Source organism: Sphaerodactylus townsendi, linkage group LG05, assembly GCF_021028975.2.
Source record: "Sphaerodactylus townsendi isolate TG3544 linkage group LG05, MPM_Stown_v2.3, whole genome shotgun sequence".
In the NCBI taxonomy this organism is placed as follows: domain Eukaryota; kingdom Metazoa; phylum Chordata; class Lepidosauria; order Squamata; family Sphaerodactylidae; genus Sphaerodactylus; species Sphaerodactylus townsendi.
Window position 1 is genome coordinate 64,198,824 of NC_059429.1, and position 288,358 is coordinate 64,487,181.

Sequence of the window (288,358 nt, forward strand, 5' to 3'; positions counted from 1 at the left end):
CTTTCAAGCCACCTCTGCAATATGGAAAGAGTTTAAGCACCTGGTTAAATTTCTCATTGAAAGTTATTGGGCTGAAAACCCTTTTGCAAAATATAAATAACTGAAGCTAAATTTGGAGAATCTGGATTACATTAGTGCACAAATCAGATTGTTTTCAGTACATAGAATATGCAGTTGTTCTGTAATGTTCAGCCAGAACTACACAGTATTTTTCTATTGATTCCTCAAACACCACACACAGTACATACTTTCCTCTATCTACCAAAACCAACATTGCCTCTGTGGGAATGCCTGGCTCTTGTATAACAACGAGGAGAATCTGTTTGCAGGTGACGGTAGTCTCCCTTCTCACACCCTGAGGGTTTGGTTAGGGAGGAGTTAGGTTCTTAACCTCAGGTATGGATTCTTCTGCATACACTCCGCCTTAGCTCCTACTACACAGTTGTTCTGAGCTACCAGGAAAGGGAGGAAGTAAGTCTGAGATTTCACAAACTCAGCTTTCAGAAGAGGCAGAATCAAAATGAGCTGCGATGCTGAGGTATTTCAGAAGGAGACACGGCAGTGAGAGAGAGAAAGCATGGACACGGTAACTACTCAAAGGCTGATCTTTTTGTCTTTGTGAAATCAGTACTTTCTGCATAAATGATTCTTCTTTTGCTTCCTGAAAACTGTCTCTTAACTTTTTATGGGCTGATATTTGACAGGATGGGAAGCTCCTGATTAAATAAAGTGGCTTGAGATGTAGTAGGGGTCTCTTTTTAGGAATGAGAGTGGAGCATACTATCTTTTTCACTGTAACTCTACTAAATCTTTCTTATTTTTTGAGCTGAACCTGACATTGCTTCTCCTTTAGAACTGGAATCTTTATAGCTTCCTTTATTTTCATTGGTAAACTGCCTCCGTGGCTTTTTAGCATTTTGAGAAGCTATGGGTGGATCCACTAGGTAAAACGGCAAAGGCAGATACTTTCTGGGTTGCAGTAGCGTCAATCAAATGCTGTTCCGGCTGCCTGACGCATCTGGCAGGACTCCAGCCTGTTGTTTTTTCTGGGGTCAAGAGTACTGCCTGATTAAACAAATTATAAACATGCCATGTTCCTCTTAAGTTTTACGAAGAAGAATGCTTGTAACAGGAACTGTAAAGCAGCTTCATGTTAACAGCATTATGTAGGATTCTGGTTGTCAAAAATATACCTTAAAATACACGTATGGCAAAGGAATCTGAATTATTCTCTTACCATAAATTGGTTTGTGATAGTTTATTGTTTAGGAACTCTGAATCTTTATCTCTTCACTCAGTCCTCCTTCATGTCTCAGTAATGGAAGACTAAGAGAGTGATTTGTTTGTATATGATTTGGGTCAAGGTCGGGAGACCAGACTTCCTTTTTGTGATTTTAAAATGTGATTTCCATATAGCAGTACCTCTTTTAGTTCACTCTGTTGATTCCAACTGATTGGTGAGGAATATTTCACTGTAGCATACTTCTCCATTCTGCCATTATTGCCTTTACTTTTTAGGGTCTTTGCCATTTGTATTGACAAAAATATCCTCTAACTTTTTGAAGACTTTTATTAATGTTTGTTTTTGTTCTTGGAGTGTAAACAAACAAGAAGAATCTGCTAATATTAGTTAATGCTTCTGATAATTCCTGAATGACCTTTTTGCAGTGATTCACTCTTTCCTTCAATAACAATCTTTGTTCAAACAGTATAGAACAAGCATTGTCTTGTAACCATGTAAAATTCTTAGGTAGGTTAGGCACATACATAACTTTTTTTATAGTCCATCTTGAGTTTTAGAGGTGGCCCAAACCCTAGAGAACCAGTGTGGTGTAGTAGCTAGAGTGTCAGACTTGGACACAGGATATGCAGTTTGAAATCCCAGTTCTGCTATTAAAGTTTGCTGGGTGACCTCAGGCCAGTCACACACTTTCTGTCAAATGTACTTTACAGAATTGTAGGATGGATAAAGTGGAGGGAAGAGGAGTCACTTAAAGTCCTAATTGGGGAAAAAAGTGGAGTATAAGTAATGCTCTGTATTCCTTCTGCACTGAGGTCTTCAACAAATTATCAGATGTTAAATCAAAAGGCTGAGAAGAAACCAAGAAGGACAAGATAAAACTACAAATAATGAACACATCAGAAACAGAGCTTAAATGCTATTCATGGCCAGGTTTCAGCCATCATGGAAATGTTTCCATGGAAACAGGCAAACTTTCCCTGTCTGCAGCATCAAGGGGCTTAGTATCCCAGTGTGTTCATAGATACTCTGCAAGAGGAACTACTCATGCCATGTACTTTAGAACGGGAGGGGGTGGGAGACTCTTGGGGAACCAACTCTGCAATTTCAACTGTGCTTGAATGCATAAAATCACAAAGCTCTAGTACAAGGTCTCATCTTGCTAGTTAGATGGGAAACCTGGGAAAGATTTTTCTTTATCTTTTCATCTTTGTCTGTAGCCCTGATGAGAAACTCAGTAATAAAAAGAACACCTGGGTTGCAATAAAGAGCTATAAACAGTGCTCCGCATTTGAGTGGGTTTTAAAGTATGTGTACAGAAAATGCACTCACACTGTTGAAACAATAGAATTCTATTTTGTCTTGGCTTCCACTGGTTGTAGCCATAACTGTGTTTGGTATTTTGGATGAAGATCAGAGGGTTCATTTTATCTTTCTCTTATGGAAATGTTAATTGCATATACACTCCAGTTTAGACTAGACTCAGGCTTAGTGGGTTGTATCATATAGCTGGCTTCTCCAGTACAATTGTAGCAATTGAAATATCTCCTAGGTGCTTTACGTCACACTGCGTATTGTGAAAATAATGAAGTAGACTACAAGGGGTTATTCAGGAGAAACAGTGTGATATTTAATAAGTTGGATGTAATTACACAGAATTCTATGAAATCTTAAGACAATGCTTGACTATGTCACCTTGTTAAAGTCATCAGTGTCTCTTGAGCATAATGAAAGTCCTCATGTGATATTTTGATTAATGCCAATCTTTGCACAGACCATGACTGGTACTTACACATACTTGCACATTGTTTAAAAATGTGATAAAGGGATAGGAGATTGGTTAGCCATGTTTTCTGAATGTGAATCTGGCTGATTGGGCATGAGGTTGGGAGGAATAAGACAACTGGGCAGAAAAGAAGGGAAAGAAAATTTGGGTTGGTTGCTGTACAGGGTAGGGAATTGGAGTTGGGGATGGAATGGGGGCTGGCTGGAGAGGGGGAGACCATATGATCTCGAATGGCTGTCACTTCAGAATATCTTCACAGGCCCTGCATCATCTCTCACCTCTTTCTGACAATCACCAGGGCCCCCTCAGTATGCTGTACAGTTGTGGAATGCACTCCTTTCATCTTGTCACTTAAGGGACAAATCCACTGGTGCTCAGCTGCTGTGGGGCCCTGGGACACCTGGCCACATCATCTAGCTCTGCGTTGGCGCTCCAGAGCCCTGTTGGCATGGTGGGGGCATTCCCAGGGGTGAATCAGCCCCCTTGCACTGATCCAGCCTCAAACATATGCCACATTTTCTGTGGTGTATCTCCGCTTTCTCATATGGGGGATTCTGGAGGACATTTTGGGTTTTTGTTTTTTTTTACTTTCTAGGCTTCTCCATTTTTTCTTTCTTTCTAGGCATTCCCCATTCCCCAGTCTGGATTGGGCTGCCATTATGTTATGCTTTTGGTAGTCTACTTCTGCAGAATATAGAACAATCAACTGCATTAATCTGATTTTATGTCATGTCTGTTTTATGTTTTTTGATTCACTATTTTAACAGTGTTTTGCTGCTGAGCTCATTGCTTATTCTTTTTCATACAGGTTTTCAGAGTTTTGTATATTTCTCCTAATTTTGTTTATTTAATAGTTTATTATTGTGTTTTGATTTTGGTTTATGCCACAAGCTGTTTGGTTAACATATAAGGTGGAAATATTTGGAAGACCTGGATTTGAATCCCCATTCTATCATGGAATCTTGTTGGGTGACCTTGGCCAGCCACATACATTCATCTGTCTCACATGGTGGTTGTGAGGATAAATTGGAGGAGAAGAATTATATAAGGCACTTTGGGTCTCCTTCAGGGGAAAAAAGTGGAGTATAAATAAAGTGGGCAAATTAAAAAAAATCCTTCTAATAAGATTGCCCCTCTGAAAGATTGGAGCAAAAGCAGTTGTAACATAGGCCATTTCCGCACGGAGGCGGAAGCGGCTAGGTCGGCGCATTTCACGCCAACCCGACGACGCTGAGACCATCCACATGGACGGTCCTGAAAAGAGCTGGGACGCCGGCGCCGCGGAGCACTGGCGCCCGTCCGACCCGGCGTGTCCCCGGGCCTCCGGCACGTCGCCGAGGCCTGGGGACACGCCCCCCCGGCCCTGCGCGCCTGCTGCGATGCAGAGTTTTTGCCGTCCCCATGCCGCCATATTCCGCCCGTGCGGAAACGGCCATAGTGTTTGACTATAGACAGTGGTTTGCTAAGTATGTTTTTGGTGATAGCTGTAAGCTTAAATATGATGGTAAATGGTTTTCTGGTGTAAGGTGCTGCTTATGTGTCTGTCACATAGTTGTACAGGTATCTAGAAATTCACCTGTTTCATAGACTGGACCATGCTCAGATTGATAGTGGGCTGAAAATTGTTTAAATTCTGGTACTCAAGAGCTTTCTTTCCATACATCCAAGAGTGTAATTAATAATTGATAAATATAGTTACACAGAAGAAGAAGCCGAGGAAGCATTGTCTAGATCAGCCAGGGAAATGTTTGCATATTGTGGACCATGCATGTGCCAATGACTTGCCATTAATCTGAAGGTACAAGCTGTTGCAAAATGTGAAATAGTTGTGGGTAAGTACAAAAGGCAAAACTTGGTAGCAAAGTCTGCTGAAATTCTCAGGAATGATGTTCTAGATACCTTGTAGCCCATCTTAATTGTAATACTGGTATATGGAAACTCAATAATTATAATAGCTAAAATGGTATTTCCTGTTTCCTCAGTCCATGGTATCACACCAGTAACTGGTAGTGCTGATGGCACAGAGCCTGGGAACATAATCAGCAACCCTTACAGGGATTGTGCCAACACCTGAGACAATAGCACTTCCTTGGTTGCTGTGTACCTTGTGTATTTTGGGTAGTAGATAAAATGTGCTTTTGCTGAGGTCCTGGTATATTTCATATAGATTTGTTCTACATATGTGTAGGTTCATGTTCAGGGTGGATTTGATTTAAATCAAATCAATTTAAATCATGATTTCAATCACAATTTAAATCACTAATCAGTAAGACTTGATTTAAATCATGGTGTGTGTTTTTGAAAACATAAACCTTAACATTTACAACCAGATGAAGGTTCCATTTTTTGAAAAAAAAACCTTTTCAGATTAGTTTTACAGTTACATCAAAATTATTGGTTTGGTCTTGTTAGAAATACTTGCATACATAATTACTGATTTTGTTTTACTGTTAGAAATACACAGTTCACCTTACAATAAATTTCACAGTTATTTATCTGTCTCTAGTTTAATAGGTTAATCATTCATATTTGGACAACTTTCTGCTTTACTTTATTGAAAAAAGAAAAATAATCATTAACTTAATAACAATTTATATATTTTTATTTAACCAAAATGATAACATTATAGCATGTGTATTTGCTTAAACATCCATGTTTGTTTACTTGCTGTGGAGAGGCTGCAGTGTTTGGGACTCTTTAGTTTGGAGAGGAGACGTCTTGAGGGGGGAATATGATTGAAGTCTATAAAATTATGCATGGGGTAGAAAATATTAACATGGGCCCTTTCCGCACGGAGGCGGAAGGGCTTGGGTCGGTGTTTCTGACGCCGACCCGACGATGCTGACTGGGACCGTCCCGCGATGGATCGGTCCCTGAGAAAGAAGGCTGTGGAGACGACGGCGCCTCTGGGCGCCATTGCCGCCTGTCGATTTACCTACTTGCTTCGGCAGTATCGCCGGGGCCTGGGGACATGCCTCCCCTGCCCTGTGCGCCTGCTTCCGTGTCGCAGAGCAGGGGGGCGTGTCCCCAGGCCCCGGCGACGTGCCGGAGGGCCAGAGAGCAGGTAAGTGAAGGGAGGGTGTGGGGGGGAAGCGCCGGGAAGCCGCTGCCGTTCGCACGGCAGCGGCTTCTAGCCGGCGTTTCCAGAAAAGTGCGCTTCCCAGCGCACTCTGGAAACGCAGGCTTGGTGCCTGGCGGGTGGCGCGAGGGCAGCGCGGCTGCGAAGCAGCTGCGCCCCCTGTGCGAATGGCGGCCTGGGGATGGCGTTTTTGCCGTCCCCAGGCCGCCATATTCCGCCCGTGTGGAAACGGCCAGAGAAATTTTTCTCTCTTTCTCACAATACTAGAACCGGGGGCCTACATTGAAAATGCTGGACTAATAAGACTAATAAACGGAAACATTTTTTCACGCAACGTGTGATTGGTGTTTGGAATATGTTGCCACAGGAGGTGGTGATGGCTGCTAACCTGGATAGCTTTAAAAGGGGCTTGGATAGATTTATGGCGGAGAAGTCGATTTTTGGCTACCAATCTTGATCCTCCTTGATCTGAGATTGCAAATGTGTTAGCAGACCAGGTGCTCGGGAGTAGCAGCAGCCACAGAAGGTCATTGTTTTCACATCCTGCATGTGAGCTCCCAAAGGCACCTGGTGGGCCACTGCAAGTAACAGAGTGCTGGACTAGATGGACTCTGGACTGATCCAGCTGGCTTGTTCTTATGTTCTTACACAAACAGCCTTGAAAATGTTAGCTACCCACTTCACATAAATCTCCCTCCTGAGGTAACTTTAGCAGAACACTGATATGCCAGACTGGGAATCCACCTGTGGGTATAATTCCTGTACTAACTGGATTAGACATTCTTTTACACCCAGACGACATATTCCCTTCCATTTGATTTATGGTCACCACCATTCCACCTTCAGCCTTGACCACTAAATAAAACTTACAATTTTCTTCTGTCTGTGTATTGTCTGTTGTCAGCACTTGCTGAACTCCGTATATTTCAAGACAGATCTACTTCCTGGCTGAAATTCTTTCAGACTAGATATATTTAATATATGCAGTTAAGGGACTTAGCAACTCGCAGGAATCCAAATCCAAAAAGCTTTCAAAATGTTTCCTCTCAGAGAGATACCTCTTCCCTTCTGAGTCAGCTGATTGCTCCACCAATCAGAGCGTAGGTCAGCTTACCCAGTCAGGGTGCTTTCCCATTCCTGGGAAGTTTTCCCCCACTCTGTTGTGATAGCACCTCGTTTGATTGACTGACTTGCACTTCTTCAGAACTTAGGATTTGAGCCTGGTACCAGATCTTGACAATATTTGCAAGGAAATGAGCTGGAGGCAGAGCTTATCCAATTCAGTTTTTAATAACTTGTAATTTAATTCTGTCATTGTGAAGTTCTGTTTTTAAGTACTCATTCAGTTCTTAACCCATACGCCCCCGTCCCATCTCCATCCCACCCCCACCCCACCCCTGCCCCCGGGAGGAGGAGCCTGGGAGTGATTTTTCTTCCCCCTTGTGATGCCATTGGCACACGCCCAGGGTGCAGCGCCCCCCTGGTCCCATTGCAGCTTCACCACTGCCCCTTGTACAGATCCATAAACTTAGTTCTTAGGAGGTTAGGGGCTGATTATGTGTACATAGATTTGCAAAGGAGCAATGGGGCTAAGGTCTTTTTCCCAACTCTGTTTATTCTATAACATTTTTGCTATTTAAAAAGCATGCCATCTCTGCAATCACAATTTCACAGTTTTAACATCTGTGATAACATCTTCCAGATAGAAAAATAGCCCAGAAACCTCTGGAGGAGCATGACATTGTGAATGGATTAATGTAATTCATTTACCCCCAAAATTTAAACATTGTAAGAATATATGGTGTTATACTACATAATTAAAAATGAGCCCTTATTTCATGATGAACAGCTTTCAGACTATAATGTATCTTAAATAGAAAATATTTTTAGATAGATTCCCCCCCAAAGCATTTCATTTAAAAATCTGATTTATATTTAAAAAGTTAATTTTAATTTTTTTAATCCTATTTAAATTTTTAAAAACTGATTTTTAAAATTTATGTTTTAAAACATTGATTTTTTTATCCACCCTGTTCCTGTTTAACTTTTTTTTGGTGTTCCTTTGTGATGTCTGAGTGTAGTCATTTATAAAATGTGATTGGAGAGTTGTTGCTCAACTCCCTGTATATAGTTCAACATGCTCATGATGACAGTTGCCCCTAGTTGACCTGTTTCCTTGACTGTATTTTCAGAATTGTTCCTTGGGTTAGATGCAGTCTTGTAGAATGGAATGCTATATACAATGCTCAATGTGCCCAAGCTAAAGCATTCTATGTTTTTTTAAGAAAAAAAATCCTACAATGTTACCTTGCAACCATTGGGAGAGGATTCACACAGAGTCCTTCCCTCTGTAGCTGTGACATTGGATCTATACATGGGACTTTCCAGGCTACTTTCCCCTGCTATTTTATTTCCCTTCCTTCTCTTTACTCTAAGTCTTGAGTTCTCATTATGTATTTTCTTACACTCTGCAAAAATTAAGTCCCTTATACCAGTCTTGGGTTGTATTCTTAATTGACTAATAATTAGTTTACTGTTTCAACATTAATATTGCAGTTAATTATTGCTTTTCCTGTTGGACATTTTAGGAGGGAACTGGAGACTTCCAAGCACTTCGAGCAAAATTTCAAAATGATTCCAATGTTTCTAGTGCTTTGCTGAGATCTACAAAGATCTCTTCTGCAGGTATCATTCCATGGCAAAGTACCAACACTGGTTCTCTGACCAAACCAAAGCCCTTGTGCCGAGTACATGTTCCAATTCCTGAGCAAAAGACTGGGTGGCCCATGTCACATCAGTCTGAAAAAGTACAAGAAAAGCCTATAGCGATGCCAAGGATTAGACTTCATGAATTGTCTGAAGTTCACAAGATTGAAAATAAAAAAGGCAGAGATTTGCCAGAGACTTTTAGTGCAGAGGCTACACCTGTGAAAGATTTGCCAAAACAGCCGCTGACCTCTTGTTTTCATTCTGGAGAAGATCCAGTGCCAAATAGTTCTTTCCACCACACCCTTCATATCTGGGAAAATGCTTTATCTTGTAATGACCAAAAGTGTTCTACACTACCATCACAATGTGCAAATAAAACCTCATCCATTGCACAACCGAAGAGTGATAATGTTCCTGTCTCTGAAGATGAAACAGCAAAAATCAGTGGACATAAGCAAGGACTGGTATTTGCTGCATCAGTGAATCCTCCCTACCTACATAGTGAAGCTGTTCCATTTTCATTCATCTCACCACCTGTTCCCCCAAGAAGTCATACAAGTTTGGAGAAGAGAGCACATGAAGGCATTAATGCTACTGGTTCCACCCCAAATATTTTTGACTCTGAGATGCCAAGTAAGATCATTCATTGTTTAAATGGTAATTTCCTTATTTTATTGTAAATTGGATGTAATCTTGATATCTCAAATAAATAATGACCATACCGTAATCCCACCCCCAGTAGCATAGCCTGTTTGAAACAAAATTCAAGGACACCAGTGGATCACCTTTTTGTGATAGTGGGGCTTGGAATGTGGAGTAGAGGGGCTTGGAGTGTGAAAAGTTATGGGATTTGTTTTCATAAGATTAGGTTGAGTATGGCAAGTGGGAGGGAAAATCTGAAGAAGATGTTTGTCTCCCGACCTGTCTGTCTCTCTTGGCTGCCCTGCAAATATGTATTAGGAATACAACACAAACCTTCTAAAAGATAATAGACAGCGTTTGCTAGGGTTAAGAAGCTTATATTCTTCATTGATTTTCAGAATGCAACTAAAATGTACTTGAACAGTGTGTTGATTTATACTGAATTGTATTGTTATGAAAATAAGGTATTTTATGTGATGGTGGCATAGCTAGCTTCTAGTTTCATGTCCGAAAAATCTGGGAAACTTTGAAGATATGGTTTCTAAAAAATGAAATTTGTTTCTACAAGAGGGGAACTTCCAGGGGACATCTCATTTTCCCTTCCTCTACTTCTTTTCCTTTATCGAAAGCCCCCATAGCATCTCCTGTTTTCCTACTTTTTCTCTCCCCTTGGCACCCTCTATCTGGAAAAACTGTACAATGGAGAAACTGAATGGATTTGTGGGGAGGGGCTAATTTCCCCGTGTATTTCCTTCCACACACTATTTTCCCTTTTCCTGGCAGACTCCACATTCTCAACCTTCCATGCTTCCATCTCTTCTTTCACCCACAAGCCAACTGAATTTTTATCTGCTCCCCGGCCCCTGTTTCAGCTATATTTATTATTTACCTCATGTATACCTTACCTTTCTACACAATAGTGTCCCAAATCATCTTAAACTCTATTCCTTTTCCCTATTTTACCTTATGACATTTGTAAAACTGGGGATGTAACTGGCAAAAGGTCACCCAATGAACTTTCATGGCAGAGTAATGATTCAAAACCTGGGTCTTCCTGATCCTAGTCTGAAACTCTAACCAGAGGAGGACAGGTTAGAAGTCAAATAAATAAATAAATAAATATACCACATAGCCTGCCAGGGGGTTGCTGCTGCTGAACAGTAACCAGCAGCCATTCCTGGGTAAATGATGCATATTGGATGGCCTGGTGGTTGGTAGTACAAAATGTCCCTGGAACATCCCTGGAAAAGGCCTAGTTCCCTTCACCTGTGTTTTACTGACAGAAACCAAGGCTTGAAGGCTGGAAATACTGTTATGGTTACCTATGAATGGTGATTGAGGTCATTCATTTGTTAAAACTACAGGCCCAGCACATATTAATTTGGTTGATTTTAACCCCCATTTCTTTTTGAAGATTTCAGATTCTTGTGAAAACCTCAGCAATTTTTTAAGGCTTGTAGAAAGACCTAATTTGTCTGTTCATGGCTCCAGTCACTGGATTTAGGTATCTGCAGATCTGGCCATGTTAAAAATTGGATATATTGATGCATAATTCTGAGAGATTTGCATTTGGGTATGGTGCAATCTATTGTGCCCTGTTTTAATCTGAATTCAGTTTTGAAACTGTTTGTGGGCTGGTTCTGTATGTGATCATGGCCCCCTTTCTGGAGTAATAAAATGTTTAGTCACATGTAGGTAACATATAAACAGTAAACTGGTCGCATTTCTTATCAGTAGGCTAAAGTAAACGTACTACCAAGTTCCTCATCAAAATATGTTCTTTATTAATGTCCCTCTATGTGGTGTAAGAATATTGGACTAGGATCCAGGCGATGCAGATTTGAATCCTGAGTCTGCCATGGTAGCTTGCAGGGTGACTTGAGTCAATTTCATTTTCAGTCGAACTTGCCTCACAGGGTTGTTGTGATAAGAAAATAGAATAGTGTAAGATTCTTTGGATACCCATTTGGGAAAAAGTGTACAAATAAAGTAAAATAAAGAATAGCTGCAATCCTAAATGCACTTACCTAGAAGTAAGTTCTACTGAAGAAAAACCTGAACTTACTTATAACCTGAAGAAAAACCTGAACTTACTTGCACTGAAAAGTACCTTTTACTTCAAGGAAAATATTCTCAATGGAAACATTTGTTTGGCAATATGTTTTATTTTCTAATGGCTTTGGCATGTGGATTTGACTACCCCATAGAAAGAAATTCCATGTCCTGGGAAACCAGTTACTTACACTGGGCTCTACATAGAAGTAAATGATACAGCCTCTCCCTAGTTATCACTAGGAGATTCTTGGACAGATGGAACTCGTTTCTAAAAAGGTACAAGTTCCAGGTTGAGACTAGGGGCTTAACTATGTTTTCTACAGGTAGGTGCAATCACACATGTGACACAAGTTCCATATTGGAAACTTCATTCCCAGGTGTGCAGGTCCTAATTTGTGCTGGGACTATGGCTCCTGGGAGAGAGAGCTTATCTCCCAGGCAAATTTCCTGATCTGAAAGAAACCCCAGAGGTACTAACCACCCTATCTAGGGAAACTTATATACTGCCCATCAGTGCACATGCAATCCCTGAAACCATCTGCAGTTTGGAAAATGGTGTGGGGAAAAATACATACATTCCATCTCTCTGCATGCTGTGATCCCTGTCAGAATCAGGCCACAAACTTGGAATCGAATTCCCAGCACAGAGCTTATGACAAACACATCCGATTCCAAGAACTTGGAGGAACTTGTAACAGGACTGCCACTGTGATGGGTCCAGTGAATTTTCCCTTCATTCTCCAGTATTTGCAGGTGAACCTTCTGAACTCTGTTATCTATTTAGATTGCAGATTTCCCCAGTTTAGGAAAATCTTTCAAGGTTGTAAGTACGACAGAGCATTCTTACAAACCCTGTTCCACAAATCAAACTGTTTTAGTGTCACAATTTACAAATGGGTTTGTGAATCTGTCTTGCTTTCAGAAAAGAATGGTCTTGGTTTGAATTGCTTCACTTATAACGTATCTCTATGAAAGTTATTTCATTTATTTTTGCAAAGAATTAAGATTGTTTCTTCACTCTGGCACAGAAGGACACCATCATCTCAAAGAAGTCAAGGTTCCAAAGAACAAACCTCTTCCTTCCATTGTGTCACTTGGTCCTCCTCCAAAGAAACCACCAAGGCCTCCTAAGGTAGATCTCAGGGCCTTCTATCAGAAGCTGCTAGGTAAATTATTTTGTTGGCCTTTTTTGAGAGGGGGGATTGCTTTATGTTGGTGGATTGGCAGTAATCATGACTTTTAAGGAATTTCTATCAAGAACAGCAAGGGTGTATGTTTCTTCAGCAACCTATTGCAATTGCAGGCATTGGAGCCATTTTTACATGTTAAAGACTAGCAGAATTGCCTATTGTCTCACCCCTATTGTCTCATCTAGGTAATGGGTGATAATATAGGAACTGGATTTTGAAACAACTAATAAATAGAAATTGATCTGCTGTTACAATCTACTTTCCTACGGTGATGTTTAAGGAAAATTCATGCACTTTGAAATATTATCTTTCTCAACCATAATAGTGGTTTATTGTGATGAGCTCAATATAAGTTTATTCTCAGATATTAAAATAATGTTGTTAATTGAATATGCCCTCAAATGATAGAAATAGTGTCACTAAATAGCCATAGTTTAATGGAGAGGGGCTACAGCTCCATAGTACAGCAAATATTATAATGATATACATGCAAAACTGTCACTGACTAAAGACTGAACTGTATCTTGCTTGTAAGTACTTTTAATATATTTTCTTCACTTTTCTCTAGCTGTCCTTCTGGTTTTATTTGCTATCGTAATGTTTCATTATTATAGAGATCACATAGTTTTGTTTCCTCTTATTAAAGTATACTGTGTAGTCTGCAGTGCTACAAGGAAAGACCTAGTTAAAAATTGTCCCTTGAAAGCTAACAGCACTAAAAATGCTGTAACAGTAATTAAATTGACTGAAAGTGTGCAAAGAGATTTTCAGTTTGAAACATTCATTATATTTTCTTTCATCAGAATTCCTTCCCTGTCATGCCCCCACAGTAGCCCTAATTATTGTCATTATAGATAGCATGGGTGTAGTCCTCTGTACAGTCTTCTAAGGGAGGGAATTTTAGTTAGCCCCTGTCCCTTTAAGAAGTTTACCCAAGAGGCAGTCTTTCTGTTATCTCCCAGCAATGCTCATGTTTAACTCAGTTCAGTTCAGTACAGGTGCCCAAGGAGTTAGGAGGCAGAAGTATTTTGCCACGTCAAAGGTGTACTGAGAGCGTAAAGTTGAGGTTTACAGAGAATAATAGCCTGATAAAGACTCAAGGAACTTAAAGAAGTGGACTTTCCTGAAAGCAGTCAAAGAAAGAACAAAAGTCTACAGCTTCTACTGTCCAGTCAAGCAAGTACTTTATTTTAAACAGACCCTGGGAGGAGTTAAGGTCTCCATTCTTCTAAATATTAAACCTTTTGTTTGAACTGTTAAACCTTGCTTGTGACTCTCCCATTCTGTTCTGGCCGAGTACAGGGCACCAAAAACAGTTTTGCTTGGGGAACAGAACATTTCCCCTATAACAGGGTCATGCAGGGAGGAACTCTATGTGGGCAGAAAATTAACTCGGCAAGGCATATGTTTCTGGGAGCAGAGGAACGTTGTACTGTGCTTCCATTCTGGCCTAGTGTCCTGGACCCATTTTCTACCAGGTTTCAACAAGTGGGTCGATGCCAGCAATGTGAGGGGCCCCAGGCTGATAAAAGTGTTCCACAAGTCATACTTTCACAGAGGCGTAGCTAGGGGAAATGGAGCCCAGGGCAAAATCTGAGTTTTGCCCCCCCAGTATGGGCAGCCACCCTCCCCCACTACAACCAAAGAACAATTTTTTTGCATCAGGTCATCTCAAAGCCACCATCACATTATAGAACATGTCTTAACTCACAAATCTGAACATAGCAATGGGCACACAGCAGAGATAAAAAATTTTGACAACATTTTCAAAATGCTTTCAAAATGTTTAACAACTGTTATAACACTTAAAAGTATTTTAAGTGTTATATGACTTAAAATGCTTTCAAAATGTTTTATTGCTGCCGTGAATAATGTTTTATTATCCTCCACTCATTCCTTTGCATTTCTCCCAAGCGTTGCCAGAAATAATAGGCAATTTGGATTAATATCAAACCTGCCCAAATAAGCCACAGTAGAAGCAAGCCTAAATTTTCATCTCTTCCTCTGAATGCCTATTTCACATTTGTATCTACAAGAACTCCAACCACTGCAGATTTGTCTTCTAATAATGCTGGGAAAGGCTGAATGCAGCAGGAAAAGAGGAAGATCAAAAATGAAAGGGATTTGACTCTAAAAAAATAAATTGTAGCCCTCAGTTTGCAAGACCTGAGCAAGGCTGTTAATGATAGGATGTTTTGGAGCACAATCATAGAGTTGCCATAAATTGGAAGTGACTTGATGAAACTTACGCACATAATAGAAATTTGAGTGTTTTTATAAAGGGTGTAGATCATAGTTTGTTGTGTGTCTTGTTACCTTGCTTTTGCTACTTTGTCTTCTAGCTTTGTAATCCTAGTTCAATTGCCTTGTTTATTGAATATCTGATTGCATAATCTGCCTTGTGACTCAGAAATACAGGTTACAAAAGAAGAAAATAGATGAATAAAAAAGAGCTGGAGCTGGCAGGGTTGGTGGAAAAGTAGCACAAAGAAAGATGAGGAAACGGGCTGCCTGAAAGCGAGGAGGGGAAAGAGTAATAGCTGGAGGAAGCAAGGGGCAAGTATGGAGAAAGTAGAAACCCATGGGCCCCTTCCGCACACGCAAAATAATGTGTTTTCAAACCACTTTCACAACTGTTTGCAAGTGGATTTTGCCATTCTGCACAGCTTCAAAGCGCACTGAAAGCAGTTTGAAAGTGCATTATTCTGCATGTGCGGAATGAGCCATGGAGTGGGAGGAGTAATAGCATAAGGAAGGGTACTGGAGGTTAATAGAATTTTTTGTGTGAGTCATTGCACTCTTGTTAACCACTTGTTAATATAATTTGCAATTTTTTGGGAGGGGGACAGAATTCCATCGAGGATGAAAGAATAAACACTTCACTGCCAAATTCTGTTTTTCTGGTGTATACTACATTTATTTTTAAATAGAAAAATAGAATGACAGAATATAAATCATAAATAAATAAAACATTGTTTTTACAGATGCTGAAGATGATGAGTATCTTACTCCTGAAAAGTAAGTGTATATCTTTTGGTGTGTGTTTGTTCCCTGGAAACTAGAAATCTTGAAATACACTCATGTAAAGCCAGTGATGTCTAAAACCTGTAGCTTGAAAGAGAGGGCCAGCACTAAATGGTTATTATAAAAAGCTCACTATCAATTTTTTGTGCCTTCTGGTGTTTTTAATTAATATTTTATATACATTTCCAAAGAACACATGCAAGCTTTAAAACAACTATTGTTTTAATAATTCTATCTTCCCAGCCTTTGAAAGAAACAGGCCCATTTGCCTATTAAGGGTTTTTCATTATTTTATTTCAGTCAGACAAGCTCTTTGGAGGATCTGGAATGATACACAGCCCAGTCTCATTATTTCTTGGAAGATAAGCAGAGTCGTTGCTTTGATGGGACACCACCAAGGAAAACTCTGCAGAAGGCGACAATGGCAAATTACCTTTGCTTAATGATTTGCCTTGAAAATTCCATAGAGTTTGGAGTCACTTGATGGCACTTTGCGCACAGGCACGCACACACTGTCTTTTTAGAGTTACCCTTACAAAAGCTGCAGTTGTCACTGTGTTTCCCATTTTTGTATTTATCAGTGAAAGTTATTACACTAGAACCTAATGGTTCCAAACCCATCAACAACTCATTTCCCTATAAAAAACTCAGGACTTGGTGGTCATTTTGCTACAGATTTCCTGTACAGCCCAAGACTGAATCCAAAATCTGAAGAACATACTAAACCTCAGTACAAGTCTATTTCACTCTGCCCACTCCTGCTGAAGTCCTCATAAAGCGGGAGGTAAAGCAAGACTCTGCAGCAGGAGGAGATTACCCCTATTCCTCCACCAAATAAGTGTTGTTACGCTCTGAAGAGTATATTTAGATTCAGTCTTACATTAGAGCATCTCCTGCCTCATTCCAGATTATTCCAGGTAGCTCCAAGCACACCACAATCCCAGTCTGAATTGGGTACCCTATGTGTGGGAATTGAGAGGAATCCACAGTTCATTTCTATTGTGTGAGCAGGTAAGCCAAAAACTTTAGCCAGAGACCTGTTTCCAGCAATCAAATGATACAGGAAAGGGTACTTTTGAGCTTGTGAGGAATGTATCAGCCTTACTGTTAAGTAGCACCACCAAAAGTGGAAGGATCTATCTCACAAACTCTTCCATGATTGCATGTGATTGGGAAAAGGAAGTTGTAAGTTAAAGGATACCCACTCTTAGAAAGCATGAATACCTGATAGTTGCTTACTTCTTCAAAAATTAATTGCCTGCTGTAGTTGAAACTTTGGAGACAGGTTGTTCTACAGGTAATATTAAGAGATTCAGAAATTTGGCATCAACAACCTCTTCTGTTATTCCACTACCACCACCACCCGATATTACAAGACTACAGATTCAATTCTGCATCATTTCCTTTTTTTATCTCTCTGGCATTAAATATAGCATGATGTATGTGTGTTAGTGTGCTGCTTTTGCTTTTCTTCAAAAAAGTTTGCTCTTGCTTTTCTTCAAAAAAAGTTTGCACAACTCCCATACTATATTTTCCCCATCCCTACATTCTCACTGGTTTGACATTCTAAAGTTATGTACTGTTTTTTGTAAACACTCTGGGCTAGTTTAATCCGCAGGTGCTGAGAGTTGACTTTTACTGTTATCACTGTCAGACAGTAGATGAGTTTTGAGCTCCCATTTGCTAATGTTTATGCAGCAAGCAAAGGTTTAAGCTGCATAAGTTGATGTCTAGTGGTCTCTGTTTAGACAGCCTTTTGAAAATGGCTTGTATTTTGGCTCTATGTGTGTGATTACTTAATTGAATATCTGGCATTGTGGTAAGCTGATAAATGTGTCCTTGTATTCATACAAATGTAGGGAGATGTGTAAACTGATGTGTTAGTTAGGATAAGGAAGCTTAACTGTAAAAATCTTTGGTAGTTTTGCTGAGGTAAGAGGAATTACCTGTGCAGAATTAAGAGGAATTACTTTTGCAGAATTAAGGATCACACTCTTAAAGGAAAAAGGAGAATCCAGCATCTGATCATGCTTGGGAATTGTCTTAGTATTTGGCAGTTGGTCAGTGTTCTTAGAAGCATAAATAATAGCATTGTTCTCATTTGATTAAGGGTTAATGTATGCACCAGGCATTCAGGAAACAGCAGCACTGCTTTTTTAAAACAACAACACATAACACTCTGCAAATATTAGAGGACAGGCAGGTATCCTTGAATCTTGGCTGAATATTCTGGTTTCCTGCTCTCTCTGGGTCTCCCTGGCAGCTGCTAACTTACCAGTACTAATGTGGGTATGCAGGTCCTCTGATAAACTGGCTGAGTCACATGCATGACAAGTTTGTCTTGGCACTCGTCGAATCTTACTGTGGAAATGATTTGTGGAGCAACCATTCAGCAGTTGCATTTCTGGCTTAGTGGAATTAGACCAAAATGTAGTGTCTTTGTCTCCTTTAGGGTTACTTTTTATATAAGTCCATTACTATGCTGTTTCCACTGCTAAATTAAATTTTCTTGGCTTTTATTAGTGCTGTGTCAACAGATCACAAAGAAAAGGATTCTCTGCATGTTTTCTGAAGAAATTTTCATTTTGTGCTAGTTAGGAAACAAATCCTTTGACAACCAAATTGGTTGCAAGAAGAAATGCAAAGTGGTATGCAATAAGGTTGCCTTGGGCTAGCTCTTTGGAGCTCTTTCAGTCCCACCCACCTCACAGGATGTTTGTTGTGGGAGTGGGGAGGGAAAGGAGATTGTAAAGAAAGTGGGGATATAAATCCAAACTCTTCTTCTTCTCTTAAATTCCTGGATTATGCGGAGCTGAAAAACTCAAACTTTTGCAGATGACATTCATATGGATGTCATAGCAACAAGCTGTGTTCTGTTCCATCACAGACAAATGTGTCTGCCATGACATCTGAATGCAGCCCAAGAATCAAGTTCCATTTTTCTTCAGAAAGGTGTTTCCTGCTTCATTATTCTATGGCATTTTCAAACAATTATAATCTTTTCTTATTCTTTTTAGTTCTAAAACTGGAGAAGAGAATACTTATGAGGAAACTGTATCTTACCTAAAACAGCCAGAAAATTCCTCTAGCTCAGATATTACTCAAGAAAGCACACATTGTAAGTATTATCAGTTTGACGCTTATGGAACATGTTGTAAGGTTGACAGCAATTCCATAGTTGATGAGTTTGTAACATAGACTAGTTAAGAGTTGCAGAGAGAATCTGAAAGAGATTAACAAGAAAGTTAAGCATCACTATTCAGGTGAAGAAAAAATATGAGAAGTTAAGAGTACACTTCTATCCTGATTGAACTTCCTTGAGGTTTAAATTGGGTCTGGTTCTTCATTGCAGAGTATGGGATTTTTAAAAATCTCTTGCACTGTAGTACCTATAGCCATGGTTCTGGATCTTTTTTTCTTGTTGTCCTTCAATCCATTCTTTTATCATTTTTTATCTTATCTGTTTGCCAGGGAGTACATTCTACAAAATGTTCCTTTTAATAACATTGCAGGCCACTGCTTATGATGTTTGGGACACAGATGGCAATACAGGGAATGTTACAGAATTATGGATGTGTAGTGGCCCATTTAAACAGCCTGTGTGTGTGTAAATATATATCTCCTGGCTTTGACTTACTTTCATGTAATTGTGTTATTAAAGACTGCATAGTCTATAGAAGGTCTGATGGAGAATGTAGGCTAATATAGCATTAACTGAAATGCCATATTTTTTATTTGATTTATTTGCTGATCAGTAGTAATGACTGCATTATAATGAAAATGAACAGAAGAAAAAATGTGCTAACTGTTGTCCATTTTTATTCTAGCTTCCAAGACTGTAAAAATGGAAACTATCAAGGTATTTTATTCCCATCATTCAAGAACAGTAGGCCTGAATCATTCAGAATTCATCATGCTGTGGTACATGCAAAGCCAGGGCTCATGCTCTTGGCATTGCTTGGGGGAGGGGCAAACAGCCCAGAGCCTCACCCACCTCAGGAGCACCCTCAAACTGCTCATCCATCCCCAAACTCCCTACAGTTCAAGGCTGGGCTCGGCCTGACTGGGTTCAGCTTTAAACTGCAGGCTTCAGAAGTGGAGCCCATAGTTTAAAGCTGGAAATTGTCAGACCCCAGCCTTGAACTGCACCCCTCTTCCTGAACTCCATGTGGGGCTTGTGGGGAGGGTGCATCTCAGTGCTGGGAAGTATTTGCCCTGGGTACCCTCTGAAGTAGATATCCCCCTGGGTACATTAAAGTTTGAGCTGTCCAGCTATCTCAAAACTATGTTTTCTTCTGGCAGAAGATATTGCCACCAGTGAAATAGAGGGAGTGTGATTTTCACTCATTACTTACTCCCTTACCCTGGTGGTGGTGGAAAGCTCCAGCACATCATTCACAACTAGCTGCCTTATCAATTTAAATTTCCATTCACTGCAAAGGATTGTTGAGTGCTGTTTGATCTGATGCTGTGCATTTTGATTGGAAGTAAGCATCATGAACGGCGGTTGAATTTTGTCATATGTAAGTTTTCATAAGATTGCATCCTGAGTTTGTTAGGAATTAGTTGCTTCTCTTCATTAGGTCTTTTGAGGGTTTGCAGTTTGGTGGAACTGGAGTTGATGTACTAAGTCATAGTATGATATCAACTTGCAAAGCTCTGTGTCCAATTAATCTCTGTAGCTGAGTGGACTGCTCATAAGACTTGAAAGCATTCCTGAAGGTTGTGAGTTCAAGTTGTTGCTGAGCTAGGCTCCTTGACTCTTGTTTCATGCAACTTATATATGCCGTTCTTTCACACAGTAAATCTGTCCTCAAATGCTTGGAGGCTGACAAACTGAATAACTTCTGAGGACATTTCCACTAAGTCCATCACTGTGTTCTGAGATAAATAATATAAGAATGGGTGCATGGGAACTGAAGTACCCAGCATGTACAGAAGCACTGAATCAGTGAGCACTATCTCTAAGCATTCTGAGAAAACAATCAGTCTCACCACTGCAGTAGGAGATTTTATAGTCACAAGAAAGCTACAGGAATCTAAGGCCGTTTCCGCACAGCCCTTTTATGGCGCCCTGGGGACGGCAAAAACGCCGTTCCCAGGGAGCCATTCGCACATTCGCTTCGCTCCCCCTCCCCCAGGGCGGCGTCAGGCCGCCCTAAAAAACAACCCTTTAAAGGGTTGTTTTTGCCCCAACAGCGTGTTCCCGGCGGCGCGGTGCGAACGGCACCGCCGGGAACACGCTGTTTCCCTTCCCTTTCCCACTCACCTTGTCCCCGTCGTCGGCCTGCTGGCCTCTGAAGCCCCTTCCTCACTGTCCTCCGACCCCTGGAGGTCGGAGGGCAGCATGGGTGGGGCTTTGGAGGCCAGCAGGCCGACGACGGGGACAAGGTGAGTGGGAAAGGGAAGGGGGCAGAGGCGGCTCCATGCGGAGCCGCCTGTCGTCCGCCGGCCTCTCCTGAGGCTGCTCGCACGCTTGCGTGCGAACGGCCTCCGCCCCCACGCCGGCAGAATTCTTGCCGGCGTGGGGGCGCCTGGGGGGCCGTGCGGAAACGGCCTAATGTACTCAGGTAAAGGGAAAAATTGATTCTAGCACTGAATGGATAATAAATGTTGTCAACTTGTTGAAGTAGAGATTTTCTTCCTTCCTTCACCTATATCAGACGTTCAGTGCTGCCAATAATCTGTTCACATGGGGAATGTCCATGTAGCATTACACTCTCATCTGTGCTTCAGCACCAAAATGTGCAACCAGAATGTAAATTTTGGCAAGTGTACTACATATATGATTAATAAAATAGGAAGTTGAGTGAAGAATTCAAATTCCATGTGAAATAATTTATTGATAAGAGGTTAAAATTGACTCTACCATCTGGCAATATACCTATTAAAAAATAGTGTCTGAGAGCCCAAATATCATAGTCACATGTGGGCTGTTTCTAAATGAGTGGAAAACAACACCCTAGGAACAGTAAAAACACTGTCCGTGGAGTGCTGTTTGCACAGCTGGTGGTGCTGCAATGCAGCGTGCTTGCCCACCCCCCCAAACTGGCACAAAGACGTCGCTTTTGAACCTCGCTCCCTGAGGTTGGAGGGCAGCATGGGCGTTTCCCTCCGCCTGTCCAGAGCTTCACAGGGAGAGGTAAGTAAATAGGACGACCCACAGGTACCTCCATGTGGAGCCGCCTCTGCGGGTCGCAGCAGCTTCGAGGCTGCCCACACGTTACCGTACGAGCGATCCCAAAACTCCACTGGCATGAATTATGCCAGTGGAGAACCATTTCCTGCAGCTGTGCAGAAATGGCCATGGTTTTTCTCTCTCTCCCTCCTCCACTCTCAGCTGCTATTTATTAGACTGGGGTTGATACTGGAAGGAACAACTGATACTCCTTCCCCATGGAAGTGCTTTCAATAAACTGTGGCCGTTTCTGCACGGCCCCCCAGGTGCCTCCATGCCGGCAAGAATTCTGCCAGCGTGGAGGCGGAGGCCGTCCGCACGCAAGCGTGCGTGCGGCCTCAGGAGAGGCCGGCAGGCGGCTCCGCATGGAGCCGCCTCTTCCCCCTTCCCTTTCCCATTTACCTCTCGTGTCGCCGTCCTGCGGGCCTCCTAAGCCCCGCCCAGGACAGCGAGGGAGGGACTTAGGAGGCCAGCAGGACAGCGACACGAGAGGTAAATGGGAAAGGGAAGGGGAAACAGCATGTTCCCGGCGGTGCTGTTCGCACCGCGCCGCCGGGAACACGCTGTTGCGGCAAAAACAACCCTTTAAAGGGTTGTTTTTCAGGGCGGCCTGATGCCGCCCTGGGGGAGAGGGAGCGGAGTCAGGTCGGCGCTGCTGCGTTGCAGCAGCGCCGCCTGTGCGAATGGCTCCCTGGGGGCGGCGTATTTCCCGTCCCCAGGGCGCCATTAAAGGGCCGTGCAGAAACGGCCTGTCTCTGTAGCTGCTGTCCTCAGTTTCATATTAATGACATGAAACATGCTTCTATTTTACTGTAAAACAACAATACTAAACTGTTTTCAGTGAACTGAGTGAGTGTGTGATAACTGAAGCTGTTGTCTTTCTTTTATGAATAGAAACATTTTCTCACTGCCACACATAGGTGAGTTGTGCAGTTTCATCTTGATATTTCACAATAAAATATTAGAGCAATGGGATTTTTGTACAGAGAGTGAAGGTGACTGAAGATTTATAATCAACTATGTGTAAACTTAGAATGTTGAAATTGAAGTACATTTCCTTAAACTTCTTGCTCCTTCTAGAAAGGTAGAATAATTCACCATGTGACACTTTAATTATCTTTCATGTTTCATTATAGACCACTAACCCATTTAGCCTAATGATAATTAATCCAGATCAGAGTATGAATAGGATTTATTTATTTGCTTTACAGTCCACTTTTGTCACTGAGAATCAGCGTGGATTAGATGGTATAAGACTAAACAGGTCTGGGTGTGGTTGGAAAACATTTTGGGTTTTCTATCTATGCCACCTTGATTTTCATGATTACAAATAAATGGAGTATTTTCTCAATTTCTGTTGATTTACTTGTCCATAGTGTGGGTATCCTTCCTCCAGGCTGACTGAACATTGGTAGGGAAGTTCTCTTTGGTCAGGAATACAATCTCTAGAATTTTATCCTGGGGAGAATAATAGCTGAAATTTTTAAAAGGGATTAATTGGGAATTTAAAGTGCTTCATTTTAGTGCATTGTGGCTGTCATTTAGTGCATTGTGGCAGAAGCTGATATGTAAAAACATCCTTATTGAGCACCTCTGGTAACATGATGGAGACAGATCAAAAGCATGATAAATTAGGTGGTGTCAGGTTTTTTTAAAACTTGCAATAGATTTTGCCCTCATTCAATCAAAAAACTAGTTCATCCACTATGAAACTGAAGTTCTATGATAAATTAAAACAAAGTTAGTGGAAACACAATTGCTAAGTAGGATAAGGTAAAAATTCCATAAAAGGTCACTTTCCATAGTGCTCTAAAGTAAGTTTGTATCAGGGCCTAGAGTCTGCTGTTGTATAGTGGTGGTCAGTTTTAGAAATCCTGATCATAACAGAGAAAGAATGAAGCTACTGCAACGACTGGCATGTAATTGACACTCCCCACCCCCCACCCCAGTAACCTCCCTGTTTACTTTCCAGAAAACTTTCATAAGTCAGACAGGATATCTAAACTGTCTTCTCCTCAACCAGATTGTGCTCCCATGCTCCTCTTCCTAGCACTAATCAGGGTTGCCAGGTCTGGGTGCCTAGAGGGTGGGGCCTGGGGAAAGTGGAGTTTGGTGAGAGACCTCAGCATGGTATAATGTCATTAGAGCCCATCATACAAAGCAGTCATTTTCTCCAGGAGAACTGATCTCTGGAGATCAATTGTAATAGCAGGAGATCTCCAGATCTCCAATCCTACTTTCTATCAACATTGAAACTGCAGTTGTACCCATCATATTTCTCCCTATTCACAATGCAATACAGAAAGACAAAAGAAAAAGAAAACATGCTACCAGGTTCAGAAAACCCTCATCATTAACATAAATAGCAATAAATTGGAGAAGAGTGAAGATGTGTTAATATTCAAAAGCAGGTAAAAACATCTCTCCTTTGTCCACTCCAAAACCCACAAGTTTCCACTGCTAGAGTTTGTTGGTTGATTGATGGCAGCCTTGTGAGTAATACATCATCCATGTGTTCCTTCCCCAGATTTCCATAGAGGAAAGCAGAAACTTGTATTATACCCTTGATAAGCCTCAAGACCACCAAAAGAACAATTAGACAAGAGGAATTATTTTACCATTGTGAGCTAGTGAGAGGTTCCCTCAAAGGGGTAACTTACACCAGTAGCCAGTCCTCACAAAAATTGGTTGCCTGGACTGGAAATGAAAGGTGCTTGCATGGCTGCTCTTTCCTAGACTTTTCTTTTCCTCTAGACCAATGATTACCAGCCCTTTTGATAGAGTGAACCACTAGTTAAAATTTACTTGGCATAGAGATCACTTGAAAAAGAAAAAAAGCATTCACAAATAATGAAAACTGAAAAAGTCTGCAGCCCAATTTCGTAGGCTTCATGACCAGCTTTTGGGTCAGGACCCACAGCTTGGGAAACACTGCTTTAGACACTCTAGCAGAAGCATAGCCCGGGGCACACTCCATGTTTTCCTCCACTGTGGCCCCCCTCCCCCCCCCCCGCTTACCTTTTCCAGCTGGCAGAACGCAGCTTTCTATTGGCTGAAAATGGGCCTGGCTGGTGGGGCAGGGCAAGGGGAGAAGAGGAGTGGGGGTGATTTTCGCGCCCCCCGGGTGCGTGCCCGGTGCAATGTGCCGCCCCGCCTCATTGTAGCTCTGCCATTGCACTCTAGTACTGATGTTGCTGTTTTGCTCCTCCATCTCAGTTGCTCAAGGTAGTTTTAGTTATAATTCAGCTCTGATAAATTGTCTGGTTGCCTCTGAGAGATTGCTTACCAGGGAGTGAGTAGAACATGTTCTTGCAACTGTATCCTTGGTACAGCTCAAACTACATAGCTGTCTTGTCAGCTCCAAGTTAGAATGAAAACATTCAAAAAATGGAATCTACTATATGCATCCCCAAGTCCTTTCTGATGCTCTTGCTGTCCTGAGATCCTGTATTCTGGGTTTTCATGAAGGAAATGCGTGACTAGTAGATTTAATAGTGTTTGAGATAAACTGGTGTGGTCTTCTTCCAAAACTATTTAGAGCAATAGCCATTGCATTGTCTGTGAAAACACTGCAGTGCTGTACTATGACATTTTGTTATCTGTAACTTCAGCACTGAAACAGAAGATGAACAAGAGAGAAGAGAATTCTGGAATAATGAATCATCAAAACAACAAGCAGCTAAAGAAAGATTCAAGGTACATTTAGATACAGAAAGAAGCGGGGAATGTGCCGTTATCCTCTGATAGAACAGCTTTTCTGTTTGCAGAGGAGGGAAGGGTGATTGTTGCTCATCCCTCTGCCTACTGTTGACTCCCAATTTGCTCCACACACTGTTTTTGGGGGGTCCATCAACCCCAAGGAGCATAATTGGGGAGGGGGGCAAAGGAGGTTGCAGTGAGGGGGAGAAGTGGGAAAGTTGCTTCACATTTCCTCCCGAGTTCTCTGAATTTTAAGCTTCTTGTTGCTGGAACAGAATCCAAGAGTTAAAAACACAATACAATAAAATAGAAAGTACTTAGTGTATCACAATATTTTTTATCAGACTGGTGACAATGGAGATATACATGCAAAAGAAGGAATGAATGCAGAGAGTTTTGGTGGGAGAAACATGCTTCAAAAGGGAAAAGCACAAAGTTCTATGGAGCAATTCATAGAAAAGGATAGAAATTGTAAGTACTTCTGGATACTTCTTTAATTTGCACTCCTCAGTACTAAATTCAGTGTGCTTGCTGGCTTCAGGGCTGTTTCAGCTCTGCTAATGTATGTCTACCCAGAAATCAATTATAGTTGGATATGATCCTTGTGTAAGGCTGCAATTGCTTCTGCAGTCAAAGTGTGATCATAAGCAGCTACACCTTTTTAAACCCACTGACTAAAGTAGAATGAGAGGTGTTTAAAGTTGTTTAGAATCACACTGTTAATCAATCTCTTGAGCCAGGTAACAAACCACAGACTCAAACAATGGTTATTGTGGTGCTGTCTGGTTTCCGGGCTGTATGGCCGTGTTCTAGCAGCATTCTCTCCTGACGTTTCACCTGCATCTGTGGCTGGCATCTTCAGAGGATCTGAAGATGGTTCAGTTATTGTGTTTTGGTCTTAGTTTCCTTCTGTAACTTTGGATTTAGATATGCTGTTTTGAGAGCTAGAATAGCTGTAGTACAGAGTTGAACAAATGGGTCTACAAATTAGGACGTTGTGGGTCAGACTGGACCTTTTCCATGTATTCGTTAAGGGGCCTTAATCAACCACACTCCCCTTAAGTCTCAGCCCTCCTATCATATGGACAAAATAACAGTGTGTATGTTAAGTTCTGTCAAGTCACTTCAGGCTCATGGCAATCCAATGAATCCATGTTCTCCAAAATGTCCTAACATTAACAGCCTTGCTTAGGTCTTGCCAAATGTGGACCTTTGGCTCATTTTTGCACTCCACACAGAAGAGCGCAACACTCCACTTTCTTCTTCTGTAGACTGGACTTGGAGAAGAAATGTTTCTGACAGCAGGTGGTAGGGGCTGCAGAAGGCAGGTGTTTACAGCAGTGGCTAACAAACGGATGGGCATGGGGCAAAAGAGCCATTCTTTCTCTGTAGTTCCCTACCTTGCTTCCCTTTCCCACCCCCAGTACTTGGAGTATGGGGGAAACAAACTTTTGCAGCAATTCTAGAACAAATGGCAGATGCATGAGTCATATTGAGAGGCATTCCTTCCCCCAACATGAGAAGAAGAAAAGTGATTCTTTTTTAAGATGGCATTTGCTGTGAAATATTTATGCTTTTATGCTTTCTCATATACAAAATGTATACTGTTTTAACCAACTGATTGACCGAAACTCATATGACTGATTGACAAAGGTTTATTTAGTCCAGTTCTAGTCATAATAAACATTTTGAGAAGACCATGGAGCTTGCAAAAACATAAGGAAAGGATTTGGTTATCTGTCAAGTTTAGATGATCAGCTAAGAATATAACAAGACCTTGTTTTCTAAATTATGATGCACCCATGCTGTGCAAATGCTTGAGCTAGTCTTGTCACTCAGATAGTATCTGCACTCTTAGATGTGGAGAATTCTTCTCTCCCAGCAAAACTCTTCACTGCCTTTAGTATAGTGATGACACAGGCATTGTTTGTGAATCTCCTTTGACAGCTTCATATATGTAACCTGTCTCACTTTTAAGAGCTTTCCACTGTTCATGAGCTAGAAGCTGAGTCTTTTCCTGAGAGCAGTTACATCTCTTTCGAATATAAATACAGCAAAACTTAATTTGACCATCAGATGCAGTTGTGACTCCCACAGGAAGCTATTAGTCTGCCTCAGCAGGGATTGTGAGAGAATGGAATAAATCCATTGGTCAGAACACTCAAGGGTCTGACATGAAGCTATCTGAATATAGAAAAGAGTATCAAAAAATAAGTTTTTTCCCCTAAAGCAGGGGTCTTCAAACTATGGTCCTCCAGATGTTCATGGACTATAACTCCCGTCAGCCCCTGCCAGCATGGCCAAGTGGTAGGGCTCATGGGAATTGTAGTCTATGAACATCTGGAAGGCCACAGTTTGAGAACCCCTGCCCTAAAGTAACAACTGAAAATTGTTCAGCTTCCCAGCTGGGTGTTCAAAAGTGCCAGTCATTATTATTATTATTATTATTATTATTATTATTATTATTATTATTATTATTATTATTATTATTATTATTATTATTATTATTATTATTTTGGCAACAGAATTCCTTCAGTTTCATAACCTAGAGGCTAATGAATCTGCTCAAGTATTGTTTGTGTAATGAATGCATATGAGTTGTATATACTCCACATGCCTTCAATCATGTTCTTATTACTACTTTTTGAGGTCTTCCTCTAAACGATTGGGTTCGAGCCAGACTAAATTTTCCAATTGCAGAATGGAAGTTTTCTTATCACGCGTAGTCCACTGATCTCTATAAAATGTTCCTTTTGGAAGACAGGGGATCCATAGAAATGTCATGTGGGTAATCTGCGACAGGAAAGGGGAATCACTAGTGTTCTCAGCACTGCCTTGGCAAGTGCAGGGAGAGTGGGAAATGAAGTTGAAGGTGGATGTAATGCTCTGGACTACCTTACCAAGTCTCTATGGTCTTTTATCATATAGACTAGGGAAAATTCCTAAAAATTTGCTATGTAGGAATTGTTATGTGGAGGCCATTTTTTTCTCTTGCTGTTTAATTCTTCAGATGTGGGAAGCTGGGTTTGTGGGCTGGTAAATGGGTGGCCTGGGAATCAGAGGAAATTGCCAATTTAATTTGAATCTAACCCATTGAAAATAGAACTGTATCTGCTTAGAGATCAAAAAGAAAATGATGGTCAAAAGTATATGTCTTTTCCACACAAAATGTCCAGGAGGCACATTTATTCCCATTTCTTTGGCTTCATACATTCATGTCTAGAACTACTCATTTGTTTAGAACTGTTCATTTGTAAACTTTTATATCTAGGAATAGGTCTGTCATTGAAATTCAGACATGCCAATTCTATTCCATAAGTGCCCAAGAATATACCACATGCTCTAAAGTTTGAGGGAGACTGAAGAGAGCTTGTTCTACATCCGCCAAGCACATCTATTGTGTCTAGTATGCTGCTGAGTTTGCCCAGATGGGCTTCTAGTGCACTTCTGAAAACAGCCCTTGGAATTCAAGGCTTCTGGAAGAGGCAGTGAAAAATACTCTTGGCAGTTTTAAGAAGGCAAGCATAAAGAAACTGACACTCCAAAAGGCTTTTACCAAACAGATGCAAAGGAATTTCAGCATCTATTATTTTAGACATTTATTCACTGTATGTGTTTAGGAATGTTAAGTTTGTAAACATGGACTTTTCTGCAGTTTCAGATGGGTATGTGTGCCTGGAAGCTTTGAAAATCAATGAAGATCAAGCAGTTCTGGATCCCAAGGCTTCCAGACAACAGCAAGCTCTGGAGGAATTGTATGATGATGTAGAAGGACTAGAAAGAGCATTGTGAGTGAGCTACAGATGCAAAGTCTTTGTAGGCTTATTCTTGTTAAATTGAAATATCTCTGAAAATATGATATGTGTATTATGAACAATCTAAAATTGTTTTTGTTGCAGTCAAGCCTCTGATACCTTCAGCTCATTTACTTCTGACAATGGTAAGTGTGATGGTTTGCAAAATTTAGGTAGAATTCAGAAAACCAGCACATTGTTGGAATGCTATATAGTGAATGTCCATCACTATATTAAAACACGGGGTGGCACGGGGTAGGTGGTAGCCATAGGTGGGGCTGATGCACTGAAAACTGCATGGAGAATCATCGTCATGTGGAAGAAACCTGGAATTCTCCCCTCCCTCCTTGACAAATACTACAATAACAGCCTTGTGGCATCCTAACAACCCATTAGTTTATGGCTAATCCAATAAGTGAGACTTGCTTTTTATCATCTTTCTAATGGAAAAGGATAAATTCTTCTACAAATTAGGAATGGGACGTGAATTTTTGTATAGCCTTCTATGGAAGGTCTTCAGAGCCTGAGGCATGCTTTTTCTGATAAGATGCACAATGCCTTCTGCCTGGTTCCTTTCCCGTGCCCCCCCCCCCCACAATTCCCCCCCCCACACACAATCTAGCTTCAGGCTTGTTGAATGGCATGTGGGCTTATTGTGTGTTCCCCTCCCCTTAAGCTTCTTACAGTCCTTTCTTTGAAGTATCCACTGTTAAAATTGCCAGGCTATCACACAGGTATTGCCAGGGGCTATAATCATACTGTCATAGAAAAAATGGCTCTCTTATGAGAAACTGATTAGCTCACAATAATACTTAATAGTGGCAATTCAGTATGTGATGGCTGAAGTCCCAGTAATCCCCATTTTAATGTAATTTAATGTTAACATTTCTTTGCAAGAACAGTGATAGTTTTTAATCTGCTCTTCTGGCTCAGTTATTTTATAGAGTTTTGGCCCACGAATACACAGACTGTTCGGTATTAGAAAAGCTTGTTAAAATAATTTGCTATTTTTAAGAAACCAGTTAAAAATATCATACTGCCATAGCTCATTTAGCATGTCCTCATGAAAAGGTTTATAGGTTTGACTAATTTGAAACTTATTGACCTTCCAGTGGTTCTCTACTATTATTTGTAATAATCTTGTAGTTATTGCTCCTTGCAAGAGGCTGTTGGTTTCAGAACTACCCTTCTTTTTCTTTCTTGTCACATAATCTTTTAAAGGTCCAGCTGTTCTTCTTTGCAAGGTCCCCAAAGCAGGCATTTTTAGCTTACTAATGAATGTGCGAATGTCAAATACTGTCAAGCTTGAGGCAGAAATACAGATTTAACTTTTCATATTTTCATATTTTTCCCACTGCCACAATGGAATTGCCTGCCATGCAATACACTGCAGAAAGAATTCATTTTAAGGAAACCTATTTGTATTTACAATAAAGTGTCAGAATCTGCAAAGGCAACTGAGGGATTTAAAGCATTCATTATGGTGGTATACTGTTGCAGAGAAAATATTTTGGGTTTGATTTCCATGAGTACACAGGGCGGGGGGCGGGCAATAATTTTGCCAATGTCCCTTCCTCTGGCAATCTCATCTCATTCTGCCCTATTTTTCAGGAGCACCATTTGGGGGGCTTTTCAAGCTGCAGTGGGAAGGAGGTGCTGGGAAGTTAGACAGGATCCAGTCCTTTGATTTATACCTAACATTCTGAAGATTAGTGCCCAACATCTTAAAGTCTTGATGTTTTGATGTTTGATTTATTGGCCACTCTAACAACTTTAAAACTCACTTTGAGATTTCTACTTAAAAAAAAGATTTTGTTAAAATATGTTATACTTAATGAAAGTTAACTTTTTGAAGAATGTGCTTAAAGTTGCTCTTCAGAATACTAAGCTCTTCTTCTTTCATGCAATTCTACATTCATGACAGTAAGTTCCTTTCTGATGATAGTTATGTTTGTGTGTTAAGTTCCAGATAGTACCTTTGAAGAAATGTATGAGGATGTTCAAAGTGAAGATTATAAACCAACAAAATTGGAGTAAGTATCTTTTATTTACCTGAAAATAGTTTATTCGAGCTCTTCTTTCATTAATTAGGTGCCTCATTGTCATGCAGTATATTTTCTACTAAATGAATGGGCACCTCGATTGTCAATGGAGTCCACACTTAATAGGGAACAATGCCCTATTGTAGATCTTTAATGTACAATACTTTTATATATTGCATTCACATATGTTCATGTTTATGCATATGATCTGTGGAATGGCTGTTCAGTTGGAGAGTCCAGGAGGCAGAGTCATTTAAGCCAGATAGTCACATGCCAAGACACTAAAGGGGAGTAACCAAAGTCAAGGTTGTTACTTGCTGTTCGAGGTCAATGCAGAGTCTGGGAGCAGAGTAGTGGAGTGCAGGCAGCATCAGGAAACAGCATGCTGCATCCACGGCTTTAATGTTTATGGCTCCTCATCAAATCCATCTGGGCTGCCTGCATAAGAGGGCACGCTCTGCTGAACAGTGCTGGCCTTGCAAGCACGCTGACCATCTTCTCTACTTCAGAACAAGTGTAGGTTTCTGACTGCAGCACTGTACTGTGTCTAGAGAATCAGAGGAACTTTGGCATCTTGTCCAGTACTTCTGATAAGCTATGAGTAGGGTGCCTGTGATTGTAAATCTTCCAGCTGTTGACACAGCTGGCTCATCTCTGTGGGGCTCGACTAGGTCTTCATTTGATGAACTCTCAGATGCAGTGGGAGGAGGGCATGATACGTGGTGACTGAAGGGGACCTTCCATATACAGAGACAGGAAACCTTTGAATGGCATTGCGGAAAGGCACCAGCAGGAGAGAGTCCTTGACACTCACTTGTTTGTGTTGCCCTCCAGGGGAACTGGTTGGCTGCTGTGCAAAACAGTATGTTGGAACAGATGGACTACTGATCTGATCTATGCAGCTCTTGGTGCATATTGTGCATGTTGCTTTGAAAGATCCTTTACTGTACCATTGTTTTAGTTTTGTTATGCATGAAGCATGTTCATTCTCTCCTAATGTCACAGAAGGCAGTAAAGATGCACGTGTACACTGAAGCAACTGATTCAAGGCTACTATGGAAACTAGTCCTACTGCCAAGAAAAATGAGACCTATAGTCCAATCCATAGGACCCGCATCTGGGGACGGTGCTGCTGCTACTCTGCTGCACTTCCTCCAGAGGGCTCCCAGGCAGCACAGAAAGGCGAGGAACTCCAGAAACTCCCCAGCTACCTGAAAGCCCTCCATAGGGCTAAATGGGCTCATGTCACCTTTTGTAGGTCCATGTATAGAACCCAAGGCATTACCAGCTCCAAAGGCCAGTGGAAGCTGGCAAAAATTAGGTTGACCCCCCTTCCCCAGGAACGTCTCTAGTTTGTCCCCAGTCATCCTCTGATCCCCAGATCAGTGTCACTCCACGGGAGCAGGCTGTTCTGGGTGAGGTGCTGTGGAGCTCTGCAGTGCCTGCCTAACTCCCAGTTTGTCCTCCCCAGAAGAGATGCCACCTATGCCTGTGGTGTGGGCAAACACCTCCCCCCATCCCCGGATTGGACTGCTAGAGCCCCAAGTGAGTTAAAACCATAGCATTCCCATCAACTCTGTTATACACCTTCTTTCTCTGCAGAGTTAAGAGTAAAGACCATGAGTGGCATAACAAATGCAAACATATATGTGAATGGTTTTCTTGCAGCACGGGAATTCTCCATTTGGTCTCTGGTATGGGTAATGGCTGTTTTCCGTATGGCTTGGCAGTTGCAAAAAAGTGATTGCTACCCACACCTTATGTAAAGTCTTCTTGCGGCTCTTTCATGTGCTTTCCGTCAACTTGCATGTTCTCTTAGTTCTTTAGAACTATGGTAATGCAGTAATAACTAATTTCATTTAGCTCTGAAACTATTAACCAGAATTTAAAAGGTCCCAGTGTTTTATTGCAGAATCAGCAAATCATTTTATCATGAATTACTTTTCTGTGAGGTCTGCTTAATTAAAAGTCATGCCTTGATTGATATCTTTAAAATATCAACTGCAACATTTTAATCTGTGAAACTGAGGGTTTAAAATGGTTAAAGGGCATGTGTAGAGATTTCACAAGAATTTTCTGTAAGCTCATGGACTCTTTCTATTGAAGGCAGTGGTTCTCAGACTATGGGATAGGCCACATTTGGAAGGATGTATGTGCAAAGCTGCAGGGTATGGTATGATCTTGAGGTAAAGAAAGTCTTCCTCGCCTACAGCCATGACTTGAATAAACTGAATACCTCCAGAAATGTATCCTCATAGGTACTGATTGGATTGGCTAGGATGATGATGTTCTGACTTGATTTGCCAGGAAGTTCAGGAAAAAGCTGCTGCATTTGTTGTCCAGTTTCCTGTACATAGTTTGGGAATGGTAAAATGAAATAATTAGCATGGATAAACCCAATGGCCTGCAAGGATATCTGCATATTGCCAGACTGGCAGGATAGTGGCAGTGATGATGGTGGAAAGAAATAGAATGTAGTATAAGTTTAGGAAGGAGACAAGTTCAAAACATTTGGGAAACACTAGCTTAAAAAACATTATCTTTCAATTATAACCATATAGCTTTCCTTCAGATTAATTATTCCCAGTTGCAATCAGGCTCTTGATGTATAGTCAGTGTAATTCTACAAAATTATTTTGAATGAAAAGAAAAATCAGTGACTATGTCCATAACACTCCTATACACCTGCCATATTTTGGATATGATTCCTTAAATATTGTCAGGTGATGCAGGAGGACTAAAGTCTCCAAATGAGACTGAACACTAAATGAGACTGAATACCACCTAATCGTAGGATTATCACCATCTGTCAGTGTTCAGACAGATGCTCTGGGAAGTTCCCAAAGCATGTGGATAGAGCCATTCTCTGTTTGTTCCTACAGTTGTTACTTGGAAGCTACCTGCCTCAAAACATAGATGTCTCATTTTAAACTTTTACTTCATGGATTTATCTAATCCCACTTAAGCATGAATGAAAGTTTTTAAAACTTGTGGATTGAATTTGGTGTGAAATAATTTTTCCTTTGGGCAGTCATAAACCTACTGAAAATCAGTGACGCTTTGATAAATGACACTTTGATAAACATTTACTAGAGATCATTTCCATCTTTATTTCAATGTGTTGTCTTAAATTTTCTTTTTTATTTAGCAGTGACAAAGTAGAAAAACCAAAGAAATTTGGAAAATTGTTCAAGAAAGAAAAGTTTAAAATGAAGAATGTTCAGCTGAAAGAAAACATGTGGTATGTAATTATTTGGCATGGGGCAGATATATGGGCAGCCCAATCCAGATGGGGGGAGCTATGTGGTGGCCAGGGACAGCATGGCAAAGGCTCCATCTTGCTTCCTCCAAGGGGCTTCAGGTGGTGTGGAAAGGAGGGAAATTGAAAAACCCTCCTACTGCCTGAAAAGCCCCATTGCAGAAAAAGAATTGTGGTACACTTTCCAGTGGCATAAGTCTGTGGCCATGGAGGGGGGCGTTCCCAGGTTGAAACCCTGGTGGAAGCCGATTAAAGGCAGTTCCACCCCTGAGAATGCCCCTGGCCTGCCTCCTGTTGCACTGGTGTGACTTCTGGGTGGTGAGTGCTTCTGGATTTTCATGTTTGCTTTCTCCACTGACATATGTGCCCCTAATACCAGCCAGGTGGGCAAATGTACTAGCATGGCACTCTGCCGCTCCACAAGTTGTTTTGCCCTTTCCATCTAGATTGGACCCTTAAACTTACTTTGTCTCATATTCACTAGTTTATTTCATTAGGAAATTAGAAGGAAACCTACATGATGCTCAGAAGTTAATCTTTGGAAGGGCACTGTATTTCATCCAAACCTGCCTCACAGAGGATGAAATAGAGGAAAAGAGAGCTAAGTACATTTTTCTTTGGAGAAAAGTCAATACAAAATGTAATGTTTATCAATTATTTCAAGCAGCTGTGAAACCAAATCAAGGCAGAAATCCCAAGAAGTTCGAGCAGAATAGTACTAAAGGCAGACAACAGCCCTGTTTCCCTCTGCTATAGCAGTCTTCTGAGTCCCCTGAAATTTCAATCCTGTGGGTCAGTGAACCATGTGGGTGGCAGATTTCAATAGGAGGAGACAAATGGTGAAATTTGTCCTTGGCAAATGGAGTCATTGTATAAATTGCTGTGGTGTTGATGAAATGCTGCATCAAGAGCCAACTGAAGAGTCAGCACTAAGCTGCATCTATTAAGGAAGGTGATACTCTGAATAAAGGCCAATTCCAAAATCAAAGCCCCTTAGGCAGTTGCAGTATCAAACTTTTTCACTGAATCTTTTTTCTTCTTAATTCCAACAAAAAATAATTAATAAAATCATGTCCAAAAGAGTAGCATGAACCATATATCTAGACATACTATTCCTAAATATATACAAGAGCTACTGGGGGAACCCTTAAGCCATAGACTACAATGATTTATAATATGGGTTAATTAACCATGTTAATAATAATGGGTAGTTTCTCTTAATCTGCTCATTTAACATTTTTCTTTAAAACTATTGAAATGTGTGTAATTTAGTTTTTCCTCCTGCAGCAATATCTCCAGTTCTGTGCCAAATTTAGGTAAGAACATTTGCTCAGCAGTAAAAATATTTTCACTTGAAAGGTTGTGTATGTATGTGGGGGGGGGGGAGGGGTAGTCTAAACAATACTGGTCCTCTGGATTGAATTATCCCTGACTTCTATTGTCAATTTTATAGGAGACTGTGACCCAGGGCAGTTTTTAGTACACCTATTATCATCTGTCCTTTAGCATTAATGTTCAGCTATGTACAAAGGCATATTTGAGATGCCTAATCAAACTTGATTATAGTGTATTATTTTCAAAATATACTTTGAAAATTTATTTCACAGATATTATTCTTGAGTAAAGTGGATTACAAGTTCATTTTCTTATATAATATAAAATTTTTAGGAGGGCAATTAATGAAATTACATTGGTTCTTCAATGGAGAGCAGGACCGGTTTATTTTTTGCAGCCAGCTGTCTGGTCTCCTCACCAGATGTTCATTCAAGCTGCCACTCAAAAACAACAGCCAATCAGAATGTGGTACACTGGGCACGCTCAGAGGTGCTTACGGCTGCCACTCAAAAGCACCAGCCAATCAGAACGCTGGACACTGGGCATGCTCAGATATACTTCCGAAGTAAATACCAAAGTCCCGGGCTTGTGCAGAGCAAACTGGTGCATTTCCTTCCAGTCCTAACTCTGCTCCTGGGAAGAAGCGGTGAGCCGTGCGGAAGAAGAAACAGGAATAAATTAGATGTGGTATGTAAGACCCTGGTTCAAACCTGGCATAATTGCGCCAAGCGGAAATGGCCTGAGGCAACTAATTATTCTATATAAATAATAATATATCAATATTTTGGAATTTCAGACAGTGGATGGTTAATTCTTCCACAGTCTTGTTTTTCTGAGGAAATTTTTTTCTTTTTAAAAAGAAAACCTCTGATGTTTTAGTGACTCTGGATTAATTTAGACATCATGCAGGTTTTATTTTCCATGTTTACCGAATAAATGGCTATGTTGTGTTTTAACCATTGAATGGTTTTGATGGTAGATGTTGTGACCCAGGAAAACATGGTGTATGACGATGTCAACATGGAAGAAAATGATACAAAGTAAGTAATGTTTTTGTCTCAAACCACAAACTGTTGTCAATGGTATTACTATTTCAAACCTCTAATGTACAATAACCACTTGTGAAAAGAAAATCAGTGCATTTTGTGTACCATACTGCTAAACAGTCAATACATGTTAGATAAAGCAAATGTGAGCAGGATTATGATAGAAAGTTCTGGCTAAAGTTCAAGAGAAGGCAAAATAAAATTACCAGTGGTGGGGCTGTAAACAGTTGTTTCGTTATGGTGCATCCAACAATGGCAGGGGGGACCACAATGTTGTCCTCTTTTTAAAAAATCTGTGGAGGTTTTGTGTAAATTTCAACAGAGTCCCAGCACTGAAAGTCTGCTATTCCTTTGGTGGTGCTTCTTGCTTCCGGAGTTTGACTTTTCCTTTCAATTTTACCTAGTTTGCATGTAGCTATAGTGAGGGCTTAGGAACTAACACTTCATTCTGCCTACGCTCACTCATGGTCAGTATTTCACTTTTTTAATATGATTCTGACCTGATAGTTCTTTTAAGTAAGACAGTAGGAACAGTTGAGTGTTAAATGTCTTTTGTGGGATAAGATGGCTTTATTAGAATTGTGGCCTCAAAATCCTTGTTAAAATTTGTTTGGAACACATCACCTGTTTTATGTGTGCATGTAAAAAAATCCCTTATAGCTTAACACTAGGTAAAGGATGCTCAGTGCTCTGTTTGCAACCTATTGAACCACACGTCTGTGTACTGCTGTAACTACATGATTCCCATTTGAAAATGTTTTTGTGATTCAGTGGTGCATGAAATGAGGTCTGTTATGTAGTATCATGTTGGATCTCACCAATACCCCATTGTCTGTTTGGACCGTCAGCATTTTGCAACATGCATGACATCCAGAAGCTAATTTTTCCCTTCTTTTTGCTCTCTAGAGAGAAGAATGAGATGCACAAAAACTGGAAGTTAAGATTTCTCGTGTCAAAAGAAAAAGATCGATGGAGAAACAGCGAAGATGGTGAAATGTAATAAATGAATTCTGATTTCCTTAACAAAAGGGCAGAAGATTGTTTTGTTTACTTTATTTTAGACATTTCTATACAGCATTTCTTCATTGTGAACAGCAACCAAAGCAGTGCTGATGAAAAAAGGAGGTGTCCACTTTGACTACCAAAAGCAGGCTATGCTGAGAATCATAGGGACTGCTTAAATAAAAGCCATGTGGAATATGGGCTTTTCTAAGGTGACAGTTGGCCGTTAACCTCTATCTAAATGTAATGGTGTCTTCATGGCTGCCATAAGAACACCGCCACCATTTTAAAGCCTTGAAAGTTATTCAAAGTGCCATTCTGATTGCAGCCACAGTGCTATGGACTGAGGGACTCTTGTTCCCTCCCTTGCAGTCACCCCTCTAGCTGTTTTGGAATTTGAAAAGGCAGGGGGGATTGTAAAAAATTATTTACAAAATTTGTGTCCTGCATTTCTGCCCTTATAAGGGCCACCAAAGCAGAACATGAGCTCTATGCTGTAGGCAGTGTTAGGCTCAGGCCCTTGTGGCATTTTAAAATGACACATTTTAAATTTAAAATGACACATTTTAAAAGGAGCAGCAGTGGCGTAGTGGTGAAGAGCAGGTGCATTCTAATCAAATCGGGTTTGATTCCCCGCTCTGCGACATGAGCTGTAGAGGCTTATCTGGGGAATTCAGATTAGCCTGTACATTCCCACACAAGCCAGCTGGGTGACCTTGGGCTAGTCACAGCTTTTCGGAGCTCTCTCAGCCCCACCCACCTCACAGGATGTTTGTTGTGAGGGGGGAAGGGCAAGGAGATTGTCAGCCCCTTTGAGTCTCCTACAGGAGAGAAAGGGGGATATCAGTCCAAACTAAAAAAAAATGATGGCAGTGTTCTCATAGCCGCCACAAGGATGCCATCACATCCGAGTTTGGCCCTCAGTGAAAAAACTCGTGGAATCTAACTCTTTACACTGCTGGAAGAACCTGTTCATTTTAACACACCATTTCAAAACATAGTAACGCATGAATTCCTTTTCAACACCATTTCAACACCAAACACTCCCCCCCCCCACCCGGATAGTGCTCGCCACCAAGTACTTCTCCTAGGGGGTAGAGGACCTTGAGGGGGAAGGTTAATTGCAGTTAACAGTAATATTCCTGTATGGCCTGGAACTTAGCCAGGTTTGATGAGATCCACTGATTTGTAGGAACCATATCAGGTAATATGCATGTGGAGCTCTTGTTCAGAATGACAGTTATTAATCTTGGGTCCATGTTGTTATGGGGGTTCTCATTGTACTTTATAGCAATCCAATATATAAAAAGTTATGTCTGTATCAATTATGTCACTGCCACTTTATTGAAAGTCATAATCCTACCAATAACTGTTTGTCTTGATCTGTACAGATTTATTACAGATAGCTGGGATTAATGCAAATAGCTTTACAAATAACAACAGATCATTAGATAAAGTTTAAACTATGAAACAGATCCATGGTCATAGCTCTGTAGCATTATGATACAGGCATGGATAGTTTATTTTTCCTTCCTCTGAAACTACCCTGGTAGCCATGGAAATATTTTTACTCTTGAGGCTAATCCAAGTAGTTGTTCTCTATCCCATAGTGGCTCCCACATACTTCCAAACTTCTGTGTTGCTTATAAACAAAGAACAATTCAAAGCAGATTTAGTCAAAAATAAGTCCCAGATTATTCAATGGACTTTACTTCTGGGAGCATGTCTCTGTCAGTAGCAGCCAAAACATACCATACCATAATGGGGTGCAGTAAAGAGGTTACCCTGGAAGACAACTATGGGAAGGGGAAGAAGAAGAGAAAGAAGAAGAGGAGTAGGAGTAGTAGTTTGGATTTATATCCCCTTTTCTCTCCTGCTGTGGAAATTTGTTTTAATGTGGTTAGTTTTAGTTATGTATTTTATGTGCTGTTATTGGAACAGCTGTATTGTGAGCCGCCTCGAGCCCTTTGGGCCTATAAATCTAATAAATAATAATAATATAGGAGACTCAAAGGGGCTTACAATCTTCTTGCCCTTCCCCCCCCCCACAACAAACACCCTGAGAGAGCTCCGAAAAGCTGTGACTAGCCCAAGGTCACCCAGCTGGCGTGTGTGGGAGTGCACAGGCTAATCTGAATTCCCCAGATAAGCCTCCATAGCTCAAGCGGCAGAGCTGGGAATCAAACCCGGTTCCTCCAGATCAGAGTGCACCTGCTCTTAACCTCCTACGCCACTGCTGCTTATGCAGACTCCCTTTGCTCACATAAATCTAGACCCAAGCCCAGATGCCCTAGAGAGAAGTTCATTGATGAACTTTTCAAGGAACAGCCCTCCATGCTGGTTAGCAATCCACTTTTAAAATTGAAGCACTCTGTAAAGCAGCTTGTGATGGCATGAAAGAATGGAAGCAAAGGGAATGAAAAATTCCACTGGATGTAATGAAGGCCATGGATGTACTTGAGGTGGCTTTGTGGATCCTGGCACATAGCATTACATATTTTTAAATGACAAAGTACTCCAGCAAGAATCTCACTCTGATGAAAACTGTTTGTGTACATGTACATCTAGGCACATCTCTGCATTTATAAATTTAGATATGACTATAAAGTTGCACTGAATGTGTTAGATTTAAAAATGAGCCTTTCTCTTTGTGTCTAGCATTAATGACATGCATAAGTAACTTTTCACAAGGGCTAAAATGTCAATACTATAATATTGTATATATACTATATATTATCATATTGTATATATAGTATATACTATAATATTGTGTAAACACTATACTATACTATCAGACGCGTAGCGGCAATGAGGACATCTGGGGCAGCTTGTTGCAGGTGCCACCATTGCCGTCACATGTTGGGGGCAGGGCTGAGGGCATTTTGGGGGCAGGGCAGATCAGGTTGGGTCGTTTTGGGGGCAGGGCAGAGTGGGGCCAGAAGGGGGCGTTTGGGCAGCTCATGCTCCAGGCGCAGTTCCCTCTCCCTTCATCACTGTATACTATACTATACTATACTATACTATACTATACTATACTATACTATACTATACTATACTATACTATACTATACTATACTATACTATACTATACACCCTGTTCCACATACAGACCTAAGTGAAATTGTGACTTCATCCATCATTTGCTCCTGCTCCCCCCTCTACATTCTCCCCTCACTTGTCATTTACTCCAGACCGACTGCAATTACTGGGGGGAGCATGGAGCACATGGAGTGGGAGAAAAGGAAATGGCAGATGAAATTACAATTTTATGTAGGTCTTTATGTAGAACAGGGTATAGACTGAGATTTAAAAATATTTTTGTTTTTATTTTGCTACAACAGACTGACATGGTTACTCCTTGGCAATTAGATTCAAGGAACCCTGAACATGAGTAGAAAGCTTGAATGAAGGATGGCTAAATTCCTCATGTCACCACTCACACATTTTTCATTCTCCAGCACTGAATTGCAATTCCCCCAGTGAGTCTACTGACTCCAATGAACAAGTTTTCAACAAGCAAAGGGGCAGCAGTAGGAAGGGACAGGAAATTCCTGGTGCATGACCTTTAGGTTTGATGTAAAAAGGGCTGTAAGGTGAATTAACTGCCTTTTGTATTAAAATTTTTATGTTTATTTGCTAGATACTACTATGTGTGTATTCTTTGTTAGTAGCCTGACTCCCAGAAACTTATTCAAAGTCAAGAAATACCATGTTGGAAAGCATAACAAGATGTCAAAAGAAGAAAAATTATTTAGAGAGAAGTTTGCGGTATGTATCTTCCATTAAAAAAAGAATCATAGCTTGGTTTGTATCTGGTTAACTGTTGTTTAAAGTGGTGTGAGTGTTTGCTTGTTGTAGATAAAAATTAGTCTACCAACTGCTGCCAGTCTTCCAACCTATTCACAGTTTTATGTATACATTATCTTCTGTTGAACTACATGCACTAGTTGGCCCACCATACCCCAAAGATACCACCCACAATAAACTGGTTCAATTGGGGTTTATTTATTAAAGTGCCTGAGCGCAACTCTCAGCATGGGCTCAGTACCTAATGGGCTGCTAGAGCTATACCAGCATTAGTGATCAATCCTACCCTAGCTCCAAATGTGACGTGGTCTTAATCTGCTAATTGCTTTTTCCAGCTTGCATACTAAGCTGTTGCTCCAAACCACCACCATCAACCCCCCCCCCCATGCTAGCAATGTTAGGGTTGAAACTAGTGAAGGCACAGCCCCACAGGCACCAGCCCTTTGACTGGCAAGCCATGATAGGCTGGTTCAGGAATCATCCTAAAATGCCTCAGGATGCTTTTCACTGATCCATAACTTAAACAGAAGCCTGTGCTACTTCAGCCAATCCCAGTAGGGCCTAACCTCTTAACCAGGCCTAATCAGAACCCCACCCTGATGAAGTGAAGCTGGCAAAAAATAACTCTTTCTCAGTCAATCTGGAAGAGTCCCAAAATTCCTACTTGGGCACCAAAGTTATCAGCTATTTACACCTTTCCAAAATACAGGGATGGGTGTTTGTACAATTCCACATGGCAAATGTCATTACTGGAGAGGAGCAGTCTTCTATGATTTCCTTGCTCTTTGCCCTTGATTGGTGGGGAGCCCAATGTCCCAGCATACCCTCTCAAGAAAGTTAATTTTTTCCCCTTATTTGGAAAAGGCGGGGCACCAAAAACAGCTCCCAAACTACTGGCATGGGATCTGAACTTTTCCACAAATGCTAAGGATGCAAGCACTCCAAAGGAAAATCTATGGACTGCAGAGTGTTTGTTTGAATGATCACAAGCTGCAGTCCACAATTTTGGGGTGGGGGGATGGGTTTGTTGGTAGATCAGGTTTCCAATAAACACATTAATTTCATGCTGGTGATGTGTAATTTTGACAAAATTCCTAGAGATAATTTGGAACATAGTCTTCTTCCAAATTGGGTGCAACCATAAAGAGTATTTTGACCTTGCTATTTAAGTGACATCTGTGGTTAGTCACAGCGTATAAAGTATTCTCAGTGGTTATCCCCAAAGCATATTCCCTGGAAGTATTAATGTGACCTCTGTAATTGAGGATCAAGGTTTGAATTAGGGGTAGTCAACCTTTTGTTTAATGAGAACTACTTCTGAAGTAATGAAAAATTTCCAAAGCTACCAGTTAAGATGCACAGAGAGAAACTTTATAAAATAACCTAAAGCAGATCTTATTATAGTCTTTTCTTAGATCTTCTAAAAGTTGCATGGAGCACACTGTAGCTCATGAGCTACTTGTTGGAGACTTCAGGTTTAAAGAGGCCTGGAGATCATGGCAGCATTCCTTTTAAATTTTTCATATACCGGTAGCTTTTTAAATGATTCATTTGTTTTTTTAATCCAGCGTTGGATTGCTTTAGAGTTTGGAAAAGATTAAAAATAAACTCTGGCCTTGCTACCTGTTAAAGGTCATAATCACCTTTTCCCTCAAGTTGCTTAAACTGGCCTGAAATTTATGTTTTATTGCGTGTGCTACTGTATTTTAAATACCGTATAAATACCATCAATAGGCTATTATATGCTTGCTAACCATACCAATTAACCATACCAATTAGATAGTTTAAGGTCTAGATCAGGGGTAGGGAACCTGCGGCTCTCCAGATGTTCAGGAACTACAATTCCCATCAGCCCCTGTCAGCATGGCCAATTGGCCATGCTGACAGGGGCTGATGGGAATTGTAGTTCCTGAACATCTGGAGAGCCGCAGGTTCCCTACCCCTGGTCTAGATATAAACTAGAATTCAAATAATTTCACAGCTAGTTTTGCATGCCCAAGGAGGCTTTGTTTCTCAAACGGCAGAACTTTTACCCTTAAAATATGGCAACCTGCTTCTGGAAGGGACTTTCTGCAGCACAGTGTGATAAACCATAGGGTCCCATTAAAAAAAAAATTCTCTACAGGGCCAATTGTCATGATCCTTGCTAAATGGGTTTTTTGTTTAGCTATCTTAGTTTGCTTTGCTTTATTTTTGGTCTTTCTTTTTCAGTATACAAAGGAAATCACAGTAATAAAAACTGCAGTTGCATATTGTTCAAATACTTTAACCAAAAGAAAACTCGATTTACGAATTACAGCTGGAGAACAACTTGAAGTCATTGATATTGCTGAAGGGAACCAGTTAATTTGTCGGAATTCTGAAGGCATGTGTAAGTCTCTAGGTGTCGGTGAATTAAAGGTGCATGGGCAAAGCAAAACAAAAGCAAATGGTGGCATGGAAATGGCTACTAAACTACTACTTTGATCTGGACGGAAAAGACTAGGTGCCTTCAATGAATAAATCCAGAACCAAAAGAAAATGTTTTGTCTTGAATTCTGGGCCCCTCGACCACTTCTAAAGCTGAGAAACTATAATATAGTTGCTACCTACTTAAAATATTTTAAATAAATACTTTCCTTCCAGAAGCCTGAATTTGCCACTCACAAATGAGCTGTCATTGTTCACTGTCATTTACATGAATCTCCCAATGCAACTTTGGGAGAAAAAAAGTATTATCTATTTTTGCACATTCTTACTTGAAGGCTAATTATAAAACATATATAACATTGTATATGTTTCGTCTCTAAATTTCTAGGAAAACCATGTAACACTAATTATTTTTCTTTCTAGATGGATATGTGCTATTGGAACACTTGAATTTCAGGTAAATTACACAGATATGTTTATGATAAGCAATTAATAATATTGATTGCATGATCATTTTGCTAAAGCACTACAGTTGCAGGATGGTATTGACTTTTTGACTGTGAAACTGAAGACAACAGCAGTTTTAGGCATGTTGTAATCCTCTCATCTTTTTTCCTTTTGTGATTCCCTCACCTACTGCATGGTAAGGGTCACTGTATGAAAAGACAGACAAAGATGGGCATAGTTCAAAAATAATGGAAGTTGCAAGTGATGGGGTTAACACTTGTTGATACACTTGGTTACATAAGCACAACGTTTGCAACTAGGAGACGCTTCAATTGCTTGGCTAGAGGAGCAGTATTTCTCTTTCTAGATGGTTTATGGTTGCTTCAGTGTACCCTTTTGCTGATGTCACTCGATTAGTCTGGGTATCACTCAATTAGTCTGAACTTCTTGATGCAGTACAAAATCAGACCTTTGTGATTGTACATATCCATGCATGATGGTTAGGTAAATATGTTTGGTGTGTTTTCTCCTAAAACAGTCATTAATGTTTTCTACCTGAAGCACATCTCATATCTATCTGTGTGGAACTACGTAGGAGGCAAATCCTGAAAATAAACAACCATGAGAAGCTTCTTCACTTGATGTGCAATAGGACTGAATGCTAACATTTAAGCTGCCACTAAATGCTATGTTCTTTGAATTCTTCAGTAACTCAACTATCTCTGTCTGGAAGGACCATTAACTATGGAATTGAGTTCAAGTGCTTTTAAATATTACCAGTTCTTCAAACTTCTACATTATATGCAGCTTGATAAACTTCTACATAGAGGCTAGTATTTAATTCCCCATGTACATAGCCAAAGTAATTTTGCATGCAGAGAATTCAACACAAAGTTTTAGCCAACCACATGTATAGCTCTTCATGTATGTCATGCTATACTGAACAATCCTCTGAACTTTTCTGGGTTTGGGGTGGCTGCTATCATGAGGGAAACCAGAAAAATCAGCATGAACTTGTAGAAACCATTTTGTAGTTTTTTGTATCACAGCATCCAATTTAATATGTACAAAGCTTTGTCATGTTCATGTAACTCTATTTAATCACAAATGTATGATAAGCTTGTGCAAATCAATACTGGAAGTCTTGTGTTAAATTTGAAACTACTTTTGAATCCAGATGTAAACAGAATCATAAAGTGGCATTTACTCATTTTCAAGACATAGACCTAAATGTACATTCTGAATACAAATCAGTAGATCAGCACTGTTTCTAGTTTGCCTTTTTATCTTATGTAACAAGTTTTAAAAATCATGAAGGATTTTGAATGTAGTTCCAGTCAACTTCAGAAGAAGTTAATAGAAAGAAATTAGTCTAGAACAGAAGCTGGTGAGGAAATGGTTTTTTCCAGACTTTTAAGATTTGAACCTCAATTTTGGGACACAAGTGATAGCTCTTGTGGCGACCACATCAATGATGATCTGAGTCCATTGTGGAAGCTTAATGTGATCCTCTTTATCTCTGAAAAACTGCAGTAAAACTAGTGCATGGGGAAATGTCCAAGAAGCACCTCTCCCAAAGATAACAATAAGCACAAGTATCTGTTGCATTAACAGTGAACAACAAATACCAAAACTAGTCAATCATCGTTAGAAAATATTATTTCCTAATGAACATTTTGTCTCAGAAATGACAGTCATCAAACATAACGGGGGGGGGGGATTTCAATAAAAAAGAATTCTGAATAAATACTTGAGATTTTACGAACATGTATTCTTGTTACCAGTCCAACATGTAGTTGGTTAAGTATGTTCATGTACATGCTTGCTTTCAATAGCATTTAGCCTTGCAAAAGATTTGTGAAGTTATTATATAATGAATTCAGGGGCTTTTATGATCTCATGAAGAAATAGTATATAATACAGAACAACTGGTGATTAATGAGAAGAAATGTGCATTTGTATCCAATTAGCCATTAACTGCTTTATAATAGATACTCCAGCTTCCCTTATTTTTAATGGGATGCTCTTAACGTTAACGATGAGTAATTCAAAATATTTCCTTAAAGGTGATGTTAAACTGGCATTTGTTGTATCAATGACATTTTCGAGTGTTTTTAAAGCGGAAGTTTCAGAAAAGAGACATAATTACATGGCCGAATGAAAATTGTTGCCTTGTGTTGTCCTCCCTTTCAACTCATGTTCTGAGTGCATGTGACTTGGATTTGGGCACTATAAGGTTATAGTTGACATAACTGCCACCATGTGACTTATTAACATTTTTTTGCTATTTAAAGTCAGTACCCTGGAAATTCTCACTTCATCTTTCTGCACTGCCTGTAGCTTACAACCTTGCCTCCATACCCTTGAAACTTGAATCCATGCCTGTGTGTGTGTGTGTGTGTGTGTGTGTGTGTGTGTGTGTGTGTGTGTGTGTGTGTAAAAGTGTCGAAAATGTAAAATCAAATTGGTAGCCAAAGCATTTGAAATGTTGTAATCTCTTTATTTTTGATGAACAAATATTAATAAAACAACCAGCACATACAGTGTAAAATAAACCTTTTCAACACAAATATGTAAATTACAATCTGGTTTGGAGTTATTTAGTTTTCATTTTATGCATCAGAACAATTTAAATAGAGGAGTGAAATATACCTTTTCCAAATGCTGCTGATGCAAATAAAGCAGTGACTTTTTTAAAAACAGTCCTGTGTTGCCTTTTTATAAGCCGATATTGAGGTTTAATCTGAATAACATTTTTGAAGCAGTCTGCAAAACATTGTATCTCACCACCACACGCTAGCACAGTAATTTTACACAACGTAGCTCCATGATTAAATAACAAGAAATACAAGGTTCAGTTTCCTCAAGCTTCTTCTGGGCATGAGAGGTACTATTAATCGAAGTTATAGTAGTTCTCAAGGTCATAGCTGTGATCATGTGGCTTTCAGCTTTGTTTTGCGCATGAAAGAAAATACTGCTAGATTTACAAAACATCCACATGTGTAAAACAATACAAAGTGACTTCATTTCCAGCAACAAGAATGAATACTAGTATATTTATGGTAGCTGTGTCAGAACTTTGGGAGATGTCGATAAATAAACTACATTCAACTGCTGAACAAAAAAATGCATAGTGAAACACAAGGAGTCTTCAGATAAATACATTTCATAAATAAGTTTGATCAAGTAAGGCAGTTTCAGCAGAAGATTCAAGGCATTTGAAAATCAAGCACTGATATCAGACAATAGCGAAAGTGTAGAGTAAATTAGCTGATGATCAGGTTCCTTGTCCATTAAAGTATATAAAGAAATATTGCTAAATGCATAGAAAACTAGTGGTTTCAATGGTTGGTTTTTCAGTTACCTTAAAGTTCCATAATAAGAACAACGTACTACAATTAGAGCACAGCTTATGAGCAACTCCAGTTACTGGTCTGGGATGATCCAGGATTATTTGCATGCAGATTAAAACTTGTCTGCACAGTTGCAACTTATTTTTGGATTTGTATCCAAAGCAGCTCTCGCCTCTGAAGAGACAAGGCACCTCTTCTGCGTTTTCTGACATGGGAGCTGTTCATAAAAAATGCCAGAGAGAAGTCTAAGAGCATTCAGTATCCCCTTATTTCTAAATATACTGTCTTATCTCATTCTGGTCACAGTCTACTATGTGATCCAGTGCTGCTGTGTACCTATGGGATTCTTCTCTGCACAGATTGTTTAAGCACAAATGGCCAGTGCCTGTGGAGCTGCTGTCTTATGAAATGAATGGGGTTTGGTGCATGAGTGCTGCCTCAACCATGTATTATGGACATAGGTCTGAATTAGAACATACTGTTTTTAATAGAAAGACGTGTGAAATCTCTGGATTGTGACGATAGTAAAGAATTATGGATGAAATACTAGGGAATAAAATCAAACCCCAAAGCAACCATATACTGTTTGGCATAGGGCTGGGAAAAAGCAAGGAAAAGAAAGCAGAAGTAAATTTTAGCTGGGAAAATTCAGGTTGAATTGAAAAATGCATTGTTGGAAGCATATATCCTTGATACAACTGCAGCCTGCGGCAACAGGCATTCATCATGACCATGCAAACATTCAGACAATGTAACAACATAGCAAGCCCTTCAAATTTTGCAGAGATTTATTGTCTAGGAGTTACTGAAAGCTGAATAGCAGCTGTGGAATTAATGAAAATAACAGCATTTGTGACTTTGAGCAGCTGATGCAAACTGAAGGCACAAATTTGGTTTTCTAGCTAGTGCAGGCCAGGTTTTTTCTTGAATCGATATACCACCACTGATAGGAGCAACAAATTGTTACTGAGCTATAGCTGCAAATTAAGTTACATCAACTTGTAACAAAACATTCAACAAAACGTACTGCGATTCTACTACAGATGCATCAATGACCACTAGAAAATGGTACTTTTTCTTCCAGTGCAGGATTCTTGTTTGAAACCAAGTTAAAGGCCTACAAGATCATATTATGAGTCATAATGAATACATTTTTTCCATGATTACCAAGCTATTCAGTGTGCCATCTTAAATAGTTACAAAGCCAGGATGGCTTCTATAACCTCTATATTGCAGCACGTCAATAAAAAATAGTGGCTGAACAAAATGTAGGTGATAGCTATCTGAATCTGTGCTATAACACTGTAAACTAAAGAAATTCTGATGCAAAAGGTCTGTTTAAAATATTCTAAAATGTACACTGGTAGAGTTATAGCTTAGTAGCAACAACGTTGATAGATATTTCAAAATTCTACCCTTAAATATTTATTCCACTAAGATGTAAGCATAAAAAGTCAAGAAAGATAACAAACATACACCAGTGGGGTGTAGTGGTTATGAGGGGAGCGCTCTAATTTGGAGAACCAATTCCCCACTCTTCCACATGAAACCTGGGTGACTAGGGCTAGTCACAGTTCTCTCAGAACTCTTTCAGCCCTTGCCTACTTCACATACTGGTAGTGCCTGTTGTTGCGAGGGGAAGGAAAGGTGATGGTAAGCTGCTTTGAGACTGCTAAAGGTAGAGAAAAGTGGGGTATAAAAATCAATTCTTCCTCTTACATGCGCATTTGTGATGGCCACGAGCCATTTGGACACATCACTAAAGCTACATGTAAGAGCCTTATAGTCTACAGTGCTCTTAAAAGGCATCAGACACTTAACAGGCATTATTGTGAATATCTTTTTCTTTAATCATTAGCAATTTGCCTTTAAAAGAGGTAAAGTGTAATGTAAGTGCTAAAACCTAAGTTTATTCCTGTCCCACAGGGAAGAGTTACAAGTGGTCAAAAAAGCCTTGTTGCTGGTTATATTTAACACAATTTGTTTCTGGTATGTTAAAGATTATAAGATACCACTTTAGCATTACTGGTAATCGCAAACCAGATAGTTCTATGAACTGAGCAGCTAAGCTTGTTCTTGGTTTTTCTTTAAATTGTGTTCATGGCAGACAGCCTGACAATGTTATTTGTTCCTCCAGTGGGGCATGCAGGAATACAAACAAGTATGACATAAAACTCTCTCTCTACCTGGCATGAAGAAAACAATGACAGTTTCAGTAGAAGCAGGACTAGCTTTGTTCTTTTAATGGGAGAACAGTGCCAAATATTGTTAAAATGGCAATGTTTTAATGCAGAAACTGAAACTGCAGCAAATGTTGCCCCACAGTGACTGTTTTCTGTTCACCTTGCCTTGACTTCAGCCTGTTTTGTCAGACAACAATTCATTGCCTCATTGTAAAACAAAAAACTGATTATATAAACCCAATATTATTAACTGAATAATTACACAATCCACACAGCCTGCACTTTAATAAAAGAAAAATCTTAAGTTCTGATGTTGCTGGAAATATGAGTAAAATCTGATTCCTTCAGAGAACATTTACAAAAGGAACAATATGAATTATCCCTGCTTTTTCAGTACACTGGTGAAGGTCACAATCAATTAAGGTTTAGAGGTACATAAAAGCCCTCTGGCTTGGACAGTATTGTCAAGTTTATGTTCCAGCTACAATGAAACAGCATCTATTCTGTGTACTATCTGCTCTTCTACCAGAAAGGTAAATTTGGCTGTTGTCCTGTCAGAGAGAAAATAATTGTCAGAGACTCAGCTTCTGGAAGATTATCTGAATTGAAATGCAAAGCTCACCAAACTCTTTAGACCTCAAGGGCATCCGTCTGAATCATCTGAAAAATACATGAGAATTCGCTAAGGCTGCCTTTTGTTATATATTTTGGCCAATCTAAATGGCAATTTGGCCTTGTGGAAACTCATTTGTATTGGAAAAACACATTCAGTTTGGCTACAACAATTACCTTCAACTTCTATGGCTTGTAGAATTAGACAGATGGAGTTATGTTGGTGTGGCTTTCACTGAAGTCTGCGCTACTATCATAATAGCAGAAGCCTAACATTTTTACAAGTATCACCTCAAAGGGTCAATGTTATAGCACCTAGAAAAAGCATACCCTGAAAGGCTAATTAGGATGTCATTAAAGGTTGATTGCCTATGACTGACATTCTGAGAAACACTCAAGTTGCTATTAGAAAACATTCATGAGACAAACCTAGTCCTATAGCAGTCCCTTGAAGTCTAGTTTCAGCTATCAAATATTTTTGGATCTCTAGGAAGAGGAGAAAGTGAAGCCATAGACATATGTAGGGGAAATGGTGCCCAAGGACAAAACCTCCTCCGGGCACCCCCCTGCCTGCTGCAGAGCCCCGCCCCCTGCCAGGACGGCTCCTTGGAGGGTGGATCATTGCCATGGAACCCACCCACCCCCTACAGGCTGGCTCCTGCTCTCCCCAGTGCCTGGGGAGGGCAGAACCTGCTTGCAGGGAGCCCAGGAGGGGGTGGGATGCCACAGCAGGTAGTTCAGGCGCACACCGTTTTGTCATGGGGCGCCCGGTGCCCCTCATGTGACCAAAAGGTGTGCGCCCGGGGACAAGGGTGTCCTCATGTCCCCAGGGCAGTATGCCCCTGAGTGAAGCTAAGGCATCCATAATGTATCCCCTGCCTATTGTCTTGTAACAGTGGTATGAGACTTGAGTCCAGATCCATACCCAGCTGTGGCAATTAATGTGTGACTTGGAGCAGTCACTGGACAACCTCATGTACCAAACGAGGGCTTTGTGATAATCCTTCGAGGAAGAATACAATTTTAAAAAACCTCTGGAAGAAGGGCAAAAAATTAAGGGGAGTGAAGACAAGAAACTGACATGCGTTCTTGTATTAGTTTTAGCAGATAATAGGAGATCTTACAAGCTACTTGCAAGCAAAATCATGAATGAAAAAATGGTGACACACATGACCTAACAGTGGAGTCAGAAAGTAAAAGAGAGGTCCGTACAACTGAAGAGATAAAAAGGACCAACCTAATTTTTTTCTTAGCCATGAGAAACCAGCTGAGCTCTTTTCCACTTGACTCCTCCTTGAGTTTCTCTAATTTTCCCATTACCTTCATGACCCTTAAGGTAACACTGGTTTATCTGCAATTCTTTTGGTTTGCTCAGGTTGTGAATTACTTTCTGAACTGGAGGAACAACATAATTCCCTCCTTACCCTTCCACTAAAGGACAGTTACAGAAATTTTGATCTTTAGCAGCCATGAGGTTAATAATTTCTTATTTAAACAGAAGGCTGCACTTGGATATACCCAGTACAAGGCATGGCCTGAAATGATTGATGGGAGACTAATAATGTGATTAAGAGCAGCCTTTGAGTATGGCTTATGTGCTCTAGTAGGTGGTCTGAGCTTAATAAGCTCAGGCCAATGAATAGTTGTGAGTACAGAGCAGTTATGAAAGGTTGCAGTGGGAAAAAAATCCCTTCAGAGGTAACATAAACTCCTTAAAGTAGAACTTTAATTAAACTGCAAAAATGTTAACATGGGATGTTTATGAAAAGAGCCAATAACCCGATGTAGCAATCATCTCATGGAAAACTTGCGAAAAATTCAAGTGATCGCTGATTTTTTGATGAGATTGCAGAGAGAACTACTGGGCCTGGGCCTGTCACTATGAAGCAGCAAACAAGGGCCCAGCCACACATTACAAGCACAGGCTATGCCTGGGAGGTGTCTGCAAAGAAGACTGACAAGTATCATCTTGCAACTCGTGTCTGCCAGATCTGCACGGCTACTGTTTATTATAGGAATACTTTGTTGAGTATGGACTCATCCATTTCTTTTTAACTCTTCAGTTCAGATATTTGAAACTTTCCACTGGAACAGGACAAGGGTAAGACGAGAGTCAGCATGGTGTAGTAGTTAAGAGTGGCAGGACGCTAATCTGGAGAACCGGGTTCAATTCCCCACTCTACCACATGAACCCTGCTGGGTGACCTTGGGCCAGTCACGGTTCTCTCAAAGTTCTCTCAGTCCACACAGAGGCTGGCAATGGCAAACTACTTCTGAAAGTCTCTTGCCTTGAAAACCATGCAGGGTCACCATAAGTCAGTTATGACTTGACGGTGCACGCACACATACCCACATACACGAAAACCAAACACTCCAGCAGTAACCAAAATTCTGTTAGATGTGTAGAACCTGGGAAACAATTGGGAATAACAGGCTATTTGTGTACCTGGTATTCCGTGACCTGTGCATCATTCCTTGCTTGCTGCCATTAGGAAAAAAGTTTATTTTCTCTGATTGCTCCACTGTGTAACATTGTCTTATAATGAGTAGTATTGTGCCTTCAGCCACAACGCTCAGCATGTTCAGCTCTCCACTGTGTCAGAAAATGGAAAGTGGATCCCTCTTAGCATTTTTGATGTGACATGTTCTCCCACAGAAGTGGTTTTTTGGGGGAATTGATTCTACGGAATGATACTTTTACGCTGCAACAGGTCACTTAATTCTGAACAGGTCTACTTTGAAGAAATCCCATTTTATTCAATGGGGTTTAATCCTAGCAAAGTGTTCTTAAAATTGTACCATTCCAAAAGTACTCTAATAAAGAAAGATATTGCATTACTACAGGCTGCTAGGCCTACCACCAAAATTTTTCCAACTGAAGATATCTGGGACTAATCTATTTTAATATGTGTTTACTAAAATCAATTAAATGTACTGAATCCTTTGAAGGAATAATCAAGTCTTCAAGAACATTATTGCACTGAAACATTCACAATGTCAGGGGCACTGTGGATTCTACAATAGCACACATGTTTACGTTTTGGCAACTGTTGCATTTTCTGCAAACTCTAACTTAGGAGCAATATCACCAAGACAGCTACCAGTAGCTGAATAGGGCCCCAGTCCTCGTCTTCTAGAACTACCAATCATTTCACTGTTCCACCCCTTCTACCATATTCAAACAGAAACACTCCAAACTCCTTGCATAAATATTGTAAAGTTTGCCACTAGAATTACATAAATAGAGCCACATTTGCATATTTCCCATAATATACACAATACATTCTGGCTACAGAAATTATTATTTCTACTTTCAAAATTTAGCTTTCGTTTGATGACAATGCTCAAAACTGTTCTTTAGTGCACATTTTGCCAAGGTCTGACCCTGCCCAAAGAAATCAAGCTTCTTAACTATACCATTCAGCGAGCAAGCGCCATGATGAGACTGGCACACATTTCAAAGAAATCCATGGTGTGGCTACCAAGGCGTGGTGTTATAGAGGGCATGCTCCCAGTCAAGGAGCCAGTGAGGGATCCTGGGAGCGACTGGCAATCAGCAGTGGCAGAATCAAAACTCAGTCTTGGTCTGTGCAAACGAGCTGCAGAACATGAGCGCTGAGGTGTGGAAGAGCCTGATCTTTGCTCCATGACATCATCTTTAAAGGCATAAACAGAGGACATTAAAATATCTTATCACATTGGTATTAGGTGGATACCCCTTCTGTTCTTTTCCCCCACTCCTAATCATTCGTTTACTAGAAACAGCTCTTTCTACTAAGGTTGGAAGGAGTGAATGTGACTTGATATATTTATGGTTTCTTCTGTTACATTTGTGAGGTGGGTTGTGTGCTCCCATGTGTCTTTTGTAATGTCAGAAGCCTCAGGCTCTGTAGGAGAGTCCCTTTTTTTGCTGTTTCTATATTATGTTTGCAGAACAAGAAAGATCTTATACCACAAGGATAACATGAGAAGGAACACCAACAGAACAATCCTAAGCAAGACAAGTCACAATATTAGTAAAATCTATTCAATGGAGCTTACTCCCAGCTAGGTTTTCTTATGATAGCCCTATATGATGTATTCAGACTTCACAAACCAGCCACCATTTGCTTATAATGAAAACAAGCATAAAATGTTTGTGTTCACATGCAATCTCAGTCCTTTACCTGATTTCCTGACCTTGTATACAGAAATGAAATTGAAGACTGCCATCCTCCACCATAATCAAGCTAAACAGAAATTATTGTTATGTCCAAATATGCAGTATGGTCCAAATTCAAGAACTTTAACGAACTGGAGACTGTTCCTTGCCAACCAATTAGAATTCTAAATGTGTGGGCAAGAAACAAACTCCTGTTTATTGACGAGCTTGAATTTGAATATCATAAACTGTAGTTAGATTGAAGACTTCCTAAACTAGGATGCCTTCGATTTCAGCTTTGAGCCGGGGGTGGGGTGGGGGGACACTTGACCCCTGGGAATTGAATCTTTACTAAACTACTTTAGTCATTCTTTTTCTGTTTTATTTACTCCATTCCCTCCATTCTATTTACTCCTATTATCAAGCCCAGCCTTCTCCTTTGCCTTGTCCTGATCTTTTCTTACTGCCTAGACCAACTTGCTTGTCCATCTTCCCTCTTGCAATAGCCTGAAATGTCCCCAGAAATCTTGTTTCTAGAAGTAAGAAGGGTGGAGGTATTTCAGGCTGCCATAGGAGAGTGAGATGTGCTCTATGAGCAGAAATCCCATGGAAAATTTCCAGTAAATTGAAACCTATTCAGCTTCTGGGTTCTTGACACAAGATATTAATGACAATAAAAACAAGGCATTGTTAGTGAATTGCTGTGAATTTTGATTTTCATGTTGAAATTTGTTTGTTTTGTGAATCTAAACAAAGGACAAGTAAATCCAAAGTGTTTCATTGTATTCTTCCACTTCTTTGGCACCCTATCCTCCAAAATCTTAAACTGAAAAGCAGAGATGAAAAATATTTGACCACAATATAAGTGAAATTGAAAAGATTTGGTTCAGTTGAAGCAATAAAACTTATAAATGGAATCTTTGAGGAGAAAAAAGAAAATGCACTTCTGAGAAAGTCTGATATTAAGTAGGTGGCCTAAAATGCTCTCCAATTTTTTTTAAAAAAGTTACCAAAATCATCATCTGCTAGCAGATGATGGTCAGTCTTCCCCAGAGGTAGATTCCACAGTTCCAGTGTTTCACAGACAAAAACCTGGTACACTGCAAGCTGTCTCATAAGAATGACTGTTGCTTAAGCAGACTGCACCCCCTATTGTACTTTGTTTAAGAGTATACTATAGTTAAAAATCCAATAAACAAGGAAGGGGGCAAGATACAGCTAGGAAGTTGTTTAAAGGATGATGGTTCTACAATTTGTTAATGATTGTTCAAAATTAGCCCCACGTACATGTGAAATAGCAGGTTGCACAGTATGTGCCACAGTGGTCATGGACATTCATATAAATGTATGTGCATTAGTCATGACACATCATACACCAGCTACAGACTTAACTTCCAGATGTAGGTAAATCCTAGTGAGAAAGCTGAACCCTGAAGAGTGACAACCCTAGCAATCCTCACTTATGTCACTTCAACAAAGTATTCCCACTGGTGAAAATAGCACAAATCAGGGAGTATGGTTTAGCAGGAGAAGTTTCCAAGATACAGGAACTGTCCCTGGTAAATAGGGTTAGTTGGAACATATTTTTAAACTCTCACCAGATATTGCCAATGATAACCATTTGATCAAAGTGCTATTTTGGGAACAGAAGTTCGTACTAGCAGAAGACATAAAAATAGTTGGGGGGACCTATGGTGATGGCAAGGAAAGAGATGGTGAAATGTTTAAATACACAACAAATCACTTGATTTTATGCCACAATATTCAGTATTCTTTATTTAGAAAATTGATATGCTGCCTCTCTAGTAACCTGCTTACCATCAATGCTCTTAAAGTCCAAAAGATAGCTGCGATTGTCAACCTGATAAAGCTGCAAACTCATTTTCACGTAATTTCCTGTTACTGGATTCTTCCGACGAACTCTAAGATGATAGGCGTTCACCACCTAAAACATGTAACTGGCTTTCAGAAAAAACGGAACTTTGGCATAAAAGAAACAGCAGCTTTTTTTGGGTATGAATTATCTCAATCATAGAATGCTGCATCAAAAGAACGACTGCACTTTAAATACTGCCAATACCCTAGCTGAAAAACTTTTCAGTTAGCATACTTGGAAGTACATTTTATATTTTTGACAAAATAATTTCTTTAATTAATTTAAACACTTGGTCACCAATACTTCTGGACCATAATTATAGAAACCAATATCTAGCCTGTCCACACTCATGACATTTTAAGTATTGTTCTGTAATAAACAGGTATTCCTGCTCATCCTCCCCCTCAAACTGCTTTGATCATTTGCAAAATCACCCTTTGCACTTTTCTATGTTACATGAAGTTAAATGATTCAACACGCAAAAAAATTAAAAATTGGCCTTAACTGTATTTGTGTCCAGTTTTCAAAACAGATTGTACTAGCATACGAGACTGTAAAATATTATGTGGGAACTGATTGTGAGTTACACTAAAATATATAATAAAGGTGGTAGAAGAAAAAAATATTGTATTTTGTCTAATTTAAAGGCTGATTCTTTGTGGAGGCTTTTGGGATTCTTTAAGAACATGCACAACTCTGTTTTTAAGCACCTATTCTGAACAAACATATGCAATGAAGTCAAGAATGTCTATACCTAAGGACTAATATGTGGCAAGAACAAGCCTGATTTATTCCTGGAATTCTGTGCTTTCTCTCCCCAACCCACACAAAGTTGAGATCAAAAGAGTAATGAGGTAAAAGAAATCAAATTTGTTGTGAAACCTGGAGTGGTTTACAAAACTTTCCTGTGGAAGCAGCGCATGACTGCACTGGCGGATTTGCCTTCCTCGGGTGATTTCGCTGGTGTGCAGCTTTTGCATCCCTCCCTGGCACTGGGATGCAGTGCCAGACACTATGCCAGTGTCCCAGTGCCCCTGCTGCTGCCGGCATTATGGGGTGGGACCAGGGGCATGGCTTCTTCCCAGTCATTCACAACCTTACACTGGGGGCCAGGACCTAACAAGGTGCCGTAAGTCTTTTGAAACCCATGGGGCTTCTCAGTGGTTGGGAAGATTTTTTGCAAGCCTCCCTGTGCTGCCAATAAGCCTCTTTGGACACAGCAACTGGACACGGCCGCAGCACCATGGCCAGGCACCTGGCTCTTGGATGGGGCTGCCTGACTATAATCCTAAAAACATCTGCCCAGGAGTAAGCTCCATTGTATAAAATGGAACTTCCTGCTGAGTAGACATGCATGTGATAGTCAATAAGAAAGGCAGAACAAAATATGTACTTCCATTTCAAAATTACAACGATAAATGAAAATGAATCCAATGCTGGGGCAATACCAACTCTTCCTCATAAATATCTAGCTCCTCAGGTGCGGCAATAAATCATGGCAATTTGAACATGCTTCACCCTCTTTTATGTACTGCTTAAAACAGTGCTTCCCACAACTATCCTGTGGCAAAAAGACGAGTCAGCTAAAAAATGCCACATTATTTAAGACAGATTTCAGGGATAATGTTGCATGGCTTTATGTGGCCTTCATGGCTCTTGGTAGCTATGAACAAATATTAAAAAAAATTCAGGAAGTTTAGTTCTTTGGAATGGAATTTGCTACTAAAAGTAAACATCAAAAGATTTGTTGCCATCCCTACAGCTGTGCAATGCAGAATGAGCTTATGCATCTTTAAAAATGAGCTTATGCATCTTCAAGCTTATGCATCTTAAAAAAGAAAAAAGTGGTCTCAGGTTAGTAGTTAAAATACATGTTATTTAACCACAGTTAACATTAGCTTCACAGGCAGTAGTAAAGTCATGATTACAATCTGGCATTTTCATGGACCTTACTAGTCTCAACTAAGAATTTATAAGAAAAGCAATCTGGATAAACAGACAAAATGCATTTGCATTCCATACCTTCCATTCAAAATCCAGGTGTTTCATAGCACGGTAGACTTCTGCCATGATGTCATAAGGCTTGCTTTGACTCCGTATTCCTAAATGCCACTTGGCTTTTTTCACAGTCAGTGGTTTTGGCTTAGTGGTATTCAGTGCATCTAAGGGACATTTTGCTTTGGGACTATCTGCTACTAGAGGAGGCATCCGCTCAGGGTGGGGTTTCACCCCTGGGGGGATGTGCATAGTGTCATCCATGAAAGATCCAGTAGGAGGGCTGGAAGCGAGGTAGAACTCACTGGCCTGGTTCATGATTCTCCGATTGTCAATAATAAGATGGTATGCTACTGCAAGTTGGTCTTGGGGATCCCCACTATACAAACTGGTCATCACCTCAGATTCAGGGCACTCAAATTTTTCACATACTTCTCGCACGGCATCATCATCAATGACATTAGCATCATAAGATGGATCCTCTGGGAATAAGTAACTTGGCAGTTCCTGTTTGAACCATTCATGTTCTCTAGAAAGAAAAGAAACCCCTGTGACTTACAAAGGCTACCTAATGACAGCACCGATGTGAGTAATCATGGAAGTCAAACCATGGAACTAAAAAGACAGCAACTGAAGTAAACCACAATGAATTACAATGTAAACTGGTGTAAAACATTCTGATGTTAAAGGCATCAAATTTATGTTACTGATTTAGTATTATTCCTGATAAACAATTGAGGCCATGAACAAAGCTAAATTAAAGAAAGTAATAATTTAGTATCATCTTCATTAACACTGTGGAAGCCCCTTCTGCACATGTATTACAGACTGTATTTCTATTTTTCAATCATATGCGTTGTACCAATGAGGATATAAATATAGCAGGGCTTCAAAAACAGAGAGGGAAGCAGGAGAAGAAAGCAATAGTATGAGGGTTTATGTCAGTATTATCTGTGAAAACATTTTGTGGTCTGGGTCACATAAAGATATTTACTTTTTTCAGCTTAAGTGTTTTGGCGACCATTGCTTAGAAACATTTATTCATAGTTCTGATTATTCAGATGCCATGAATGTAATTTCAACAACTATCTATCTGTCACATTTCCCCCTGCCTTTTCTCCAAGGAGCTCACGACAGTATTACCATTCTTCCCCTGCCTCCCTCCAGACATCTTATCTTCCCAATCATCATATAAACTTATCCTGGATCAAGGCTACCCAGTGAGTAGTATGGCTCAGAAGGAATCCAAACCTGGATGCTTCTGGTTAAAATCAAGCAGTCTAACTACTATCCCATCAATGACTACAGTTGTGTGAAGCCCCACTTTGCTCCTTCCAAGGACTTACCTACAAAACACGAAAGAATGGTTTAATGTAGAAGAAACAGCCATTGCGCTTGCCTTTAGCCCAACAGTTCCATATCAGAGAAAATGTTTGAGTATGTTAGCCAATATGATCTGTTAGCCAATATGATTTTCCACAGGGAAAAATTTTACTAGGAGGAATTCCAACACCAAAACTTACCGTATGTCCTTGATGGTTGCTTTCAAGTTTGAGTGGATCAACCTGTAGCATATGCATGAGTAAGGTAGCAACTGAACGGTTGAGGTATTCAGGAATGTAAAATACACCTCCGCGAATTTTTTTAAAGAGTGTTGGGACATGCTCATCATCAAAAGGAAGAGTCCCACAGAGAAGAGCATACAGAATTACACCACAACTCCAGATATCAACCTCTGGACCAGCATATAACCTAAGCAAAAGAAGGACATTATTTCTTAAGACAATGTGCACATCACAGGCATGAAGTCCCAAAGCTCTCATGGGATCTCTGGAAGAGCAAGAGGGAAAGAATGATAAACACTCGCCCCTTCCCCCCTGCACCTCACCCACCAGTCTCTGCCTGTCCATTGCTCGCCACCTGCCCACCCACTGCCTGCCCCCCACAGAGGTAGGCAAGAGGTTGAGGGCACCCTTTCCTTCTTCCCCTCTCTGGAGGTGCAATTTTGGGGGAGGGCATAATTTGGGGAGGTGTGCAATTTCAGTACTTGCCTCAGGCGTCATCTTGTACAGGTATGCTACTGCCCTCACCTTTCCTCAAACTGACAATTTCAAGAGCATCTGTTCACTGAAACACCCATCCTGCTCTTCTTCAGTCTGTTGATCATTCTGGAATTACCCAGAGTTCTTCCTTTTGATCTCCTTGTGCCACATTCTTCAAATGTCTCTAACATGTTCTGTACCACTCTATTTGTTTTGGATATTTCTTAACCAAGATATGCCCAGTTTCTATGCATGCCTTAGTGAAGTGACGGGAAATAAAGTGTTTCTCAACTGGTCCAGGACTAATCATACTCTGCAACGCTGGTCAAATCTTGGGGTCTTTGCTAAGTACTGTTTGTGCTGCTGTTAATTGATGAAATCTAAATCATACATTCTAAAGCCCTGTGAACAATGATTAAATTCATCCATGACTACAAGTTTCTCAGCCACGGAAAAAATCTCCATTCCAAAACCATGTATTTTTTTTAAATGGGCATCCAATGGTTTCATGTCCTACCTTCCAGAGATAACTTCAGGTGCTGCATAGTTGGGTGAACCACAGCTTGTTCGCAGAAATTCGCCATCAGACATCATGTTGGAAAGTCCTAAAAAGATTGTCCCATGTTGACATACACAAATGCACTCAAATGTTAGGGACTTTGGACATCATTATAATAAAAAAGAGGGAGGGGAAGAACCACCACAGAAGGAGCAAGGTAAATCATACATTAGCAAAATTAACAAACAAAATCACACAACAGGATTCTTAGAAATCTGGCATATTTGCTTAGGAACACAAGAAGAGCCCTGCGGGATTAGAGAAGTGGTATATGTGGTCCAACATCTTGTATCACACAGTGGACAACCACTTACTCTCGAAGGCCAACAATAGGACATAAAGGCCAAGGCAATTCCCCAATGTTGCCTCCTAACCCTGATACTCTGTTTATTCTTGATATATAGTCATTAGTAATCTTGGCTAGTAACCATAGATGTGACTGTGAATCTTTTAAAGCCATACATGCTTGTATGGGACAGCCACCATGGTAAAGTGGTTAACAGCGGTGGACTCTAATCTGGAGAACCGGGTTTGATTTCCCACTCCTACACAAGAAGCCTGCTGGGTGACCTTGAGCTAGTCCCAGTTCCCTCTGAATTCTCTCAGCCTCACCTACTTCACATGGTTGTAGGGAAAGGGAAGTTTGTAAACTGCTTTGAGAAAAGCAGGGGATAAATCCAAACTCTTTTTCTTGTGGTTCATCACTACATCCACCAGTAGCGAATTCCACAGCTTATTTACTTGCGGATTGCCAGGCCCAAATCTATTCCCCATTATTTACACTGGGTGTCCTGAGTTCTAGTATTTTGGGAGATGAAGAAGAAATTCTTGCTGCCCCCTCGTGGCACAATTTTATACATCTCTTTAGTTGTATCTTTTCTAAATTAAAAAAACCCCCAGACTTTGGCCTTTCCCATAAGAAAGGTACCTCAACCCTTTAATTATCTTGGTTGCTCTGTTTGGCACGTTTTCCAGCTCTGTGATATCTTTTGTTAAGATTAGAACTACAATCATAAAGCACAAAGGCTGTCTTTGTAAAAGCTGTTTCATATTGTAAGCTAACTTCTTAAAGCTTTCAGTCAGTTTGTGTAAGGGAAGCCCTTTGGGAACTATTTTGTCAACTTTTGCACACAGGTGACTATCATCACAAGTTAGAGTAAATTCTGTGCAGAGGCCAAGAAAGGAGCAGGTCACTCAACATCATATGGAGAAAGGGCCTCAGGTTGCAGTGCCTAGCCTGGCATATTGTTGTGAATATCCACAGTAGATAAGGATGATGTGGTGGATCAAAGCTTAGCCCTCTGTGCTTGAAGGTACATGATCATGCTTGGTGAGACAAAGAAATGAGGAAAAATACTTCTTTCAAATGAAATAACAAGATACTTACCATTGGTGTGGATTAAATATAGAAATAAAATACTATCATAGACAAACCTTTAACTCTTGTTCAAAAGAGTCTTTCTGCTTTTTCATACAAAAGCAGTTCTCTCCAGAGAGAAAAACAGACATGAGGAAGAAGCCTTTACATGGTGACTTCTTTACAAATGTTGTGACTAGAGAAGCAGTCAATCATATGGGGTCCCACTAGTACTCTGATATTGTATAGCTTGGATGTAAATGTACTGGCCCAGCTAGAACTAGGCCAATGTTTATAATGAGTGAAGCTTTTCACAGTAGAAAAGAAACTGCTAATGGTGATGAAAATTGATTCTGGGTTCTTTGAAGGATGTTTGCCTTAACACACTCTAGCGAGTGGCTTACAGTGGATTGCATTACTGGAATGCTGCTGGAGTCACATACCAAAATCAGCTATTTTGGCATTCATGTGTGCATCCAACAGCACATTCTCCGGTTTCAGGTCTCTGTGAACCACCATATGCCGATGACAGTAATCCACAGCCGACAGAATTTGTTGAAAAAGGCGCCTTGCTTCAGCCTCTTCAACCTATGTTAAATGAAGCATGGGAAAGAATAGACAAGGTTTTTTTTTAAGTCTCGCAAAGCAAGAGGTGTCTCTATGAGTCATGAGGGACAGCATTACAGTGAACAACATTAAGCAGGTGCATATCTGGGGGAATTCAAAGATAGTACTTCATGAGTCAAGTCTTAGAATCAAAGCTGCTAAGTAAGTAAAGGCTCTTAATCTTCAAAAACATTCAACTCCTGGCTTTGAAAATTCTCACTGCTACCACTGCCACACACATGGGCACTATTTTCTCCTAAATCTCGACAATATGGAGGATCCTACAGAAGAGCACTCCGCTTTTTTCAAAAATTTTCCTCATAGCCTTTTACTCTCATCCTGAGCCATCGTATCAGGTAGAGTGAAAGGAAAGGACAGGTTTAATCTCCCCACACTTTCAATATATCTCTTCAGGGAACAGCAGAATGAAAGGAGAATGATGTAGTAACATTTAAAATTGATATCCTCCAATATAATATTAAGTCACACTGTCCTTCTGCCACCTCATGCTACTCTTCACATGCATTAAAAATGAGGTAGTTAGGAAGCTCGAGCTGGCGAAGTCTGTTAATAGAAGCTCTATTTTTAAACAGTGTTCAGGCCATTAATTGATGAGCCTCACTCGTTAATCATAATGCTGTAATCATGATGATTATATACTTTATATTTTATAACTAAGCATAATTATACAGTTTATTATAATACTTGTTGCTGAATGAATTAGAAGCAATAGATCAAATTAGGAAAATTTAAGACTGCTGGAGAAAAAAACTTTATACTAAATTTTACAAAGTGGCAGAGCAAGGCAAACCACCTTTGAACATCTCGTCTTGAAAATGTTACGGGGATGCATAAATTGGCTGCAACTTGACAGAAACAAAATCACAAAGTTACTTGATGAGTTGTCAGTTATATAATATATGGGGTAGGAATGTCAGCTCTGCTAATGGCTTCATGAGAATTAAAGAGATAACAGCTTCATGTTCTTCTAACCCAGGGGTCGGCAGCCTCTAACACCCAAAGAGTCATGGGCGCGTGGCCCGCCTCCCCAAGCCCTGCCCCCGGCTTCCCCAAGCCCTGCCTTCAGTCTGCAAGCCAGCCAATCAAGCTGATGGACAGAGTAAGTTGCAGGGGAGGCTGCACTTATGGGGGATGCCCCCAGCCAGGCAGGTGACAGCAGGCGCCAGACGAGGGAAGGAGGGGAAAGGACGCTGGAGGAAGGAAGGAAGGAGGGGGCGGGGAAGACAGCAGCGGTGATGCCAACAACGGCAAGTTGCACTTGGGACGTGGCGAGAACGCCTCCTTCCCCGCACCCTCCTTCCTCCCTCTGGCGTCCTTTCTCCTCCTTCCCAGGCACCAGACAAGAGAGCCGCAGTACAAGGACGAAAGAGCCACATGCGGCTCTGGAGCCGCGGGTTGCCAACCCCTGTTCTAACCTATGAATTGATGCACTGGAAATAAAATTATTGTTACTATTATTACTATTATAGAGGATTTGGATTCTAAACGTAAGCACTCAGAAATAGCTCAGTTTCAGGAACATTTGAACAAATAAAGAGTAAGAATTTTTTTAAAAAAACCAACCCTTTCATCAGTGAATTGTGCTGATTACCTGTAAAACATGTATTTACAGAGGACAGCAATTGTATCTGCTTCTTAGCCTGACCTCCGGCACATATTCTAGGTAATTCTGTGGTTCATTGTTATTGCTAAGTAATTATATCACCAACTAATGATTATTAAGATATACTTAAAAGAGCAAATGAGTACTTAGGATTGCCCAAATTAATTAGCACAATGTCACAAAAAATTACACTGTCATTGTAGGGTACACACACACACACTCTCTCTCTCTCTTATGACTACATAGTATGCCCAACTGAATCTCACTGAAGAATTTCCACATAAGTCAGTGGTGTCACTCTACAATAAACAATACTGAATACTATAGGTTAAAAAATAGCAAGCTAGGAACAGTTGCTATGATACTAGTTTATGAAAATGGTATATAACCTGAAGCAAGATGAACTAGAAGAATGTTTTCAGTGAACATTATAGGGAATAGCTGCAAATGATAAAATGTTATAGCAGTGGCAAGACAGCTGTATGCCATTATGGACGAGAATGTGATAAAGTGAGACCTATTTTTGGCCTTAAAGACCTCAAAACGAGTCTCATTGAGCAAAACTACTCTTTTTCGCTACACTATTCTCATACTTATGTGCTCCTCAACCCCACACATTTACCACTATCAGAAAGGCCACTTACACGTCCATTTTTACAGATGTAATCAAACAATTCCCCGCCGGAAACATATTCCATAACCATGAAAAAATCTGTTGGCGTGCTGATGACCTGGTACCTATTAAAAATGAGCAAAAAAAGATAATTTCTTGACTGAAAAGCTTTCACCATTAAGAAAACAGTAGAGTCTTAACATATATCACTAACCTAATGTCTTCCTCAAAATAACTGGATTTCACTTTCCACATAATTGCTTTCTATTTCTGAAAATGAAATTGATAAAATTTTCAAGATATAAGCACATAGAAATTATTTTCTGGGCTGTTTCCAATTGGTGTTTGACAGATTTACCTTTTTATTCCCTTAACCTTTAGATGATTCTTTGAATATTTGCTTGATAAACCCACCTTACCTGGGACTATCCCTCTTAACTTCAACTATCGCTAAAAATGTGCAAGAATGTCTAACAATGCAAAGGCAATGTTCAGAGTAAAGAAAACATAGAGAACCTGAACTGTGCCAATCAAAGATAGAAAAGCAAAAGTCCCAGCACAGAGCCTTCCAGTTGTTTCTGTCCTCCCCAGAGGGGAGGGCAGAAGTGACTGCCGGCTGCTGGCTTGGAGCCGGCAGCAGGGAGGGGGGCGAGTCCTCTGACTTTCTTGGCCCTGTCCATGTCGATGACAACATGGGCGGGGCCAAGGGTGCCAGAAGACGAAAAGGAAGCAGGACTTCCTGCTGCCTTGCCGTCTTCCTGGTCATGTGGGGGGCTGATTTTGCACCCCCAAATGACCAGATCAGTGGTGCCCGGGACAGAGAGTACCCCCGTCCCTTGGCAAATATGCCACTGAGGTTAACTTGCAGCATCCTAAACACAGTTATATCCCAGTCTTACCAATGATGTTAGAAAGACGTAACTCTTTTTAGGATTTCACTGTTAGTCTGCTTCATCCCACAATTCAAATCCACATCCCTCCAGTCCAAGTCCAACCCTCAAAAACACAAGAAGCACGCATAAAAAAACAGATGACCAGCTCCTCAGAATGTTCCCTCACACAGATCATGTACCAAATCTGGCAGTTCTAAACCAGCTGTATTCCATTACAGACCCTGTATATTTTTGTACAGAACAACTTTATCCTTGAAACTATTAATGAGAGACTCAACAAAATACCTGGAATACAGAGATGAAATTAAGTCATCCCATTTCATGCACTATGTATCTAACATGCAGTATAACCAGGAAGACTTACAGTTTGATGATATGGGGATGCCGGAAAAGTTTTAGGTTTTGAATTTCTCGTTTGATCTTCCCAACCACATCCAAACTGCGGATTTTTTGTCTGTTCAAAATTTTGACCGCCACTTTGTGTCCTGTGAGCTGGTGTTCTCCAACTAGATTTTTAAGAAGTGGAACGTTAACTGAAAGAAACATCATTGCTCCAAGAAAAGCCATTTAGGTAACTTAAATGTGATTTCCATTGCTCTTATTATTCATACAAGAACAATAATCTTTTGGAGATTTCTGGCTCAAAGCCAACGAGCTAGAGGTAAAAAACCCCAAACTTTTTCCCCCTGGCAGATAAGCCCTTCAAATTGCTGATATTGCTGATATTGATATTGTTACTTATACTATTGTTGTGCGCCGCCCTGAGCCCTTCGGTAGAGGGCGGGATATAAATTGAATAAACTAATTTAAACTAAATACTGAGGACCCACATCATATACATGCAAAGAGCTTCAGAGACACTACATTTCATCATTGTATAGTGCTCTCCAGATATGAGTCACTAAAGGGTGTGATCTTTAGTAAGAGAACAAGGAGAACAATGAAATTTCCACTTATTTATTTGTTTGAATTAGAACACTTGCACCCAGGCACTAATCCCTTCACATGTTACAATGCGCACATGTGCATCCAGCATGTACATGTGCACATCTGTTTGTAAGAAAGAACAATGGGGATCCAAGCAGCTTACATTGTTCTCTGCTCTTCCTGTGAGGTAAGCGAGGTTCAGAGTGTATAACTGGTTCAAAATCACCCAATGAGATTCAATGGCTGAACAAGAATTTGAACCTGAATGTAAGACTTTTTGGATCATTATAATAGTTTTTCTGTAGATATAACCATCCATATTTGTTTATTAATTTCCTTTTAAAAATAAGACTATACTTAAAATTAGTTAAACCACCTAAAATATTAATAGTTAAAATTGTTTTTATCCAGTATACTAGTCCATGTTAGTTTATCTTCATCAATAAGATTATAAATGCAGATCCATTTGATACTTAATTCTGACATAGACTATATTTGATTTTGATTATATAAGTAATATGTACATTCATTATAATTATATATTTAAAAAAACCCTGAACCTGGTCTCTCAGATCTTAGGGCAACACTCCAATCACTACCCCAAGAAATACGTGGGATTTTGAAATATTTTACAATAATTGGAGGGAACAGAAAGAAAGTTTTTATGCTCTCCATCTGACCTCATTTTTTATCAGTCATCCTTTTCCATCCATGTGTTCCTCACAGAGCTGTATCCCTAAAGATGGCTTTCTCAGGGACCCAACAGATGTTACTGTCTGAAGAGGATTTGCTTTCCTACCGTAGTAGTGGTGTATCTTTATTAACTGCTTCCCTGAATTGTCATGGAACAGGACACTGACTCCTTCCCACTGGGTAAAAGAGCATAATGGAAAAAACTAAACTCAGGAGTTGGTATTCAGGCCACCTCAATTAGTTCTCTGGAAATATTGCAGAAGCCCAAGAGACTGGGTCATATCAGTCACTCTGGGAAACAACACCTTCTTCCACAGACTCAGATCCAAAACACCTATCTGAAAGCCAGATCCAGTGCCTGACATCTCTCTAAGCTGGCCTCTCCAGTGTAACCAAATGTGGTACCTTTAAAGAACAGCTGCCAAGGAGCTGTATCTTGCAATTTTGCCTCCTTGTGGGAGGGCTTGTCTCCAGTCTATCTTCAGGCTCTGCTCTAACAACATTTCTGCTCTGTTGAATTCAGTCTGTTGACTTGAATTGGTAGACCTCAAGCTTGAGCAGGACATGGATAGACACAGGAATGGCTTCCATAGTTGAAGCTGAAGGATCTGGAATATCACTTTTTCATCATGTCTGGAACATTCCTATGAGATCTATTCTCCTGAGTTGCAGTTTTCTAAGCTGCCACTGACTGTCTACAAGTCAGTTTCTACAGTTATCCCTTCCACATCTTGACTTTCCCCATTGTGGTTTTGATATATTGCCGGTCAGCCTAAGAAATTAAATAGGAAGTTTTGGAAGTTTTTCAGAAGCTGCAGACAACATGTGAAGGCCAGCAGACGACAGAACAGATTTAGAAACTAAGAAATGCATAAAATATATGTATAGTGTTGTATAATATCAAAATATTTTATCTTTAAATACCATAAATATACACAATTTATTTTTAAAGTTAAAAAAGAGAAAAAAAAGAAAAAATCAGACTTATTCTCTGGTACGAAGGGAGGACCAAAACATTTTATGTGGATTTCCAGATTTTTTTTGGGGAGGGGGGGGAGGGGGAGCTGTGCCCCTAAGACCGGTGATGTGGAAGGGATAACTATATTTGAACAGATTTCTAGGTTTTCATCATCAGGAAATAGCCACAGTTAGCCTTAAGTACCCAGATGGTTCATTCTGCTCCATTTCCAAAGACATCAACTGCACTATTCCATTGCTTATACCATATACAACTGAGAAAGAAAACAAACAAACAAAAGCTATAACATATATACTCCACTTGCTTTACTACCTTCAGATCCTCTGAAGATGCCAGCCACAGATGCAGGCAAAGAGTCAGGAGAAAATGCTACTAGAACCCAGCCATACAGCCCAGAAACCACACAACAGCCCAGTGATTCCGGCAGTGAAAGCCTTAAACTAAAAAACTAAACTAAAAAACTAAAAACTAAACTAACTAAACTAGTTTAAACTAAAACTAAAAAATGGTTTGAAGCACAAGCCCTTCCATATCTACTTAGCAGAACTTACTTTCAAGTAACTGTGCACAGCATTGCATACTTATTCTCTTTTTTTGAGGTTCACATCTAAAGTAGGAACCACGAACATTCAAATAAAAAGTTCAATTGCGAAAGTGAGAGATTTTTAAGAAAGAAACAATTCAGAATGTAACCCAAGATTTAGCAAAATTAAGAATTTTAAAATAGATCAGAATCAACACTCATATAATAGCTGATGTGTTAAAAATTAAGTGGCTTTTTTTCAGCACAGATTTCAGAACTTGTTACTAAGGAAACCTTATATGATTTTTTCCACAACTTGCCTCCGATCCTCCATTCAACTCTCCTTGTGCCTTAATGATGAGCACCTGGTAGCATTCCTGTCCACTCTCTGTCCAGAATCACTCAGTAACTTTCAAGGAGAATGGGTATCAGTTTGAAACAACTGCTTTGCAAAAGGACACTTTAATTTAAGAAAAAAGCTGATTTCAGTGGCCTCTACCCATAGTTATATTACAGGCTGAAATAACTAGTTTTATAAAATACAACAAGGTACAGAACCTTATGTTTGCTTTTAGCAAACAGTGGAATGACACTATGTTAAGTGTCCAAGAATCTTTATGGTAGCCCAAACTATTACATGTGCAGAGTTTAATATTTCACTTCAGAGTTACAGAATTTTACAGCAAGGTTGTTCTTGGAAGAAAGAGGCAATCTGGGATTGCAGAGTCGGCCCAACTACAGAAAGGGGCAGAGTGATGATGCAGGAGCTGTGCAAAGGCTGAGCAAGTCACTATTATTAGCAGAGATAAGAACAGCCTGAATTCTTTCCTCAATAAGAGTGTTCTAAAAATAAAATGCCTGGCCACGCTTCCAATAAAAACCTTCTGGCTTGCCCTTTTTATGAGCCTCCATACATGCTGAAAAGGAAAACAAATAGTTAAAAAATGCTTTGGTGTATAATTTACATGTGCAGCCCATAGGTTAACTGTGACCGGAGGCTAAGTGAAAACCTATGCCTCTACATGTAAGAGGGACATACACTACCTTGCCACTGGAAAAGTTGTATATTCAATTGAAGTCACTCTAGGAAATGCTCCAAATAAAAATGACCATAAAAATAGGAGACCTAAAGAATGATTTATTTTCTGAGCCTGGAAACCCTCAGCCTTAGGTTACCTGCTGCTACCGCCATACACAAACAGCCTAAACTCAAGGGCTACCACAATCTTAGGTCTATTTCTGTGTGAAATGCCTGCCTCTATAAAAAAAGAGTGCTTTTTGTATTCAGAATGTCCACATACAAAAGAAAATATAATAATTGTGTAGAGGAAGACATCTCAGTAGATGAAGGTTTTTTTACCCTGCAGTAATATTTGGTCACTCTATTAATGCACTTCACAGGTCAGGTTCAAACTGGACTCCCAAGATCCCCTCAGAGCTCATTTGTCTAGGCTGCCGTAAATATAGATCTCAAGACAATGGAATCTTGATGCTTTAAATTTCATAATTAGTGTTGTTAATTTTTGGACTGGCTTGGGTTCCTGTACATTTGCCAGCAACTTGATTTGCCAATATTGGTATGCAATGGCACTTATTTTTACAATCTTCAGATCCTGCACCAAAAATTAGGTCAGGCATTTTTTTCTGGTCAGCTGGCAACCCTATGTATCCTTAGAAGATGGACACAACACATCACACATGCCAGTGTGCTTCTTCTGCTTTCTCTTGTCTACTGTTATCAGAAGGTGGTCTAATGCTATCATTTCATCTGGTATCTCATTCTTTCAAACAATGCAAAAACAATGTCAGGTTCACATAGACAAAATCAGAATGAAAGGTGATTTACTCTAGGGCCCAATGTTAAGAGTGATAATTTGAATATTCCATATTCAATATCTTGACCTTACTGAAATTCAGTGGAAAACAGAGCAACTTATCCCAATTAATAAAACAAAGCAAAAGCATGACTAATGTGCTAAGTAGGCCACCTTCTCTTCATCATCTCTAACTGTTTGCATGTGGTTTCTTAGTGATGATACATTAATAATTAATAATAAACAGCCTGTTTTGCTTATCCATCATTTGCTGAATGTAAGCAACAGAGATGCCCAGATATAACTGTTTCACTCCTTTGGGAGCTGTTAAGACTGCTTGGATGTCTTTAAAGGTGGAGACAAGAGCATTGTTTGTTGTGTAGAATTGTAACCCAGGCCTGTGCTATGCTGGTATCTATTGCCAGAAAGCTAGGAAGAGAAAGATACACTAATTTATCATCATAAAATGCCTAAAAATATTTTTTAAATGAAATAGCATGTGCACTGAAACCAGAATATCTTTGAGTTCTTTGCTTCAACTGGAAGAACAATCTTGGTAAAAGGTGTGAATATTAGTTCAACTGAATTCTGAGAAGTGAGGTACTAACTCTCATCAACCTTGCAAGGAAGTCCCTCAAATGTTACCAACTTCAAACACTTTTTTCCTAGTCTGACTAATCTCAAGTATCTGTAGCACAAAAAGAAAGAAAGAAAGAAAGAAAGAAAGAAAGAAAGAAAGAAAGAAAGAAAGAAAGAAAGAAAGAAACCAGTAGCACTTTAAAGAACAAGTACTTATTGGAAAGGGTAAGCCGGAATACATTTGGTGAGTCTTTAAGGTTTCACTGGACTCCTATTTTATTATGCAGCTAAAGACTTACATATCAGGAGATGTCATAAAGTTGAATGATTTCTACTTTGGGGTCAATGGAAGCCTCACTGGACAAAGACTTCTCCTTTTCTCATACACATATTATATCAAGTGTGTGAAAATGCACAACAGATCACAGAATTTATTTATGTATTAGAACCACCTAGAAGGCCACCTTTCTGCTGATCATCTCACGGGGAGTTCCACAGGTGGTGTAAGTAGTGGACAGGATAGGTCAGCCGGCTGAACGACTACTAAGGGCTCTAGATCGGAAGTCACCTTCATTATTTCCTACACACCATCATAATGGTGATGTAGACCCTCCTCTCCTTGCAAGTCTCTGAGCATCCCTTTGCCTTTCTGAATTTAATGGGGGGGGGGGGTGCGGAAGGGAGCACTGGGCTATGCATTTGGGGTGTCGCAAGAAAGAAACGGTCAGCCCGCCATCCAAGGGCATTTGCAGCCAATGAAGGGCTGGGGAAAAGATGAAGCCTCCCCGTCTCTCTCTGTTCACCCCCCCCCCGCCCGCATGCGCGGTCCTGCGGCGCCCCGACATCCCGCCCCTGCGCAGCCCCATACTCAGCTCTTGACTTTGCCGAAGGTGCCGACCCCCAGCGTGTCCCCAAGCACATAGTGGCCGATCTTCACTCGCCCGTCGTGCGGCTTCTGCGGAGGCTTCTCAGCCATCTTCATGCCGTTTTACGCTGCCGCCGCCACCGGCCGGGCCGGACCACAATGCAGCAGGGCCGGGAGGGGAGACGGGGCGGGCGACGAGGCAGCGCATGGCGACCGGGCGGGAGGGGGAGGCGGACAGGTAAGGGGTGGCTGAGTCCGGCCTGGGCGCTACAGAACAGGAAAAGATGGGGATTCTGTTTGCCTAGAACAGGGGTCGGGAACCTTTTCCCCTCAAAGAGCCATTTGGCTCCCCCTCCCCCGCTCCCTCGCACGCCCCCCCCTCCGCTCCCCCGCCCACTTGCTCGCTGGCGCCCCCACCGGCCGCTCACCCCTCCCCCCGCCTGCAGGGCAGGCGTAGATGGGCCCGGCGGCTGCCGGGCGAGTAAAGCGCCCGCCCTGCTCCTTGCAGGGCGGGTGAAGAGGGTCCCGGCGGCTCGGTCTGGCTGGCCGCCGGGTGAGTGAAGCGCCCGCCCTGCTCCTTGCTTTAGGCAAAGGTGAGAGAGGATCTCAGCTTAGCTCGGTCTGGCTGGCCGCCGGGTGGAGATGAAGCCGCCCGCCCTGCTCCTTACAGAGCGGGTGTGAAGAGAGGTCCCGGCTGGCTCGGTCTGGCTGGCCACCGGGTGAGTAAAGCGCCCGCCCTGCTCCTTGCAAGAGGCGGGTACTGAAGAGGGTCCCGGGCGGCTCGGTCTGGCTACGGCCGCCGGGTGAGTGAAGGCGCCCGCCCATGGGTTTCCTTGCACAGGAAAGACAGGTGAAGAAAGAAGGTTCTCGGCGGCTCGGTCTGGCCGCCCGCCGGGCGAGTGAAGCGCCCGCCCTGCTCCTTGCAGGGCGGGTGAAGAGGGTCCCGGCGGCCGGCCAGGCCAAGCCACCAGGCGAGTGAAGCGCGCGCCCTGCTCCTTGCAGGGCGGGTGAAGAGGGTCTTGGCGGCTCGGCCAGGCCAAGCCGCCGGGCGAGTGAAGCGCCCGCCCTGCTCCTTGCAGGGCGGGTGAAGATGGGCCCCGCGGCTTGGCTCATGGAGCCGCAGAACAGCGGCGGAAGAGCCGCATGCGGCTCGCGAGCCACGGGTTCCCGACCCCTGGCCTAGAAGCAGCCTCCTCCGACTCTACCGGCGATGTGGATCAGCATACAGGAAAAGCGTCTGCACATGCTCAGAGACTCTCTTAATTTAAACAGTTCTGCTCGGCTCCCCTCTTTTCGCAGTATTGACTGAGTTGAAGTTTAGTGGCTCACTAAGCTGAGGTTCTGACTAGACCAGGCTGTTGAATTGGATTTGCAGTTATTTCCCACTCGGCAATTAGGACATTTGTGACACGCGGTGTTTCGCGTGGGTCGGGGGGGGGGCGGACGGGCGGTGTGGGGGGGGGAGGATGTGAATGACAGATATCTCGATTTGGACCCATGCATGATTATTTTGGCTGGGAAAGGGTAAGATTTACTCTACAACCAAAAATCTAGATCCTGAGGAGTTTTCACGAATTTGAACAGTCATTGAACAGAAAATTATTGGTGACATCGAATAGTGAGGAATAATTCAGAAATTCCACTTTCTCAGGACAAATTGGGCTGGCACAGTTAAATAGGAGATTGTAATTTACAAAAACAATCAGGCTTTAAAATAGGAGGAGCGGCAATAAGTGCAAGTTTATGCATTTACCTCATTTATTATTCACTTTTGTTGAGACTCAAAAAGTTGAGGCTTAAGAGACAGAAGTGTGGAAATAATTATTTTCCCCTCTTATTATTCCAAGCAGGGGCCTACAAGAAACTTGCAGGAGCAGCCATCCCATTACCCCCACCTTTGTTTTCTGCCCTCTCCCCCTAATTCACTGAATCACTCTTTCTCCTTCCTGCCACTGCTTTTCGTACTCTTTCCTCCATGACCATCAGTTTCTGTCTCTCTCCCCATCACCTCTCTCTCTGCCACCCTTCCAGGTGTAACGACCCAAAGGACCCCCAGAATATTATTTATATATATTTCTGTTTTAAAATCATATTGGCAAAAGCCAGTTGCCAAAAGCACTCCTATGGGTGTAGGTAGCAGCATGTCAAAAGGTAAAAACTACTTTAACAAAATGGCTAATGGTTACTCTAACACAGAAATCAGAAGGGCTGCAAGACCAAGAACAAACCACATGAACAAAGATAAAGAGCCATCTAGAGGGAAGGTGTTTCTTACACCATACATCAAGGGAACCACTGGATTAAGCACAGGAAATCCGACTGATGAAGAAGCTACAACCTACAAACAGTCTACAGACCCACTTTAAGAAAATTGGCAACTTGGATGCTCACGTTCAGCAAAGGATAAGAGAGGATCCTTTAGCTACTGCAGGAGTCTATAAAGCAAAATACCATGCAGCTGTGGACAAGTCTCAGCGATAGGAACAACCAAAAGCGCTTAAAGCCGCTGGAACAGACACGTATCAAAAGAACCACGAAAGGCACTGGGCTCAAAGACTATTTCCCAGCCAGAAAAAAAGTCAGCAATAGCGGAAATTAGCCATGATAAACCAACCTGGACATAGGAGAGAATATTTATTTTGAAAAAAACCAGAAATTCTAGGACCACTCACAAGAAAGCTACTTCGTTAGACTACACAGAGAAGCAATTGCCGGAAATCCCATAAGCACATGGACAATTTTAACAAGGAAGCTGAAAGAAACTATGAAAATGAACATGAACTTGGCTGCCAGTGTTGAAAAACACTAGGGTCAAGACTGTGTCAAACCAGCTCCACACAAACACAGGATGACCATAGACAAAAGAAACAAAGGCCAGGATACTTCTATTCAGATGCTCCCACCAATTGTGACGCTTTATCCTACAGGGTTTACTCCCAGGCTATAGTCTTCATTGTTTACCTGTAAGCATACTTAAAAGCTATATTCAAGATGCCCTCAACTATTGGCCACCCATAGTTTGCCGCCTTTGTTACTCACAGACAAGGTTTCCCCACCCACCCTGGACACTCCAACAGATATATACTCCACTTGCTTTCCCAACATCAGATCCTCTGAAGATGCCAGCCACAGATGCAGGCAAAACGTCAGGAGAGAACGCTACTAGAACACGGCCATACAGCCCGGAAACCACACAGCACCCAAGTGATTCCGGCCGTGAAAGCCTTCGACAATACTTTAACAAAAGCTAAGATAATGAGCTACTCCAGCATAACCTGGAGGTCTCATTTGAGTCACTACAATGCTTGATTACCTCACCTTGCAAAGATACTGCTAAAGACAAAGAATATGGAGAGCCAACTTGCTATCAGATACTGTCATTTCCCTATCTCTTCTGGGAAACCAAGTTAGCAACAAAGGGTTGCTTCTCTGCATTTCCTTCCCTTTGTCATGACTCTCCTAAATCACTCACCTTATCCTGATCTAAATGTCTCAGCTAAATCTGAATATCCTGGAGGCAGTAACTCTCAAAGGAAGTTAATCTGCATGGAAGTCTTTGAGCATTTCCTCGTTTAGCTTAACAAAGCAATTTTGGCCCCATTGTCACGGGTTTAGCAGTAGAGGAGCTGGCTAATTACCTCAGCACCCCCAGACCCAGCACAGATGTGAGGGAAGCATTAGTGGTAATGAGATTGGTTCCCTTACCCCATCCAAGGAACGACCCACCTTGTAAAAGTTCAGTTTACCTGCAACATATTGCTCATTTGCCACATGTTCTTGTCTCTGTTGAGACATGAATTCATCCTTCATTGGGTTCCTGTGCTGGCATGGAATCCCTGCCTTCTACTTCTACCCCTTCTAAGAATCGATTGGAGGTAATGTATTACACCCACAAAACCCCCCCTCCATTTCTATCATCCAAATCTATCTTTAAAACCTTTTTTTTTATATCTTAGGAACTTGAAGATGCTATGTGGCACTCTTGTGTCTCACTGTGTGTTTGTATTTTTTTAAAACAAATTTATATAAATATTTTAAACTCAATTTGGACTCTTGCTTCTCTATGTTGGAATATCCATTTACCCAGAGATTCCTTCCCACGTAGATACAGTCCTAAGATGATCCCCCTCTAGGCCCCTCTAAGCTGCCAGCGTGAGCTCGAACATTGCCCTAATTTGCTACTTTTGTGCTGTTATATTTTTAGCAGCTGGTGGAGAATCCCTTTAATAAAATCCTTACCCCTGTTAAGGCCGTAACACAGGTCTCCCATCTACTTCCTCTCCTCCTCCCATAGCGGCAGCAACTTTCCTAGAATCACGGACAATCTCCCAGCTACAGAAATCAATTCCCTTTAGGGTTGCCAGCTTCAGGTTGGGAAATTCCTGGAGATTTGGGGTGGAGCTTTTGCAAGGGGGTTGTCTTGCACAAGGGCCCATTGTAGACCCCTGGATCAAGGCCTCTCTGGAACAAACTCATGAACATCGCCTCTGGGCAGTCCCGTACTTGGCTACCCAGCTTTCTGAACACGGCATACACAATAGACTTGGACCCTGGGCACAGCCTCTGGTCGTGGCTCTAAGCTTTCTCCTCCTGCCAGGGACCTTCAAAGTGCCACGCAGCACCAGCATACATTGATCCAGTTGCCGGAGCTTGGCAGCATCCAAACAGGCAATTGCCTCCCCTTCCAACAGGCCTCCTACACATCACACCCGGCTAGCATCAGAAGGAAAAGTCTGGCCCCAATCCTCCATAAAGCCACTCACTTGAACCATACAAAAGGCCAACCTATCAGGATCTCCATCAAATGAGGCCAGCGGGGCAGGTAGCTGACCCAACAGATTGATTTCCAGGGGCCTCCACTGGTAGTGGAGCTGGTGGAACAGGTTGCTGGACTGTCCTTTGGGTCTTCAGTGCCATCTGCACGTGCAGCCCAGCTATCTGCCAGATGAGGTCTCCCATCCCTCTGCTGAGAATGCTGATCTCATGCCGGAGAACCTCTTTCTCAGCCTCCATTCTTGGTCATGGCTTTCTGCCTGGAACTGCTCCCTGGCTTCAAGAAATTCAGCGTACATACCAGCCCAGTGTTGTGGAGCGAGCCAGGGATGATGGGCTAGTCCAACCCCACATATTGTTCGGGAGAGGGGTCTGGGAGGTTGCCACCCCCTCTGGAGTTAGCAACAGAGTTTCCTCCCCCCGAAAGGTCATCCTGGTTGGGTTCTGTTCCTGCCCTGGTGCCCTGCTCTGGTGGTGAAGCAAATTGAAGGCCTGCTGGAAGTCATGTCACTTGCCATGGAAAGAATGGAAAGTGAAATGGTGCTCGAGGAAGTTCATCTGTACAAGAAATTTTGCTGTGACAGACATTCGTCCCTGCAGCATAGCAGATATCTTGTGCATAATCAGCCTTAGTCACTGTCTGCATGAGCACTTTCCTTCTTTTCTCTATACAATGCTTTTCAAAGGCACAACTGCATGCATAATTATTTAATGCATTTCTTTCCCACCCTTCCTCTAAGGATCTCCAGATTCTCTCATCTATTTTATTCTCAGAACAATCCTTTGAGGTAGGTTAGGTGGAGAGAGAATAACTAGCCCATTCAGAAAGTTTCACACCAAGCAGGGGTTTGAAGGTGCCTCCTCAAGTCTCTAACCACTACACCACACTGACTTTGACCCCAGTAGGACTTCACCTGTTGACCTGTTTATTACACAGTGTATTTGTTTTTCATCTCTGTGGCAGCAGTGCTATTTCTTAACAAACTCCACCTTTTAAAGGTACACACTTTCTCATATTTCCTTAATTTCAGGACTAGCCCAACAAAGTATTTACTTGATGGTACATTTTTGTCATGAATTTAAACTAATTTAATTCTCTCCAGGGAACTCTCATGAAAAATGCAATGATTTTCCATGACTGGAGTTTTCTTGTTTGTCAGGTGCTCTTCCCTTAGGTAGACTTCTCCAGCAGGTACTGGTAAAGATGGGATTTCATTGCTTTTGCCACACCTAACTCTGAGCCTCTACAGTCCTCCAGCTCTTGAGCCCATGACTTTCCAACTGAGGTACTAACAGTGTTTGGATAGTTCTGGTGGCTGTGGTCTGGTGGATCTTATTCCTAACATTTCGCCTGCATCTGTGGCTGGCATCTTCAGAGGTGTATCACAGAGAAAAGTCTGTTTCACACTGTGTCTAGTGAGAAGGGAAAGTTTAGTGTGGTATAGTGTCCATGTCCCAGGATGGGGAACCAATCATTAAATGTTTGGGTGGAACCAGTTGAATCCGGCCGTGAAAGCCTTCGACAATACAGCGTTTGGATAATTATCAGTACGGTATATTCACCTACTACAGTTTCTGGGGAGTGGGAGCAACACAGCTAAATTAGTATTAAGCCAACATAAGCTTGTAGAAGAGATTGACCACTGGAATGTATGAAGTCTTTTACAGAGTTCAGTGTCATATATACTTCACAAATAATTAACAAGTGGATAATATCTAGTAAATGCTATATTATTAATTTTTGATGATAAATTCAGTTCTCTCACTTGTAACAGCTTGTTTTCAACAGACTAGTTAATATTTTGTTACTTTGGAACTTCTTCACTTTGCCCCAACACAGTTGCAACGCTTGTTTTTATTTTTAAATAAATATTTATTAATAATTAATTAATAGTAAATAAATAATGGAGGCATTTATTTTAATAAATACTCAAGAATGTAATTTCTTTGTATTGCTCTTTAAAGTATCATACTCTCAAATTCTCTTTACATCAGTAGTAAATGAAAAAAGGTTCACCCTTCATCAATGGCATGAAAAAAGGATTTATGAATTGAATTAAAAAAACATGCATTCCTGCTGCAAAGACACATCCCACCTTTCCCCCTTTTGCTCAATAAAAGCAACTTTTTTGTGGCAGAACGCCAGAAAGTTTATGAATAGCGCTCTTACTTCCCTCATCTAAGGACTGCTCTGAAATATTAATTAAAATAAAAGCTCCACATTCGGTGCTCAATAATGTGCTATTTTTAGTCCAGGCATTTTTGCAGTGGGACTATTGCTTTGAATGCATATGGGAATACTCAAGCATAAGTTTAAAAGTTCTAATTATCTGTAGTCTCTGTTCAAACTCAATACATTGTTCTTCCTACAAATGATATCAACAATGTTAGTTACCTTTTAACTCTTCAGTGCATATTTAATAGATAATACTATTAGGAAAAAGCAGGCAATAAATATGCCAGTCTGGAAAAGTTTTCACATACAAGACTGAATAGTTTTTACATAAAAGACATTCAAACTGAAAACTGATGACAATATTACTGTTTCATAACTCATTATCAGAAGTGAGCAGTTCACAGCTAGGCTTATACTGGGAATCAGTATGTTCATTTGCTTAGGCAAAAAGACCATGAGAGAAAAGTGTTTTGTAAAACTCTAATCTCTGTATAGGATTTAAAACATCTTTTTTATTCAGTGGGTTGGATCCACAGATTGATCCTTCCTTTACATAAGACTTCTATCAGTGGAAGGAGGTTTCTGTCAGCAGATGCCCCATTTTTAGTCAAACTCAATTTTTGGATCCAACTGAATGTATTCATAAGAACATAAGAAAGAGCCTGCTGGATCAGACCAGAGTCCATCTAGTCTAGCACTCTGCTACTCGCAGTGGCCCACCAGATGCCTTTGGGAGCTCACATGCAGGATGTGAAAGCAATGGCCTTCTGCTGCTGCTGCTCCCGAGCACCTGGTCTGCTGAGGCATTTGCAATCTCAGATCAAGGAGGATCAAGATTGGTAGCCATAGATCGACTTCTCCTCCATAAATCTGCCCAAGCCCCTTTTAAAACTATCCAGGTAAGTGCCCATCACCACCTCCTGTGCCAGCATATTCCAAACACCAATCACACATTGCATGAAGAAATTTTTCCTTTTATTAACCATAATTCTTACCCCCCCCCCCCCCCCCCCCCGCCCAGCATTTTCAATATATGCTCCCTGGTTTTAGTATTGTGAGAAAGAGAGAAAAATTTAACATTTATGATAACATGTTAACATTTTCTATCCCATGTGTAATTTAATAGACTTCAATCATATCCTCCCCCCCCCCCCCCAACAAAAGAAACAGATTGACAGATGAAGTTAGTAGCGCTTGCTTGGGCTTGAACTGTACAAAATACCAACCTTCAATTGAAGATTTAGCCAATTAAATTCAGCAACAAAAAAGTCACTAATAGGCAGGTTAGTTAAAGAATTCCCCTTCCCCCTCACTTATCTTAGTTCACGGCACCCCACACAAGTTAAATAATATCAAGACCAACAAAAGAAACCGACTGACAGATGAACAAAGAAGTCACTAAGCAGGTAAGTTAAATAATTAGTTTTTGGTTTATTAAATACAGTTATATATTATAATTATACATTTTTGTTATTTAAACTATAAATATCATGAAATTATGTTTTTTTCTCGAAGTGACACACCACCTGAGTTATGCTCGGTTTTATGGCAAATTTTGACACACCAAGCTCAAAAGGTTGCCCATCACTGCTTTAGGGCAACCATTTCCCCCTCCCTCACGAATGTCTCGGTATGACATTTTTCATATTTGTAGAAAGATGTATTTTCTGTTCATGGCTCCAGTCTCCAGATTTAACTATCCACAGATTTAGTCATGTTGAGAATCAAATATAAAACTGGGGTCCTGCAAAACCTGCAAGGGGGGGAGTTCCATCTCCACTTCATGGCGGGGAATCCCATCTTCCCTCCCACTGCCACCATTGCATTTGGGCCTAGCAAGGCTCCTAGACTCTGATGCTGAACCCATCCTCTCCTAGCTTCCTTCCTCCCTTCATTGCTGCCACCTCTCCTAGGCCTAGTGAGGCTCCTAACCCCTATTGTGGCTTCCTCTCCCCCCTCCCCATCACTGCTGACAAGCCTGGTTTCACTGAGTGTGCTGCTGTCCTCCTCACCTCAACAGTAAGCAGATTGTCGGCATATGAGCAAACAATACTTTTTTAAAAAATCAGGGGGGTTTAAATTCCATTTTTTAAAACTTTTTAGTTTTTTATGAAAACTTGGGAAGTACCCTAAATTTTAAGAAATACCTGTTTGGAACGAATGTCCCCTGATCTGCCAATTTAAGTATCTGCAAGCAGGGAGCACACTTTGGAATTGGATACATAGATCGATCTTTTATGTAAGTCATTTGGTATTTTGTTAAGTTCATATTATCAACATTATTCTGCACATATGTAATATAATGCACATAATTTTGGGAGCCACAATTCTCCCATTACATTAATTACCTCACCTGACTATCATGACCCAAGAACCATCTCACCTACTATAGCCTTCACAAGGCAAGCAAATGAAATTCTACCATAATTAGAAAATGAAACCAGACTACCACTAATACCACACAGTTGCAAAACTATTTGGTAGCTGTTTGTGGTGGATGATGGACAAGCAATCATATCAAAAGATTAGCTCACTAGTGATTATAACTAACACAGTATGTACAACTATGGAACATGTTCACGGCAATGTTCACAGCATAGTGTGCGTATATTTGTGTGATCCTGAGTTTTATTATTCTTGTCCCTATGTTTCTAAGTTGTTTATCTACACATACCTGTAGCAACCAGGACTATGCATCCTCCATCATATCAGGTAATCCAGGCAGGAGTGATTGAGAACTGGTCATGAAGTCCATAGCTGCTCTACCATCTTAACAAGACAGCAAAGACCAAACAAACATTTGTTACCAATGGAAAATTGCAAAACTAGGCTGATGGGACAGCAGATGTTCGGACCAGCAAGCAGAACACAGAAAGAAGACTGGTGTGTGTGTACATGCAGAAACGTGTATGTTTGATAGGAGAGACAGTAGCTACATGTTTTGGTGTGTGCTTGGGGGCAGGGGAAATAAAATGTATAAATTGATGTGGTTTAATCTACAGTGAGAATTCCCAGAAGGGTAAAGTTGTACAAGGTCAGGGGCTGAGTGTTAGGGCTCAGCCTGGTCTGAATGGGAACTCCTGGGAGGAAGACTCAGATAGAGAAGAGGGGACAGTGTTGCTTTCAGATTTTCAGGCACTACCTGTAGATGCAGAGACTAAGCAGCCAGAAGTCCCTGCAGGACCAGGTCCCCAGGCTCAGGCAGAGCATTCAGGCTGGGGAGAAAAGAATGGTGCAGGAAGAAAGGAGGCAGGGAAGTTTCTTTCCTCTAGCTGCTCTCTGCTTGCACTGCTTAGGATGCAATTCAAAATACTTGATTAAGAGTCTTCTTAGATAGCTGAAGCTTCTTAGTTCAGTGTTTTGTTTTCTTTAAATGATGACGACTATTGATTTTTAAACCAGGCTGTCTGTTTTCAGCACCAGCTCATAAATCATAATAGAGTATTTGCATTGAATAGTAATTGTATCTAATAGGAAAGAGAAGCACCTATTATTTCTAGTATTTCATACATTCAAATATACATGGAAAAAGCGCACTGGTTTGTTTTTGTAACCAAGCATAATTGCGGAGTCCTTTTAGTCTTGCACATTCAATGACAGCTGTTTCACTTAGGATCCACAAGTTCAAGGCTGCAAGCCATTTATCATCTGACACATGCCAGAGACAATAGTCAAACCCTGATGATCTGGTCTATACGTTTCAAGCATCAACATGAAAAAGGGTATACAGACATCCAGGACAAATGTTGCTGCCCTGAGCTAGTTGCAGTCCTCTGCATCATTGGCCCATATTGTGCCTATATATCCCTTTCTATTTTTTTAACCTATAGATGATGAAGAGATTTATTGAACTCAAAAGCTTGCATATCATTATGCGTTATTTGGTTAGTTCTAATAAAAGGTATTATGGGGATTGGGCTCGAATTTTTGGGATTTTACTTTGGGATCCAATCAGCTGCTATTTTCTTTATCCTGCCACTCTGCTTAGCAAAGTTAATGCTCTTCTTCCAGGAAAGGAGCCTAAGCTCTTCATTTGGATGGTGGAAGAGCCACAAGCTGCAGGAAGACTTCTGAGACTGATTGAAGTCTTCAAACTTGACTGAGCAGAGTGGTAGAATGGAGGTCATTGAATCTTATATAAATTCCCCAACCTAACATGTACACTAGGTGGCGCACATCCCACAACATTAGGACTAGGGGTGTGCATTTAGATATGCTGAACCCTCCACCAATGCCAGAAAATGCCATTCTAGCCCTTTTGCCTTTTGGAGGAGGGGCCTGAAAAAAAGCACCAATTTGAATAGAGTGAAAAAGCTGGGAAACAAATCTGACTTTCTCACATAAAAGCAGGAGAAAAATATAGAAAATTCAAACAAAATTTAAAACTCGTTTGTGAGACTGGTGATTGGACTTTAAATCTCACCCCCCACCCCCACCCAAACATACATTGGCTGGTGCTCTGCTGAGCTTCCAGGTGGGTTCTGCTGGGGTAGCAAAGATGCCTCCTCCCTTTGCTGGATTGTTCTGGAAGGAGCAGTCTCCTGTTGTCCTTTTCCTGCCCTTTGGCTGGTTTCCAGGGCAACAGGAGAGAGGGGAAGAGACATCTTGAAGAGACACATAGGAAGGTTTACTGCATTTTTACTAGGCTGCTCAATACTAATTTGGATTGCAACAACCTTCAGAGATGGGAGTGTGGAAGTAGGGACAGAAAGGTAGCCTAACCAATTAACATTTTCTTAGACTGTGGAAGTCCTTAAGACCTTTGAGGCAGACGTGTAGCGCCCATGGGGACATGTGGGGTCACATGTTCCAGGCGGAGGCCATTTGAGTCATGTGGGGGTGGAAAATTGCCCCCATACCCCTCCCCCCCGCTGCACCCCAGACAGGGGTGCCCAGCCAAGAGGCCAGCCCTGCCAGAGCCAGTCTCTCCCAGGCCAACACACCCTCCGCAGCCCCAGCCACCCTACCGGCCCTGGGCGCGCTGGCTGAGCCTTCTCCTGCATGGCCAGCCAGCCTCGGCGCTGCCTCCCTGCCCGGCGCACCCAAATGGGAAGCAGCACTGAAGGGTGGCCTGCAGAGCCATGCCTTGCTGGCTGGCCCTGCAGGAGAAGGCTCAGTCATTGCAGCCAGGGCTGGGAGCGGCGTGGTTGGAGTTGCAGAGGGCACACCGGCCAGGGAGAGCACTCTAGGCAGGGAGGCGGTGCCAGGGCCAGCTTCTTCCTGGCCAGCACACCCTCCGCAGCACCAACCAGGCCGCCCCCGGCCCTGGGCGTGCCAGCTGAGCCTTCTCTTCCTGGTGCGGCTGGAGTTGGGCGTCTCTCACTAGCTGAGGAAGGGGCTGGGAACTGAGGCAGTCAAAGCAGCCTTCTGTCGGCCTGGGGGACAGGTGCTTCAGCAAAGTATGGATTCCGAGACGCCGAAGAGGGTAGGGGACCATTGGCAGGGGGTGGCTTATTGCACAACTGTAGCCCTCGCCTAGAAGCTGCCATGCACTACTGTGAATAGCAAAGGGACCAAAGGGAGGGAGACCTCCTGCCACCACCCCTGCCAAAGCTCACGAGTCCTATGGCCCCTTGTTCTGAGGAGTCCCTGGGCAGTAATAGCTTTGAAGTCTAAGGTCACGCACCCCTCCCCCCCCGCACCCAGCTTCCAAGAGGCAGAGGGGAGACATGAACCCAGGTCTCCCAGTCCCTGTCTTCAGAGCTGAATGATTGGCATCTTCTTCTGGGACTGGGGACCCTATTCGCTGCTGCCCTACCCCACCTCTCTCTGCCAAGGGTGAGAACTCTTGGAAGACAAGAAAGACTTCCAAGGCAAGGTGGGCAAAAGTCCTTGTCTTTGGGGGTGGAGGGAGAATGCAGGAAGCTACAAAGAAATGGAGGAGGGGCTGTGAAATGGTCAGCCTGTGCACCACTTGAGAAAAATGCAGGGAGAACATGAATCAGCATGGAAGTCAGAATAAATCCTACTGGATTGAATTTATGCATTTTTAAAAAATCAGGTAATTAGTTTAGTCAACTGTGGGAGAGCTGTGAGTATAACATATCTCGGTTTCAGAAAAGCATTTGGATCTCCAGGACAGTTTTGTTGGTGAAGCAGTGAAATGTGAACTGGAGGGGAGGGAGGGAGATTCCTTGGGTGGATTTGCAGCCACTGGAGGACCCGACTTCATGACCAGCCCTTCGGCACTCTAAAATGGGCTTTACACAGTTGCTCTCATGATAGCTCTGGCCGTAATCCAAGCATCTCATGAGAATTTGGCCACAATTCTGGAGCCAGCTGAAGGATATATAGACCACCTACCAGCAATGTGCTGCTGGTCCAGAGGCTACAAAATCCTGTCTTGAGCCTTTGACCCAGCAGAAAGTTTATATGTTGGTTACCATATGGGACTCATGCATCAAGGGCACAAATGCTGAGTGGGCTGGGGAGTTTGTATGCTGGAGAGATGAGCTCTCCTAACATGTATGGTGAATGAAACCTCGAAGGGGCATGTTGCTGCAACAGAAAATAGAAGGCATAAGCAGCTCTGTTGCTGTTTCTCCCTCTCTTCTCAGCTAGGTAGCATTCCCCACCCCTCAGGGCAGCTGCAAAGATCTCCATGGGGATGTAGTTCATTGTACAGGCACTCAATTTCAGAGGAAAAAGCACATGAGAGAGCATATAGTGGCTGCAATGCTGAGGGAGTGCCTTGCAGAGTCCTACAAAGTTGCAGTCCACTAACCTGCTGAACTACTGGGTCATGAAGGTGTTATTATGGCCAGACTTGTCTTGTTGTCCAGAGGATCCGCTCTTGCCCACCAACAAGTGGGCTGTGAGAGCATGTTTTTTTTCCCATCTAGGCAACATTCTCAGCCCACATTGGAGCAATTTCTGCTCCACCTCCAGCCGTGGCGGGGGGGGGGGGGGGGGGAGAGACCTGGCAACCCAATAATGTCAGTATCTTGGAATAGGGTTTGACTACTAGTGTTTTTAAAAGTCATCTACCCTCAGCTGTCTCAAAACCACAAATATTTAAATCACCCTGGATTTGTTAGAGACTTTATTTGGGTTAACTGAATCCTTTGGACAATGATGGGCCCTTTGGTTGCTTACTGGGAATGCCAGGAATCATTAGCACGATATCTACCATGACTTGTTCCAAGAATTCCAAAAGAAAAAGGAAATGTTGTAACTGTCAACAGGAGATTTGGGTGCAGGAGAGAGAGAATGTTTGAATGAACATTTCTGAATTATTTCTACCAAATGTGGATCTCCACAGGTACCTGCTCTTTAGGGCACTTGGAGCCCTCGTTAGGAAGGACTGGGGAGTCCAGTGATTGTAGGAGTTCCAGGTGCATGCTGACGTTCACACGGGGCTCTTGATTGGGGCACAACTTTAGTATTAATAATACTATATCTGAATTGTGCAAACAGTGGTGAATTCTGTTTTGAAACGATTCTTCTGTGATATTCCCATGTGTAGGGCTATCCCTAAAGTGACCTGAAAATGCAGTCTCAGCATACTACATTACTTGCCTGCCAAACTGCCTTCTGGATGCTGGCCAACATATAAGCACAAAGTCAGAATTTACCAGCCTTTATTTAAACCCTTGCACACAAACTATTTCTTTCATTCCCAACTTACTGCAAAAATGCCTGCTTTGTGTACATAACACATAGAGCGCTCTACACACAGCTCTGTAAGTTTACCCAGAACCACATGAAACAGAATTTGAAATATTCTGTTGCATGGAAATGCTGTGATTTTGAAATATTGTTGTTGATCTTGTGCTGGAATGTCTAACAATTACTCTTCTTTTTCCTTACTTAACAGGTTTCCATAGTTATTTTAATTTTGTTCCAGATATTATATTTGACAGCCAAACATCTCTGACATTATATAATGCTTATCCTCACCTTCCCATCAAAATTGAAGCTTGTGGAAGATACAACTTAAAGTTTTTGAATTTGCGCAAAGAATTGGATTAAAGATCCCCTTCTCGCATAAGGGCACTTCCTGTTGACAGATGGCTTGATTTTTTCAGATTCTTTCCTCTCAACTGCATATCCCAGTTTGTCCCCACCCTGTCTGTAAGGGTTTCCTGAACACTCAGGAGCAGAATTCTGTGCTGCTGTGAGCTGCAGCAGGAGATAGGAAAGTCTTCACTCTGCTTGTGACAGATCAGTTACAATCACAGGTTGACTGTGCACTCCAAAAGTCACATAAAAACCCAGCCAGTGCCACCACCAAATACTCAGATTTTATCTGTATGATTCAAGGCTTTTACAGTCGGAATCAACTGGCTGTTGCAGTTGTGAATGTGATTGCAACTGCAGCTGAACTCCACCTGAACACATGCAAATGCGCCCCCCCCCCCCCCCCCCGCCACACACACTTGCGAGTTGAACAAAATATACATCCCACCACACAGTCATTCCACATTCTGCTCTGTGCTGCAGAGAACAACTTACTGTGACATGCCTCTGAAGTTACCAGCCATAGAGGCAGGCGAAACATTAGGGGCAAAAACTACTAGGCTGCAGCCACACAGCCCGGAAAATTGAGCACAGGTAGTCAGATCATGCATTTGAACTGTAATTTAGATAGATAGATAGATAGATAGATAGATAGATAGATAGATAGATAGATAGATAGATAGATAGATAGATAGATAGATAGATAGATAGATAGATAGATAGATAGATAGATAGATAGATAGATAGATAGATAGATAGATAGATAGATAGATAGATAGATAGATAGATAGATAGATAGATAGATAGATAGATAGATAGATAGATAGGACTGGGAATGAGTGAAGAAGAAGGGGTTATTATTTATTTCATTTTCTTTTAAGTGCGAGGCTCACTTTCTCGAGAACTGCCAGGTTCCAAACCGAGGGACTGTCTGGCTTTTTACAGCTTTGTAGCCATAAAAGAAAATGCAAGGATTGCTCTTCTAGCACTCCTGATCACAACACCACGCTGATGTGCTAAATCAATGTCAGGTTATTTCCCTCCCCCCACATAAACATGCCTACACCTAAAGACCAGTTTGAGGTTCAGTAATAGGAATGGAGGAGTGATGGGATTGCGCCCTCTTTTGCATCTGAGAGGCTATTAAACAGTCAAAAATAGTTAGGTGGTTATATCCTTATCCTAAGAACCCCACTTCCCATGGAGCTGATTCCCATGAATTGCTGATTCTTTCAAGTATTGTCTTTTCAATGGACTTGTATGAACACTGCCACATGGGCATCACATAGGTTCATTCCACACATGCAGAATAATGCACTTTCAAACTGCTTTCAGCGCTCTTTGAAGCTGTGCGGAATAGCAAAATCCACTTGCAAGCAGTTGTGAAAGTGGTTTGAAAATGCATTATTTTGAGTGTGCAGAAGGGGCCATTCTTAACTGAATCCCAAATAGAGCTTTTTCTGCCTTTCCCTCATCTCTTTCTCCTCCATCCCCAACTGCAGTGTGGACCATGTTGTGTGCCACACATAGTCACTTGTATAATCATCAGAGAGCTTTTTTAAATTGACTCTTGACAGCTTATGTTAGAATAAACTTTATTAGCCTTAAAGGTGCCATGATTTCTATTTCACTTTGCTGAAAAACACAAGGAGGAGTAAATGAACGATTCAGTATCTGAGGCTGATTCCGCATGGGCCAAAAACAGTGGTGTGAAAACGGTGTGAAAACAGTATAAACCCTTTTACACCATTTTAAACCCTTTTACACCATTTTCACACCGTTTTCAAACTGCGGTTTTTGCCCATGCGGAATCAGCCTGATAATATATATAACTTCAGCTTATTGTGATGGAGCATGAAAAGCAGCATATTTTTGAAAAAAACAGATGTGCAAATGTGCACAGTGATAGTTTGAAAGCCACCTACTATATTCAAGCCTGGTGTTTTTCCTTGGATTGCATTTTCATCTAAGGACACTAGATGGTAGCATTTACTTTTGTTGTTAAAAGACGAAATCACCACATTTCCTTGACTTGTAGGAAATTGATCTGAAAAGTTGCTTTATCTCCCCACTACCACCACCACACACACAGAGAGAGAAACAACCAGGAGTAACTCTATAATTGCTAAATAATCTTTTCCAATTCTCTAACCATTTTTTCACATATCTGCCCCACAATTACCTTCATTAACCGGCTGATAACAACATCCACTTAACTTCAGCAAACTTGAAGCAAAGTAAAGCAGGGAGGTCAATAAAATGATATTTCAGTCCCTCAGGGGTCACAAGGCACCATGCAATATTCATGATGGTAAGGGCAAGCAAAAAGTCAGTGATAACGAGCATTTCTCTAGACAGTGTTGCACACAATGCTTGGGATGTGCACTAGCTACCTGATCGGGATGTGTAAAAATGCAACTATGATTTCACTAGGGAGGAATATGAATCTCCTCGTTATACATTCCTTCCTTTTACTCAATTCAAATGCATTGAGTGTCTTGCAAGGAGTGTCTTGTCACTCAGAAAATAGTCCCACTTTATTCAGTGGAGGTTACTTCAAAAATAACTGTGCATGGGATGGCAGCTATCCAGCAGGGCCCTATATGTGTTTACTTGGAAGTTAGTGGAACTTATTGCCTAGTAAATAGGCTTAGGAGTAAAGTGGGTCAGAGCAGTAATACTTGTAGTTTTTCTGCAATAGTCACAGGATTAAATGCTACAGGGGATGCATAAAATAACAGGTTTATAGAAAGGAAGCATGAACTCGGTTATGTATATTTTGGATTTTTAATCAAGTAATTATTAATCTCTTACTTGATGCTTCTTCTGGTTTCGTTAACAGGGCTTCTTATTTTCTTTTTGTACTCTTCTTTGCCAATGAAAAACCAAGAGTCAGTTGTGGATTGTAATGTTCTGTGAACTCCAACAAAAGCATATTTTAAAGTACCACATTCTCATTCATATATATATATTGCACTTTTAAAGAGAACAACATGGCATATCTGCTTTGATATCAGGCTTTGCTTAGAAGGCTTGAAGCTCCCATTAACTTCAAAGGGAATGCAAGCACAGCAGAAAGTCAAAGACCTCTGGATGCATTAAAGAGCAGAAATTTCATGTATGAACATGCAATAACACAGTAGGTTGTCTTCTCATCCTGAAGGTTGTCTAGCAAAGTGATTGCCAAATCTTCTTGGCAGCATTACTCTCTTATGGCTCAGTTTGTTCTCTTCTATCACCTCCTTTCCTCTGTTCACAGTCACACCAACAGCATGCTAAATATAAAAAACTAACTGTACCATCCTAAACAGAGTTATCCCCTTGTAAGTCTGTTGGAGTTTGGACTGAGAAAGGGTATGACTCTGGTTAGGAATGCACTGCAAGTAACTGATATACACAAACAGGACAGATAGTTTAGATCAGTGGAGTTGGGCCTAGGGTAGGGATCCCATTCCCCACAGCAGAGAAAGATCCAGAGTGATGTGAACTGTCCTAGAGGGGACAGTGACATGTTTACTTGAGGAGGTAAGTACAGTTTATTTATTTACGGTTAACAACCAGTAAAACAACAATTCATAAAAAGCCAAATTCCAAGGCTCCTTCCGCACATGCAGAATAATGCACTTTCAAACTGCTTTCAACACTCTTTGAAGCTGTGCGGAATAGCAAAATCCACTTGCAAACAGTTGTGAAAGTGGTTTGAAAATGCATTATTCTGCGTGTGCAGAAGGGGCCCAAATTATTTATATACAAAGAGATTCGAAAGTTAAAATATAAAGTACAACTTATTTTAACATTCCTCTACAGAATTAAGGGTCTCCTATCCACCTGCATTCCTGTATTTGTTGACTAAAACACAAAACCAGACTACATCACTGGAAACTCTTTTGTCCTTACCCAACAGCAAATATTCAGTTTCCATTTATTGTCTTTTCCAGCCCATTCAGTCAAAATAGGAGGTCATAATGGCAAATGGAAGAGTTTGCTGCCCTAGGTTTTGGACAAGCTGTGGTCTAACCACCAAAGTTCAGGCTTGGTTCATAACCAAACCGCAAAAAGTGGTCTTGGCCTCCCCTCCCTCTGCATTTGCTTCCCTCTAACCTATTGTGATGAGAAGGGCTGTGGGCATACCAGGGTCTCTTACACTTGTGGCACTGCTAGGATCACATCTGGGAGGGGAGGGGAGGTCTTACAGAGGATCTTCCTACCTCCTTGTTGTCATGGTGCAACCCCTATCAGGTAAATGAGGAGAGACCAATGGAGGGCTTTATAGGAGGGTCGGGGAGGAGAGGTTCAAACCCTGTCCCACCAGAAACATGACAGGATCTGAAGCAAGTTTCCAATGATTTTTTGAAGAGAAAAACTCATTTTGTCACGGCAAATTATGAACCAAGATGAGGGAAGGCATCAGAGGCATAATTCCAACAATAACTGAGCAGATTTTCTTTTAGATTTATTTAGAAGGGTGGTCTTCCTCCCATGGGCTGGGACCCTCAAGTGGACCACGGAGCCCTTACAGCCCCTATAAACTAGTTTTCTTCCTGCTGCCTTTCGATAGGAACCGCAGCATAAACAGCAAGGGTGTCATGTCTCCTGCCTCTCTTTGCAGACATGTGGAGAAAAGCAGAAAGATGAAAGGTGAGGCCACACACAGTTATGGAAGGGATTCCCCCATAGGCCTGACCTTTGTCTTTGTCTTCACTCCACAACACTTTCTGGTATGTGAGTTGTGTTTCCTGTCCCATGCCCCTTTGGTCATCTGACCATGGTCCTGGCCTTAAGAACAATGAGATTGTAACTCAGGTCCCCCCATCACTTTTTTCCTGTCCGAAAACTCTGTTTCATTACTTTATGTCACATGCTTGCAGCTCAGTAAGTCCCAGGTGATAGATTTGGAATGGACCATAGATACTATCTAGTCCCCTGCTCTATGCAATATCAGTAAAGCATCCCTGACAAGGGTTCATCAAGCTACTGTTTGAAGAATGCCGAAGAGGGAGACCTAACCTCCCCCTAGGCAGCCAATTCCCCTGCTGAACTAATCTTATTGCAAAAAAAATCTTCCTAATAGCTAGCCCATAGCTTTCTGCTTGTCATTTATACCCATTATTGCGAGTCCTATCCTCTACTGCTACGGTAAAAGGAACAGCTCCCTGCCCTGTTCTAAGTGACAGCCTTTCAGAAGTGTAAGGAGAGCAACCAACCTCCACTTCTCCATACTGAACATTCCCAGGTCCCTCAGCCTTTCCTCACAGGGTTTGGTGTCTTGGCCCTGATCATCCTTGTCACTCTCCTCTGCAGCTGCTACATTCTGTCCACATCTTTTTTGAAGTGAGGCTTCCAGAACTGCACACAGTACTCCAGGTACAACCTGACAAATGCATTGCAGAAGAGGGCCAAGACATTTTGTGATTTGGATGTTATGTCTCTGTTGATGCATCCCAAGACCAAATTAGCCTTTTTTTCCCACTGCATCACACTGACTGCTCATATTTAGTGTAAATCTGGAAAGATTGACTGCAACTGCTTTAGAGTACATCTTCTAGAGTCAACACTGAACTCTGTTAGGGTTTTTCTAGAAGATCTTTAGGTCTGAAATCATTCTCATTTCATAGGTATGACAGTCTAGAAACTATTCTTATTAAACAGAGCTCCTACAACTATTTCCCCTATTTTCCTATACGAATTGTAACAGCTGCTTAGTGAGAAATAAGCAATCTAAAGATGTGTGAATGGACAAGGCTTTTATACTAGATTTTTCTCAAAAGAATAACCTAACGTTGATCTCAGTTTTATGCACAGGCTTATACAGAGCTGACACAACAGCAGACTTCAAGGTGAGCAAGTGCAAAGTTTCTTGCTATGCTATCAGCTTGTCAGGTGATGAGTCAAAACACATCCTAACCACATATAGCCTTTGCCAGAGAGCCTAGCAAGGATGTATCCAGTGCAATACAGTGGGTAGAGTGTCAGACTAGAAACCCAGGTTCGAATCCACATTCTGCTGTCAAAGTTCATGGGCTGACCTTGGACCAGTCAATAACTCTCAGACTAAAACAGTGAACAGAATTATATAAGCTGCTTTAAGTCCCCAGTGAGGAGAGAGTATAAAATGAAGAAAATAATTTTAAAAAAACAGAACTAAATATTGCAGCAAATCCAAACCTGTAACTAAAAACTGTCACCATTCAGTTTGTTCTTTATTCTCCCCGTCCCCCGCCGCCAATGTGAGGTAGTCAAACTAAAAGCAGCAGGTATCTCAGTAGCAAATGAGATGAAGGCTAACATATCAGCTGGAAGCAGGCATTGAGGCCTTTGGGGAGCAGGTCAAAGAAAGTTGGACTGGATGCTAATGTCCCTTCCTTTTTTTGCCATCAGGTTTACAGCTGACATATGGCAACTCCATAGGGTTTCCAAGACAAGAGACACTGGGACTCTGGGAGTTGGTTTGCCATTGTCTGCCTCTGTGTCATGACCTGGTATTCCTTGGAGGTCTCCCATACAAAAACTAACCAGCTCAGGGCTGAGAGGGTGTGATTGGCCCAAGTCACCCAGTGAGCTTCCAGGGTGCAGATTTGACCCTGGGTTCCCAGGCACTAGTCCAACACCTTAACTACAACACCTTGCTGGCTTGCAGTATCCAAATTACCAAACTGCAGGAAATCAGAGAATCGACTAGGCTTTACATCACCCAGTTACATCTGGTTGTCATTTTGACTGATTTTAGGCCAGGAAGATCATGAGCTGGCTTGGTAAACTCCAGACTGGACTAACTTGTCATTTCTTCTGCAAACAACAATTTTAACAGGGCAGGGAGCCCATGCCCAGACCCACAGGACTCCTGGTTTGAACCCACAGTGATGTCTCTGATACCCAGCAATGACAATTGGTACAAACCTTGACATGACACTATCTCATTGCCAGTTTTACTAACTCACCAGAAGTGAAGTAGATGAGGTGATGAGGTGCAGTGATGTGTTTTGTGTGACCAAGAAACATTACAGCAGAGGAACAGCAAACACAAGGCAGCTCTTTTCCAGGGCAGCTACGTGTCTATCCTGACCTCCTATTCTTGCTTCAGCACAGACGTAACAAGATAAGAGGCATAGCCTTGCAGGAGGTAGGTGAAATGTATGCTCTGACACTAGAAAGGGAGATTGCACTGCCTGAAAACTATTTCCTGATATTTGAGGGTCTTTGTTGCCGGGGGAAGAAGGAAGCTTGCTAATGTTGCAACTCTTACCCAACTTTCACATTAATTGTGTTTAAACAGAGATTTTCAATTTGAATTGATGTCAAAGTAGATAACCCTGGATAGGAGGGAAAGAGTCAATAATCAGAGTATTCTCTCCTTACCCAACCCCCTTCTCTATCATCTCTAGGGCTTAATGAGGAGATGGGCCATGTTTATTTACACTGGAGTGAATAGAATTACACAGAAATCTGCTTTCTAAACTATATATTTTTCCTTCCCAGTTTCTTGGTGGATTGTAGAATACATCAGTTTAAGAGAGATTTTATTTCAAATATAAAATCTGTTAGTTTTTGGACCTCTACTCTGTATGTCATTGCAATCTATAGAAGATTGGAGCTGATTGTCTTCAGGGACAATACAAATTATCTCTTTGGTATTATTCAAACATGTGACTGATAGCTACTTTCCTAATTCTTTGGTCTGTATTGTCTTGGAAAGCAGCTCTCCATGGACAGATTACTGACTCTCAACCTTGGCTGGTTCCCCCTCCCCCCCCCCCGCTTTTTTTGAAATAAATAACTTATCTTATGGAATGAGTGTAAGAGAGGCTGAAACATGTTCCTTTTAAAAACCTGCCTGCTAATTGTACTGGGAAAATTAGGTAAAATAACTATACTTCCTGTTCTTCCCAGTATGTGGACTTTGGCTCAGAAATTTGGTATTCAGGAATTTCATATTAGGATGTTAAAATATCAACTTTCTAGCCATTATACCAGAAAGATAGGTTTGAAAATATGCAGGCCTTCACCTTGATCCAGCATTGCCTTACATGCACAGGTGTTATAGTCATAAGGGATGCTCCATTTATTTCAGTGGAAGAAATAGATCCAGATGTCTATTCCTTTGTATGTGCAGATCTGTTTCTTAAAGAGTTGGTCTATTTTATAGGTATTTGCCATGTTAATCTGTGTAATCCATCCTGTTGCATCCATGTCAACGGAACCTATCTGCTGTGTACTTCTCTAGTGTATTTTGAATATTTTCTGAGTTTTAGTATTTTGGAAATGTGATAACATCTGAGCAGAAGCCTATACAACAAATAGAAGATTGGAAACAAGCCCTCTGAACTCAAAAATCATGGACACATATATCATCTTTGGGGAGCTACAAGATCCTTTACTGTTTTGGTTGCACCAGATTCTCTCTCTCTCTCTCTCTCTCTCTCACACACACACACACACACACACACACACACACACACACACACACACACACACACACAAATCAGTCCTTACTTCATTATATATACACAACAGAAATATGTGTATGTGTATACACCCTCCCACCCACCCACCCACCCACCCACACACGTATGTATGTATAGAGCTTGCCCCCCTCCAAATCCACAGGGCCAGCCATGTCCTTTCCAGTGGCTGCCATATGTATCAGGAATCCTGTCCTACATAACTAAAAAGCTTTTTCTTTGGAAGTTTGTGATTAAAAAAAAGTTACCAAACCACATGAAGTTCTGCTGCCCATAAATATCTTCTGTCATATTAGGGGACTGTTTTCCACATGACTTCCTTCTATCTTCTTTTAAGAGGCTTGCAATGGTGTGAACTGCATTTGTCACATCTTATTTATTTATTTATTCCATTTTTATTGCGCCAATCCCCCAAAGGGCTTATAAAATAATTAAAATGTTTTACACAACTGGCCTGCAGTTGCCTCAGGGGACTAATGGAGAGGCACCATGCTGGGGCTGTTTTGTGTGCAATGCTCCTGAAGTTAGTATGCTTATGAATTAACAACAATTTGGATCACATGAGCATTTCTGGAAAGGATGTTATATAGTTCTGGATTGCCTCTGGAATTTCACAAGAAGGATACAGACCATTCCAGGACACTCAGAACAGATGGATTTTTCTAAAGCACATATTAACATTCTAAAGCTACACCCAGCACACCAAGTGTTCCTGCTAAAAACCTTGTGCTAAATATATCATTATCAATCTTATATTACATAGAATCTATTATAAATTAAATCCTACATTATTTTTCCTTGTAGGAGGCTAGCCTGTTAGCTGTTAATGATTTGCTGTAGGCCATCCAATAAGCTCAGGCCCCTTCCGCACACGCAAAATAATGCATTTTCAAACCACTTTCACAACTGTTTGCAAGTGGATTTTGCCATTCCGCACAGCTTCAAAGAGCACTGAAAGCAGTTTGAAAGTGCATTATTCTGCATGTGCGGAATGAGCCAATGTGAAAGCTAGTGTGGTATTAGGATCCAGGTGTTGGGCTAGGTCTGGATCTGGGAAAACCTAGATTTGAATCCCCACCCTGACATCAGAGCTTGCTGGGAAAACTTGGATCATTCATACACTGTCAGTCTAAGCTACCTCACAGGGTTGTTGTGAGGTTGTTGTGTTAAAAGTGAGAAACAGGTCTGCTTAGGTGTGCTGCTTTTAACAAAAATAAAATTGAAAACAAGTGGAGAGGAGAGTGATGTAAGTCACTCTGGGTCCTCATTAGAAATGTAAATGAAACAAAATGAATAAAATAAAAATCAAATAATGGCAGTGAGCATCTGGATATACAGGCCTCCACAGTCTCTCACTGACTCTCGTGCTTTCCAATCCTTACTATAAGCCTCCAGCCATTCATTAGCTCCAATCAAATGTGAATTTCAGCTTCCTGGTTGCCCTTGTAAGGCTGCCAGGTCATCATACTGCATTAATTGGCAGGTTGTCTAGTCAGGTTCTACAGTCCCTCAGCCGCTATACCTGGCCACACAGCCGACATCCTGCTCATAAGAACACACAGCCCCACGCCTGTCTTTTCCTTGGCTCCTCCTTCGTCCAACTCTTTGTCTCCACCTTTAATTGTTTTCTCCAGTTCCTGTTTTTCAGGTCACTGCCCACTTCTCTTGGACACTTAAGGCACTCTGCCCCTTGAGCAGTCCTCCACCTTTTTTTATCACTACCACAAGCACAATGCAGACAGACAAGTTCATTCCTGTTTTTTTGGGCAGGGTTGTAATTCCCATTTTAAACTCAGGAAACTGATGCCCAGTGACAGTGAGTGCTCCAAGATCACACAGGCATTCCAAACTGCAATGGGATTTTTATTTTAAATTATTCCCAAACAAATGCAAAATGCTGGAACTTTGTTATCTATGCCATTCTAGGCAGAGTTACATCCTTCGAAATTCTTTGACATCAACTGGCTGCAAAGGTTGTAACTTGAGGATGGTACTGTAAATGACTCATGGTGACAAATGACCTTGGAAAAAAGCAGATTTTTTTGCGGGGGAAACCCTTTGGGAGGGAACAAACTGGACTATGCAGAAATCGAGTTTAGTACTATTTTCTTGTGATCAGAGCATGGGGCTTGCGAAGTGGCAAATGGCCTCTTGCTCCTGAGCAGATTTAGGGATAGTAGGCAAGGAGTCACTACACACCACTGAAACAAATTGTAACAAGATTTTATTTTTCTTATGGAGTATCACCATCCCTATTGATTCCCCTGTATTTTAAAGCCATGGTGGGGTGCAGCCACTGGGGGCAGGAGTGAGCTGGAGCATAGAAATAGCAAGCAGGGAAGGAACTACGCATCTGTTTGCTGTGTTCCTTATCTAATCCTCCCTCCCTGCTTCCCTTCCTTAAACAAAGGGCACTTGAAGTCCCATACAGTTACTGCCAGAGAGAAAATACTCATAAAAACATATGAAAAGGAATGCTGGATCAGACTAAGGTTCATCAATACCACCAGTCTGTTGTTACAGTAGCAAGCCAGGCTCCTCTTGGAAATCCACAAACAACTAAAAACAGCATCTCTTATTTTTAAACATTTAATTTTTATACTGTGTGTGATTTTGAAAGAAAGGCTGAAATTGGCAAATTTTCACCCAAAGACTGTTATTCTTATAAAAGTACTATAAGGTTGTGCCTTTTTCTTTGAAATCCCCTTAACCTCAAACCCCAGATGTCCTTTGTATACCAGATATTGATACAGGGGGAAAGGCATTCTGCACGTGCTCAGAAACATAGGATCTCAGCGCTGAACAAACCTCGGATAGTCGGAAATGGGATACACTCTGAATTAAAAACTTATCAAAAGCACGTCGAGTTAAATACCGGTCTCTATTTAGATTATACCTATTAGAGAGAGGAGAATAAAATAAATAACGCCAAACTCGAATCGTCAATAAAGATGGGGGGAGGGGGCATATTGAGACTGGACCACCTATGCCCTCCGGGAGTCGGGTTGAACGCTGGGGGCTCTCTCGCTTACTTTTGAGGAAACCGTCCTTTCTCTTTTTCTCCTCTCTGGGAAAAATAGAGAGAGTGTTAGTTGTCATGTGTCTATGTCAGCTTCAGGAAGGGGACTGTACTTGGATAGCCCATAAGAGCCTTTTAAAAAGGGGTGGTGGTGGAAAGGATCTGAGGAAATAAAAGTGCAGAAACAAGCAGTCGGATCACACAGCGGCGGCAGCAGCAACAGCGGCTACTTGCCGACGAGAGCAGCGCTGCTCGGCTAATGCGGCTCCCATTCATTGCGCAAGGGAATTTCAACGCACACTTGGCTTAACTAGCTGCTAAGCTAAATTCATATGGTCGGAAAGCCCAGCCGGGATTGGTCGATTTCTAGATCACGCTGGGCAAAAAGGCTCGATTTCGATCTTTGATTTAAACTTCCAGCCTTTGCAAAGACTGACTCATTGACGATCTAGAGGGAATCACGCACTTTCTTCCCTTCTCCCTTTTCAGCTTGGGAAGGGGTGAAAAACTTGAGGCCAGATTTAAAGAGCCTACTGCAAGTTAGCGACAACAACAAAAGTCTGTGAATCCGCCAGCCCCTTCCTCCTCCTCTCTGCGAGCCAAGAGCCTGGGCGAGAAGCCGGCAGGCAGCAGCAGCAGCAGCACTTTCATCGGCTGGATTTTGCTTCTCTCCGTACCGCAACTTAGTCTGCTCCCAGCTGTTGTTTGGAAGGGCGATTCTCCCCACACGATGCAGAATTACAAATACGACAAAGCGATTGCTCCAGAGAGCAAGAATGGGGGCAGCCCTGCCTTGAACAATAACCCGACCAAAAGCAACAGCAAGAAAGTTTTGCTGATTTGCCTCGATCTCTTCTGCCTCTTCATGGGTGAGATTTGAAATGACCGACTCTCCCTCCCTCATTTTAATCCACTTTCTTCGGATATCACGTTTTTGTTTTGTTTTTTAAAGCAAGCCTCTGGCTTTGCACAAACTTTTCCGCTCTCCGCAGCCTCCTTCTGCCAAAACTAACCAGTCTTGTCCTCCGCGCTCCCTCCGCCTCAAAACTTTGGTCGCTCTCTCTTTCTCTCCTTTCCTGCTTTCTAAACTTTGCGACGGAGAAGCAACTTTCTCGAGCTGATCTGCTTTCCAAGAGCTCCTCGGGACATGTCTTTGTCGGGCAGGCTCTGTTTTTCGCCTGCTGTTTTCATGGGTTATACCAAAGAATAATGGGGAGGGGGAGACAAAAACCTTTCGCTGCTGGTCTGGGGTGCTCAAATAACACTGCCTATAGTACGTGTAGAAAGTGCCCGACTTACTGGACATTGGACACTCACAACAGCCAGTCGTTGTGAGTGCCAAGGAATAATTAAAAAGAGGCTTTCTTTGACTCCAGGAAAGCACCCTGCGAAACCGCAGAAACGTATGGAAACCCCTAGCCGCTCTGGGGTCAGCCCAAATAAAATGGATGTCCCAGCCGAGAGCTGAGCCTCGAATGTAAACACAGCATCTCCCATCCCAGCTCGCTCTTCAGGAACTGGCGGGGGACAGGCGTGCTTTTCATCCCGCCTGAAGAGTAGGTCGGGAGAGGTAGCCTCCAACGGGTGGGGATGGGAGGACAGCAGATAAAATGTTGGGTTAATTTTTACGAGGTTAGAAGAGGAAAACAATCCCAAGAAAATAGGTTTTGGCTGTAGCGGTAGTGAACCTGTGTGATTGTCTCAAACTGATTTGTGATGGAAAACTTTTAGTTTTAAAACTACATCGTTTAAAGGGGGTGGAGGTGGAATTGGTTCCTCCAAAAAAATAGATTGGAAGAAGAGTTTGGCCCTGGATCCAGTCTGGTACATTCTGTGGACCACCCATCTTAAAGGAGAAGGGGTGGTTATACTAGATGTAGTTGATAGACTTGGAATTTCCAAACACTAGCCTAGAGCACATTGGATCTGCTGCAACCGTTTTAGGGAGTTCCTTCGAATTGTGGTTTGGAAAAAAGCATTTTAAAATTCCATTAAACACAAGTTGACAGCTCAGACTGTAAGTAGGGTTGTCACCTGTTTCCCAGCAAGGCTCCTGTGCTTTGTCAAGATCAGCTGTGTATCAGCCAGCAACTGAACAAAATAATCTTTTCTCATCATTGTATTTTGATGCTGTCACACAGGAACCCTGGCAGGGGAAAACAGGTAGCAATTGTACCATAGTGTGATTACTGGCTTGTTAAACTTATGGGCTTTTGTGGGCAACAGACCACATGGAGTGACCTGGTGGGCATAGACAAGCTTGGATTGAACGTCAAACTAGCAGCAAGTGATCTCTGGAAATCCTCTCCACTGCTGCCAGACATTTTCTTGCTTAGGAACACTTACAACAGATTACAACAGATAGTAAAATTCTCTCTGTCCAAAAAGTTTTTTCCTATTTCAGATTATCAATGTTCCAAAGAACTTTACAAAATAAATGACTGCAATGGGGTATTTTTCAAAACGTCTTAATAGAGATGGCATTCAGTTGTACATTTAAACAATCTTAATCTACTCCAGGGAAGGGGATGGATTGAGAGAGACCAATGAGATTTAAACTCTTTACACTGAAGTAGTTTTGAAGACATTAATGGATTTACTCTGAGGATACTGGCTTGAATATTTTCTTCACTTATGTCTTTTGGAAACTGAAATAAGCCAATTTAAGTGTGTATTACCCAATCAGGATAAGACCAATTTCACATGTTGTATAATAAGAATCCCAAGTTTACCACTGTGTGTATACACAACTGGGAGCTGCAGCCAGCAAGTGAGTCTTCATGACACTAGTGTCATGTTCTAAATTCCTGAAATGCCCAATGTGTGCAACAGTTCAGCCACTGGTATTAGGAGACTGCAGAAAAGAACCCCACAATGTTACTGATGAGACTTGAGAATCTGGCTTTGCCAAGATCACTAAATTGCTTGCTGCTGTCCAGTTGCTCATCTTGTTGGTATATATGATAACAGAGTGCAAATTAAATCCTAAAAATAAAATATCTTCCAGCATATGTCAATACCCAGGCAAACTCTGATGCACATAGAATGAGATGCTGATTGAGATGCTGCATTTTATACCATTGGTATGTGTGACACTTTATTCTGTGATTGGACTTTTTCTGTTGTTTCTGTAGTATGTATCATATGATGATGGCCAACACTTTTAAACTAGAACTGTAATTTCCACATCTGTATCTGATTTCACACAAGAGGTGGGTGGAAATCCAATATATTTGCTAAGCAAATCACTATTAGTCTGTCCCTACCAGTCATCATATCAGTACAAGAGTGGTTGAATGTGTATGTTTTTAGGAGTTCACTGCTGGTGAAATTTTATCATGAGCTTCAGAATTTACAATATAAAAGCTGGGGAGTGGGGGAGTGGGGGGGGAAGAGGAGTCTGTACTCAGCTGAGTAGCAGAGCAAATAAAAATAAAAATGCCTTTCTTTGATTTTCTTTATATGTGGAATAATAGGATAAGCTTATCCAGCACAGCTTGGTCTGTGGTCTTCTTTGAAAGATAAACAAATGAAGAAGTGTTAGAAGAGAAAACAATTTAATTCAGTGTCTGGGCATTTTTTTGCTCCACTTTAATCAAGATGACCCATTACAGTACAAAGTTCAGGCTCAATGTTTTTTAAGTGAAGGAAATTATGGCAAATTGAGACTAGGGGGCACTGTGGTCTAGTGGATAGGGTGCTGTTCACCTTACCTTAAAAAGGGCTTGGGTTCCAGTTCTGTTAACTATTGGTTATTGAAGATTGGTGGGTGATATAGTTTAATATCAGTCTTGGGCTACACCAGCTGTATGCTGCAAACAATAATGTTTGCCAGTCCCCAGTCCCCCTAAAAAAAGTAGTGCAGTAGTAGCATTCCAAAAGGAAAGTGGACAATCAGGGATCAGTAAATTGTGCTTGGTAGCTGAGGGGCATCATTTGCTATAATCTATGAACAGCCTAAGAGGTATAACACTATGTGGCCACCTACACACCTGCATACCCACATACCTGTTGACAATGAAATTAGAAAGGTGGGCAGCACCTTTCTAGCTGGAGCAGGTGGACCATCTCAAGAAAGGGACTCTAGTTCACAAAAGTTTATAGCGTAATAATGTTTGGTTAGTCTTTAATTTGCCTCAAGACTCTTCTTACTTTGGAATTACTCATGTGGCTACTGAAGTTTGTAATGCACTAAGTCTTGTTACTTGTTGTTTTGTTACTTCAAGCTGCAGTCTCATGCACACTTTTGTGGAAGTAAATTGAGGAAATCAGTGATGGCTGAAAGTGCTTGGAGGGAGCTGTGAAATAATGTAAAATAAATAGATCAGGCAATTTCTCATTTGATTTAAAATAAATAAGAGCCCAGATCACTGTAAACCAATTACAGTGCAATCCTATGCAGCATTACTCTAGTATCAGTCTTGCTCGTTTCATCCATAACCTTGCAGTGTTGATCTGTAGCACATTTTGTTTTGCTTTTGCATTCTAATGCAGCTACCCAGCCAAAGTACAAAATCTAGCATGCACATGTAGTGCAGCCCAGTTATTTAATAAAGTTACAGAATCACAAACAGCCTGCTTGAGAATTACTTACAGGTGAAAGAACCCAGCAGTTTAAAAAAAAGTTGTATGTAATGTTCAAAAGTTAGTTGTTACAGACAGTCAGGTACAATCCACTGGCTTCTGGGACAAAATGAATAATGCAACAGCATGTGACTTTAATAGACACCGCCTTGTTTAAAATGACTGTTTCTGTTTAGAGCACATTTTTCTTCATACTGTTACTTTGGTTTAATTTAGGAGGGTATTATTCATTTGGGCTCTATTACTAATCATCAGTGTAAGCAGCAGAGAAATTGTATTTATTTCTTCATATTCCCTCATGCCTATGGGATTATGTAGGCAGAACTTCATTCTTGGCTGCCTTGAAGAGATGGAATAGGAGATGGAGGAGAAGGCACTATAAACATTTAATTTAGTTTACCTCTTGGGTCTAACTAGGAGATTATCTGCCATATCAGCATTTGGGACAATGACACCTCTCACATGTTAAATAATTCCATTCTAATTGCAAAGAATCAGGTTTTGAGAACTCCTTTATATGTTTGTGTGCTAGCTCTGATTACTTTTCAGCCAGGGATCTTTTGGGAAGAGTAAGACTGAAATCCTGTGAATTCTCACCTGGAACTCAGTCCTGTGGAACTCATTGGGATATTCTTCTGAGTAGGATAGAGCTGTTAGATGGCAAACACACACGGAAACTGAAATAAGAGTGATTTCTCAGGAAACAACTGTGTTGTTTTTATTTTTATTTAATTCATTTGTACACTGCCTTTCTCCCCAGTAGGGATCCAAAGTGGCGTACTGTATTCTCTTCCTTTCCACTTATCTTCACAATAACCCTGTGAAGTAGGTTAGACTGAGAGAGTATGGCTGACCCAAAGTCACCAGTGAGCTTTTATGCTTTGAGTGAAGATTTGAATCCATCTTCCAGCTACAAGTCCAACATTCTTAATTACTAGACCACACTAGCTCTCTTGTTACTTAAGTCAGTTCATTCTAAATCCCAACTCATTGTGTGTTAATAAGTGTAGCTGAAATGAGGCATGCTTTTTAGGGAAGGAAAATCTGAGCTTGGTGGAGATGAAACTTCACATAAAAGGAATTTTGTTTACAGTCAGTAATTCAAAGGCTAGTAAGTAAAGGTGATTAAAATTCCTGTTGAGCCTGAGTGCCAATTTCTCACCCCCTCCTAATTTCAAGCCAGGAATAATAATATCATGAGGGCAAATGAGGTAAGGCTGGTAAAATATTTTGAATAGTAAATCTGTTCTTCTTTATCACAACTGGATTATGTTTTAAAACCTACCTGAAAGTCCCACTCTATGTTGACATAGAAAAATGGCTATAAAAACCAAAACCTGTGTTATTACTATTGTTCAGTATAGACTACCTGGAGCCAGTTAACAGCAGTCAAATGATCTCTGCAATTTCTTATGTCACAAAGAGTTATGTACAATTAGTCCTGTGAAACTCCACCCTTTCCACTGCCCTTATCTAGCAACTGGTGTGAATAATTTTATTTTCCAACACTGTCTCCAATCATTAAAAAAATCATTTTTTCTACTGCCCAGAGCCCCTAGAGGATGGGGCGGTATAAAAGTTTAATAAATAAATAATAATAAAATACTGATAAAAGAATGATAGACTCTATAAGTAATAACGATGTGATTTAAGCGTTTAGTTAAGGATGAAAGCGGATAAAGTCATGGTTAAACAAGCGGGCAAGGAAACTGTGGTGGCTTTCTGTTGCTTAAAGGTTGAGTAGGTTTCATTTTCTAACTTTTTGTTTCCTACCAGGAACATCCTTTGAAATGTGATCTTGTTTACCTATTTAGCGTAGGTTTGTTTACATCCTTGTGAGAATATTATGACTTAGACTCTAAAGTAGTTATGGCAGAGGTATCATGCATCTAACTGTTCAGCAAGATACACTTTCAAAAGCTTTGTTTTTATTTACATCTGGAGTGATACTAGGCAGCCTCTCTTTCATAAAATGAATCAAGCATGTGCTTAAGGTCTGGTGAAGCACTTTGATTGCGCATTTTAGGCAGACACTACTTGGACTGAAAAGCAGGAGTAAGCACGCGTCACAATTGTTATCCAAGGCCAACGTTCAAGGCTCTTGTGCCCTCCTTGCACCAGCCAGTTAGTCAACAGCGAGAAGCAAGAGATGCTGAACTGATCATGTGACTGAACTCTGTGAACTGAGACGTTTCCAAAGCAAGGTACATTTGAGTATGGAAGTGCCTGGATTAGGGAACACCTGCACTGTTCTGTGGGAGAGTTTTGAAATAAAGGACATTCCTTAAAATAAGAGACATTTAACAACTAATTGTTTCTCAGTGACAAATGAATAATAAAAAAAATACAATCCTTTGTTGTGCTTACCAGAAAGCAAGTTTCATTCTATCAGTAGCTTACTACTGTTTAATGTAAAATTGTTATATATTTACATTCTGTAGTCAGGTATAGGAAGATATTATGTATTATAAAAGTGGTAATGTAGAATTGGTCTTTCATTTGTCGTCCTAGCTTATCATGAGACTGTATGGTGAATCAGTTCATTGAGCCATCTACCCCACTATTCTCATACTGGTTTCACAAAAGCTCAGGTCTCAGACAAGAGGCTTTGACTAACCCTGCTCAAGAACCTTTAGCCGGACCTGCCCATGACTGAATCTGAAAACTTCTACATGCAAAATAGATTTTTCGGCAATGAGATCTGGTAACTTTCCTGAAAACACATCTGTGACGAAAGCTTGATTCCTTGCTTCACAGGAGACAAATAATCATATACAATGTTGTGTCCTACATTGCCAATGCAACCCTAAACAGAGTAACCACTCTTCAAGGTCCAGTGAAGTAAAAGGGATTAGAAGAGTGTAACTCTGTTTATGATTGCATTGTGGGTGTAAAAATAGTAACTGGTTGTTGTGGGTTTTCCGGACTGTGTGGCCATGGTCTGGTAGATCTTGTTCTTAACATTTTGCCTGCATCTATGGCTGGCATCTTCAGAGGTGTATCACAGAGGGAAGTCTGTTACACACAGAGGATCATGATCCTCTGAAGATGCCAGCCACAGATGCAGGCGAAACGTCAGGAGAGAATGCTGCTAGAACACGGCCATACAGCCCGGAAACCACACAGCACCCAAGTGATTCCGGCCGTGAAAGCCTTCAACAATACATATGTCTAGGTAGTAAGTTTTTCAGCAGTCGCCCATTTAAGAAGGACAATTATAAATGGACAGCTGCTTCTCTAACTCCAGAAGAGGCTTCAAGGCAAAAGAGGAAGAGAAGGAGACAGTGAGGTGGATGCTGATGAGTACCTAGCCCTGCCAGCCTGTGATTAAATTCATTAGACTTCCATGTCTTCTCCTGTTGCCCTTGGCAGCCTCACTGCAAAATCAGTTAGACATTTTTCAACCTGTCCTTTGCAAAAGGAAGCCTAGAATTTAATTTTAAACAGCTGCTCAGATTTGCAGGATGCCATATTCTGTATTGGATACCATGAAACTGCAGAAGCTATATGGTCCTGGAATTTACCCAGGATATATGTTGCCAGGATACTTGCAACTGTTGTACACCATACCTGACTGGCAACACATGAAATTAGCACCACTAATATCCCTAGCCTTTACTATCAACAGTAATAGGAGCATAATGGGAGCATTACCATCTTTGAATCTCAAATCGTACATTGGTAAGATTGCCAGCTCCAGTAGCAAAATGCCTCTTTCTTTAACAACTGTGATAGGAATAATGTCCAAGTGTGGGGATAATATCTATATTCCTAGTACCATAGTTTTTCATTTTCTCGATATAGAGTAGCCCACTGGGAGCCTTCGTATCATCATATACTTAGCAAGTTAAAGCAAAATGCATTCTCTTGTTCAAGATCTGGCATCCTTATTTGTGTAAAGTTTAGTGTTTATTTAAACCATTTCTATGCTGCATTTCCATCCAACTTAGGATCCCCAAGGTGGCAAACATTTTGAACATTAGAACAGCATTTAAAACTCATAAATAAGTGTATATGAAATATTTACAACAATTGAATAAAGCAGATAAACACATAAAGATAAACATACAAACAGGAAAAGGGCTAATAAGAATTAGTGATGTAACACCAAGCAAGACTTTAATGAATCTCCTTAATAGACATGATCTATAGGTAGCCACACTAGTCCGAAGCAAAATCCCCAAACAAAAGCCATTTTATACCATTTGTACCAATCAAAATAACACAGAACAGTGCGTAAGTTTTCAAATTTTCCAGAACCCTTCTTCCATTTGGATATTAAACATTGTATTCTTGACAGAAGAATCTGGTTGGTTCAGATCAGTGGTCCGACTAGTCCAATATCCTGTCTCACACAAGTTATCCTATATCCAACAAGTTATTTTGGAGGGCCAACCATGTGGTATAGAGGCTAAGGATTTCTCACGATGTTGCCTCTTAACAATGGCATTTAGAGATGTACTGTCTCTGAGGATGTTTCCTTTAGTCACCATGGGTAGTAGCAACTGACAAGACTATCCTCCATGAATTAAAGCCATCTTGTGGCTTTGGCAATGAAGGCCATATTTGAATCACTTACTGAATAAAGTAGTACTTTACTGAGTAAAGAAGTACTTCCTTTTGTCTGTCCGAATCTATTGGCCTGTCAATTTAATTGGGTTTTAGTATTCATCTGCCTGTATGAACGTTTCCAGATGGCTCCCATAGTTTCTTTGCACCATACATATAAAATAACTTCACACCTGTGGACCTGAATTGCAGAGTCACTACACTGCACTGTGCTGCAGACATACTTTGATTTCCTTCTGTTTTTCTTAATTCCCTGCCTATTTTGCAGTTTTCAGCATACCAGTGTTCATATGTTCTCACAATGTGTAGATTATTTTGCTGTTGGGAAACTTAAGTCTCTAAATCAGGCTTCTGTGTGTGAGGTTTTGTTTTGACAGCTGTCAAACGATATTGGAAAGGTATACCTTTCCTTTGATTATTAGGTGATCCCACCAGTTACAAGTGTAAGGTCTCTAATTGGTAGAAGCAGCTTGTGAAATCACATGAAGTTGTCATCACTTTAAAAAAAGGAGACAGGTGTGAAAATGGAGAGTTCAGTCACCTTTGCATGGATCTGGTTGGTGGTTTTGCAGCTCCAGCCAGAACAAAATTGCTAACAACAACTTGCAATTAAAAAGAAAACAAACGAAAAGAGATCATATTCATCTATCATGTTCACAGGCTTGAATTTCATAAAACTTTACTTCTTTAAATAAGTAAACCAAGTTGCTTATGAAAAATGTGATTGTCTGGTTTTTAAATCTGTCAGTGGGAAATAGCCCTGTTAGCCAAAAGCAAAGTCTATATTCTCAGAAACTGTGATGTCAGCGACTCTCATTAACAAATGCTGGGGATAGTATCAACTTCGTGGCCTTCTTGTAAAGCTTCACTAAGTATCTATTTGGTATTTGTCAGTCAAAAAATGCTGAGCTGCATGAAACCCTTTATCTGTCCTAGCCCAGAAATTCTTACCGTTTTTGCTTTTAATTTGATTGGGGAAGCTTACTAAGTTGACTAGTAATTCTATTTACAAAATAAGAAGCTGTGTACACACATTGTTTGTGATTTCTTCTCTCAGCGTGTTTTGTTAAGCAAGAACTCAGCAGAAGGACTGGACCCAGGGCTGTTTGAGAGTGTGTGCCTTCCCTATTAACAATGCCTATGAGCCCTTTGAGCCCTGATGTGGATGGCACAGGCTAGCCTGACCTTGTCAGGTCTTAGAAGCTGAGCAGAGTTGGCTCTGGGTAGCATTTGGATGGGAGACCACCAAGGAATTCCATGGTTGCTGTGCAGGCAATGACAAACCACTTCTATTAGTTTTTTTTCCAGAAGATTCTACTAAGTTGCATTGCCTTGATGACATTTTACACTGGGTTGTGACTTGATGGCTTTACACACACTTTACACACACTCACACTCACACACACATAGTGCCCTAACTACCATGAGGTTGTAGCAAACGCCACAAATGTATTATCACTGCATTAAAAGTTACTACGCAAAGAATGGTACTAATATGAGTGCTTTGCAAATAATAGGCTGATGGATTTTCTGTGGCTATTATTAGGTTATGATATAAACCCCTTCCCTTTATATCACAGTCATTATATCCAGACCCCAAAGACCAGATTTTTACATCATCAATTATCTTACACAGTTTCTGATCTAGGACTAGCATGATGCAGGCCTAAAGATATTATATGGGGTACATCTGTAAAGAGGGGAATGTGTAGGAAGTGTTGCCAACTTTAGGTTGGGAAATTTCTGGAGATTTGGGGGCGGAGCCTGGAGAGGGTACAGGTTGGAGATGGAAGGGAGCTCAGCAACAATATGATGGTATATAATCTGGTATATAATCTGTTTTCTCTAGAGGAACTGACCTCTGTAGTTGTAATTTTCAGAGAACTCCAGGTCCCAGCTGGAGGTTGGAAGTCCTGTATGTGGGTGTAAAGAAAAGATGGAAAGTAGAAGCCGGAGACTATGAAGTGGCTACTATCTCTGTAAGGCACTGACTGCTGGAAGCCCCTTCATTTTGGAGCTTTTCTCAAGAACAGTCTATAAGCTTCAGAGACTCCTAAAAAGTGAAAAATGACAGAGACTCTGGGCAGATCTCCCAGTATTCTCTGGTGGTAGTCTGTTCCTGCCAACAGCATGAAGTCATGGTTGCCTGTCAGGTTTCAGAAATTACTGCAGCCACACATGTGCAGATCAGCTATTACCCTAGGCTGTTTCACCTGACACTAAGGAGTATGATTTCTTGGGCATGTCATGTCAAGCAAGAAAATTGTTCAGGAAAGAGATGGCTTGATTGGAAAGCTTAGGAATTTGCCCCATGGTAGGGAAACCACGATCTGCTCCTTCTAGTTCCCTGTCTCCTTGGACCACAACTTGACAGGATGAAGTCCCAGCATCTGATGATGCTTTTGTCAAGTAACAAACCTATCCTTTTTACCTTTTCTTCACTTCTTGGATAGCCAGGCTTTGTTTTTCACTAGTACTTCTCAGAAGCAGCTATGCTGCATAGTTTCTGTCTGCTTCTGTTCTCAGACTGTACTATAGGAGTGTTTGGACACTTGTACATATATCAGCTGTGGGTGTAGATTAGTAATTTTCAGATTTGGGAGGGGGGTGGCTCTGCTGGGTGAGGCATAGAGGATTTGGAAGGGTGTGCGCAAAGTTCCAGGGAGGTATAGCATCCGTCCATCCCTCACAAGCCAAGACTGTGAGTGGGCTGAATATCGTCATTGGATTTATATTAGTGTAATGAGGGTGACTTCCCACTTGCTCCAACTTCCCAATCTGATTTGAGAAGTATTTTTGCTCTGTTCTGTTAGTGTTTCCTTGTATGTAGAGTAAGAAGAAGGGTGACAGATGGCTTGTCTAGTGCCAGTGTTAGATTAGTGCATCAGTCCAAAGATCTCTGTGCTTGGAAATCTCTCAACTATGAATCATGGTTGGGGCTGAAGTGCCTTTATGAGTGATCATTTCAGAAGGTAGATTTTTAGAGGGACTCGGAAAATTCTGGTGTGGTTACATTAGTGAATGGCCAGTTGAATTACCTTTAGTGTCCTTCCAGTCTAACAATCCTGTGATTTTGGTATTCGTGCTTACACTGGCCTGATGGAGCATTGAATGAAAAGCATTAATTTCATGATAGAGCTAATTTTACAATTCTCAATGATACCTGCTGCCCAAATTGGTCCATGAGACCAAAAATCTGAATATTTTTAGGTGTGACTCTCTTTTATAATGTGCTACTATTTTGATAGATTGCTGGGGTAGCCGTTGAAGTTTGTTGCAAAAGAAGTGGCAAAATTGCATCACACCTGTATGTAACAAATCTCAAAATGCTTTTATTGTCAACTGGTCTCAATTGCAGTTGTTTTGAAAAGACTTTTTTTTGAAAAAAAATTGTTGAGTTGCCCAAGGGGTCTGCCTGTGCCTGTGCTGGAATAAGGTCCACAGAGTGCATATTAATTTCATTCCAGGCTTTTCATAATAGACTTATTCAAAGGTTAGACAGAATTGGAATGGGTTCTCTCTCCTTTAGTGAATTTGCTTAAACTTTAATTCACAAGAACAGAAAAAGCAGGGAACGTGAAGCGTGTGTGTGCCCCGGCTCTTTTTAATCTTTGAAAGCTTTTCCAGTCCCTTTGGGGGTGGGGGGAGGGTGGCATTTTCCCTACCGTTTCCATCCCCTTCTAAATCTGTTAGCCGAGGTCAGTTCCTGTTGCACATAATTTGCACAGAAGCCAACTCGAGCAGTTTTTCCCACTGTTGCTTTCAGTGTAGGCATTGTATAAGCTTGGTATCCATGGCGACTGGCCAAGAACTCCAAGCTAAGATCTCCTGAGCAAAAGCGATTCTGTCTCCATGGTTTTTGAGTAAAGCATTGAGGAAAGAATAACACAATCCCCCTCCCCACCCAAGCTTTTTGTTAACTGGTAGATTTAATGCAGTTAACCATATTTCTTGATGGAACTAGTTCAGTAGACTCCCCTCCCCCATGATAAATCTTTGCAAGTCTTTTTCTTGGTATAGAGGTTGATTCATTTCATTGATGTTGCTTATCAGGCTGTTTAGGAGTACACTCTTGGGTAGCATAAAATGACATTGTCCCACTGACATCAAAGTCCAATATTTGCTCTGTTTATAGACATTGTTCAACCCCACATAATAAAGAATAAATGCAGATTTTGGGAACGACAGCAGGGACCAAACTGACCTGCTGATCAAAAAGGCCTCTCATACCACCCATTAATTTTAATAAGGATATGGCCGGGAATCCAGGATTCACATGCTGGTGCCATACTGGATTGCTTACTAGTGTAATAGGAAGGCCCCTGGGGACTCCATGAAAGTGTGCAGCTTGCAAGTTTGCAAAAATAAAAGTTTGTATTAGAAAAAAACAAAATTACTCTTTAAAACAAAAAAAATATCTCCAGTCCACTCTGCTTATGCACTCTGGTAGGAAATGTGAGTTTAAAGTGGCATCAGAACATGGATCAATGGTGACCATTAATCACCCTATGAAAAAGGATGTGTCTCCTGGTCCATCTCTAAAGCCCACAATGAAAGGCAGAAAGATATCTTGTTAAGAGGTATTGTCTTGTTTCTTGAAGCCATTCCAGTCTCCTACTTCTGGTGAGGACTTCTTATTAGAATCGGCTCCAGGGTTTCATGACCACTGGGTAAGATGCCACTTTTGCTCTCCCTCAGGGATGCCTTTAGATGAAGATTTCTTCTAAGCTAGGGATGCCAGCATCCATGTTGGACCTGGGGATACCCCAGAATTACAGCTTATCTCCAAACTACAGGCATCAGTCCTCCTTGAGAAAATGGATGCTTTGGAGGGGAGTGTGTATGGCACTGTAGCCCACTGAGGTCCCTGTCCTCTCAAGACTTTCTCCCCAAATCTCCAAGAGCTTCCAAAAGGATCTGGCAACCCTATGCTATGCTCCCCTCACACTATCGATACTCAATTCAACAATTACATTAAACCAAATGGCATGACTTGCCAAGCTCCTTCGTTCCCCAGAGGACTTTTGGAATTTTGTTCTCATCCTCCTACCGCTGTCAACCGTCCTGCCTTTCCTACTAAACAAGTTGTCCGTGTATGTATAGGCAGTGGAGTGGAGAAAGTGAAGCATCCAGAGTAAGTGAAGCAGATTAGTGCTAGCAAGGCTAAAAGGAGCTCAGATGAGTTGTGCTGCACTCTTCTTCCAACATGAAACTGTAGTTGACTCCAAAGACCCATGGTTGACACTATGCCTTCTTCTGGTCTATGGCTAGGATTACCAACCCTGGGTTGGGAAATATCTATTTTGGCAGTGGAACCTGAGGAGGGTGGGGTTTGGTGAGGGGAGGGACTTCAATTGAGTGTAATGCTGTAGAGTCCACCTTCCAAAGCATCCATTTCCTCCAGATGAATTGATCTCTGTCACCTGGAGATCAGTTGTAATTCCAGGATATCTTCAGCCATCACCTGGAGGATGGTACCCTTAACTATGGACTCTAGCAGATGCCCAGTGATTCTGTCCCTTGCTGATAGCTCTCATGAAGTTAACAGGATCAAAGCTGTTGGACAGAACAGAGATTTTTGCAGTAGTATAGGGAAACACTAGAACAGTGATGGCGAACCTTTTTGAGACCGAGTGCTCAAACTGCAACCCAAAACTCACTTATTTATCGCAAAGTGCCAACATGGCAATTTAACCTGAATACTGAGGTTTTAGTATAGAAAAAACAGTTGGCTCCAAGGGCTTGGTGGTTCTTGGTGGCTTTGCTTTGAAGCAACTGTCCAACTCTTCGAACAGGTGAATCACGACCCTAGGAGGGTTTACTCAGAAGCAAGTCCCATTGCCAGCAACCAAGCTTTCTCCCAGGTAAAGGATCACACTTTAGTTCTTCCCATGAAAGTCAGTAGGGTTTAACTGGGTTACCTACACTGGGTTACCTACACTGCTTCCCCAAAACTAGGTCTTAGGTTTAATGCTAATAATCTCCCTGAAATAATTACACTATTATCACATGACGAACTCTGTGCACGTGTGCCCACAGAGAGGGCTCTGGCACCCGTGCCATAGGTTCGCCACCACTGCACTAGAAGGAGGCCTGGCTGAAGTGAAGCAGCTGGTTGTGGACAAGCAGGGTTAAAGAGGGCAGGGCTTTGAATAGGTGATGTTTGCCAAACTCCACTGGACAGCTGATGCTATGCTTCTTTTACGTCACTGCTGCAATTAGGTTGTAATCCTAAGCATACTTACAGCATGTAGGAGAATGCATAATTGAATGCAGTGAGATTTATCTCTGAACAAGCCATGCATTGAACTGTTAATGCCACTCCAATTTTTGAACAAATGTGTGGGGGAGAAAAGAGAAAAACATCCTGCAGACGTTTCTCTGAAAAGGCTAGCCAGTACTTGGCCTGTTTTTTCAAACAAGTTGTGCAGCAAAACTGACAGAAGTCTTGCTTAGGAAATTTCATTTTCCCTGTCAATCACAGACATCTCCTTTGACAGACACACTTCTGTACCCTCTGCATCTAAATCCATGTCAAGGATGCAGCAGGATAAATCACACCATCTTTGTGTATGATCCTTAAACACTCACAAGATTGAAAAGAAGACCAAAATAAAAAAGCAGAAAACAGTCATATAAGGAGTAAACATTTACTGGTCAAGGTGTTTAAATTGAATGTGGAGACCTTAAGGTAGGGATCTTGTGAAATGTTGGAGACATTAGCCAAGCAAGGTGGTTACCTGGAGTAATCAACTAATGTCACAGCTCTGTGCATGACAGAAGCATCAAGTGACATCAAAGCTGATGTTCTGCTAAACTTAGGAAATAAAGTCCGGGCCCTGCGGGACCTTGGGGATTTCCGCAGGGCCTGTAAGACTGAGTTGTTCCACCGGGCTTTTGGAGAAACCAGCCGCTGAGTGTGCCCCCCTCCCCTATACCATCGGGACCCATTATTGGGATATATGGGTCCCCAATACTATCAGGACCCGCTTTAATGAGAGGCCATCTTGGGACATAATCGTTGTTTTATTATAATTCTGGTAGTCTGTTATGATGTTTTTATTGGTGGTTTTATGTTGTGCACTGCCCAGAGTCCTTCGGGGATGGGGCGGTATATTAAATTGAATAAATAAATAAAATTAAAAAAAATAAAGTTGTCATGCTGCCCAGTCCCAAAGAAAGGGGGGAAATTAGTAATATACTTTCCCCTCTCTCTCAGTTCTTTTGGTCACATTCTGTCATTGAGCAAGAGGAAAGCATAGACATGAATCATGTTGTCTCCAACTGACTAAAAGAAGGAAGGGGAAAGAAAAATGGAAGTAATGAGGGGCCCAGGCAGCCTGTTCTTTCTTTTGTTCTTTCAGTTCTACCTACTTAATCAGCATGGTAAGCAAACAAAAGGTATGTATATTATCTAGGTACCTTAAGGGCAGAGAAGTTTGGATTCATGGTTAGTTTCTAGCTCTTTGTAGTGTCTGAAATCAGGGACATACCTCCCAGAGGGATGGGGGTATCCTCTGCCCCTGGGTGCTGTCCATCAGGTCACATGGGGGGTGCAAAATCTCCCCCCACACACCGAAGCCTGCCGAGGGCCCACCATGTGCCCCTTGAGTCAAGAGGGACTTTGGCAAGCTCATGGCAGGCTGCCAGCCCGGCGCCGGCTTCTGCCAGCCTCCCCACCTATGTCGGAGGCCGACTTGTCAGCAGGGAGACCAGGGAGTGCAGGAGCCGGTATCCGGCGCCTGCTGAGCTGCTCACCACCTGCAGGCTTGCAAAAGTAAGTGGGGGACGGGGGGCATGGGGGGGGCACCTGGAGCAGGTGTTGTCCCCGAGTGCCATTTCCCCCCAATATGCCTCTGCCTGAAATTTAATTCTTTAGGGTGGAATTTGTTATTTAGTCATCTTTCCCAGAAGACGAGGATAGATCCATGAGCTGGAAAAAATGGGTGTGATGAAACAGGTTTATGACAGGACCTAGTGGATTCTAAACAAATTATTGAAATTTCCCTAATAAGTATCTCAGTATTCACATAAGGCACCCAAGTAGGGTTGATTGTGACCCTGGTGGGTTCCCTTATTTTGCTCTAATTCTGGCATAATTCAGCTAAGAGGTTAGACTGTATTCTATTAATTGGCTCCACAGTCCCTATAGCACTTATAGTTACACCTTTCTAAATCTATTGAAGTTAATGGGCTTAGAAAGATATAACTCTGCTTAGAATTGCAGTGTATATCTTCTGCAGTTTAATTATATCAGTAGTTTGACAAGAATTACTTGTATTTCAGGCTATTTTATCAGTGACAGGAAGTGTAATTGACTCTATTATTTACAGCTGGAATGAGGTGTTAACCAATGTGACGCAGATAGAAGGTTTACTGAGATCCTTTACAAAATATGTCTTATTATATTTGATGGTAGTTGTGCACTTCTGTCAAAGACAGAACAGCTCCTAACCATAAAAACCGACGCCTGATTAACCAAATCTTGTGAAATTTGACAACTGTACTCTGTATCATTGTGATGATTATGCTTCTTCAAAGAGTCCCAAGACATCAAACTAATGACTTTTTGATGAAACCCAAATATCAAGACTGCCAAATTAGATGTGAAGTTTCTGTGTATAAACATTAAACATCGTCTATCTTGTAAAAAGAAGGTTATGTGGAGTTGATTTTTAATATCAGAAAGGATGTGCTGGTAAGCAGTGGAGGAGTCTTCCTTTGGCTGGGCTTACCTCCTCATAGCCCCTCTTCCCAGGCAATTTTTCTTCAGTGGAGATGCAGAAGGTCCCAGGTTCAAACATGGCATCATCATTTAAAGGGATAAATAGGTGATGGAAACTACCTCTATCTGAGAACATGGAAAGCCACTAACATTGAAAATAGACAAAGTGACCTTGGTAAACCAGTGCTCTGATTCAGTGTAAGATAGCTTAATGTGTTCGAGTTAACAAGTAACAAAGTACAATGGATAAGCAATAATTTGTCTGAATTTTATCCTAAGAGCATTTAAAATGTGTGTGTGTTAAATCTTGATTTTATTCTTACCAAAATTGGTCTTCACATGCTGTTGCAACATTTATTTAGTCTTTTAAATTGTTTTTAAAGTATTTTATTGATTTAAATTTTTTTTCCAATGGTCGTTTAAAAATAAACACGAATATTTCACTTATGTACAAGTACAAATTTTTAACAAAAATTCTCACAAAACATGCATGTATTACGGGCACTGTTTTAGGAGAGACATCATCTTTCTCCCACACAGAAGGAAATACTTCTGAGATGGTGCCTGCTGAGACATATGCATGTATCATCTAATATTATGCAAGCTCACTAATTAATTAAAACTCATATGATTTGATGACTTCCTTGAATTGGGTGATAGCAGCAGGTGCTGCTGGCATCAGAGGTCAGCATCATTAGGTACCTGCCCCCATAGGGCCCTACTGCCACTTTCTGCACCCCTCAACCTTAAATCTTCTCTGTGCCAAGGACGTAGGTAATGGGGGGAGGGGTTCTCAGGTTCAAACCCTCTCTTACAAATCCGAAGTTCCGCCCGTGTTTGTTTTTTTGTATTTTTAGTGTTTTTTTTCATTTGTTGGCCTGCAGGGGGTGTAGCTTTTAGGATAGCAGCAGTAAAATTTCAGGAATTTGTTGGGAGACTCTCCTGATGATACCAGTCAGGTTCGGTGAGGTTCGGTTCAGGGGGTCCAAAGTTATGGACTCCCAAAGGGGATGCCCCATTCCCCATTGTTTCCAATGGGAGCTAATAGGAGATTGGGGCTACACATTTGAAGGTCCCTAACTTTGGACCCCCTGAACCAAACTTCACCAAACCTGGATGGTATCATCAGAAGAGTTTCCTAAAGATGCCCTGAAATTTTGGTGCTGCTAGCTTAACCATTGCACCCCTGACAGCAGGCACCCCCCAAATTTCCCCAGATTTTGCACCTGGCTCCATCTTCCCTAGCTAAGCCTCTGCCTGGAGGGGAGGGCAGAAGGGATTACTGGCTGCCGCCGGGAGAGTGGGCGGGGTGGGTGGGGCAGGGGAGTCTGCCATCCCTGGCCTCAGAGAGCTGCTTTTATAAGCACTGAGGCTGGGGCGGGGCTTGGGGAGGCGTGGCCACATCCCAAGGGGTGGATGGGGCCTCGTCCTCGAACGAGGCCTCGTCCTCGAACCCCTCCATAAAAAATCTATACCTACGTCACTGCTCGGTGCTATCATTGGTTGCCACCTTTCCTTGAAAGCTCCTGCATGTCACTCTGAGTGGCAGCATGGATTGGATTCAGCAGGAGAGAGAAAATATTGCCATCTTCAAGATAGCGGGCTGTACTGACAGTGGTCCTACACAGGGATGGGGTGTGCAAAGAACATCTTATTAAAGGGTCTCCAAACTTGGAGGTAGCACTAGTTAGCAGTGGTACTTTTTCTGTTATGAATAGATACTTTCTTGGATTAATTTTTTATATTTTTGTCAATTTTTGTCAATTGCATCTATTTGGGTTTTTTGTACAGTATTCCAGTAGCATCTTTAGTCTTTAAGCTATCATTGAAAATTAAATATCCAAATGAGACCATTTTCTCTTCAAGAAACTCATCAGATAGCATTTCAAAATTTAGAATCTACATTTTCAAAGACATTTCAAAGCTTTTCAAAGACATTTCCCCCACTTCATATTGGTAAGTAGCCTTTGTGTATGTGGAGGGGGGATGTCTTTCTCCTTTTTTATTTTTACTTACTTGGGAAAATGTGGTTTTGTTTTAACATGTTTGTTTGGGTAAGGTATTTTTCCTGTACATCAAAGGAATCACTGACTGAATGGGAAAACTGTTGGAAAAACATAACCTTCAAACATTCTTCAAACCCACCAGAAAAATACAGCAAATGCTACAATCAGCAAAAAACAAGAGAGACTCCCTTACCTCTGCAGGAGTCTATTGCATACCATGCAGCTGTGAACAAGTATGCATAACGGCTACAAATGGCAGTATTCTGACAAGAATAAGAGAATATGAAAGGCACTGCAGACTAAACCAAGCTGAGATATCAGCAGAAGCTGAATATGTTCTAATCCAAGCCTGATATAGGATCTTATTTGATGATACAGAAATTCTTGGTAACTCTGACAGCTACTATGTCAGACTACACAGGGAAGTCATTGAAATCCGCAAACATTGACAGTTTCAATGAAAGGGAAGAGAGTTTGGAAATAAAACCTGGCTACTGGTACTAAAAAGCATCAAGACAAAAAAACAACAGAGCACCTTTCAAACACCATTCAACAATCCACCAGATCATATAAAAACCTTCCCCCCCCCCACACTGCCTCACTGCAGTTTATGAGATAAGCCACACACATTCAAACCACTAGGATACATACAAATGCAACAGCAAATGAACTCCACCCGAACACATGCAAATGTAGTCCTCCCAATTCATAGTCCTCCCTCCTAGGAGATGGACAAGACAGAGACCCAACTACACAAAACACATCTTACTGTAACATGCCTCTGAAGATGCCAGTCATATATGTGGGTGAAATGTTAGGAGCTAAAACTACCAAACAGCCACACAGTTTAAAAAACCCACAATAACCAGCTAATTTTAACCATGAAAGCCTTTGACAATACATTGTTTTTTTAATTCTTTGCTCTGCCCGACAATCCAGGTTTGCAATTAATTTTAAATGGGGGCAGCATACTATGAAAAGGCTTGGAGGGTCAGGAACATAGGCTGTGCTCATGAACTGCACTGTTATGCTAGCTGGAAAGAGAGCTCTTTCACAGCTTTCTTCATTGGGAACAACAGAAGGCTGCTGGAATTCTCTTTATGTGTCTCATATGTTCACCCCATTTGTCTATGTCTTAGGCTTGCCACTTGCCTGCCTGAAGCAGATAAATATCCACCTTTGGTCCCTCTCATCCATCCTTGAAAAACTGGCATGGGAGAAAAAAATTTGCCAGAAAACATCCTCCATAGTGATGCTATAAGAATTTCTGTATGGTATTTATCATAGATGCTGGGGAAAGAAATTCCAAGAGTATGGCCAACTCAAAGGCTGTGCTATCAAGCATTTGTGATGCTCCCATGCCCCCAAAACCTGGCAATCCTACCCCTGCCTCCATGTGATTGCTAGATCATGGGCAAGGTACCCATGTTGGAGAAAGTGTATGCACATTTGCTTTCTCCCTGCTTTTCAAACATTGCTGATTGTGGGCATTCGTTCTACATGTAGCTGCTGGAGGTGTAGGTGGGACCAGCCTACTCATGCCTGCTATCTCTTTCTCTGCACATATTGACTGAAGATAGGGAGAGGTCACATATAGAGGTCTAATGTTCATAGTCCTCGACCAGTGGACAATATAGTCTATCCAACTGACAAATGGAGCAGAAAGAGTCTTTCTGTTGGCTTTCACTAGACAACTTTTGAATTTTTATCATTCTTCCATTATCCCTCTTTGTCTCCTTCATTTGCTAGTCTATTTGAGTCTCTTCAAGGTGATTGTAGCATTTAAAATAAAGTAGGCAGTCTGTTCCTGGACTAGGACTGTTTTGCCACATGTGCATGTGTTCTTCTTGAGCATTTTCCCCCTGAATGGCTGTATACACTATTTGTACAGTTTTCTTCCTGTTAAGGGGGAAAAAACCTTGTGTGAAGCAGCCTTTAAGTCTGTGTATTTCACAGCCATTAAGATGCCATTCAGAGTTAATTTGTGTATGAGCAAATTTCTAGAAAAGAATGGTACCCCACACCACCCTTTCTCTTTACAAGTTTTGTGACAGTCTATTTCTTTGGGGGGTGGCGAGTGTTACTCACTTGGCATGAATCTTTCACAAACACAAGCCTGTGGAAAAGTCAAATAGAGTTTTGGAGAGGACCCATTTCAGGGGAGAGGGAAGTATTCTCACATGTTTAAGATTACAAAGAAGCTTTCTAAAGACTTGGCTCTGCAGGTTCTTGGTAATGTCTTCCAAATCCCAGTCTTTTATTTTTCTGGCATCACAGAGCAGACAAAATACCAAAATCAACAGACATCTACTAATTCCCTGGCATCTTTATGATCATACTAAATTGAACCACGAAATCCATTCTTATTTGGATGCTGCTTTATTCACCTGTTTCCATACTTGTTTCTCTTGACTTCACAGTCAATGAAATGAAGAGTAAGCAACAGAAATCAAATTATGGAACTTGATTTAAATTTTAGATTTGTTTTATCGAATTATCTTGATTATGATTGCTCCTGTTTCTCTGTGGTTGAGAAGGGGGAATTTTTTTATTGGTGGAGAATTTTTTATTGATGTGAACTGACATCTGCTATCAGTAATTTTATATTAGCTGACAATTTGGTATCAATGCTCTCTCAGCAGTGTCTTTTGGGCTTAGGAAATAGCTACATGAGTATTGGTAGGAATGCCGAAGCTATAACAAATTGATTCAGTACATTTGGTCACATGGTCATTATGCATAACTTGTGTTGACCCCCCCCCCCCACACACACGTGAATTAGTTGAATGGGAAACTTATGAAATCAGCATGATGGTACAAAATCACTTGTCCACAGATTCAGGCACATGACTGATCTGTTTATGAACTCTTTTTACCCTGGCTTAGCTTTAAAAATAAATATTTGTCTTGGATTCTTAGTACCAACAATGCCAGGCTCAATCCTTTTTTGGTTATAAACCATGTCACCATGGCTGAATTGTCCTGTTTCCCATGACTCTTCTTCAGCTTGTGTCAGTGTCACCTAATATGTCACAGTTTTCACATTATATATTAACTCACTCCCAGATATATGAGTCTATGATGCAAAAAGCTGAGACTGCGATCCTAACTGCATTTATTAGGAAGTGAAATTTACTACTAAATGTGGGTGCTTATGATTGTACTATGATGTCTCATAAACTAGATAACTGATGTTCCATGTTATATGCAGGGGATTCATAATTGCATTTCCAAGTGCAGTCAGGTCAAAATAAGAGAAGTGGGAAACAATCAAATAGTCCAGAGTTCACTGTCGAGCCAGTTGACGTCTATTAAGTTAGCTGCATATAGAAGAAAATGACACCTAGTTGTTAAACAGAAGCATGCTTATTCTGTAATATTCGTATTCTAATCTGTCTATCTAAAAAAATAGCTTTTAGAAATGACAGCTTTAAAAAATCACATTAAATTTGTCATTATACCTTGGCTTCAGAACTCTGAAGCTCTTAGGTTCTTACTATCCTGATTACATCAGAAAAATCAAAGCAAATAATGTGAGGATTTCAGTTTAGTGAGCTGGTCTAAATGTGTGACTGATGCTGCAGTCTAATTCCTGTAATTGAGTATAATTCCTCCCTTTCTGTTTGTATAATGGCACTTACCTGTTATGATGAATCACAACATTCTTAGCTTCTCTGGTTCTCAGAATTGACTAGTGATGTGAAGATGGAGCAGTTAAATACAGAGGTTGTGGCATTCAAACCCAAGCTAAGTTCTATTATATTCTCTGAAGAGGGAGAGGAAAGTCCCTGGAGAGACAGTGTATCAATTCCCTAAATTAATAATGTAAAGACAAGTAGTGGTTGTTCTTTTAAGCAGCTATGTGTTTGCCATATATTGTAGTTTGGGTGGTTAGGTGACACAAATGTACCTTGTGTAGCAGTAAAGGGATACTTTTCTTGATCATGTTGGACATATGTAAGTCAGACAACATGTACACAAACATCTCTTATAAACTTGTTAACTTTTTTGGACTCTTAAGTATAGTACTGTCATTAAAGAAAAATAATTCTGCAGTATAGATCCAGTCTTTAGATAAGGGGATCTTTGTCTGACAGATCTTAAATCTATGCTGCTTGAGAGATATTCAGTCTGTAACTTAACCTATGGTGGAATGAATCTAGATCTCTGGTAATTCCCACAAACAGTTTTATTTGAAGTCATTTCGCAATTTTGCTCCTTCCCTGTTTGTTGATTTTTTCCCTTCTTTTTGCTATGGAACAAATTTTTATAGTAATGAATGTGCTCCAGCACTCAAGTTCGGAAAGCTATTATGGGAACCATAGACCTGCTGGCAGACCCCACAGCTGCTGATGCTTGTAAACATTGCATAGTGCTAGGGGTTCCATCACAGGATATACTGATTTGGAAGGAGATGCCAAACAAAGAGGCTTTTCAGTGGCGAAGTTGTGGTTTGGATTTACTAAAGAGCAATTTTAGGTCACAGAAGCATCCGGAGGTCTTGGAGAGGAGCAGGGAAAAAAGGGGATGGATGTTAATGCAGTAAAAAAGTACCCAGCATATAATTTTAATTTCTTTTTTGAAAAAAGACAGGAATTAGGATTTTTTAAAAAAATTATTTTTATTTAATTTTTTTAAAATATAACAGAAGAAAAGAAAGGGAAATACACAAAGTTCACAAAACATTAAAAAAATGACAATACCCGAACAATTCAACCTACATATCCAGTACATAATAGGTAAATTATCTATTGGTATTGAAACTGATACCAAAATATAACAAACTTAGTAAAAGAACAGAGGCGGAAGAGAAAAAAAAGGAAAAACTTCCTTCTTTGGCAACAGCTTCCATATATATTCTATACAAATATAGTTCATTGTTCAAGTTCTTATATCCAAGACGGGATCTCAACTTATTAAAGATTATTACATATTTTCAATTCTAAAAATTTCATTAACTACCTTCCAAAATTATTCCAAATTCTCCTAAACTCATCTTCCTTTTTTCTTTCTTACATTATTCTACCATTATTAGTTCATTTTTCCAAAACAATTATATTTCTTATTTTAATCTGCCATCTCTGTAATGAAATATTATTTGTGTTTCTCCAGCTTGCAGCAATAACCATCCTGACCAATACTGTAAGAAAATTTATAAGTATTTTCTGTTTACAATCCATATTACCATTAGAAAATAAATTTAACAGAGCTAATTCAATTGTGGCTCTAAGTGTTCTTTTGTAATTTTACTAATCTCAGCAAAAACAGATTCCAACAACTTTACTCTCGTAGGGCAAGACCACCACATTTGTATAAATGTACCTAATTCCCCACAACCTCTCTAAAAATGTTTATTCCCTGCCTTCATGATATGAGAAATCCTAACAAGGACATACGTAATACCATTTTTGAACTATCTTTAACCCACACATACTCCTCAAAAATGACTTGAATGGAACTTGCTGAAATAGTCTATTCCATTAATTATCATTTATAGTTGTATTTGATTTTGTTTCCCAGTTCTTTTTAATCATCGGTGATGGCTTCTGTTCATGATTCAATAATATATGTATTTGTAATTAATTTTCCTTCTTTCTTTTCTACATTATAAACTAGTTCCTCCAGTTTAGTTCGTCTGGTCTATATTCTCTTTTTTGTTGCAAAAGCATTGAAATTTGATATTTCTGTATCCATACATCCTATGGAAATGTTACTTCCGGACTTTTTAAAGTCCCCCCTTCTTTAAAATGATATTGACATTTTTAAAAATACCTTTTCAAAAAAGGGCTTATTTGCGGAAAGACCATAATTCTGAATTAGGCAAAATTTTGGGTGATGTAGAATTGGGGTCAAAGGTGGTATTTCTGGATATAGAACTTTTCTCCATTTTCTCTATATCAGAACTGGACTATAAAAGTTTTCTCTATATCAGAACTGGACTGTCTATCTTCTACAGCTCCTCCTTTCCCTTTGCACTTGTGTTTCATGAGTTCATCACAGTGTGACACTTGGCTTTAAAAGAGCTTAACAATTTCAGTTAAAAGAATCTACAAGATTACAAATAGTAGAAAGCCCCTCGTTATCTAGGAGGCCAAGCAATAAAGTGCCAGGCACATGTTTTCCTATTCATTCCTAGTTTATTTTTGCAAACTCTCACTGTGACCAAAAAGCTTCTACAACTGGTCAAAACTTGCCTCCTTTCAAGCATGAGGAAATGTTTATTTAAATTAAAAGAGAAAAGTAGGAAGGGTGGATCACTTGGAAGGTGTTACGAAATCAACAAACCATGCAGTACAAGTAATAACAATGTCTGAATTTTGCAGATTTACACTTGGAAGGGGTTCTGTTTCTACCTATTAGAAACATTCCTAAACAGCATTCTAAGCCTTAACTGTGCCTGCCAGTGTTTGTGTCCATTGCCTCTGTATGATGGACACTGAAAAAAGCAAGTGGAGGGAATTTTTAAACTATGTGACCTGAGTAAGGTTGCCAGTCTCCAAATGGGGCTTGGAGTTCTCTAAGAATTACAACATCTCCAGACTATAGAAATAGTTCCTCTAAAGCAGGGGTCGGGAACCTTTTAGACTCAAAGAGCCATTTGGGCCCATTTTCCCCGGAAAAGAAAATTCATGGAGCCGCACCCTGGGGGGGGGGGATTCCACTTCCTTCTCTTCCCCCCCCGCCTCTGTGGGGGGGCGGACGGAGGCGCGGAGGCCGCTTTTTTCTCTGGGGGGGGGGAGGCAGCGGAGGCTGTTGTTTCGACTCTGCTGCTTCTGTTGCTGCTTCGGCTGGTTTCACTTTCACCGCTGTTGCGGCTCCTTCCCCCTCCCTTCTTCGACCTGTCAAAAAATCCCCTGCGTTGCCAACTCCAGGGCTGAGCTGTTTAGGGGATTTTTGGGCAAACGGCTGGTGCTGGCTTTTTTCTCTTTGGGGGGGGGGCGGCGGTGGCGCGGAGGCCACTTTCTTCTCTTCCCCCCCTGGGGGGGGGGGCGGCGCGCAGGCCGCTTTTTTCTCTTCCCCCCTGAGAGTGGAGCGTGTGGCGCGGAGGCCGCTTTCTTCTCTCTCCCCGGGGGGGGCGGCAGCACGGAGGCCGCTTTTTTCTCTTGGGGGGGCGGTGGCGCGGAGCCGCTTTCTTCTCTTGGGGGGGGGGGGGGGGGGGGGGGGCGGGGGGGCGGGGGCGGCCGGGGGGGGGGGGGGGGGGGGGGCGGCGGGGGTGGGGGTGGGGGGGGGGGTGGGGGGGGGGGGGGAGGTGGGGGCGGCTGGGGGGGGGGTGGGGGTCGGGGGTGAGGGCGGGGGGCGAGGGGGGAGGGGTGGGGGGGGCGGGGGGTGGGGGGGGGGGGGGGTGGGGGGGGGGGGGGGGGGGGGGGGGGGGGTGGGGGGGGGGGGGGGGGGTGGGGGGGGTGGGTGTGTGGGGTGGGGGGGTGGGGGGTGGGGGGGGGGGGGGGGGGGTTGTGGGGTGGGGGGAGGGGGGGGGTGGGGGGGGGGGGGGGTGGGGGGGGGGGGGGGTGGGGGGGGGGGGGGGTGGGGGGGGGGGGGGGTGGGGGGGGGGGGGGGTGGGGGGGGGGGGGGGTGGGGGGGGGGGGGGGTGGGGGGGGGGGGGGGTGGGGGGGGGGGGGGGTGGGGGGGGGGGGGGGTGGGGGGGGGGGGGGGTGGGGGGGGGGGGGGGTGGGGGGGGGGGGGGGTGGGGGGGGGGGGGGGTGGGGGGGGGGGGGGGTGGGGGGGGGGGGGGGTGGGGGGGGGGGGGGGTGGGGGGGGGGGGGGGTGGGGGGGGGGGGGGGTGGGGGGGGGGGGGGGTGGGGGGGGGGGGGGGTGGGGGGGGGGGGGGGTGGGGGGGGGGGGGGGTGGGGGGGGGGGGGGGTGGGGGGGGGGGGGGGTGGGGGGGGGGGGGGGTGGGGGGGGGGGGGGGTGGGGGGGGGGGGGGGTGGGGGGGGGGGGGGGTGGGGGGGGGGGGGGGTGGGGGGGGGGGGGGGTGGGGGGGGGGGGGGGTGGGGGGGGGGGGGGGTGGGGGGGGGGGGGGGTGGGGGGGGGGGGGGGTGGGGGGGGGGGGGGGTGGGGGGGGGGGGGGGTGGGGGGGGGGGGGGGTGGGGGGGGGGGGGGGTGGGGGGGGGGGGGGGTGGGGGGGGGGGGGGGTGGGGGGGGGGGGGGGTGGGGGGGGGGGGGGGTGGGGGGGGGGGGGGGTGGGGGGGGGGGGGGGTGGGGGGGGGGGGGGGTGGGGGGGGGGGGGGGTGGGGGGGGGGGGGGGTGGGGGGGGGGGGGGGTGGGGGGGGGGGGGGGTGGGGGGGGGGGGGGGTGGGGGGGGGGGGGGGTGGGGGGGGGGGGGGGTGGGGGGGGGGGGGGGTGGGGGGGGGGGGGGGTGGGGGGGGGGGGGGGTGGGGGGGGGGGGGGGTGGGGGGGGGGGGGGGTGGGGGGGGGGGGGGGTGGGGGGGGGGGGGGGTGGGGGGGGGGGGGGGTGGGGGGGGGGGGGGGTGGGGGGGGGGGGGGGTGGGGGGGGGGGGGGGTGGGGGGGGGGGGGGGTGGGGGGGGGGGGGGGTGGGGGGGGGGGGGGGTGGGGGGGGGGGGGGGTGGGGGGGGGGGGGGGTGGGGGGGGGGGGGGGTGGGGGGGGGGGGGGGTGGGGGGGGGGGGGGGTGGGGGGGGGGGGGGGTGGGGGGGGGGGGGGGTGGGGGGGGGGGGGGGTGGGGGGGGGGGGGGGTGGGGGGGGGGGGGGGTGGGGGGGGGGGGGGGTGGGGGGGGGGGGGGGTGGGGGGGGGGGGGGGTGGGGGGGGGGGGGGGTGGGGGGGGGGGGGGGTGGGGGGGGGGGGGGGTGGGGGGGGGGGGGGGTGGGGGGGGGGGGGGGTGGGGGGGGGGGGGGGTGGGGGGGGGGGGGGGTGGGGGGGGGGGGGGGTGGGGGGGGGGGGGGGTGGGGGGGGGGGGGGGTGGGGGGGGGGGGGGGTGGGGGGGGGGGGGGGTGGGGGGGGGGGGGGGTGGGGGGGGGGGGGGGTGGGGGGGGGGGGGGGTGGGGGGGGGGGGGGGTGGGGGGGGGGGGGGGTGGGGGGGGGGGGGGGTGGGGGGGGGGGGGGGTGGGGGGGGGGGGGGGTGGGGGGGGGGGGGGGTGGGGGGGGGGGGGGGTGGGGGGGGGGGGGGGTGGGGGGGGGGGGGGGTGGGGGGGGGGGGGGGTGGGGGGGGGGGGGGGTGGGGGGGGGGGGGGGTGGGGGGGGGGGGGGGTGGGGGGGGGGGGGGGTGGGGGGGGGGGGGGGTGGGGGGGGGGGGGGGTGGGGGGGGGGGGGGGTGGGGGGGGGGGGGGGTGGGGGGGGGGGGGGGTGGGGGGGGGGGGGGGTGGGGGGGGGGGGGGGTGGGGGGGGGGGGGGGTGGGGGGGGGGGGGGGTGGGGGGGGGGGGGGGTGGGGGGGGGGGGGGGTGGGGGGGGGGGGGGGTGGGGGGGGGGGGGGGTGGGGGGGGGGGGGGGTGGGGGGGGGGGGGGGTGGGGGGGGGGGGGGGTGGGGGGGGGGGGGGGTGGGGGGGGGGGGGGGTGGGGGGGGGGGGGGGTGGGGGGGGGGGGGGGTGGGGGGGGGGGGGGGTGGGGGGGGGGGGGGGTGGGGGGGGGGGGGGGTGGGGGGGGGGGGGGGTGGGGGGGGGGGGGGGTGGGGGGGGGGGGGGGTGGGGGGGGGGGGGGGTGGGGGGGGGGGGGGGTGGGGGGGGGGGGGGGTGGGGGGGGGGGGGGGTGGGGGGGGGGGGGGGTGGGGGGGGGGGGGGGTGGGGGGGGGGGGGGGTGGGGGGGGGGGGGGGTGGGGGGGGGGGGGGGTGGGGGGGGGGGGGGGTGGGGGGGGGGGGGGGTGGGGGGGGGGGGGGGTGGGGGGGGGGGGGGGTGGGGGGGGGGGGGGGTGGGGGGGGGGGGGGGTGGGGGGGGGGGGGGGTGGGGGGGGGGGGGGGTGGGGGGGGGGGGGGGTGGGGGGGGGGGGGGGTGGGGGGGGGGGGGGGTGGGGGGGGGGGGGGGTGGGGGGGGGGGGGGGTGGGGGGGGGGGGGGGTGGGGGGGGGGGGGGGTGGGGGGGGGGGGGGGTGGGGGGGGGGGGGGGTGGGGGGGGGGGGGGGTGGGGGGGGGGGGGGGTGGGGGGGGGGGGGGGTGGGGGGGGGGGGGGGTGGGGGGGGGGGGGGGTGGGGGGGGGGGGGGGTGGGGGGGGGGGGGGGTGGGGGGGGGGGGGGGTGGGGGGGGGGGGGGGTGGGGGGGGGGGGGGGTGGGGGGGGGGGGGGGTGGGGGGGGGGGGGGGTGGGGGGGGGGGGGGGTGGGGGGGGGGGGGGGTGGGGGGGGGGGGGGGTGGGGGGGGGGGGGGGTGGGGGGGGGGGGGGGTGGGGGGGGGGGGGGGTGGGGGGGGGGGGGGGTGGGGGGGGGGGGGGGTGGGGGGGGGGGGGGGTGGGGGGGGGGGGGGGTGGGGGGGGGGGGGGGTGGGGGGGGGGGGGGGTGGGGGGGGGGGGGGGTGGGGGGGGGGGGGGGTGGGGGGGGGGGGGGGTGGGGGGGGGGGGGGGTGGGGGGGGGGGGGGGTGGGGGGGGGGGGGGGTGGGGGGGGGGGGGGGTGGGGGGGGGGGGGGGTGGGGGGGGGGGGGGGTGGGGGGGGGGGGGGGTGGGGGGGGGGGGGGGTGGGGGGGGGGGGGGGTGGGGGGGGGGGGGGGTGGGGGGGGGGGGGGGTGGGGGGGGGGGGGGGTGGGGGGGGGGGGGGGTGGGGGGGGGGGGGGGTGGGGGGGGGGGGGGGTGGGGGGGGGGGGGGGTGGGGGGGGGGGGGGGTGGGGGGGGGGGGGGGTGGGGGGGGGGGGGGGTGGGGGGGGGGGGGGGTGGGGGGGGGGGGGGGTGGGGGGGGGGGGGGGTGGGGGGGGGGGGGGGTGGGGGGGGGGGGGGGTGGGGGGGGGGGGGGGTGGGGGGGGGGGGGGGTGGGGGGGGGGGGGGGTGGGGGGGGGGGGGGGTGGGGGGGGGGGGGGGTGGGGGGGGGGGGGGGTGGGGGGGGGGGGGGGTGGGGGGGGGGGGGGGTGGGGGGGGGGGGGGGTGGGGGGGGGGGGGGGTGGGGGGGGGGGGGGGTGGGGGGGGGGGGGGGTGGGGGGGGGGGGGGGTGGGGGGGGGGGGGGGTGGGGGGGGGGGGGGGTGGGGGGGGGGGGGGGTGGGGGGGGGGGGGGGTGGGGGGGGGGGGGGGTGGGGGGGGGGGGGGGTGGGGGGGGGGGGGGGTGGGGGGGGGGGGGGGTGGGGGGGGGGGGGGGTGGGGGGGGGGGGGGGTGGGGGGGGGGGGGGGTGGGGGGGGGGGGGGGTGGGGGGGGGGGGGGGTGGGGGGGGGGGGGGGTGGGGGGGGGGGGGGGTGGGGGGGGGGGGGGGTGGGGGGGGGGGGGGGTGGGGGGGGGGGGGGGTGGGGGGGGGGGGGGGTGGGGGGGGGGGGGGGTGGGGGGGGGGGGGGGTGGGGGGGGGGGGGGGTGGGGGGGGGGGGGGGTGGGGGGGGGGGGGGGTGGGGGGGGGGGGGGGTGGGGGGGGGGGGGGGTGGGGGGGGGGGGGGGTGGGGGGGGGGGGGGGTGGGGGGGGGGGGGGGTGGGGGGGGGGGGGGGTGGGGGGGGGGGGGGGTGGGGGGGGGGGGGGGTGGGGGGGGGGGGGGGTGGGGGGGGGGGGGGGTGGGGGGGGGGGGGGGTGGGGGGGGGGGGGGGTGGGGGGGGGGGGGGGTGGGGGGGGGGGGGGGTGGGGGGGGGGGGGGGTGGGGGGGGGGGGGGGTGGGGGGGGGGGGGGGTGGGGGGGGGGGGGGGTGGGGGGGGGGGGGGGTGGGGGGGGGGGGGGGTGGGGGGGGGGGGGGGTGGGGGGGGGGGGGGGTGGGGGGGGGGGGGGGTGGGGGGGGGGGGGGGTGGGGGGGGGGGGGGGTGGGGGGGGGGGGGGGTGGGGGGGGGGGGGGGTGGGGGGGGGGGGGGGTGGGGGGGGGGGGGGGTGGGGGGGGGGGGGGGTGGGGGGGGGGGGGGGTGGGGGGGGGGCGGGGGGGGGGGGGGGGGGGGTGGGGGGGGGGGGGGGTGAGGGGGGGGGGGGGGGGGGGGGGGGGGTGGGGGGGGGGGGGCGGGGGGGGGGGGGGGGGGGGGGGGGGGGGGGGGTGGGGGGGGGGGGGGGGGGGGGGGGGGGGGGGGGGGGGGGGGGGGGGGGGGGGGGGGGGGGGGTGGGGGGGGGGGGGTGGCACTCCAGATGTTATGGACTACAATTCCCATCAGCTCCTGCCCGCATGGCCAATTGACCATGCTGGCAGGGGCTGATGGGAATTGTAGTTCATAACATCTGGAGTGCCAAAGGTTTGCCACCATGGAGCTAGACAGTTGACTGCCTGGTAGCCAGAGGTCATTCTCCTTACTTCTTGGTTCCCTGGACTGCTTTAAAATAGTGTGACAAGCTGAGTGTGCCCTCATGAAATTACTTCATCCATTGCTTGTTGCCTGTTGCCAGCATGATAAAAATGAACAAAGTCTTACAAAAGGAAGTAACCTTGTGAAAGTTCAAATAATTCTGTAATATCTGCTTTTTCCATTGCCCCAAGTTATGTAAGTTTTAAGCTACTATGGATGCTCTGCACGTATATGAGAATGCAAAACAAAATCCCATATAACCTTACAGTTCTGGAATAGCTAGTCTATAGGCAACTTCTTGCAAATTTAAGAATTTTCTTCATATAGATAGCCATTACTTCAAAGGAACTTCACCACTGATAGATCTAGCCCATGAGTTGAAATGATGCTTGTTCAGGAGTCTCTCACAATTTCAAACTAGAATATATTTAAAACTCCAGTTGGTCACTAATGTTATTTTAAAATGTAAAATAAATATATGCTTTTGAATGGACTGGTTCCATATTTTTGACATTTATATACCTTCTAGAAGTTGGTTTAATTGGTGTCCTTTTGTAGATTAAAATCTGGCAGCAGCTCTAAGCTTAATTATAAGCCACCCATGGAAAGACAGGCAGCAAATGAATTCCTGCCAGATCCCCATTCATGTTGTGAAGTTTGACAAGCCTTTCAAAATGCTGCATAAAAAGCATAGTGAAAAATGTCAAGCCATTCCTATTGACAATCTTCAGTAATGGGCATTAAGCATTCCCAAATTGCTTTCTGAAAACTAGATAATCTTATTTGCTTGTGCTTAAGTAAGGCAACTTGGCTGAAACAAATGGATGATTATGTGATATTTCCCAAAATTCTTCATATTTCAATGGAGTGAAAAAGACGCAGTGTTTTGAAGAGAATGGTAATAATGTTTACTATCAGAAGCAAGTCAAAATAAGTTCCCAGTAGCATGGAAAACATTCTTTGATTCTGCTGCAGAAAAATGCTTGTGAAAATTATTTATAATTACTTTTTTATGATAACTTGATAATAATTCCAGTGTTATAAGGTTAAAAAGTTTGAGAATGAAAGGAATATAACATTTTGATGAACACTGAGAGTTAGCTTGTACAAAGCTAAATTTTAGCTGCTGTTTTGGCTCTCTCAGTGGCTGTGTTGTTGGCTCAGCACTTTGTTCCCAGTGCTGATGATTAGATTTCATCCAAGTGCTTCTCCCCCTTTCATGTCTAATTTGACAAAGAAAGTTGTTGTTGAGGTAAAGCAATTTCCATGAAAAACCTTCGATTTTCAGGCAAACATACCAGTCTGCTCTCATGGCAGTACCATGGTGAAGAGGAATAACGTTATTTGGCACTGAGCCTTTGCAAAAAAGTGTAGAGAACAGGGGTGCCTTTGTCCAAAATTTACCGCAATAAAACACACTCACACACACACAAGAAAAGGGGCCACTATTCCCTTAGGCTTCTTTAACCTTTTTTTCTACAATTTATTCACACGTTGCTTGACAGCAGGGCAGAGCATTGTTACAAGAGATCTGAAAAGGGAAGCTGGGATGTATCCATTTTTATTTGTAAGGGAACACTATACATATTGTGTCCCAAGAGGACAAGTGAACTGTAGCTCTGCTATTGCATTAAGGATTAGGAATAAAGTCCAGATTTTGACTGAATATCTGAAAATGCTCATGTAGGCTGCCTAAGACACTGCAAAACCCAATTTGGTGAAGATAGGTTTGTTTCCCTGTCTTAGACATGAGTATCATTGAAGTGTGTTTTTCTGTTGATGGAGATTTATAAACCAGAGTGGTCTGCCTTCCCAATAAACAGGGACCACTGTTCAGCATTCAGGGGTCTTTGCAAGGAGGGCTAGTCTGGGAAAGCATTTGAGAATTCAAGAAGCTTGTAAGGGGTCAGAATTACTCCAGAAAGTCTCAGGGGCAGGAGATGAGGGGCAGCATTTTGGACTTCTGTGCAACCTCTGTTCCCATGCCCCATAACAAAAAGACTAAGAAAAAATGGCCTTAAACCATCATTGCCTTGATCCAACAAGAGCAGGTTTGCCTGGCTCCTGACAGGGTTAGGGGAGCCCCTACCCATAGCTTAATTGCACTTGGAATTTTTTTTTAAAAAATGGCTGTGATTCCCTCTATTCACAAACTCTATCCCAAACCACAACCTTTGTCACTCAGGTTTAGGGATAGAGTTAGGTCAGACAGTCACTGTCCACTACCTGACTTGCCTCTTTTAAACATATAAAAACCCTGACCCTTTCACAAGCCAGGTCTCCTCTCTCATTCACAGAGATATCAACACTTCACAGAGTTACTGGGGTTGAGACACAAACACAGCTTCAGTCACCCCCAGAAATATTCACTCATATCCAAACATGTATACAAGCCAAGATCTGATAGGATTGTGTGTACGCACGTCTTCCCTTCAGACAGCACTCATTCAGTCTGCTGGTTACCCATAAAAAGGAGTTAACTTTTATTGAAGGTTACAAACCACATTCGAGTGATTCATGAAGGCATATGCAACATTTCTGATTGCTTGAACTTCTGAACTATAACTCTATTCATGTGTCCAAGCCTATTTTGTCACAAGTTCTTTCCCTTAGCCAACATTAGGCTGTACTTCTCTACACCGCTATAGATCTTATTCCAACTGACATCTAACTGAACTAACAGTTCTAACTGCCAGCCCTTCTCCCAACATTCCATCAACTCTCATTGGTGTTTGCAGACAGAGAGGAAACTGGAAATGTCCATCACATTGGTAAAACTTGGAAGTGATACTTGTCTTCTCTCGGAATGCCCAAAACTTTTTGGTTTTGCCATAGAATTTCCAGTGATTCCTACAGAGGCATGATGTCACTTCTTGGTTTTCCTGGAAGTGTTGTCAGGCCATTGTCTGTCAGCTGTCCACTATGTCCTTGGCCGCCCACCTCAGTCTCTCACTGGTTGGCAGGCTGCCGGTCCTAAATATCAGAAGAGAGGGATACCTTTTCTTCTAATACAGGAAATTTGCTTGCAGATAATCTTTGTGCACTTGTGGATGCTGATCCTGTTATACTGCACTGGCTGGATGGAATTTGGATCTAAGCCACCAATTTTTTCACACAAGAGCTGAACTGGAATGCTCTTCAAAGGAAGAGTTTCAAAAAGAGCAGCTGAAAAGGGAAGAAAATCATGGTTGGTGGTAGAGAGATCTGTGACACTGAGTAGGGCCAAAAAAGAATGACAGAACATTTGTAATTAAAGTAAACTGCTGCTTTGACTATGACATTAACGTTCAGGATTTTTCAGGTCAGAGGGTATGACTTTCAGATCTGAGCAGAGGCATAGCGGGGCAAAATGTTGCCCAGGGCAAAATAGTGCCCCAGCGCCCCATGGTAGCTATCTACCCCCTGCCCTGCCCGTGCCTTGTGGTAGCTACTCACCCCGTACCCCGTATCTTCACCCGCTTACCTGAGCTTGCGCCATGCAGCCCAGGCTCCAGCTGGGGGGGCTGGTTGCTCCACAAAGCTCAGTCTCCAGCCAGGGGGCAGGGCCTGTCTGGCTGACTGACTGCTCCATACAACCCAGTCTCTAACTTCAGTGTTGGCCGATGGCCTGGCCTGGCCAGCCCACTCCCTCTTGCTTGCCTGATTGGCCGAGGCCTGCTGGGTGTGTGTGGTGGGTGGGGTCAGAAGTGTGATGGCAATTTTCTACCCCCCATGTGACTCACCAGGGGGCGCCTGGGGCATTTGTCCCCGGATATCCCATTATAGCTGCGTGACTCATACTGGTTGTTGCAGAAACTAAAGAGTCCCTTTCATATTCAGTCTCTGGAAGCAGTACAGAAACATCAAACTAACTATTAGGCATCATGTTCATTATCATCATTATTGATACCTTTCTCTTTCCTTAATGGCAGGTTGCCATCAGTGTTTTCAAGTAGTGTCAGAAGGGTGCTTAATACTTCCTCTTTATGCTATTTTGATGATCACCCACATCCTGCTTTTGTTTACAGTACACATATCTTTTTTCCAATGTGAACAAAAGCTGAGGGGGAAAGGATGGAAGAAGGAATAGGTGAACTCTCGTATCAGCATAAATGAAAATCAAAGCATCCAGTTACAAAGCATCTAGATGATGAGAAGTTTTATTCTTATTGTTGGTATAATGTGGGCACTAAACCTGTAATGACCTGTTCTAAAAGAAATATTTATTAATGGGAAGACATTTGGATGGTATAAGCAAATATAGATGGCCAAAGCAAATAAAACTATTTCTACCATACTTTTTTTGAATCAAGGACCCCTTCCGCACACGCAAAATAATGCGTTTTCAAACCACAACTGTTTGCAAGTGGATTTTGCCATTCTGCACAGCTTCAAAGAGCACTGAAACAGTTTGAAAGTGCATTATTCTGCATGTGCGGAATGAGCCAAGGAGAAAACTTGAAATCCTATGAACAACCCCACACTTTCTTGGAGGAATCCTATCCAAGTACTAACCAAGGCCAACCTTTCTTAGCATCTGAGATTTGATGAGACTGGGCCAGCGTGGGCCATCTAGGGCTACATAAGATAAAGCAGATCATACCCAAGCCAAAAGAAGGTGTAATACAACAAAGCTTTTTTTCAAAGCATCATCAGCCAAACTAACCACAACTTTTTATTCCATCTCCAGCTGACTATATAAACTAAAAATATTCATTGCTTTGCAAAATGTTTCATAATTATATATTTTTATCCCTGCTGAATAATCCAAGATCAACCGACATGTTATCTGCTTCTGGAGTTGACCATATGGTTAAATATGCTATGAAACAAGCTGCATCCTTGAAACTGCATGAAACATCAGGTTGTGTTAGGGTTGGTGTGAATGATATCCAGCGCCCTCGGGAATTTTCAGACTTGGTGTTTATGGGGATCAGAAATTACCTGAGAAATTAAGCAACATGTCTTTATAGGATGAGTATGACTGGAGCAGAATCTTAATATGCTTATTGAGCAATGTGGCTGGGGGGAATAGGGAGCTAACTGAATGTCCTATGATGAGAATAGGTTGCATTAATAGAAATCAGAACTAGTAATTTACTTGACAACCATGGCAAAAAAAAGCTGTAATAACTTAGTTTAATCAAACTGGAAGAAGCTGAAGAAATATTGTAAAACAAATAAAGCTCTGGCATTTCCAAGGCTTCTAGCCATGTGCAAATTACACATCACTCAAATATTTGCAATGTGTACCTAGAATATAAAAATTCACTGTGTTGCTTAATCCTACCAAAATTATTCTATAATGTGTTTTTTTAACTGTTCAGAGTTCTACTGGATACCTTCCAATCAGAGCTGGAAAAGTATTTGAAATACTTTGGAACCAGCATCATAGTTTTACTATTTCACGTGGTAAATATCTCAAAACCATGGGATACCAGCACCAAGCCCATTTTTGTTTTTGGTGGGATGGGGGAGTGGACAGCCAACCATAATTTTGCAGTTACCAGTTTTAATCCATTTGGAAACTACTATCTTAGCTGCTAGTAGATAAAGATTTTTTTAGCTAATGCTAGAGCAATGTGACGTTTATTATTTTCCTAGTTGGTAAAATCATATTTGTTTTCTACTCCTTTCTTAGTTGGATATTATATCTAACATAATGGACTCTTCCAGGGATACACTATTTTTTAATAAACAATAATAGAGGGTTACCCATCCATTAGGTGAACCTATGTTAGGTACACCTAGGAGCTCCAGTGGTGGAGGGATGCCAGTCACTCTCAAAAGCCTGTAACCTTTCTCAACAAGCAGCAGACCTGAGAGGAACCCTTTGCTCTAGTGAATGGGAGGGGCAGGCCATCATTCCTTCCTCCTTGGTTGGGAAGGAGGGCAGCAATGCCTTCCCATCTTCCTGTGGTGAGAAAGGAACAAGGAGACTGGGCAGAAGGCTCACCTGTTGCTTGCCTACTTGAGGTGTGCGGGCAGGACAAATGTAGGTGGCAGTCTGCTTCCCACCACTCCAAGGTACAGAGGGAGAGCAGGTAAAAAGCTAACCTCTCAGCTCCTCAAGGTATAGGAAGAGGAGAATAGATGAAAAAGCCTCACCTTCCATCTCCTTGGGGTGTGGAGAGGCAGCAAGGAGGGTGGGCAATAATTTGATGCCTAAAGGTAAAACTAGTCTCCCATGCAATCACCGGGTCATTACTGGCCCATGGGGTACTGTCACATCACAATGTTCGCTAGGAAGACTATGTTAATGGGGTGGTTTGCAGTTGCCTTCCCTAGTTGTCTATACTTTATTCCCAGCAAGTCGAGTATTTATTTTACAGACATTGGAAAGATGGAAGGTTGAGTCAACCTTGAGCCAGCTACAATCACCAAAAATCCCTGACAATACCTGGTTGAGCCTTGAAATTATTAAAAACAAAAACAACCATATTATTTGTGACCTAAAATAATATGCCTTATAGCTCCACATTCAAATGTATGTAGGGAACAGGAAAAAAAAAAGACAGCTTTTGCCTTTCTTCCATAGGACTTCAGTGCATTGCAGAAATATTCTGGGACATCTTTAAAAGTGAATGTTCAGGTACTTTAGAATAAGTGGCTGAAATATTTTCACCTCACTGCCTCGTGGGAACTGAAACTGTGCCCTTGAATGTTGTAAATGGTTGTGCAGTGCATGTTGGCAATTGTATGTAGTTCGTAAACGACAGTTGTTACTAATTGTGGTTCATTATGACTAGGAGTGTGGCAAACTATGTGGTGAAAATGTTCAGGCTTTCAACTGCCATGATTTTTGTGAACCAAACCTTTGATCTCATTACAACTGTCCAACTCAAGCAACTGCCAAACAGCTTTGTGGCTGTGCAGTAGATGTGTTGGTGGAGTTTAATTTATTCTGCCTGGTAAGTGTTTTGTATTTGTAAGGGTAGGTAAAATTGATAATCTTCCAGGTCAAGTGACAGGTCAAATAATTAAAGAATATGATAGCGGGGAACTAAGATGAACACCACACTGTAAGACAGTTTAAAGTGTTTACAACCACTGACTAACTGGTTTGCTCTTTATTTATATGATTGGCTGCCTAACTGCATGCATTGACATCATTTCTGAAGAAGGGATAATGTTGGTCTCCCACAGGACTAAGTGGGAACACACAAGAATGAAATGCGGCTCATCACACTGGGATGAACTAGAGTTTACATCAACAAGATGTTTGGTGGCAATTTAGCCACCTACATTTCATAATGCTTTTAAATATTCTATGCTTGTATAAATGGTTATCATTGCTTAGGCCTTGTTTGTTTAACAATCAGCCACAAGATGAAACAAGAGATTAGGTTACACTAAGCAATTATCCAATTGAATGCGCTTTCTCTCATTTGACTCATAACTGCCCCTTGCAAAACCAATCCCTATCTAAAGCAGTGTAATCTTATTTGAGATTAAACGTTTGGGTAAATAATCCCTTACAATAAAAGTAATAGACCACAGTAATAATTGAAAAATGTCTGAGATATTTTTGCTGGAAGTATCCTGGTAGTTCCACAGACAGCTGAAGAGGATGTTTCTTCCATGGCTTAAATGGGTGGTAGGAGAATCAACTGTGTTTAATTAAGTGTAAAGGTGAAACTTTAGCTGGGAAGATCAGAGCTGCCTAGCTGGGTCACCACAGTAACACATCCCTCATGGCTTTATCAATGGGTGGCCTATGAAAGCTTATCCTGTCCTGTGCTTCCCCCATCTGCTCAAGTGTTAAGTTTTCAAATGTCCACTGTTTCAAAGGATTAAATCTGACCTTTGATTTTCTACCCATTGCAAGCTGCATGTTTTTTAAATTGCCTCCTGGGTCTCTGGGATTATTAGCATTCCCAACAGCTGTAGAAAAATTGATTGTTGGAAAAGATGTAATACAGCAACCTTACTTGGCAAAATCTGCTTAGATTCAGCTGTAGTACCCCTTACTAAAATTTACAGCAGAAAGCACTATTAGCCTTTTATCAAGGAAACTATGTGGAATCAAAAAGTAACTGGTCCACTCCGCACAGCACAAAAAAGAGGTCTGCGGGATGTCTTAAAAAGATGATTGCCTCTTTTCACTCTGCACACCAAAAATAAAATGTCTGGCAGATGTCCTAAAAAAAGATAGCTTCTGGGTGCTTTCCAGGCAGCAAAGGTGTCAGAGGGGGAAAGAGGCTGTTTCCCACCCGACCACTTTGCTCTCTGGTCAGTTTCACCCTCAGCTTGCAACCTACATTTTGTGTGCTGCTGAAGGGATTCTCCCTGCTGCCATTTGCTGACAGATACACTTTGAGGGTTTTTTGTTTTAATTTAAAAAACACACATCTAGGGCAGAAATAAGATGTCCTAAGGATGTTTGTAAAAAAAAAAAAGGCTGTGCAGAGTTCCTTCTCAGGATGCCTTTTTTCAGCTATTCGGAAAGGGCGCTGTGATTATCCATCCAACAAAAGGAGCATAATTCATGGCAGCACTGACTCCTAGAGGGCTGAGATGAATTAATTAACATCCACACCTGTTTCATATATCAGTGAAATCTTTAGCAAAATGCTCTTTAGCTACACAAAAAACTATAGCAATAATATACAGTTCTGAGCCATTTTAGTACTTCAGTGATATAGCCTAGTTCTCTGTGGGTAGAATTAATTTTACTCAATTGAATTGTCTTCACAAATCAAGCAGCTAAAAAGTAGTCTTCGTAAAATCATAGTGAGAAAGGAAAATGTCTTGATATCTTTCTCTCACCAGGCAGGACTGTCCACAAACTGGCCTCCTCGCTCCTCCCCAACCTATACCAAGAAATCCATGCAATCAAGACCTTACCTCAGTCAATCACAAGCAGGAAATGGTCACTCCACCAGAATATATATAGTACTGACTTTGTAGAATCTATATATATATAAAAAGCTAACAGTGACTTTGTTAGTCACGCCCTAGCACCGAAACGGCCCCCAAATCTTCACATGATGTTCCTCCCTGTTGTGGGTAGGTAATCGAACCTTCAAATCGCCAAAAGTCCATACCTGAGGCAGGTAAAACGTCTTTTTTCCTGCTGCACCAGGCCATGAAACTGGCTGTGTTTAACTGTCACCCTTAGAATGTTCATGCAGCCTGTCTGTCTGTGGCCTGAGGGCTTGGAATGTTCGTGCAGATGGGCAGGAATGAGCATTGAAAACAGTAAATAGGTAATACTGTTAGGTAATACGAGTGGAAATGAAACACATACACACTTTGCCGTGTGAGACATCAGGTGGGGTTCCCACCCCTCACACGCAGTTAACTTTCACTCTCTGTGCCTCACGCACTGCTACCACACAATACACATCCAGCTCACACACCTCACTCTGCCCTCCCTCACATCCAACCACCACTTACCCACTTCCTCAACCATATTCGCCACAGCTCTCTTTTACTAAAAGCGAGCTGGAGTTTGCCTTTTTTTTCTAAGAAAATCCGTAGAGTGGGGGCAAACCAACACTACTGGCTCCGCTTCTTTTGTACATGGCCCTTTAAGAACCCAGAGAACTGGCCTCGATCTGAGCGCCTCACCACCCTGCCTCTGCTGCTTGACTGGGATAGCCTCCTTGCCCCAGATCTGCCTTACCCAAGCCAGGACTGTGCATGTCAACCAGCCTCATGGACAGCGGGATTCGCACTCTGGACAGTTCTGTTGTGGAATGGAAAGGGTTACATTATACTAAAAAAACAAGACAGCACCATATAACAATGTGAATTGAAAAGGGAAAGAGGGATTCCATTTGACCACCCCAAAAGGCTATGCTGTGGATCATTGGAGCTGCATGGACATCTGTGTGGGTTGCGGACTGTGATGAGAAGGACAATTGCCACAGCAATGCGTGGCCGGGCCCCGCTAGTACTAGATAAGATTTTGGAAGTGTGGGATCACTGCACGGCCTCATTCCTTACATTGCTATGTTTACCGCTGCGTTTGCTACAGCAAAAAAATCTCAGTTCACTACCATTAACAGGTTGAATCTGGAAACCAAACTGCCTGCTGTAGTATGGACAGGAGGGATGGAGATACATCTGCTTTGTGTGTGAAATACAGAAGCCAGTTCTTAGTAGCTACCTCTGGGAATATTGGGGGGGGGGGGAGGAGGACTGGGTAATAGTGTGGTGATCCTGTGGCTTTGCTTACAGATTTTTACCCAGAAGTGACATGACATGTGATGTCAATCCCTTCCCCTATTTTACTTCCATCACTCCATTGAGTAGCAGCAGAAGCAGAGCCTGGAAGTAAGACCAGGAAATGCTAGAGAAAAAAGGTCAGCCTTAGGTTTCTGTTAGAAGTTTGGCAAATTTAGTTCAAACTATTAATGTAAAATGGCCAAGGCCTATTTGAGCTGCACAGAAACTACTGGCAGTTCAGGTTAATACTTGTCTAGATGATTAACTGGCATGGTTTGGAACAAGGCCATGTCTTATAACCCTCCAGATAGGGAGGAATAAATTGGAGAACTGATCAGCCCTACCCTCCCAGTAAAACAAATTGTAAGGGGGGGGGGGGAGACCTTTGTAAAATAGAATACTTGGATTAATGTTGTGGTATAAATAAAAGTGTGATCTGGATCTTTTCTTGTAATTGTTATTATAAAAGGTTTTTGGTGGGAGTTTTAATAGTGTAATGATTTACATTCTTTGTTATTTAGTTGTGCTTTTTTATTTATTTGAAACATTTTTATCTTGCCTTTCCACCTAATCAGCTTCCTTAAGGCAGTGCACATAAAACACTACAACAATTAAAGGCAGGATTAAAATCATAAAATAATTCAATAAAACCTATTCAAAAACCTTAGAATCAAGAATAAGGCCCTGTGACTATTATTGGGGTGTATGCCAATTAAACCAACAAAAAGTTCACCTGCTGGCAGAAGATATTGATAGAAGAGGGCACACAAATCTTTCTGGGATGGGAGAGTTCCAAAGTTTGGATGCCATGTCTGAGAAAGCTCATTCTTGGGTTGCCATCCATCTAGCCTCAGATAACGGGGGTAACCAATGCAAATTATCTTATGTGGAATGGTGTGAGCAGGGAAAATGTATGTTCGTAAGGTATGTTAGTCTCAGGCCATACAGGGCTTTAAAAGTCAATACCAGCGCCCTGAATTGAGTCCAGAAGCTAATTGGAAGTCAGTATAGATGGAAAAAGACTTGAGTGATATGATCTATGACCCACTCCAGTGAACACTCTCGTGGCAGCATTCTGTACCAACTGCAGCTTCCAGACAGTCTTCAAGAACAGCCCCGCGTACATTGCATTGCAGTAACCTAATCTAGATGCACCACCTTATCCACCTTAGGTCTCAGTTAGGTAGGGAAAAGATGGGCTTATGTTATAAATGCATTAAAATAAGTAATCAATCATTGAGCAAGTGTTTCAATTTTGCTACTCCTTCCTTTCATACTTTTAAAAATCTGTGGCATTCATTTCTTTCTAGACTTTTAGCCGCAGTATCTTTTCAAAATCTGTTTTCAGGGTGGTCATTGGCATCTCTCCATGCTGCAACCTCAGCGCTAACCATTCCCAGAAGACAGAGCTGGAGCCAAAAGCTGTGGGTGGTGACAGAATTTCTTAATCAGTGTGTACTCTAAAAGATACTCTCTTGGAAGCAAGGCTGCCTTAGCAAAGGCCTGGCACCACTCTATTACAAGGGCAGTGTATGCCTTGGACCACATGTTGACTATCTTCAGCACAGACTCCAGCCCAGACCTCAGAGGGCAGAGCATGTTGTGGGTTTTTGTGAGCAGTATCTGTTCACCTCCTGAGTGTATGTTTACATTTCTCATATGAAAATAGGGAATCTGAGGTTACTGTTGTGCTGGAAAAATGTCAAAACTCAATTGGCAATATCCCACCAAACCACAGGTTTGTAGGAAAAAAACCCCAAACCATCAGATTTTCAAAACTATGTCTGTATGCTTTTAAAGAAAATATATACAATATAGGTCAAGTCATGCTCATATAGTTGTGGCAGGCCTGAAAATAATTCAGATATGGAAATACTACCCCATGCTGCTCAGCGAATCAAGGAAAAACAAATCTTTATTATTTCAAAGTTCACATAATGTACAGGAACACTCTTCTCTTTCTATCCCTCCTTTGTCCCTTTTTGTTTCTTTCTTTCCCTTTTTTAAAAAGCTTGATTCAGTTCTCAGATATGTTTTATTGTTTGAGGGAACATGTGTTTTACAGACCTGTCATGTGAAAGCTATTAAAAAGAGGAATTGGAACAATAACAATAAGCCACATAACCGTGGCATGGTTACTTTGCAAAGTTTGACTGTTAAATTGCTGCTTCTAGTGGAACCAGATCACATTGTGCAGTCTTAGCCGTCTGGCAGCAATTTTTCATTGAGATGCTAAAGGATCCAAAAAGCAGGCTATTAATATCCTTTACTGCTGGCTCAGGACAGAGATATTTGTGTACAAGTTGGGACTGTTCCAGTATGTTTTAGGTAGTAGAATGAAGATGCTCTGGATACACATATTATGTTAGATTGCAAATGCAAAAATTGTTGGAAGAGAAATGACATATTTATTCACTTGTATGAGCATGTTGCAAAACAGACCCTTCTTATATAAGAAAGCACTCAACAATAAAAGATTATGGGCCAAACATTTTAAGGATAACAAATGATTGGCTGGAAGTGACCATGGGAGATGTAACTGGAAAGAAAATACAATATTAGGCACCATATTCACTTGTTCTTCAAACATTTTTATGTATGTATGTCAAATTCTAAAGAGAAGGGTTTTTAAATTGTGAAGATAAATAGTTCAAGATGGCCCTTTCCCCACTTACCGTTTGTGGCGCGCTACTCTCAGCGCGAGTCATTTCTGGTGCGGGGTCGTGTTCCCCACTGCCCCGCGCTCTGCGCAGGGTCATCAAAAGGTGCCGTTTTTTCAGCGCCAGAAATGACACGCGCTGAGGGGACGCGAGAGCGGCAGAGTAGGAGCGGCTGCGTTGTCGCCGCCCGGACTCGTGGGGAGCGCTGCTGGACCCCGTGCTATTTGGGGAGAGTAGCGCGCAGCAAACAGTAAGTGGGGAAAGGGCCGAAGTCTCTTTAGGACAGCATTTTTCCTACAGTAAAGTTTATCTCTAATTCATGTACAAATACACACTAATGATCACACTAATGATCACCAGCAAAAGTTTCCACTGGATGGAGATTTCAAATTTTGAAAACATTTGAAAATCTTTGAGAAAGACAATGTGGAGGTGTTTCTATGCTAAAGCCAGAAGCCTCCAAGTGAAAATGGTGAGTAAGAGTGCTTGATTTTAAGGGAAAACATGGATATACAAGCATTATAGAAACCTGATGGAAAGGAGAGAACCAGTGGGATACAGTCATCCCTGGATAAAAATTCTCCGCATGTGCAGCAATTGGTTAAGATTACCCCAAACATTTGGTCTGCAGGCATCGATCCTGGGTGCCTTTTCAGCCTGAAAAGTACATGGTTGTACTCTGCTCATCCGACCGATTCTGGCAATATATAGTATTCTCTTCTTTTAAATTTTCGATGAGCTGTCTTCGAAGCTATGTGAATACAATTTGAAAATCGGCTGTGATTCTAAAATCAGATTTGCATGTCTTCAAAGACAGCTCATCAAAAAAAATTTAATAGGGAAAACTACATATTTCCAAAATAGGCAGGATGACTTGAGTACAACCATGTACTTTGGCGGCTGAAAAGGCACCCAGGATTGGAGTCTGAAGAGCAAACCTCCTGGGAAAACCATAAGCAAAAAGCTGCAGGCGTAGAGAATTCCTGCAGCACCACACAGCAGTGGATGAAACTGACAAGAGTTAGGCGAGAAAAATAAGATGTCTCCTCAGCTCTGCACATCAAGAGGAGACAACTTGTAGACAACTTGGTAAAAAAAAGTAATTTTGCATACTCAAAATAGGGCTGCTTGAGCAGAAATAAGGTGTTCTGAGTACGACTGTGTGGAGTTCCTCCCCGTGATGCTTTTTTTTTTGCGTACTCAGAGTGTCTTATTTTTGCAGTGCAGAATGGACTGACTGATGGTCTGATTAAGTATAAGGCAATTTCCATGTGTTCATGAGTTTCCAGTAGACAGTGTTTTCTGTTGCAGATACCAAAATGTCATTTAATTCTTGCCTGTGTTTCTGATTATTCGTTTGTTTCTCTTGCTTTTTTCCTTACTAGCTGGCCTACCATTTCTGATAATTGAAACAAGCACAATTGCGCCCTATGAACGAGGATTTTACTGTAACGATGAGAGTATCAGCTATCCCTTGAAAAGTGGAGAGACCATCAATGATGCTGTCTTGTGTGCTGCAGGCATTCTCATAGCCATACTTGCTGTAAGTAGCACTGTACTCTGTGGATATCTCCTAATCAAGTGACAGTAGAACAGTTCCTGAATTGAAAGTTATTTCAGAAATGTTTCAGTACTTTTGATGGTTCGATTCATTTGTTAGTAAAATTTTATTTTATTTATAACTTGCTAAGACTCAGAGTGGATTACAAATTATAAAAAAACAATGCAATCAGAGAGCACAAACATCTATTGAATATACGTATTAAAAACATCCCATAAACTGAAAAAAGTACATCGCAAAAGTAGAAGACAATGCAAGACAATGCATTTCTCTCTCTCTCTCTCTCTCTCTCTCTCTCTCTCTCTCTCTCTCTCTCTCTCTCTCATATTAATACTGCAGTCAGCAGAACTACTTTTGCCTAAAGTGATTTACAAATTAGACCTCAGTTGCCTTGGAAATTACATTGTTACTTTTAAGCATAGAAAAAATGCTGTCTCCCCAAATAACTAAACAGATCAGTCTAATCTTTGTAACAGTTGATTCAAGAAGTTAGGATTTTTTCCAACTATGATAATAATATTAGTGGATTAACCAGGTGAAAAGAATGCTGTTAATTACCTGGCACAGGGATATGTAAACATGCGGGAAATAAACCCAGTATTGGGGACAGTGAACTCATTTCAAAACCACACAAGCAAGCCAAATCCTGTCAGCTTCATAGAACAACCAAGGTAGCAGTCACTTCATATTTCAGCAATTGCAAACTCCCAGGCAAAATAGAATTTAGAGTCATTAAGGATTTAGTGTGCTTTGTCCACACTCAGATAATTTTTGTGGTATTTACTTATTCTATATTTCATGCTTACTTATGACGTATGTCCTGTTTTTTTTAGCCAAAACTGTCTAAAAATGTTTCAGACAATGTTAAGCTCTGACATGTACTAAACCTGGCATGTTTTAAAGAGAAATAGAAAACCTAGATGGAAGAAAGGAACATTTTCTGTGTTCCCAGTTTTTTCATACTAAATCAGATAATTCTGTTTGCATTTAAAAAAAATTTATACCAACATTTTTCTCATTACTGAATAAAACACTGCTCAAGGTTTTGTATTTTTTTAAGCAAGAAGAAATTTACTTCTGTGCTGGCACATGAATGGAGTTAACATGCATCATTGCATTAATGAACACTTTACTAATATTTTTATTTCATTATTTACATAATAAATACTTACTTTCTGCCCAAATTACCTTGCATCACTCTCCTCCATCTAAAATTGCAAGTGAATTAAACAAAATAATTATTACCACCAAGGCAATCGCTTTTGGGTGGTTCAGACTCATAAGTAGTTCTGCTTAAAAACAATGGGATCATATAAGAAAAAGGAACTAAAAGTTCACCTACCTGAGATTTTCCCCCAAAGTGAGTGTCAATTACTTCTAAAACTACTCTACATCCACACATTCAGTTCTCACCCCCATCTATTTCAATATGTTAAAAATGAGAAGGTGCAGAAGAAAAGCTAGCCCTGGCCACATTGCTGGGTGAGGAGGAAAATCCATCCAGGTGTCATGTTTTTACATGACTGGTCATCTCAACAGGTCCTGTATAGCAGAACTTGCAGGTGGAGTGCACCACCTGTATCCTTTAAGGGCACTCAGACTGTACCTCCTGGAAGGGGCTTCTCAACCCAAAAAATATTTTTGAAAGTTCCCTGCCTCTCAGCACAGGGACCTGTCTGATCTTACTGATCATGGCAGGTAGAGGCTGTGAGACTGGCAGGGCTGTAGGGGCCAACTGTTTTGAGTGCAGATGGAAGCTGGAGCTCAAGGCTGTGGGGGCTCTGGTGAATCTGCCCTGGTGCTGTTATATTCACTAGGTCATTAGTCTGCACTTCAGTTTTGTAGCATGAAATCCAGAATCAAATCTGGATGGCCCTTGAACAGCTGAGGCACATGGCTGATCACCCCTGGAGTGTCGCGTATAACAAAAGATGAAATGCATAAGAAGAAAGATGGCTGGCTGTACTGATTACAGCATGAGAGAAAGATTGTATATGACCTCCACCACTTGTAATGTAAAAAGTCACTTTGTAAAAAAGCAGAGTTTTGATCCTGGAAAGAAGGATTTCAGATCTTTGTTGCGTTCCTCTGCCCTCTTGGTGTCCCTTCTGACTCAGTAGTTTCCCAGGCATGCATGTACTTATGTATGTTGGGTGGCTCCTTCAGGAAGGCAAGGGGGCAAAAATCCCTCTATCCACAGAACCAAACTCCCCCCCCCCCCTGAGGCTATTAATACATGCAGGTCCTGCAACCCATTGAATTTACTTTAAACTGGAAACAACTGTTGGGGGAAGGAGAACACAGGAAAATCAGCTGTTTCATGGCCGTAGATAGGATCCAGTTTTGTAGTGTTTTGCACCAGTGTTTCCACTTCTTAAGGCAGCTGAAAAAGAATACAAATGACAATAAAGGGAACACTAAAAGGAACACTGAGGTCATAGAGGGGCATTCCTGGTGGTATCTTCCCCTGCTGAAGTACAGGCAGTGAGGGCATGTGGGAGGGCTTTCTTCATTATTGCCTCCAGGCTTTGGAATAATCTCCCCTCGGAGATTCGTCACGTGCCTAGCCTTTATGAGTTTAGGCGAACGGCAAAGACCTTCCTTTTCATGCAGGCATTAGGTTAGCGTGGAGGTTATTTTAATATTGTTTTTATTTTGTTTTAGTAATGTTTTAATAATAATAGTAATTTTTATATTTTATTTATGATGTTTCATTGTGGTTTTTTTTATTGTTTTAACCTGTGTAAGCTGCCATGAGACACAGGTATGAGGGTCTGTTTACATTTTTTATAAATTAATTTACAGATAAATATTTCCATAAAGGACCCACTAGAATTTAGATGGCCTAGGGCAGTGATGGCGAACCTTTTCGAGACCGAGTGCCCAAACTGCAACTCAAAACCCACTTATTTATCGCAAAGTGCCAATATGGCAATTTAACCTAAATACTGAGGTATTCCAGGTTCTGGTGGGTTTTCCAGGCTGTGTGGCCGTGGTCTGGTGGATCTTACTCCTAACATTTCACCTGCATCTGTGTCTGGCATCTTCAGAAGTGTATCACAGGGAAGTCTGTTACACATCGTGATACACTCTGTGACTTCCCTCTGTGATACACCTCTGAAGATGCCAGACACAGATGCAGGCCATGGACCCTGTGATCCATGAAAGCTTGATAGGGATTGGGGGGGGGGGGGATGGGAAAGCTGTCACTACCCATGGACCCTGTGATCCATGGGCAGAGAAAGCTTGATGGGGGTGAGGGGTGGATGGATCAAAGGAGACTGGAGCGCCACTCTCTATCTGAGAGGTAGCCTCTCAGAGAGAAGTGAGCTCCAGCTTTTCCTCTCAGAGAGAGAGGGGAACTCCAGCCTCTGTATTTGGGATTTTTTTATGCCGAGAAAGGGTCCCTTTCTCGGCTTAAAAAAGTGCCCAGGCTGGAGTGTTGGAGGCCACCGAGCAGGTCCCCCTCTACCATTCCCCCTCTGCCCGGGGGAGGAGGCAAGCACCTTCTCCCTCAGGCAGAGGGGGTTCCCTGCTCAACGCCGCATGCTCCCGCAACTCAAGAGCAGGCGGCCCTGAGCAGGCTGCCACCGCCGCCATTCCCCCTCTGCCCAAGGGAGAAGGCAAGCACCATCTCCCTCGGGCAGAGGGGGTTCCCTGCTCAACGCCACCTGCTCCCACAACGCGAGAGCAGGCAGCCCCAAGCAGGCTGCCACTTCCCCGTCTGCCTGAGGGAGAAGGCAAGCACCTTCTCCCTCGGGCAGAGGGGGAATGGCGGCGGCGACCTGCTCGGGGGAGGGGGAGATCTGGGCACTCGCGTGCCATAGGTTCGCCATCACGGGCCTAGGGAATAGGAAAGAACAAAGAGTGGCCAGAGGGCATTATTAATACATTTACGTTATTAATACATTTACGTTATTAATACATTTCTTCAAACTAAGCAGATCTCAGCATGGTCAGTAGTTTCTAAATGGAAGATTTTCTGCGAGACTATTCTGAAATTCTCAAAACGAACTCTCTGTAATCTGGATACAAGTTGTAATTCCAGGAATACCTGGATCCCACCTGGAGGCTGGCATCCCTAGTTGGTTTATTTTATCGGCAGTGCTTTTTTCCTATATGCAGTAATATTTCAGATGGTAAAAAAGCGTGTTGTGTGTCTATTATGAACTCAAAACCCTGTGATCAGTTGTTTTGCATTTAAAATGTAAAAGCTAATGAATAAACCTATAAACAAGAAAAAAATTACCCTGCAGGGGAACTCCCCCATTATGGAAAAGCCATAAACTAAAGTGGGAAAAAAGAGTGTAATTTTCATGTAAGTGCCTAATGTACTGTCACTTTGGCTCCTTGCAGAATCTGCTTCTGATCAGGAGAAAGCCAGTGATGTATATAAATGCTGGAAATGTGACTGGAAACATAATCAGCTGACTATATAATCCATCAGCTTTCTAACACAAAATGGCAAGCTAATTAAAACCTGAAGGGGGAAAAAGAAATAAATGAAAAAAACAACAACCAGCAACTCTGAAGTTGCTTCTACAACAAAAATAACCTGGTGTGAAATATGAAGGAAAAAAATGAACCTTTTTATTATGCTTTTTATTATGGAAAGTTACACAGCTCTAACAAACAAGTGAACAAACAGATTAGTTGTTTTTTTCTGCACAGAACATTTAAAACATTTTAAAAACATTTTGAAAAGAACCGTTTTGGCGGTTTTGCTTGCATGGTATAGAAAAATAGAGCATTTCTGGCAAAAGCAGTTCTTTAAAAAAAACTTTTCAAATCTACGGAGATTTGAAATTTTGTTCATATTGCCTCATATTGTGTCTTCGTAGCTTTGCAGATACCTCACAGAAAATTTATTAAAAAGAAAAACAAATATGTTCATGTAATTTATTAATGTACATTAATGGTGGACATAGCAAATGTTCCTGGGAAAAGTCAGCACAGAGAATCACTGAAGTGGTAGAAAATGGTGGGTGGCAAGAAATAAAACATTTTCAACAAAAGGTTGTGTGGAATGGGTCATTGTGGCAAAAGACAAAAAAATGGCTTTCTGACTTCTTTTACTATTTTTATTGCCTTAGAAAATATAAATACATACAGACTTACTATACTCAAAAAGCTACAACAATAAATTTTAAAAAATATTCTCTTTCATAAAATGCACAAATTAACAAATGAGATAACTGCTTAGCTGTTACGTTGATTTTTCTCATAACATTGGTAAATGATTTCAGACATATTTATACACTGCGTGTTCTACTGGCGTTGCCTTACATGTTAGACTATGTTTTATTAACCCAGGTGCCAAAAGAGGGAAATTCCATTTCTACACAAGTGAAATCCTACATGTGTGCAACAGTTCACGTAACATTGTTAATTAAAGCATGTAACAATGCTAATTAAAAATTAACTTTTCTTACTACTTGTACCAGTCCTTGAAATAACCAATGGACAACTAGAATAACAGCGGAATCCTAAAGAGAATAACACCAGTATAAAACCATTAATTTCAATGGGCTTAGACTGGAATTATTCTGCATAAGATAGCCTTATAAGTGTCACAATCTAAAAGATAATGTTTGTCGCTTGTTTTCAATTTTTTTTTACATATGGACTGAATTGCTGTATAGTTTTATTTCCATTCACTGAATATGCTTTTTTTAATTAAAAAAATATAGGCAGAATTATCTTAACATAATAAGAATTCCTCCCAAATACACAGATCACTGGTGTTTTCCCTTTCCATTTGATGTGTGTGTGTGTTTTTTCCAAACACAAAGCTAGCACAGGGGCTCTAGGGAACAACAAACAAGACAATCATTTTCACACTGCAAACTCTTTATTTTAAATAGTGTCATCAGTGGAGTCTCTAGTCCACAGTGAAAGGTCTAGGTCACGTTTTATGGGGCTTGAAGGAATCACAAAGTTTTTGTTACATAAACAGCAAAGGCCATGACCCTTATCTCTATCAGTACATGGGAGGATATAAATGCATAAAACCCTAGAGATACTACTAGCCTTAGGGACTAAGCTTTCCAGACCTCCCCTAAATATTTCTAAAGTTTAGTGCAAAGAGCATTCTATTTAATTTAGAAAATATGGCTTGCCTGACCCTTCAACAGACCTCACTTTAACCACAATAATAGTAGCAGCCATGTCAACTTTTTCTTACTGGTCAACTTGTATGTGTCATAGTTGAAACTGAGTACCCCTTTCATTCTCTGTTTGCATGTTCATCTCTGTTTTCCAGAGAAACACATAAATATTTGTTCCCTGTAACAGAAGTTTAGAGGAGAAAACATACCACCTGTTGTCATTTATGTGTTTAAAGAAGGCTTTAATTTGTAGTCAGTTTTTTTCTGCTCTATGAAGGGTCTTTATATTGTGGAAGCCCAGCAAGTGGGAAAGGAAATAGTTAAGCTTTATTGGGGCTTTTACATTCTGGGATGCAAGCTCTTAGCCAACCATGATGTTCAGAAGTTGTATGTGTTCAGCTCATGAGAGTGAATTGTCCATTCTGCATAGCACAAATAAGACATCCTGAAGACCTCAAAGAAAGGCATCTTGGGAAGGAATTCCACACAGCTTCCACAAGACATCCTCACAGTGCCTTATTTTAACTCAGGGCACCTTTTTTAAAAAAAAAACCCCACTTCAAATACACCTTTTTTCCTTAAGGCACCTGCAAGTCATCCTCTGCCAGGCTGTGCAGAATGCGAAGCTCAGGAGGCATCTTATTGTTTCCACCCAACTGTTTTGCTCTCTGGTCAATTTCACCCTCCTTTTGTGTCTGATATTTGCAGCTGAAGGGATTCTCCCTGCCACCATTTGCTGAAGGTTGCCGCAGAACATTTATTCTGCAGGCTCCAATCCTGGGTACCATTTCAACCTGAAAAGTGCATAGTTGTACTCAACTCGTCCTGCTGATTCTGGCAATATATAGTTTTTCTATTTTTAAATATTTTTGATGAGCTATCTCCTTAACTACACAGACACAAATATGAGACCTTAGCTGCTCATAAGACCCATCTACCTCCCATTGAGAAGCATTGGGTTGACCTGCCCTCAGTGGATCATCTTCGTTTTTTTCTTGCTGCACAGAAAAATTAAATGGTCTGTGAAGTGCAGCTCTACCCAGTGCTTCTCAGTGGGAGGTAAAGGAGTCCTCCGAGTGGCTAAGATTCTGTTATGCATGTCTGTGTATCTTCGAAGATAGCTCCTATTGGATGTGATTTTGAACCAATGACTTAGAGATGAAGGGATATTTTATTCCCTGTGTGAGATCTTTTCTGCACAATACAACTGTCCAGCACCCCCACTTGCAGAAACACCTAAAGAACATCCATAACATATATTTTTTAAAAATGAAAACAGTTGCATTTAAGAAGTGAAAATAAGAACAATCCCAAAAGAGAGGAACGTGTGATTTAGATTTAAACCTTCACTGTTTCCATCCAATTAGTTAGTGAAAAAACAATGATGTGAAAATGAAATATAGCTGAAAAATGAATAGCAACAACTGCAAACTAATTGTATAGAAGCCTTTCAAAGATTTGATGAAAGTGATTTGCTGCTCTCCTTTCTACATTCTGAAACATTTTGCACTGTGTCATCCCTGTTTCCCTCCTCTTTAAGCATTTCCAGCAGTTCACACTGTGGCACCCTATGCATATTGCTTTCTGGAGACACAAGTCAGAAGAAGAGCTTAATATTGTTAAGAGTTGTTTATTCAGGATGAAGTTTCAGCTCTGGTACATCTGTGCTGAATTAGTTGCCTGCACTTTCTTCCCCCGTCCCGGCCCCCAATCAAGGACAGCACTGCCAAAAGAACAAGTTTATCCTACTTCAGCTTCTCATTAAGGGTCCAGCCACGATTTCAAGGAAAGCAGGACAGGTCATGACTACACAGTGGTAGGCTGGTGGGGGGCTGAAGTCTCCAATTTACAGTCTGCTACATCTGTGTAATTATCAGGACCACCAGCAGTGACAGAAAATATCAGTCCCTAGACTTGGTTGCCCCTGATTAAAATATGTTAATTTTGGGCTAATCTATGCTTTGAGATGATCAAAATGTTTGTGAATGCTGAGGACAGAATGTTGCACCTATTGTTACCCTGTCACCCTAAACCAGTTTATTATTATTTTATTTCCTTACTTGTTTTGGGCCCAAATATCAACCCCTATAGAATAAAGGTGATTATTGCTCTTTCACATTCATCATGTGCATTGATACATATGGAGAGCAGATGCTATCTCGGGCAGCTGACATTTGTGCATCTTACCTGTATTTATCTGTGCTTTAAATAGTATACTCTCACAGGCCACCATTATCTGTGTTCATGTGACAGAAATGGCAGAAATGTATTCCCAGGTATCCGCAGCTAGCACAGGGGCTTTATAAAGAAGTCATCTTTCTGTAAATGAGCAATTCAGAAAAGAGGCTGATGGCTTTGCTTGTAGAGAAGATGCTCTGCCTGTCGATGAGAGGCCATCTGTGGTAAATAAACCATATGCTCTCAGAGAGAGAGAGAGAGAGAGAGATGCAGATGTTTGCTTTCTCCCCACATGCAAATTTAGGCTCATTGAATGCATTTGAAGATTGTCCAAAAATTAGATACACCATCAGCTGTGTAATATTTGTGCTGTCCACAGCATATATGCAACTCTGGAACAGGTTACCTCCTAAATCCTAGACAGCATTGGTCTAGCCTCAGGGATCTTCATATTAATTTCCTTTGTGGTGGCAGCTCTTCAGTGCCAAATAGCATTCACATTTTGTCTGTCTGGCATTTGCTATCTTGCCACTAAACTATCTATTGTTTGCTATGAATTGTGCTCACAGAAGAACTTGTTGCTATCTTAGCCTCAGGTTCTCCAGGTGTTTCTTTGCATCAGCCCAAGAGGTTTCCACATAATTCCCCAAAATACTATGCTGTAGCTTCATACTACTTTAGCAACTGTGAAAAAAAATGCATTTTAGGAACTTGTGTCATATGATCACACAAAAATATACAATCATACAAGCAGATAGACATCAGGAAACCACATAGGTCAACTTCTGACTGAGTTAATGGCACTTAACAGGGTTACCTACACTGCTTCCCCAAAACTAGGTCTTAGGTTTAATGCTAATAATCGAGTCCAGAAGCCCAGGCCAGCCTAGATGTGTGTGGGGAAGACTTTGTTTGCGGGTGCCCACAGAGAAGGCTCTGAGTCCCACCTCTGGCACCCGTGCCATAGGTTCACCACCACTGATATAGGGTGATGAAATGAAAGCAACTATACCAGTTTTGTTAATGGCACCTTTAAGTTTGTCATAATTGCTATAAGTGAAGTCTCGGAATAAGAGATAATTTCGTTTTACAACACATACGAGAGATTCCCCCAATGCCTTACAATACTGCATACCAAGTTACATTTATAATATAATCTAGTAATTTTGAGATGGATAAATGTTGGAAATGCTATCTATATACTCAGAGGCATATTGGGGGAAAATGCTGTCTGGAGAAAGCACCTGTTCCGAGTGCTCCCTGACCCCCCATGCTCGGGAGTGGGGCTCAGGGGCAGGGGTGGCTCGGACAGGCACCACATCAACAGGCTGGCTCCTGGATTGGCCTGCTGCCATGGCACCCGTCCAAGCCACCCACCACCTCCCTGCAGGCTGCCTTTTGCCCTCCTCGAGCCCTGGGGAGGGCAGAACCAGCCTGCAGGGAGGCGGGGGAGGGCACTGCAGTGGGTGGCCCAGGAGGCATCCTGCCTCCGCAGTGCCTGTCCGAGCCACCTCCGCTCCACCTCTGAGCCCCACCCCCCAGGGCCTGGAGAGGGAAGGAGGCAGCTCAAACAGGCACTATGTACCACCCTCGGGGACAGGGGGGTCAAATTACCCTTGGGTCAGCATGGGGGAGGAGTGTGGTGGGGCAATTTAGCCCCCCCCCACTGGTGCGCCTGGGGTCATTTGACCCCCCTCTTCCCGTGGGCAGTACACCGCTGCAATATACCAATAAACATATTTTTTCTTTATATGGAAGCAGCTTTAGAGGAGTACTTTGGGCCAGTCAAATGTCATTTCAATTTTTTTCTTAGTTTATTCTGAACATTCATTTTTAAAAAACCTTTCACAAAAATCTTAGACTTAGAACTGATTTATTATTTTCATTACCACCAAAGGCTCTTGTCTTAGAATTCTTAGTTAGACCCAAGGAACAGGGTGATTTAGTTATAGTTTGTAGAATGACAAAATGGTCAGTGAATGGGACTGTCTCTGAGGTAAAAGGAGATCCTTTATTCTAAATAAAGCAGCTGTTTTCACTAAAACATAAACAGAGTTTATTTAGAAGTATAAAAACATAACAGCTTCAGTAAAGTTCACAGGTGTAATGGTTTCAGCTTGGTATAGTTCTTCCTTCTATAAAGTTCCATAAATAGACATAGCCACAATGGTTTATTTTCTCATTTGCCACTTAGGTGAATAACTTCCACAAAGCTTAATTCCATAATTTTCCACTTAGGCTTGTAACTTCCACAAAGAATACAGATTTCTCCCTCACTTTTCACTCCTCACCCACTGAACACTCTTCTCACCCACGCTCTGAACAAACTCTCTTTCTACAAACCAGTAACTCCACCCACTATGGTACAGCTACTGGCCAATCCATCCATCCAGCCCCCTCCTTTCTTACTCTACAGGCACTTATGCTGGCAGGGAGGGCAAACTGGGATGTGGACGGGTGCCACAGAGCTCCATGATGCCTGACCCAAAAGAGCATGTGCCTAGCAGAGGCACGTCTGGGCCCATTCTGGAGGTATTTCAGAGAGGATGGGAGTTGACTTTGGTTGCCTTTCACCGGGCTTTTGTGCTGCCCTCAGGCTTACACCTTAAATACAATGGTGTAAGTGTCTTTCCCCTGTGGGGCTCTTCAGACAGCAGAAGGGTTTTTGAATTTCGTTCCTGCTTGAGCTGTCTGGAACCCCTTTGGAGGTGGCTGATACTGCCTTCACCACACTGTCTCTGGACATAGCGCAGCTCTCCTCCCACCCTCCCGCCCCCAATCTGGATTGTTTTGTTAGGCAATTAAGATGACCAGTGAAAACACTTTAATGTCATGATAATCTCTTGGTGTGTTCATGGAAGCTTTCCTCTCATTTACAGCTTTTCTTCATTGTTTATAGACTACTAAATAATGGAAGTCTCAAAACATCTTAGTGGAAGACTAGAAACATCTGCATCTCAGTGGAAGAGTGGAAACATCTGTCAGAAAAATTTCAGCAGAATGTGACAGTGGAAAAGAGTTTTCTGAGACTGAAAGCTTATGATAGATTTCTTTTCAAATATACTGTTACTATCTTATGGGCTATTTTGTGCTATTTTGTGGCCTAGTCATGGAAGATGAGGGGATTTTTTTCTCAATAATAGTTAAAAATAAATCTTTGTTCTTTCAGATCATAATAGGAGAGTTTTATCGGATCCACTGCTTGAAGGAGAAGTCCCGATCATTCATCCAGAACCCATATGTGGCAGCTTTGTACAAACAAGTTGGTTGCTTTGTCTTTGGTTGTGCCATCAGCCAGTCTTTCACAGACATTGCAAAAGTCTCTGTTGGACGCTTGAGACCCAATTTCCTGGCAGTTTGCAATCCAAATATTTCACTAACTAACTGCTCAAAAGGTTATATTGAAGTTTATCGGTGCCTTAATCCAGATGAAAGCAAAGTTCAGGAAGCCAGGTGAGAAGAATTTTCCTTTCAATAGAACCAGAACTGTGCGAAAAGGATGCCTCCATTTGCCTTTTTGTCTTAGAAGGTCCATTAAAATATATGGATAATTGACATGCTGAAGAATAGAAACCTTGATAATTTGAGATTGTATATGGATGTATATATATGGATTTGGTAGAATTTTTAAATGTTTGGGAATTTCCTCTTTCCCTTCGCTAAAATAAAACCTTGGGGAAGGCCATAAAATTTGGAATGATGCATATTTGATTAATATTTGTTGCATTCATTTATTCAGAACTCTTTAAAATTATTATTATAGTTATTGTAAGGAACTGCTGCTCAATATGAAAATCAAACTGAACAATAAAATCAAATGCTTGGATGAGAATAATAGTTTCCACAAATGTAAGGCAGGAGGTAAGAGTTTGGGTGATTTCTCCTACCCATTATTTGCCCCCAGTCAGTTTCTGTGCGTTCCTTGTCCCTCATGAGTGGCATTTCAGGGAGTTCAGTGCCTTGCAGCTGGAGGGAGAAGGCAAGAAACTTCTGTTCCTCTGATGGATGTGCCATTCAATACAGGGAATTATCACTTGATCAACGGAGCATAACAGTTTGGGCCACATAACATCTATCCAGAATTTTATATAAATATCATCATTATAGCAAATGAGGTAGGTGTGGAGGGTAGGAAGGAGGACTCGGACAGTATATATCAATGATACTGTGAACATTCCATCAGTGAGAACTGAGTCACACAAGGGATTTATCCTCTACACAATGTGTGTCCAAGGCCAATAATTTAATTTTCATCAAAGACATGAACAATAGCTGTATACGTATATGAAAGAATGTAATTGTTCTTAGATTCTATTGCACCCATTAGGTTAAACCAGTTATTCAAATTCATCTGTTTAGAAGACCACAGAGAATATAATAAATGATTACATTACTCTGAATATAAATAATTATTGATTATAATGTTCAAATACAAAGGTATTCTGTCCTCCTTTAATCCCCCACCTTAGTACTTAAAATCAATCTTGAATTTAAGCTAAAAATAGACGTGGCGATTTGGCTAAGAAATTATAGTCATATGACTCTACAATTTTAATCACTGTTATTGAACAAAAATGTTATGTGAATGGTGTTCATCTATTCATTCACATTGTGTGATGGTAGCTTTACTTTGCTACTTCTTTCTTTCAGGAAATCTTTCTTCTCTGGCCATGCCTCATTCTCCCTGTACACCATGCTTTATTTGGTGGTAAGTGTAATTCCGTTTAATCTACAACAAATTATGTATAACATTTACAGAGGTACATTAAACCCTCTTCTAATCTGTGCAGTGTACCCTTCTCAACAAGAATACGATAATCATTTGTGAAACCATTTGTACAGATTTTTACTTGCCACTTCTCCAGAAAACTGTTCATACACTGAAGCCTTATGATCTTAACATCTCTATAATTGAGACTTAATGTGTCCAACAGGGTTTTTTTTCTGTCTTAAAGATAGTTCATTCTGTCAAATTAAGTCTGACAATCAAATGTTTTTGCAGCAAAATTTTGAGCATCCCTACTCTGGTGCTGAATAGTTAATGTAAATTGGGTGCTAGAGAGCCCCAACCCCAGTCATGCCTGTAACCTCACTGTGTAGAGCACTGCGTTCAAAATGATCTCTCTCCATGTTATCATACATCTGTATACAAAATTGCTTAGAAAAATTCTGCAGTAGGCCTTTGTTTGCACAATAGGGTCAACATTGCATTTTGTAACTGCCTTGAATCTCATTGAGCAAAGCAGGCAGTGAGTAAAAATATAAATAAACGTGAGTTTGGTTATGATCAGTTATGTCCTCCCTGACATGATGATTATCATACTCAGGGCAAAAACAGTAAACTTCGATATATTCAATTAATAATGTAGGCGAGAATGTGAAAGGGGTTGTATTTCAGTTTCTGGTCATGATTTCCTTTCAAAACAGTGCTGCCTGATGGGTGGAATTAAGTCTCTTTCTCCATAGCTGAATGTTTAAACATTTCTACCACAATTTCTTGATGAGAGGTACAGTATCATGATGGAATTTATTAATGTATGCTTGAGGAGCAAAAATATATAATCTTGAACATATCACTGTATGGGACCATTTTAAAGGGACAGTGGCATGGAACTTTGTAATGGCAAGTAGCCTCTTTTGTTTGTTTTTAATATTTAACTAGCAGGGCCATGCGTTGCTGTGGCAATTGTCCTTCTCATCACAGTCCGCAACCCACACAGATGTCCATGCAGCTCCAATGATCCGCAGCATAGCCTTTTGGGGTGGTCAAATGGAATCCTTCCCTTTTCAATTCACATTGTTGTATGGTGGTGTCTTGTTTTTTTAGTATAATGTAACCCTTTCCATTCCACAACGGAACTGTCAGAGTGCGAATCCCACTGTCCATGAGGCTGGTTGACACGCACAGTCCTGGCTTGGAGTGTAGAGGCAGAATTGGGACAAGGAGGCTATCTCCAGTCAGGCAGCGAGAGGCTTGGAGAGTAGGTGGCGCTTCGTATGCTCGAACCAGTTCTCTACTGGAGTTCTTAAAGGGGCCATGTGCAAGAATGAAATGGAGACCAGTAGTGTTGGTTAAGCGCCCCCAGCCCGTGGAATTTTCTTAGAAAGAAAGAAAAAGGCAAACTCCAGCTAAGGCTTTTAGTAAAGAGAGCTGTATGGTGAATATGGGTGAGGAAGTGGAGTGGTAGAAGTGGTGGTTGGATGTGAGGGAGGGCAGAGTGAAGGTGGTGTGTGAGGATGATGAGCTGGATGTGTATGAAAGTATATGTGTTATGTGGTAGCAGTGGGTGAGGCACAGAGAGTTACCTGCGTGTGAGGGGGGAAAACCCCACCTGGTGTCTCACATGGCAAAGTGTGTATGTGCTTCACTTCCAGTCGTATTACCTAACAGTGTTACCTATTTACTGTTTTCACTGCTCATCTCTGCCCATCTGCACGAACATTCTAAGCCCTCATACCAAGCCCTCAGGCCACAGACAGACAGGCTGCACGAACATTCTAAGGGTGACAGTTGAACACAGCCAGCTTCATGGCCTGGTGCGCCAGGAAAAAGACATTTTACCTGGCGCAGGTATGGACTTTCGGCGATTTGAAGGTCTGATTACCTGCCGCCCAACAGGGAGGAGATGTCATATATGAAAATTTGGGAAGAGCTGATCCAGATCCAGCCGTTTTGGCGTTAGGGAGTGACTAACAAAGTCACTGTTTGCTTTTTATATATATAGATAATTGTATCCAATGAGGCATTTGGCTGCCTATATAGGAAGGTAGCAAGGACTCAGTGTCTTATGCACCTTAATAATGACATCTGTATTCCTTTCGGTACACCTAGTTTCACAAGAATTAAAAGCAAGAATTTAAAAAAGTAGGAAATGTAGAAGACATGTATTTAATTTTACCAAGGGACATAACTGAGATGATGTTAGCGTGCTTATCTGGTATCAACATACACTTAGCAAAAATCCTAGTTATCTGGTTCTTTAGGTTAAAAAATTGCTTTCTGGGTAGCATTTCAGGAAGTATGGCAGGTGGACTGCCCAGCCCACGTAGTTTCACCAAAAACTATGGGCCTAGTCTTGTTTTTCTTTGTCAATGAAAAATGGCCTTGCCCTTCCTTTCCTCAGCTTGTTATGCCACACTGTTTCCTGACTGTAAATGCTTGAAGCATGCTTGATAGAGGTTGTGAAAGGAACTCAGTGCAGGTCAATTATGGGTGGAACTCCCCTAAGCTCTTTGGAAGGGAAAGAGGGAGAGAGAGTGAGAGAGAGAGAGATTTAAGGAGTGATTTGTGGTAAATGTAATTAGGAAAAAAGCTTTTTTAAAAAAATACTTTCAAAAGATTTGTGGCCCCGTATCTCCTGTAACCTTAGATTTGAAATGAAGGGAAAAAGCAGGTCTGAACTTATATAAACATTAAGCATGGACTTTTATATCTCTATGAACCTTGCACACCGCAACTCCTGGTCTTTGCTGTCCAAAGAGACAGCAAAGAAAACAGAATTCCCTGCTGTTTTTCTTCTCCTTTTCCTTTTACTGCTAAAGCTGGAAGCAGCCTCTGTAATTTAATTACCATACCTTTTAGACTGTTTTTGGAATCTATATGAATTTATTTCCTTATATTTTTCTCTTACTTTTCTTCAAATGTTTCAAAGTTATTCTGTAAACATTTACACAGTTTCCTCTCAGTGATGCTAAAACAACATTTCCCATGAATTAGGGGGCATATACAACATGAAAGAAATTACCGGTAAAACATTTTTTTCTGTTCTTTCTTCCCCCTTCCATACTCCAAGAATTCTTACATAGTGACTGGCTATAGTAATAATGCTGTGTCTAAGTTTTTTAAATAAATGGTTTGTTTTAACCTTTCACCACTTTTATTTGGTGCCACCCTTTTCTACCACCACCCATAATCTCCGCAGTGATGATCTGTGTTCACTGGTCTACTCTGTCCACTTTGTTCACCTCTGTTCAGGAGTGATCTCTGTTCAGAAGGGTGGAAAGTTCCTATATAACTGGAGGATAAGGAAAATATCATTGCAAGTTCATGTGATTTCACAAAATTAGAAATACTAAGTGGCTGACTTGCAGAGATCTTCGGATTTGAACTTGGAAGCTATTGCAGTAATAGCAGGTGGTGGCCTGAGGGAAGAGGGAGCTTCTGAACATTTAAAACATGTTGCACAAACAATTCATTTTTAATTTTGGATTTATTAAAAAGTGGGCATCTTCAAACAAATGGATGTTTCTGCAAAACTGGGCCAGCACATATGGGTTTTATTGTAAAAATTTCCCAAAATAAAAGTAAATATGCATAATCACCATCATCCAAGCTTCTGCTGATTCTGAAACTGCACAGAAGTTGCTTCTAGGCTTTGTGGGATTGACTGATTGTTTTGTAAAAAAAAAAAAACCTGTTCTGCTGCTTTCTTCATTAAAATTCACAGCATAAAACTTGAATTGCTGACTAATGTCAAACACTCCCACAAGGTCTTAATTTTCCTCTCCTCTTCTTTGGCTTCAGGTGAAGGAAGCTTTCTTTGTGGAGTCAGTCTCTGAAGGTCTCTCCCTCTCCTGCTGTAGTCCTGTAGGGATTGAAATTTGCCAGGTTGCACATTTTTAGTTCCTGCAGATTCAGCATTACATTCCTCAAAGCTGCTTTACACATTAGATTGTAAACATGGTTTTTTTAAAAAAGTTATAGAACCAGTTAAAACTGTAACATTTTAAAATATAAAAACTTTTAAAAATATCTTCACTGGGACTGTGGGAAGCTATGGTATTTTTGTGCTCTATGGCACAACTTTTCTTACTGCTTACAAAAAAACCAAAAATAAGTTTCACACCTTACACTATTGAGTAGACAACAAGACACTACCACATTGTACTAAAATAACTTGTAAGGTAGCCCCCAAAAAGAAGAACAACTATTCCCTTTTTAAAAAGTTTTTGTTTGTGGCTTTTTCTTGAATTTCATGGTAGTAGTGTCATTTTCTTTCATGGACTTTAAAGTGACTGTTTGCCCACCATCTGGTTCTGCTCTCAGGTGCTGCCAGAAGACAGATTTCCAGACTCAACTATTTAACATATTGACCTACTATTATGTGAAAATAGATTAGCCTTTATTTTCCCAAATACAGAATTAGGTTTCTGCCAAACTTGGCCCTGCTTCTTGCTATACATCCCAGAATACAGGGATAGAATGAGGTGAGGATGATGTGTTGGATGCCTTATGTCTTTCTAGTAAAAGTACTGAATTTCTCTGCTAAGGAGATTCTGGTTTTCCATGTTCTCGGCAATGGGGTCTTTCAAATTTCACACCACAGAGCACACGTCTTTGGAACTGTCATCTCATGACTGAATGAGCTGCAGATAAATTTGAATATGTATCTGATTAAATAGGCTGTTGCCTCCAAAATCTCATATTGTGTTAAACTGATTTCTTTTATAACTTGTCTGACATTTATTCAGTTGTGCCATGCAGTGTTATGAAATAAACTCCTGAGATGATAATCATAAATGCTGTTTGAGTTCCCAGAATTATACTATACTTTTAACTGCGAGATGAACAGAGTGTTCATAATTCTAGGGACACCAAATAGCAAGCATCTGATTATATTTCAGTGGGATCATGGCCAGTGTGTTAGTCATTAGATAAGCATCAGTGACAATTCCCAACTGCTAGACTCAACAAATGAAGAATTTTGTCTTGTACTCTTTTATGTTTTACAACTCACCAAATATTAGTAAGGTCAGACTTGGGTCCTCATTCATTTGAAACAAGTTCAACTTCCTCTAAAAGTATTGATACTTTCCAAAAGCACTTTCAACCCACAAAGTACTTTACAACCATTAACTTGCTTACAATCTTGTGAGGTAGGATAAACCACATCCCACCCTCAGAGTCAAATTGCTAAGCCAAGATTTGAATGTGGGCCTTGAGTGTCCAGAGAAATCTGCGTTACTGCTGATTTTAATGTTTTCAGGCTGAAAATGGCAATTTCTTGTTTTATTCTCCTGATGGTCCTTGATGAAATCTGGAATGTGGCCCATTAAGCATGAAGTGTTTTCCTCAGGGCTCTTTGCTCTGCCTTGGATTTGTAGTGGGGTATCCTCACGTTTCCTTGTTTACACACAAAGAGGCACCCCACTACCTGCTGTGGGTTGCCTGCCCCCACTTCTGGGTCACTCCCAGTCATTGCAAGATTGCTGGCTTTGTTTTTAAAGCTCTTTAAATTTTTATATCAATATTTCTGTGTTATATTTATATTTTTATACTTTTCGCAAAAGCCATTCATAGATGCCCTGGAAATGCTGAAAAGGAGCTGGGGGAGAAACCAGAACAAGCGGAAACTCCAAAGTGATGGAAAACATCAGGGTTTTGCAGCTCTCACTAACCAAGGGGATCTGCAGCATTGTAACATAGATCATGTCAGTACATAAATCTTTGCCCCATAGGAAACGTTCCCTTGCTGTGTGGAGAGCACCAGTGTATAATCAACCTATGTGTGCACCTAGCTCTAACAGAATGCCTCTACTCCTTCTAAAGACTGTTGCAATCAAACTGCAGATTTGTGTTTTTTCCACCATCCCATGAAACCTTATTTAAAAATGTCTTCCTTTCCTTTTATTTTTCTTGAACAGTATTATTTCAGCAGACTTTCAGTAATTATTACATACATTTCAAAAAGCACAAACCCCTCTCAGAGCACCTCCATTAAGTCAGTTAACATTCTTTCATTACTCTGTGCTGATTTCATGATGTATATGTACATTAATCCCATTTGATATGTAAATAGTACCTGGATATTAGATAGGGTGTACAATTATGCCAGTAATAATACTTAGCACTTGTATTGTGCTTTCAGTTTTCAAACCACTTGACATCTATTATTTTTCTGCATAACGAAGGTTGCCAAAACATTTTTTAAAACCCCAGACTTTCTAAGACAATAAATGTAGGCAATTACTATTAATTTTCCTCCATTGCTCCATAAGTCACTGAATGAGCATGAATACCACACATTATCTGTATAGAATCACTGGATAAGTTATTTGTTTCCGTAGATATCATGGAGGCCCCCTAATCATGGTCACATTGCATATTGCACTGAAAGTTTTCTGTGTGGTGATGCTGCGATGTCAACTTGTTTGAGAAGTCTTTGTTACCAGATATGGTCACCAGGTCACCGCTTTCTTCCCTCCCTCTTGAGTTTTGTCACACCCATCTTGTTTATGCTACTGGGTAATACTTGCATGCTGCTGCTTATTGGCCCACAGTAGAAGTTGCTCATTTTGTATTACTATATAAATACCACACAGGCGCCTTCATAAATCTCCTAAGACTGAACTAGCAGTCGTTCAAGGCTTGAGCAAAACCCACTTGCAATTTGCCTACTGTCTGCTGTAAAAACAATTTAAGCTCAGTTGGTTTTTTTTACATTAAATGTTTGTTTTCCTTAGCTTGGTTTCACTTTATAATGAAAGCCCTTGGAATATAGGAGGACAGAAGAGAGAGTAATATCAGTGACAAAAATGGTCCAGGGATGAGGAAGGGGGGTGGGGGTGGGTTTCACCAACAGAAATACAAGATTAGATTCATTAACTCTTCCCACACTGTAGCAAACATTTGTCTGCTGACTATGGTAAAGGTTGGGTGAAAAGAAGGTTTTTATATGAATTTTATTTTCAATTTAAAGGTGAATTTAGTACACTTTGGTCATTTAAAGATCTCCTGAGCCTTGAAAGTTGCATAAAAAGGAGAGTTTCCTGCTATTGTAAGAAGGTGAAAGATAGATTATGTGGAGAAATTCTGGCTTCTATGCATTTCTTAAAGTTACAGAACCCCTCTTGAGTCTCAATCAGTCAAGAATAAATATGCAACACTTTCTTCTTAGTGGATGGGATAGTTCTATATCAGTGCCAATGCTAGTGCATAGCAATCCTGTGTGGGAAGCGTTGCCAGGTCCCACAAGCAACTGGGAGGGTGAGGGGAACTTATCAGCAGCAAACTGAGACATACGTTTTTGTGGCCAATAATTTGTTGATGTAGTTGCTGGTATGCATCAGAAGTTACATCACCACTTCTTCAGCAACACGGGAATGCTCTAGTATTTGGCCAAAAACTTTACAGGAGAAGCCATTTTTATCATAGAGTTTTACCCAAATATCATAGAATTCCCAAATGGCTGACGATATGAGCACCAGACATGAGGTTGATACACCAGTGACAGAGGCCTAGGCCTCAGTTTGCTGCTGGTAAGTCCCCAGCTGGCAGGCTGAATGATTCTAGGGTAGGTGTCCAAAAGTGGGGGAGCTTTTGGTACTTTTCCTTCTGGTCGGGGTATACTTGGGGGGGGGGGGTCAGATTAATGTATATTTGAAGATTTTCAGGATTCCACAATATTAGCGAAATCTAATACTGTTATAGGGTTATTTGTGCGGGGAGAGGTATGGGATAGTCTGAAAAAAATTGGCTCTATTATAGCTTATGGGGAATTTTTCCAGAGCTCTGAGAAGAAGTATTTTTTAAGGTACAATCACCAAACTTTATGGGCCCCCAAAGAGGATGCCCCTATCCATTCTCCATTGTTTCCAATGCAGGAAATTGAGGCCTGTAAAATTAGACCCCCCTGACCCAAACTTTACCAGACTCAAGGCTTCTTCTGAGGAGAGTCACCACCATCTATGCTGCAAATTTGTTGCCTTTACCTTTAAAACACACACACAGGTTATAATGAAGTTGAAGGAGGATTAAATTTTAAAGCCCTGAGGAACCTGGCATAAATGAGCTAAAGTTTTTTTAAGAGTTGTTAGAGTCTACCTCCCCACCTGCTGGCTTGCCCTCTCCTCCCACCTTGGCTCTGCTCGAACCTGCCTCCACCAGCATGGAGAATGGGGAGTAGAATGGGGAGCCTTGAACTGAGCTCATTGGCTTCCTTCCATCCGCATCTGCTGCTTTCTGTTTCCACCTCCAAGGGAGCTCTCACTGCATCACCCCCCTTCTCCTTCCTGACTAGTGAATCTTTTCCCTATTTATCCTAGTGCTCCCTTATCACCCCTATTTGCCCCAGGTGCACCCAATTCTCCCTTTGTCCCAGCAAATTCCTAGCTCATTCCTTCTACCTGGCTCTTTCTCTCTCCCCCCTCCCCCCTTGCCTCTCCCTGTCAGTCACTACACTCTGCCTTGCCGCCTCCTTCTGAACTCGGATCTTGTCTTTTCCCAACCCCTAACTTCACGCTGGAGGCTGACTGTGATATTTTTTAAAAAATATTATGGGCTCCTTTTATCTTACTGTGAGTCCTTCCGGCTTGAGTGATGGGAAGGTTAAGTCATTCTACTACTTTCACATATTGAAAAAGAAACTTTTTTCAAACTTGGTCTGCAATCAGTCTAGCAATCTGCTTTTCCAAATCTTCTCACCAAGTATCAAAGAAGAGTCCTGTGGCCCTTTGAAGAAATAGATAATGCAGCAGAAACTTTGGAGTCCCCTTTGTCAGATGCAAATGTAATGTAAGAAAAAGTATTGGTGGTAAAAATGGCCTTTTTATAAATAGCATCATAAATCGCTAGTACAGAACCTCTGGAGCTCAGCCCTCAAATTCCCATTCCATTCTAGAGTGTTCTGCAGCCCTGGAATATGTCAGATAATGTCACCCAATGAACTTTTCACCAGCATGTGAAGGGCTTTTTCCCTACCATCAAGTCACCTAAACCTTATTATCTTCTTATGTTCTGAACCGTTAATAGAAAAATACTGACAAGTTGCATAGGGTAAGCTCATTGGTGAACTTCAGCACCAGAGCTTTGACAATTAACTGCTAGTCTGACTGTCTGTTACTTATTCAGTTAATTCAGGGAATTGGAAAATCTCATTGTGTACTTTTTATTTTTAAGAGAATGGCAGACATCTAGGTCATCTCTACAACGTGTGGGAGGTTTTTGTATGCTGTATTGTAGGATTAATAACATGTATTATTTACATAGGGCTTCAAAGGCTAGGTGCCATACACTGATTATATTGAAAACAAGCAACCCTGCCTGCAGGCTTAAAACCTTGAATAGGTGTGATATGGCAGGTGTAACATAATAGATGTGGGTGCCATGCTTACCTTTCCTGCATACACTGCTGACAGTCCTATGACCTTATAACTATCACGCTGTCTGCTCTGTTTTACTCAACTTCCTCTCTCTTACAGAGGAAGCCAACAGTTTGGAAGAAGCTGAGCACCCAGCTGCTCAACTCCCAACTGCTTTAATTTGAGGATAGATGTTTATGCCATTCCTGCTGTCCCCTCTTTAGCATCTGAATTTCCTCACACAGATGCCAAAATCCATTTTGAAAATTTGCAATCAGTGCCTGGGAAGGGTGGAGTTTGGGGAGGACTGGGAACTCAACAGGTGTGATGCTATAGAATCTGCCCTCTGAAACTGTCATTTTCTCTATGGAGCTCATCTGTGTAGTTTGGAAAACAGTTGTAATTCTGGGAGAACTTCAGGTCGTACCTGGAGGTTGGTAAACTACGAGGGAAGAGATTGTGCCCACAGATTTTGAGAGAAAACAAGATCAGAATAAGTTGGAAGATATGAAATAGGGAGAAGGCAACGATGCCCATCTGACATGACTTTAACAACTTTCTTTCAGGTCAAATCCTTGGTTGATTGCTGATTTGTTTTTGTTGTTTTTTCCCTTACTGCCTAAGTATTATCATTTTGTATTTCATATTCCATATTCAAGGAACTTTAAAGTACATTTCTTAAATCATAGCACTTGGATCTAAGGCAATGAAGATAAAATGGCCAGAATTGTAATGCCTTTCTATAAATCTATGCTGTAGTCACACACAGAATACTGTGATCACCCCGTTTTTTAAAAAAGGGTAAAGAAATAGTCTACCAAAATGATTAGGGGTATTTTGTGAAGAAAGACTGAAGTGCTTTGGGGCCCCTGTTCATTTAGAAATAAAGATAAGAGGGAGCATGATAGAAAGTTTAGGAAATTTTGAATAGTGTGGAGAAAGTACATAAAAACCCTACCGGTGGGCACAAACCATATCTCACGGCAGAGATCTCAAAGCCTTGCTAACTTTAGAACACCTGATAACTGAGGGTAGGTGTAAAACAACCCTAGACCCCCAAAATCATAGGAGGCTCTGTGGGTCCCCTCAGTTGGTAGATGAGGCCTGTCACAGTCCCTATCATAACTGCCTTTGATGAAAAGTTCCTCCACATCTCTGGTGTGATTCTAAGTGCAAGAAATATATAGATATTTCCTCTATGAACTGGAGTATTAGGGGAATTCTAGTCACTTCTGTCTTGCACTAATAAGATTTGTTCTAACAAATTTCCTGATTTGTGTAGCTTCAACACTGTATTGTATGTAAACTAAAATGTAAACTAATGTAAGGACAGAATTATAATCTTTTTGTCCTCTTCTTTTCTTTTCAGCTGTATCTTCAGGCCAGGTTCACCTGGAGTGGTGCCCGCCTGCTGCGTCCTCTGTTGCAGTTTACCCTGCTTATGATGGCCTTTTACACAGGACTGTCTCGTGTGTCTGACCACAAACATCATCCATCAGATGTACTGGCAGGCTTTGCACAAGGGGCCCTGGTAGCTTACTGCATAGTAAGTGGAACATATTGTGTTATTACACTACATAAGTTATGTAGTCTACTGTATATATAAGATAGATCTATCAATCTCTTGATAAGATGATGTTGGGACTTCAGTTGCAGTGTGATAGCTTGCAATAGATTGTGAGATGGATCTCACGTAAAACATCCATAGATGGAAGTGTGACTTCTTCCCATCCTTACCCCATTGATGATTGAAATTCTCCTTGAAATTCTGCTCCTATGAAATGGGGGACCTTCAGAAGCAGCATGAGAGAGGAGCTGAAAGGCTGATATAGCAGAAAAAGGATCAGCAAAAAACTGCCTCTCTCCCCCATGAGTGTGCAGATCTTTTCCACAGGATCTCACCCATTATTCAAAATCCAGTGAAGAAGTTTCATCCTTATCACTATGAGGAATACTAAGAATATCTGCCTGAGGAAATGAATGGTGATGACTAAAGGGAAACAATGATCCAGCTGCAATGAGAGGTTCAGAGAGATTCAGAGCAGTGGCGTAGCTGGGCCAAACTGCGCCCGGTGCGCATTCTATATTTTACGCTCCCCCACGGCACCCCCTTCCCCCACTTACCTTAGTTCCTTTCCTTTTTCTAGAACTTTTTCAGGCTGCAAAAGGCCCGTTCGCAGTAAAAACGGCCTGATGGGAACTATACTTCCCAGGAGACCTTGTGAGCCCCAAGGTCTCCTGGGAACTGTAGTTCCTCAGGCCATTTTTACTGCAAACAGGCCTTTTGCAACCTGAAAAAAGTTCAAGAAAAAGGAAAATAAGGTATATTGAGGGAAGAGTGAAGCGCTAATGAGAAGGGGGGAAAGGGGAAGAGGCCTGGGGATGATTTTCTGCACCCCCAGGCATGCGCCCGGTGCACGGCGCACCCCCCCGTCCCCTTGTAGCTCCACCACTGGTTCGGAGTAATTACATTATTAAGAGCCAGCATGGTGTAGTGGTTAAGAGTAGTGGACTCTTATCTGGTGAACTGTACTTGTTTCCCCACTCCTCCACATGAAGTGTGCGGGTGACGTTGGGCTAATCACAGTTTTTTCAAGACTTTCTCAGCCCCATCTATCCTACAAGGTATGCGTTGTGGGGAGAGGAAGGGAAAGAGTTCATAAGCCACTTTGAGACTCCTTCAGTTGAGAAAAGTAGGGTATAAATCCAGACTCTTCTTCCTGTTCTTGTCTAGGGTTTACTCCGAAGCAGGTCTACTCAGAAGTCTAGGGCTTCCTACTAAGCTGGGGGTAATTGGGGCCTTTTGGTGAGATGCTTCTTGTTCAGCCTCTCTTAGTTGCAGCCATTATTATATAAATTTTGGGGTAGGTGATAATGGTCTCAGGAACTCACAGATGGTTTTGGCAAGGCATTGGGATCGCCTTTACAGACCCAGTGATGTTATTGGAAGCACTATGAGATGCAGACTTTAGAACGAGCTTCAAAACCAAACAAATTATTTAACTAACTCAAATTAATCATCAAGTTAATTTTGACCGAAAAGATGAATAGGTAGCTGGGTTTCATCTGCTAATTAAACCAAGAAGGGAATGTGGAGAATTTTAAAGTGCAGGAACTTAATATGAGATGTTCCCTTATAATGAGGGAAATATGAACGATATCTGCAAAGTGCACTGTGACCTTTCAGGTGCAATATCAACTAAACCATAGCTCATGTGACACAGCTGTTTTCTACATTTCTCTCTCAGCATTAGGTACAGTGTATGGAAAGGAACTTTCCTTGAACCCTTGCCAAACTGGGCATATTACCAGGGTAGTTCACATAGGGGGCTGAGTAAAGGATTCCAGGGGTTTTTCCTGAAAGGCTAAACACTTTCAAAGAAAGCAGATTTCTCCCCCTTTTCCACTGGTGCCAGTTCTGGCCAAACCCCTGCCAATATTCTCTGAGCAATAAAGTCTCTGATTTCTGAAACAAAGAAATACTTGGCACTTAAGGGAGCATGCCCAGATCAGTGTCTCCTTTTGAATTAAACTAGAAAACTTGAGAATATGAAATGTGAGTCCATTATTTTGATTGGAAGTGCAGATTGGTGTTCCTTTTAATTGTGCAAAGATTTTGGGGGGGGGGGGGGATGAATTTATCCGAGTCATTATTGCTTTGTCTGTCACTGTCTGACTTTTTCATAAGCAATACATTTTTCAAAAGTGACCAGAATGTCCAGACGTTTTAACTCAAAATGACATACATAGAAAAATCTCATGGGCTGAGTAGCCTTTGAAATTAAATGATTTTTTTGCTGTCATGCTCTTGAACTGGAAACAAGTGACCTAATCAATGTAAACTGAACTTGTTCAGTTCCTAGTAGTTCTAATGATTATAGAAAAGTCAGTGTGGTATAGACCTAGAGTTGCCAAGCTGCATCGGTTTGCTAACATCACTTTTGGGTGGTGGTAGGTGGAACCAGGGAGTGATGTAATTAGACATGTTAGAATTAACCAGAATTCTTTGATAAAACTTGTTTTTACCAGAAGTGATATCAGCCCAACTCCCCACAAAGCAGCAGAATGCTGAGAGACCTCCCACTATAACATCTCTGTATGCAGCATCAGCCCAAAATGTGGAAAACTATGTTTGAATTCCCACACAGTCATGTAACACCTTTTTTGATCATGAGCTGAGCCACACCAAGTTTATAGATTAGCTAATTGAAAGTGTCCCTCCTAGCCAGCAACACAAGGGTATGACAAGGAAGTAGGAGGTTGAGAAACCCACATTTTATTTTGCAATGATTAGTTCAGCTCCTGCTTACTTTATCTCAGCAGAAAATTGGCCACCTCTGATCGTTAGGACGCAGTGTCCTGACATCAGCAGGCCTGCCTGCGCCTTTATAAGGCAGGGCCGTGCATGGCAAGGCCCTCTTGCCTTTCCATGTGCAAATCAACCCCCAACCACCTCTCCCTGTTTTATGTTTGTTATGCTTTGTCTTGTCATAGCAATCGAGCAGGTTGCACATGGGGGGTCTGATCCTTTGGTTGGGATAAGCTGTGTGCTAAGCCTTTTGGTGGAACCTCCTTACGAGGTATGGGGTGGAGCAAGCCATGGGTCAGGACACCCAGGTGTGGGCTGAGTAGGCTTTCGCCCCCAGCAATGGGAAATCTGCAGGCAGTTGCCCACTACCCATCTGGAATTTTCCCCCGTTGCTGCAGTGGTTTATGTTTTTTTCCTCAAACAGGCGGGTTTGAGGAAAGTGGGTGCTGGGGGACAGCTTTCGGGCTGCCCAGCATGTGGATCAGACCCCCCCCCATTCTTTGCCTTACACTTTGGCTCCTTGTGCCAATAAAAAATAACGGCTATGGCAAATTTATTTACCACAATAAAATTGTTCTGTGTTTCTTTTAAGTTGTTAAACTTCTTTTGGGTAGATGCCACAGTTCTCTCTGATGGCAATGTAATGCTCCATGTTTCCAGTTTATAGACACACATCATGAGTATTTCTCAAAGCTTTTGTGACCTTTTAATTATCTGTGCTGCTGGTTAAAGAAACAATACTCATAAAAGGTTTGGGAGTGTTTAGGCCTTGGATAACTGTTGAAAACAATGAACCAATTTTTTCAGGTGATTCATATTGTCTCATGTGGCTTTGACAAGACATTATTAGTACAAGTTGTTTTAAGTGCCTGTATAGGCTTCATTATCCCCCCCCCCCCCCGTTTGCTATTCTAAATGCTTTGTCAAATGGGAGTGGGGATGCTTGGGAAAGGTGAAAAATGAAATTACACAATGCAGGATGTAGTAGTAGGATGACACCAATGATCTCAGAGTAAACTGCAGGCAGACAATAAGGTTCCTGACACAAGAGATGGATGCTAGACCATTTCCTGTCTAATTGCAAGTTGCAAATCTGACACTCTTCCCCCCTCCCCCAAACAGATGACAAATTTTACTAGGCCAGAGGAGGGATGAGAATTTTTGGCTGCTATAGGCTGACTTTCCTGTGATGAAGTAAAGCTATTGAGGAAGCAGCTGCCTGAGAAAATCCATCCACATCCAAAGCCCTTCCTTTTTAGCACTGGGCTGACCCTCCCTGTTCTTTTGTGTGCTTTCATACCTAGCCAGGATATGGAGAGGGCATTGATCACTGTTTGCCCTGCCCTTGTACAGCCACGGCAGTAGAAGCAGAAGCTTAGAGAGTGGTGCTTAGAGATTAGAGATTTCCTAAGTCTTTCCATTATTTCCTATTCCCAGTTCCCAGGAAATGCTAGACATCAATTACAAAATAATGTTATTTGACTCAAAAATATTCTAGTATAATCTCTTTGACAATTTTATATAATATATAAATAACAGTTTTTTATATATATGACTCCAAGTGAATGGAAGAGTAGCACCTGCAACTGGGAACTAATGAAAGCTGCTAACTGGAAATACCAAACCCAGACAGGACATAGGATGGAAATGAATGAATAAAACTGTGTGTGTGTATTGATATGTACACACACACACACACACACACACACACACACACACACACACACACACACACAGAGGCCCTTTCCGCACGGGCCAATAACAGCACCCTAGGGACGACAAAAACGCCATCCCTAGGCCGCGTCGCCTTTGCTCCCCCCCAGCGGCGTGAAGCCGCTGTTTCCCAACCTCACTCCCCGAGCGAGGTTTTTGGGAAACAGCGGCTTCCAACCACTGCCATGAGAATGGCAGCAGCAGGAAAGCACCATTCCATCCCTTTCCCAAACGCCTTACCGTGTCCTCCGGCCTCCGGCGTGTCGCACAGGCCAGGGGACACGCCCCCTCTGCCCTGCGACTTCCAAGCTGTCGCACAGGGCAGGGGGGTGTGTCCCCTGGCCTGTGAGACACGCTGGAGGCCGGAGGACATGGTAAGGCATTTGGGGGACGGCGCAGCCTGTGCGGAGGCTACGCCGTCTTCCCCACCACAACCAGGACCGTTCATGCGAATGGTCCCGGGGGGGTTGGGTCGGCGTCATGTACGCTGACCCAACCCCCAGCATGGCTGTGTGGAAACAGCCAGAGAGAGAGAGAGAGAATTTTATTAATTTATTCCCATCCTATGTCCTGTCTGGGTTTGGTACTTCCAGTTAGCGACTTTCAATAGTTCCCAGTTGCAGGTGCTACTCTTCCAATCATTTGGAGTGCTCTGTCCTCCTCTGATGCTGTAGCTGTTTTTTGGGAGAGAAGATCTGCAAATACTGAAAGCCCTCAGGTTCTCTTATGTGTTCTTTTTGCGAAAGAAAAAGAAAGGTACTTCATATTTTTCCAGGTATTCAGACACAGGTGAACCTGAGCCTTCCATTCATGCTTCTTGCCTGTATTTTTAAACCTGCTACTACAAGTATATGGCTTAGGAGCTTCATAAAAGGAAATATAAGGCTGCAATCAAAGGAAAATGGTCAAGATGGGTTGGTCCAAGGTTCTCTCTTGTGCCTCCCCCATTCCTCATTTCCCCTTCCTGTACTAAGAATCAAAGTTAAACACTAATTCCAGTTGCCTGCGACATACAAATACAGGCACTTGGAATAACTAGAGTTACAGACCCATCCAAGAGCCAGGTGCCCAGCCACAGCCAACAGCCGCTGTTACCAGCCGCTGTTCCCAAAGAGACTTCCCGGCAGCATGGAGAGGATTGAAAAATGAAAAAGTCTCCACTCTGCCAGGAAGCCTCTATGGGTCACAATGAACTTATGCCATCCTTGGCATAATTTTAAATTCCTGGCCGCTGCCATAACACATCTCAGGCTTATTCCGCACATGCAGAATAATGCACTTTCAAACTGCTTCCAGTGCTCTTTGAAGCTGTGCGGAATGGCAAAATCCACTTGCAAACAGTTGTGAAAATGGTTTGAAAATGCATTATTTTGCGTGTGTGGAAGGGGCCTTAGTCTCCTGGATGGAGCTCTTAGTCTCCCACTCTCTAATAATTATGATTCTAAGTCTGCAATAAACTTGGTTTAGGATCCCAGTAAGTGTGTGGGGGCAGAATAACTCTACTTAACATGCATGCCTACTTTTTGTATTGCAGTTAACTACAATTATTAGTGTGAGAAAGGAGGGGAAGAACAAGACAGGCACACAAGCTCAAAAACAAACTGGGTTTGTGATGTTTGTCTTAAACTTGGCTACTTATGATAGCTCAGTACAAGCAGTAGCTCAGAATTGTAACAGAAGGGAGAAGTTAGATACTACAGAGTGCTTACTGTTGTGGAACAAATATCATATGTCCCCTCCTCAGACAAGTGGAGTAATAGCCACCCAAACCAGAGTGTATCTTATTCAAGAAGTGTGCGTTTCCCACTTCCCCAACCTGCTGCAATACTGAGCCCCTTCTAAGCCCCGGTTGTGACTGGCTCTTCTTCCTGTGGCAGCCATTTTTTACTGTGCCCATCATGCCATGTTGGAATTCTAAACATGTCCACCAGCTCAAAAAGGTTATGGACCCCTGCATTGTCTTTGGAACAGCATTAGATTTATAGCACTATATTTCATCATCTTCTTTTGTGTCAGAGCTTATTGGTTGTGTTTAGAACTTTTATGTAGTGCTTGTCATGAAAAGCTGTATTTTGAATTATATCTGTATCACTAGACATTTTTTGTTTTATATCGCTATGCCAACATGGTAACAAAATTGGTCTGGCCTTTGGCTCCCATGCTGTCAGAGGCTAACTTCCTATGCTGCCACCATGGTTTTGTTATTTGTCACTATATTCCTGAACAGCAACTGAAAACCATGTGTTATCATATTCCAGCTGAAAATTCCATAATGAGGTGGAGACAGTAATTCCATAATGAGGTGGAGACAGTAAGAAAAAGACCCATTCGTCTCAGACTCAGTGACATTCAAGGCTATTAAGTTTACCCGTCATTAGGCAGGAACTCTCTTCAAGTCACTTGACTTTTTATCTCCATGGGTATACCCAGCTTGCACTTACCAGCCTGAAATAACAAATGCAAGACATGTATTTCATATCCTCCCAGCTGATAAAACAGTCTTGTTTTGTTTAGAATTGAAATACACAAAAAAATTCTGAAATCAAAATAGGTGAAGTTTTAACATGAATACCCATCCTTTATTATGCGACTTTGAAATGGCTGTTTATTAGGTTGTGGCTTTTTCCACTCTTTTTCACTTGCATGTCAGATATTGCAGGGCCTAGGTCTTTTTAAATATAATTAATAGAAATCAATCAGTTGAAATCCTGAACTGCCAGCTTACAACTTTAAGCTGCTCATTCTCAGGCATCTACTGTTGAGTTTTCTTTTTGGGTGGAGAGCACCTTTTACAGGAAATGGAATAAATCCAAGCAAAAGCACTCTGTGCCATTGCCCTCTCTTTTTTGTGCGTTAAGCAGCTGAAGAATTAGTAGGGTTTAACACACTGTTCTAACCTTGGAAGATCATGTTTCATGATTTCTGTAACTGTTTTTATAACCTCAAGCCTTGCTAGTGTGAAATACAGTTTAAAAGGGGAATTAATGCTACTAACAGGTATCTGATTTAAAGCCACACACACCATGAACTCCAGAGCAAAGGCAAAGAAAGCCAAGATGACACCCCATCCATAACTTATTCATTTAGAAAGGGCTAGGTTTAATGTAATTTCCATTTGCCACTTGGACCAGGCAGTCGCCACCTCACTCCTGCTACAAATCGATTTGTCATAGAGATCATAGTATGGGATGTTGATATTGCTGTGATCCAAACCAGCCCTAGAAGTTGGCAAGTAAGAGGCATAGCATCAGAATGACCTTCCAGCCCTCACCTCCACAAAACTTGTCCAAGTGTGTGACCCACCAACAGAAGTTCTGTTTTGTGAAAGATAGTCTACAGCCAGTCCAAAAGAAGTTAGGCATATCTACAACTTCACCTTACTACAAATCATGGAGAATGGGTACATCCCACTGATTTCAGTGAGACCCAAATGATCTTTAGACCTTTTCCCAGTTTTCTGTGAGTTGTATATCTGTGTGCTGGTTCATTTAAACATAGACCATACAGATACATGGTTTCTATGAAGCTGGAACAATAGCTCAATGCATCCAAGTCAATCTCAATTTCCAGCAAATTTCTTTACCAATTTCAAATTCCAGCAAATTCCATATTATAGCATAGATTTGCATGCAGGTCACAAGATTTCACCATTGCCATCTTGAAGGGAAGGCATATATAAATAGGGGGCATAAATATTTGACACAATCCAACCAAAGTTAGTCATAATGAATGTCAAATGAAAACATGACATGATATTGTGACTACATTAAGTCTCATTGATTTCAGTAGTACTAACTGCTTATGGATTGTGCCAGCAACCATAATTCTTTTTCTTGGTGAACCTAGAGTGTGCAACAGGAAATATAGCTTTCTTTTCTGGGGGAAAAAATCTTGAATGCTATCTGTCTTCAGTATAAGCCTGGTAAAATCAATGAAGTCATGCCAGCCATTAAGAAGCGAAATGTGTCAGTGCATGGTCTTCAAAGAAAACATAAAATCAAAACAATCTTAAAGAAGAAATTGATCCTGTTTGTATTTCTTTGCCGAATGTCTTATTTTCTGAGTACCATTCTGTTTCCACAGTGCATTGACTGTAGGCACTAATGCCAATATTTAGATGTCAAACTAACTGATCTGGGAACATAGCAAGACATTTGGAAGCTCGAATGCAAACATCTGCATCTAGTAAAACAAGTCTCTTTAAACAGTCAAGCATTTTGTGATTTCTCAACTCCTTTCTTAGAAAGTGGCCTGAGCTTCAGCAATCCCCATGTGGTGATAATGGTGTATTTGTTGCACTGGCATAATATATTTAGTAGTAATCCAGTTAATTGGTTCTGGTGGGTTTTCCGGGCTGTGTGGCCATGGTCTGGTGGATTTTGTTCCTAACGTTTCGCCTGCATCTGTGGCTGGCATCTTCAGAGGTGTATCACAGAGAAAAGTCTGTTTAACACTGTGTCTAAGGCCCTTTCCTCACGGAGGCGGAAGGGCTTTGGTCGGCGTTGCTGACGCCGACCTGACGACGCCGGAACCGTCCGCATGGACGGTCCCAGAAAAAACCGGGAAGACGGCGCCGCTGGGCACCGTCGCCCGGTCGACTTACCTGCTCTCTGGCCCTCCGGCATGTCGCCTGGGCCTGGGGACACGCCTCCCCTGCCCTGCACGCCTGCTTCCGCATCGCAGAGCAGGGGGGCGTGTCCCCAGGCCCCGGCGATGCGCCGGAGGGCCGAAGAGCAGTTAAGTGAAGGGAGGGAGTGGGGGGGAAGCGCCTGGAAGCTGCTGCTGTTCGCACGGCAGCAGCTTCCAGCTGGCGTTTCCAAAAAACCACGCTGGGGAAGCGTGGTTTGGAAATGCTGGCTTGGCGCCGGTCGGGCAGCGCGGCTGCGAAGCAGCTGCGCTCCCTGTGCAAATGGCGGCTTGGGGATGGCGTTTTTGCTGTCCCCAGGCCGCCATATTCCGACGGGAAAGTTTAGTGGGGTATATTGTCCATGTCCCAGCGTGGGGAACCAATCATTAAGTGTTTGGGTGGAACTTGCTATGCAAAGGTGTGGTTGAGTGCATTGTATTGCGGGTGGGGTTATCAACCATCTAGACTGGGCTCTGCAGGCTAATGGCTACTCCACTACAGAAATAAGAAGAGATTTAAGACCAAGAAAAACCCAGAGGACTGAGGAGAAACAGCCCACCACCGGAAAAATACTTCTACCATACATCAACCAGTTGAATGCGGCCGTAAAAGCCTTCAACAAATCCATTTAATGATCTGTTATACATGTAATATGTGTATGTATGACATATGCATGTCTGTTCATGTATGCTTGTATAGTGTGTGTGTATTTAATAACTTTTTTATTATTGCAAATTTGTAGAACTGGGTAAAAGAACTGCTTACAGAAGGACAAGCTTTGAATTATTATTTTCCTTTATATGTTGCATTTTGCAAGGGAGAAAGTGTACCAGTTGTGCTAGCTTGACAGTGCTTAGGCTATGGCACTGAAAGAGGATGTCCAAGTTTCCTCTCAGAGCTTTCTCATTGTGCGACTGTATCTCTAAACTGTCAGATGTGGGCACGTTCACATCCATAAGAATAGATACGTCATTGTGGAAAGGAGGGAAAGGAAAGGAGCTCGGAATATCTCTTCCTAAACACTTGAAAAATCTGCTAAGTCATTCTGACTAAGCTTGAATTTACTAATACAGAGGAAAAGCCAGTGAGGGAAGGATAGAAACATAAGGGAAATATCAAGCCATACAGAACTGACTTTTAATGGAAGTTTAATTTTAGATCTGTTTTAAACTACTAGGGAAATTGTACCTACACATGTGAAGGGGTTACTATTAAAACTTTATAGATAAGTGATAGGAGAGCATAACAGAATCTCAACAGTATAATCATTTTTAAAATACAGAAAATTTCATATCTCTTCAGTATCCCTTCCTCCCTCAAAATTCCTTATCAAGTACATTAATCCCCTCAAATCAATGCATTTGATGTGCAGTGGTAAAGAAAACTAATCTCAATGACTAAATAAAATAAAACAACAAGGATTAAACAACATGGAAACTAAAAGAGAGAAAGCCAGAATAGGAAGACTTTACGTGAAGATTAAATAGTAGAATTAAAGTTCACTTCTAGAAATAGTTACCAAATTGAATGTTTATACATCATGACTCACTATCACTGCTAGACAAATCAATCTCTGTTATAGATGAAGGTTGTGACTTTCTGAACTGCAACACCGCTCTCTTTTCTACTGATGACTGGAAGGGCCCAAACCGCAGAATAATAGCATAGAAGATGACTGAATTGTAGTTTAAAACACTGTAAAGTTGTTGAATGAGAATAATAGACCATTTATGCATGCACTACTTACCCTGTGGTTGTTTACTTTGCAGTGGAGTTCTCCCATGGTTTTTTGTTTACACAGGGATTCTCCTCCTGAGAAGTTTCCCTATCTGAGTCAATCCACCATTTTGCCTGCCCACTGCTTCCTTGTTGTTCTCATGCAAACTCCATTTTGGGAGGTTGCCTGCCTCCTTTATTTTTCTTGTCATCTTTGGTCTAGTGTTGCTTTGACCATGCCAATCCATGTCACAGATCTATCCCTCCAGTGATAAACTTTCAGCATTAATTTTTTTTTAAAAAGGAAAGCTTTTCTCATTATTCTGAAACAGTAGCCCAAAAAGTGGGAGAAACTGCTGTTTTGTGGGTGGGGAAAGGCAGGGAGAAACGAGAAAACCCAAATAAATCTTAAAGCACAGTGATTCCTTTACTTTCTCTGTAGGAAAAGTTGCCCTTTCAGAGCTTTTGGAAACCATGGGGATTCTCTGATCTGAGAACTCAGTGAGTTCCAAATAAGGGAAAATGTTCACAAAGGGAATGTTCACACACAGCAATGTTCACACACTCCCTCTTTCCAAAGGAGACCACACATGCATATATGGCAATAATACCAGTGAAGACAAAAATGGTTCTGTCAATGACAGATTTGCAACAAGAGAAAAAAGTTCAGTGCTAGAACAACACACAAACATGTGGCTTAGCTTGCATGAAAAACTCCATATCTCTAACATGAACACATCATAAAAATTTGGGGGGAAGAATTAGTGTGAACTACAATTTTTTATCAAAACTGAAGCCTCATTTGAAAGTCGAAATTGAAATAATTAGGTGATTGCTTTGAGACCAGTCTTCCACTGTGACTTTGTCTTGAGTTTAATCAATTCAAATACTCCATGTTATGTTTGAGGCCATCTCAGATACTTGCTTAAAATTGCAGATAGTTTGAAGATGAAGGACAGAATTCTGGGAAGGTCTCAAATTCTTTGAGGGTCTGAGGCAGTAAGCACATCAGAGACAAACTACTGAGCCAGACGCAGCTGCAATTATGTCAAGATTTTGCTATTTCTGGTAACATGTCAGTTCACTGAGATTTCCTGGATTTAAGCCAGTCATTATAATGTCTGCATAGTTGCCTTTCTCGTCATGTTAGAGACGAATCATCCATCAGCTTAGAGTTCTGCCTCTTTCCAGAGGGACAGCATAAGATGTACCTAAATTAAAGTTGTAACTAGATTCAGTCACAGCAACTTTGTATCTCCTTGTCCAGTGGAATAAATAATTCCTTAAAATAAAGGAGCATTTCATTCCTTGGCATCTGAAGTATTTTCTTAGAGCGTGTATAAATTAGTATATATTTTGTGTAGTTAGGATGTAGTTATGCCAGAACTAGGATCTGGCCAACCCATGTTTAAATCCTAACTCTGCCATGAAATTTTATGTGTGCACCTGGCCAATCATAGACACTTCCAGTTTCACCAACCTCATAGGATCATTGTAAAAATGGAGGAAGAAAATGCTCTTTGGAGGAGAGGTAGGACAGAAATATACCAGACATCTAGAGGATTTTCCTGTTTATATGGTTGGTGCTACTGTCAATGCCTGGTTGACCTTTGGAATGAGGAAATGACTGGGTAGTTGATATGATTGCTCCCAGACACCCTTTCTCAAGTATCAGAATCCAGGTAGACCCTTGATTTATTGAGGAGTTGTGGCCGATGTAAGAGAAGGGAGACTGCCACACTGACAGTGGAGGAAGACTCCGACTGAATTGGATAGGATATGGGCCAAAGCTCACTTTAAGGCATATTCTATGAGTGTGATGGTAGCATAGAAATAACATTTCCCCATTTTTTTATGTTTTTGTAATTATTTTAATGATGGCTCATTCCGCACACGCAGAATAATGCACTTTCAAGCTGCTTTCAGGGCTCTTTGAAGCTGTGCGGAATGGCAAAAACAGTTGTGAAAGCAGCTTGAAGGTGCATTATTTTGCGTGTGTGGAATGAGCCGATGTTTTTAATGTATTTTAACTTAGTTTTTCAGTTGTTTTCATGAGATGTGTTTGGGAGGGAAAATTGATTTTAATGGTTTTAACATGTAATTTATGATGTATACGTTAAATTGATGACCCTTGTAAGGAGGCAGGATACAAATTCTGCAAATGACTTATCAAAATGAGTGGAAAATTTAAAGCAAAAGGGAGTAGGAACAAAACTTTGGATTGTTCTGCTGAATAATCATCTATTTTCCATTGTCTCCACAGGTGTTCTATGTATCAGACCTCTTCAAACCGAAAACAAAGGCATCTCTGTCTCCTCCTCCTCCAATCCGGAAGGAAATCCTTTCACCTGTGGATATCATTGACCGGAACAATCATCACAACATAGTGTAAATGACTGACAGTTTTTAATTTTTTTGTTTTTGCAAAATGACTGCTGACAGCAACTACCTGCTGCTCTCAATCTCATCAGACAGTAGAATGTAGGGAGAGACTCTTACCTGACCAATAAGGTCTTACTTGGTGGCCTTTATATTCTTACATTTGTATAAAATGCGTGTTGTTTAACTAGGTCTAAGGCAAAACGACAAAACAATTCAAAACATGCAGAAATTCTAAATGTGCAATTGGCTGAATGTTCATGTTGTAGTGAATGCTGAATTGTCCATAGTTTAATGAACACTAAATGATTCTAGGAAATTGGCCATCTCTGCATCTTGTTTTCGCTATGATGACTTCTAATTTCTGTTGAGAAAAGGCAAAAGGAAAAGAAAAAACCCTCACTATCCCAGACTATAGCACTGTCTACCAGAAATAAGCACTGATTCAGGATTTGTGATCACTCTCAATATATCTGTTTTATTTTATATATTGTTTTCCTTTGACTTCATTCCATACTGTGACAATTTTGGCTTAGAAGAAGCTTGCCCAATAAAATGTTGCAAGAGTTTCTATTCCCACTACACAAATCTTGGGCAGTGGGGCGAACACTTTATACCCGATTAAGCATAAAGGGATCCATTCTCCATTTGGTACACAACACAATTCACAGATTTTTTTTCCAGCTATTTTTCTCATGTCCCTCCAGCGTCTTTTGATATTCTCCATGTTCACATTTTCTTAAATCCTCTATTAAGCATCACAGAGCAGGTTAGACATCAAATGAGGGATGCTTGAGAAGTATAGGATCCATGTCTTTCCATGTGTATCATTACCAAAACTGTCTGAAATGTCCATCCCTTTATAGAATTTTTAATGTCCTGTGAAATCTCCCTCTTGCTTCCACTGACATACAGAAATTGATAAAAGTAATTTCTGAACAGTTAAGGGCCAACTCATTTTAAATTCACAGAATGTTCTTTTATTAGTTGGTTAGTGTTGTTGATATGTGTTAGCACTATGAGATCTGGGCTTGAGACCCAGAGAACATGGATTCTGCAAATCTGGGATGGACTGCTGGGCAGAACTGTCCTAGTATGACATTTAGTGAAATCCCTCTCCTTATTTTCCATGACCAAGAAAAGGAGTGATTATAAACTATTAATTAGACAGTAGGCCAAAAGCTGCTCGCAGTATCACCAAGGGCATATGAAGAAGACAAACAGGAGCAGAACTTTGCCCAGTAACTCTCCTTCTAGGCTTTTGGATAGAATTCCAGAAGACAGCTGTTTTGCAAAATGTTTTAAGAACTGATCAGCGAATGCTAACCGAGCAGACTGGCCTTTGCACATCCTTGTCATACAGAATCCGTCCTTTCATTTCAATTCTAGCAAGCTATGATTTTTATAAATATATATAAATATTATATAAATAATGTATAAAACATTAAAAATTAACTATGTAAAATATTATTTCTGAAACAATTTTAGATATATCCACTATGATTATAAACTGTGTTTTGACCTGTGTTATTTACATTTTGCTGCTTAAGAAAAGCATTGACTTAATTTTTTATAGTCAACTAAAATATTGTAGTTCTGTGGTAGCAATATTTTAATGAAAATAACAACTAAAGACAATTGTATAAAATCATATTAAATTGTCTGTATTTTTGTAATGTTTCTTTTTTTGTAAAAAGAATATGCAAGATTTTTGTAGAGTACAAAATTGAAGTTTGTATTTGCAAAAACATTGCTGTATAAATGTGATTTATAAATAAATTTTCTGGGCACAATTAATTCATCTAATTCATCTCATATTCTGCCTCTGGTTACTGTTTAGAATCTAAAAGCAAAGGAAGTTTGCACTGGAAGCTATTTAAGTTCACACAAAAGAGTGTGTGTATGTGTGTGTTTCACACACACATACACACATATACAGCTAAGTACCATTCTGCTTATCATTTTATTATATTGTTGTCATATTGAAGCAAAAAATAATAATCCAAATGTCTTTTAAGGAACTGCTCATTGTCTTATTCTGCAACACTGAACATTTGTTGGATACAATCTAGCATAAGCATTGAATGTGGTGGATTGTAGCAAAACATTTAAACAAAGTTTTATCAGACCCTGGATCAGTTTCATAGCAGGAATCCTGGGCATTGTGACTGGGCAAGTCACAGTGGCATAATCCAGTTGGTAGTGGAACGTTCCATCAAGTTGCAGTTGACATATGGTGAATCCATAGAGTCTTCTAGGCAAGAAACCTTCAGAAGTGGTTTGCCATTGCCTGCCTCTGCATCGTGACTGTAGATCTCCTTGGTGGTCTCCCATCCAAGCACCGGCCAATGCTGTCCTTGCTTAGCTTCTAAGACAAGAGGAGATCAAGCGAGGACATAACCTGGTTAGGTGCTTCAACTAGGACAGAAATCAGCAAGACTGAACACTGCTTAACTTTGTTTAGATTGTTCCCATCACAAACAAGCCACCATTTCATCTATTTATATGCCATAGTATTCCAGTAAGTGGGCAATGATGTTATGCTTACTATAACAAACTTTAAATTAAATTTACCATGGTTGTGTAACACAAAAGATAAATGAGAAGACAACCTGGTTTCCTGATACTGTTTTATGCACTGTAAAGCAAAGCAGCTTGAACCTTCAGTAACTTTCCCCTTTTGCTCACATTGAAGTTATGGGTTCTCAGCTCCTTTAAGAAAATAGGCGGTATATTTGTCATAATACATTTTTTTTACAATTTTATAATGTGTAAATGTTACCATTAATTCTCATAATGAATGAAAAATGATGAATGGAATAAGGACATCTGGGCTTTGACTAGGAAGTTCCTTCCATGATCTATGTTCAGTGTACATACTGGCTGAATTTTGATGGACCCTTAACAACTATTTTAGCTCAGTATTTTAAAATAAACGATTTTAAATAAAAACCAGCAAGGCCACTGTCAGGGGCTATTATGTTTTGGAACATATGGAGGCCCACAGCCTAGCAGATGACTCACTTCTAAAGATGTTTGATTGATGTTCCATTTTCTGTTGGTGAAAGTGACTGGAAGCAATGAAGAAAGCAGAACTTGAGAACTATGCTGGGTTTTTTGTGTTCCTTTTAGACCCAGCGCCACTATTGGGGGTAAAGGGACAGTGAGAAAGTTACAAGGGTCTTTTCCACACAGAAGAAATAAAACATCCTGCAGACATTTTAAAAAGATCCGTCTTGGCTTTCTGTATTCAGTGTGTGTGAACAAAAAAAGCGTCGCCAGCCAAAATGGTTCTTTTTTCCTGCTTGCCACCTGATGAAGCTCTTCTCAGTTCCATAGTTGCAGCAGTCATTTTGTGTGCTGCTGCAGAGATTCTCCATACCTCCACCATTTGATGAAAGTTTCCCATGAAAATTTCCTCTGTTTTCAGCTAATCCACACACGATTTCACTATAAAAAGTACATGAATAAAGTTTGCTTTCCTGGTGATCCTGCTCTTGTGTCATTTTTCCTCTTTTTTGTTTTGAGGGAGATGTCTGCAATGCTTCAAAGACTCAAATATGCACATATTGCAGAGTGTCGTGTCATTGTAGCTTCACAGACATCTCCCTCAAAACAAAAAAAGGAAAAAAGACACATGCGTGGGATTGCCAGGGAAAACAAACTTTATTCATGTACATTTTACAGTGAAATCACACATTGATGAGGAAAGCAGAGGAAACCTTCATGGGAAACTTTCACCTAATGGCAGAGGCAGGAGGCTCCTGAAGAGGGCAGAAAATGGGGGATGTAACTGCAGTGAAAAGTAAGAGCAGGAGGAATAAAGCGCCTCCTGCCTGCTTTTGTTTGTACCGGGAAGCAGGAGGCATCTTCAACCCATCGTCAGGACAAGAAAAGATTGCTAATTTAGCAATTTTTGAAAAACTCAAGAGAAATAAAATGTCCTGAAGACAGTTTGGGGGAGACAGCTGTGCAAACTTCTTATCCAAAATGCTTTTTATAACATCCTCAAGACTTTATATTTGTGCTTTGCAGAAAAGACCATTGTGCTCCCTGCAAAATAGCCATAATTGGGAAGAAAGATGACCATCTTTGTCATAATTGGGTGGAAAGATGGTCACAACAAGGGAAGACAGGAACTGTGACCAGCAGGGTTCACAGGCCCATAACACCTGCTGCCAACTTTAATATAGATTGTTATCTGTGTTAAATTGTTATTTAAAACACCTCCCTCCCATGAGTATCATATTTTGCACACAAAATAGAGAACAAACTATATTTAAGATGGGAATCATGCTATTGCTATAATAGTCAAGGAATGAAGTTGCAAGCAGAGGCATATCTAGGGTGAGGCCCTGGGCACTACCCCTTCAAAGGGGCACTCGTTGCACCCCACAGCCTTGAGCAGATGAGAGGCAGAATGCAGGTGGCAGCCACAGGACTACAAGGAGAGGAGAGTGGAGGGCCCAGTGTTGAACCAAATTCCACATGAAGTTTGGGGGAAGGGTGCATTGCTCAAGGTTAGGCTTGGCTTGGCTGGATCCAGCTTTAAACTGGGCTCCACTGAAGCTGAAGCTGAACCCAGCTGGGCTGACTCCAACCTTGAACTGCAGGCTCGGCCTGGCTGGGTCCAGCTTTATGCTGTTGGGTCTGCCTCTGAAGCTCCACTTTTGAAGTCATGTGAACTTCGCAGGTGGATCTATCAGTATAAAGCTGGACCCTGCCAGCCAAGCTTGCACTTCAAGACTGGGCTCAGTTCAGTCAAGCCCAGCCTTAAACTGTGCACTCCAACTCCAAATTCCATATGGGCTCAGGGGGGAGGGAGCACACAGTTCAATGCTGGACCTGGGTATAGCATTATATTTAAATGTGTGCCCAACCTCAAATTCCATGTGGAGCTGGGCAGTGCTATTTTCAATAGATAAGACTCTGGTTGCAAGACATTAATTTTTCACTATCAGCCAGGTCTACATTGAAAGAGACTTCCAATCACATTAATGGGTCCTGGGCTACCAAGATGTTTGAACCTCTTTCAGTGACAGGTTGTTCAAACTGCATCACGTCATGGGGATCACTTATCACTTTACTCATCTGATTCCTGATTCTGTTTTCTCTACACATCAAACCTTCCAGCCACTGACAAATACCAAAATAACAAGAGAATAAAGTTATAAGCAGTGGTGGGATTCAGCCTACTCGCACCTATTCGGTAGAACCGGTAGCTGATTTTTTGTCTAGTTCAGAGAATGGTTGTAATCCCACTACTGAGTCCTTTTGGAACCGGTTGTTAAATTTGAATCCTACCACTGGTTATAAGGCATTCATACAGAGGTCAAACCTGAAAATCAGAATCAAGCATTTGTTTCCTGGCATAGAAACTTATCTATGGGGTGGTCTGTCCCATCAGTATGCCACATCTGTATGTGTTACATTAAACATACAGAAGTGTAAACTGAAATGATTTGAGTTTCTTAGGCAGCTGCCAAAAACCCTTGCAGGAAGCTTGATTTTGATATTAATACATAAAACAGGTTTTGCGCTAGGAGCTGTATTAAAATCATAGCCAGAAAATGCCCATTCAAGTTGCTTGTTCACAATCGTGATTTCAAAAACAAACTGTTCTATTAAGATTAACATGTCTTATTCCCTTCTGTTCAAGTTCTTCACAATATTAATAAAACCGGTCATGGTGATTATGAAGGTTGACACATCAGTGGTTTTAAAATGGATATTAAGAACATTTATTTTCCCCCTTTCTTTTTTCCTTTCAGAAGGTTTTAAAGGATAGAAAAATGACACACAAATAGCGGCTTTTGGGGCAGAGAGCACAAGAAACAAAAAGACTGAACTGCTTCAAAATTTAAATCACTCAGAAATCCAAACACATTTTTTTTAGAAAATCTTGATTGATCTTGGGAGGATATTTCCCCCCAAGTATTATAATTTGATTGCTAAATAGTCAGATTACATAGGGCAAGTCTTTTACCTTGAAAGTCCTAAAGGGTGCCATTAGTTGGCTGCGACTTGATGGCAAAACATATGAATATATAAATAAATAATTATTAAAAATTGCCAGAATCCAAAGAATGGTGAAATTAGCACTCAACAGGACTTTATGCTATTTTTTTTTACTCAGGCCTAGTTGAGTCTGGTTTGTGCAGGGCCACTTGGTAGGTACGTGACAAAGCTAAGATTTGAACAGGGGACCTTTATTGGATCACTGCTCATTTCTTTGGCCACTGTGCTTATTTGGGAAACTGCTTTCCCAAATCAGTTTTTAAAGAAAGCACTCCTGCTGGGAATCAAGGAAACTAGAAGCCGCCCACTTTATACCCTGGGAAATGCTAGGTGATTAATCCTATGTGTGTGTTTAAACAAAAGTAAGACCAGCTGAATTTGATAGAGCTTAGTTCCATCGGATCTAAGACAAAATAATAATTTAAAAGTCCAATTAAACATAATTGTTGATGGAGAACCACTGTGACTTTTGCCTTATTCGCTATTTAGAATTCTTAGCAGGGTTTCAACAAGCATGGAATAGTGTTCTGGTCAATTTTACATATAATTTTCCGAAGAAAAGTAACTCATTAAAGGTTGTTAAGGAAACAGTAATGGAACAAGCAGTCAGACAAGTATTTTTTATTAACTGGATGTGGCTAAAACAGCCTTGGGATCATTGTGTGGAAAGGTAGGATAGAAATAATCTACTTAAAGATATGAGGTCGATATAAACTGACCACATTCACAGAGAGAAGAATAAATCAAAGGGTTTTGTGACTCATATTAAGTTGATGAATTTCCTGAAATTGCTAGAGCCACGCTTGTAATTTTCAACTAGTTCTAGGAATCCTAATGAACTTTATGGTTAGGACTTCTAGCGAGCAACTAAGGTCTTATTTTTGTTTTTAGTTTTCCTCACCAGGAGGAGTATATATGCCCTTTCGGCATAAGTTTCTGCCCGCTGATCAGCTGACCATAGGTGAACAAGGACTACAATTGACTGGCAGTTTCCTGCCATAACTGGGCAAACACAAACTCTACCAATTATTCAGAATGGTAAAGTGCGCAGCAAACTGTGGCAAGCTCCATAAGAACATAAGAACAAGCCAGCTGGATCAGACCAGAGTCCATCTAGTCCAGCTCTCTGATACTCGCAGAGGCCCACCAGGTGCCTTTGGGAGCTCACAAGCAGGAGGTGAAAGCAATGGCCTTCTGCTGCTGCTGCTGCTGCTCCTCCTGAGCACCTGGTCTGCTAAGGCATTTGCAATCTCAGATCAAGGAGGATCAAGATTGGTAGCCATAGATCAACTTCTCCACCATAAATCTGTCCAAGCCCTTTTTAAAGATATCCAGGTTAGCAGCCATCACCACCTCCTGTGGCAGCATATTCCAAACACCAATCACACGTTGCATGAAAAAATGTTTCCTTTTATTAGTCCTTATTCTTCCCCCCAGCATTTTCAGTGCATGCTCCCTGGTTCTAGTATTGTGAGAAAGAGAGAAAAATTTCCATAAGGATGCCTCCAAAAGAAATTTGGTATGCAGTAGAGCAGCATGAGTAGCATGAAATGTTGGCCCTTTATTTTCTTAAAGGGATATAAATATATGAAGCTGCCTGCAATGATCACTCTTATTCCTTTGTAAATAAATATGATGGGTGCAAAATACTGTTAATTAATTAATTAATTTTATTTGTTTATATTTTCAATTTTTAAAGCACCCTCCCTCGAAGGGCTCAGGGCAGTGTACAACATAAGACTATACATAAAACATAAGAGTATAGTATAAACTGTATAATACACATAAAACAATTCAGATTAAAACCAATTTAAAACAGCAACAATAAATACAAAAAGGACTATGTCTGTAACAGATGGTGATAAAAGCCCCCCATCCCCCAACCGAGCCCTCTGGAGGACAAGATGGCATGGGGTCTCAATCAACCTGGCTGGCCAAATGCTTGGTGGAACAGGTCCATTTTACAGGCCCTGCGGAAAGCTTGTGAATCCCGCAGGGCCCTGGTTTCCCTAGGGAGCCTGTTCCACCAGAGCGGGGCTGGCCCTAGTAGAGGACAGCCAGATGTGTTTTGGGCTGGGGACCACCAGCAGGTTCTCCTCCGATGATCGGAGGTACTTAGCAGGGCAATATGGGGAGACACGGTCCCTCAAGTACCTAGGTCCAAGGCCACTAATGGCATTAAAGGTCAGAACCAACACCTTGAACATGACCTGGAACTCAATGGGCAGCCAGTGGAGGTGGTACAGGACCGGTGTTATCCAGTCCCAGCTCGACATCCCAGTGAGAAGTCTGGCTGCCACATGCTGAACGAGTTTAAGTTTCCGGATCACATTCAAAGGCAGGCCAGCGTAAAGCGAGTTACAATAATCAAGTCTGGAGGTGACCATTGCATGGATGACTGTGGCTAGGTCAGAACGGGAGAAGTACAGGGCCAGTTGCTGTGCCTGCCAAGATGGTGGAACGCTGCTTGGGCAGTCTGGGTAACTTTCCATATCTATATATCACTGCCACCAGAAATCTGATTAAAAAATCTGATTTCCTCTTAAAGTGGTATAGATAGTGCTGGGGAAGTAACCGGGTCTATTGCAGCCATTACCTGCCCCGGCCACCCCCTGGAAAGTAATATAAATGAATTTTATCACAGACCTGCCCACTAATAAGGGGAAGATGGTAATTTGGGTAGTAGTAGACTTATTTTCGAAACAAGCGCATTTCGTACCCTGTGCAGGGATGCCCTCAGCCTAAAAATTGGCTCACTGGTTCCCAGGTAGATCTATCGGTTACTCATTACTGGAAAAAATAGTCTCCAACCGGGGGATTCAATTCATATCATGATTCTGGAAACAGTTCTTAAAGTTGTTGGGGGTGGAGAAGGGGCCACAAATGGCCAGACTGAGAGATTAAATGCAGTGCTGGAGCAATATCTAAGGTGTTACATAGATTATCATCAGGATAATTGGGCTGACTTGTTGCCATTCGCTGAATTTGTGTACAACAATGCAGTTCCTCACTACACAGGCAAGAGCCTCTTCTAAGTAGTGTTTGGGCAGAAGGGGCGACTTTACCCACTCCAGGGAAAGCAAATTGAAGGGCCAGGGGATTTACAGATGTGGATCACGACTTTGCAGGACTCCTGGAAAGTGATCCAGAGATCTCCACAGAAAGCTAAGGAGGACAATAAGAGACACACAGACAAAAAAAATGACTGAGAGTGTCTTATGAAACAGGGGGCTTTGCATATCTATCTACCTGAAACCTGAGGGGTCTACAGGGGAACCGGAAGCTAGGTCATAAATTCATTTGTCCCTTTAAAGTGTTACGAGTTATTACTCCTGTGGTGATTAAACCAGAACTACCAAATAACTTATGAGGTATATACTCTCTGTTCCATTGCAGCTTACTGAAAAAGACCTTTCGGCACCTTAGTTCCAGGAGCTGTTTTTCACAACTTCTTGGGAAAGCAGGAGGGGGGACTTGCAATGGGATAAAGGGGGTGGCAAATGCCAGGTTTGTCAAAACTGGCTTTGCCAAGCTTTTGTGCTTTGATGCCTCATCAATAAATGCTACTGATCAATACCCCAGAGTCTGTTTATTGGCTTAAGGTTATGAGACCTAACACTGGACAAACAGATGGGGTTTGCCCAGACATTCAGCGCTCTGTAATGGGCAACTCTGTGCAAAGCACAGAACCTGGAACAGCTGGGTAGGCCAGCACTGGAAAACTAAAATGATGCAGCTGCTAGAATTTAAGCTACAAAGAGAACAATGAAGTTTTGGCAAAATGGATACTAGGCATCATTTAAAAAGGCAGCCAGGCAACCTGAAAACAATCAATGATTTCCTAACATATTTAAACTGAACTATTCCCTAGATTAGTTTCTTGATCTATCCCATGGATTCAGCCAGCCAGAATAGACACATGCTATGCAAAAGTACAGCTTCCTTGAGCAGTGACTCACTGCTCCTTTGCTATCCTGGACTCTTTAGTTTGGAGAGGAGACGTCTGAGGGGGGATGTGATTGAAGTATATAAAATTATGCATGGGGTAGAAAATGTTGACAGAGAGAAATTTTTCTCTTTCTCACAATACTAGAACCAGGGGGAATACATTGAAAATGCTGGGGGGAAGAATAAGGACTAACAAAAGTAAACATTTCTTCACGCAACGTGTGATTGGTGTTTGGACTATGCTGCCACAGGAGGTGGTGATGGCTACTAACCTGGATAGCTTTAAAAAGGGCTTGGACAGATTTATGGAGGAGAAGTCGATCTATGGCTACCAATCTTGATCCTCTTTGATCTGAGATTGCAAATGCCTTAGCAGACCAGGTGCTCAGGAGCAGCAGCAGAAGGCCATTGTTTTCACCTCCTGCTTGTGAGCTCCCAAAGGCACCTGGTGGGCCACTGCGAGTAGCAGAGTACTGGACTAGATTTACTCTGGTCTGATCCAGCAGGCTTGTTCTGATGTTCTTATGGAAAGATGCCCACCTTAATTTACAGAAGGAGAGAGCTGTACATTTTCCAAAGTCCTTGTTCCTCTGTTGAAAATGGGGCGGGTGTGTGTGTGCACCTAGATAGCCAAGGAATCAATCCTGACTTTTGCATTTTGTCTTGGAGACTGGCTCTCTGTTCACAGATAGTAAACGAAATATGAGCAGAACCAGCAGGTATTTGAACACCCTATACATCACCCAAAGTGCAGGTGTGTTAATGAAAGTTTAGCACTCAAACAATGAAGTAAACTTGCATTCAGCTATAGATTAGAATAGCTTTTTTTTTCAGTTTACCATTCCAGTCTCTTGATGTCATGAGCATTGGAGCTTATGGTTCTCCTGCATTCCTCTTTCTTCCCGCTTCCCTTGTCCAATGAAGTATGATTATGAATTCCTGATATAAGCCTAACTCTAGTTCCATAAGAAATGCAGGTCCAGGTGAATCAGAATTTGTTTATTCTCCGTAAGCTGGAATTCTCAAGGGAAGTCGACAAATGCTAGTTCCTCTAGGCACCAGTGTTCATATGTCATTGAGGTCAGGCTCAAGTTTCAAACCAGGAATCCTCAAGTATTTTCACTGTGTGAAAAGTGAGGAGGGGGAAAAGAGAGCACGGGCATAAGAAACAAGCAGCATTCATGCCCATTCTGGCAAATCATGGCTTAGCTGACATAACGTAGGAAAGGTAATGTTTTTTCTGCTCCTATAGTACATAGAACAATAGTAAAGAAATTCCACCTTAAAAAAGGAGAGCAGTGCATTTGATGACTCCCTCTTCAGTGACAAGTGAATATATTCATTAGCTGTACACTTTTACTCCAAACCACCTCATATTTAATCAGAACTCAAGACCAATTCAAATACTAATTCCAGGAAAAATATCAACTTGGTTTTTTAAAAGAAACACAGCGAGTTTTGGAAAAACAAACTTAGTCACATAGCACTGTTAAAAAATCTTTTTGGACACCTCTTTTAAAATTCATGCTGGGCATGCTTTATAATGTGTGAAGTAATTTTTAGCGGAATTTTGTGGTGTGCTGAGTTTCTTCCCAAGTGGGGATAACAGTCTGTGCAGAAATTAATGAAATTGTATAGATCGTTCAAGATTTTTTATATTCATACAAGGAGATTACTTAAAATTAATAAGAGGAAAGGCAGTGATTTTTCAGAAAGTACATTAATGTACAGAGTAATACTATGAATTTATTATGTTGAACAAGCTAAATCAGTGTAACAGAGATGGCTGTCCAGCCTTTGACAGGGCTATATCACTTTTGGCCCAGCTGCACTTATTTCCAGCAGGGCCATTCAGACTGCAGAGCTCCTCCGCATTTTATAGGAAAAAAGTCACACCCAGGATAAAGAATGTTAAATGAAACAGCTTTATAGGAGACACCACTGTACTTTTCTGCTCCTTCCCATAAAAAATTCTGGTTATGGGTGTAGGGTTTCTGGGCACACAGATAAAGACTAACATAATGTGAAATGTCTTTAAAAAGATGAAGGTGAAGACCAACTAAATGTTTTGTACAACAGCTTCTAAGTCTTGTTCATGTGCTATTAGGGCAAGTCCTCAAACTACCAAACTACCAACTCCCATTAAATATAAGAGAATGTCTCTAATTATAAATTTGATCACTAGGATGTGCCTGCTTCTATTAACCAAACTGTGTATCTGCATTCAGACCACACAACAAATCACATGGGGCAGTAAACAAAACAGATACCATAATTTGGGGGGCAGCCTGCATTCTGAAGTCATCTTAAAGTGGAGTTTAATCAAACCACATTTTATAAACTGGTTTATTGTGGCATCTGAATGTAGCTAGTTACTGGCAAATGTTGACTGCTACTATATATCAGTTAGTATAAACAGACTGTACTGCTCTGCATCAGCTGTCAAATAATGACTACTACCGCTGGTCAGCTGTCAAAAATCACATTATGTGAATTGTTTTTCAAATGTTGACTGCTATTGCCTGTTAGATATCAAATACTGCAACTTGTTAGTTTCTTATATAATAGTAAAAAAAGTTTGTAACCAAGATTTGCAGAGAATTTTTTGAAAGCAAATATTTTTTCTATACTCTTTCACATAAAGATATTAGTTTAGTTGAGAAAATTAGTTCAGTTGAGAAAATTCAGAAAACCATTATTTTGTGAATTAATGAATACGATATTTTGATGCAAGAACATTTATGTCAAAATGTATTTTTACTTTCAAACCTTCAAAAGCATGGGGGGAGCAGGCTACGTGGGCATGCTTTGTTCTGGGGCAGAGGACTAGACAATCTACTAACAAGGAAAATAAATAAATAACATGTTTGTTTTCAGAACTGTACTTAAGTATGTGCATAAAGGCTTAACCTTACCTGCTGTGACTTGTACAATGGTTACGGAAGTACATTTTTCTGCCCTCCCCTCCTGCAGACTGCTGTATCCTTATGCCATGTGACTGGTGGACTCCTGAGAACAGTATCAGGCAATGTTGGGGGTTTGCAATGGGAAGAGGAAATCAGCAAAATCAGTTCTTTTACATTTTGAGAATCTAAGCAAATTTTTTTACTTGTTCATCTAAAAAAGTAGGGTATGAAATCAACCATTATGTATTTACATTTTCAAACTGACTTCCTTGTTGAATGTCGAGTAGCTGGAAAACCTGGGCTCACCATTATGTAACATTTAGAAAGGTCCTGAGTACAACTGGAGCACTTCTGAAATTTTGAAGAGATACAGCAATTCAAAATTTCTGTGGAACTCATTGAAAAGGAAGGTTTCACAGCTTCTATGGAATTATGCCAAATAGGCTTAGTAATCTGTTTCTACAAGGTCAGTGCTCTCACGGAAAATGCTGCTTCTCATCACCACAGATTTGAATGGATGGCAATGAGCAAAAATTAGTAAGACCTCTTGGTGGGATCAGGGAAAGTTCACCACACAAATGATTTGTCAGCCCAATTTGAGGATGTGATTGATGTAGTTTGCTCCCATTAATGCTTCCCAGATCTTCCCTTCCGCATCCCAGGTGAATGTCAACAATACTGGTAGTGCTGGCAATGATGCTGATGCTTTTCTTCTCTTGCATCCTGGCTGCTGGTGGTGTGGGAGAAGATGGATGTAACATTATGTGCAGGGGTATATCTGCTGCAGGTGCAACTAATCTGATCACATGAGGGACACAAAATCACCCCTCACAGACTGAACTTTCACTGTGAAGAGTCTTTGGTCCTCCTCAGCCCTGCCCATGTTATCATGAGGCAGCAAGATGATGTGGGAAGGGCCAAGAAACGCTGAAGAAGGGAGATGGGAGAGGGCGGGTACACTGACGAGAGAGAGGCCTCTCCCACTGGCGCGATCCCCCTGCCTCGTGCAAGGCCTCTCTGGTGTTCTGACGCAATCCACCAGGAGAGGCTGGACGTGCTGGTAGGGGAGAGGCCTCATGCGCCGAGGGAGGCCTCTCTTGCCAGCATGATCCCCCTGCAGGCCTCTCCTCCGCCAGCACGCCCCGCCCCGCTGCCTGAGGCCTCTCGCCCACCAGTGTATCCCACTGGTGTGATCCCCCAGGAGAGGCCAGGTGTTCCAGTGCAATCCCCTGGTGGGGGGAGAGACCTTACGCGCCATGGGAGAGGCTGGGTGTTCCACGGCAGGGAAGTGTCTGAGAGATTCATGCCACGGGAGAGGTTGGGTGTGCCATCTGAGCCCCACCAGTGAGCATAAATGGGGTGCCGGGGGTGGCGCCTGGAGCAAGTGTTGTCCCCAGGCGCCATTTCCCCCCCATATGCCTCTGATTATATATCATGTCCCCAACCTATATATCCACTCACCAGGAGGAACACAAATTCCAGTGGTAAGAGTAGAGGCAAATGGAGGCAAGGAATGGGATGAGGTGCTGCCTGGGTGAGCCCTGTGGAAAATTAAGCAGGATAAAAATATGAAAAATAAATAAAAATAAATATGACCTCCAGTTATGCTGGGAATTTATGATTTCACAATTTCCTCCCTTTTCTCAATCCCTAAATCATAGCTATTTATTTTTGTAAAACATTTTTTCTGCCATCCCACATAAATATCTACAAATCTTCTAGTCATTACATACAGTTAATACCAGTCTACCATGTGTGCACTGTTTTGAGACTCTGTTCGGGATCTTTTTGGTTCATTTCAGAAAACCTTTTTTGAACAGGCCTTACTGAGAGGCACGAATCCTGCTGTTTTAAAATACAATAAAAGTTCATATGAAATACAATAAAAGTTCATATGAAATGCGTTTTTAAGCCCTGTTCCTAACTGCTTCTGGAGCAGATTTCAGGGTTGAATCCATGCCTCCATAATGTAAAACCTCTTGAGCGCATACTGACTGAACTGGCGAGTTTGATAAATATGTCATTCATCTGTAAGTTTAAAAACCATTAAATTGATGAAATGAATAACCTGGAAAGCTTCAATATGTTTGAACTTATATTGCTGCGAAACAGCAACACCCAGGCAATCTAAATATTTACATTATTTTGTCAGCATATTGTTCTAATTAGTAAGCAAAAACATATGCACACAGGGGACAAAACAGAATACTTTTAATTAGGGATGTTGTGCAACTGAAGTTTTTTTTTCTTCCAAGACTCCATAATGCAAAATAATGAAGAGTAGCTGTTGTTTAGAATAATATCGTTGGAGTGCATTTTAGCCGGAGAACATAGCTGAATGGTAGGATTGGCCATGTCTTCCAAATGAAATAAATGAACAGTCCTTTTTGGAATTGTATTTAAGGTATAGAACCTGATCTACATAGTCTGCTTACAGATATATATATTTTTTAAAAGAAAGAATTATATTATTTCATATTAATTTCATATTATTTATAATTCACAAAAAAGGAAAAAAAGAAAGAAAGAAAGAAAGCCTGATAAATTTAAAATCTGAGGTCCAAAGATAAATTGTACAGATCAATTATTTGAATTTGAATCAGGACCATGCAGCTAACAGCAGAGTGGATTTAATATTGCTGCCTTCTTTTCATTAACTGCAACTGGTTCTTCATGTACTTATTAACATTTAAATAGATTGGGAAGGTTCTTTTCAAAACAGATTTTTTTAAAAAAATATTAATAACCGAGTAGGAAGTGAAATTGAATGGTGTTTGAAGGGTTAGATCTCCTCAGCCCTATGTGCATGGCCTCACATCAGGGCAGCACTTGTGTGAAATTTAGATTTTACAAGACAGATGAAGGTTGAAATCTTTAAAACCTCTGTTTTGGCTCTTAATTTCCATATAGTGGAGATGAAAAGAGATTAAAAAAACATTACAAGAGGTTTCTGAGTTCTGAGGTTTCTGAGTAAAATACAATATGTATTGTATTTTAAAACTCTGGACATTATGTTTCTTAGTTTAGTCTCTTTGGAAGCACTCGTATTGTGTCTAATAACTCAGAGGTTTTGTGATTGTCCTAAAAGTGTTTAAAAGATATCATTGCTTTACCAAGTTTCCAACCAGTAAAGATATAATTTCTAGTAAGGTAAGATGATACTTCTCTCCAACTTAAGATGGATGGGTACCTCCCTGCTCTGGCCTCTCCTTCTATAAAACACAGCTTTGCAAAATGAAGTGTCACCTGGCCTCCACAAAGCATTTTGAATGTAATACAAAACATGTGGCATTTTGATTCCTGCTTGGAATCTTGTGATCCTGCTTGGAATCTTGAGATCCTGTGAGAGAGGTTTTTGCGGAGATTCCCACCTTAGGAGAACAATGAAGACAAAAGGAGTAATTTATGTGTGGCAGAGGCACATGGAGGAGTTCCGTGGCACAGAGTGGTGAGCTCAGTGGCATACCACCCAAGGGAACAGGTGGGGTCAAATGACCCCGGGTGCAATGGCAGGGGATGCAAAATCGCCCCGCATCTCCCTCCTCCCCCACGCAGGAGAGGCACCTAACGATAGAGCCAGCCTGCTGCCAGGAGCTGACCTACTGCTGCGACGCCCATCCCAGCCACCTCCTTCCCTCCCCAGGCACTTGGGGGTGGGGCTCAGGAGTGCTGCTGGCCTGCTGCCACTGTAGTGCCTGTCCAAGCCACCCCTGCCCTCGAGCCCCATCCCTGAGTGTAAGGGCATGGGGGTGCAAGGTGTGGGGCACCTGGAGCAGGTATTGTCCCCAGGCGCCATTTCCCCCAATACGCCTCTGGGTAAGCTGCACTACTGCAGTCAGAACTCTGCTCAGGATCTGAGTTTAATCCTAACTACCATCTTGCTGAGGATTATATGTAGCTGGCAAATCACCCCATATATAGTCTGCCTAGTAAACGCTGCAATGTGACATCACCCCATGGGTTAGTAATGACCTGGGTGTTTGCACAGGAGAAGACCTTTATCTGGAGTCACTCGTTCATAAAAGTTTTGTCTCCATGTTAATGTTTTTCAGCTGCCAGTTTAGTAGAAGCCCTGTGTTATGCTGAAGTGTATATGTAGTTCATTATGGCTGACAGAGTTCATGAAAGAGACCATGTGTTACTACCCACAAACTTCATTCACTGTACAATGAAGCAACACCCTATTTATTTATAATCTACACTTCCTTATCAGAGATCTGTAGATTTAGCTTCCACGTTCTTCAGCCACATATCAGCAAAAATTAGTTGCAGCCCACTTGCAGCAGTGGAATGTGCCTACTTAAATCTCACCAGCTGCGCTGGAATTTCTGTGGCAACACACTTTTCTTATATTATCCTCGTTCTATTTATATATACACGTGGATAGTCCAAGGTAGTTACACCTCAGTTTTCCATAGTCTGTAAACATTCCTGATTAGTTGAGAGGAAATTGGGTGTAGTTTGGTGTGATTTTTTTAAGCCAACACATTTTATGGCTGGGAAGATTCCTTCTGCTGTTTCTATTACTGGGAAAACATATGAGCAAGGAAGTAATATTTATAAAAAGAGAGGAAAACATAGTTTCCTTCTTGGGCAGGAAATGACAGTTATTCTTAGGGTCTGCCTTTAAGAAGTTGAAGGAGAAATTAAATAAAGCTCTGATGGTCTGTGTTCATTTTATTCCTGGAAATTTATCCCATCTGAGTCAACACAAACAAAGTTCGTGATGTTGGGTGAGCTATAAAATAGTAAAATGAGCATTTGTTGTTTACGGGGTTGCAGGAAGTACAGAGAACTGTCAGCCATGTCTCAGGTCAGGAAACAAATAGCATCAGACTCTTTGGAAGGAAACAAAACCACCCCAAAGAATCAGATATGAAAAGGATATACCTCTAGACTAAGGATTACTGTAGATTTGTCATCCCTGCTATTTTGGTTTGAGAATTCCCATTTCTATTATTCTGCTTCCTTGTGTAGGTCAAACCTATGATTCTTTATTGAGACTGATCCTGGAAATTTCTTCTGTTCTGGATATTGCTCTCTCCTTAAAATAACAGGTTTACAATCTGGGGCTACTGTTGGACCAAAGCCTCCAGGGCCCTCAATAGTAACCCCCCCTTTTTTGCCATCAAGTTATATCTGACTTATGGCAACCTCTGGTGGGGTTATCAAGGCAAGATATGTTCAGAGCTAGTTTGCTATTGCTATTGCCTCCATGGCCCTTTCCACACAGCAAATGTATAGCAGGTTGCAGCCAGGATAAAGTAACCTGCTTTCCTGTTTTTGCATCCGTGCATGCATCCGTGCAGGCAGCGATTGGAGCCCATGGAAAAAATGTGAGTTGCTGTCGTGCTTTCGCATAGACCTTCCACCGATGTGTAGCTACCCAGGCATGCACAAATGAGCCCCCACAGCCATGTCTCATGATACTGTGGCCCTTTCCGCAAGGGCCAAAAGCGGTGGTGGCGGGCTGGTAAAACAGCGTTTTGGTGGGGACTGCTCGCACAGGCACCGCTGCCAAATCACTGCAGCGGCGCCCAGCTCCCGCCAAATGGTGTTTTTGAATCTCACTCAGGGAGCGAGGTATTTTGGAAACGCCGGCTTCCATTCGGTGCCATGCGAATGGCACCGGGTGGAAGCTGGCGCTTCTCTCCCAGTCCTCCCAAATGCTCCTTACCTCCGGTCACCTTCTGTCACATTGTGGAGGCCAGGAGACATGCCCCTGGCCTCATTCTCCAGGGTTGTTGCTCTAGCAAGGGGAGGCGTGTCCCCTGGCCTCCACAACGCGACAAAAGGCAACCGGAGGTAAGGAGCGTTTGGGAGCGGCGCAACCTGCACGAAGGCTGCGCCGCTGCCACCGCTTCCAGCGGGACCGTCCATGCAAACGGTCCTGTGGGGGTGCGGCGGTGTAAACTATGCTGATGCACCCCCCTCCTCAGTGCCCGTGCAGAAAGGGCCTGTGATACAACCATTTGCACCTGTGTGGCTACTCAGATGTAAGCTGGTAAATAAAATAAAAAGGAAAGCGCAGCTGAATAAAGTGCCTCCTGCCTGGCCGTTCGCTTGCAAGTGGCTGCAATCCGGGATTTTTCAAAAGGCTTGTGAATAGCACGATTCTCAAAAAACCCAGTTTGGGGAAAATAACATGGGGCAGACTCACTTTAAAGGTGCGATCCATGCAAAGTTCTCCCCTCAGACAAACTGGGTTTTTTATTGTCCTTACCCTGCGTTTATTGGCCCATATGGAAAGGGCCAGAGTCGCGACTCTGGTATTCCTTAGAATAAAATGAAATGTAAAAGTAGTTTTATAACTAAAAAAGTAAAAAGTAAAAAAGTAAAAAAGTAAAAGTGGTTTTATAACTAAGGGCCTTTCCCCACTCTCGTCTATCCCCCCTATGCCACGCACTGCTCTCAGCATGCGGCATCCCAGGAACGTGCCTGGGTGTCCCCACGACCCCGCGCTCTGCGCGGGGTCATCAAAAGGCACTGTTAAGAAGAGCACCTGGGATGCCGCGCGCTGAGGGGGCGTGACAGCGGCAGCGTCGGGGTGTCGCCGCCCCTCTCGTGGGGAGTGCAGGGGGACCCCGCGCTACTCTCCTCAAGTAGCACGGGGCTTAAGGTAAGTGGGGAAAGGCGCTAAAACAAACTTTTCTCCGGTTCTTGAGATTGTGTGTATGGCAGGGGTCCCAAAACTTTTTGAGCCTATGACCACCCTTTGAATTCTGATACAGAATGGTAGGTCCAGCCACAAAATGGCTGCCGCAAAATAGCTGCAATAGGAAATTAAGCCAGTCACAAAAGTGCTGCTGCAGCTTACCTTCACAGTAAAGATCCTTTGCTGTGGTGGCAACTGCTTCCAAATCAATCTTTTTTAAAAATCTGCACAGCCAATCAGAAGCCTTGCTTGGCAAATGCTCTAGCTGGCCCTGCCTATTTTCTAAAACATTTTGTGGGCACCAGAAAAAGTATCAGCAGGTACCATGGCCCCCACAGGCACCATGTTGGCGACCCCAATTTATGGGATGAAGATTGTGGTGTTGGGATGGAGGTGGGGGTTGTTCTAAATGCTTTTACTGGTCCTGAAAAAATCATTCTTCTTGAGCTCTGCAGGCTGCCTGTTGAATAAAGAGTCTGCAGTGGTGGTCAGGGACACATTCCATCAGTTTCAGTTGGTGAGCCAACTGCAGCCTTTCCTGAGTGAAAAATATCTTAGTATTGTGGTACATGTTCTGGTAACATCTAGATTAGATCAATGCAATGTGTTATATGTGTAGTTGCCCTTGAATGTCTGGAAACTTCTGTTGGTACAGAATGTTTTTTTTAAAAAACAAACAAATACTAATTGAACATCCTTTGTGCATCAGTGCAATCCTTTGTACAATCAGCTGTTTTCATATCATGTTTGTATAAATAATGTACATTACTTGTTCAAACACCATAAATATAAGGCCATACCAGTAAGCCTCTTCGCTCTCAACTTGGAGCTATTTAAATAGTAGGGTCAATGATGACTGTTGTGGCAGCCCTACTAATGTTTGCCCAAATCTGTGAATAGCCATGTCAGCACAGCAGCTCACAGGCAAGACTGTGAGTTCATTGCACTTTATATACTCCAACTATATTCTTCTTAAGAAATTATACATCAGTGTAAAATCCAGTCCAGTTGTTTCAACAATCACTGAATTTCTGCATACAAATAGTATTTTGGATGCCTTTTGTATTTTGAATCCTGTGGATGGTGTCAGTACTGAAATATTTAATATAGAATGTGTAACGTGGCAGAGTTAATGAGAACCATAACATTTGAGTTTTCATTTTTTTGCATGTTTGAAATCTCAGTATTTAGGACACATTAACGAATAACAGATTTGCTCATTTAATTGCCTTGGGAGGAGCAGGCTTCTCAAAATAAAATAGAAAACAATAGAAAAGTTGGCTTATGTAGATGTGAGTAGAAACATGAGGTAGAATTGTTTCCATAATTACATAATTCCTAGGCTTCATTTTGCATTCCTTACCGAGTTACAACTCTCTTTCAAACTAATGGAACGTTAGATTGACAGGATCCATTATTAGTCTACAAATGTTCTCATGTTTTTGGAGTTTGGTGTTTAACTCTTTTCCTATGTTCTGTTTTCCAGTGATCAGGCCTTCACTTTCCCTAACTGGTGTAATGTTAGCAATAGAAAACAACAGACAAAAAAACCATTGGTTTACAAAAATAGCTTCGTTTACAAATGACCTTTGGAGCAAGCTAGTTTTGAATGCTCTTCTAAAAGCTTCAGTGAGGGGTTCGGCATGCAGTTTCTTGTCCATAAAACTGACATTATAACTCATTGTTTTAATATCTGTATTGCTATTTTAATGATTTTATTGATTGTATATTTTTAATGTTGTTTTAAAGTCCTACGGGGATAGGGAAGGATATAAATGTAATAAATAAAAAATAAATAACAATAAAATAACCTCTGAGGAGACATTATTGCTCACAGAGGACAAGCACACTATCTCAGCAGATGACTTGGTTAAAAGGATCTGAATCAGCATGCTAGATCATACTACAGAGATAGTTCTACAGCTTCATTTTTTAACACCTAAAACCTCCCAAGTAATCTTGAAGGGGCAGCCTTATGTAAAATGTCTCAAAATATCTGTGGATTAGTGAATTTGTGAGCTGGTTGTATGAAGCAGCATGGCCAGTCCACCTATATCTTGAAAGTAAGATAAATGCCAAATGCAGCTGAAGAAAGGCTCTCTTTGCTGCATCCATATCTTACTTTCCAAAAAGCAAGAAAGGGTCCGAGAGCACCTTATTTACTCTCTTATTTAAGGGCAACATAATCCCATCTAGACAAATCAATCATAGCCAGCATAATCTGTGTCTTGTCTGACTTGTTTTTCCATGTCCACATAACCACTCGCACCCAGCCTCTAATTCTTGCCATACTGCTGCTTCTATGGACTTCATTACCAAAATATAGAGCTGGGTGTCATCAGCATATTGAAATCACCCAGCCCCGGAGCTCCAGTGATCCAGTTTAATATTGTAACATGTATGTTAAACAATACAGGTGAAAATGCAGGTCCCTGAGGAACACCACGAACAACCATACAAAAAACAACACTAAAACCACCAGAAAGCACTTAATGAAAATGAGCAGCAACAAAGTTTTCAATCAACTCAAAATAATCGGATAGGTGTTTCCTTCAGGTGTTTCCTTCAGAAGGAATGTGGAAGCAAAAGGATAGGTCAGAAACAGCACATTCAAACAATGGACAGTGGACAAAGTACAAGAAGAAATGTCATACCGTAAAGGTATTTGGAATAGCAGGAGACAATTTTGCTGTTTCTGGCCATTTACACATTGTGCTTCTCCACACAGCAAGCCTGCCTTCTCGTTGGGTCAGATTTTCAGATAAAAATTATTAATGGGGGTGGGGGTCAGACCTGAAATGGATATTGAAGAATATTAATAGAAATTTGTTTTATTTGCCTGCAAAAAAGTTTTTAAATAGAATTTTGCCATTCACTGACTTGGTCACTGAAGCTTTTACCCCAGAATACATTTTTGCAAAGCTCAAAGTATACTTTGTTCTCTTATTTTAATGTTCTTTTCATATGCCTCTGCATTTTCAGGGAATGGTCTTGTGAGGAGGAAGGGGCAGAGGATGTGAACTCCCATGTCCAGTACAAGGAAAGGGTGTGTTATGCATCACAAGTGCAGCTGCAGTACTTCTCAGGCAAATAGAGAACTACCATAAAAGTTAAAAATAATGTCAGCCAGGGTTGATAGAGTAAAGAGGGTGTAAATCTTTCTAGGCTGACCTGTTGCAATGGAAACATGTTTAATACTGGTACCCATGAGGAGATTCTGACAACTGATTCAATTTGTTATGTGGGGGAAAAAATCTTCACCCTGTTCAGCCCAATCCAGCTGCATGTATGTTCCCAATGGATATGATTGGACATCCCCCTCTCCCTCCCTCCCTCCTCAGAAAAAGTTCTTTATCTTACTAGTCCAATGGCTATAATAATTCAAATATCCTATGCAGCATATATCGCAATTTACAATTGGATATTTCAGGGACAAATGCTCTGTTCACCCTGTTGGATGCGGGGGGAGGGCTGCAATGCAAGTGCTTATCCAAAGCTGGAGAAATTCCCTTGTAATCATGGAGAGATCCCCTTGCAATCAATTTGGTTTGAAAATGCACAAAAAAGCAGTTTTTACAATGATTATGTTTATATATATATAATCTATTGTATAATCTATTGATATGTATATTCTATTGATATATCAATACATTGATATTACAATATAATAAATAACAAACACTAAAATAACAAATCTGAAAAGTTTCCTTGCTCGCCATCTGCCCCCTTTTCCATTCATTGGTGGTAAGGAAGAGAGGCAGCAATGCTGGTGTACAGACCAGACCACCTGGAACAATGTGATCTGCCTTTTTGGAATGCTCTCCCAACTCCCAATTATCACTTTCCTATGCTCTGGTATATGCAAACTGTTCTATGACTCCTTTGTCCCAGCACATAGAAGTCACTGGGGTGGGATGGGGGCAGTAAACAAGGAGAAGAAAAGTAATCTGGCAGAATGATGAGGAAGTAGGAAGGTGTTGGACACAACAGGGAGGGGATAAATTTTATAAAGAAAACAACAGAGAGACTTCCCAGGAACATGGCACATTGCAGAAGCTCCCTGCTACACTTTACTGAAAGGAATGCTGGGATTAGGGCAAACTGGGTCTGACTCCAGCCTCTGCAGACGTTCTGGAGAACTTAAAAGTTTTCAGGTGAATTAGCTAAGACTTATTTTAGACCTGCTAGTTCTGTAAACATCTAGGTCCAATAGGTATGAGATGCCTTTGGCTTTAGAATCTGCCTCTCCACTTTTTTCTCTACCCCAACTTTCTCAGTTTCACCTTTAAGTCTCTGTATCCTTTTGTTATTGTTGTTGATGTTTTATGAAAAATTAATAAATTTTATAAAGAAAACAGGGAGGGGGAAGGGGGAGGTGTATAAGGCAGCACGAGGGAGTTGAAGGGGTGAAGCTGGGTAAGCTGGCAGTGGGCAGAAAGAAGATGTCAGGGCAAAACTGTTCTCACTGGCAAATGTCCCCTGCTCTGGCAGTGAAGAAAATTCAAGTCATGCTTAAAGTGGTGTCGCTTGGTGTGGGGAGAATGGAAATTGAAAGAGGTACTCAGAGAAATATATCCATACAAGAAATCTTGTCCCACCAGACATTCACCCCTATGCAGCAGACAACCTTGTGCATAATTGGCCTTTATCAACAAATTTTCCAGGGTGTACTTTTTTGAGAGTCAAAGCTGTCTTCAGCAGATGCAAGAGGGAGTGGAGATCTCTGGGTTTTCCTATCCCAGTCAGAAGTTGAGAGGAGTGTTGAAAAGAATGCTTGTAAAAGATGCAAAAGTTACAATGCATATTGTAATTAGATTTTAGAGCATAGGAGGAAACATTTGGAGCAGAAAATCAGCATATGTTGTGAGATGAGAATCCTGTGTTCCTATTCAGCCCTGGTGAGGTGGGGGGGGGGATTCATTGTTCTGAAATTGTGAATGAAGAATTCCTATTAGAGTTATGAATACATTCTCTTCCTGATATTTTGTGATTGGTTCCACTTTCTGTCGTAGCCATTTTGTATTTTTACCCACCACCCTCTGTCAGAATTCCAAGGGTGCCTGCATTCTTGTACTCAAACAAGCCTTGCAAAGCCTTGCACATGACTGGTAATCATGATCAGCTCTACAAGGACCTCTACAATCCTCAGAGAAGACCCAATCCATATCCTTGTTCAATAGTGACTATGGGTCACAGAAGCTTGAAGAAAAGGCTATGAGGTCAGTGACATATACATAATGTAGTCTGTTTATGGTCTATTTTGAGCCATTTATTGTGATGGGTGCTGACAGGATCCTGGGTACTGTGAATGTCAGTACTTGTGCATTGGATCCTTGCCCAACCTGGCTGCAAAAATCCTGTAAGAATCACATTAATGAGCCATTGATGTCCATCATAAATCAGTCACTAACTCATAGCATCTTCCCTTGGCTACTCAAACAGGTGATTATCCACCCACTGTTTTAAAATGATTCCTAGAGAATAATGATGTGGCCAGTTACCATCTGGTCTCAGATTTCCCTTTCTGGGCAAAGTGATTGAGAGAACATTAGTGGGCCAATTCCAGGTCTTGTTGGACAACTCATCTTCCTGTCTGTTTTCAGGTTGAACTATGTGGCAGAGATAGCTTGGTAGCTTTAAATAATGACCTTCATCAGAACGTTGATAAAGGCATTTTTGTCCTTTTTTGTCCTACAGGATTTACCTACAGCCTTTGATAGTAGATAATGCCATCCTGTGGAAGTGTTTGGAGGTATCAGAAAATGTTCTTTGGATTGGTTTAAAAGTTCATCACATTTTAGAATTAAAGGGTTGGCATCATAAATAAGTTATCTTCAGTGTGGGGGTTGTCCTGTGGTGTCCCACAGGGTGCAGTTTATGTCTCATGCTATTCAATCTCTATGTAAAGCCTTTAGGAAAAATCATTTATAGCTTTGGAACTGGATATCATCAATATGCTGTTGACACGGAGCTTTACTTTTCTCTGTCCCAGTCCTCTTGTCCAGAGGTAGAGGCCTTGACCCATTGCTGGACTAATGTGGTTAAATGACTGAAACTGAACAAATTGACAGTGAACTCAAACAAGATGGATGTAATTTTGGCTGGGAAGCCTGGTCTTTAATGACATAGTGCTTCCCATTTTGATGGCATTCAGCTGACCCTTGCTGACTTGGTTAATAATGGGGATTTTGCAGACCCAGGATTACTGCTGTAGAAACAAATTCATGCTGCCACAAAAAAAGTCCCTCTATCTCAGTGGTTCTCAACCTTCCTAATGCCACGACCCTTTAATACATTTCCTCATGTTGTGGTGACCCTCAACCCTAACATTTATCCATTTTACAGATGGAGAACACTGATGCAGAGAGTCTTAGGCGACCCCTGTGAAAGGGTCATTCGACCCCCAGGTTGAGAACCACTGCTCTATCTCGACATGGCTAGTTTAACTCTATGGCTAGACTACTGTAATAGGTCTACCCTTGATTTCAATTCAAAGATGCCAATTTGTGCACAATGCTGCAACTTGGTTGTTATCAGGAACCAGGTGAAGCATGCATATTACATCCATTCTTCAGTCACTCCATTGGCTGCTCATCAATTACAGAATTCAAGTCAAGGTATTGCCTAGTACGTACAAAGCCCTTCATAGCTATGCATCCTGATATCTGCAACTCTCCAGCTATGTCCTGCCATGACAACTTTGCTCATTTAAGCAAAACTTTCTGCAAGTGCCACCCTGAAAATGAGGAAGATCAGCAATTATTCATACATATGCCTTCACTGTATTGACCCCCACCCTGTAGGCATGACCTGCACAAGGAGGTCAGGAAAGCTCCCATACTCCTGGCATTTCACAAACTCTGTTTAAAAAATTGTTCAGGAAGGCATTTTTATAAAGGGAAAGAGGATCAGATGACACTGACCCAGAAAATATACACAAGTCTGCTGTGATTCCTTTGCAATGCATTTTTCAGATAACATTGCTGTTATCCACAAGGACTTAGACACCACTTTTGAATTTGCTGAGTCTTAGAATGTTATCAGAGTTATCAGAGCCTTGCCCTAATGAAGGATTTTAGTCTGTTCCTGCAGTGGCATGAAAAGCTACATACAGTTATCACACTAGAGAACACACTAGAGAACAAACCCGGTTTACTGATGGTCTTGGGTGCTTGTAACTTCCTCTTTTTCTCTCCTTGTGGAGTATGCCATTATTGAAGACAAGATTGAGCATAGGAGATAGGGTATCCAAAAAAGTTGCTGAGCAATATATGTGAGACTATCAAAAGGAAATACAATTTGATAAGAGGTGTCAATCATTTCAGTGATAGATATTTTCAAATGTATATTCAGTCAAAGGAAAATTTATTCCCTACAACAATTCCTTGAAACAAGAGTGACATTTTGCTTGCCAACGTACCGAGACATATAGTCTGCTGGAATGATTAAATCTGTTGCTCACATTTGACTGCGAGAAGATTCTGTTCTAAAAGACTTTCAAAGAGTTTTATGCATATTAATGAAACTCTAATTAAATACCTCTGGTTCGGTTATTCTTTCCACATGGTTTCATTTAGAAATTGACCCAGATCCTGCATTTCATTTTCCCAATCAAAGGGAAACAAAAAGGGCCTTTCTTTTGACAAACAATTGACTGTATGAGAATCTATCTGAAGAGCAGAATTCATTAAAATGGTAAGCAGGTGCATTTTCTGCACATAAAGTTGCTGCTTCTGGCTCTGAATACAAGAAAACCCTTTGTGCTTTTTTTAAAAAGGAAGAAATAAAAATGCTGTTCTAAACTGAGAAAGCAACACTGAAGACCTTTTTTTTTTTTTGCTGGGAACATTATTCATATTCTGAACAGTTCATAGTGTTAAGAGGATGTCTATGTTTGACCAGATTGAGAGGGAGAGCTAACTCTACACGATGTAGACTCTTTCCCCTGCATTGCAAGGTGGCTTATTTTCATGTAATATAGTTAATAGAATTTGTTTCCATTAGTTCAGGAAGAATGTGGTTTGTAGCTAATCAGGGAAATTATGGTCTAAAATAGCAAGGTTTAACTCAGCAGCAAGAGAGAGTCTTTGAACACTGTGGCCTGACAGCTTCCCCAGAATATTAAAAGAATGGATATATAAGAAATTAGTTGCCTGTAACTCCGTTTGTGCTTTTTTGATTAAAAGTTGAGCTTATGCAAATATGTGGGAAATATGAACAGATACAGAACTTCATTTGCATATTCACAGAAAAACATTTTTTCCTACTAGTTAAATACACGTGGTCATTTTGCCAAATAGTAATTTGTCATGGAGTCAGTGTAGCCACCTGGAAAGCTGGGGGTTTTTTTGGGCAGGGTGGTGGTGGTGGAAAGCAGATGTGTGGTTTGGAAATGCTCTAATGTATGGAGAATATCCTCTCTTTGATCAAACTTCTGGAAAAGAACATCTTCAGGTAGCTTCCAACTCTATGATTGGAATTACCTAAAATTACTTTTTTTCACTTACCAGCTGTATAATTTGGATTGTCATGGTAGATTCTTGAAATACCTTTCAATGAGAGAAGAATCCTTTGGGAATTTAATTGTATTCTTGTGGACTTATGCTAATATTGGCCTCTATTGTGTGTCCAGGTTCCATCCAAGTTTATTGAAGCTGACCTGTCCTAGCAGATTAATCCTAGCTATCTCCTGAGTATATAAAAATAATTCAGCGGATTTGGGATTAATTCTTGGCTAGAACTGACATTTCGATAAATCTGTAGTGGCTCAAACCTAAATGATTTTCTTCTTCTTTCATTATTGTGTTAATGACAGGTAGGTTATACAGAGAGGAGTGTCCAAGAATACTTAGTAAGGTTCCATGCCAGAGTAAGGATTCAACAGTGGTGTAGTGCCAATGGGGCATGGGGGCATGGCGGGGGCATTCCAGGGCTGGGCAGGGGCATGGCAGGGGCTCCTCTCTCATTTCTCTTCCCTTGCATTGCCTTCCACTCTGTCCCTTTCCTCTCCCTCCCTCTCTTCCCTTGAATGCCACCCCTCCCTCTCCCTCCTTTCCCTCTCCCTCATGTGTATATGTGTGTATGTGTTTCACTTCCACTCGAGTTACTTCCTATGTACTGTTTTAATTGCCCATATCTGGCCATCTGAGCGAACAGTCTAAGCTGCACGAACATTCTAAGGGTGACAGTTACACACAGTCAGCTGCATGTCCTTCACCATGGAGCTCCAGGAAAAAGGCATTTTACCTAGGCCAGGTGTGAAATTTCAGGTATGTAAACATCTAAAAACACTCTCACCTGGCTGACTATAGTGGCTGGGAATTTTCAGAGGAATTGGCCCAGCAGTTACTGAGTTATACTACCATTAACAAAAACACTGTTAGCTTTTTATATATATAGATTGTCTGTTGGATGTATTACATGATTTTTACTTCTTTACACTTATTGTTTAATTGCCTTTTCTATTATTTGGGCTACATTAATTTGTTTTATAATTTCGTAAGCTACCTTGTCTTAATGACAAAGTAGAAGATAATGGAAATAAATAAAATTATATTTATAGTTTTGACAGGAAAAGCAACTTGCATCTTTTGGAATCAATACAAATAAGGCCTCTGGTGTTTTGTTTTTCAAATTCTTAGGAATGCCTATTTTGGGTAAATTTCCCACATATTCCTTCATCAGAAACATTTGTCACAGCTAGGTACTTTTCTGGATACATGAGAGGTAGACATGCATTGATTTCTGTTGCCCTGATCTATGATTTTTATTGGTCACACTTTGTAAGCAAAATATTGATGTTTAAGTTTACCATATCTACCATAGCTAAAGTTGGAAGCTTGTATTAAGAATTTCACAGAACTCTAGTGAAATGAACGGCTGTACAAAAGACAAGGCCAAGAGAATGACCCCACAGTAGGTGGATGGTCTTTTAATTCTCTAATTCCAGTAATTGTCTGGCACAGTTCTCTAGCAATCCATAGGAGGTAGGTTGGTGACAGCTTTTCAGTCCAGAAATCTGGCTTTGTTATTACATTCCCAGAAAAAAATAGCTTTAGAGGAGTTGGAGTTGACTCAGCCTCTGATTGATCATGGCTGCAGAAAGAGCTGTACTGAGGTGACTCACACTCTTCTTTAATTGAATCTACACCATTAAATAAATGCAAGGACAATGTCGTTCAATTAGATTTTTCTTTTTTTAAAGAAACAGCCTTTCGAGGGTAAAGTTGTTAAGAGAACTGCTCTAATAGGAAACAAACATATGAAAAAAGTTTTCAGTTTAGAACAATCAAATTCATTTTCTGGAGGGGTCCATCACTTGTGACCCCCAAAAATCTAGGTAATTGGATATGCAGATATACAATTGTACACATATGTATGTAAGATCTGTTCTCACCATCCACTGAATACACATTGGTTGCAAATTGTACTTGTCACTGCAGTCTCCCCTCCAGATGTATTTACTCACTACAGATTAATTGCCTGAAAAAAGACTTTTTTCATTGCTAACGCCATTTTACTGAATTACTGCTGCGTTTTAAATATTTAAACTTTTAAACTTACATTTTAATTTAATGGGGTTTTGTTTATATACTGTATGTGGAATCCATGTTGTACACCGCCCAGAGCCCTTTGGGGATTGGGTGGTATAGAAATCCCATAAATAAAATAATAATAATAATAACCTTCTCCTTATCTAAAAGTCCAGGTTCCACTGAGACAAGCATGACAAAGACATCTCATAGAAACACCTCTTGAGGCTGGAGGCAGGTGGTGCCTGGCAGAAGCCATTGCCACAAAAGTGGGGGGGGGGGCTTACTGTAGTAGAACAGCACCAAATGTTGAACTACTGGAACTACTGGGCTGATTCTCTAGACCACCATTTCCCAAATGGTGGGTCGTGATCTGGTACTGGGTCACAAAAGCAAAATGCTGGGTTACCTAATGTCTGGGCCTGGGGCTGACCACCCCACCCCCATCCTTGCTCAGAGGGCACCCCACACCTGGAGCAGGACTAGCTGGGACAGCTGCTTTTGGGCTCCTCCCTGGCCAGTCAACCACACAGAAAGGGGCCGGGGACACAGCCACAGCTCACAGCAGATGCTGGTATGGCAAGGGAGGTTGGGACGGAAGTGGCATCCTGAGGAGCCTCCCTGATGCTGCCACGTGCAGATGAGGTCAGGCGCCAGCATGGAACCAAGAAGAAGGGGAAATTGGGCACTGCCAACCTCTTCAGTCCACTATCTGAAACACCCTCCCACTCGTTTTCTGTAAGCATTCATATGCCTTAGGGAAAATGAAGAATTCTGGGCAGTGGTATTGCCCCACTCACTGATACAAGGACTCCCACCCCTGGACATGTGCTTCCTCTATGTATTAAAGTCTATGTTGCTTTCTGCAATTTACAATATGCAATACAATTCTGAGACACTACCATCTATATCAGTTTTTGCATCATTTTTGCACTATTCTCTTTGTCAACTGCCTTTCTTCTTGCTGCAGGAAAGTAATTTAGGTTCCTCTTTTTTATTGAATGAATGTTTGGAATTATCCAAGAGGGGCTTCAGCTTGCTTTTTCTCACAATATTCTCAATATATATATATATATTGACAAATAATATCTATCTATACATAGAGACAAATTGGACAAGTTAAATATATGTATATATGTGTGTGTGTGTGTGTGTGTGTGTGTGTATAAAACTTGTCCAATTAGCTGTGATACTGGGACACCCATTGAAGAGGTATTCATGCCTTCTGCAAATACTGCAACACGTTATTTTATTTAAATGACCTTGCAGGAATTTTAAAGCAATTGCTTAATAGAAAATAGTAGTAGCTAGACTTTCTGTATATTTCTTCTCTACCCCTGAAGAGTACTCTGAGAGAGAATTTTTTCCCCTTAGCTCTGGTTGCATTCCTGAGCTCCTGCCATGACTGGAGAAATATAACTCCTAAACCACCTAGAGGTAATACCCTGGGGAAGAGAGGTACTGAATGTCTGAATGCATCTGGCACAGATTGTTTGTTTTTGATGGAGCCTCATCAACGATTAAGATTGCCACCAGTACAAGGTTACACCTGAACCTAGAGAGGCTGAGACAATCTAGCAAAATATGATGTACTGTGAACATTTGGGGTAAATATCTTTTACTGGCTCTCCTACTGCACATTTTATTTTCTGTTGTTTATTCTGCTACTTTTTATTTCTCTCTGTTGGACCAGTTCTATTAGCTTTCTAAGTTTACATTTTACTATGTTGTTCAGAACTCTGAGACAGCTAGCATGAACTGGTATTGTTGGGGAAGTTAAGGTAATTCTGTATTATGCAAAGGATACCTATGTTAGACAATGGGACCAAGCCACTGAACTTAAATCCAGAAGAGTCAGGATAATTTAAAAGAGGAGAGGAGGAGAGAAGGAGGAATGGAAGGAAAAACATGGTTCTCTCTTGCTTACATGCAGCTTCTGATTTAAAGGTGGGGTTGGGATGGAAGCCCCCCAAAGTGGCCTTTGCATTAACTTGCCAGCTGATGGGAGCTTTAAAAAACAAACAGTCTTTGCAGGCTCTGCAAGTCCTGCAGGACCATTTGCAAGGAGATTTTCATTGTGTGTGTGTTTTTTTTTGTTTTGGCCCTTTTCCTTTTCTTGCAGTAAAAATGCCCAGGAGTTTTGTGGCATCTTAAACCCAAATGCCATTTTATTCCCATGCAAACTTTCATTGGACTGGTGCCCACTTCTGAATCATTACTTTTAAAGGAGTGGACATCACAGCAGAGGCACATTTAGGGAAAATGGAGGCCAGGGCAAAATCTAGGGGAAATGGAGCCGGGAGGGAGGGGCTCAGATTTTGCCCCAGGCTCCATTTTTTCCTCGATATGTCTCTGTGTACAATTGTATGAACTTGCTTCTCCAGCAATAGTGAGAGATTTGATATAACCCCTGGACTCTTCTGTTCTGATTTTTTTTTCATTTCTACAATTCTAGTTGTAGAGAGTATACTAATGCTACTCAGTAATGTCCCACTGTAGTTAGAAGTGATTACTCCCAGGATAGTGTTTTTAGAGTTGCATCCTAAAAATATTTAACAGAGAATTTTTAGCATTCTCACAGATTCATATTACTCAGAGGTCATAGGAGAAGCCAGGAGAATAAAAAACACTGGCATAAGGACTAAAATGGACCAGTCAAGAGGCTCGAGTCAAGAAAAGCACTAGGAGAGTGAGAAAGTAAGGAAACCCTCAACTTAGGTGGGTGACTTAGGCAGAGAAATTACATACAAGCTTCCCCCAAGTGGAAATCTGTCAGCCTTTAGTCCAGTGTCACACTTTTGTTTATTCTTTCATGACTGGAGAAATTCCCCGTGACATCTGGGTAAAAAGAATCACAGCAAAACTTGCATAAAAACTCTAGGAACAGGTCCAATTTATTTTGCCACTTACTTATCTAAATAAACCATGAAATGCTTCTGTCTTTCAGCTTAGCCTATCTATAAAACAGTAGACTGGGGGAGTTGGGAAAGGAAACCTTGCTGTTATAAGGTGTTGTTTTTTCTAAACAGTTGCTCCAGTAAGCAGGCAGGCTTTTAATGCTGGATAGTCCCAATGAGATCTTTAAAGTGCATTGCAAAAATTTCTCTAACACAAGGAGTTCACACTTCCAAATTCAAAGGTAGTGGGAAAATATTGGTAGTTTCCATGATTTTCTGTGGAGCTCAGACCTCTCCTTTCATTTTGGTAAAAAAAATGATGGCATCTGCTGAATTCTACATTCTTGGAGTTGGTTGTTGAAAAAAGAAAAGGACTGAGGATGAAAACAAAATATTCTGGAAAAAATCCTGAGTACTATAAATGGACACTCCTCATAGTTTGAATCATCTGAAGCAAAATGAAAATATCAGGCATCCAAGAAACATATGTGTGCATGGCTTTTAGCCCAGTATTTCTGCTAAAGCTCTGTGCTAAATAACAGACACTAGGTCAAGTTGCCACAAATATGTTGAGAGCAGGAGGGCCACGCATTAATGTTATGAAATAATTAGAAATACAAGCTTTATTCATAGCTAAATAAAATGGGTTTCTAGTGGGGAGGAATTTTGGGTTTTCTGATACTCTATTTCAGAAGCATCCTACAAACTCCCCATGCTGACTCTAAGAATGATATTGACCATTATGGTCAATGTTTTAAAATGAAGATATTAATCAACCCAGAATATTTGGCAAGAGTTTGCATCTAATGCTTGTGCCATAAGCCAATGTCAATTATGTCACTCCCGAGCCTGCAGAAGCTATTACTAACATTACTTTTACAGTTCACTGCCAACCAGAGAAAAGAGTTTTTCACACTGTTGTCGTTTAGTTGGAGCAAGACTATAAGAACCCAGATGGCTTCCTTGCCATATGGAACTTTGCAGGAGCCTGGAGTTTATAAGAGGTTTAATGAAAACTTGGCTTTCTTCCAATTTACAGGCAAAGAAAGTCTTGAGCTATGAACTCATGCAAACAAGTCAAGATCACCCTGTTCTCCCAAAGGCTTCTGCTTGGCTCAGTAGGAAAATAATGCTTGACTGGAGAAGACAATTGGATGGTGTAAAACAGCCTATTGTCAATAAACGATATCTATAGAAGACTTAGAAGGAATGCCCATGTTCAGCATGGATAATTGTACTTCTAACATCTAGATTGATCATTAGATAGTGTATGTGTTTTAGCTAGTAGCTGAAATATATTTTTACCTAGATTAAAAATTGGAATCTCTACTTTTACACTTCAAAATAAACACTTTTTAGAATAATTTATGGAACTGCCTTGGAACTCCTCATACCTTTGATGCATCTAACTCTGAATTGTCTATTTTGACTGTGGCCGACTCTGCACAGGCAACATGGGTTCAAGGAACCTGTTTCTACTGCCTCTGTTGCCATTTGCATGGCAGGGGCAGGGGCCAGCCAAGATCGCTGCGATCCCATAGGCAGGAGGCAGCATGGTTAGCACAGAAACACTCCGTTTCCATGCAAATCGTGCAGCCGAGAATCTCCCACCCGAGAACCCAGGTGCTTTGGGTAAGAATCGTTGGTTACAGTCTGAGACTTTTTAAATAAGGAAAAAAAAACCTTTATTCTCTAACAAAAAAACAATCCTGATTTCTAGGAGCACAGAAACAAAGGAAACACGTACCAGAACATTAGAAATGTTCACATAAATTAATCTGAAAAATGAAAACTAGATTGTACAAGTTGTAGTAGTGCACTGCCGACCCAGCAGCGCCGTAGTAGAACGTTGGGACGCCAACGGACCTGCGGCCTTGCCGGTCGCATCGCACCCCCACTCCTCATCCCCCCATGAGTCACGGGTCATGAACTGTCTGACTCAATCACCGGGCGCAGGGACAATGGTCTTGCCCCCAGATTAGGCTCAGACGCTGGACAGCCCTTCTCCTCAAGACGTAGCCAGATGAGATCATGCATCACATGATGATCTCCGACTTCCGCTTCCGAACTCCCCGTCCTCTCCTACACGCTTCAATAGGATAACAATAAAGAAAGCAGGAACCGCAGACGACTGAATAGAACACGGACTGTCTCCCGCTGCTGGCGATCTCCACCAGATGTTAATATTCGCCTGCCTGCTTCTACGCTGACCGCGGTAATTACAAGCTGGTGCCGAACCCGAATCCTCGAACCTCCACCCTGCTCACCGTCGCTTGGGAAGGGTCAGCGATATCGGTCCTGATCGGCGATCCAGGGACTAATCGTTGCATCGCCTGTCCTCTGGATCGGCGATCCAGAGACACGCTGGCCCTAGGACACTCTTCGTCCGACGGAACACCGGTGGAGTATGGAGCTTGCAAAGCAGGGTTTATGACGCTAACGTTGATCTAACTGAAAGCTGCTAACTAAAATGCGCAGGGTCCCCAGAAGAGAAGGGAGCTACGCGAAATTGGTTGAGGAGATTAGCTCAGTGTCCATGGTACCCAGAGGGGGACATTGAATCTTAAGGACTGGAAAACATCGGCGACTCTTTCGCGACAGAGCTCGCTACCGATGTCGCTGCTACTGATCGGAGATTGAATGTTTTGTCGCCATCAGCCTGCAGACCTATGGCTCCTGCTGTAGGCCTCCTTCGACATCTTTCACCTTCACTTCAACCTCCCCGAATTTTCTTATCCACTAAATTGGACTTCGTCCTCCTTCTGCCCCTCGCCTCTTCACCCATTAAATCCTCCCGCCGCTCAGTCAGCCTCCCCTTGTTCGCTTCATTTTCCTCGGGCCACTGTGACCTCCAATAGCCATATATCGGCGCTGGTTTTCAAAACTCTCGAGAACGTGATAGGCCACGACATCTGCAGAAGAAAGAAACTCCTTGACGGAAGACGAGCGCCGATATTCTGCATTGTGCCCTCGGCCCACTTCACAGATACCGAGGGGAGGATGAGCCATCCGCTGGTTGTCGAAAATCGCCTCTAAGCTATAACATCCTACCGAGTCTCAGCACGCGGACGGAGTCACTAGCCCTCACGCGGAGAGGCATGCTGAGGCTAACGCAAGGAACCACCTAATGGTTCCAGATGACTGGAAGACCACCTTCGCGATGCCCTGGAGCCCCGGCACAATTTGTGGTCTGGAAAGTGAGTTCCGCCAGCAGTGCTTCAACAGAGCAGCCACTCTGGCGGCGCTCACACCGCCAGCTTTACGTGTTTCGATGCTTTGCCAATCCTAACCATCAGATTATCCTGCCTGAGGCCACTCCCCACGGTCGCTTCTGAGTGTTTCTTATAAGGCATTTGTCAAAGTCCCCAATGCCGCCAGCCAACCCAGAGTTTTCCCTCCATCCGCAAAACCCTAAGAGCCCTATGCCTAATTTGTGAACAGGCTCCAGGAAGCGCCAAGAGGCAGGTAGGTAGATAGCAGGAGGCCCAAACGAAATTCTCATGCCTCGCAAAGAGAACGCTTCCACACGGAGTGCCGCAGAGCACCACGGCCTGGGCAAAAAATCCTGAACTGGCCGACATGCTTAAGGCTTCGTTAGGACATCGGGTCCTCCGCCCACTCAAGTTAGCCTCCCCGCCGCAGCACTTCCAATCGGGCGGAGACAGTCTCAGGATGACTGCTTTAATCGCGGCAGACCCGACACTTCCGGCGAGTGTAGGCAGGCCCGGTAGCCTACAACCCCGATGGAGGAGGGCCTCCCTCAGGAGGAGAAGGCCACCTAAAACCCGCCCACGCTGCCAGAAGGGCTTCCATTGGAGAAACGACCGTTCGGCCGGGAAACTCACCGGCGCCTCCCCAGCCCAGGACCAAGGAGGAGAGTACTATAGCAGGACCCAAACGCCAAGGCCCCTGCCAAAAAACCACCCCTCTCGGCATCTCGCCGCATGCACCCAGCCCATCTCCTTTAAGTTCCCCACGAGGTTCTTGTCGCCCAACCCAGTATGATGAGCCCATCCCCTACCGACAATGGGGCTAGTGCTGCCAAAGGCCTCTGCCGCTGAATAACAGGACTGTTCATCATCCCCGAGGATCGACTCCACGCACTAAGCGACCCATCCACCTCCAGGTCTGGACAACATCCCACAGGAGCTAGTTCGCCGGACAAGGCGCCAGCTGGATTCTTTCTGCCCCATGCGCTGCCCGCTGCTTCCACCCACAAAGGCTACGAGCCCCAGTGCAGCCAACATGGCGCAGCCTACGCCACCGCCGCAGCGTGGAGACGCTTATCGGGAGTCTCCCGCCCATATCTGAGTCAGCCATAGAAGGATGTATTCAAGGGCCTGGTGGACACCGGCTGATGTGTTACCGCCATCAGAGCAGCCGAGTGGGTCTCACCAGTGGCCTAATCGGTGGCTTGCCCGCATCTGGGGTGGAGACAAACCGCGACGAGCATCCGGCCACGTCAACAGCCCAGGACTTTGAGCGTAGCTCACAGTCCGCCCCCATCATTTTGACATCCATGTCAATCTTCTGGGAAGGGGAGCTCATGAGTCAGGTCAAAACGACTCTGGTCTGGGACGGTAAAGCCGCCACAAGGTCGTTGATCCCAATCTTGCCTCCTCAAATATTTTCTAGTTTCCGCAGGGAAAACTGCTCTCCCTCCTCTTTTCCTTCTGTTTTTTTTCACCAGTAGCGGAGGGCCACTCGGCTGACTGGCCCTCCTGATTAAAAAATCTGGGCCCGCCCCTGATACCGTGAAGCACCGTCAGACAGGCCCCAGTTTAAAAGCGCTGGGCTGCCGCCATTATGCCCCTAATACTCACAAGGTTGCTGCAAACACAGATCCCTTCCTCATGATTTGGGTGGGTGGTGTTTGCCATCGCTGTCGGCCTCGGCGGCAATCCTCGATAATCTGACACAAAATTTTAGCACCATCCCGGCTCTGCATTAGCCACCAAGGTCACGTAAGTGCAACCCCCTTGCAAAGAAACCCCCCTTCCCTTTCCTTGTGTGTGTGCGAGAATTTGTTCTAATTGCCGGATTGCTTCACCCTCGATACCCATCTCCAAAAGGTGCTCCCCAGAGCCCCCTTTGTGTTGCTGATTAAACATGCATACCCACAACTCCCCCCAGGACCCGCCTGTCTCCTCTCCTCTCGAGGCTCGACCTCCTCACCTTGATGCAATCCCCTGATGACGCTTGAAGCCACTTCCCACCAGGGTCGCTTCTCTTACCTCCTGCCTCCCCTGTCAAACAACTAAAGAAAGAGGAGTGTAGGGCGTTTCCCAGGAGGGTTTCGTATTAAAAGCAACCTTCACAGACTGCAAAACAAGCCTTCTTCCCTCCCACCCATATTAAATCTAAACACTCAACTCTCTGATCCCGCCCCCCCCGCCATCCGCCTCTAGAACTGAGCTCTGGCGAGACTCCGGCCCCCCCTCAGTAATCTGGGAAAGGTGTGTTTCAGTCCTCTTCCTACAGGTTCCCGTGGACTCCGACATTCGGGCTATGACATAGGCCAACCCAGTGAATGGCCAGGAGGGAAACTAACCCCATCCCGGGAGATGGGAACGCATCTCTAGGAGGATCCCGCCCAGCTGTGACCCCAACAGGAACGCCAGTCGCCAATGCCCAAAGACCAATCGGACACCTGGGAGACGCCAAGGCCATCACCACAGCCAGGCTCCTAGCTACAAGCAAGGCAGCCAGCAAGACCACCCCCCGACACCCGAGAACCTCTCAGGCCGCTTCTTTAAGGATCATCACCACCTACAACTCAGCGACCACACCATCCTTGTTCCTGCTCTGTTGCCTCCTCCTGCCGATGGCGACATCGGCCACCCCTGACGAAGCTTTCACCAGAGACCAACATCTGGGAGCAGTTTGCTGCTGCTGCCAACGCCTCATCTTTCTGCCTGCCAGTACTCTGTGAGCCGGAGCCCGCTAAGCCTCCTGCCTGCTCCTCGCCAGTGTAAGCACCTGAGACTTCCTAGCGGAGTCTGGGCTGAGCCCCTTCATGAATGTCTTTCTCATCCATCAGATAGCTTCTATGAGCTCACTGGGGACTCCGCCGCCCAAACTCCTGCTGGCTTCTCTCCCTTGTCACCGTCAAGATCGTCGCTAACCACGACCTAACACTCATGCGCCGCATCAACAATGTGGGCAGCAGCTAAACGGGAACCGACTCCGGCCCATTCAAGTCTGGCTCGGCCTAGTTGGAACTGCACACACATGGAGGACATTCCCCCCCGTGTTCGGTAGAAACATCCTGCTCCCTCTGTGGGGCTGGTTCTGGACTCCGCGGGAGGGACGCTTAACTACATTCCCCGCCTCGGACTCTGCCGGAACTCTTTTTGTTGCCCTTCAGTCGCCTCACCATTGCGTCCTACCCCAGGCTCCCACCCCCGAGCTCCGGGGACGCAAGGCCGCCCGGCTCTGCCTTTCGACTTTCCTGTCGATGGCACAAAGCTGTCGCCTCTCTCGGGCAAGCCGAGTTCGGCCTCCCTGCGAACTTCCTAGTGCGGGAGTCCCCCTCGGACTCGGGCTCCTACAATGCTAAGACTATTGGCCGGGTTGGCCTGTGCCCTGGCGTAAGTCCATCAACTCCACCTCCACCGCCTGGACGCCTCTGGCCTCCGGAAGCAGCAGGAACTTCACGCCAAGCTTAATTCTAGACAATCGCAGCTATTGATTACTTGTTGTTACTACACCACCAAGGTTGTGAGAATGTACATACATATGTGTTGTTTTAATTCTTTCTGATAATTCCCAGTTGATTCACATGAAAGTGAGTGAGCTGCAAGAAGTTGTATCTAATCTGAAGTATGATGTTTTGCTCCCATTGGTGGTCAGCCCTGAGCTGGCTGTTGCCGAGGGATGGTTGAGTGCTATTGTACAGCTCCTTGCATTGGTTTAACGCCAGTGTGCCTTATTATCGATCTTGTTTCGCTCAATGCGCGGTCTAATATTGCCTGTAACGCGTAAGAAGCCTCCCCGACTTTCCTTTTACCCCGCAACCAAGTTCTAATGTTACACAAGCAGCTTAATCAACTTGGACCAAACGGCGGAGGGGAGACAAGCGCCCTTTAAATCGCCTCTTAGCATTTCTCGTCCCCTTTTTCTAAAATGTAAAAGGAGGGGAGATGTAGTAGTGCACTGCCTACTCCAGCAGCGCCGAGTAGAACGTTGGGACGCTTAACGGATTCCGCGGCCTTTGCCGGGTCGCATCGCACTCTTCACTCCTCATCAACTCCCCATGAGTCACGGGTCATGAACTGTCTGACTCAATCACCGGGCGCAGGGACAATGGTCTTGCCCCCAGGTGAGGATTAGGCTCAGACGCGTACGCTCCTCTCCGCACGTAGCCAGATGAGATCATGCATCACATGATGATCTCTCTCACTTCCCGGTCTCGCCCGAACTCTCTCGGGTCCTCCCTCCTACACTTTAACAGGGATAACAATAAAAGGTGCCAGGAACCTGCAGACGGAGACTCGCTAGGAACACGGACCTCCGGTCTCCCCGCCAAGCTGGCTTATCTCAACCTTTCAGATGTTATCTCCGCCTCAGCCTCGCTTCTTACGCTTGACCGTGTGGGCTCTAATGCACTACACAAGTCAGTAGTTTTGCCTTGGCATTCCAAGTGATACACCTTTGCCTTGGCATCTAAGTGATACACACAAGCAAAACTGGAATTCTGAAATAAAGGCTTGCACGCCTTTAATCAAGTGTGCTAACCTTTTAACCCTCTCCCTCCTAGCTTGGAGTGTTTCTCCCTGAATTGAGTGTGAATTCCCACATGTGCTGCCCTGCACCTTTTCCCAATCATAAGAAGGCACACATCTTCAACTATTATGGTCATCACTCAAGGTCTAACTTGGATATCCAAACAGTTATCTAATATGCTTCTTCATGGCAGGTGTACAACCAATTATCTTTGTCTTGCTCATTTACTCCATAAAGAGAAACCATTTCCTCTCAGCTTGAAATCCAAGGAGTTTATTATTTCTTTCCCAGGAAGGAGAATGGTCTATTTGAGCCAGTGCTTATCTTGTGTTAATCAAGATATCCTACATTTATTTATCACAACAGAAAGTATGCCATTTCAGACACTAAGACATGCAGAGACACAACTTGGAAGCTTCCTCTGAGAGTGGATAATACTGCTGAGTCTGTATATTAGAAAAGTTGTGACAATACAGAAATGGGACTGCTGTCCTGTTATATGTAAGAAAACAAGCCAGAACAGTAAATCATGCAAAGATATAGCAAAAATGCAAATGGGTCCCTTGAAAATCACATCCACAGCTGATGATTGGATGCTGGGGAATAAGTGAACTTGGCTTTTCTGCATGTGTAGATGCTGGAAGTTGCAGCTGTGTATGCTCTCTGATTTTTGGATCTGCACTGATTCTCTTTTGGAACTAGTACAGCAGCTCATTCTGGACACGGCACAATTAATTTCTTTTTAGTTTGTCAAGTCGATTAAAAGCAAAACAAAACACTGTAGGGTTCCAGTGATCTCTCTCTAGAGAAAACTGACTCTGCAAAGGCTGTTCATGAGTTTTCCCACTGCTTGGAGAAAGGAAGAAGGTATGTTTAGCATAGGATGATCTGGATGATTTATGTGCATCTGACTTGCAATTATACTAGCTCTGAGCTTGGGAGGCTTTTTGTAATACCTCAAGAGATCGAAACAAATGTTGCTTTAGCAGAATATGACGTATGCCTTTTGAGGGCAGATGGAAATAAAAACAATAGGATCCACCTGACCAGCACAATTTTACAACAGCAATATGTATAATGGCATGTAAAATTCACCATTAAAATTGTCTGAAGGATAGCATAAAATTCTCACATCCGCAATGTGCCAGATTAATTTGTGATATATCAAAGGTGCATCTAATATTTCAGCTATAGATCTATTCTGAGCTTAAAAAACTTTTCAGGGGGGGCACTTCAGCACTTACAATGATATCTCATTGCAAAAGACTACTACTGGGCCTTGTGCAAGACTTTAGATTCAAGTCCAAAGCATCTTGACAGATTCTGTTTTGGGTCTGAAATGTGAAGCTCTAATTCTGTTTGCAAAATGAGTTTGGAAATTCAGGACCCTTTTCCAACAGCTGCCTGTTCGTCTTCCAAATCACTACCTTCATATTGGGTGTTATATGTAATACACACATCCACTGGAATAAAAATGGCTGAAAAACAAATGTGTACTCACACAGTAGTTTTCATCAGGGCCAAATACAATTTGCCCCAGATGTACAGAGGTTTCATCTGGTGAATAACCACAGGACACAGCCCCTTTTATTACTAAGGCAGAAGCTGGGCAAGCAAGAGGGGCACATCCGTTCAGAAGCCAGTCAGCACCCATGGCTGAACCCCGGCACCAACCCCAATCCATATTGGGGAGGACAGAGAAGGTACTGGGCCACCTGGGCACCCACCCGTTGTAGCCCCCTGCCTGCTGGGGTGTTGGGCTCGATTGCAGAGACCTCTGTGGCATGCGCCATGAGCCCACCCCGCCCCACCCCAAGCCTCTTATGGATGCCCCCAACTGCGGGGAGGTCCAGCGCGCAAGCTCAGCCTTCCCATAGGGATGCGCTCCTCTGCCCAAACCGCCAAGGTTGCGACAAAATGAGCAGCAAAAACCTTGCCCAAATAAGGGAGGGAGAGTGGGTCAGTTTAGGCATCGAAGAAGGCCGGAGCAACCACGTGCTGCCTAATATATATTATCTCTCTGATACACATTGTGCCAGCAATCCAGTGATGAAAGCAGGTATTAGCAGAAAGAAGCTGTGGGTCCAGAACAGCTCCTGCAGCTCAGTCTCCCACATTCAATCAGCTTGGTTCCAAAGATTATACCAGCATCCTCAAGTGAATGCATAAATGTTGCCTCACTGTCAGCAGTGATTCACTGTTGGGAAGAAAATGTCTCTTGAGATAATTACTGGAGCTCCTTCTTATGAGAGTTTATGAAGTTCAGTTGGACAAGCATATTTGCCGTGCTGTGGATGCCTGAAGCACAAGGAGGGTAGGATTGGCCCTTTCCACACAACACAAATATAACATTTTCAGGCAGGAAATAAAATGTTTCCTCCATGGATTTCCACATGGTTTTTAGCCCAAAATGATTGATCTCCTGCCTGAAAATATTTTATTTGCATGCTGTTCCAAAGAAATTCTTTTTTGAAAACATTTTCACTTGCTGTGCAATCTCTTTAAAATGTTTCCCATGCCTCTTTGCAGTTCCTGGACTTCCTCGTCAGAATCACAGCTTGAGATTTTAAAGCCTTATAGCTATAAATCTATTAAGTTTTTTTTTTTAAAAAAAGGAATGACCACAAAGTGGCAGCCAAATGGGTTTTTTTGAAAACATTATGAAAAAGTTTGCAAAACGTTTTCAGGGGCTTGTACAGAAAGAACCAGTGTTTGTTGCTGTTGCACTGGAGGAGGGCTGGGCATGAGGAAGGTGGAGCCAAGGTGGTAATGGTGGCAGAGAAAGTCATGGTTGCTGCCTCTGACATCCACTGTTTGAGGTCATTGTCTCACTGCCTTATTACATTAGTTGTTTAATTATAACAAGGCCAGTGGTGAAACGAATGTTGCTAGTTAGTTCATAGGTTTTGACAGTTCCCTACTAGAGTGCATGGACTCTATCATCTTATCACTTGCAGAATTAGTAAAAATATTATTGTGACTACTTTCTATGGGGACTTATTCCAGTAAAATCCTCTAAACATTGTGAAAGCCTTAAATGTTAGAGGGAGAGACAAAGTTCATTCACATTTCACATCAGGCTCTCAAATGAAGCTAAATGTCATAAGAAAAAGAAGACTCCAACAATCTAGAGTTACACATTAAAACATTTGTGGAGGCTTTAAAAAACCACAAAAGCATTTCCCTTAGCAGTAATATCTTTTTTTTGGTATTAAATGCAGTCAGGGCATGTTTACAAGAAGCACAGGAGGGAAAGCCCCAGATAGAGATAAATAGGCAAGGCTACCAGATGAAAATACTAAAATTATGAAGCAATTTCCTAGCAGGTTTTCAAAAATTGCCATCAGTTTTCAATTACAAAAAAAAAAGAAGGGTGTGAAACAACTTGTAAAATGCATTGCTTGGCATGAGAGTTTGTTTCACTTGGGTATATATTGGGCACTGACTGAAAAATAACTGGATCAGCTCAGTACACACTGGAAGTTTCTAAAACAAGGGAGACAGAGCATCTGAGGAACAAAATGAAGACTATGCACTATGAGTGACAACAATACAGAATTAGTTAAAATGCCATGAAAATGCAATATGGAAATGGATGGCCACAAGCATTGATGCATTTGTATTTCTTTAGTCTTTGAGGTGGCAATGCTCATACCAGGATATAGCAGTGGTTTGGCAAATGGATGATACCAAATACTTATGGTTTCCATTTTATATTTCCTTCGAGTCTTTGTAAAGGGTGCCAGATTCTAACATCACAGTGTTCAGATGGAAAGGATTCCCTTTCTTCTTTCTTTCCCATTTAGCTTCTGTAAAATTAATGGGGCTAACATTAATATTGTTTGTCTGAAACTAAAATGAGCTGGCAGAATGCATTTGCCTTCAAATTGGACGTCTTGAAACATTCTCTGATCAAAAATGTATGAGTGAAGCTGAAGCACTGGCACAATGATTAGCATATTGGATGGGAGGGGTGTCTTAGGTTGACTACAGAAGAGAGTTTTGGATTGATTGGCTAGTTAGAAAACTAAATATGTGTTGCTTACGCTGACCCTCTAGATACCACTAGAATGTCTTGCTAAATTTCCATGTAGGATTTCTAAGGGATCCCTCTAGCTAGCACAACCTCAGCAGAGTGAGAACTACTACAGAGGCCTCCTTTTCAAACTGTCATAACATGACTTTATGAGTGTGTCATGTGGAAAGAGCCTATGGGCATAACTGTATATTGTGGGTGTTATGTGCTGCCAAGTTGCTTCCCTCATACGGTGACCCTATGAATTAATGAGTTCCAGTATGCTAAGGTCTTGCCAATTTAGAAGTTGCAAACTGAAGAACTGTATATTACACTGTCCTACATTATCCCCCACCCCCCGCAACTGTACATTTCACTATCCTAAAGTACTCCCATGTTCATTCTGATTATGTTTACCAGACACACCCTGGAAGTTCTGTGCCTGAAACTAAATTCCCAGGCATGTGCAGCCCATAAGGATTATGGTTCTGGGGGAAAGAGGGCTTAGGCCTTCCTTTCCTGGCTGTTTTCCTGACATGAAAGGCATTGTAGATCGGCTATTTGCTACATGTAAGTTTCCCAATCAAATCTGAAAAACAGCATACGGAAGAAGGTTTAATCCTGTTCTCATCCTGTGGTCCTATGTGTGTCTGGGCATCAAGAGCTCTGGCTTTATATGTCAGTGGCAGGAAGAAGTTATGGAAGAGGCTTCCCAGTCAGGCTTACGAGGCAGAGTCTATATCCAACACTTTGGATGTCCAGATATTGGCTGGCACAGACATATATCTGACTGAAGCAATGGAACTTGGTAATAACTCAGGACTAAGCCAAAGAATATTTTATATAAGGAGAATTTTTCCTCCCTGGTGGTCTATGTCAGTTTATGCCTGGCTAAGAATGTATTCTTAGGCAATATCCATATTTTACTAAGTGCTAGTGACATATTTCTTTACCTTTCCTTCCCTCCTAAAGATTATATATAGTACAGTACTCACATTTTCATGCACAATGGAAAAATTAAATACAAGTACATTGTTCTGGTTCAGTCCTCACCTAAAAAAACTTTTTAAAATTGTTATTGCAGGACACAACTATGAAATAAGTGTTTTATCCCGGATTTAGTCCCCCATTTGGAACCAGGCTTTGAACGAAACTCTTGTGTGGTACCAAATGCCAAATAAGCATAGCTTCTTGGTTGCTTTTGGCTCAAAAAGCTGAGGGGAAAAAAAGACTACTGAACTGTGAAGATACTTCAAGCCATGAGGAAAAAGTACAATTTCCCAGAATAAATGAAAAAAGCTAAGAAATACTGTAGGAGGCAATAATCACTTATCAGCTGTATGAAAACCCTTGCAGGAATTTCCCTGGGGAACCTCTGGATACTACAGGACCGAGCAATATATTAAACTATAACAGTGAATGCTTTAATATAGGTCTTATTAAGGGAGGGACATTAGTTAAGAGGTAATGCATTGGTTTTGTGTGCAGGAAATCCTTGGGATCGCCAGCTTATTCTATATTCATATTTTCTACATTGCAGTGGGAATGGGGAACTTTTTGTTGGGCGTGTGGGAGATGCAAACTCTGCAGAAGAACTCTCCAGTAATTGTTAGCCTTCACTTTTTCCTTATCTGAGCTTTGAGCTTTCATTATATTTCATTTATAGAAAAAAATAGTTCACTTTGAATCTCTCAGGGACATGTTCTTATCTGCCTTTCAGATTGGCAGTGGACTCTGATGCTTCTAGTATGTGCAGGGGTGGGGGGAACAGAGGATAAATCAGTCCTGGTAGTCCCTGGGCAGATTTCTTTTCCTTCATAGTTCATTCCAGCAAACTGTTTGGGAGGCAGAAAAGTTTGATACATGATAATTGGGGAGGCAGGAAAGTTTGATACAATTTAGATAATTAATTTTTCACTTTGTCCTGACCTATTTCTTGAGAAGCACCCCACATTTACTTATTGGTTGTGCAAAACCTTGCCTGCTCACAGACTGTCTTCTCATATGGTTGGATTCTGTCTAAAATGTATATACAGGAAAATATGACTTCTTCTTCCCCTTTCCACCTCTTCCCCAAATACACCCTGAAACATTACTCTCGAGGGTCAGTGGACTGGCCCCCCCTTCCCCTGCCCCAGGTCAGAATTTCAGCAGGAGTTGAAGGGCTGCTGAGGGAGAGGGGTATCAGCAAAAATCCCACCCTACGTACGGATTTTTTAATGGGATCTCTCTCCTGGTTTCATATCTTCAGTCCTAATCAATTACATATGATACTCCACTTATTATTTTTTTTGATTGAGGAAGTGATGCCTCAGGGTTTTTTTAAACCCACATATATGTCATGAAATAATTGCTTTTTCAACTTCCAGACTTCACGGTGAACGTGCTCAGTAAGTGAATAGACCATATGTGACGCATGTGATCAATACGTTTGCTTGCCAATTGTCTGCTTCAAACAGCTGTTGAATAGCTTTGTGGTTCTGCAGCAGTTGTGGCAGCGGCAAGGTTTTGTTTCCTTACCTTGCAGGGAATTTTAGCATCTGCACAGCAGGTGAAATCAATTCTGCCTTAAGGTCATGGGTAGTTGGGTCAGGAAATTAAATAACATAACATGGGAATAATACAGTAAGGCAGTGTGAAAAGTGCATGTATACAATAACCTTGATAACTCAAACTTAAAAAGGGTTTTTTAAAAAATGAGTGTTTTTTTCAAATAGTTTATTTTTAATCAACAGTTTATATGGTTACATTGATAAAAGTACATAGTAAACCAAATCAAACCAGGTAAACCATAATATACATAAATTGTCATGAAGGCCAATAGTGATCTTCTTGGCCTGGCTATTTACCTTTATCTTGGGTGTATATCCACCCCATAGTAATCTCTATTCTTAAATCTTAATAAGTAAAAACTTCTTCACCTAGAGTCGGTCACAAAGTTGACAGACAAAAGAAAAACATAATTGTGTACTAGTAAGTGAGCTAACATTGTAGTTAATACATTCTGGTTTTACTTGTATTTAAGTAACTATTTACATCCTTAGCAGTTGCTTTATCAGATCATACCATTACTATAACAGGTCTTATCTATTTACCTCCTTATCCAACATTCAAACATATTGTGAGATAATTTCCGATCATACAGGAGAAGGAAAATACATGCAATTCTAATCGTCAAACTAATTAATTAAAACATGACCGGGTAAAATTTCGCACCGGTTTCCTTGTTTAGATAGTCTGTCCATAGTTGCCAATTTTCTAAATATAGCTCAGCTGGTTGGCCTTTAATTTGAAATGTGAGTTTGTCCAGCAAGTATAGCTGTTGAACTTTGTTTTCCCACTCTGTTGTTTCTGGGATATAAGTTGTCTTCCAATGTCTAGCCAAGGTCAGTCGCGCTGCTGTAATTAGATGAAGCAGTAAACGATAAGGTATATTTGATTTTTCTACAAAAGTAGGGCCTAATAGGTAAGTATTGTGTTCTTTCTTGAATGTTTTTTTTATAATTTTCTGTATTTTTTGATGAATTTCTGACCAGTATTTTTTTACTCTATTACAGGTCCACCACATGTGTAGGAAGGTGCCTACATCTTGGCCGCACTTCCAGCATTTCGGTGAATAGTTATTATTCATCCTTGATATTAATAAGGGAGTGATATAATCTCTATAAAAGACTTTCAGATTATGGGTCCATAAATCAGCATTTGGTGAGTATTTATATATTCCCTTCCAATATTTTTGCCATTGTAGTAGGGATATTTCGGCATTGCCGTTTTGAGCCCACTTTATCATAGTTGTTTTAACGAATTCCATGCCTCCTGTGATATTGATCTCTTAGTATCTTGTATATTCTACTGATTTCTTTACCTTCATTGCTTATAAATATTTTATCTAGTTCATTGTTCGTTGTAGCAATCTCCCAGTGCTTTGTATCTCCCCTCCAGCTATCATAAATTTGTGTGTATGTAAACCACTACTCTGTTATCCCTTGTTTTTTTAACTGTTCTTTGGATTTGATAATTTGTCTGTTTTGATATGTTAAAGTTATATCTTGGTATCTGGGCCAATTTCCTTGATCCTTATATTCAATGATCTGAAGACCTTCTGCCCTGGATAACCATCTTGGAATATTTGGATAAAATATTTTTTTATATTTACACCAGATTTTTAACAAGGCATTTCTTATAATATGATTTTTAAATATTTTATCCCCTTCCTTTTTTCCTGGGTCTGTTGTCCATAAATAGTTATGCCATCCTTTCGGATTATTGTGGCCTTCCATCATTAACAGGTCTTTCTCTTCCAATTGAATCCATTTTTTTTGATCCAGAGAGAGGGTCACTTAATCAGGATACAAACGAAAAACTGGGTAGGGAGTAACCCCCCCCTGTCTTAGTAGGTTCTACTCAAGTTTTGGTATTTTATCCTATAAGTTTTTTATTCTTGCCAGACAAATTTTTAATATTTCTTGGCATCTCCACTGGTTAAATTACAATTTCATCGAAAGTTGGGTAATTCGGATACACTGAAATAAGTACATTAGCCTCGGGAGTATAACCATTTTGATCAGGGATATTCTTCCCCATAGATTTAAGTTTAGGCCTTCCCATTTTTTAAGGTCATTTTTGACTCCTTGCCAGGCTGTTGCATAGTTATTTTTTATCAAATCTTTATTATTTGGGGTCAGATAGATTCCTAAATATTTAACCTTTGTTTCCACCTTGAAATTTGATTTATTTTCTAATATCTTAATTTCTTTTTTTGAAATATTTTTAGTCAGTATCTGGGTTTTACATGGGTTTACTTTAAATCCAGAGATTTTGCCATAGGTTTCCAATATGTCTAAGAGGTTGTTTATCTTTTTTGTTGGGTCGTCCAAGAAAATCAGTATGTCATCGGCATATGCTTTGATTTTCTGTCTTCCTCCTTTGTATTTTAAACCCTGTATCTCTAAGTCCTCATTAATTCTTTTCAGTAGAGGTTCAAATGAGTTTTTAAAAGAAATAATAATTAGCTGATTTGTTCACTCTTTATTTAATTGACTGTGTGCCAACAGGCATAAAGCAACAGCAGGTCAAGGATCAAGGACATTGTCTCAATAGGATGTATTGAGATGTGCATATATGAAACTTGGATAGTTGTCTATACTCTAAGGTCTAAATATAAGAAAAGGAACCTAAAATATAGGCTCAAACTGTTTGTAAACAGCTGGACAGTCTAACAAAAAAAATCTGCTCCCTGTTCCAACTAGTGAATAGAACGTAAGCCCAAGTGGTTTGTCTAAGTAGCTTCAGTCCTTAATGCAGAATTTGCCTCATTGGTTGACTGCTCATGTTGTGTATCACTGGTTGACATTTTAACACTGGGACTTGGAGTTTTTAAGAATTGAAATACTTAGGAAGGATTAGAACAGGTCAGGTCAACCAACTGCATGAATGCATACACACACACACACACACACACAAATATACGGGTTTGCGTATTTCTCAACAATAAAAGAAATGCCTGCAGAGTGTATTTTACGGAACCCTACATGCCAACTATTTAGTCTCTAAATATGAAAGCAAGTGTAATGCTATCATCACTGAACAGACGTATGTCAGAGATTTCTGCAACAGTCTCCACATTGCATCTGATGCAGTGTTTATTGTATGCCTTTTCGATAAAAATAAAGTAGAATATGACTCAGTGAAAAAGTTACAATCAAGGAAATGTTTGATGAGTGAGAATAGAAACCATTGATTTTCTAAGGCTCATTCCGCACATGCAGAATAACGCACTTTCAAACTTCTTTCAGTGCTCTTTGAAGCTGTGCGGAATGGCAAAATCCACTTGCAAACAGTTGTGGAAGTGTTTTGAAAATGCATTATTTTGCGTGTGCAGAAGGGGCCTAAGTGTGTGGCAGGCGGATGTAGATGTTTGATAGGGAGTGTAAAAATTCATGCTATATTCTTTTATTAGCAACAATCTTGAATGGGTGAGAACGAAGTACATGTCCTTATAATATAATACAGGAAGTTTTATGATCTTTTATTTATTTACTTACTTGCTTGCTCGCTTGCTTATCTATCTATCTATCTATCTATCTATCTATCTATCTATCTATCTATCTGTCTGTCTGTCTGTCTGTCTGTCTGTCTGTCTGTCTGTCTGTCTGTCTGTCTGTCTGTCTGTCTGTCTGTCTGTCTGTCTGTCTGTCTGTCTGTCTGTCTGTCTGTCTGTTTGTCTGTCTATCTATTATTCGACTTATAAGCCGCCTCATCCCCGAAGGGCTCGAGGTGGCTCACAACACGGCTGTTATTCAAACAGCAATCACATAAAACTTAACCTATTAACCAATTAAAATTTAAGCAGCAATTACATACCATAAATAAAAATTGAACAACAGGAGTTGTTTAACAGTTAATCAAATCGTTAATTAAAATCGGCGCCCGATCTATAGGCCAAAAAGAGAGGGAAGGAGCGGGAGGGCCTGTGATGGTATCAGAGAATCAGGCCCAACCGGGATGGAAAAAAGATGGACACAGGCAGCCTCAGTTGCAATTGCAGCTTCACTGTTTATCAACAGTGGAAACATTTTATAGTCCTTACAGCACAAATACCTATGCTATTTTTTTTCAATTTTTGTTCTTTTTTTAACTTGCTGAGTCTAGATCAAGGACAAGAATATGCATTACTAAACAACCATGGCCTGTTTGCACCATCTCACTACAAAAGGAATGAAATGAAATAGAACAAAAATATCTAATGGGGAGTATACAACAAAACAGCAAAATTTGGATTCAGGTATCTTGGTTTTGAAAAATTTCTGAAATTCTGAATTTTCCTAAATATCTGTACCAGTATAGGATTTTTCAGGAATCTGAAAAAATGGCTCCATTATAGCCTATGGGGAATCTTTCCAGGTCTCTAGAGGGGCCTGGTTTCTTAAGGTAGATGTACCAAACTTGCAGCTTAGCTTACAAGAATCCCCTAATTTGGTAAAGATTGGTTCAGGGGTTCCAGTTTTATGAACTCCCAAATGGAGAAAATATGGGGGCCTATAAGGTAGGAATGTTAACTTGTTGTATGTTAACTTACAACATTTCTGAGCTTTTTCACAAGTCTACCATAAGTCCCTTCTTGATTATCACATTTCCAGCACTTATTTGAAACATTTAAAAACCACATGAGTGGCTAGTCATAAATCAGCTGCAATTTTATAGCTCATTCCACTATCATAGAGTGGTATTTTATACCAGCAAGGAAGGCAGCTTTCTGTAAATCACAGGTCTTATGTGGTTAGCATTGATAAATAAACTGGTTTGGGGGTAAAATAATATTTTTATCATCCTCCACTGTAAGCCATTCCTCAAAAAAGAGCTCCCTTTATTTAACGTTGCAATTTTTGCAGGAAAGTTTCACGATTATATGGAATTATATGTAAAGCTTTGCTTTCAGAGAAATGAATTTCTGTAGAATATGATTGATTTAATTAAAATTCCTAGATTAATTAATCTAATTATTTGAGCAATGTAGAGGCTGCTAAAACCAATTCATGGATAATTTGAGCCAGTTTCAGTAACTGAAATCAATTTTGGAATTTTGCATGATGTAGCACAACTGTATTGTCTCCTTCCCATGCAGATCATCACTTTAGAAAACCAATGAGTTTTACTGCTATAACTCATTTACTGCATCATGAGGAAAGGGACCCAATGGATTTAGATGCACAGGAACCATGTTTGAGCAGGAAGGGAAGAGAGGGAGAAACACAGCACACAACTCCTAGCCTGTTATGCACTAAGTATCCCTGAAAGTATCCCTGTAAGAAAAGAAAATGCACAGTTTAAAGGAGTTAATCCCTGAGAAATTGAAGAATGTAGAACTTCAGGTTGGCTGCAATTCTGTGGGGGCAAGACATTTCCAAGCTTTTCAATCCTCACGAAGTGGGAAGGATGTTAAATGCTTATGTGAAACATCTGGCAACAGTTTGAAATGTTTGTTGCTGCTTATATGATTTAAAATATGAAATAAGGATTGTATAATACTGCATAAATAAACAGAGGCTCACTAATCTTTCAGCTGAGAGGACTGGATCCTTTTATTCACACTTGTAGCCACAGACTTGGGTACAGCATGCCAGACTGGGAATAAATATTATTTGACAACCCTTTACCCAACGAAGAGAATTTCTGTTCTCTCAGTCACAGTTAGAAAACAATACCACTGCAAAATGGTGACCAGAAAGGTTGGCCACATATGTTTCTAGGGGACCCAAAAAGTCAAGTGAGGTTGTGGTTTGGGACACTGTTTAGAAAGGGCAAGAGTAAAATCTAGTTGTAGCCTGCTTAATTTCTTCCACTTGGTGAGGTAGGCTTGAGTCAGAAAACATGGCTGGAATGTTTTCTGCTACAAGATCAGGGCCAACTTGCTGGCTGTGGGAGGGGAGGGAGGTTTGGAACATCTGCTACCCTTTCTGTTACACGTTCAAACTGTCCCCCATCACATGGCTGGTACAGGCTACCAGAACAATCCAGGGGAAAGAGGCATGATGGTGGATGAAGGTGGTGGGCGGGAGAAGGCACAGGAAGGCAGAGGTAACAGGAAGAGACGATGAAAAAACAGCACTAATAGTGGAGAGGATGGCAGAGACAGGGTGGAGGGAAAGAATAAAGAGGTGGATGAGGCAAGCAATAGGTCAGGAACCAGGGACTAATGTGGGGATAGAATTTCTCCTTCCTTGAATCTTTTGTGGGTCCCTGGCTTAGAAATAGCTATTAACTATTCGTATAAATAAGTAATCTTAAATAAACAATTTATTTATATTTTTTTAAACTTAAAACCCTCCTTTCCCTGACCCAACGACTAGGCTCAAAGTAGCTATTAGATCAAAACATTGACAACAACAAATTAAGTTATTAATAACATTAAAATGTTCAATATTAGAACATTATATCCCATTCCAGATGGTGTTAAGACTGAACCTCATTGACATCTCCCTTACAGCCTAGTCCTTAGTTCCCTCAGTTCTAAAGTGTTGCTTCTATGGAAGCTTTTGAGAGCCACAGGATGTGTCAAATCCCTCCCCAGTAATGCTAGTAGTGGCCTAGTGCCAGCATTGACATGGTCTCTCACTCCTGCATAACCCTATAACAATGGAATTAAGCACCTGAAGGTTAAGAAAATATAAATGAAGAGCTGCTAATTACAAAATTATATATATATATATATGTGTGTGTGTGTGTGTGTGTGTGTGTGCGGTTTACAAGGCGTGGTTGTGAATGTTCAACATTGTTTTAATGTATTTAATGTTTTAATGTATTTTAATGTTTTAATGTCTCAGTTAGTAGATAAATGCCCCTTTTCTACTAACTCTGTAATTTATAATGCCAATAAAGGCTTTGGAATTGGATATATATATATATATATATATATATATATATATATATATATATATATATATATATATATATATATAGATGGTATATATGATATATATATATAGATATAGATATAGATATATATATATATAGATAGATAGATATAGATATAGATATAGATATAGATATATATATATATATATATAGATATATATATATATATAGGAATCTGATATATTATATTTTATATTTATTATATTATATATTTATTATATAATACTAGCGGGCCCAGCCATGCGTTGCTGTTGCAATTGTCCTTCTCATCACAACCCACACAGATGTCCATGCAGGTCCAATGATCCCCAGCATAGCCTTTTGGGGTGGTCAAATGGGATCCCTTTTCAATGCACATCGTGAGATGGTGGTGTCTTGTTTTTTTAGTATAAGGTAACCCTTCCCATTCCACAACAGAACTGTCCAGAATGCGAATACTGCTGTCCATGAGGCTGGTTGACACGCACAGTCCTGGCTTGGGTAAGGCTTGGGTAAGGCAGGCTATCCCAGTCAGGCAGCAGAGGCAGGGTGGTGAGGCGCTCAGATTGAGGCCAGCTCCCTGGGTTCTTAAAGGGCCATGTGCAAAAGAAGCGGAGCCGGTAGTGTTGGTTCGCCCCCACCCCGTGGATTTTCTTAGAAGAAAAAGGCAAACTCCAGCTTGCTTTTAGTAAAAAAGAGCTGTGGCGAATATGGGTGAGGAAGTGGGTAAGTGGTGGTTGGATGTGAGGGAGGGCAGAGTGAGCAGTGCGCGGAGGATGAGCTGATGTGTGTGTTGTGTGGCGGTAGCAGTGGGTGGGCAAGCACAGAGTGAAAGTTACCTGCAAGGGGGGGAACCCCATCTGACTGCACTCACACGGCAAAGGGTGCATGTGTTTCACTTCCACCTCGTATTACCTAACAATGTATTACCCATTTATCGCTTTCACTGCTCATCTTCAAATTCATCTGCAATCTAACATTCTCCTAAGTTCTCAGCTCATAGATCAGGGGTAGGGAACCTGCGGCTTTCCAGATGTGCTCAGGGCTACCTTCCCATCAGCCTCTGTCAGCATGGCCAATTGGCCATGCTGACAGAGGCTGATGGGAATTGTAGTTCCTGAACATCTGGAGAGCCGCAGGTTCCCTACCCCTGCCATAGACAGACATGTTGCACGAACATTCTAAGGGTGACAGTTAAACAGAGGCAGCTTCATGGCCTGATGCACCAGGAAAAAGACGTTTTACTTGGCTCAGGTATGGTCTTTCGGCGGTTTGAAGGTCCGAGTACCTGCCCGCAACAGGGAGGGACGTCCTGTGAAAATTTGGGGGCAATCCATCCAGCAGCTTCTGAGGGACCCCATCAGGGACAAACACAGTGTTAGATTTATATATATATAGATAATATTATATAATAATATTATATTATATATTTATTTTTGTTATAAATATATAACAAATTAAAACATCAATACATGTTAAGGGTCCATATATATTATAAGGCCTATATTATAAATATTATATTATAAGGCCTATATTATAAATATTATATTATAAAGGCTTATATTATAAGGCCTATATTATAAATATGACTTACACACACACAACACAAATATGTACAGCTAGACCTATTTGTGTTACATATGTGTAAGTGAATATCGTAATGTAGGCTATTATGGGCCCTTAACATGTATCAATGGTTTTCATTTCATATATATTCTTTATTTTTATAATTTTGTAATATGGAATGATAACATGCCATCTTGGAATTTTAAGGATTATATTATATTCTTCTTCACTGAACAGCTGATTTCATGGGAAGTCAAAATTGTACAGGGATGTTTCAGAACCATATGGCATCAGGCAGGAATGAGGACAGTTTTAAATAATAAAAGGGCATTGCCAGTCTGCTCCCTCTTTTTAATGATGCCCTGACCACAAGCTTACAGGAAAATTACTTTGGTCTTAATACTATTTTTTTAAAATTCTGTAGACAAAAATCATGCAAAGACAAAAGTTTACTATTCAGGATGAACACTGTACACTCACTGTTTTTACAGTCAGGGAATATTTGTCGCAAAATGTATTGAATCCATTTAACTAATGTTTATCTTCAAATGGATCACACTTGAGACTCTTACAGGAATCTGATACATTGCTACATTTTATTGTGTATTTCGTAAACAGGCCATTTCTCAACTGTGTGTGTAGTGAATCAATTGCAAATGTAATGCAGGAAGAAAATGAAAAGAAATGAGTTCTCTCCTCCCCCCATTTTCTACTTTAAATAGTTTGAGGAATTGTCTGAATACTTTCCTACAGAGTATTAGTGAAGCTCACTTGGTCACATTGTGTGATGCAGCCTGGTTGGCTCAGCAAGGAATATATTCAAATTGTAAGAAAAGAATAGGTCCTCTGTGCACTGGATTGCTATTCATATAATCTATGGACATTAAAAACTGACCTGAAATGGAATTCCTTCAGTTTTCAAAACTAGCAAATTGCTGAACAACTTCCTAGATCATGTAGATAACAATTAATTGAAACAGGGTTACAAAAATGATTAGCAGTTGGAAAAATTAACATTAGAAGAACTCCCAAGAGCTTCTTTATTTTACCCACTGGTTCTGAAATAGTGGATTGGGAATCACTAATTAGTAGTGAAAGTCTTGGGGTCAAACTGCCAGCAGCTTGCATGATGAAACATAAGAGGCTGATGGAGATGGAAAGACAAGTGTGCAAGTCCAGTTCAATTTCTTTTCATATTTCAAAGTTCCAAATTACCTTGACTTGTTTGCAGAGTGGCACTGATGCATTCCTATAACCTACATTCTCTCTGCTGGGAATCCACTCCACCATTCTTTCCCATCACGAAAGCTTCCAAGAGCCAAATGAAACCAAGATATTATCTGCATTACCCTTCAGTCTGTGGTCAGAAATACCTTGATACATGCTGTCTAGGATCTCTAGCCAGCTGATGAAGCCTTCACAAGAATAGAACCAGTTTGGTTCCTAATCTTTGAACATTTGTAGCTCATTTAAGAGAGCCATGCACGATGTTATGGTTGAAAGTGGTAGACTTTAACCTGAAGCCTGCTGGGTGACCTGGGTGAAATGAAGCCTACAGAGTGACCTTGGGCTAGTCACAGTTTTCTCAGAATGTTTCCAGCCCCACTAACCTCACAAGGTATCTGTTGTGGGATAGGAAGGGAAAGAATTGGTAAGCTGTTTTGAGACTCCTTGCAGTAGAGAAAAGCGGGGTATAAATCTGAACTCTTCTACACTTTTTTGTAATAATATATGTATATGTAAAGAAAAATGTATATATGGGAACATTATTTTGTACTTTTGCCCTCCAAAAATGTATATCTGGCCCTGGCCAAAATAGGTTCTCCCCCTACTAAGTGTTGCTTTGCATCTCACTTCAGGGTGGAGCAAAAGCAAAAGTTGGCCGTTTGTGTAGGAGGCAAAATAGAGAACATCAAGGTCTTCTTATACTTGTTTTGTGCTATCAAGCCAGAACTCTGAGCCCTTTGGGGGTAGGGCAGTCTACTAAATTGAATATATAAATAAATAAATAAACTGGCAACCCCTGGTGAAGTTTTCAAGGCAAAAGACATTTGGAGGTGGTTTGCCATTGCCTGCCTCCGCATTATGGTATTCCTTTGATGTCTGCCATCCAAATGCTTTCCACAGTCAACCATTCTTCTGAGCTTCTGCGATCTAAAGAGAGCAGGCTAGCCTGGCCCATCTGGGTCAGGGCAAAGTTTCAAGTTGGGTTCAGCCAGAAGCATGGAGACGTTATGGTATAAGAGACATTCTATCTGTCACTTATAAGAACATAAGAACATAAGAACTAGCCTGCTGGATCAGACCAGAGTCCATCTAGTCCAGCATTCTGCTACTCGCAGTGGCCCACCAGGTGCCTTTGGGAGCTCACATGCAGGAGGTGAAAGCAATGGCCTTCTGCTGCTGCTGCTGCTCTTGAGCACCTGGTCTGCTAAGGCATTTGCAATCTAAGATCAAGGAGGATCAAGATTGGTAGCCACAGATTGACTTCTCCTCCATAAATCTGTCCAAGCCCTTTTTAAAGCTATCCAGGTTAGTGGCCATCACCACCTCCTGTGGCAGCATATTCCAAACACCAATCACACGTTGCGTGAAGAAGTGTTTACTTTTATTAGTCCTAATTCTTCCCCCCAGCATTTTCAATGAATGCCCCCTGGTTCTAGTATTGTGAGAAAGAGAGAAAAAATTCTCTCTGTCAACATTTTCTACCCCATGCATAATTTTATAGACTTCAATCATATCCCCCCTCAGACGTCTCCTCTCCAAACTAAAGAGTCCCAAACGCTGCAGTCTCTCCTCATAAGGAAGGTGCTCCAATCCTTCAATCATCCTTGTTGCCCTTCTCTGCACTTTTTCTATCTCTTCGATATCCTTTTTGAGATGTATGCGACTGTGAACTGAACATAGTACTCCAAGTGTGTGGTCGCATTCAATTGCTTTTATATAAGTGGCATGACAATCCTGTGCAGTTTTATTATCAACTCCTTTCCTAACTATCCCTGTGCATAGAGTTTGCCTTTTTTCACAGCTGCCATGCATTGAGTTGACATTCCCATGGAATCCATCAACTGCGATGCCTAAATCCCTTTCCTGGTCTGTGACTGACAGCACTGGACTTCCTGTAGTGTGTATGTGAAGTTTGGATTTTGTGCTCCTATGTGCATCACTTTTACATTTTGCTACATTGAACTGTGCATTTGCCATTTCTTAGCCCAATCACCTAATCTCTATCAAGGTCCGCTTTTGAGCTCTTCGCAATCCTTTGTGGTTCTTACCACCCTACATAATTTGGTGTATCATCTGCAAAACTGGCCACCACACTACCTACCCCTACTTGTGGTCATTTATGAATAAGTTAAAGAGCACTGGTCCCAAAACGGATCCTTGGGGACAATTGCCCACACTCCCTACATCTCTCACATTGTGAGAACTTCCCATTTATACCCACCCTTTTTTACCTGTCCCTCAACCAGTTTTTACTCCATATGAGCACTTCCTCTCCTCTTATTCCTTTCCATTGCTGCTGAGTTTTCTCTAACAGTCTCTCGTGAGGAACTTTGTCAAAAGCCTTTTGGAAATCTGCAAAGTAGATTAATGTCCACTGGTTCTTATCCACCATGTCTGTTTACACCCCTCAAAAGAACCCTAGTAAGTTTGTAAGACAGGACGTGCTTCCTCACAAAGCCATGCTGACTCTTCCTCACAGCAGGTTCTGCAATTTTTCTAGCCATGTTTAATACCTTTATCTTTAATGATAGATTCTTACTAATTGTACTAGGAACAGATGTTCCAAAACCTCGACTGGCCTGTAATTTCCTGGGTCCCCCCCCCTAGGACCCTTCTTTCTTAAAAGATTGGTGTGACATTTGGGCCATCTCTCCAGTCTTCTCAGGGATGGAGCCTGATTTCAGTGATAAGTTGCATATTAATGTGGAGACACATCACTGCTAATTTCATGCTTGAGCTCTTTAAGAACCTCTTGGGATGAATGCAATCTGGGCCAGGGGATTTGGTAGCATTTAGTTTATCAATGGCTGCCAGAACTTCTCCTTGTCTACCACTATCTTCGCTAGTTCCTCGGATTCACCTCCTAAGATAGCTTTGGTTCAGGTGCAGGAATTTTCCTCACTCTCCTTTGGGTGAAGCACATGATGCAAAGAATTCATTCAGCTTCTCTGCAATCTCCCTATCATCTTTTTAGCACACCTTTTGTTCCCTTCTCATCATCTAACTGGCCTACCGCTTTCCCTCGCTGGCTTCCCTGCTTTTTTTGATGTGTACCTCTGAAGAACTGTTTGTTGCTGGTCTTGGATGTTCGCAGGCCATGCTCCTCATAATCCTTTTTTGCCTCCCCTTAGCAGCTAACTTGCTTCTCTTTTGCCATACCATTTGTGTTCCTCTCTGGTATTCTTTCATCAGTTAAGTTGGACTTCCATTTTCTAAAAGACATCTTTTTTTTCCTAATAATTTCCTCTCAACCTCCCCTTTGTTAACCATGGTGGCTTTCTTTTGACTTCAAGGCGCTGCCTTTCTCCTAACTCTAAGTGAACACATTCCAGCTTGAGCTTTTTTAAGACTGTGTTTTTAAATAACCTCCAAGCACCTCGGACATATTTTTGACTCTCTTTGATTTTCCCTTTCAAGCTTCTCCTGCACACTATCCCCTCATCTTTTGAGAGAAATTTCCCTTTCTGGAAGGCTTAATGTAACTACTATTAGTAGCTGTTTCACTGTTCTGCATGCAGTAGATACTGAATCTGGACAGCATTGTGGTCCTTACTGTTCCCTTATCGGCTTGAAATTTCACCATGTCACTGGATCTCTCCTCCGCACTCACTGGTGGGTCCTGGGTCCCACATAGAATTAGATCTAGGATCACCTGCTCCCCTGGTTGGTTCTACAACCATCTGCTCTGTAAGCCACAGTCATTTAGAAGCAGGACATCCAGGGAATGTTCCTCTCCTTTACTATGACCCTTGAACACATGCATTTTTCCAGCTTCTTATGTGGGGATAGTTAAAATCAGCCCATTACCACGACATTATTTTGCTTTTGTTGGCCTCTCTAATTTCTTTTTCCATCTCAGGTGAATCCTCTTGTGCACTTGTGGCTTCTAGGGGGACGATGAATTGAAGTATTCCTACTTGTGCCAACCATAAGCTTCACCCTGGTATTGATATCCATGTAGTGCTTCTTGTAGAGGAATCAGCTCCCCCTGCATTGTCTATTTTATGTGACACTACTATGCTCTCTTTGGATGTAGAGGGCCACCCCACCCCCAATACGCTCTGTCTCTATCCTTTTCCTGTAGAGCCTGTAATCCTGGGATAACAGCATCCCACTTGGTTCCTCCTCATTCCACCATGTCTCTGTGGATGCCTACCATATCAATGTCCCTCCTTCAAAACTCTGTAACTCCAGCTCCCTCCATTTTAGGCTCTTCCAGGACAGCAAGCTTCTACTAATAGCATAGGGAGACACTTGTATACTCTGTCTCCCCTGCCCTCTGAAGCCTTTTGTAGACACTATCACTTATCACATTGCTATGCTCCTCAGCTTGTATGCTGTGGTTGATTTAGAAAAAACCTCCCTCTCTGTCTTGCTGCATCCCTCATGGACTTCTTGTATTCCGAACCCAAGTCACCTCTAGCTCCCTGGTCGGCTTTCCCTCCCCAAGGATCAGTTTAAAAGCTGTTCTGCCACCTTTTTTAACGCTGGGAGAGCCAGCAGCCTGGTTCCTTCTTTGGTTAAGATGAAGCCCGTCTCAACTCCATTTTGGTGTACAGGTGGCCTCGCTCCTTTATCCCAAAAGGTTCCCCAGTTCCTGACAAAGCTGAAGCCCTCTGCCTTTACACCACCTTCTCTCGGTCTCACGATTGAGACCCTGTATCTCCCGCTTTGCCTCAGCTCTGCCTCAAGTGCTGCAGTGGAACAGGTAGCAGATCATTCTTATGAATGCCACCTTGGGGGGTCCTGATTTTTAACCTTTTTCCTAGCAGCCTAAATTTAGCTTCCAGAACCTCCCGGCTACATTTCCCAATGTCATTGGTACCAATGTGGACCACAACTGCTGACTCCACCCCAGCACTGTCTAACAGCCTATCTAGACGAAGCGTGATATCCGAAACCTTTGCACCAGGCAGGCAAGTCACCATGCGGTCATCACGCCTCTCACAAACCCAACTCTCGATATTCTTAATGATCGAATCACCCACTACAAGGAGCCCCCCACCTCCCCGAGGGGTATCCTCAGTGCAAGAGGATATCTGACCACCAGCTAAGGAAGGGGTCCCATCTAAGGGAGCATCTTCCCCCACCTCAGACTGGCACCCTCCATCACCCAGACTCTCATTCTCCATGACATCTGAAGAGATGTCACCTTGGGAGTGGGACCCGGCTGCTAGGTCCCTGAAAGCCTCGTTTGTTGCCCTCTCTGGCTCTCTCAGCTTCACCAGATCTGCCACCTTGGCTTCAAGAGAACGCACACGTTCCTTGAGTGCCAGGAGCTCATTGCAGCGAGGGCACACCCATGACTTCTGCCCTAGTGGCAGATAGTCATACATGTGACACTCAGTGCAAAACACTGGAAAGCCCCCATCCCCCTGCTGGCTTCCTGCCTTCATATCAAATTTTAGATATTCAAATACTGATTTTAATTAGTGGCTCCCTCTTAAGGTTCCTATACCTTCTACTATCCCTTAAAATATGTTCTTATTTAGTAAAAGACCTGCGCGCGCCGTTAGGCCCCACCCCTTCAGCAGCCTCCACCAATCAGCAGCCCTAGGACAAGGAGAAAAAAAGAGAAACCCCCTGTTTAAAAGATGTGGCTTTGAGAAAAGCCCTCTGTAAAGAAAAATCAGAGCTCCTCAGCCCTTTCTGGCCCACTTCTCAGCCCTTTCTGGCCCACTGCTGTTCTCCACTGCTCCTCTTCTCTGCTGGTTCCAGAGACTAACTGACAAGATTTAAAAATGTGAGAAGCCCCACCCCTTCAGCACTAACTGAAAAGATTTACAAATGTGAGAGGCCCCACCCCTTCAGCAGCCTCCACCAATCAGCAGCCCTAGGACAAGGAGAAAAAAAGAGAAACCCCCTGTTTAAAATACACTGTTTAAAAGATGTGGCTTTGAGAAAAGCCCTCTGTAAAGAAAAATCAGAGCTCCTCAGCCCTTTCTGGCCCACTTCTCAGCCCTTTCTGGCCCACTGCTGTTCTCCACTGCTCCTCTTCTCTGCTGGTTCCAGAGACTAACTGACAAGATTTGGTCGAATCCAGATTGGGGGGATAGCACAAATCCACTTGTGGAGGTGGCATGGCCTCATACTGGTGGATTTCCCTCCATGGGTTCCCTCAATAGAGGGGCAAACACACTGGCTGCCATGGCCTCCCGAGATGGCTTGAGTCAGTGTTCTTGTGCTGCCACCAGCCTCGTTGGTTTGGAGGCTTGGCTAGGGGCGAAGCTGACATTAGTTGGCTTCCACCCTGCCTTTACAGCCAGTTACGCTGTGGCCCAGGGCTCCAACTTACACCACCCAGTGGTGTAAGTCCAGATAGTCCTACGGGTAACTTTTTGGCAGCAGGGAATTTTTTTTCTTTTCAGCCACGCCTAAAAGTCTTCTGAAAGTGGTGGGGCAGAAGCAGTGTTGTCCCTGCCCACCCAGAGCTCTGGACTAGGCTGCCCAACACACATCATTACAGTGAAGCAAGTCTCTATGAGTTTGAGCTATAAGCACGGAAGATTTTAAAAGCAAATAAATTCCATAATGTTTGTAACCCCCTCAAGATAATTCCTCTTAAGTCAGATACTGGCTGTGCACGAGCGGTATTTGGATGGCAAAGTATGAGACTGTTTACTCTAGTTTTGCAATTAACAACTCAGCCATTCCTCATTAAGTCTTACAAGCATCTAGAGGAAATAAAGGGAGGGGGAAATCTCTTATCACTGGCAAATTCCATGATTTTTTGGAAGGAGACATTCCATGTGTTTTCTCAATAAGCACTTCTCTTGACAGTTCAAATCTCTTCAATGAGTGAAACATAGGCTAGAATAATCTCTCCCTGAGGCATGCTTAGCTTTGCAGCAGTGGAAGCGCAGTGAAATTTTGAATTCCTTACGGGCTCTACTGTAAAGCCTTTGCTGCAGCCAGATGTGGATAAAAGGCAAAGGGTGTTTTATTGTTGTTTTCTCAAGAAATAGAGAAAGGTTTGTACTGAGGCATGCTGACTCTCAGTTTTTTGGGAAAAGAAGGAAAAAAACAGTGAGTGGCCAACATGTGGCTTGAATGTAGTTATTTGCCTTTTCAAAAGATGAAACTTTTAAAAATGTTGAATTTAAATATGCTTGTCTGCAGCTAATAAAACATATTTTGCATCTAAATTGGATTTAGAAAAATACATAAAGTTCATGACAATCAGAGTGTTAACAACATGACTGACTTTTCTAATTAGCTATGGACTGAATTATCAGGGTGTAATTGATAGCCATAATTTTTGTTATCAGCAGGAGTTGTGAAAAAAGCAAAGCATCACTGTATTGCTTTGCTTGATTCCAGCTATTAATGATCGTTAGTCATAACAGAGCTTGGAAAACAGGACTTATATGCAATGGGATTGATTCCTAAAAGTAACTGTACATTTAACTGAATCTTTATCCTTAAATCATTATAACAATGTCTCTAAGAAAATCTATACATACCATTGTCACTATACGCTTCAGATAGTGGTAAAATTGCCAGTGAAATTTTCTGCTGTCGGTGTGTGTGTGTAGATGCCATTAAGCCACAGATGATTTATGGTAACCCTGTAGGATTTTCAAGGCAAGAGATGTTTGGAGATGGTTTGCCATGGCCTGCACCTAAGTGGGCTGAGAGAGTTATGAAAGAACTGTGACTGACCTAAGGTCACCTAGCAGGTTTCATGTGGAGGAGTGGGGAATTGAACCTTATTCCCTAGATTAGAGTCCACTGCTCTTAACCACTACACCATGCTGCCAGTGGTAGCCAATATTTTTCAGGCACTTACAGCTAAATCCAGAGGCCAGGGTGCCCAGGTGCTGCTGGTATGCCATTTCACTGCCTCCAGAGGGTTTTTGTGGGGAGGCAAAAATAAAAGTGTAACCCCCCTCCCACTTCCAGCAAGCCCTTCAGAGGGTTCCATGGACCCATAAGGGGTGTGTAGTTTGGAGCTTGGGACTGCAGCACATCCAGAGGTAAAACCAGGGTGAAAAGCTGACAAATGTTGGCTCTGCCCCTGACCATACCCCCAGAATTCCTCCACTAAGCCAACGGCAGCACTGGGGCTCTGACACAGCACTTGGCTAAGGGGCATCCCAGAAGGCCACATTGGGGCATCCCAGGAGGCTGCATCAGCCACCTGCTGGTGGGTTTGCCCCTCTGCCAAGATAAGTGTTCTGGGGAGGGCATTTCTGCCAATGTAGGTCCGCACTGCCTCCAAAACTCTATTCAACCCTCCCACTCTGAGTTGGGTTGATAGTCTATGAACAAAATTATGACGATGCATCCCCCCGGGACCGTTCACACAGACCCTTCCCCAACTGGTTTACCTGCTCCTGCTGGCTGCTGTCACATTGTGGAGGACAAGGGACATGCCCCCCTGGCCAAAGTGATGGCTCTGGAGACGGAGGCCAGTGGGGCATGTCCCCTGGCCTCCACAACGTGACCGAAGCCAGCAGGACCAGGTAAGCCGGTTGGGGAAAGAGGGAGGGAAACACTGAACAGCTTCCTAGATCACGTTCTCATGACAGTGGATGGAAGGCACCACTTTTGGAGCGAGATTCAGAAGTGGCGTTTCTGCACTGCTTGGGCGGTGTGAGCACGGTGCTGCTGTATGAACTCCTCCCCAGGCACAGCAAAAATGCTGTCCCTGGGGCGCTGTATTCTGCCCGTGCAGAAACAGCCCTAGAGTGTAGTTGAAATATCCTTGGTATAGCAATCTTGTATCTAGTAAAAATGGGTTTGATCAATGTCTAGATGGGAAATCTCTTGGAAATACCCATGTATGCCACCTTTATTTCCTAGGTGGACAGGCAAGATAAATAGGGCTGTCAGCTCCATGTTGGGAAATACCTGGAGACTTTGGGGTAGAGCCTGAGGTGGACAGGGTTTGGGGAGGAGAGGGACTTCATATAATGATGTAGAGTCCACCTTTTGAAGTGGCCATTTTCTCCAAGTGAATTTAATTCTGCCACCTGGTGATCAATTATAATAGCAGGAGATCTCCAGCCACCAACTCAAGTTTTCAAGTCCTAGATGTAAAAGGGTATATGAAATGTAAGTGATCAAATCACCCAAAACAATTGAGCTGAATGTGAGCTAGAGGACACAATGGAGGCCGTAAAAAAGGTCCTTTTAGTGACTTTCAGAACCATCTTATAGGATTTCATAAACATTCTACAGGATGTTCTTGCAGCTGTCATGAGTTTGACACCAATTTTGCTTTAGTCATCTTAGTTCCTTTTCATTTTCCTCAGCTCTTTTGTATGCCAAGGAGCTGGGTTTCGACAGGAATGAAGAGGATGCCAGGGAGCAACATCATTGATGGCTTCAGTAAGACAGGCATGCCAGTCTACTACCAGGGTCGAATCCCCACTTGAAATTTGCACACAGATCAAAACCTGTTCGTTGTGAAACTGTGTCCTCTTCATCAGAGTTTCTCCCTCCCCACCGCAGCGAGCACACAGCAGACACACCCAGTTGCAGAACTCTTAGCAATCCCCACTACCAGGAGAGCTCGCTTCACCGGTCTCCCCTGATTGGCTGGCATGCCTTGATGGGGTGGGGCCTTTTCCCACTGCAGAAACGTACATTGTAGGGACGTGATAAAAAAACTAGTGTGTAAAAGTTTAATGTTTAACTGTTTAACTGTGCAAACAGTTAATTGTTACCTATGTAAACCATTAATTCAAAGTTACACGTTTGACTGTTTAACATTTACATCCCCTTCTGCTGGCCGATCGCAAAAGCGGAAATGAAACCAAGGAAGGGCTGCACGCACATCGCAGCGCTGATTGGTTGCCTGAATTCCACGTCACACTCCAGGGCGGGAAATGAGTCAGGGTTTCAACCGTCATCCCTCCCCTCGGATCAGCTCTGAACCATGTTAATGGGGTCTATGCCACTTGCAACCAGGTCCTGCCAGAACGCGGATTAACGGGGAGAACAAGCGCCAGAAATGGAATCTGCCACGCAAGCAATGGGGAAGTTGTCCCTCAAACCTGGTTAGTTTGTGTCCTGAAACCTGGCTAAGACGGTAGTGGGGATTCGACCCAGATCATCTAATGAGGTGCCAGGGGCATTTGGATCCCACAGAGCATTCTGGAAACCAATAGGATTCATGAGTCTCTGTGGATGAGCATAAATCCACTTGTTGTCTACACTGAAAAGGGCTAGGACCTCCTGGTGGGCCTTCAGGACAAAGTGGTCTGGCCATGGCACTATGTCTAAAGAGATCCGATCCACATCTCCACCCATTCCCAAAATCAGATCCAGTGTGTGGCCTGCTTGATGTTTGGGACCTATTCTAACTAGAGAGAATCCTAATTCTGCCATGGACAATGCTAGTTCCAAAGCCTGAATTTGTGGCTGTTGAAGTCCCCCAGTACTATCAACCAGGGGACACCCAAGACCCAGTCTGACACAACCTCCGACAGGCTCAACAGGGCAGTTCCCAGTGCAGTCAGTGGCTGCTACACCAGCAGCGCAGCCAAAACAAGTCATTCACCTCCACTTTTTTGTTTGCAAGGCCAGGGACTGACTGTGGGACTTTCTGTAGGCGTAGCATAAGCTCCACCACTAAATTATGGAAATCATTTTTAACCTGGTTTAGTGTATATTACGCTGAACAAAGCTGATGAAGTAGACTTATTTCAGATAGTATTCAACATCGTAAAGTCCTGAACTACACAGAAGGAAACATTAGGTTTTCAAGGAATAATATTTCATTCAAGGTGTTGTTTTCCCCATGAATTCTTCTTTGAATGGAGCCACTGTACTGGCATAAACTCTCTGGTAAAGTGTATGTTGTCTGCTAAAGATTCGCATCTGAAAAATGACAGTCCAGATTCTCAGAAGCAAGGAGCTAAGTTTCCCAAGTAATTATTCTGTGTCACTTTCCTTACATTATATTTAAAGCAATAATTTGGAGAACACAGTAACATTTAAATGATTTTAAAACTGGTCATGGGTAAGAAAAGGGCTGCATATCTTATGCTTAAATGCTTAAATAAATTACAGTTCTTCATCTGGCAAAACTAAAATCTGCAAAAGAAAACCTGGATATTTCCTCTTTTTTATGATCTATTTTGCAATTTTTGATATTTTTACACCTTTTATTCTCATTTTGCCGTTTGGGAGACAAGGATACAAAATCACCCGCACTGGTGTTCAGTCACTTCTCTCACTTCAGAGATATCACACTTTTAAGCATACTGTTTCAGCTTCAAGGACTACACACAGTGGTGGGATTCTAACAATCCAGTAACCAGTTCACCCCTTCCCGCCGCTGCGCCCCCCTGCCACATGGCCCCCTTGCTGCGTGCTGCCCCCCACTGTTCCCACACTCCACTTACCTTAGCTGGAGGAGGAGGGTGGTGGCGGTCTCAGGCAGCCAGGCGGGGTGGGGCCATGGGCACCCTCAGCCCGGCCCTTCAGCCAGAGCAGCCCGGCAGGGGCAGACTGAGAGGCGGCCAAGGAGCCTGCCACAGGTTGCCCATCAACTTAGCCATGCCAGGCTTCTCCAGATGAAGAGACGGACCAAGGGGACAGGTGGGTCCCATTCCCCCAGCCTTCTGTCAGGGCCTGGGGAGGGCAGGAAGTGGTCTGAAGGAAGGCTGGTGGAACAGTGGTTGCTGGGTGCTGAACGTTCCCTTGGCTTGGCCCAGCCTTTTAGCTGGAGCAGCCTGGCGCAGCTGCTCTGGCTGAAGAGCTGGGCTGGGGGGGGCATGGCCCTGCCCTGCCAAGCTGCCTGAGACTGCCACCACTCTCCTCTGCTGGCTAAGGTAAGTGGGCAGCACTGGGGGGGGGGTGGAGCAGAAGGCTCAGCTCTTCTCCCCACCCTAGGCTCCCAGGACAGGGAGGATTGCCGAGCCGGGCAACATTGTATGTGTGTGTGTGTGTGTGTGCGTGTGTGTGTGTGTGTGATGCAAATAGCCCCATCGCTCCATCTCCCAGGGGAGGGGAAGCGAGCAAGTGGGCTTTTAACAACCAGTTCGCCCAAACCGCACCAAACCAGCTGAATTCCACCACTGACTACACACCTATTTAAAACAGAGATAATCAGGAAGCTAAACTTTATACCTATTACAACATTCAACACTTCCTATACTTGGCCAGTATTATGGCTACATTCTAACACTGCCAAGTCTGAACTGGGAAACTCCTGGGGTGGTGTCTGGGGAGGTCAGGGTATTGTGAGGCAGGTATGCCAGCCTTTAAGTTCCCCAGCATTACAGCTCATTTGTAGAGTACATAAAATGGTTGAATTGGAGGGTGTTCTGTATGGCATCGATTATTAGCATTAAACCTAAGACCTAGTTTTGGGGAAGCAGTATAGGTAACCCTGTTAAGCGCTGTTAAACCCCACTGATTTTCATGCAAAGAACTAAAGCGCGATTCTTTACCTGGGAGTAAGCTTGGTTGCTGGCAATGGGGCTTGCATCTGAGTAAACACTGCTAGGGTCGTGATTCACCCATTGGAAGAGTTGCACAGTTGCTTCAAACAAAGCCACCGACTGCCACCAAGCTTACTCCTGAGTAACACATGCCTCAGAGCCAATACTTTTTTTCTAAACTAAAATCTCAGTATTCAGGTTAAATTGCTGTGTTGGCACTTTGAGATAAATAAGTGGGTTTTGGGTTGCAATTTGGGCACTCGGTCTTGAAAAGGTTCGCTATCACTGATCTAGGACTTAAGTGGTCCGCCTACTCAGCCCAGCACCCCTCTTGCTCAAGCCTTTAAAAGCTGTTGTGACTCAATTGTTTTTTAAAGGACTGCTTGATTTCTTGATATTTGTATTTGATTTGGAGGTTTTATATTTGTTAGCTGCCTTGGTTGCTGGACAGAAAAGATAGTAGGGATAGAATCACTTTCACTTAACACTAGCAGGGAATAGTAATTTTAGTTCATCTACTTGCACCATAATTGTGGGATATGTGGAAATCTTCTGTGAGATCCAATCCAATTTGTGCTTATGCAGAAAAGCTAGAATTAAAATCTTGCTGCGCAGAATCCATATTACACTGGGAAGCAGACAATTTTAACCCCTAGCCAAGTAACTAAAACATCTCTTTATCATCTTTATGCAGATACTTTGCAATCTAGAAAAGCAAACAGTACAGGACTCAGCTACATGGTTAGAGATCACATATGATAATTTCACACATGGCAATAGGTGCCATGTAAAAAATTTGCCAGCTCCTAAGTAGTTCCCAGTTTTCTATATCCACCCAAAATAATATTTTTAAGGTTCAAATTCTCCTCTCCATCAACCCTCCTCTAATTTGCCTCTCAGATTAAACTCTACCCTGAAGGACAAATGTCAAAGAATGTGGCTTGTATTCTGTGGCAAATTCACCCTCTGTCAAAACATTTGACACCCAATGTATGCCAACACTTCTAGTTATTTAAACTGCCTGATGCAGTGGAGTAGCTTTTGACAGAATACTTTATTTGATAAACAAACTGAACACAGTCTAGTTCATATGTGGATTGTGAAGACAGTTTATCTATTTATCTCTTTTTTTAAATAGAGAAAAAACCCATACCTTTTGCTTGTCTATATTAACAGTTTACTGAACTCTTTGATATCTAAATAGCTCATCACAATTGTACTGATGGGACATTTCATTTACTTTTTTTCATCATCTGGTATATTAGGGATTTGTGACCAGGGATAGGCTTCAATATGTTCTGTTGGGAAAATGAATTTGCTTTTGATATAATTGGTGGATTTTCCTGAAAATAGAATGTTTAACCCCACAATCCAGCAACACTGAGCAAACTGGATGTATCTTTCAATTCTACAACACTATTATTCTTGCATTCAATCACATCAGCAGTTGTTCATGACTGTTCTGATTTTTGTTTATAAACAAAACTTGTTAGTAACAAATGAGACACAGAATTCCATTTCTCAATACATTTCTAATGATCCAGCAGCACAGAACAATGTCTTGGAGCAGCAGTGGCGTCGGAGGTTAAGAGCTCGTGTATCTAATCTGGAGGAACCAGGTTTGATTCCCAGCTCTGCCACCTGAGCTGTGGAGGCTTATCTGGGGAATTCAGATTAGCCTGTACACTCTCACACACGCCAGCTGGGTGACCTTGGGCTAGTCACAGCTTCTCAGAGCTCTCTCAGCCCCACCTACCTCACAGGGTGTTTGTTGTGAGGGGGGAAGGGCAAGGAGATTGTAAGCCCCTTTGAGTCTCCTACAGGACAGAAAGGGGGGATATAAATCCAAACTCCTCCTCCTCCTCCTCCTCCTCCTCCTCCTCCTCCTCCTCCTTCTTTATGTTTTATATATCCCACTCTATAATAATGCTTTTTGAATAGATTACATTTTTAATATTTTTCTAAATGTCTCACTTGCTCCATCTCAAGAGGGTTAATCACAAATCATATGACAAAATATGCTTGTAAAAATAACAAATTAACTGAGCTTTTTTAATCCTAGCCCTAGAAGTACAAGTTTAAGGTAATTTGCTAAAGTGTACAAGAATAGTAAGACCTAAATCAATGTTAATGAAATAGAATCAGCAATGGTGCAACTGATGTATCCTTTGCTTTAAAATAAACATAAACACATTCTTTCCATTACAATCAATTAAGAAAGGCATTAGAGTTTGGTTCCAACATGGCTATCTTAAAGCTCATTGCCACTGAGTGATTCAAAGTAACTGGGGGTTAAAACTGAATGTCTCCTTGTCAGCCAAGAGAAAGGCTTTGAATGTTCTTTTTATTTCCATATGACATTTAGCTATCAATGATATGATTGTTCTAGTCCATGAGCTCCTTTTCTGTTTCAGTAAACTTCCAAAAAAAAGCACTGGATGAGCAAAGAGGTTGCTAGTGTGTCAAGGACTGCAGTTTAATAGGGCAGACCTGCAGTCTTTTAGCCGCTGAATTTCTTTGCAATATCTGGTCTTTTTTCTTCCCCTTTTCAATCTAGACTATGCAGTTTATAATACTATGAATGGATTGGTGGGGAGAACCATTTAGAAGAGTGTAACTCTGAGGACTGCACTACAAACATATTTACTTGAAAGTAAGACTCTCTAAATTTTAATGGATTAATTTCAAATACAGTGGAACCTCGTTTTTCGTTGGTAATTTGTCTGAAAGGAATCGACAAAAACCAAAATAAACTAAAATCGAGGCAAAATTTCCCATAGGAATAAATGGAAATCCAATTAATCTGTCTGAGGCACTCCGAAAAACATACCAAAAACTGGGGGTGGAGGATGGAGACGACGAGGACAGTTTCAGACTGCAGCCACATGACAGTTCACTCCAGTAGTCTTGAATGTAACTATCACAGACAGAGGTCACAGAAGAGGAGGAAATTGTTCATGCAAAGGGTGCTGGCTGTAAATCATAAGAGCATGAGAAGACCTTTGCTGGATCAAACTGTGTTCCTCTAGCCTAGTATAAAGTTCCCAGAAGTAACCAGCTGAATACTTCTTAGAAGCCTATAAACAGGCTTTGAAAGCAACAGCTCTATTTCATTGTTCTGTCCATGTCTCTATTCCATTGTTCATTCAGAAAAATACTAATTTCTCTATAGTTAATCTTTAATAAGTGTGTAAACATCTTTGTTCTGGCAATATCTTAAACCAAAGGGCTTGTTATGCTATTTATGTACTTTGTGTGTCACAAAAAAGAAGTAGGTCATAACCTTTTTTCTGAGCAGTTTACCTGTTAAAGTCATCCTATAATAAAGTTTGTATTCATAATTCTTCAGGCAATTGCTTGGCAAGTCTTAAATGTATCATTAAATACACACACATGCATGCACACATACACATATACCTTCCATTTGTGAGAGCTTAGAAACCAGGGGAGGTAGGAATGTGATCTGGAAAATGTTAAAACTCCCCAGGCATGTCAATAAAAGCTAAAGGATCATATTATGAAAGAACTGACTGACTGAAATCCCATGCTTGCTTTATTTACTTTTGTGTAAACATGTATAGGATTGGGTGGCATGCTACTTTTGGGGTACAGGCAACTGCAAAGAAGGAGGTGAGGATGTTGATCTGACTGCATTTCTGAAAACTGGAATTTGTTGGCTGCTGCAATATTTACTTTTCCTACCTTTCAAGTGTTTCCTATGAGAGAGAGTATCTCTTATTCTGCAGTCTTGCTTTTGGTTATGTAGAACTACCAGGTTACAACTGCATTCATAAAAGGTCATATGTGAGAATGGCAAACTACTTGTAAATGTCTCTTGCCTTGAAAACCCAATGGGGTCACCATGAGCTGGCTGTGACTTGACAGCATTTTCCACCACCATATTACATTTTGCCTTATTTTATTCCAACCATTACTTTGTGTGTTAGGTTAGGCCAGGGGTAGGGAACCTGCGGCTCTCCAGATGTTCAGGAACTACAATTCCCATCAGCCTCTGTCAGCATGGCCAATTGGCCATGCTGGTAGGGGCTGATGGGAATTGTAGTTCCTGAACATCTGGAGAGCCGCAGGTTCCCTACCCCTGGGTTAGGCTGATGGCCTAACTAGATGTTCCACTTTGCTTGAATACATGGCCCCTCCCCTTTTCCCTCTGTCTTTATGGCTGAAGGTGATAAGTGATGAACACAGATTATAAATTACATCTCCTATGAAGTTTACACCTTCTTTACATGCTGGCAGAGTGAACATGATCCTATTAATTTTAGTGGGGAAAATATTTAAAACATACTTAACTGTTTAACAAAATCACTTTTAAGTTAAGATCCCACAATGGACTTTTAGGGCACTGTTATGTTTTGAAATAAAGGACAGCCCATTAAATAAAGTGTGTTGGACTAGTGTGATGAGAATATTTTGATGTTGTATCATGAGCAAAAAATATAAAAGGTCAGAGTAATTGACTCACAATATTATTAAGCCATTTGAAAACTCATGAAAGCCCACTGCTCACTGGTAAAATTAAAGCAATGTTAAGACTTATTTCAAAGGTTATACTCAGGAAATCCTGCCAGTATATGTAGATTTTTCCAGCAGGACAAAGAATGCCTCACAGGTTTGTTTTCAATTGGGAAATCAGTTGGGGGAGTCCTCTCATCACGGTCATGATCTGAATCAAGCTCCCATGCTTCTGTTACCAAATTGAAGAGACATTGAGAATTCCTAATAAAGAACTCCCATTATTGGGGTGTTGTGTGGTTTCTGGGCTGTATGGCCGTGTTCTAGTAGAACACGGTCATACAGCTTGGAAACCACACAACACCCCAGTGATTCTGTCCATGAAAGTCTTCGACAATAAACTCCCATAATATCATCTAGTTAGGCTCTGCATTTGCATTTGTAACAAACTTTGTTAATGTAGATACTCTAGGAAAGCCAGGTCTCCTGCTTTGAAAGGAAACATCCTGTTCCCAGGACTGGCATCACACCAACCCTGAGGTATCACTTGCGGAGAAATCCAGAATTGATGACATGATCTTCTAGAAATTGTCCAAAATTCTACTTTTAAACCATAGAGTTTAGGGTAAATGTTAGAGTATGGCCCCTATATGCTGACATCTCTTCCAGGTAGCACTGGAAATGACCTTACTAGTTGCCTGCTCTCACATATTGCTCTACTCAGTTACCAGCATGGAGATGGCAACTCTAAGCAACTCTTTTATTCTTAATTACTGGGATCATTCAGTTCTTCATATGCTTCTCTTCTCTAGTCATAGATCATTCTTGCTATACATTATGTAGGGATGAGATATCATAGTATTGTTGCTGGGATTGTGTGCTAATAATGAAATCTTTGTGCACGGTTACTTAAAAATAGCATGTAGGACTGAGTTTTTCATTTCAGCAGCACTTAGCCATCTGCTTGTCATCAACACATCCCTTTGAGGTAGTAACCAATAATACTAATAACACATATACAGAAAAAGCCCTCAAATACTAAGGCATAATTTGCTTTCTGGGTGAGAGATTAGATAGAATCATCTGGTAAAAGAAGCATTGCTAGCATTCTCAATTACCTCCATTTGACCTCAGTTATATCACCATGCAGTCATGCCTTCCTGTTCACAATGAGACAACTCATTGGATGAGATCACCCATGTGACTAATCCCAGCAGGAGCAAACAAAACAAAACAAAAAACAGCCTCTGTGTGTGTGGCGGGGGGTGGGGGGTGGTTGTATGGTTTTTTGGAACATATTTCTATTTCAACTGGAGAATAAAAAGTGAAGAACGATCAGTGCAGACCTATCAATATTCAGACTTACTTCATTTTCCTCATTTCCTCAGAGTCAGGATGGATTATGACTAAAAACAATGTAGTAGGAAACAATATATTAAATAGAAACAAAAAAAAGTAAGAGAACGTACTAATGCAGTTTTCTTCTCTCCTTCCCTGGTGTCTTCTGCACTTTGCATGCCCTGTGTGTTGGTTTTCAGGGCAACAAATGAAAGAGCTCTCTGAGATTCACTACCTGCTAATGAGTGCCATGCAATTCTACAGAGTGTGCACCTTCAGTGACAAGAGGGGGGAGAAAACTGACTGTGACCAATGGAGTGTGAGCTTAACTGCCAACACTGATCCTTGGCCAATCAGGGAAGGTTTTTATTCCCTGGGATATTTTCAAACATCTGGGTTTTGGGTGCCTGGCTGGCCCAACCAGCAATTACAGTGCTGGTTTCTGGCCAGCCCATTCTGTTTCAGACTGAGGTAGAGTGATAGTTCAAGAGATTTCCCTTTGGCCTTTGAACTTGCCCTCCCTCTGTCTGGTCTTTGAGGAGCCTGTCTTCCTGGGATATCACCAGCCCTGCAGAGGAGACCTGCCTGGAGAAGAAGGCACCAAGGAGTTTGACTGATCCAGTTTAATTTTTTAAAATAGACTTTTAATGATTTCATGGCTATTTGTTATACATCTAATTGTGCTTGGTGGGGGGGAAAACTGCTTCTTTTCCTTTGTTCTTCCCTTTTGTAAAACTTACATAATTGACTGTTATTGTGTGTGTTCTTTAAAATTTCTGCATTTCTGATTGAAGGCCACTGTTGTTGTGGAGTTAAGAGGTTTGTGAGATAACTTTTTAAAGCTTATAGTTAAATCCACTTGGATGTTCTTGTATTGCTGCCTTTACTATTATTTTGTATGTTATTGCTTCTGTTTCTTGATTGTTGGATTTGGATTTGCTAATGTTTGAAGATTTTTGGTTAAAGTTTACTACCATATCCACCCCCCCCTTCATAACTGGGCCAGAACCAAGTTCCTCTCAACCTTATTGATGGGCTTAGAGTGCTGGACAGACCAGGAGAAGACAGTTTATCTATTAAACAATGAATCTAGCTATACTCTAGGGTTTTTCTACCATAGGGTTTTTATGCATGGTCATAAACAAATGATCTTAATTTTGCTTTGTATGTAGTCTTTTAATTTTTTGTATCTTGTTTTGAGTCTTTATACTATGCCATTAAAAGTTATCTGTTAAAAGTTACCATATTTCCCCCTTTGGTTGTTTTCTTGGCATTTGGTTCACCAAACCTGGGTGCTTTTACCAGGAGGGTAAAATTTACATAGCCCTGTATGTAACTTTGTGTGCCTTTCCCAGGACTACTCCTGAATCACTGACATAATGGTGAGTTTTTTTTTTATGTTTTATTTTTGCGTTTGAAATGGGGGCAGGGGAGCAGAACTAGGTAGGCACTATGGATCCAAGTGGAGCATTCTACAGCAAAGGAGGTCCAGCAAGTGGTGGATGAATATATAATACTACTTTAATCTTTCTATAGAAAACAGTATGGTGTGTAGCATTTCTTTTTAAGTGTAGGGGAAAATGCTGCTTTCTGAAAGGGAAATACTCTTGACTTGTAAGACAAATAGGGCAATGTGCAAAAAAGCAGCAGAGATTGTCACGCCAGTACCTTTTCTTAGAAAGTTATGATTTCTTACAAGGTTCAATTACAACCAAATGGCTTTTTCCAATAACCTGACTGGCTCATATCACCCAATACCTTTGTTTGGGGGGAGGTATATAAATGTTTCTCTTAACATCTCTTAAACACTTCCCACCCCCATCCCAAATATCACAGCCTCGTTTAATGAAGCCAGTTTTGATGTGGCTACCTTCAAATCCAAACCGTGACTGTTTCCCCTGCGCACATACCCCATAATATGCCCTGAACACCAGTGATTCAGAACTATCTAAACAAATCAGTTTCTTTAACAGCTGTTTGCCTTTTCCTCTCACTTCTTTCTCCTTACTCAAAACTGTTTGTGGAAAAATTTCTTTGGGTGGATCATCTGATTTGTTAAGATATTGTTTTTGAAGGCTCTGTATAGAAGAAAAAACACATTTAATGGGCACTAAAAACATAGATGTCTTTTTTTTGCAGAAATTCATGGGTGTTAAATTTTTTCTGTCATGACTTTCTGCTCACAAATGTAACTGCACCCAACAGCAACAGAACAAAATCTCTGCTTCACCACATAAAAGCAAATCTCTTCTCACATATATTACAGCTGATCCTATGGGTATTTACTCAAAAGTAAGCTCCACTGAGGTCAAATGGACTTATTTCCGAGTAAGTGAAGATAGTTCTGTAGCCCTAGCATATATTTATCTTTTTTTTAAAGATACAGTGTTAGGGGTAGGACAAAGAAGATTTTTCCCCATATGATTTCATCACATTTTTATTTTCCTTTTTATTAAAAGACAAAAAGCTCTGGTAAGGTGTATAGCAGAGAATCAAGAGTGACAAGTAGCAGAACAGCCTTGTCATGATAGGATTGAGCTAAAAGGAAGTTTAGGGAGTATTTACAGCTAAATATTCTCCCATTTTTATTTTTGACCGTTGAACCATGCTTTATTCCAAAATCTTTCCCCCTTATCCTGGTCCACTAAAATGGTGCCTGTGGGTGTTACAGCACCCACGAATACCTTCCCTAATGCCCACCAAGTGTTTTTAGGAAGTAGGAAGGGCCACTTGGGGCTTTCCCCAACAGGCTGATTAACCATCAGACATCTTAAAAGCAGTAGTTTGGCAGCAACTGCTACCACACAACAAGGACCTTAACTCTGTGACTGTGTGTATGCAAGAAAATAGTGTAAAACAACATGTTCATTTAAAAGGGCATCTTGTGAAGAAGAAGAAGAAGAAGAAGAGGAGGAGGAGGAGGAGTTTGGATTTATATCCCCCCTTTCCTGTAGGAGACTCAAAGGGGCTTACAATCTCCTTGCCCTTCCCCCCTCATAACAAACACCCTGTGAGGTGGGTGGGGCTGAGAGCGCTCCAAAGAGCTGTGACTAGCCCAAGGTCACCCAGCTGGCGTGTGTGGGAGTGTACAGGCTAATCTGAATTCTCCAGATAAGCCTCCACAACTCAAGCGGCAGAGCTGGGAATCAAACCCAGCTCCTCCAGATTAGATACACGAGCTCTTAACCTCCTACGCCACTGCTGCTCCAGAGATTTTACCTATAATGTTGAAAAGTGTTATGTATAAACTCATGTGCTGACATTTTGTGGTTGTGCCCACAAATTCCAAGAGTTCTCAGTGGGTCACAAAGGTTGGAGATTTTGCTCTGTAGCCTACAGTTTCAGAGCCATTTGTCTTTAGTTGTAGCTTCTTTCTCTTGGGATGAGTCACATAAGAGAAACTAGGAAATTGGGGATCACAGAGACATGAGACCACCATGTCATAATACTACACAGGAACCCAGAGTTGACTATGTGATGGCTTTTGAGTGCAAACATTGTCAATTGGGAGTCAGGTAATGCTTTTTGAATCAATATATGGATGACCGATTTGGAATCACATGTTAATCTGCCTGTCCCATGGCTGAGGATAGTGATGGTTTCATTCTAGCTGACCTCCTTGCCTTATCCTGCCCTGCCCTGCCCTTTTCTCTCCCCCCTCCAGTCATTTTCTTACTTGTTCCCTTTTCAAAGAAAGGGCTCTACTTAGAATTTTAATGTTAATTTTAGAAATTATTTCAAGTGTTGGCTTATACACAGAATGTAATATATCTATTTTAGTTGTATTTACCTTGGCTGTTAGCTGCTTCAAGTCTAAATTTAATAGAGAAAAGGTAGGTAAAAATGAAATAAATAAATAAATAATGGGAATTGCATCACAATAGTTCAAATTTGACTTTAAAATAATGTCACTTTTAAAGGATAGTTAAAGGAGAAGGGGCATATCTTCTGCTATACTGTTCTAATAGCATACTTCTAAATAGGGTTACATCCTTCTAAATTGAAGCCCCAAGTTTCATATGTATGGGACTGCTCCTCTAGATACACCTCCAGGAAAGCACTTTGCTCTATGGATTACAACTTGTTGGTAGTCACTGGCCTGAAAAGTGTTCAGCTGTCCTTGACCAGGGCCAGAGCATTTTCAGCTCTGGACCAGCCCTGGTAGAATGTTCTCCCAAATGAGACCCGGGCCCTGCAGCACTTGTCACAGTTCTGCAGGGCCTGTAAGGTGCAGCTATTCTGTCAGCTGACCTCCCTGCTTCTGTCCCGGTCTCTTGCCCTATCTTATCCTTTTGTCCCTTTCCCTTTACTTCCCCCCTTAATTAGATTGTTTTACTGTCATTGGTTGACAAGCCAGAACCTGAATTGATTGTATTTTAACGTCACTGCTGAAAGCCAACTGAGGCCGTGTGGGGAAGGGCAGTCTATAATTCTAATAAATGAATAAACTTTCATCACTCTGGAAAATATTTTTTCAGAGCACATTGGACAATATCATATGCTTCTACTGAGTACTAATCAAAAGACTTCCTTTCTCTTCTTGCTTTTTTCACTTAATAACGGTATACTTCTTTTGAAAGGATTTGTTTATAGCTGCATAAACAGCCATCTGTATTATTTTCACTTTAGTTGACACTGAATCATGGACTTTGTAGTCTTGTAGATGTGTATATCTTTAAAATTCTCTCGTATGAATATTTTATTTTAGGTAGTAATTAAAATTTTAAGATTTGATAAATTATGTGGTATCGTTTGACATGGAAAGGTTAAAATATCACAAGACTGCAGATGTTCTGTTACAAACCTGTCAAACTATTATGTCAGATTTTAAATACCACAATATATGTTTGGTGATGTAAACATGACAAAAATGAATACTTCCTCCTGGATCAGAATAAAAATGCAAATAATTTGTTCAAAGGACTACAGATTGGGCATGTCTTCCAGACATTTTAGAAGAGAATTCAGAGGTGTCAACAGCTACAATAACTGAGTTGGCCAGCTTTTTTCAGATGTTGCTGGTCATGGTTGTTGTCTATCAGTCCTACTAGAACATTTTATTTATTCATTGTTCTGGGATAGATTAAAGTATTAGGAGAAGTGAAAGTCTGAAATTAAAGCTGCACTCATTTATGCCTGCCTGGCCTCTGTTTTTAAGAGAAATGCCTTGTGCATTATTAATGCTGTCCTATAATCTTTCTGGAAAGCAAATTCAGCAAACTTAAGCAAACACATGTATGAGATACTTTCTTAGCGTGGCATGCACTTTTCATGCCAAAAATGGCATTAATACATTCAGTTTGCTGTGGTTTGGGAATGATATGTGCATAATGCACATATGTATTGCCCTTCTTAGTACTCTGTTTTTGCTTCTTGAATTTGATTCTGTACAGCTGTAGACCAGAGTTTCACAGGTGTTTGCTGATCCTTATTAGATTATTCATAACTGTTTTTACTTTCTTCAAGAGGCAATTAAAACCATGTGGAAAGGAGGGATCGTGATGACTGGAAGTTCTGCTGACACCTATTTCCAGGTTATGCTTGTCTGTTTTCACTCAAATTATATAAAGTGGCATTGGTACATGTGTAGCCTGCTGCTTAAAGATATGAGAGGGGCTTCACAATTGCCACCATCAGGCAAAGCAGTGAGGAGGCAATTATTTGGTTGGTGGTTACCAAGTATAACGTGAAAATTATCTCTCATTTCCATATAATTGGTGTGGGACAGGAGACTAGGCCTGAACATTATATTTGATATTCAAGAATAAGGGATTTATAAAACCAGAGATTCAAGAGGGCTTTCTCTCTAGGCCAACTGGTCATGCAGGCAAGAAAAGATTGTATCACTAAGAAAGATCATGTCACTAAGGGCTAAAGACGTGACAGAAGGTATATCTTATAGACCTGTTAGGCATAACTAGCTGTATGAGATGGGCTACATGAATAAACACAGAAATGAAGAGATCAAAAGTTAAGAAGAGAGATGAATCTGATCAGATAATTGAAAATGTGTTTTTCTACATTTTAATGAACACTGAAATGATAGTGAAATATATGAAAAGTGTGTGTGTATATATGTATATGTATGTATGTTTGTATATGTGTGTATGAATTTATATGTATGTATATGTGTGTGTGTATATATACACACACACGTGTGTATATATATACACACACACATACACACATATATACATATAATGTATTTTACTAGAATCACATATTATAATGGTCATAATTACTTTTAACCTTTTAAAATGAACTCTGGAATGTATGTGAAATCTTTCAACCCTGAAAAGGAATCTTTCTGAGCATAACCCTTCCTTAGGAATGTTGGTAACTGGTTATCTTGAATAAAACCAGAAAAATGGGAATTTAGTAGCCCAACTTTGTTTTCTTTAAAATTACTGTTAGTGGGATCATGGCAATGATAAACAGTAAAGGTGATAGTGAATCACCTTAGAAAAGTCCTCACTTAATGTTGACTGTTCCAAAGTTTTCATTTCCGACTGTGAGTTCAGTTTTCCACTATCTCATTGCTTTTTCAGTGAGTACTCGAATGTTTTTGCTGATGCCAATTGTTTCCACTGATTTCATGATCCAACTATGGGGCAGTGAGTCAAAAGCCTTCTTGTAATCGATCCAGGCCATATGCAAATTTGTTCTTCGATTCTTGCAGTTCTCCATTATCATTTTGTCTATCAGGAGTTGATCTTTTGTACCCCTGCTCCTTCTTTTGTTCCCATTTTGCTCCACTGGCAAGATGTTATTTGCTTCCAAGTAGTCCATGATGTTATCTGCTATTATGCCGGTGAGCAGTTTGAGCATCATGGGTAAACATGTTATTGGCCTGTAGTTTTCAGGTGTTGTTCCTTTGGTTGGATCTTTCCGAATCAAGTATGTCTTTCCAGTTGTTAGCCATTCATCGATTTCACCATTTGCATGGCTTCATTGAACTGCTTGGCCATTGTCGGATGCAAACTGGTTAGGTATTTGAGCCAGAAGCTATGCAATTGATCATGTCCTGGTGCCATCCAGTTTTTCACTTTCATGCTTCAATTTGTTATTATATCAGTTGTTCTTTCCAGCTCTTGCATTTGATTTTGGCCAACATCTTTCTCAACATCTTTTATCCATTTCGCCTTCCTGTTGTAATCCTTCTCATTTTCCCACAGATCTTTCCAAAACTGAAGTGTTGCATTTTTCTCTGGTTTTTTGCTTTCAACATTGATCTTTGTGTTGAGGTTTTGGTAGAAATTCCTTTGGTCTGATCGAAATTGCTGATTTTGTCTGTACAGGATGTTTTTTGCTTCATATCTTTCAGTTTTTCTTGCTGTAGTTGTTATTTGTTGTTTGGTGATCTCCAGTGCTTTTTCAGTTGTTTTAGTGTCTAGCCAGTACCTTCTAATTAATTCTTTCATGATCTTGCCATTCTTTAATCTTTGTTCTTTCATATTTTTCAGGTTGCTGGCATCTGAACTTAGTTTACTGATCTTCTGTTCCGGTCTAATTTTCAACTTTGGTTTTGATGGTTGATATATCATCATCATCATCATCATCATCATCATCTTCTTCTTCTTCTTCTTCTTCTTCTTCTTCTTCTTCTTCTTCTTCTTCTTCTTCTTCTTCTTCTTCTTCTTCCATATGATCTAGGGAAGATTATGTTTAGTTGGATTGGGATGCTGGTCATTGCAAAAGCCAAGACTAGAAGATTTATTTTCTATTTAAAGGATAAATGAAATTCTAGCAACATAATAAAGGCATAAATAACATATGTCTCCTAGCCTATACGTTTTGTTGCTCACTATTCACACACAAACAGTTCTTTAGGAGCAGACTTATTTTTATATCTTATTTGTAGAAATGAAAAGTCATGTAGGAAATATGGTTTTAATAGTAATGTCACTGATAAATGTAGAGGATTGAAAAAATTCGCCATTAAGCAAAACAAGGCAAGATTGGAATGAGTATCATTTGTCTACTGTCAGTTTCTTTCAACTGGCTTTGGTTTATATGACTGGGGGTGGTTGGATGGAAAAATCCAACTCCTTACAATTCAGGTAATAGTGAAAAAAATTCACTGTCAACAGTAGGTCAATGGATAGAGATATATTGTTTTCAAAGGGCTGAATCCATATCTTCTGTATTATGAACACCATACTTGTTCTTTTTGTGGACTCTCCTTTCCTAAATTAATCACATATGTTTTTGGGCTCAATTATATCCCATCTGTTGTCTTTAAAAGAAAATTTGTGATCTACAGACTCTATTTCATTTTATTGGAGCCATTACATTTGCTCTGCTGGTTGCCATTCCAGACATGGATCCATAATTGTCAGGAGTAGAACAATAGCAAATGTACTATTGTAAACTGATTTCCAGGGCAATATTAGGTGAAGGATTAAAATAAGTACACAAGAGTTAAATAATGCCTTGCATGTGAACCCCTTAAAGCCTTCACTTTACAATTACAAAGCAAAATCAGCTTGATTGTCTCTGAATACTAAAGAAGGCATATTTTTTTACATCATAAATCACATTTACATCATATTTTCTACATCATCTCAGCTGTCTGGAACAGTCTCTGTTGTCTGGATATGTCTGCTCAAAAGCAAACTAGCATCATATCCTTTGTTCCCCATTGCCAATTGCATAAATTAATATACCATATGATGTTGTTTGTCATTGGACAAGTGCTTTCTTACTTTTGATGTGTACACAACCTGTGTCCTATGACAACTAGAGTGCCATAGTAAACAAATGTGATTTGGAGATTGAACAAACAGGTGGTAATGGCCACACACTCAAAGAAGTTCACGACAGGTTTCTACCTTGTATTTCTTTGGCCCTTTCTACCACTGGTGGACAATTATACCTCAGGTACTGCATCCACACATTTCATTTTGCTAAGGAGCAATACAACTAGCAGCATGACAATGGTGTGGTCCAAAATCAGTACTTATACTTAGAATAGTATATCCTATTAACACTACAAGCCACATCAGGCCCGCTGTAATTTTCCCATAAACACCACACACCGGAGTCTATTTTCACCATTGTCACTTGACTGTTGCTTGTTCTGTGCTACTTGTTACGGTATCCCAGAATTTCAGTTCTAGCCCATCCTATTACACAAAAGGCAAGGCGTATTTGCAACAACTCACTTTTTAAACAGCTGTGCAGGTGTGGCGCACAACCAGATCATCAGAAGGAAGCAAGTTGACCTTACTTGAGCATAGCTTGGTCCTTCTCTTCTCACTGCTTCTGGTGATCCATGGTGGCTTGGACAATTTTCCTCTCTCCATGAGGTGACCTATGTTAGGCATCTTGTCCTGAGAGGGAGGAAGCTGTGGAGGAGCAAGGCCACCCAAGGCCCTCCAGAAGCCAACATGTCTGGTGGTTGGAGCTTCAGCAACACATGGAATCAGGAAAACACAAAGTTGGGCAGTGGCAGCAGGAGAAGCACAGATAGTTGCAGCAGCTGGGAGCACTGCATACAAATCAATTCACTTCGTTTTTAAATTAATTGGCATCCTATTTAATGCCTCAGGTTAGGATAAAAAGAATCTTTAGGTAAGTCAAGTGAGGGGGATAACAAGAGGTTCTCCCCAACCCAAGCAAATCTATCACCTGCTTGCTGGTGAGGGGCGGGGGGATTTGGGAAGAGGAATGAGTTGAGGAGGGAAAACATGCATGGGGGGGACAGAAGCAAGGGGCAGCATAATGTACAGAAAAATCTGAAGAGCAAGGGAAGAATAGAGGGTGAGGGGTTTAGCTCAAAGGTGCTCCTCGGTTTGGGTCAGAGAGGTGGGTGCTGCCTGACACCAAGGTCAGCGGAGCCCAGGCTAGGCAGGAAGGCCAAGAGCTTGGGGTGTGGGCTGAAGGGGCAAAGCATGGCAGTGTTGTATGCTGAAGTAATTACAATACTAATAATGTTAATGAGAGAGAAACCCCATTGACTCCCTGAAGTGCAGGGCAAGAAAAAAACCCATGAGAATGAGTTCCAATCACCAGCAGCTCCAGCCAGTTCATAATTCCAATCTGCTGTCCATAGAGATTGGCCAAGCAGCCTATTTTTTGGTTCTACAAAACCCTGAGTGGTCACCATGTTCTCTTATCTTATATTTGTTATAGGAGGCCTCTGATTGGGTGGGGTATGTTTTCTAGCACCCATTGTGGTTTTTTTGCACAATGGGATTTATTGCCAGTTATTTATTGCCAGTTACTATACACAAGATTTAAGGAATCCCTACATTTAACGAATCCACAGTCCGTAAACCAGCTGCCAGGGTTGGCAACTTGGGGTGACCAGCTTCATACTTTAACACTGAGAATATAATATGGCCAATTGGGGAGTGAGTTCCCCCCATTCACATGTACAACTTAATGTGTCATGAAAATAAAACTGTGAGTGGGAATATGGGGGGATGCAATATTGGCTGGTGTAGCAGGTTTTTTTTTAAAAAAACACTGATCATGGCAGCAGTGGGCAACAGGAGTGGAGGGTGGGGGATTCCCCCAGTTGTGAGCTTGGCAGCTCTAGATGTAGGGAGTATGTGCATATGCCTATTCTGACTATGCTTCTACTCATGGAAAAAGGCAAAGTGTGAATCAGGTGTATGTGGCATGTTGTATATTCAGTTTTGCATCATATTTTATCTTGAACAAGCAGCAAAGCCCATTGTGGGAGGAGATGCAGTGGGCTCTAGCAGAGGAGAGTGAGCATGTATCTCTCCCTGCAATGGGTTTTACTGGGGCTGAAGAAGCCACCACCCCCACCTGGTTCTGAGTCTGTGGCTTGGGGTTGGGGGGAGGGTTGAAAGGTGAAGCTTGAGGTGAGGGAGGGTGGAAAGTAGTGGTTTGGGGTGTAAGGGGGAACTGGGAGGATGCTCGTAGGCCAGCAAAGCAGAGAGTGTCAAGATATGGTTGCTCCATCAGCGGGGGTTGGCTGTTAGGGGGGGACTGGGATTTGGGGGCCGGCAAAGCCAGGCTTGCTCCTGGGTCAGGGAAGGTGGGCGGATGGACCATTATTGGTGGAGGGTTCATCATTGCAACATTCCACCGCTTAGACAATTCTAGGTTAGGATATTCTGTAGGATGTGTAGGATGTGGTCATACCTGCTACCCACAGCACATGGCTCAGTCAGGGTTGCCATCTCTGGGCTGGGAAATTCCTGGAGATTTGGGATTGGGATCTGAGGAGGGCAGCTTGAGGAGAAGAGTGAGCTTACAGAACACCACTTGGCATCTGGGATCTGCAATAGCCATGGCCCGAAACGGTGAAAATATGCAAAGGGTACAAATGAACAAGAATGAAGCCATTTCCATGGTTGTCCTCATAGCTCTAAAGTGCAGACTGGGCGACGATAAAAGAACACACACAGAATTTGCTCCTCTATGAAACCTTGATCTTCACAGGTAACCCCCAACTTTGCATGTCAAGAGGAGCTCCTGCATGCAGCTGTGTGGAGCTTGTAGTTTTGGAGTTAAAAACCTGAAAATTTTCAAAAAAGTCAAAATTTTTCACTTTCTCCAAAATTTTCTGGTCTTTTAAAGCTGAACCTAAAACTTAATGGAAAAAACTTGTCCATCCCTACGTTTATATATAGACTACTGGTTTACGTCATTTTAATCAGTATCCTTTATGATAGTTTTACATCCGTTTTGCAGCAGTGTGACTTGGTGATATACATTCTGCTTTCAGGAAGTAGCTGTTTTCATCTAAAACCAGGGTCAGCAAGAGGTCACTTGGGACACTCTAGTTCAGTGATGGCGAACCTTTTCAAGACTGAGTGCCCAAATTGCAACCCAAAACCCACTTATCTATTGCAAAGTGCCAATACGGCAATTTAACCTGAATACTGAGGTTTTAGTTTAGAAAAAAATGTTGGCTCTGAGGCATGCATTACTTGGGAGTAAGCTTAGTGGTAGTCGGTGGCTTTGCTTTGAAACAACCGTGCAACTCTTCCAACGAGTGAATCACAACCCTAGGAAGGTTTACTCAGAAGCAAGCCCCATTGCCAGCAACCAAGCTTACTCCCAGGTAAAGGATCGTGCTTTAGTTCTTCGCATGAAAATCAGTGAGGTTTAACAGTGCTTAACAGGGTTACCTACACTGCTTTCCCAAAACTAGGCCTTAGGTTTAATGCTAATAATCGAGCCCAGTGGCCCAGGCCAGCCTAGATGTGTATGTGGGGGACTCTGTTTGCACGTGCCCACAGAGAGGGCTCTGAGTGTCACCTCTGGCACCCGTGCCATAGGTTCGCCACCACTGCTCTAGTTACTACCAAGCAATTAAAAGTAGTTCTGCACCTCTCCTCCAATGCTGCCATAATCACTTTCCTATCCTTCTCTTTAAAGGTTCTCTCTCTTTGTGAAGGATAAGCAGGCATATGTGTGCATTCATCTCTCATCCTGCTGTATACTTGCACCCATCGTGCTTTGGACAGGAAAGTAGTTTGCTATTGACACTTTCACTTTGTATCAAACCTGCTATTTGCCCCTTCCTGGAAAAAAATCACTCTATTTTCCCCCTTCAGGGAAAATTACAGTTGGGATAGTGGCAGTAGTTTGCTGTGGGAAAATATCAAGGGAAAAGGTTCCTTACCTGAACACTTCAGAATTGTCCTGATACACTAATTTTGTACAAGATGCCATTTTATGACCAGCTTTAGCCACGGAACCACCATTTCATGATTAGTAGATCCCAAGGTTCTTGGGGAAAAAAGAAGCTCCCAGAATAATAATCTGTCCACCCCTGAGCCCTCCGGGGGAGGGCGGTATATAAATGCAATAAATAAATAAAATAAAAATAAATAAATAAATGATTCATACCCAGACACTGAAACTGTACAAGTGTTTTTTTTTTACGGCATCAGTCTAAGATTTGGCCTGGATTTTTAAATATTTTTTAAAGTACTATATAACATCCAGTTGGATACAGATATTTCTCCGGCCAGGTATACTGTTACCACAAAACAATACACACATACTGAACATTGAGACCATGCACAAACTGGGCCTGTTGTCTAGGAAAATAAAAATTAGTGTTCGCTCTGAAGCATTATGTTCTTCACAGGCAGAAAAATAATATTCCAAACCAATGTATAAGGTAGTGGGTCCTCACAGGTAGTGGGTCCTCACAGTATCAATCCTTGCTTAACATAAATTGTGAAACAATTTTTTCTAGTTCTTCCATGAATTGTGCCATGAAGGACTGAATGTCTGATTTACCCTGGTTTATAATACTTACACAAATACATTGATACTTAAATTCATATGTTCCAAGGCTGAGTTCAGAAAATTCTTTCTTAGTGCTAAAAGTAATATAAAGAGGGAACATCCATTTCCTAAGAATGAAATTTGCCACAATGTGTAGGGCAAATTAAAAATAATGGCCGATTATCCACAAGGCATCTGCTCCACGATGGGGGCAAATGTCTGTCACAGGGAGATTTCTTGTATGGATGTATTTCCTCAAGCCCCACTTTCACTTCCTAGTCTCCCCGTGTCAGGTGAGACCACTTCCAGCACAAATATAATTTTGCTTTGCAGTCAGAATGGGCAGATTTTCCAGTGGGCACAGGTTTATCCTGGATCTCTTCTCTCTCCCATAGCCAGTACACCTTGTCTCCCCATCGCCACTCACTCATGCTGCTTTGCATGCTTCCCCATCACATTCCTTACTGTTGCTGATTCCTTCTTGCTTCTCTAAATGCTAGTATGGATACATCAGTATCAAGCAGGGTCTCTTTCTGGCTCCACCTCAGCTCCCTCGTTCTGCTTCTGTCCTCCCCAATGATCAGGAGATCATTTTAAAAACTTTCAGACAAGCTTATATTTTAAAAACAAGCCTCTCTCTTGCAGCAACAGTGACAGAGAAAGTGTGAGTCAGGTGTGTGTGTAGGGGAGGGAAGAGGAGAATACCAGCGAGATCTGTGTCTTTAAGGCTTTTGATGGGCAGAGTTAAGAGAAGCAGCAAAAAGAGAGGGTTGACACTTCAGGAAGCAGCTGCATGACAGGCACTGGGCTGCCTCCTTGCGTCTAAACAGAGAAATGCATGGCAAGACCTCTGAAAGCCCACTTCACAGAGAAGAGTCCCGAGGTAAACATTCCCTGCATAATCAGTCAATGTTAAGGGTTCTATTAATCATGGATTGGACAATGTTTGTAATTTTCTTGCAGTTGAAAAAATAACAATCTTTCTGTTGTCTGTTAAAAACATACTGTGAATGTGTGTTGTTTTCCTTTCAGTTTTACTCTGTAGACTCTAGACAGATGTTTTAACACACCTCATTTTGATCTTTTAATTAGTACAGGATTGTTCAGTAAAAGCCTTACAGCTTTTAATAGCTTAACTATCAAATCTTCTACTGTGATACTCTGCCCAACTGCAAAATCTGGACAAAAACAGAACACTATTTAGATCATTTTCATCTGTCTTGCATCTTGCTCAATTTAATTAATTGCCACTAAGTCATTAGCAAAAAATGCTGGAGGGGATAAAAATTAAGGATGCTTGGGAATGGCTAAAGGTTAAGGGTTGTTTTTTTAAAAAGAAGAATTTTTTTTCTGAGAGTTCTTGTGCAGATTAATTAGGTGCTGAGAGACACTAACAATTACAACCCAAATCCTACTTGATTATTCAATAAAAAGAGTTTGACACTCAAAAATAGATCTTTAAAGTACTTTTATTCATAACCATTTATGAATAAAATAAATTAATGCTCTGTGTTCCTTCTTACCTGCTTCTTGTAAGGTTGCTAATAATAGGCTTGCTATTATTTCCTCTGGTGGTTCTCACTTTCTTCTGCATCCTTGCCTATGCTGTGGATGGCTAAAGTAAAAACAACGCTGGATTTTGGCAGAATGCCTTGGTAATAATAACTAAAGTGAGGACAATACATGAATCCTACAAAAAATGGTGAAAAGACATCCACAGACAGACTTAAGTGGTGCTTGATTTAAGCTTTAAATAAATATGTAACAGCTTAGACTAAGCTCTCTGTTATTAGTTGCAAAGTGATACTGTGCAGCTTTGGGCTGTGTTCAATGATTTATAGTAGCCTTTTCCTGAGTATCTGAGCTGCTAAAATGTATGGTGGAAATGAAGCAGGATTGTAGTGGTGAACTCCACCCTTCAATCTTTGCGGATGCATTTGGAACATGTGCATAGAGTCTTAAGTTCTCCGGGGCGTACCCATAGAAAATGGTGCCGAGGGCAAGTACTGAAATTGTGCTCCTCTCCCAAATCCACAGCTCAAGGCAGTTTACAATATAAACAAAATAATAGTACATAAAACCAAGATTAGATGGAGGTGTGGGGAATCAAACCTTGATATCTAGATTAGAGTCCACTGCTCTTAATCACTACAGCACGCTAGCTCTCTTTTAAAAATGTTCATTATAATAAATTGTGATTAAAGCTTATTTGGGATATCTTGAAATTTACTGGGAAACACTATCACCTCAGCTGAATACTTGATTTCTATCCTTTTGTTCCTTACAATGATAATCTAAATAGTTGCTAGTTTAACAAAGCTGACTACACTATGTTAGCATGCTATTCTGTCAACAACAGATTCTGCCCCGGGGACAGGTTTTTCTGAAGTGGAATGTACAGAGTTACAGAATGGCTTTCACTTCCATGCACTGAAGCATGAGGAGAACTTTTAAATATATTACTTTCTGTTCTATTAAAAACCTTCAAACATTGTGTGCAGAGCTATACAACAGTTTTCAAAACTTTACCAGCACAGCTACTGTGGATTACATTCCAAGTTATCTAGAAAAGTAGACACATTTTAGATCTTGCACTGAGCAAGGTAGCAGCTCCAAGAAGCAACACAGAACATATCAAGAGTGCATGTCAACAGTGGGGAAAAAGAAATCTAAAATTGACAACCTGTTTCAGATAGTGATCAGATCCTGGAAAGTCCGAAAACAGGATGTGAAGTTGCAAACCTTCTCTTATATTTTGTCTCCAGGCACTGGTGCTGTCCCCTCCCCCTCCCCTGAACTCAGAAACATCGTTATAAAGGGCTATTATAAGACTGACCAGCCTTTTTTCTGAAACCACTGAGATAAATTTTTCCCATAATCTGTCTCTATTAATTGAATCAAGGCAGCCTTCAGATCCATAAAAGCCACGAATAAGTTGCCCTGTATATATGTGCTATACTTTTCTGTCAGATGGGTTAGTATAACGCTGTGATGCGTTGCTGATTGATTAGCTCTGAAGGCTGATTGTGCTTCAGTAATAAACTTTTTATCAGCTAACTCGACTTTCAATCTATTACAAAGATACTGGGCATACATTTTGCCCCTTACGGATAGTAGACTAATTGGTCTGCAATTGTCCGGTTTGAAAGGGAAGCCCTTTTTAAAAATAGGGACTACTATTGCTTGTGTCCATTTGGCTGGTATTTTTCCAGAATCATTAATTGATGAAAAAAAGGGCCGCCAGAAGTGGCACCCACCAATGGGCATTTCTTTTGATTAATTCTAAGCGGATCTTATTGATACCAGAAGCTTTGCCTTTCTTAAGTTTTTTTTATTAAGACATGAATTTCCTCTTCATTGACAGGGCTCCACTGAGGTGTTGAATTTAATATACCTTCTTGCCTAACCACTGACGTTAAATGAGTGGTGTTTTGTTCTGCAAAGATTTTTCTAAAGTGATCTTCCCATACTTGGGGTGGTATTTTACATCTGGGAGCCATACTTTTAGAAGAAATAGCCCCTCTCACAAGGAGCCAGAAATGACCTAGAATTGTTCTTTCGTGAAGCTTTTCTTAATAATGTCCAACAGTTGATGATGTCAACACAATTTGGGAAGCCAGCAAAGCCTTCACAAGAGGGCTCCTTTCACAAAAAGTGCATATAATAAAACAGAAGCAAAGGAAATTTTGACATGATTTGCAGCCTGGCTGGCAATTGGGAGGGGGGAGTTTTGGCTCAGTGGTAGAGCATCTGCTTGATATGCAGAAGGTCCCAGGTTCAATTTTCACCATCTCCAGTTAAAAGGACCAGACAGTAGGTGATGTGAAGTAGTAGACAATGCTGACTTTGATGCACTGATGGGCTGATTTAGTATAAGCCATGCATATCTTTTATGTTCATATATTATTCTCCTGTTGTATATATTCTGATTGTCATCAAGCAATGCAGAATGTTTAGAACATGGTCAATCCACATGATCTGATTAGACAGCCCCCCCCCCCCATCTGTACGTATGAATTTTGAATCAATGATAGAAGCTTACAAGATTTTCATCCTGTACTTTTAATTTATCCTTTAAAAGTTCGCATTTTACAGTGAAGGTGAATACTTGCTTTGGTTCCACATGTGGCTCTTCAGTTGATCCCTTCATAACTGAAATTCTCCAGATACCAACTGCATCAATTTCACCACTTAGGGCTCTGCTCGTGGCCTCCACTTCTGAGTGAAAATGAGTCTCCATTTAATTCATTGATTGATACTGCCAAGTGACCTTTGAACTCATGCAAATCCCTGGAGCCTAAAAATTAGACTTTAGTTCACAAGGGACCACAATCTGACAGACGACCTGTTATTTTATCATGAGCAGCAGCAAAGGAGTGGTGGTGGATGGCATTTTAGAGCTCATAATTCTTGCAATGTATATATATCAGCTTGTCTGTTGGCCCCTTTATCACTGCCCTGATCTGAACTTTGTTTTGTGCTTGGTTCAGGTCTACTTTCCCCCCTTTTTCTGACATAATGGCCAATGATCCCTGACAGTTCTGAGAACATTCCTCACAGTAAGCCTTCCTTGTGCAGCCTGCTTCATTTCAGCCCTCTGCTCCTTTGCTGCACTCTCTGTGCTTTGTCCTGCTTCACCTCAATTCCTGTCATTGTTGCTACAGATATGAAATCTCTTCAGTGGAAACCTAGTTCCTGCCTCCCTCTTGATCCCACCTTATTCTTCAGTACAGAGCTGTTTTGCCCTTCTTCCTCAGAAATATCAGTGTTTTAATAAACTTGCATGCTCTTTTTCACTTTATATATCATGTACCATCATAGCAAGGAAGAAAAATCACAGGATTAAAAATATGGAGGAACTGTTCCATGTTTCTTCAGAGAAAGCATGCTTATTTTAACCTATATCAATGGTTGAAGATAAAGTGTGTTAGTTAAACTTTTTCAAAAAGCCAGTTGGAATCAGTATATATTTCTGACAACTCCTATAAACAATTTATTGTGATTATACAAACAATAGATCACAATATTAACTAACTTGTTAGAATGTTCATTAAAGTGCAATGGTGTATATAATTTATATTAATGCTAGTGAGAAAATATTAACCGAGAGGCTAATTAATCTGGTTTAACAGAATTTGATTTTTCCCTCTGGACCTCATCCTACTATGAAACAGGAAGAGAGGTCAACTGTGTAATATTCTGGATCAGTTTACACTCCAGTTGTTGTCTTCCATTTCAAGATCATGTGTGTTTACACCTGTATGTATTTGTAATATTTCATTTATTTCAATAAGGGTTAACAAAACAATATATCTTAGTAAACAATCCTAAACATGAAAGAAAACCTATTTTATTTAATCAGGTTTACTCCCAGAAAAATATGGAATGCATCCTTAGATGCCTGTAATTTATAGGAATTGCAACTTCATAGACATTTACCTATGGTCTGAGTAGCAATTAGTGGATTCACAGCTCAGCAAAGACTATCTAGGACTGCCAGCTCATGCCTGGGAATTGCTGGAGATTTGGGGGTGGTACCTGTGAAAGGGGGATTTAGGAGGGATTTCACCTAGAATCTATAGTCTGCCCTCTGAAGCTGCTATTTTCTCTAGAGGAAGTGATTTCTGCCATCTGGAGATCAGTTGTAATTCCAAGAGTGCTCCAGCCCCCACTTAGAGATTGACAATAGTAATATACCCAACAAATTTCTAGGCCTAAATCCACTGTCATTTATTTTCAGGCTTCAACAAATAATTATCAGTGATAAACCAAAACACTATTGACATTTTCTTTTGTACTAGTTGGTAATTTAAACTTTAGAAAGTATCTATTTTCTAGTAGGTGTACTATTAAAGTTAAGTAAATCTTGCAGTTCTTGGCCCACAGTTGTTTAATCCCCAGCTACTGAAGGGTACACATTGGGTCAATGAGAGTCAGATTCCAGGGCAAGCAAACAAACCGTTTGGCTCAGAGACAAAAGACTTTGATATAGCTGGCTATGAAGCTAGTTGTTGAGAGTACAGATGGCATAACAAAAAGAGGGAAGCACTGCACTTGTTGTCCTATTAATAACTTCAAAGTATTTAACCTAATTGGCAAGGCTCCCTGCGTACAATTGATATTCTGTGAATGGGCAACTGGGATCATGCTTTGGGGCCTTCTCCACTACTCTGTATCTTCAAGGTCCCCATCACAAATCTTGCAGTTCTGAATATCATTATGTTCTCCTATGGGTCAGTACAGAGTGAAAACAACAAAGGAGATATCAGGTCCTGGGAAGATGTGAAATCTGCTGAGCTTCTACATAAGGAAGCATGCTTTTGAATATTCACTCTGTCTCCCGGCTGAGAGCTAGCAAGAATTTAAAGAGACATACCGTATATACTCGGGTATAAGCCGGCCAGTGTATAAGCCGAGGCACCTAATTTGAACCACCAAAATCTGGGAAAACTTATTGACTCGCATATAAGCCGAGGGTGGGAAATGCAGGAGCCAGCTTCACCTGCCAGTCTCTGATGGAGGCGGGCAGGGGATCTCTGCACCTTTCTCCTCACTCCTGCTGCCATGGCAGCTAGAGCAAGGCTACTGCAAGGCTTTGACAGGCCTCTCACTTCCCACCACGACAGGGGAAGTGATGCAGGAAGGGAAATCAGAGCCTAAGGTATAATGGTAGCCAAGCCTGCATGCAGCAGCCCCCACATGAGGCCACACACCCCTGCCAGGCTGAGCATGAGTGCAAGTGCTCCAGACACCTTGGCTACACAGAGCCATACTAGCTCCTTATATTAATATACCTGGGTTGCTATCAGACAGGTCCCGCCTTTGGGCTATCTTTAAAGTTATGGTGAGTATTTTTAAAATTATAATTTTTACCTGTAATGTAGGTTTAACATGTTGTTGTTGCCCTGAGCCCTTTTGGGATGGACAAGGTATAATTATAATTTTAAAAATACTCACCATAACTTTAAAGATAGCCCAAAGGCAGAACCTGTCTGATAGCAACCCAGCTGCATTAATTGAAGCCATCATGGCTCTGTGTAGCCAGAGAGCACTTGCACTCATGCTCAGCCTGGCAAGGGTGTGTGGCCATGTTGGGCCATTCTGTGCTCTCCTCCACCTGGTGATGCCTGTGAGGTCTTTCAAAGCTTCCTCTCTCTGCCATGGTGGGAAAAGAGGGAGCTGTCAGATCTACCAGAGCCTTGACTATGCTGAAAAACTTGCCTTGTACGTGAGTATATACAGTATATCTGGCTTCAGTGTAATTGCATTGAGTGGCACGTATATGTACTCTTCAACTTATTATTTGGGAGTGTACAACTTTGGAAAATGGATCAGATAACAGAATTGTAGATATAAATTAGCATTTTATTTGAAGTGCCTGAGCATATACCTCAGAGGCAGAGATACTAGTCAAGTCTCCTTTCTATGAAATGCTTTCCCTTAGAGAGCCTTGCTGAAATAAAACTGAGGTGAAAGGAACATGTTGTTTTCATTAAAATATTCATAAGCAAAGAAAAAGTGTTCCTCTTGGGGTAATTTTATTTGAAGATGTTCAAAAGAGGGATGAAAATGCTCTTCTGTCCAGAGATGGGGAAGGAGGAATTGCCCTCATTCTAACTTGTCATTGTTCCATTAGACAGTAAAATCTGATTGGCCACTTGGTATTAAGATGCCATGGTCCTGAAATGATCTCCAGTTTGTTGGGATCACTACTTACAGCAACAATAAGGCAATTAAAATGTTCTGCTATTATTTCTTCATAGCAGAGAGAAACCTCCATGACTCACAGACAGGCCCAAATGTTTCTGAATGTCCTCTATTATCTGTAAATTGTTAGCATCAGACATGTATGTCTTGAATTAAAATAGTTTAGAAGCTTTTAAAGTTCAAGCTAACAGTCCTGAAAAATCTTCCCTAGGGGAATCTTTGGCATGCAGAGTTGGGAGGGTCAAGAAGGTGGAGTTCTAAACATGATGATGTTTATGTTTGTCAGAAATTTTCTGATTCTAAAAAAGCCCTTGTTTGTTAAATGGAAGCTGATATGCCACAATTTTCAAAACTGTCTTTTCCCACTGAAAATAACCACTTAGATTCAGGGCTGGATGTAGGGGGAACAAGAGGGCCAGGTGTCTGGGCGATAGGCGGAGAAGGGGTGACAGGGGGAGATGGGGAGGCTCAATTGCATTGAAGAGATAGCTTGTTCCACAGCATGTGCATCCCCTTCCTCCAATTAGGCTGCTGCTAGGAACTGGGGAAAGTTCACTTGCCTAGAAGAGATGGCTCGTTCTACAGTATGTGAACCCTGGTCTCCTGATTCGTCTGCTGCTAGGAGGCTCAATTGCCCAGCAAAGATGGCTTGTTCTGCAGCACATGCACCCTTCCCCTAATTAGGCTGCTGCTAGATGGGATGGGGAGACTCTAGGCTTCAGAGAGGAATTGCAGCCCTTGGTAAGGCAGAAACTGCAGATGGTAGGAAGGCAAGACTATAGAAAGTGAAGAGCTAATGGTTCTTGAGGAGACTTTCAAAGATATTAAGTTCTTAGCAGTGGGAGACATAGACCTCCTGTAACCTTATTTGACCTCACTAATCAGACAAGTGAATATCCCCAGTGGACAGGAGGGCTGGGAGGGTGGAGACTTCACTCATGTTTAAAGCAGGTCGGTAGGAAATATTTGTGCAATGTCAGTAAAAGTCATCAAGCAAGTCTGGCAGCTTGATAGTAACTAGACTTTGTACTCAGGGGGACTTCCAATAGCTGATGAAGTTATATTGATAGATGGAAGTGGGTACCAGATTTGCAAACCCTCATTGTGACAGGTGTGCATGCAGATGCCCTACAATTCCCCTGCCCATGTTTTTGGCCACTTGTTAGCATAGCCTGACTAAAGAGAGTTATGACCTCACCTTCTCCAACATGAGGCATTGCTAGTGTCTAAAATAATTGAAAGCAAATTTAGCTAAGATGGAGATAGTCCATGTCTGGGAAGAGGAGTCCTTAGAAACAATGTACATGATGCTTGTAATTATTATCCTTGTAACATCACTGTGAGGGAGATGTGGCTGACTGGTCCAAAGTAATCGAGCAGCCATCATGAGTCAGTGGGGGTTTGAGCTCAGGTCTCTGAGATCTTAGTTTGACATTCTGATTGTTGCACCACACTGTCTCTAAAAAACTAAGATATTCAAACACTGAATAACTGAAGGTGTGTCCCACGGGGACTGAATTTACTCTGGGAATGAAACTGATATGCCTCCCCTCTCCAGAAATCATTATGACCTAAACTTTGCAGGCCATCACCAACTAAGGAAGAAGTGATTTAGTGACAAAGTGATGTGGTGTTTATTTTGGAATGTTGAGTTGTACTTTGACTGCAGACTGTACTGACGTTCATATACATTTTTGGCCTCTTGCGAAGCATTGCACTCTGAACAGATTTCCTACGGGCATGCAGATGAAGAGTTTACACTGTATGCTCTGTAGCTGGAGTCCAACAGGATGCAAGGTGGGAGGCTGAGGCACCCAGAACTATTTATTAGTTATGTCCCACTGTGCTGAGGTAAACTATGGCTTGAAAGGGTGGGACAAAAATAATTTGGCAATGTGGAAACAACCTACCTATTTAAAAATACTTTTTTTGCTTGAATAGCCCCATTATAAAAGCCGCCCACAAACCATAATTTTTAGCCTTTTTGTATATTATCCCATGAACTGCTTTTTGTCACTCTCACCCGTTCAGTGCTTTCAGACAGCCACCTTCGTCGAATACCCCATTGGTGGTTACCTTAGAAACGTCTTCCTTCCTGGATGTTAGGCTACAGTGATTGAGGCTGCTAAAACCCAGGCAGGGCCTTGATTAAACAGGAAAGAGTAGACAGTTTAATGGCTGGCTTTGCAGCTCTGTTCCTCCATAGTTTACAGTAGTTGAGAGCAATAAAAAACATAATGAATATTTATTTTACAGCCAACATTTCTGTAGTTGTCTCATCACATTACTGGGGGGCATGGGGATTTGCAGCTGACTATTTATTGGTGCAGGATCTCAGAACAAGGAGATTGATGGGCAAAAGATTATCTGGTGGATAAATGCTTGCTACACCAAAGTAAGTGTTTTTTTACAGATATAATGAAATATAACTATTGGGCCCCTTTATTCGCATCACTATTTATTTCAGCTAAGAGTTCAGGTATCCTGCCTAAGTCACAGATAAATGCTATAGTGAAACCCATACATAACAAAGGGGATCCCAAGTGTCCTTCTAACTTTTGACCTATAAGCTTATTGTCTGCTATCGGCAAACTATACACCAAGTTTTTGTTATCGAAATTAAAGATCTGGATGGGCAGTCAGGAAATTCCTTGGTCTGAACAAACAGGATTTCATTCTGGTTCTTCAACATTTGATCAATATCTGGTTCTCACTCATTTGATCAACAAATATGTGACCATCAAGCATGGCAGCCTTTATGTCGCATTTATCGAATAAATGATCATGAAGTGGAACAGGATAAGACATTTCGGTATCTTGGTCTACTGTTTCATGTTTGAAAACATTGCGGAAGATTTTCAGTGCACCAAGATGTGTTCTATATGCAGTACTTTGTCTAGAAATAGGACAACACAAGATGGAAACACTGGCCTGGCTCAGAGCTTTTAAATTCTGGATCCAAGTACACTTTAAGGCAGATTCTCGTAGCCTATTGTATCAAATGTTGTCAGAATCATGTCACTTTAAAGGGATAAGTATAATGGAAAAGAAATTAAACTCTATTGGCTTATAATTGGACCTTTTTTTAATTACTTCTGGCCCAGAAATATATTATCTTATAAAAAGAAGGATCCTAGAGAATGACCAACATGAATTGTTGAGAGAAGCAGGCATGAGTTGCTCCCCTGTCTCCTTAGGAATTAAATTATCACCAGGCAAACCAACTGAATATTTATCTCTCAAAAATATTTATCTCTCAAAAATCCAAAACATTGCAGAGTTTATTCATTAGCTCGTTTTAACCCCCTTCCATCCATTACGTTATTTGGGAGATTTCAGAGAATCGCATTAGATAAGAGAGTATGCCCCTGCGCAATGGGACATTCTATTGGTCTGTCCAACTTACAGAACATTGCATGAAAGTTTGATCTCTCCTATCCTTGAAGAAAAAAGGAATATTTCAGAGACTGAATTGATACAGTCCCAGGCTGGTAAGTTATGGGAAATGTTTTTTGGGGGGTGAGGGGTGTATTGTGAGAGTTACATGGATAGACTAGTGTGGGAAATGTTTGCTTAAAGTGAGCTGGCTTAGTTTTCCTTCATTTTCTTCTCCCTGCGTTCATGTGCAGCTTTACTCCATAGTAGCCCTGGTGAGCTGCACAAGGCGTATGCAGTAAGGCTGCCCATGGAGGCCCTGTTGAGATACAATTCATCCCGCCTTCATTTTCTTTTCCCTCCTCCCCATTCAATTGTGTGCAGCCTTACTCCAGAGTAGCCCCAGTGAGCTGCATAGAGAAGCCCTGGTGGAATGCATAGGAAATGCATAGGGAAGCCCTGGTGAGATACAGTTCGTCCCTCCCAGTACGATGTTGCTGCTAATAAGAAGGATGGCTCATAGGCTGTATATCTGAATCCCTTATTGCTCTCTTTCTCTAAGCCAAAGCAAACTCCCCTTTTTTACCCTTTCCCACCCACTCCCTTCTTGCTCAGGCTCTCTAGCAAACAGCTCTGTCAGTTTTTAACCCTTCCAGTGCTGCAGACAAATAGTTTAAAAGCTTCCCATCCTTCTTATTAGCAGCATAGTATGAGCTGACTTTAATTTTCCTTCATTTTCTTCTCCCTCTTATTGTTCTTGTAGTTTACTGTTTTTCTTTGAAATAAATATAAATATTCAAAAACATTTAACCTACTGATGCCTCAATTAATGTAATTTTATTGGTATCTATTTTTTATTTTTGAAATTTACCAGTAGCTGCTGCATTTCACACCCTCGACTTATACACGAGTCAATAAGTTTTCCCAGTTTTTGTAGTAAAATTAGGTGCCTCGACTTATACTTGGGTCGACTTATAAACGAGTATATACGGTATGTCAGTCCAAGCTCACCCTGGCTTGGAATGCCCCGGGCATTAATTTCATTAATGCTGGCCCAATCAGTAGTTGGGTGCTCATAATCATCCCCTTGTTCTGTCTGGGAACAGAACTTTGGTTGGTTTCTGTAAAGTAGCCCCTCTTATTATTGCCAGAGGAGTAACTATTCCTATAACTAGACCTCAAAAACAAGGGCTCCTTGCCCTTTGGTTTGTTTGTTTTTTAAGTGGCAGACTGAACAGGCTGGAAAAATTCAGAATTTTTTTTAGCATTTTTCAGGATCCAATTTTTTTGCTCCCCTTGATTGCTGCCTTTCTTGAGAGTGAAAAAACCTTGAGAAAAATGAGAAGGTATTTTGCAGGGGTTTTTCCCCCTGGTTCGGTTTACCAAACACCTGCCCCTAACCCCAGCCTCAGGATTGGCCACTTATTCCTCAATTCTCAATTTTCTGCTGCATGGACACTTTCTTCGCTGCAGAGTCCTCCTCTTCCCCATTTCTCTTCAGGAACAAGCTTGTATATCTCCATTCCTCTTTTAGGCTGGCAAGTTCTCTAGCGAAAGGTTTTTATCATTTATGTGATGTTTTGTGTTTTTTTCATCTTGTGACTTTCATTTTGCCCTACCATGTTGCATAAATTAATTTGGTTTCTTCTCTGTTTATTTTATAAAGCACTGAAGTATCCAAAATACCCATATTTGTTCCATGCATATTACAACCTCCACCCATGTATACCAATGTGAGTAATTGATCAGTTGTAATGGGGAACACTTAAACTATCTGCCCAGTCATGATGATTCTCTCATTTTTCCATGGCTCTCTCAGCATGATGGACAAAGAGGTTAAAAAGCCAGCAGCTGATCTCCATTGCATGGCTAGACCTTCCTTAGAGTGGTGCCTGACTGTAAAGACCTTCTTCTTGTTCTACGCCTGACTACTGTACATTTCCAGTTCTGTAGTTTTTCTGGGTTTTTTACTTTTTGCCTGGAGTATGTGTGTAGGGAGTTATAATTGGAGGGCAGAGGGAGCTTTTTTATTTTTCTGGTTCTTCAAAAACAGTTTTCCTTGGTTTGATTTTGTGTGATTGTAAAAATGGTTGGGTTCTCTTCTTTTGTTTTAAAATGTTAAACTGCTTTATGTTTTTTCCGTTCTAACATTTTTAAATTTTGAAAGGGTTTGTGTTTTTGAGGGGTATTTTCCAAGATGTTGTTTTTAAAAGTTTACATTTTGCATTCTTCCTGTTCAGTTTCTACAGTTATTTTTCAAAGATCGTTTTCTGTTGTGATTTGTGGGGGGCGGGGAAGGGAGTGATGTTAGATTATGTTTCTGCTTCAGTTTCTTGCCTGGTCTGGCTGTCTGGTTTGGTACTGGCTTGCAACTGGACACTTTGGTAGCAGGTAGCAGTTGAAAGGTAAAGGGCATGTAGCTCTTGTTTATTTCACCAAGAGTCAAAAAATGGGAAACATCTGCCACTTACCCACCATGTAAGTCTTGAAAACAAAGAAGACTCAACTCTAGTCAGGCTGGGATAAAAGCAAATGACAAGTTGCTTATTTTAGAGGGTCATAATGCAGAACAGTCATACAGGGCTCCAAAGAGGATCTGAGAATGGAAATGGAAGCTGTGCAGTTCAGTTTCATGATTTATTAGGGCTCAGGTTTAATCTCTGTCATGTGATTACATATTCCTTCATGCATTCAACATCCACTTCAACTCTATCAGACCTTGTAAGCTTTTAATGTAGTACTGCAATACATTTTGCATTCAAAATATACTTTGGTGTTGAAGAAATAAAGTGGTCTGATAAAGATTTTTTTTCAAGCTGAATATTTGGGCATGTTTCTTAACACAGATTTTCATACTTCATTTTGAGGTCAGTAAAAGGGGGACTATTTGGCCTAAGCATGGTCTGTAAATTTTTGTAAACACTATTATATAATTCCAAAACATTTGTGTTTCCACACTCAATACAACAATGAATTCAATTCTTGCACCAATTTTTCAGAATAGATTTTGGCTTTTTACTACACAACTTTTGTAAACTTTTTGACTGCAACTATTTTAACAAAACAGTGCTATTGTTAAAATACCACATTTACCTATTGCCACTCCAAGACTGTCATTGGTTTCGCTAGATGGAGAAGAGGCATAGAAAGTTCACAAACGCAATGTAAAAACATGAATGGGTGAAGTGTTTGCAATACATTCAGAACAATGCTGCTTACATTAACTATTTGCTACTGGTACACAGTGCCTACCTCTGCCAGCAACCTTTGGGTTCACGGTCACGGTCACCCAAAGTCAAATGTGGGTGATTCATTGAGGGATGTCGTAGTTTTGTTATTGATTGCTAGATGGAGTGAGTGACAACTGAAGGCTGTGGCAACCTATGGGAGTCAAATCAATTGTTTGCCCATTTCCTCGCCCCCTATCCCTTGTTCTGTGTTAGGTGCCACTCTAACAAACTCTGTGTTTTATAGTGGAGTGTTGATACTGTATGCTGTTGTGATGCCTGGGCTCTGTTGGTGGGTTTTCAGTCAGGTCTGTGGAGAGGTGTATAGGAATGGCACTTTTGATTAGTCCATTTGGACTGAACTACTGATAAGACTCTGAATGGCTGCTGTATCTATCTGTCTTTTATGGAGAATTGTTTTATTGTTTTATTGTATTTATTGTATTTATTGTATTTATTGTATTTTGGAATGCCAATAAAGGCTATCATGTCATTCAGAACAATTTCAAGTACTTATTAAAAAGTCATCATTTAGACGTCTCGCAAATTGTGTCTCGCAAATTGTGATCCACTGCAGTTGAAGAAGTAACTACACATGTATGTACAATAAAATTGTATTAGTACTGTGTAATACTTTTAATAAATCACTAGACAGAAACTGAGAAATGTAATCTGATGATCAAATGCTATCAGACAGCTGACTAATCAGGGTTGCTGCTTTTCCAATGTTGCCAATCACTAGGAGGGAGCATATGCAGAAACACTTTCTCTTCAGCAAGAGCCATCATGGTGTAGTGGTTAAGAGCAGGTGAATTCTAATTTGGAGAACTGGGTTTGATTCCCCATTCCTCCACCCAATTGGCAGAGGCTTATCTAGTGAACCAGATGTGTTTTTGCACTCCTACATTCCTGCTGAGTGACTTTGGGCTAGTTATAGTTCTTCAGAACTCTCTCAGCCCCACCTACCTCACAAGGTGTCTGTTGTGGGGAGAGGAAGAGAAAGGAGGCTGTAAGCCACCTTGAGTCTCCTTACAGGATAGAAAGGGTGGGATATAAATCCAACTCCTCCTCCTGCTCTTCTTTTTCTCTCTGATTCTGCACTGATCATGTGTACAGCTCAATTATTCTATGATTCATGTGGCTGATGTATTCATGAGCTAGAAATTGCACAGAGGTGAGGATAAGGCCATTATGCCCACTCTCCCTCTTCACACATTGCCAGTTCTCAGAGGACTTCCATTTCTCTGGAATCTGCATCATATTTACTACAGTCGACTGCTGGTCTTTTACTTTCCTCTTTAGCCACAGCTATTGCCTGTAACCACCAACCGAGAGAAACCTTTACCACAAGTAAGCCTTTGCTTTGTTTTTCTTGTTATGCCTGCTGAATGGTTATTTTTTATTAAGGTAGTAGGAATGCTTGTGTGTGTGCAAAGTACTGTCAAGTTACAGCTGACTTATGGAAACCCTTTAAGGTTTTCAAGGCAAGAGCCTAACAGGTGGTTTGCCATTACAAACATTCTCTGCCCAACTACCCTGGTATTCCTTGCTGGTCTCCCATCCAATTACTAACCAGGGATGACCCTGCTTAGTTTCTGAGATTGTACAAAATCAGGCTAGCCGCCCCTAGGCCATCCAGGTGAAGTTAAAAGTATACTATCAAGTGGCATCTGACTTATGGTGATCCCATGGTATTTTCAAGGCAAGAGACCTTTGGAGGTGGTTTGCCATTGCCTGCCTCTGTGTCACAACCCTAGCATTACTTGGAGGTTTCCCATCCAAATTCTAACCTGGGTCAACTGTCCTTAGCTTCTGAGATCTGACAATATCAGGCTAGTCTGGGGCTATTCAGGTATGACTAAATTCCAGACTAAATCAGGAATGCTTAGTTGATGTTCTCTCAGAGTGCTAATGATTTTCATGCAACAGAAAAGAGGGCAGTTGTATTGAATCCACACATCACCATTATTACTATCATCCCTTCAGTATTTGCTGCCTGAACTGTAAATTGATTCCAGAGTACAGTATCCAACAGTGGACTTTTCTGCACAGATCATTTAGAACATCTCCAGAATGTTTTTGCCCCCCCCCCCCTTACCATGATCTTTGTCTGCACTCACCTTCTCCAAACGTTTTCCTTTCCTTTTCTTCTTTGCTGAACTATTGACTTGATGCCTTGCCAATCTGCTGAATCATTGCTTCATGGAGAAAAACAATAAACATTATACTATACTGTTACAAACTGCATGGTGCTACATGGTGGCACCTGGCCTACCTGGGCACAGAATAAAGATACCAAGTTAACTTTACAGCCTCAGGTATCTGTGCTCGTAGACATGTAACAAATGGCTACTATGCTAGCCAATGCTTAATCAATAGGTCAGCTCATTAGAATGTGACCTCCACATCTTGTTTACATACAAACAGAAAATTTACACTTTCATGACTGGTCGTGACAGAGATTTGAAAATCCCACCATATTTGTTTTTGGTTACAATATTATTTTTGCACTTCAAAATCTTTGCAAAATCCAAAACATGCGCAGATATTTTAAAAATTCACCAAATTATAAAGTAAATCTTCAATACTAATAAGTCTTACTTTTCTCTCTTGGTTCTTATTTTAACATTCTGGGAAGCCTCATCCAAAGTCTAAGGCAGCTGATACACCCAGTTCTGAGTTTCACTGGG

The 288,358-nt window shown here is 42.2% G+C and overlaps 3 protein-coding genes across 8 annotated transcripts; 2 read left to right on the forward strand and 1 right to left on the reverse strand.

Annotated features, from left to right (window-relative positions):
- Positions 1 to 437: 437 nt before the first annotated feature.
- Positions 438 to 47,321, forward strand: FYB2 (FYN binding protein 2). Of its 6 annotated transcripts, none has more exons than XM_048496757.1 (20): positions 438 to 586; positions 8,694 to 9,471; positions 12,540 to 12,677; positions 15,686 to 15,719; positions 18,743 to 18,843; positions 19,553 to 19,584; positions 22,798 to 22,823; positions 25,515 to 25,599; positions 25,947 to 26,073; positions 29,258 to 29,390; positions 29,502 to 29,542; positions 31,360 to 31,429; positions 34,587 to 34,679; positions 35,970 to 36,013; positions 37,012 to 37,072; positions 37,985 to 38,074; positions 41,749 to 41,848; positions 44,099 to 44,258; positions 44,720 to 44,753; positions 45,282 to 47,321. In XM_048496757.1, the coding sequence occupies exons 1-20, from the start codon at positions 578 to 580 to the stop codon at positions 45,286 to 45,288; spliced, it is 2,163 nt and encodes a 720-aa protein (XP_048352714.1). In that variant the 5' UTR covers positions 438 to 577; the 3' UTR covers positions 45,289 to 47,321. The 6 variants fall into 6 exon arrangements, with proteins under 6 accessions (XP_048352714.1, XP_048352716.1, XP_048352717.1 ...); XM_048496759.1 differs by having other exon boundaries at positions 35,985 to 36,013; XM_048496760.1 differs by having other exon boundaries at positions 8,694 to 9,447.
- Positions 47,223 to 73,330, reverse strand: PRKAA2 (protein kinase AMP-activated catalytic subunit alpha 2). Its single transcript, XM_048496763.1, is given in 10 exon segments — positions 47,223 to 54,547; positions 56,851 to 56,977; positions 58,931 to 59,432; positions 60,427 to 60,449; positions 60,451 to 60,655; positions 61,463 to 61,550; positions 63,305 to 63,449; positions 65,736 to 65,829; positions 66,962 to 67,103; positions 72,986 to 73,330. Coding segments are annotated over 10 exon segments (1,671 nt in total). The 5' UTR covers positions 73,095 to 73,330; the 3' UTR covers positions 47,223 to 54,311.
- A 26,107-nt stretch (positions 73,331 to 99,437) lies between these two features.
- On the forward strand, positions 99,438 to 184,672 carry PLPP3 (phospholipid phosphatase 3). Its single transcript, XM_048496730.1, has 6 exons — positions 99,438 to 100,232; positions 145,767 to 145,924; positions 157,397 to 157,680; positions 158,878 to 158,935; positions 169,676 to 169,852; positions 182,935 to 184,672. Exons 1-6 carry the CDS (start codon positions 100,094 to 100,096, stop codon positions 183,061 to 183,063), a joined length of 945 nt encoding a protein of 314 aa, XP_048352687.1. The 5' UTR covers positions 99,438 to 100,093; the 3' UTR covers positions 183,064 to 184,672.
- Positions 184,673 to 288,358: the final 103,686 nt, after the last annotated feature.

What these genes read in the sequence shown, in the direction of transcription:
- PLPP3 (XM_048496730.1), top strand. Translation starts at nt 100,094, where the DNA reads ATGCAGAATTACAAATACGACAAAGCGATTGCTCCAGAGAGCAAGAAT. An exon ending in AGCAAAGTTCAGGAAGCCAG is followed by an intron (nt 157,681 to 158,877) that starts GTGAGAAGAATT and finishes TCTTTCTTTCAG; the next exon opens with GAAATCTTTCTTCTCTGGCC. An exon ending in CCCTGGTAGCTTACTGCATA is followed by an intron (nt 169,853 to 182,934) that starts GTAAGTGGAACA and finishes TTGTCTCCACAG; the next exon opens with GTGTTCTATGTATCAGACCT.
- FYB2 (XM_048496757.1), top strand. An exon ending in CTTCTATCAGAAGCTGCTAG is followed by an intron (nt 12,678 to 15,685) that starts GTAAATTATTTT and finishes TTGTTTTTACAG; the next exon opens with ATGCTGAAGATGATGAGTAT. An exon ending in TCGGAATTCTGAAGGCATGT is followed by an intron (nt 44,259 to 44,719) that starts GTAAGTCTCTAG and finishes TTTTCTTTCTAG; the next exon opens with ATGGATATGTGCTATTGGAA.